We start from the raw sequence: 288,358 nt of genomic DNA on the forward strand, positions 1-288,358 counted from the left end.
TTTTTGTGCTAAGGACACTTTACATTTTTCTAGAAATCTAATTTTGGTTTATGTCTTTTTTATTTATTTTTTTTTTAAGACTGAAGCTGCATTTCTAGAGGTGAGAATCAGTCATTAGAGAAATGAACTAGATCTGGAATCTGGAAATCAGATTTCATCAGATTTTATCATTCAGCTTTGACACCGGAACTTTCCATTTCAGTTTGAGACAAGGAGGGAATGTGACACACTGACACATGGGGGTTTCTCCTGTATTCCTGGATCACTGACACTTGCAGATACCTGGTGATGTCTGTGGAGTATAACCAGTTCAACCATACAGTTCATCTACATTAAGGCCAATGTCACACCAGTTGTGCATGAACACATGATACAGCTTGCTCAGGATTTATGGATATATATTACGGATATATATGGAGGATATATGTTCTCCATACATTTTCAGTTCATGCCTGGCTGGTCCAACTCTTCCAGAAGGTATGAGGCTCACTGCACACACACCAACCACCACCTGTGTACCTAGCCCTGGCTCAGAAAAGTCTCAGCCAGAAATAAGGCAGTCTTTCCTTGAGAATCAGCTGGCATGTATTAAAAAAAAAATAAATTAATGTTGACAATAAAACCAGTTCGTAAACAGTGTAATTTTTCCCGTAAATTACAATGCTGTACATAAAATGATTGTTAGTCTGGCAAGTATTTTCGTAGGGAAAGAAAAGAAAAAAAAGAAATACAATTTCTTAACAAAATGAAGCACATTTAGGACGTGTTCTTGGGGTTAAAGTTTAGCACTATGAGTCATCTTGTTCACAACTGGTAAAGGTAAGGATATTTTTAAGAAGAAATCAGTCATTATTTAATTGATTAATTACTCCATTATAGAACACATGGCCAGTTAAGAAATCATTATACTGTGAACAAAATTTCTGGTTTAATACCATGGATTATTTGGTTAATCAGAAGTTTTGCTGCCGGTAAGATGAAGGTGCGTATTTAAGAGCTGAAAAAATATTGATGCATATCATAAAGAATAGAGCTTAATTGTCCTTTCAAAAGGTGTTGCAAAAAAATTATAAGCATTTTACTTAAAAAATGCAGATGTGGTCACAGTGACAGTGACCACCATTCACCTTCTAAAAGGAAATTTTTTTTTTATTTTTGGGGAGAAGAATGGAGGTGAAAGGAAGAGGGAGAGGGGTATCTAGTGAGAGCTTTTCTGTAAATAAATACTTAACAATGACAACTAGCAGTCCCAAATGCATTCTCTCTCATCAAACTTTGAGTGGTGAAGACACAATTTAGCAACAAGGCAGGCATTTCAAACAGTGTTAACAAATAAAGATTTTTAAAAATCCCTGTTTTCAAGAAAACATAGTAATGCAACATTTGGTGGCTTTTTTTTCCCCCCTTCTTTCTTAATTCCCATAATGCCTGGTACAGAGGAACCACGTGGACTGCTTAAGCATTGTTAGAAATGCTCACTGCTAGTGATTAGGACATGCTACAGTTTTCCAGTTGTGTTCCGTCACAAAAAAGGAAGTACATTTACTTCATACATTTAATTTGCAATCACAGCACATAATAGTTTCTTATCTGGCATCAAGGCCTTTTCTGCTTCTCATGTTGCCCTGCCAATGAGTAGGCTGGGGGTGCAACAAGAAGTGGAGCCCAGCTGACCAAAGGGATATCCCCTACCATATGACACCGTGCTCAGCCATAAAAGCTGGGGAAAGAATGAGGAAGGGGGGACCATGGAGTTATGGCATTTGTCTTCCCAAGTCACTGCTATGTGCGATGGAACACTGCTTTCCTTAAAACGGATAAACATCTACCCGACGATGGAAATTAGTGAATGAATTCCTTGTTTCGCTTTTCTCATGCACACAGATTTTGCTTTACTTATTAAACTGTCTCCAACTCAACCCACGAGTTTTCTCACTTCTACCCTTCCAATTCCTTCCCCTATCCCACTGGGGTGGGTGAGCGAGCGGCTGCGTGGGGCTGAGCTGCCTATTGGGGTTAACATCTAACACCAGAGTTAGTGAAACCATGACAACAGCAGCACTGAATAGGAACAGCACTGTTAATGGTTTAAAAAAAACCCCAACAACACAAAAGTATTTGATTTTTAAGAATATAGTCATGCATTTAAAGCAGAAAAGAAGTAGTATTATACTGCCAAGTTCAAAATTATATAATTGGTATGATTAGATACCCGGGGAATTGTGTTACTAGGGCTGTTGACATGAAATGGTCAGAGTTTATATTTCTGTTTATTTTCTATGACAGAAGCAAGATCTCACATACAGAAACCTTTTCTTTGTATCACCACTATCGTAGGACGGAGAGAGAGAATCAAAACCTAGAGTGCAGAGAAACCTCTGATTATCTTAATGTTTATCTAGAAATGCAAAAACTAAGAGACATGACTCACTCAATTCTAGGAGGAATTGCTTGTCACTGGAAAAGAGTTGAAACTTGCCATAAAAGTTAGTTTATTAGACAAATAACTTCTTGAGACTGAAACTTTCTTATCTACAGGGAAGCTCTTATCTTGTTTTAAGAATATAAAGGGTTTATTGGGCAACGGTATGTAACAGAAGACAGTGCTTAGCAGACTGGCAACCTACCCTGTACTCTTGTAAAGAAAGAGCTTTCTGCACTCAGGGCTTCCTTTGAATTATCAAAGATGTTACTCAATGGACAAATGTGGAGATATTTGTGTTCTGTTGTATCTTGCCCTTAACAACTGTAGCCTGTGCAGACTCTTGTGGAAAGACATTTTAAACAACGTGGAGGTTCAACACATTTTCATCCCAGCAGTTTTATTAAAAGATTTATGGGAGCTTGTCTGCAAGTGGGTATTAGCACACAGCATTCATGGCTGTGATTTACAGCACTTGCTACTTGATACTACTTCCACATGTTGGCACTCATAACAAGTGTTAATTGCTCCCAGGCTTACTTAGCTTTTAGTTTCCCTGCCCTGGGTGTACGAGCCAGCAGGTGAAGGCAGACATCTCTATCTCCAAAACAGAAGTGCAAGGGAATAGAGACGCTCAAGTTGAAAGGCTCATCTCTGGATCATAGAATGGTTCAGGTTGGAAGGGACCTTGAAGATCACCAAGTTCCAATCCCCCATCTACAGGTAGGGACATCTCCCACCAGACCAGGTTGCTCAAAGCCCCATCCAGCCTGGCCTTGAACATCTCCAGGGATGGGGCAGCCACAGCCTCTCTGGATGCAATGGTCTGGTTTGTGGGATTATATATATTTTTTTAATGCTACAGATTAATAAACTACGCTTCATCTAGACATGAGCTAATTTCTTGTGGCCTTAGTACTCTAGGTGTCCATTGCTCAGATGAGTTCTTTAATTCATGTTATGACATCTGTCTGCCTTCAGTATACATTCAGAGTATTCAGTCTAGGAACTAATAATGGTTTAGCAACAGTAACTACAAACTCACAACGTAAACTAGTTGAAATTAACTTCAGATAAATCTTAAAAGCATTGCCATGGTCATATTTGGAGATGTAAACTAAACAGCCCTTTGCCTTTTCTCTTTAGTAGGGGTTGTTTTAGAAAATCAGTAAAGCAGTTGTATGAACAGTAAACCATTAAAAACACTACTTTCTCTACCAATGATCTTTGTAAGAAAGATGAATATTTTTTCTTTTTATCATGACCCAATTACAGTATTTTCCACAGTAAGCATAAAAGAAAGGAGCTATACAAAGACTTACTTAATTACATACAGACTTATAGTTTTTATTAGGCCACAATTACCTCAAAATATAAACTATTATTCCTGTTACGTCTCTAGAAAGGGAAAATTCAATATAGTAATAAAGGCTAGGCAGTAAGAGGACAGCATTAAACGGCTCTAAAGCAAAAGCTGCATCTTTAACATGTCTTTGGAGATAGTTCATGGAAGTGAGGTGTTCTTTTCTTGATTCAGCTGCATTTCACATGTGCCTTTTGGAAGGTGCATTTAAAGAGGTGGGTCCATTGGCTTTAGAGGAGGAAATAAGGCACAAGTGATTCCCATTTTGACTCTTATAACAGGCCAATAATTGAAGCATAACAGTCTGTGTGCTTTGTTTCACTGGCAAAGATGTTATAGAGTCCTGAGTCAGCAGTATCCATGTTAAAGTAGAAATAGGGGTTATACAGCTTTACAGTGAAGGCTTGACAATTCAGAAAAGATCAGATCAATCTTTTCAGGGCCCCAGCACACTCACTGGGAATTGAAGTGATCATTGTGATCGTTCTTGAAGAGCTACAACTCCTTTTGCCACTGGCAAGTACCTTCAAAGATGCTGCTAAGCCAGGAAGGATGGTTTTCTTGCAAAACAGATGTATATTACCTCACAAGGGGCCATACTGTTCCCAGAAATTATGCAGATGTATGCAGAGAGAGAAGGGAATCAACTTTCTCTCTTCATCTAGAGCCTGTGAAGCTTACATAAGGACATTGCAGAATTGCAGCCTTTGGACTTGGTGGAGCACAGGGATTTCTCCCTTGCTACATTTCTAGGAGTTTGAGACTGCCCAAAAAGGGAAGTGGGAGAAGAAGAATGCTTCTTCTAAGCTATCTGTGTCAACTTGAAATATGTATAGGAGAGAACATAGGTGACGCACTTCAGAGATCAATTACCCAAGCAGCATTCAAGTGACTTGGCTTTATGGCTAAATACAATTAAGAAGGTACCTTATATGCAAATTATCAAAACACACTTGATTTACTCATTTGCCCTTGAGGCATTACTGAGAAAAACCCCAAGTTAATAGTAATTACCTCGAGAAACAAACTAAGCAATGTCTCAACTTATTCCCAAGGGCAAATTCCCTGCATCAGTTTCTGAACTGTGAAGCCTTTAAGCTTAGTCATTAACACGCAATTTAGATATTGATTATGAACACTTTAATTCTGGTCATAGAGTTGCTCATAAAAATCTGCCTATGAAGTCCCGCACTTGCTTCTGAAATTGAGATGTTCTGGACCTCCCTATGCAGACATAGGAATAATCTTTTATTTTACTTTTAATTAATTTCTCTAAAAACTGTCTGCTTGTACTTTAAACTCAGACACAACAAAATGAAATGTTTCAAAAGTCATTAAAAGAAACTTAGTTCCTATCCAGACATTATGTAAAATAAAACCCTAATGAGGAACAATAAGGTCTGGCATTCATGTTGTGTTTTGGAGATACTAATGATGCAATTTTTAAAATTTTCTTTTTTCTGTAAAGGACTTGTTCTTAACTAGACTGTTACCAGTTCTGTTCTTCATTCAGGATTACTCTGATGTAGCAATAAATAGCTGCCAAAAAATGTCCTATTGGAATCAATTTTGACTTTTGCTAATTTGTTGCATTCATTCTTTTCTCTGCAAAATATAGTGCATTTGCCCATTCATAGAATTAACTTTCAATCCTTAAGAAAATATGTAAATGAGGTGATGATCATTTTTCATTAATCACAATTGAAATTAATTTTCTTATGGTTGGCAAGCATTACCAGATATTCTTTTCTAGTACTAACTGTACTAGTATTATAGGATAGTAGAAGGAAAGATACCCAGTTAAGGTTTTATAGTCTATTAAAAGAAAGGCTTAGTTAAGAATGTTGATTTTCTTCTGTTTTATGTGGCTAAATCACCCAAGTAATTGGATCAATTCTTATGTTTTAATACACAAATGACAACCAGAGGCAAAAGAACAGCACAGTTTATTTATCTAAGGGAGAAGAATAACTGAAATTAATGTATTGCCTTTGATCCAAAGTTTTGGACAGTTTTGACTGATTGCCATTGATTAGTTTGGCATGCTATTATGTGGTGGGAGAGTACGTAATATAGTGGGTTAGGTGGGAGCCAGGCATTACTGATGCCAGCTCCTCGTGCAGAAGACGTGTGCATTGCAGTGTAGTCACTCAAGATCTGTTAAGTATTCCCGGGCTCTTGATGTTCTGAGTCCTTTGGAAAGGACTCAGCCCTTTACATGCACTAGATTCTTCTGCTGAAAAAAATATTTTGTGCTCTAGCAGGTGGGATCTGCATAAGGAGTAGGAACAATCATACTGCTAGACAACATAACATGTGTGGTGAAAACTCATCTACTGATTATCTGCTTGCTAACTTAAAGATAAAAGTAACTTGCTCTTATCAATACAGAAACAGAACTATATTTTATAGTGCTGCGCTATTGCCATTCAGATTTTTGTCTGCACCACATCAAGACTAACTCAATTTATATACCATTGTTTGAGTTGATTATGTTACATGAATTAAGTAGCTTTGTTTGCCACATCAGATTTCTGATTGTAGAGCTCAACACTCAGAGAAGTAGACACATATTTTTAGCATCTACTAATGAAACTAATTATTAGCATCTACCCTGAAGCACACCAGTGAACGCAAATATCATTTAGCTTTGTAGTTCTGATACTTAATATTCATAGGGGTTTAGGGAAGGTATTTTTTATTTGTGCTTCTGACCAGAAGGGAGCATTAGATCATCTACTCTGATCTTGTGTATGATATCTGCCAATGATATCTGCCATTGAATTTCAGTCAGTTGATGCCAACAGCCTATTTTATAAAAAGACATTTGGTCTTGTACCGAAGATTAACAGTTAGACTCTGTCTCTCTCCCTCAGTTGGAATCAGAGCACAAACAGCCTTCTTTTTAAAAATACATGTCCTCTTTCTACCCTGACTGTGTCTGGTTTCTAGTTATTATGGTTTATTAAAACCTTTCTTTGCTGAGATAGAAAGACATTTAATGCCAGGTATTTGCTCCTCAAGGAAATACTTATGCATTGTGTCAAGTCACCTTTCAATCTTCTTTTTGACATGCTAAACAGATTAAGTTTTTAAGTCTCTTCCTCTAAGGCATTTTCTCAGCACTTGGTGGTTTTTGGTTCTTTTCTCTGCCTCTTCCAATTTGCTAAATGTGAACAGCAGCAGAATATGTAGTAGTCTATCGCTGCAGTCAGCAACATCACTCTGAGAGACTAAGTTCCCACTTCTTTGTTTACAGCCAAGGATCAGATCACACTGAGGTTACTGTGAACTGGTTTTCTCCTGTAAATCCTTTTCAGGATTCCCCTGTCCATGACCAAGGACCGCAATTCTTCTTTATAGATGTATAAAACATTATTTTCTTGAATATCTTCAGCCTGATATGTGCTCTAAGTGATTCAATAAGACTGGTTTTTTTATCATCACCAGAATCCAGGTTTTGACAGCAGCATGTCTAGGGACTTTTTTTTTTCTAGAAATAGAAATAATTTTCTAGTAATAAAAATGTTTAATAGTAGCATTCAGCTGCTCTCCGCAGAGCCCTGCTAGAAGCATCAGGATTTCATGATTCTTTATTAACAAATATTCTGATATGTCAAGTAGCTGTTCTAGATCTACTTTATTGAAGCTACGTAATGTTAATTTGTTAAAAAACATGTTGTTGTATGTAAAAAACCTGTCAAAAGGCCAGGTTTATTAGATTTACAGTTACCTTTATTCACCAAAACTGTAATCTCATCAAAAGCTGGATATAGTCTATGTGGATGTATTATATCCCAAATAATTCAAAAACCCCAAAGATTTTGATGAATTTTGAAACAGCTGTCATTGCCACCTGCCTCAATTTCACTAGGATGTTTACGATTTTATGGTTGTCATCCCAATTTTTTTTCATGTGGAGTTTGGGATGAAAATTGCCTATTTTTTTTACTTTCTTCATACTCTCATCTACAGTTTCTGAGTATAGTAAAAACACACAATGTTGCATTGTGTCTCTTGTATTATGCTGTGTTGCAATATTTAACACAGAGAATTTCAACAGCCAGAAGTAAATAAAAGAAACTTACAAACAAAGCCAATGTGCAAGCGTAGCACGTGTGCACCTGTATCACCACAGTTTTTAGTCAAGCATCTGTTTAAGAAGTAGCTAGACAGATTTAGAAAGTAGCTGACTGTACTTCCATATTTGTTGCATTTTTAATGTTAACTATTCAAATAAAACTATGCCAAGAGAATACTGTGTTTGCAAATTGAAACAAGCACACAAGTAGGGAAGTACCAACAGAAAAACCTTATGCATAACATTGTTTCCAAAAGTCTGCTACATTTAGGGTTAGACTGTGCAGTAAGAAATTGTATAGGAAGTCTGTAGTAAAGCCATCTTGCACCATCAGCATCTCAGTTTGGCCCAAATTCTGCTCAAATATCACATAAGGAATGAAGCAGCAAAATCTGCTGTAAAAATCTGTAAGACTGATGTGGTAGGTTGGTGGAGATAAAGCAGTGGAAATGGTCCCTGCCTAACCTTGCCAAGGAGCAGCACTAGGACCTGAGGTACACCACCACCAGAATGCAGACTCCCCTACAGATGATATACAACACCTATGACACAAAAAATAACTGGAACAACTGAAAAAAGATTATCATAGTTCTGCCATAATGAAAGTCTGTTCAAGCATTTGTAGCCATCACTTTACCCATTATTAGCAACCTAACTGAAGGTCAAGAACGTATTTGCAGGGACCACAAACGTTTGCCATTTTCCTGATCCCTTAAAATTTCCTAAGCCAGCTACGCAGACTTTGCTTTCTGAAACAAGTCATCAACAACTAGAGACCAAATCTAGACACAGCAAACAGGAGTTGAAAAGTGAAAAAAAAGTAAGTGAAGAAAAATGTGAGCATAGTACAAATATCGGGTAGGCAGAAGGATTTTCCAGAACATATTTCTCTTAAGTAACTCTGCTGTTTTTGCCTGATACCATATTCTATGATTGTTGTGTTAGAGGGTTATAACTGTAGCAGTTACAATGCAGTTAAATAGAAACAGGTGATCTCAGTATCGGAGGCTTAACTGCCATCAGCCTGAAATTGTTTTTCCAGACTCCTAGGAGATTGCCAGTAAAGCCTGCAAGATTAAGATTCTTACATCCTACGGAACTGCCATAAGGACAGGACATTTGCTTCTACAGCTTCCACAAGAAGCCCACATAATTTCTTTCAACTTAAAGATTCAATTTTTAAATTTTAAAGGTGCTGCAGTTCAAATTTGCAGATAATATTCTTTGTTTCAGTAATAACAAGCACAGAAATCTGAGCAAAATATGCAGGCACACTTGTCTTAAAGGTTAGTTATCTATAGCAATGGAGGGAAGATAGATTAGCAAACAGTACTGTGTCCTCCTTTACCTGCACCATTCAGGTGTGACACCATCACAACCACACTCTTCAGTTTAATGCCAGCATAATAATGATGGGGTTTAAGAATGAATGGTTTGAGACTGACTGACCCAAAAGTGGAATAATGTGCAATATGCCTGTCACCGATATTATGTCAGCAAAATTAAATTGGAAAACGTAATTAATCTAGCATCCCAACTAAATTTGTGTGGATAATTTCAATTTACACCTGTCCAAAGGCAATGTAACAGCCTACTAAAAAGGGATGGTAAAGGATTTGCCCTTTGCATTGGTTTAAAGGTCTTTGCAAGGCGCTGTCAGTGGAGGATTAGGTACACAGATTTATTTAAGTATCCTCTTGGGATGCTGGTAATTCATCTGTGAAAGGTCTGATTCATCAAAAGATTTGTGAAGAGCAAATGTTTCTGAGTGAGTATAGTCCAGATCATCAGAAATGTGTACCTGAAGTTTAGTGAATATGCTACAGCACGGTAATCAACTTGCATTGTCTGCAATCTAAAGACAAGACTGGGATGAGACCTTGTAATTTAAAAATTTAAAATGTTAAAAAATTTAAGTGACTTTCATTAGGAATAAAATGAGCACTAAGTAAGTATGTCAACTCCTTACACAGTTAAGGACAAAATAGTTGGTTTAGATGGACAGAAATGAATACATATGGTGTTTCACGTGTGTCCACTCTGATAGTGGTAGGCTGCAGTAAATTATTACTTTTGTAATTTTTAAATTATATTTAACCTACACTCCCAGTTCTACCGAGGGAAGGTTTCCTAATTCATCTGGCAGTGTATGGAGGTTATTTCTTCCAATGTTTAACTTTGTAAGGGAGTGCGGTTTTGTTGCCTGTCGGGAAAAGATTTCAAGTTCACTGCAATTAACTTTCAGATCCCTTATGTGTTGTAACTTTTCTATTACATCTGGAACAGAAACCAGTATATAATTATTGACAGATAAAACTTTAAAAATCAAGTCAAACAAATATTTTGAAAGAAAACCAGTGTAGGTAAGAGTATGAGAGGTTGGTATATCTGACAATCACTAGAGCAACCTTTTCCAAGATTTTTATCAGGAAGGTATCTTCTACCAACACTACAGAGAAGAGGTAAAGAAAAGCAAATGTTCCTTCCATTTCAAGCAGAACATGGAGCTGAAATATTCAGCTTACAAGAAAAACCTCACTAATGATTTAGGGGGAGGCCTTCTCTGAACTGAATTCTAAGGCTGACCCATTTTACCTATTTATGCTGGGACTCCATCTAACCCTGGCAGAAGCAGGCTTGAAGTTCAACTGCTGAATAATGTGGTTGAGGCTCTGAAATTAATTTAAAGCCCCTTGCTTTATCGTGGGCTTGCACCTAGTTTGGACGTAAGGCAGGTTTGGTGTGAAGTGTATGTTTAGGCCTGTGCTTAGAAATACAGTGCAATGTGTTCAATGCAGCTATAGTTTGGTACTTTTACCCTGTACCTTCTCCTTCATGGTTATTTTTGTTCTCATCTCCTTTTTTTATGTTATATTTTTTGTTCATAACGATAAACTGGTAAGCTCTTCTGAAAGTTAATCCTTTGTTAGCTTTGTAGCTTCTATGCTAATCTCTTGTTAGCTTTGCTGCTTCTACTCCTGGAGCTGATTTGCATTCCCTAATCCAGAGCTGAATCTCTTTGCTCCGAGTACTTACTTTTGTATGGATATGTATTTTTTAAATAATTAGCTGAAGGATCCTCCCCATAGAATTTAACAAAGATTGAAGACATTTTATATAAACTGATGTTTAAATGGCTTTCAAGGCAAATATGACTTATTTTTTTCCAGTTTATCTTTCCATCTGGAAACAGACAAACCACATGTTTATGATTTTTAAAACTAATGCTCAGCTCTAACTATAGCATAGTATTTTTAAGAATCTTGCTTTAGTGCTTGCGAAAGGATTGCAGCAAAATTATGGGCCATCCTCTATCTGACTTTTGCAACTCTAGACACAAAACTGTAAGGTAAGTAGGGCTGGACTTGTGACAAGCTTCCTTCCCCTGGGATCCTTGGCAGGCAAAGATCTGCTGCCTTCGTTGTATTTTAGCCATTCATACACCCAGAAAAAGGGATGTGACCACTGCAAGTGTCAACTCAGATTATGTGGTTTGCAAACAGGCATTTACAAGTTAAAACAGCTCTGCCTTGTGTGGCTACCAGTCGTGCCCAAAGGTGCCCAGGATTTCCATCTCCTAACTTTCCCTCCCCAGTGACAGTGACAATTGGGTATCTGTTATATTAGGAACATTGCACAGACTATATCAATCTTAAAAGTCACATAAAATCCATTTTTTCTAATGCCTATTTTGTTTCTGAGAATTCTGGCATCATAACTCGCAGTGAGCAGTAGTAGATGACCAGGGGAAGAGTACAAAAGTGGACTACAAATGGTATTTCTGGTTTCTTTGAGATTGATCTACTCTTAATTTCAGTTAAATTTTTTTAACTTTCAGCTGAAACTTTTAAAGCTCCATTCTGTCCTTTTAGAACACCCCTTCAGTATTGTACTTTTCATTTCTAGTTTAGCACAGACTCCACAATGGTCAGAGAGCCCAACTGTTGTAAAACTGTTGTAACCAAATACAAGAAAAGTCCCTTATTCCATAGTTCTAAGATTTACCAGTTTTGAACACAACATTGGGGCTTAGTCACATTTAATTTCTAACAAGAACTATTAAACAGTCACTATTCTCATTTGTAAATTTATGCAATGAATTATTCGAAGCTACGTAATACATCAGATCATTTCAGATATTGTCAGTGATTTCAGGGGAGCTGCCAAGTCACAGAAATTTCGTTCCCTAGGAAGTGGGAGGTCTAAATGGTGAGACTGCTCTATCACCACATGCCCAGTGCAAGGTCAGATATTCCATAACAGCTTCTCAAGGTTTGAAAGTCCAACTGGAAGCCACGATCACAGGGAACTATTTAGGGAAAAATACCTTTCAAGAGAAACTATTAGCTCAAGTCTCCTTGCACTGCAGCAGAACAGTGAGGCTCTTGGTGGAATATTTGGCAGGCTACTTGAAGGAAACAACAACTTAGGTCATGACCTAACATGAAGTTTATTATGTTCAAGTGCTAGGTGGACTACTACACAGAAAAGCTGGCCAGCATTCCCTTTGATGCCCATTACTTAATGAAATAATAACAGTATAGGTAGTGTTGTCAGGTTGCCGTGAGGTTTTTTATTATGTTTCTTTCTTTTGTTTCCCCCAGGATGCTTCAGGTTGCCTGGGTATTTATCTCATTTATATATATTTTTATGGCAAATCATCATTCCTGAAATGTCCATTTTTAGCTGGGGTTGCAAACAGCCATATGGGTTGCCCTGTCAAATATAAACTGGCAGCTGCAATTAGTTAGGCGAGGGCAGTAACAGAGAGGTGGAGGCAGAGGTCATGCCTTATAGCACTCCCAAATTGTGACTCTTCACAAATTACACTGTAAGTGGTACTAGCAGAAACACTGTTGTTCTTTAAGGAATGTAACAGTCTGAACAAAGCCTTCTTCCATTACACTCATCTAGAGAGAAGAAATGCCTCCTTCCATACAACTACAACAAAGACATTCATACAAACATTCAATTTTGCCCTCACTGTCACAAGTCCTGAATATAATTTATCAATTTACTATGTTCATGTTATGGGTTTAGGTTTTTTTTTAAACTTTGTTGTCTTGACTGCAGAGTGGCAGCATAGATATGTTCTTTCCATACAATGCCGACTTGGCTCTCACAAGTGTTTTGTTCAAAGAAAAATGACCAAAAAGGTTAATAAATATTAACACACCTCATGATACTGGAGGTAGTAACTGTATAGTAACACAGAGAGCAGATCAGTTTATTGGATTATCTATAAATTACACTTTTTATATTTCCATGTGTACTAGAAAATATGTTACTGAGGGATAATATAATTTGTAGTGATTAGATTAATTAGACTGCTGGGATTCATTTTTCAAGAGGTTCTATCCTTTTCATGCTTATATAACCCTAAATTGTGACTAAGCCATCATATTAATACAGAGCTGAAGAGCACTCGCATTTCATATTTTTTGAATACCCACTAATTAGGAGAGATGATTCAATCTGAGATTCCCATTAAAGTGCTTAGTAAAGTGTAATTTTTTTTCATTTGCCATGATAATGATAACACATGCATGACATGACAGTTACCTTAAGTTCAGCCAAAAAATGAATAGTTAGTTGTTTGTTTAAAAATGGAGTCTAAGTCCTTGCTTATGTAGCAAAAGATTATTGCAACACTCTTCTGCAGTGCTGTATTTTCGCTGATTAATCTGTTTCACAGTGTATGGTGATACACTCATCTGCTGACATAAGATTCATTGCCCATCTTTTAATTAAATTTTTAAAGAATGATGGAAGACACTCCATCAATGGTTGGGATAATACTGATTATATTTTAATAATTTCAATCCACTTCTAAAACCTTAGATTTTTAAAATCTGAAGTCTACAAACACTTAAAGTATTACATCTTTTTTGGGTTTTAATTCCAACACAGCTTTTGTGCACAGTTAGCATTTTCTTTTTACACTCTGTTTCGATGTTAAATATGCAAATCATAAACAAATTTATATAGAGACAGAAATAAAGAATATAGTTATTTTGGTACTAGGCATATGTTCCCGGGCATAATCGTTTCATTCAAATAATTTTATCTATTGATATCAATTAAACAATCATCATAGTGTCAATGGTAAATCTGGAACACATTGAACACATTACTTTTGTCTGAGCTAATTTTTATCACTAATAGAGATCTCAAGAACTTAAGCATATTGATTCTGTAGGACTGGTGATCACACCCAAAACCCAGCAAGTCTTTCTATTGACCCAGTTTTGGAAAACAAAGGACCAGAAGTTGTTCCTTACTGCAGTTCTCTTTGCTCTAGATCATCTGAATGAAATTTGTTTCATCACGGATTCTGTCCTTCAGATTCCACCTATACCACAATAAATTCCAATTGATTGGCAAGAAACTTTGTTATTGAACAAATATAGCCAAGAAGTTCTGTAGACTGAGGCAATTTTTTAGGAAATTATGACTACATTTTGAGTTAAATAAAATAAGAATGACATCTCTTGCTTAATCAACCATTTTTACATATTTCTGATTACATTTGTATCAAGAATAATTTGTTTTGACACAATATTTCAGATAGTTTATACAAATAAAATAAAGCAAGTAATTTTACTTTCCATAAATGGCCTTGAGCTGAAAGACATCCTTTCAGCTTCTTTACTGTTGACTTTTTCTGAAAAAGCTGCAGATTTTTTCCGTGTTTGAAGGTTAAGAGCTTTGAAAATAAAACTTAAAACATCCATTACTGAAACAAAACAAAACTCAAGGTAACCCATTGTATTAAAACATCACACAGATTATAAATGTAAAGAGTACTCATAAATATGCTTTCAGTTATCTGAAAGAGGCCACTGAATTTCATTTGGTCACTCCTGAAACAAGCTGTATCTTTGGACTATAATATATCCATAAGAGTCTTGATTTCAAGTGATAGAGAACATCTAGAGAAGTCTTTCAAACAGCACACTGCTAATATTGTTGACATTTTGCACCTTACTTTGTCTGAATGAATCTAACTTCAGTTTATAATCACTGATTCTTGTCAATGTCATTTTCATGTATGTTGATGACTTATTGCCAGATGTCTCTGTCTACACATACACCTGTGGACTGTAATCATGTTGTGCTGTACTCTTCTTTGAAATTAAATAGCTTGAACTTCCTCAGTCTTTACCGTAAGATAAGCTAGAGCTCACATTAATCTCATGAATAATTAGCCTTTATATATTATTCTGGTTATAACTGCATTTCATGAAGTGTAGGTACTATATGTAGATATAATGCTCCAATTTCAGTCTCACTAGTTGCTACAGAAGAGCAGTAATGCTCTCCTAATTCAATTTTATACCTATTTGCTTATGCATGGAAGAATTCTGTCAGAGAACCACCACATGGCTACTTCATGGCAACAAGAGGTCTTATTATATAAATTACTAACATAATGCCTAGGTCACATGTAATTGCTGTTTTCTGTCCTGTAACTGTTCTCTAAATTTGTTCTCATGTTTTGGCTTTAATTTACTGTTAATAGAACATGTTAGTCAAGTTTAATAAAGTAATGTAAATGATATTTTTTTAAAAATGCAAGAGGGTGTAGAATGAAGCTTCAAAAGGAGAAGGATTTCCTCCCAGCTTGTGAAGCTGATTCTATTAGTGGCAGCAGCTGTAACGAAGCTCACAAAAGTAACAGCCTATTAAATACCACACCTGGCAGACTGTGCTTAACCATGCAAGCATTAGAACTCTGCTTTGGCGATGGTCTTACCATAATAGAACTAGGTATTGGGTCACCGCACCACAGGTAACAACTGAATCGTTTTGTAGGATGTGTGTGTGATGTTTATAATACGCTGTTCAAAATGGATGGTTGTAAGAAGTCAGAGAGTACAATAAAGCTGGATGGGGAAAAGGTAAGGTGTGAGATTGTCTTTACCAGCTAAGTGTGAGAGAGATGATGTATGACTGGGTGAGGTGAGAGATTGTCTCAGCTAAGTGTGAGAGAGATGATGTATGACTGGCAACAGTGGTTCCTGAAGCTCCCAATTCACACAGTTTATGGATGTATGTTAGTCCTCATGTTAGGGAGGGCAGCACTGATTAATTTTACCAAGTTTACAAGATGCAAGTTGGCAGTTCTTAGGCTTCCTACCAGTTTTACTGTTTAAGATGTCATCCCAACCTAAATTAGGGTAACAAAAGGATGTAGTGAATAAGTTGTCCATTAGTACCATGTCTTCACAGGCTAACAGGGGAAGCAGGCTTCAGATACTGTATATGAAATAGATGTAAATGAAATGTGAAAAATGTATTAATATGTAGGGGAGAAGACTGCCTGGTGATAGTTTGAAAGACTCGTTCAGTGGAGAAAAAGTCTTTTTCTTAGTACGACTATTAAACAGCTTGAAGCCCTCAAAGAATGCTGAAATGATTTCAGAATGATGAAAATAAAGTGCTACTGGGAGAAACACAGAGTGTGTAGACTGAGCTGCCATCCCAACAGCACCATCTAATAGTCTTCCCACTTGGAGAATCTCTCCTAAGGACTTTCAAGAGGGTGACTAAGGCCCGTCTCCAGTGGAATTGATGAGTTTTTTAGGAAGTAAATAGGTAGCAGCAAAAATATCTCCCATAATATTAAATACAAAGTAGAAGACATACCAGTAGTTTGAAGTATGTGACCTTTCAGGAACATTAGTATTAAAAGTAATAATAGCTAGAAGGCTAAGAAATTCTGTGTCATTTTCTATCCACAGTAAGTTAGAATTGCTTTCTGGGAGGAATAAATATCCATAGGGATGCAAACGAAGTCATTAGGAAAATTATAATATTTTACTCTGATTATTATAGGTCATTAAAATGTTTCCATTACCTTCGCTTAATATCAGATGTTTAAAATTATCCTCATATGCTTGATGAATATAATAATTTACATATTTATGTTGTTGCTTACTTTATTAAGTAAAATATTTAAGATAGTTAAACTTACAAAATCCTTTTCCTCTGAAAATGTCATACACAAAAACTTCAATACGCATGTCAATTTTTTTATGGTGGAGGGATGCACCTTACAGTAAGTTACCATGTTTTCTTTTCATCTTGTTAGAACCATTTGATTTTGCTAGATGACAGGGAGAGCTATTGAAAGCCGATACTTACGGTTTTAACTAAACTTACTGCTTTGGTTAAAACAATAAACAGCACAGAGCAGAATCCTACTTCCTCTTTGAAAATTTTTTTTTTCTAAGATCTTAAAGAGGCTTATACATTGCCTATCCATCCATGGTCTATCCATCTCTCAAATCGAGTCTAGGGCCCTTAATCATATTTTCACTCATCGCATACTCTCTAGAGAAAATTTGACCTTTTATGTTCATACAAAAAAGTCTGAAAGTGATGAGGACTAAAAAGGGGCAATTAAAATTTTGTGTGCCCTCAGCCTTCACCTAAGAGTATGCTTAGGTGATTGTACATTAATTCTCCCTTAACATCATTTCTTAAAAGATTATTTACAACTGAAAAGTTGCTATTGCAGTTGACTAACTTTGTAATGGCTTACTTAAAGAGACTAAACACTTATTTTTTAATTTCATCTGATATTCACCTTTACCAATTAAAAATTGTTTTGACTATCCACAACAATGTAAGCAGTATTCAGTGTTCCTTAAATTAAATTCTTTTGACTAATTAAACATTAATTTGTTCTTCCATGAAAAGTACACAATCTGAACTGGTATTTAACAGAAATATTTAGTAGCTTCGAGTAAAACAGCATCTCAATACTCCATTGCAATTATTATTGGAACAGATTAAACCTTATTCTGCGCAATAAAAAGACTCATTATTGATGAGGAAATGATGTACACTTGTCTTAACTTTCCTAGAGAAGAAATAACCAGCATTCTCAAAGGTGTCATTTTTATTTAAACCTTTCCACAGGGAGACATGTTAAAGAGATTGTTACTGAAATAACCACCTGTGCTGCTTGGCTTACGGTTTTTTTCAAACACCTTTCTTTTCGTTTGTTAATGAAATATTCATGCCTAAGACTAGTAAGTATTTTACAAGTCCTTAATTTTAATGATCCTCAAAACGTACTAAAAAATTACCTCTGAGCTTTGTGTGTTGCACCACATCCCTAAAATAGTAGTCACCATGACAGTTATCAAGACAATCATTAAGACTGGGACTACAACTTTTCAATACTATAAATTTTCAGAAGTTTTGTGTGCTTTGTTCCTCCATATGTTCCTGTCTTCCTCATAGGCCCTATATCGACTACAGATTTACTGTTTGTACCTCCAGAAGTCAAAAGCCAGGCTTTGTAGGGCAAAAGAAAGCTCCTGTTGTAGGCAGCCATTAGGAAATGCAAGGTTCAGGGTTCTCTGGGAAGTAGTTGTTGTGACGGTACTTCAAAATGCAGACCATTTTCCATTCTTTCACCCAAAGTATTAAATTTATCAATTATATTTCCATGAATGGTGTTAATTTCTCCCAACTTCTTCCAACCAGAAGTTTAATGTTTACTCCCAAATAAGCTGCCTATACTGTCAATGAAAATAAGTGCTCTAATAGTGATTCACCTGATCCCCCAAAAATTATCTGAAATAGCTGCTATCTTTGATCATTTTAGAAAAATTTAACCCAAACAGAATTAGGTGACATGAATCCACCCTATAGTCCTGGCAGGGTTCACTTTGACATTCATGTCATGCCTACTGGTGTTCAAGAAGCATTTGGACAGTGCTTTTAGATATGTGGTTTAACTTTTAGGCTGCTCTGTGTGGAGTCAGGAGTTGGACTCAGTGATACTCATGGGTCTCTTCCAACTCAGGATATTCTTCGATTCATATCAAACGTGTACTTTGGTATTCATTCTGGAGTGAGCTATTAAAATGCATGAGCAATTTCACATCCTTTTTTATAAAGTGACAAACTTTGAGTTTTCATACAAAACAGCATCACTGTTGAGAGGGGAATGGATTATGGTGACACACTTTTAAGAGCTACAGGTGACCATTGGCATAGTTTTTAAGTTTTATTTTGCTACTATTTGCCAACAATGGAAAATTTAAAAAATCTTTTTAGCCCAGATGTTCATGAGCAAGAACAGGACAGCTGATCCACAAATCAAGTATATAAGCTTCTATATGTATCCTTCTAGCCTATTAAAGCTATTGATTATGCAAACTTCTTAAAGGCAAAATAAAATGGAAATTTTAAGTTAACTGGAAAATTTGCAGTTATTACAGAGTACTTAAAAACTATTCATTATTTGAAAATTATTTTGCTGTTCATTGGGGAACTGAAATATTTTTTATAAATTTTTTTGGTTTTCACTTTCCTAACTCAAGTTTTTCACAATCAAATATTGTGGATGTGTGCCTGTAAGTTTGCTTCAAGGTTAAAAATACTTCTATGATATTATAGATGATACAACACTGCTTATAGATAAAGTAACTTCTAGAGTAAGATTAGCCAAAATCCTGTTAAACAACCAAACCAAGACAAGCTTTGTAAGAAGGCTAAGAAACCAATCTAAATCCAATTCCACTCAAAATACAACTATGAAAACAAAGATCCAATTATACATTTATTCATAATCATAAATTCTTTTCCTAATTTAGTCTTTATGTATACATTTGCACAGAGAGAGGGAAGCACACTTCATTGATACTTTCTTGCCAGACAAAAGCTCTGTTTGCTTACAAATTTTTATTGCATGTACTGACTTACCAGCTCTATGTTTTATTTACCTGCCTGTCGCATTTTTTTCAACCTCTTCAATTCCTTTATAAAATGTTTCTTTTGGAGTCCCAAGAGATACTTTCACAGTGTTTCTTAGTACCTGACAGTTTAAACAAGTCTAAATGTCATCCCTGTTGCTTATACCCTCATCTCCCTATTCTACTGCTGTACTGTAACAGCCTGATGGTTAACAAGGGTCAGGATCCCTAACCATAATTACTTCTGTTTTATCAGTATGGGTGCAAAATTAGACAAATAGCAATCTGAGCTTTGGTCTTGTTCTGAAATATAAGAACCCGTGTTGCTGGTATAGACTTATATGCATCTGTGTACATATTTATATCTTTAAATACAATATGTACTAAGAAAATTCCTGGTTAGGCTTAGATTGCTGTTTTAGTTTTCCTGAATATATGTATTATTCTAATCTGTATGCGAGTCTGTTTATCCAAGATAACATGCAATGCATTCATCATAATAATATGAAATTAATTTATGAGCCAAGCAAAAGGAAAGTTTGTAACCAAGAGAAATTTAAATGTATGGTGTGTTGGCGTCAATGTAAATTATTTTGTTGTTCAATTCCATCTATTAGTTTTTTTGTATATTTCTTGGAATCTTAGTTGAAGTCGGTAAAATAGGACAATGATAGAAAAATTTACATCACTTGAATTGTATACATAAATAAGAGCTTCACTAAAATTAAATGTAATGAAAAATACCAAAGTGAAGACGGTATGAGGTTTTGTAGTCAATCTGGTTTCATAGCGCTTATCTTTTATATAAGGGGTATAAAGCATGCTAATAAAATTTATGTGCAACAGCGAACACAGCAGGCTTTGCTGTAAGTGTTACAGCTGTGTTCCTGAGGAAAGGATCAGTGCCTCGTTCAGGAAGAAAAAATTGTGAAAAAATTGTTAGTGTGGTTTCAATTTAAGAAGGTGTTTTCAGTATTACCAGCCTGACACACTGTTGCCATTCTTTTTTTTTTAGGGGAAAAAGCCCAAACAAACAAGCAAAAAAACCCCCGACAAACAAGCTAAAAAACCTCAACAAACAAACCAAAACTAAACCAAACCAAACAAAACAAGAAAAAAAGAAGGAATGTTATAGTCCACGTCTTAAAGCGGTAAGCTTGGATGGCTGACATGGAGCTAGGTAGTTTTATCTTCTTTTCTCAGAGAAACAAAGTCCAGAAGAGGAATCAGCAACTGCTACACTAGTGCCAGCCATACGGATTTTTTCTAATGGCATACATTAGGACCTGTGCAATGCCAAAACCCAAGAGCCTCACTATGTTGAAAAGCATATCTGTGAGAGGCAACAGTCCTATTAATGACAGCAATTGATTAATGGGAACTTCCCCCCTCGCTGGGAGCCAGCATCTCCTAGCAAATCTTGTTTTGCACTCTTCATCTTTAATAGGAGAAAGAAAGAAATATAACTCGGTACACTACCCTTCAGACCTGACTTGGATGTGATGTGGCTCATTGGTTAGAGAGAGATCAACGGGGCATGAATGAAAAAGAGCTCTCTAAAGGCTGATGGCTGAAAGCCAGAGGAGGAGATACCTTTCCATTTGATTGTAGGAGTAAATCCACCTTTCAACATTAAAGTTTGAAGCTTGTGACCTGTGACTATTAAATGTCCATATAAAAGTAGTAAAAGATTGTCCTTATGAAACGGTATTTGTCCAGAAGTTTGTAACCTTTTCTGTTGGAAGCAGCCCTTGCTACTGCCTTTGACACTTTGTATTATGACTGACACATCACACCCATATCCTAAGGAACAGGATTATACTAACGTGGATCACTTTCCAAGCCTATCACCTCTACAGGTTTCAGATATAGGAATTAGAACAGAACCCCGAATTTCTTGCAAAAAGTTCTGACACGTTACTTCTTTTGATCCAAAATCACAATGAAATTGACCTTTTTTTTCATATCCTTGAAATTTTGATTAAGAAACATCAAAATATTTTAGCATCATTAGTTTTACAGGAGCACTTAAGCATTCCCAGAGCAGAGATGTTTCATCATAGCTTAATGAAATGACCAAAATGCTCCATTTCAGGTCAGTTCAATATTAAATTGTACTTAACAGACACAATTCATATTTCCATGAAGCTGTAGCACATAAGCCTCATGTGATATTTATCCCAGAGAGCCAGGCTGCTGTCATAACTAAACATTCCAGTCATGACCTTGATAAAAACCAACCCCACACTGCTGAATCGGTGTGTAGTTTTATAGGATGCAACGTTGTACTCCTGCAGAAAATGTTGGGGGCTTGTGGAATATTTTTCCCATTAAAAAAAAAAAGTCCAACACAAATATGCTAAACAAAACTAATGGTGACTCAAAGAAGTAGCAGACAATACCTGATAACCAGAGCAGTAACTTCTTTTTTTTGTATGGCTGGATATGGCTGTCTAACTTGTACAAGTCTTCTGTTAGGACTCGGTTTCCTGTAACAAAGGTCAGGTTTAAATTTAAGGGGATTACTTAAAAAGAAAAAAACACTGGCTTGAGTTCCACCTATAAGCTTATGGATAATTATATTAAACGTTCTGGTTCTGTGAGAGCTGATTTTCCTCACTCATGAATACAAATTAAATAGCATGCAATGAATATTCTTATTTCAAGAAAAGAAAAAGGTAACAAAGAAGGTACACAAGATAATAATAACTAATTCTTAAAGTGTTACTAAAATGCTTTTAAACAGTTTGTCTTCTAGGGAACTGTTAGGCTACTGTTTTCCTCTCATGCAATAATCTTGACTTGCTCTTTCAAGTTTTTTAAGTCTGCCTGTACTGCAAGGTCTGATTTGAGCTAATCTGATCTGTTGGCTTGCCATGTTCATGTTAGCTGCTCCTCGTTTTGTTCTCCCCAGCCAAGCTCCACTGGACCTCTTGTCTCCAGAGCTACACACTGGGCAGCTGCTTGCTCCATTACCTCTTTCCATTTGCAACTGTCTCCGTTGCCTGCTCCTGCACTCATCCCATCTCTGCTACCTGAGCCTCATGCCACTTTTTTTTGTTCTGATAACCCACTCCAGACAACTCCCACAGCTCTGCTCACTGTATCCCATCACCTTTCAGGAGGGCTCATGTAATACTGAGAAAGAGCACTCTTCCAGCTCACGGTAGGCTTTTAGACAGTCTTGCAGGGAAGTTTAAATTCACAAGAAAAGCATAGATCACTTTTTTTCTCTCTTAAAACTTAAGAAGTCTTTTACCCAAAATTGTTGTCCCAGGGTCTTGCATTTGCATCCAAGTAGCGAAAAATGTTATCTTCTAAGGTCAGGACACTCATCTCTGGCACATGTACACAGTTATTTGGGCCAGATATGTACATGCTATTACAAATACAAACTCTCTTTATAATTTTATGTCAGAACTAACCCAACAGAGCTAACTCTCAAGAACGTCAACACAACATATGTAAAACAATCAGATTACATGTAATCCTTTCCATTAATCTCCCCTTCTACATCACTGCATTTCTTTTCCAGGTTTACATTCTTTCATCATTCCTTGAGGATGAGGAAAGGATGTTTTACTTTCACTTATACCACCACAAACAACCATCTAAACATTCTGTGCCCTAAATAAAGATGCTTTTGACTATTCTCTCAGTGCCGCAGCCTTCTATTTTATTATGGTGCTTTGACTACAACATTCATAAAATTTTTGAGTGACATAGCAAAATGTCTGAAGAAATGAATAGTTCTGTCTTTGGAGTCATAAGCACAGATGTGTGTAAATAACGTAACATAAGGTGAGTACTTGGAATTTAAGAAATAAAAAAGATTAATAAATTAAGTATATGCTCATTAATTTAACACTACCTAGCCCATGCTCTGCAGTGTGTACTTTTATGGCAAATAGTGATCACTGATTTGAAGACTCTACCATAAACAAGGGTATCAATTTAAAGCTGCATGCCTTATGCTCTGGGAATTAAATTCAAATGAATTGTATTAGTGTATTACATTAATATAATTTTCTGCAAAGAAAGCTTTCTGTGCGATGACTGAAATCTGAAAGGTGTATGCATGCAAACACGTAGAAAAGAAGGGTCTTTGGTGTTCATTTTCTTTTTACACAGTCTTGATCCATGACTGCACCTTGTGCTGCAGGTGCCTGAGGCAGGGAATTGGGAGCAGCAGGTGAAGCTGCTCAGCCCCAGAAATACCAACCACCCCACTGGGGGGCCACCACAGCTTCTGGGGCCGCAGCTGTGGTACCACACACTGCCCCTCTGATACAGCTGACACCAAGTCTCCATTATACATCGCCTGACCATGAGGCTAATCGCGTGGGTACCCACCAGAGGCCCAGCACCAAGGTCACACCTCAACGACGACCCCGTGACGCACCCCTCTCCCGTCTCCGCCTCCAAAATGGCGCCGAAGCCCCTCAGAGAGCGGCAGAAAGAACTACACTTCCCAGCAGCTGCCGCGGCTCCGAGGGGGAGGGAGATGCGATTGGCCAGAGGCTGGGCCCAATCAGCGGGGAGGAGGTGGGCAGCGGTGCCGCAGGTGCTGGCCGGCGGCGGGCGGGGGGGAACATGGCGCTGGGTACGCGGGCACTGCGGCGGCTGCTGCACCTGCCGGCCGGGAGCTGCCTCCTCCTCCTGCTGCTGCTCCTCCTCCTCCTCTGCGGCCAGCTCGGGGGAGGACAGAAAAAGAAGGAGGTAGACACGTTCGCTTCTTTCGCCATCGCGCCCGGCTGGGGGGCTGCCCTGCCGGGCTGCCTTCCCTACCTCTCCTTCCTCAGCGCCCGCGGCGGCCCGCTCCGCCCGGCGCCCGTCGCCCTGCCTCCCCCGCCGGCCTTCTCCCTCCTCGGCCCTGAGGAAGATGCCCGTGGGCTCCATTCGCCCCGCCGAAGATGGCCGGCGGCGTCTCCAGGGCAGCCGGGAGGCAGCGCGGCGGCGGGGTGGCGGTCCCCGGGGCGATGTCCCATCCCGGGCGGGTGCCCTCGGCTGCCGTGGGCCTTGGAACTCCCTGGTTGTGAGGAAATAAGAAGCGAAGGCCGGCGTCCCGCCCTCGACCGGCCGCCGGTGGGGTGCCTCAGCTGCCGGCCGAGGGCGAGGAGGCGTGGGGAGGAGGGAGTCAAACCCCGCGTTTGTGGCGCCGGGTCGGAGCGGTGTCCCCGGGGTCGGTGGGTGTCAGGGAAGCGGTGGCAGCAGGTGCCTGCTGGAGCAGGGGGGTCGGTAGGTGCCTGCTGGAGCAGGGGGGCCGCTTTCTCGTCCTCCCTTGTAAAGAGAGACCCCGAGGAAGGAGCCGGTTTAATGCCGGGTCAGTAGCAGCAGTCTGTCTTCTGCAACTTTTGTATTTTAATACAGAAATGTGCCCAAAGGGGGTTTTATGAGTAGTGTAAGTATTGGCCTGTTTTGGGATTCAGTGCTAGTAAAACTTACTACGCTTTACTCCTCCGAGCTTGCCCTCAATCCCAGGCCAGTCTCTCTCATGCCAACCAGCAGAGCCTCTGTACACCTTCTCTATAACTTCATTTAGGGGAAGGCATAATTCTTTACCAATCTGTGGATTTTTGTTTGGTTGTTTGTTTTTGTTTTGTTTGTTTTTTTGTTTTTTAACTCTGCTTTCTGTTAGTGTTGCCAGAAGAGTTGTGCTCTGTGGTGATGGAGGGGAGGGAGAGAATAATTTTGCTAACAGATCCCCTCTGAACTGTCTACTCAGACAAACAGAAGGATGATTGAATATTTTTTTGTTTGTGTTGATTTTCTTATATATATAAGTTACTAAGGCTTATAGGCCAAAGAAGTAAAATGAGGGGGAGCAGAGAAGGAGGTGCTGATGTCTTCCCTCTGGTGTCCGGTGTCAGGACTCAGGGGAACGGTTTAAAACTGCCTCGGGGAAGTTCAGATTAGGTATTGGGAAAAAGTTCATCACTGAGGGGGTAGTCAAGCACTGGAACAAGCTCCCCAGGGAAGTGGTCATGGCCTCAAGCCTGTCAGTGTTCAAGAAGCATTTGAACAATGCATTTAGGTACATGTTTTAACTTCTAGGTTGCGCTGTGTAGAGTTGGTGATCCTCATGGCTCCCTTCCAACTCAGGATGTTCTATGATCCTAAAAGGCCAAAATTAGTATGTAAAATCCGTATTTAAATCTCAAAATAGTGATCTGTCTTTTTGCTTCTACCAAATTAAATAATAATCTGATCATTGAGATAAATCCCTTGGGTATCAATGTAAAAACTGAACATGTTCCCTCTAGGCATTTTCTTTTCCCCTCTTTCTGGAAAGTGTAGGTGGTACAGTGTTGCTCTTCTGCTGCTATAATTAACTTGTTTTCAAAAGTTCATAGGTTTTTTTTTATTTTAATAAAATGTCTTTAATGTTTGACGCTCTTGATTCTCTCTTGTTGTGATGTGCTGGCCTTACAACTTTTGCTGACACTTTTATGTGACATGCCAGCTGTGCTACCAAGATAGCTGAAATAGTCTTTATTTCTTTTTAAATTGAATCCATTCCTAACATGTAAATAATGGCAAATTAAAATGGACATCTACAATCACGTTCTATAAAGTTTTCCAATCCTGCTGCAGAAGTGGTACATAAAAGGATTGAAATGGGTATTTTTTGCCTATCTGTTTGGTACAGTTCAAACTGGTATTTCTCCTCTGTAAATCTGGTTATGCAATTTTTATCCTTTTTTAACTGATTTAATTGATGAGTTTTCAGTCTTTTCCATCTTTTTACATCCATTTTTCATTCCTCTAATATTTTACTGTTAATGCAATGGGCTAAATACTGCTCATAGAGACAAAACACTGGTTTTATGTAGACACACTGTATCTACAGCTGCATCTTTACAGAAACTGGTGCAACATTGTAAGCGCTTGCTTGAACTTTATATGGGAGCTGAAAGGAAAGTGTAACTAAGTCATTTTCAGGCTTTTATACGTTGTACAGATATTATGAGCATTGCTTTGTATGTGTCTGTGTTGTGTATGTTACCGCTAAGGTCTGGCTCTTTTTCTTGTCCGACTAACCTCATATTGAAAACTGTAGTAGTTTCCCCCATGTATTTGGGGGTGGGGGGAAACATCTGTATGTGAAAGATGAAAATTGAACTTTCTTACAGTAAGCAGTTTGGAAATAACATTTTAAAAGTGGTCTGAGGGAAATCATATGAATGGAAAGAGCACAGGATCTTGTGCTATAGGAGATTCCCATTCACAACGCTGTCCAGAAGCACAGTGGTAAAAGGCAAAGATGATGGAGGTTAAATGTGTAAAGTGAACCTAAGTTTTTTCGATACAAAGGCTGATAAGATTGCCATAGCTTTTGGCAAAATGGTTGAACATACAGTGAATTGTTTCAAAATGAACACTGCAAGAGGGAACTTAATATCGTAGGGTCAAAATGTATATCTCAGGAGATAAAAAGAAGTTACATCTTGGTTTCTTGTTTCCTGCTTGCTTTGTGTGTGTCTTTGTTGGGGTGGTTGTGTGGAAAGAGAGGTCAAGGACTAGAGAAAGAAAATGTCTTTCCAAATCAACTTTTTTGAGAACCTTGAGTACTTGAAAAGTACTTGAAAATGAAATACTTAAAAATGAGAAGAACTTGAGATGTTGGAATTGGATCTTAAACAAGGAAAGTATCTTCAATGAAAACAATGTGGGTTTTTTGTTTATCTGTTTTTCATTTTTGTTTTTTCTTTTTAAGTATTGACTACATAGAAAATTATGTCTAAAGTCTGAATGATTAGAGGTGTCTGGATCATTTATATGAGCCTGGAAGATAGAAATAAAAAATTTGCAGAAAGTAGAGGACTGAGCTAAGGTTTTAGGTGGTTTTGAAGGACTTATTGCTAGCAGAGAAAGATGAGTCGGGAAACTAGCGAACATTGGCGTCACTTTCCATCTAAACTGTGAAATACTGTTTTATAGCTGTATTCAGAGTGGAAAAGATGCTACTTTTTAAATTACTAGAATACATTGACTTACAGTAAAATATTATTAATGATAACTGAAGAAACTTTCTCCTGTGGCAAGTTACTGAAAAGTGCTGAGATCCATCTCAAATTTGTTTAAATTTGTGAAAATTTAAAGAACTACCAGAATGGATTTAAAGTAGTTGATAATTCATCATCTGTTGTCATGAAGCTCTTTCTAGAATGGCAACATGAGTAAGTAAACATACAAACGTTCCTATTGCTTCTCTTTGATCTTGCTGTTCACTTTTCTGTATAATGAACACCCTCAACAGCCTTTGCCACTGAGGAGATCAATAGAAAACATTGGACTGTGTTAAAATGATCACAGATAAAATATAATAAATTGGCAATTAGATCAAGAGCAGCACCATAACTTTCTCCCATGGCTCGCACTCGCTAACTGGATTTGAAAAAAACTGTTTTTATGATTTTAATTCTGGTGCTGAGCAGTACGTTTAGGTAAAGTGAAGTAAAAACAGTTCCTGGTTTTGTAAATAAAAGCAAGTAACTGAAAAAGGGCTGTTCTCTTGGAAACTATATTCAGAATTAGAGAAAATACTAACTGACTGTTTCCACGGCGTCTGAGTTAATATGCTTGTTTGAACATACATGTGTTTTCTGTAAGGCATGTTCCCACTTCTTTTCATGCCTCTAATATATCCTATACAAATTCTTAGTAGCTAGAACTATTAAAAGATTGGAAGAAATCATAAGGAGAATATTGCACTTTAAAATATACCACTTGGCTTTTCATTATAAATTGCTTTGTCTGAGCATTTTATATTAAATTTGTATAGATAAATAAGATTTTGACTAAAACACATAGAAGGACACCGTTGGTTTTGAGGTATTAAATGCAGGGAGGGTAAAGTTTATTTTTAAGCTTTCAGGTAGGTGATTCAGAAGCTTAATTAAGCCACTGCTATGCAATTGGAGTAGCTATTTTTCTGTAGATAAGTTTGTCATTACTGCAGAATCTGATATAGGGACGCTGTCTGTGTAGACAAACGTATCAGTTTTGTTCAAGTGGAACTATCTTGTTGAGCTTAAATCTACTCAAAAAGATGCTCATGACATATAACAACGTGGTAGTAACCTTACTCTTCTGTAATATCTTAGTTTGCCTGAGTGACTTTGAAGTCTTTCAAGACTGATACCCTTATCGCTCTTCTTTACCTTTTCCTCCCCGTGTCTCTCACCCTTTCCCCACTGAGTGTAGAAGTTACTGCATTTGTGAGAAATTGTGGAAGGTAATGTTGGAAGGACAATCTAATTGATCCTTTATCCCAAAGCTCAGCTGGGCTTTTACTTGTCCTGACAAATGTCTTTCTGATGTGCCCTTAGAAGCCTTTAGCGGTGATGACTCTATAACTTCCTCTAGAACAACCTATTACCTTGTCTTATTGTTAAAAGGATATTTTTTTTTTTCCAAATATCTAACCTAGATTTCTGTGTGTGTTCAGTTTCTTAAGCCTGTTATTTCTTGTCCTCATCAAGACTATAAAGAACAGATTATTCTTTGATGCATAGTCGTCACAATTTAGACAGGGACTAAAGGTAGCATTTGACAGATTTTCCAGGGTTGCTGTTATTTTTCTTATAAATACAAGCATTTCTGTTGTTGTTGTTGGTGGTTTTTTTTTTTAAAAAAAAAAGCTTTGAATATTAATTGTGATAATTTTTCTGAGAGAATCTTCAGTCCTGAACATACTTTCGTTGTTGTTGTTTTTTTAAAAAAGGCTTTGAATATTAATTGTGATAATTTTCCTGAGAGAATCTTCAGTCCTGAACATACTTTCCTCTGTTTTATGTGAAAATAACTCGGGTGGATTGACAGGATCCTCCTCTTTCTGCACCATGCATTCTTGTTATCCTTTGGGTTTGCATAATAAGCGGGTCTTGTTTACTCAAGGTTATTGGTGATTATTACCATGTTCTTTTCCTTGCAGCCAGGTTGATACTTTCTGCTTTAAAATTCGTTTCCTAGTCTAATTGGTGGTGATGCTTTATCATAAATGTAGCAATTCTCACCCTTGCAGAACTACAGCCAGCAAAACGTGCAGCAAAATCTTCTGCCCTTGGTCTCTTTTGCTCCAAAATGAAAAGGGCACTACTTAGTTTCTTCCTCTGTCTTCTGATGGTGTTTTTCAGTGATCTGAAGCATTAATAGAATCATAGAATGGTTAGGGTTGGAAGGGACCTTACCAACCCTCTGCCATGGACAGAGACACCTCCCACCAGACCAGGTTGCTCAAAGCCCCATCCAGCCTGGCCTTGAACACCTCCAGTGATGGGGCATCCACAGCTCCTCTGGACAACCTGTTCCAGTGTCTCACCTTCCTCTGTCTTCTGATGGTGTTTTCAATGATCTGAAGCATTAATAGAATCACAGAATGGTTTGGGTTGGTCTTCCTCTGTCTTCTGATGGTGTTTTTCAGTGATCTGAAGCATTAATAGAATCATAGAATGGTTAGGGTTGGAAGGGACCTTACCAACCCTCTGCCATGGACAGAGACACCTCCCACCAGACCAGGTTGCTCAAAGCCCCATCCAGCCTGGCCTTGAACATCTCTAGGGATGGGGCATTCACAGCTCCTCTGGACAGCCTGTTCCAGTGTCTCACCACCCTCACAGGAAAGAATTTCTTCCTAATATCTAATCTAAATCTATCCTCTTTCAGTTTGAAGCCATTACACTTTGTCCTATGGCTCCACTCCCTGATAATGAGTCCCGCTTTGTCCTATAGCTCCACTCCCTGATAATGAGTCCCTTCCCATCTCTCCTGTAGCCCCTTTGGGGACTGGAAGGGGTTATAAGGTTTTCTCCTCCAGGCTGAACAACCCCAACTCTCTCAGCCTGTTTTCATAGGAGAGGTGCTCCAAACTTCTGAGCATCTTCGTGGCCTCCTCTGGACCCGTTCCAACAGGTCCATGTCCTTCCTGTGCTCTTTCCTTCTGATCAGCGTTCTGCCTGCATATTTAATTTAAAGAAAGAAATGATGAAATACATGGTAGAGCAAGTGGAGAAAAAGAAGAATAAAGATGTATCATGGATCAGGAGCATTCAGCATAGATTCAGTGGCACATGTAGTATAAGAGACTGAATATTGATCTCTCGGGATCTCTGATAATATTTCAACAAAATAGTGATAGTTAAAAATTAAGTTTCTTCTTTGTCTCTTGAAATTTTGTTTAACATTAAAGTTGAATATAAAGCCTTTTTGGTCTTTTAATCATTAATAATTTTGGTTTGGTACCCAGTCTGTGGAGCGCTGCATGTTTTGGCTTTTGCAGCAGTGTACAGGGAAATGTTTGGTAGTTACACCAAGTATAGACTCCTCTTTAAAAACTTTATTCAAAATTGAGATGTGGCAAAGGTTGACCTTTTGAAGGGAAACTCAGTCCTGATTATAGATTCAGCTTAAAGCAATTTTAAAAGATCTATTTTTAAGTGGAGGGTTTATATCCATTTGTGTAATTTGCCATTTTTTCTATTATTGCAGTGGAGAGAGAAGAGATTTTTTTCAATCAATGCTTAAAGCTTTAACATAACTGTCCTGAGTTGGAAGTGAAATAACAGCAATAGATCATGGCTGAAAATGTGGAATTCTTTAAATGCAATTCTAAATGTTTTTCTCTACTCTGTCCTAAAAAGAATGGGAAAAAAGTGTTTTCAAGAATTCTTTATTTTCTGCTGATTTTTACAAGCTGCAGACATCTATATCCATTCCTCTTTTATTCCTAATTAACTAAAGTTCTGGAGAAACTTGACAAAATTATCCAGCGTTTCTTATTTTAACAAATCTGTATAGAAAACCTTGATGTCTTCAGTGATTGCGTACAATAAGTGAAATAAAGGATGCTTACAGCAGCCTGATGGCCTTTTGTAATTGGATTACTGAAACTTTGCTGTCCCAGATGTCTCCATTTGGCATCCTTGCTGTCATAAGACAGATCAGTGGCGTAATTGATCTTTCCCCTGTTCTGTTCTATAATCATTTATACAGCACATCCTGTGCAACCACATGGAAAATACAGATTGTATCTGTTTGAGTTCTAAGTGCTCTGGAAAAACCAGTCAGTACAATTAGAGTGGGAAAGAATCGGGGTGGTTTTTTGGTTATTGGTTTGGATCTTCAGATTTATTCTCTTCATCTTTAAAAGTATTTTGTATTGGTTTGGATCTTCAAATTTATTCTCTTCATCTTTAAAAGTATTTTGAAGGTCACATTTTGTTGACTACGCTAACGATCAGAATTAAAAAAGGAACTTTACCTGGTATTTGGTTTTGGCATCTTCCTCTTGCTCTAATAAATCCGATAACAGGCATAATAAAAAAATATTGTTATCTTTTCATGTAATGCAATGAGATATATATAATAATACCTGCTTTAGTGTTTGGTGAGATACAATATATATAATAATACCTGCTTTAGTGTTTGGTGTGTATATTAAATGTAATAGCCATTCTTATTTTTTTGTTAGAACTTTCAATAAGGAGGGATTGCAATGAAATAAATTGAAAGATATTTTGTAGCAATCCTCAAAGCTGAGTTTCAGACAGAAAATCTCATATTTTTATATGCTATTATTACAAGTTCTTCATATTCTAAGGAAGATAAGCAAATTGGAACTTGCATTGAATGGCTTGCTCCTCTTATGACAGTATTAAAAAAAAAAAAAAGAAACAAAACTGGTGATATTTTGGTAACAGAAAATAATCCCAGAAATTTAAGATGGAAAAGATTTGCCCCCTTGCCAATGCAAACTTCTTCGTAACAGCATACCCCTTCATGATTGCTAAAGTGGTGGCAGGACTCTTATGATTTCTCTGAGGAGACTGTTCCCACCTAATAGGATTTACTGTCAGAATTTTATTTTCTTCTGGTGATTGTATCTGATAATACCATTTTGGAATACCCCAAGTCCTTCATCTTCCTCTTAAGCAGTTGCAGTCCTTAGCCTCATTATGCCATTCCGTTACTTTTTCTGGTTCTTTTCTTCAGAATCTAAAACAACTTATTACTGAATTTCAGACTTACTGGTTGTTAAGCTTAGCAGAGTTTGGCTGTGTTGCATAAAAAAAATTGTATATCAAATTTATAACAAGTGTTAATTACAGTTGTGCAGTCCCTTTGTGGAATGACATTTTGAGCTCACAGAGTTGCTCAAGGTTATAGGCTATAGCATCTGCTGCTTGAAGGATAAAAGCTATTTTCTGCTCTGCTTTTAGTTTAACTTTTTAATAATTTCATATCACTATTGCTGTCCACTCTATGATTACGAAATCAGTGTGCTCAGGTACTTGCTTTCAGTTGCCATACATAGGCCAAGTAAGACAGGGTCTAATCCTGAATTTTTCATATTTACACTTCTGTTTAACCTTTCTGTATTTCAATGTGTATGTGTTCATGCCTGAGCCATGTAAATGCCTCTTCAATGGAGATTTTGGAGCTTGCAGAGCAAAAGTGTAGGTAATATAGTAAAAAACCTACTTAAAGTATAAGGTTAATTTCTGGGTTTTATTTTATAACTTATATTAAACATTTTTGTAACCTTGATTATTTTATGAAGTCCTTTGATACTTAGGCTCTTTTTCATGACTCATGAAAGTAATTGACAGTTGTTCAGCTAATTAATTAGCTAATTCTCTTAATACAGGATATTATCAGGTCCTGCTGACTATTCTTTCAGGCCTTTCCATGTATTTTGTTTCTTAGATCTTGTCAGTGGTAGGAGTCTGAGTATAAAGTAAAGCTTTTAAGTGAAAACTGCACTACTCTCCAAGAGTCTGGTTTTTTTTGAACAATAAATTGTTATATCTGTATTGCAGTGTTTTTTCCTTCACTGTGCTGAAGAATATGGTTATTTTAAAAATGAGAGGGTTTTTTTTTTTGGTGGTGCGGCTTAAACTTTTCTCGGCAATTGTAGCTGCTTTGTCTTTGTTTACTTCAGTGGTTTAAATTATTGCTTAAAATATTTTGTTCTTTTCCCTTCTCTTAGTTATCATCAAGTCCTTATGACCCTTCTCAACTTTTAGTAGAAAATTAGAGTGAAATCTAAATTGCATTTAATCCGTAATTACGAAATTCACTGGGGAACTGATATACTAAAAATAAAAAATTTGAAATAATTTTTATTCTTAATCCTATTAAAGCATTTAAATGTGATCTTCAGCTTTCTATAAAAGACGTAACTAGAGACTCAGATCCTGCAAGGGAGATTAATGTGGAGGATGATAAAACTGAGCAGACAAGGTGCTTTGAAATACAACTCCTTTCTCTACTCAGTTTTTTCAAGGTTATCTAACAGTATAAAGAAGGTATTTGAACGCAAGTAGAAAACTGGTTTTGACTGGCAGAGGTAATGTATATTTTTCTAGATACCCTAAAAGTTAGAGGGCTCAGGCTACATACAGTAAAGGAATAAATTAGTTGTACCAGTATGTTTTTAGGTGTTTGTCCGTAGAGAAATTCAAGCTACAATTAGGTGAGGCAATCATAGAGCAACTTAGTAATGGAAGGTGTGGGGCACCTCATCATAGGCTGTGGTAACAGCTCTCTGCATAGTTGGTGATCTTGTTCAGTGACAGGACAAGAGGAAATGGGCACAAACTTGAGTATAAGAAGTTCCACCTAAACGTGAGAAGGAATTTCTTTACTGTGAGAGTGGTAGAGCACTGGAACAAGCTGCCCAGAGAGGTGGTGGAGTCTCCTTCTTTGGAAACATTCAAAACCTGCCTGGACAAGCCTGTGTAACCTGCTATAGGTAGACCCGCTCTGGCAGGGGGTTGGACTAGATGATCTCTAGAGGTCCCTTCCAACCCCATATGATCCTATGATGCTGTATCTTGTATTTTAGCCCATTGTTAGAATCATAGCATCATAAAATCATTTATGTTGGGAAAGACCTTCAAGATCATTGAGTCCAACTGTTAAATTCTAACACTACAAAGTCCACCACTAAATGGTGTCCCTCAACACCATGTCTGCCCATCTTTTCAATACCTCCAGGGATGGTGACTCCACCACTTCTTGGGCAGCCTGTTCCAATGCTTGACAACCCTTTCAGTGAAGGAGTTTTTCCTGATATCCAGTCTAATCCTCCCCTGGCACAACTTGAGGCCATTTCCTCTTATCCCATCGCCTGTTACTTGGGAGAAGAGACCAACCCCCATCTCGCTACACCCTCCTTTCAGGTAGTTGTAGAGGGTGATAAGGTCTCTCCTGCCTGAGTCTCCTTTTCTCTTTTCTTTGTTTCTGTGCACAGAAAGTGGACATTGAGTCATTGTTTGTTATGAACTTGTAACATTCACAGTAGGATTTAATTTGTCAATGAAATGTGGCATCACAACCTTTTATACAGTAGCATTGTTGTTAGAATGTGTCTGGGAAGCTGAAATAGTGGGAGCATTTGATATTAATTTGATTTCTGGGAAATGATATCTTGCTTCGCGTAAAGTACCCTGAAGACTTGGCTGTCTGCTGCTCTGAGTGCTTGAATACTCTTAAGGTGGTCTACTTTATTGTTTAAATTCAAAAAGTAGGCTGCTGCTCTGAAGTGAATCAGTTCTTTTCCCCCTGCAGTGCATTGTTTGCACTCTGGAATGGCCTCTTGAGTGTGTGAACTGGAGTCTACTACTGAAACTAAACTGAAGCATGCACTCCAGAAACACAGGTAATGCACTCTAATTGCTAATCCACATTCAGTCCTTGGAACCAGTTTAAAGTTTAGTTTGAAGCAAAATCCGGCAGGGTTTGGGTATTAAGGTTTCAGCACCAGCTATTTTCTTCTAGAGATGTACTTGTTCTTATTGCACTGCTCGCTGGTATCGATCGCGTCACACTGTCCTCTTGCACAGGCACAGAGCTTCAGAGAAGGTTGTAGGATTCACTGGGCCACAGAGGAGTGACAAGAGGGAAGATAATTTTCTAGCTGAAGGATGATCGTTCGGAAGAGGGAAGTCCCAGGTTCCCACAACTATTTATACATTTAATCCAATAACTGTTTAGTGTAAAACATTGTAATACAATCTGTTCAAGTAGATTTACTTGTCTACCATCTGGACATGAGTGCTGCCTGCCAAACATTTAAGTTGGGGACCACACGGAGGACAGGGAAAGAAATCAAAGTTACTTTTAAGTAGTGAGAGTCAGGATAACCTCCGTACATTCACTTTCTCTATTTAAACTGCTGTCACCTTCTCAGTTTTAACTGTCAGTGGAGGTGGCTGAAGGAAGCAAGTGTAGAGTGCACTGTGCCCAGTGCTCAAAGTGCCAGCCCCTGAATATTTAGAAGTAATGGGGACCTTGCTGGGAACATAAAGATGTTCAAACCAACCTTTTTCTTTTGTTGTTGTAGGCTGTGTGTGTATTACAAGAATATGGAGGAGGGGAAGATTACACAAAATCTGGGTTGTAAGTACTTGGTGGCAGGCAGGAGAAGCCTGTTCAGATCTGGAATTGCTACGTCTGGTCTCAGTTCCTACTTGGTGTAGAACCAAATTCCTCGGTTCACTGCTGCTGTGTGTCTTAATTAAACTAAGTACTGTGTTACCTCTACAGACACCAAGCAAAAGGGAGCATAGCACAAGATTAGAGTGGTGCTTGATTTAGTTTATAGGTGGTCAAATATCACCGTATTCAGCTTGGTTTTGATGGAATGCTAGATGGGGAAGAGGCACTGAAGCTGATAAGTTTATTTTAGTGCAAACTACTTTATACTTTAGAAAACAGATTAGAAAGTGAGCTATACCAGAAAACAATGAGGCCTGAATTCACCCCACTGTAAGCTTTAGTTGAGATATTGTTATTGGAGGCTTAGCAACCTTTAGTACCATCAGCCATGGTATTGATGTAGAGAATTCCACCTATGTAAGAACTGAATGATATTTCCATCCTTAATCCCTTCATAAATTTAGGACAAATATGCTGATGCCTTAGGCATGTTTTTTTTAAAAGAGCCTCAAGTGAGCTATGTTGGTGAGATTGTAAGTTCAGGTATATATTGCATATTCAGGTAACACGTAGTTTCATAGAGGTAGAACTTTCATCTTTAATTGCCTTTTTCTTGTCCCACCATGTTCAAGTGATAAAATGACTGTCATGTTCGTGTATTCATCTATTGGCATGTATCTTAAGTGATTCAAAAATCTAGCTGAAGCTGTTGAGTTATAGCAACATCAGGTTTTTTGAGCAATGAATGCAATGTGCTCTCATGCAGAACTCATGCTTGCTTGGCTGTGAGAGAGAAAATTACAAGTTCATTAGCTGATACAGCAGCTTTGTTTTCCAAAGTAATTTGAAGTCTGTACTTCTCCCAAGAAATGAAAATGGAACTTTTCCTTAATTTAATGAGCTGTTTTGATAGTAACAATGATCTGGAGGAAACACATTTTTACTCAAGTCTTTACAGTGAATCTTGAGTCTACAAAGTGTTAAAAGAATATGCTTTAAAAATTACTTTAGGGAGACACTTCCAGCTGTTTTTTGTCATTTTGTCTCTATTTCTAAGAATGAAACAGACCTTTAGAAATTTGATTTCAGGTTAATTTTGGAAGTTAATTTCAGAAGGACAGAATTTAGACTTCATGATATATCTGTGTTTTTATGAGAAAGCAACATTATTTTGGGAAACACTCACATAGTAATTCCACTTCCAGTTTGCTCAGTGCAAGTTCTCGAGTTATCCATTACAAAGTTCCTGATTTTTTTGATGTTCAACACAGAAACTAGTGCTGAGTATGGGTGTTTAAATGGCTGTTTCTTAACATGTTTAAACCATTGGGTTATGCATTTAAGCCCACTGACCGCTTTTATGGTCTTGATTTAGCATTCAACAATGAACTTCAACTTCAGTCTTACTAATTGCACTTTTTTATTTAGATCAGAAGTATGTGCTGGTATCTACGAATGGACTTCCCTTAACTACTCAGAAATAGATCTGAAACTACAAAGTAATTTATGTTAAAAGGATTAAGGGCTTTATCTATTGCCAGAGATTGCCTGGCTCCTCTTGAACCACAGAATCTATTGGTTAATTTAGCACCATGCAATGTTCTTTGTCTTCTAATTGGATGACTTACCAGGGAAGGTAGTATTTCCATGAAAGGAACTCCTGCTTAAGGAAGTGCATAGTGCTTGTCCCTTAACGTATGGGTCATTGCAAGTAGGCAAGAACTTCATCTAGATGGCTGATGTTAAGGTACTCATTGCAGAGAAGAAGAATGCCAAATTTAATAGTTTTGTTGGTTTTGTCTTTTTTTTTTTTCCTCCTGAGAAATAGAAATTACTAGGAAATTCTGACATAAAGTGACCAATAAAAGGATGGCATAATAGAATAAGACTATGGAGAATAAATGTCAGAGATGGCAAAGAATGTACGAGTAACAATTAGTAATAAAATGCCAGTGAAATAATGTGAGGATTGATGAACTTTTTTCTCACAATGAGATCATTACTCATGATCAAAAGAAGTTTGAAAAAAGTGTTAGGAGGGATACTACTCTGCTGAAACATAAGTTGACACAGGCATAATGGGTACAATAAACAAATTGCCTAATTTTTAGAAGTGGAGCTTACACTTAATTAATTTTGATGCTTTCAAAACTTACTTTATTGCCTAGTATTTATAACTTGGTTTTAATTGCTTGTGTAATCTTTTTACTGAAATGTTTAACTGAAAGAATAAGAAAGAAGAGGATTGCTTTGCATTTGCTGAAAGGAGAGTAGGAAAAATCAACAGTCTGAACTTGCATCCAAACTTTTTTCTGTTAGGTAGTTGTGTTACCTGAACCCTTCTGTATTATAATTTGTCATTTCTAGCTGTATTGGGTTTATGTGGCAAGGTTTTGTTAGTGGAGAGGCTACAAGGATGTCTTCTGAGAGAAGCTGCTAGAAGCTTCTCCTATGTCCAATAGAGCCAATGCCAGCTGGCTCCAACATGGACCTGCTGCTGGGCACAGCAGAGCCCATCAGTGGTGGTAGCATCTCTGGGATATCATAGTTAAGAAGGGGAAGGTTGCTGAGGAATATCAGCAGCGAGAGAGAGGAGTGAGAATACATAAGGGCAACAACTCTGCAGACACCAAGGTCAGTGAGGAGGGGGAGGAGGTGCTGCAGATGCTGAAGCAGAGATTCCCCTGCAGCCTGTGGAGAAGACCATGGTGAGGCATGCTGATCCGCTACAGCCCATGGAGGTCGATGGTGGAGCAGATACCCACCTGCAGCCCATGGATGACTCCACACCAAAGTAGGTGGATGCCCAGAGGAGGCTGTGATCTCATGGAAAGCCTGCACTGGAGCAGGCTCCTGGTAGGACCTGTCACCCCATGGAGAGAGGAGCCCATGCTGGAGCAAGCTTGCTGGCAGGACTTGTGAGCCCACAGGGGTCCCATGCTGGAGCAGTCTGTTCCTGAAGGACTGCATCCCATGGAAGGGGCGCATGCTGGAGCAGTTCGTGAAGAACTGCAGCCCATGGGAAGGACTCACGTTTGAGAAGTTCATGGAGGACTGACTCCTGGGGGAGGGGAACCCCATGCTGGAGCAGTCTGTTCCTGAAGGACTGCATCCCATGGAAGGGGCGCATGCTGGAGCAGTTCGTGAAGAACTGCAGCCCATGGGAAGGACTCACATTTGAGAAGTTTATGGAGGACTGACTCCTGTGGGAGGGGAACCCCATGCTGGAGCAGGGGAAGAGTGTGATGAGAAGTTCATGGAGGACTGACTCCAGTGGGAGGGGAACCCTATGCTGGAGCAGGGGAAGAGTGTGAGCAGTCCACCCCCCCTGAGGAGGAAGCAGCAGCAGAGACAATATGTGATGAACTGACCACAGCCTGCGTTACTCGTTCCCCTGCCCTGTTCAGGAGAAGGAGGAGGAAGCAGCAGCAGAGACTATATGTGATGAACTGACCACAGCCTGCATTACTCGTTCCCCTGCCCTGTTCAGGAGAAGGTAGAGAAAAACAGAAGTGAAGTTGAGCCTGGAGAGAAGGGAGAGGTGGGGGGAAGGTGTTCTGAGATTTGGTTTTTATTTCTCATTATGCTACTCTGATTCGATTGGTAATAAATTTAATTAATTTTCCCCCAGTTGAGTCTGTTAAAAGCCTTCTGTTTAAAAAAAAAAAAAAAGCTATCTGAAAATTCACCTTTCAGCCGGTTTAGCTCTCTAATGTTTATGATTTTGATATTGTAATGTCTTTCTTAGTGGCATGTAATAAGTGTCAAATTTAGTTAATATAATTTTGGGAAAAAAAAGTGCTGTAAATGCTTATGATTAGGTTTGTCAATCTGCAAAAGCACTTTTAAATCTATAATTGAAAGGATTTATGAAGTTTTATTCCATATGTTATGAAATTTCATGAAAGCAGCAGAAATTGAATGTGCAATAAAAGTCCATCAGATATACAGGGCTGCACGTGGTCAAACAAAACCAGCTTCCCCTTATATCTTTTGAATCACTATCTGTGTTGTTTTTTTTTTTTTTTAACAGTAACATATTTGAAAAGCAAAGCCTGAAGGTCTGGGGTTTGGGTTGGTTTTTTTCACCTTAAAATTTTGGACGTTTTTATTAATGACTCTTCTGTTGTGCCATGTTAAAAATTACCTTTTTAGGAATTGTAGGAACAAGAATATATCCGGATGTATTTCTGGTTTATGAGTGAATGTGTAACATTACATACTCTAATAACAGTTGCTTCGAAATACTGAAAATAGCTGTTCAAAGAATAAGTGGTTTTTGTCATTGCTTCTGTATACCACTTGGGTTGTGAAGAAAAGTGTATGTGAACTAATAAAATGAAGGAAAGTCTGAACTTCTCTAAAACCAGTTTCCAAGATGCCGAGGACCTGCTGGTAGTGTAGATTCCTTTAGTATATAACATTCATGAAAAAAGGTAAGAGAGAATAAGAGCTCAGTACAAGGGTTACAGCCCTTTTTGCAAAGGCCTTGTTTTGGTAACAGTTTTTGAAAGCGACTTTCATTTGCCTTTGCTGCTTTTGGTTGGATTTGGAATCACTGTAAGCAAATAATAGAGGATGCATCTGATCCTGAGCTTTTTTTCTCCATCCCACTTCAAGCTCTTTACTGTGTACATTCAGCAAGCCAATGCAATGTTATAATTACATGCTTTTCCCCACCTGCCTTCTGAGATCATCTTGTGTATGGATAAGTTTAATTAAATCAAATAGATTGTCGTATTTTGTTCTTCTTAAGGAGAGAACTACATGAAATAGCAAGGTAAGATGAGTCAAATTTTGAGGTATCTGAAGAGAACTGTACTGTTTAGAAACTTTTCTTTTTTTTTTCCCCTAAAACCTCAGTATCGTCCCCCTGGATTTGTTTAGGGTAGAGGAGAAGGCCACATTTGTAATCATTATGGTATCTGGAGAGAAATGTGGAAAGGAATCAAGGCTTTGAGTTCATTATTTGGTTCTCATCTCCTCTTTTCTCTCACCCTCTGATTTGTATGATCTCTTCTAAAATCAGAGACCGTGTGCACATTAGTGCTGGTATTTATGCAAATATATCCTGTCAGTCAGGACCCAGACAGGCTCAGTTTACAGCATTCAAGAAAGAGCAGATCATGTTATGTCATTCTGTCTCCTGGTTTCCGTCAGCGGATGTCAGCCACTATTTGAGTTCCTCCCCATTGCTGAGTTGGCACTGAATGTTGCATTGGTTCTTCAGTTATTTGTTTCTGCCTCATATCAGCTTTTCTTCAAAGTCTGTACCCCTTTCAAGTGAAGAGAGAAATTTAAGGATTCTTTTTTTTTGGCTTGTTTCTGGGCTTTTAAGGAGTCAACTTTCCCCAAAATCCAAACATCTGTTTGCTTCTGAATTGATCAAATCATTGTCTTGAGAAGCTAGCTTGTGGCTTACCCTGCAGAAAGAAATATTCAGAATTTGCTTTCTAGTTGCTATCTGGTGTGATTCAGGTTTTCTCTATGAAAATTCCTGGTAATACTGGTCTGATTGTTAGTATGTACTTGTGTCATGTGCTCTCCCAGTGTCCCCAGTCACTGCAAAATAAGAACAAAGATAAAATACTTCAAGTATGGCTCTTACTGTTTCCAACTGTAAGATATTAAAGGACTTTTCACTTCACAGATACTTGACATAGATTGTTAATCTGAAAGATAAAATATTTTATTAATTCTGTTGGACCTGACTTTTCTAATCATGACAAAGTGAAGAAGTTCTCAGAGATTCAGCACAATTCTGTTTCTCTGTGACCTCTTCTCTTTGAGACTTATTAGGTTCCTTGGTTTTGGCTTGAAGGTCTTCGTTGTGAGTCACAGGTCCTGAGTTTTTATTTCTTGCCTGAAAATTCGAAATTGGTTGTGTGAATTAGCTCTATAAACTCTTTTTTTCTTTGGTACACTTGGAGAAGAAAAATAACTGGGACAAGATAGTGTGAAATGCTATCAAAACAAACGTGATCACAGTTAGATACTTTTTTCCCCTCTCCAGTCCTCATTGCAATTCCCTGATATGCACAAGACTAGTAATGGATTCTGATCTCATCATGATCACTCTCAGCACTAATCTATAAAAGGGATGATTCTCATTCATTAAGCTCTAATCATTGCCTCTCATGTTATCCATTTATTGACAGGAGCCCTCATGGAAGTGATTTCTGTCCTGTTGCTGTGGTGTGTTGAGTGAAAATGGTTCAGATGATATCTCTTTCCAGAACAGCAAACTGTGCACCATATTGTGATAATGAGAATAAATCTTTTTTCTTTTTTCTTCCTTCCTGAGCAATTGTGAAAAACTATCTTGTGCTTTGAATATTTTATAACATCAGAGCAGCTAGGAACTTGATATAAGATGGGTAAGAATGACTTAACTCATTCAGACTGAGTTCACCTATTTCTAAAATGTATTTATTTTTTCCTTCCTCAAACAGCATCTGCAAAAGGTTTGCCTAGGGAGGGGAAGTCTTACCTCCTCACAAGCCCGTAATCTCCCACCCTTCAGCTGTTTTCAGCTCTGGTTTTCTTGAATCTAATGTTTTCTACTACTGGATCTCTCTCTGAGAAATGCTTGGTCATGATTAATTCAGCAATTCAAGATCTTGCACCTCTCTTTCTACACTTTAGGGAGTGAGGCTGTTAAGGAATCTAGATCTGCTGCAAGCTGAGAGTATTTTACCAGATGTAAATAATTCTGTTTTGTGCCTTCTGTTGCAGGAATGTGCTCTCAATCCCAAGAATGGTAAAACTATGCACAAAATAATTTGTTTAGTTTTTATGTTCATTTGGCATTGGCATAGATTTGGCATAGATTGCCAACACACACACAAAAAGCATTTCAAATCCTACAAGCTTGGCTGAGGAGCTCAGGCAAGTCTTATGGCTCACACCTCATAATTTTACTACTCTTCATCTTTGCCAAGTATTTTGGTGTCAAAGAAAGGGAGTGCTTTTCTTTTCTCCTGCCATCTAGGGTAGGATTGTCTATTAGACACCCCTCTGAATTTACTGCGTACAGTTACTGTTCAAAACACCTAACAGCTGCCTTGCTCCATAGCTCATTTTTCCTTTTACAGGAACCTTTTCTGGCAGGAAGTAGGTTTTTTTTCTTTCTCTCTCTTAGCCTTGAGTACTGAATGAAGTGTAACTGCCAAATCAGTCTAGAGTCAAACTTATGTTTTACCATGCACAAGTTGGATTGCAGTGATGACTTTACCACCTCTGTTGAGAGAGTTTGTTCACATCTTTAGAATACTTGCTTTCACATCATAATCAGTGTTACATGGAAGTATATTCTTCACAGAAAATACATTATTCACAGAGGTTCAGCATTGTTAAGAGTAAGGTTCTCCTTCTTCACTACACACTGCACCACACTGCCTCTACTTAAGATGCAAAAGACCTAATTCTCTTGCTGAAGGGCATATTTCTTTCAGGATAATTTGGTTGATACTTGGACCTTTTATGTTCTTAGACTGTGAACAAAGTCTTTCAGCTTTCTGGGACTGAAAGTAAATAAGTAAGATTGAGTTGTTAGCAAATATGTGATCATTAGAGCTGTTAATTTATTCTTTTTTTGCAACTTTTTCCCATGAAACATGAGGTGTGAGCATGTAATCTGTAATCTAGTAGTTTGCATAGTGAAAGGACAAGCAGTGAGGGCTACAAGATGCAGCAAGAAGGAAATTTCCACTGGATATTGAAGGAACAGACCAATATGCATAATGAAGAGGATTCCCAGAGAGGCTGCAGAATCTCCATCCTTGGAACCTTTCAGAACTCTACTGGACGAGGCCCTCAGCAACCCAATGTAACTCCTGAAGTTGGCTATGACTTAGCCATGATTTGAGAAGGAGGTTGAACAGGATGACCTCTGGAGACCCCTTCATACTACATTTTCAACCATGATTATATAATAAGTAGGATAATCTTGGTTCTTAAGGAAAGATTGAGCTACTTAAACTCATTTTCAATAATGGGTACTTTATGCAAAGAGAGAGATTTTTGTTTTAGAAGTATTAAAGATAAGATAGGTCTTATTTTTCAACATTGCAACTAGATGACAAATTAATTCATCTCACAACTTAAATGAAAGTCATTACTTACTACAAAAAGTTTTAATGAGAATAACTGAATAAAAAATTTATGCTTTTGAAAAGCATGATATATTCAGATATGTTAAATACTGATATATTGACTTTTTTTGAAGAAAGAGTAATGGCCTCCCTGCAGCCTGCTTGCAATGCTGTTCCTACTGCAGGACAGGGCACTGCTTTGCTGCAAGGGCTTGTTGCTAGCTCAGTGTTCAATTTGTTGTTCACCAGGACCCCCAGATCCTTTTCTTTCCAGCTGGTGCTCTCATATGCTGTGCTGGTTGGTGCATGGGATTTTCCTCAGCAGATGTAGAAACATGCATTTCCCGTTGTTGAACTTGAGATTTCAGTCAGCCCATTTCTCCATCCTGTCAATGTTCTTCTGATGGGCAGCACAATCATCTGGTTTATCAGCTGCTCCTCTGAAGTTCACATAAGTTCAAGTTTCTGTACCAAGTATGAGATTTAAAAAGAAATTATTTTGACTACTTAGATAATACAGATTTTTGGACTATGTATAAAAAGTTAACACTTTAAAGACCATAATACCAAACTCACTAAATTTATGTGCTTATTTTTCTTGATTCTAAATTTCCTATGTCTGCTTGCATGGCTCTTAGGCATCTTTTTAAAGACTTTTGTAAGATTGTCCTGGATTACTGTGGCTATGGTGGAAAAATAGTCAGAGATAATAAGAATATAAGGAGATAGGATATAATATTTGGTAATACGTAGTCCTGTGAACTGTGTGTCTAGAACACTGCAGTTTGTATCCATCAGAACATTAGTACTCCAAGAGTTTATTTAAGTCTAATTAGCAGATGTGCTCTAAAGATAAAAATCCTAATGACTTCATTCCCTGAACAGATTAGCTGCAATATACTGCTTAATTTTTACATGGACTTTTCATTTGCTTGTAAACTGAGAAGAGACATTTTCATTTCACATTTTTATAACTCTGTACAGAGTACTTTTTAGATGCAGTGTCACAGTTATTCATTAGAAATTCTGCACTGAACATATACTGCGTTGGATCTGTGTATGTGCAGTGTACATGGGATTCTTGGTAGTAGTACTGAAATGCCCAAAATGCAAATAAATGTGAAAAAAAAACACCCACTTTTGGAGAAATGTCACTGTTTTGTGGGTTTTGTCCGAAAGCTCTTCAGTGTATTACTGCATACTGCAATAGGTTACCATGAATGAACTGTAGCAGAAAGTGCCTGACAGGGGGGATTTAAAAATATAGGGAAAAAAAATTAAGCCTAATATGGCCAATTGGTAAAGAGATGTCACTTGCTCTGAAGCTTTATTTAAATAAAAAAACCAAACCAAACCCAAACCACTTCCTTGAACAAGCAGCAAAATGGTCTTTGTTTTGCCTCTATTGCATGCCAAAATTTCTGGCTTTTAAAGAAGTTATATTTCATTTTAGTGTTTAGGATGGCCTGTGTGAGCACGTGAGATATTACTTTAAATGGTAGTCCTTAAAACATGGACTAAACTTGTGATGGAGATGAACCCAGTATAAAACCTGACTGCTTCTGAAGTACTTTAGCAGTTTTTCTTGAGAAATTGATCGTATACCAGTAGATTATATTAACAACAACAAAATACGGTTCTATGTTTGAAATGGGAGAATCTTGTCTTGGTTACCAAATCATAATTTAACTCTGAACCTGCCTTAGAAACAAAAATAAAGTTCCATTATTTTTAAGAAATAGCTCTCTATATTGTATTTTTATTAAAGATGAAAACTTGCAGTAGAAAAAAAAGCAACATATCTTATACCTTCAGTAGAAAGTTGCAGACTATCTGAGGCATAGAACACAAAGTATCATCCCATGTGTAAGGTCTCCACCATGACAATGGATCAAATGAAACATGAAGAGCAGTGCAAACAAGAAGGTACAACCCAAAGCTCATGGTTCTCGTGGTTAAAATTGTAGAAACCGTAAGTATCAAGAACATACGATTTCTTGAAAAGCATTGTAGTTGAAGTTACATTGCATCTTGATAGAAGGGCTAATGCTGTGGTGAGTGGTAGGCTCCCCAAGACATTAGATCTTGAAGTAGCTAAGAATAAGAACTGCTAATTTCACATGATTGTTTTGAATGAGTCGATTCTAGAAGTCTTTTTTTCAGGATAATATGTTGGTCATCTTCCATCAGTCATTTGGAGAGAGACAAGTAGGTTTATACGTGACATGGGTTATTTCCTGTGATTAAAAACTAATGGGGCACGAGTTCTGTACGTTGAACTCATCCACCAGATTGCTCTGTGTGACTGGGAGATGTGAAGGTCACTTTTGCAACATGTTCCTGGAACACTGTGATCATGGAGCGGGGGGATTTCATGGCAGCCGTAAATACCAATTCTAAGCTGTGGTGGCGAGGGTGAGTGTGGTTTCTGAATAAGCAATGGAGAAAATAATTAGCTCATGATATTATTGCATATACACATAGTACTGGCATGGATGACACACTTCATAGGCTATTATAGCCGGTTCTGATACCAGTGTCGAATAATATGTTTGACAAATAATGAAGTATTTAGGAAAGAATTACAAAAATGTTTGTAATCTCCCCGGAAGGGAAAAGCTTGAATTCAGTCCCTGGCTAAAACCAAACATTAAGGATGTCCTTGACCACAATCTCAAACTGCTTATATGAAGAAAGGTCTGTTAAGAAAGTGGTCTCTCATCTCTCAGAAAATTTTATATTTGGTTTGACAGGTGAAAGCTGAAGCTTTGGCAAAGCAAGATTAAAGATTAGGTGCAATTTTTGTATTGTAAGATACTTCATTAGCTTCTGGTTAATTTACTCGGGGATTTAATTTATTTTGTGGGGTTTGTTGTTTAGATTTAGTGATTGTAATGCTTCTTTTCAGCTTAAGCTATGAAAACTACCTGTAACCAACAGGTTTTGTATGCTGTGTCATCCTTCTGTCTGCCACGTACTTGTATCAACAGAGCATAACTGCATTGTGGTGACAAACTAGATATACTGCTGTACTGTTAATCATTGGGTTTGGGCTATTTGGAAGTTGTTTGAATACAGTTTGTTAGAATATTAGCTGAACGTTTTTATCAGAGTGCTCAGCACTAGAATTAAGTGCTGGCATTCTAAATGCCAATTGTAGATCTCGGTGTCAGACCATATGAATAATGCAAGTCATGCTTTCATAGCTGGTGAATTTTCCACAACCTGAGGAAATCAACTTTGTCTAATCAATCAATTCATTTATAGGGTTTTCATCACAAGCCTCAGAGTTGGAATTAAAATACTATTTTTTTTTAAAGTTAATGTAATTTCTCTGAACTCAGTGCAGTTTTACACTTCTTTAGAACATTTCAGCATTTTTTTTGTCCTCTCTTCTCCTTCCTCCTCCTCTGTCCCCTGGAAGACTTGAATATGCTAGTGTTATGTGAAAGGAATGCTTGCTGTTTGGACTAGATTACTTGCATGTATGCAACCATCAGTATTCATTTCAGTGACCTGTCATATCTCTCTTACCATCTCTGCTTGTCAAAAGAGGTCTATTGTATTACCTGGAATGAATATATTGGGTTAAGTAGTTTTAGAAAGTGTGCTTATACTATCATTATATATGGGATCTCATATCTGTGTGATGGTAGCACCACTTGAATGTCATTGGTAATTTCCTCTATGATCTTAGTCTACTTTATATGCTGGTGTTTGAGCAAGAATATGTAAACAAGGCTGTCCACTTGCTGAGTGTGGGTAGATTTCACGCTTAATTTCACACCATGATTAGAACAGCATTATTTTAATCAATTACCTGAGGAAGTGATCAGCTGTGGTTCAGGCTGTGGGGATGATACCAAGTTCTGGAGACTATATCCAGACAGTATTTAGTGGGAAGGTCCCTGTCATGAGAGCTAACAGATGGAATTATTACAAGAAAGATATTGGCAGGTAAACTGAAATCAGTTGTTTCCATACCATTAATCTGGGGAGAAATGCTTTAGGGTTTGCAGAAATGTAATAAATATGCATAAGGTGATATTTTGTGTTCCACATCCTTTACATTTATACTGGCTTATTAAAGATTTAATTAAGTTTTCTAAAAAGGGAGAGGATGCAGTCTTGCAAAAAAATGTAGATGACAGTGTGGGTTCACAATAATTAGGGCTTCAGGGATAAAATAAAGGGTCTCTACAGTTAATGAATATTAAAGCAATGGCTGCTTTGAAAACTTACAGAAATGACAGCATTTTACTTACCACATCTGTCTTCTTTTTGTATTCTAGCTCTGGTCCTTCAATTTTTGTGACAGATGACTTACCATTTACTTTTGCAAATATGGATAGTAAATAAAAGTTACAGAAGTTATTTTACTTATTTTGTGCATAAGGAAATTATCTTTTTTTTACCAACTTCCTACTCTTCATTATCCACCAGTGTCTGTCTTTGGTGTCCATTCACTTAAATCTTAACAACAAGTATCTCTGGATGAAATTTATTAATATTTTCCTATTGAAACAGCACCTCAAAGCATTGTGAAGACTCCTGTTCTTTTAAATCTCTCTTTAAGTCTGTTTTGCTGTCAAGGTTTCAGAACCTTCACAGTGGTTAGACAATAAATGTGGTGAAGCAACTTTGGACTATGTTAATCCATGGTTGTCATTGGTCTCTTGTATTCTGGGTGCAGACATACCTAAATAAGAAAATGAGATCAGATTTATCTTCCCTGATTTATAGATTCCAAACTCCTGAGAACAAGAACTGTTTCTGTTATGTGCTTCTCCAGTACCTTACACAATCAAATTCTGCCCCTTGGCTAGGACTTCTTAGTGCTCTGATTATATAAATACCAACAATAATAATAATTCCTTGCACAAAATTGAGAGCATAAAGGAAACCAACAATATTATGCTTGTACCCTGGACAACATAATCTGCTGTGTAAATTCATTATCATTTTAATATTGGAGAAGAAGAAATACATTGTTCTGCAGTTTAAAAGGTGTGTGTTCGATGGTGAGTTCAATACAGCTGCCATGGATTCTTTCACAGGCTTTTGTTTAAGGCCTTGAATGTAACTTTTTGCTTCTTTAAGCTTTATAGCACATATTAGAGAATACTATCCAACTGTATGCTGTGGGTATGGTAGAAGCTTGTATCCTTTATGCTTATACCCTCTCAACCATTTTCCAGGTCTTCTTTCCTTCCTCTATTGTTGTTGATCCTGTGTTATTTTTGGAATATCTTCTGGAGATCTTCCAGATCTCCTCTTCCTAGAAGAAGAATTTCCATGGCTTTCTGGATCTTTCTTCTCCATTCTCTGAGCTCCACTTGCAGTTCTGGTGGCCCAATCTATTGGCAGTTAAGGCAGAGGTCCTTTCCTCTCTTTCTTCTCATTCATTTCCATGGGAAAAGAGGGTACTTTCACGTCAATAAGTGGTGGAAGGGTACAAAAGGGGGAAAAGAGAAAAAGGACTGTTAATGGTAGTACAGACTGTGAGGAAAGATCAGCAGGTAATGGAGTTTGCTCTGAGTGGTTTCTGCAGTTGATTCAGGAACTGATTTCTTTCCAGTGCAACTTTCCTTTGAAATCAACAGCCTCAGTGAAAGCACTGGTTTGCCTTTGATACGTAGCTTTTTGCAATGATGTTTTTAAAATATATCCCTTCTTGAAATTTTTTGTGTTCCTTGAAATTTGCAGTTTTAATTGTCTGAATGATGCTTTATTTGCATCTTGTTACTTCTTCCTGCCAGTCTGTTTAAATGCCATTTAGAAGTAGCAGGAGGATAAATTTTCCTCTTGTGTTAACAGTTCTCACTTAAAAAATATACAGTTATGTGCCTCGAACAGAGTGTTTGTTTTTGTATAAATATGAAGTTTTATTTTAATGTTACAGATTCTGGTAACTTATCCTAGAGATAGACCTGTCCATATGCAAAGGCACTTAGTCACGCTACACACTACTGCTCCCCACCCTCTTTTACAAAAAGCTGGTAAAAAGCCATCTGGCCCCCAAGCCCTGCCTGTTCTATTTTGTGGGGTTTAAAATACTTGCATTTTTGTAGTCTTATTTGTCTGTTGAACCATATGTGTGCATAGTTTTTGGCAAAGCTGTATTTTTTCAGAAAAATATTAGGTGTTTCTTCTCACCTCATACTACAAAACATTAAATTATTGGGTATTTGGCCAAGACCAATGAGCCAAACCAACCATGTTGTCAGGCAATCAGATGATTTCAGTCAAGTCAGAATGCTGTTTGGATTGTATGTATAAAGAAGCCCATTTGTATGGTTGATTAATATTCATCCATTTTCAGTCCTGCGTGTGTATATATAGTGCAGAATATTTAACTACATTATTTTTAATTTTTATATTTATTGTGCTCTATATGCATTTCATAATTTTATACATTTATAAATGTTTTCCTTATTAGAATTATATTATTTTGCAGAGTAAATTAAATTCAGCTGAACTACATTCTTGGAGTGGGAGATAAGTACTTATGTACCAGGAAAGTAAATTAGAAAGTAATGCCTCATGTACTTATTTTTAAATGTGATTCAGACCTAAAAGTTTACAGCAAATCATGTGGTGTTCTTGTAAAAGGATAGGTTTCTGTCAAATGGAGATAAAGTGTATTCTCAGTCTTTGTGTCTGTAGGGATTAGGACAGTAATTGCATCTAATTTCTGGTGATGCTTTCTCCTCCCTGTGGTCACTGATGTATTATTTCGCTGAAAATGTGTGGGGAGGAGTTGAAGTGTCTGCAGTGAATTTACTAACTCTGAATGTAATTCCTGTTACATTCCATCTCTAGTCTTTTCAGAATGAGAGTTTCTTCCATAATTGTTTTCTTCTAAATACACAGGGGGAAAAATAAATTGTGTAAATTGAGAATTTTATTTAGAAATGTGCAAATACATAATGCTAATATTGATCTTCCCATACCCCTCCCAAAAAGGGGAAAGGAAATTTTGTCACCATGAATAGTACAGTTCTGTAGAAAAGATTATTTTTTTTAGTGGCCAGTTCACGAAATATGAAACCCTGATTCCCTTGAACAACATGGAGTATTGATTGTGCCAGACTAAAATTGGAATGAGCTTGTAAGCGGTATCTACTTTCTCTCTAGCACCTTTTTAAGACTGTAAGAACTTTCAATGATGAAAATCTCCCTAATTGACTCTATTTGAAGTGGTGCAAGCAATGGGAATGTTCCTGATTGGCATTTTTCCTTGTAATGAGGTGATTTATTGTTTGTGCTTGCATGTTGAATGGATATTCACCAATTCTGTTGCTAAACATATTGATGAGCTTTGCATTTATTTATCAGATCTTATAATTGGTTTTAGGCCTCTGTAATCTTCCCCTCAATAACAATTATTGTTAATCTATCAAAAGGATCACCCTCTTGCTCTCCTCCTGTTCCCTGAAGTAAAGTAGCCTTATCAAAGATTTTTTTTTTCCTCACTTGATCTTTGACTAGTTACTTACCTTGTCTCTCAGGTCCTCTTTGTACTTGAGTTTGTAATGTTCAATTGACAAATGAATAGATCAGAACTGTTCTGTGCTTTTTGATCAGTTGCTGCTTCGATTTCCCTGGATTTTCCTTCCAATTGCAAGGTATGAATCTCCTAGCTTAGAACGTTATGCTATTATAAAAAATAATAATACCAAAGTAGCCTATCTTTAAACAAAAATGATTTGTTTTCACTTTTTGTATGGACCAATTGGGTGGCTAACTTTGCTAGTTCATTATCATGGCAAATGTTGGAGCGTTTGTGGGGAAACTTGGGAAGTAGCTGTCTTAGGGTTGCATGTGATAAAGTGTAGTACTGAGGACCTTCTCACTTATAAAGGCAAATTTTTTGTAGAGAAACTTTCTGCAGAATCCTCAGGCTATAAAATAAGGTTTCTGAGGTGCATTTCTTCCCATCGCACTGATTTTTAAAACCAGGTTGAACGGGACCTGAAATGTGGTGCTGGAAGGTGGCACGGTTAACTGGTGTGCTAATATTGACCTTAAAGAATGCAGATTTAAAATGCAGAATGTTTAAAAGTGAGATAATAAGTTGAATTAGCTGTAGTGTATCTTTTCAGCTAGCTGCTAACCAAGACAAGAAGCTGCATAAATTTTATTCACATACAAATGGATGTGTTCTTTAAAGATAATGCAGCCTTTGACTTCAGTAATTTTTCAGTCTTTATCCTTTGTGGAGTTATTTTAAATAGAAAGATAGTGTTTTCTGCCTCAGGATGTCCCTGAGACACAAATGATGAGGGCTGGGAGAATATATGCTAGGATATATGATATGTTTGCTCAGTTCCCACAATGTTTTGTAGGAGTCCACTATTGGATGTGGAGTAGGCTGACTTTTGGCCTGAGCTGGTACAGCCTCTGTTATGTCCTTACAGTAATGGACTTGGGATCTACAGAGGACTTCAGAATGTATCTTAGTGCATTTAGGTAATCTGGTACAGTGATGTCTCTTTTGCAGCTGAAAAAAAAAAAAAAACAAAAAACCAGGGAAAGTGCTTTGCAGAATTATATTTCTAATTGCTTTGAAAGCAAATCTCTAGGATAGGTTTGTGGAATGTCAACTTTTATGGTCATGCTTATTTTCTCCTTTTATATTTTTCACTATTCTATGTCAACAAACTCCATAAAATCAACCACAAAAAACAAATTGCCAAATATTTTCTTTTTTCCCTTCTCTATCTTTGAACACCCTACACTTCAAAACCACAAGTATTCTTTCTGTTTTGCTTAACTCAAAAGGCAGAATAGTCAGTGATCCGTACCTGGGTATGTTACAGAATTGAAGCTTAATATTTCTTGACTTTTTTAGGTCTTGAAATTGGCATTTTCCTCTTTAGCAAAAGAATAATCTGGTATTTTGTGGTGAAAAACCTGTGGTTATTTTTAACCCTGCTAACTCCAGACTTAGTAGATGTAAGATAGATCTTTTTTTGTGTACTAAGAATAGCAAGGCTATTTTACATAGCGGTTATGTCTTTTCTACCATGTTTGCACATTGGAAGCTTAATCTTAAGAGTACTTGGGTTTATGGGTAAAACATGAAGAATATGTGGAATTTTAAGTAAGAAATGCAACTCATGTCTGTGGCAGGTAGTTAGAAGATGTTTCAGTGTCTTTGGTAATAACAACAACTTTTTTTTCCACTCTAAAGATTGATAACTGCTTTGTCTGCAACTTTTTGATTATAATCTTTGAATGTTTTAATTTGTGATTTGTGCATAGACTAGTTTGTGCATAGTTAGATATTTCAGAAAGTACCTAATTGGCTTTGTTACAAGATAGAAAGTGTTTATTTCTTATCACCGCCATGTCTTTCCTCTGCCATTAGTCTTTTAATTTGCTTTACTGTTCAGTTGCTGTGAAGAGGCAGATGAGAAATTGAATTCTGTTTTTTAGTTTCCCAGCCTGCTAATCAGCAAGGTAACTTTTCTTATTAATAGTAAAGGTGCCAATAAAGAATAGGTCCTTGAGAATCTTCTCAGTAATAGCAAAAAGGACAAATTCAAGACAACTGCCTGTGAGGGGGTTTTGGGTGATTTGTTGTTGTTGTTTGTTTGGGTTTTTTTAAGTTTTGGGAGATGAATTAGCCAGAGCGTGCTCATACCTAGAGTATATTTCAACTAAATGCCTTATATGGCCTCTAGATCAACTTAACTGGTCTTTCTATGCTTGTCTGGAGCAACTTTATTCATGAGAACTCTGCAGATTTGTTGATTTAGTTAAAGGTCACTTAGCTTCCTCTGAAATTCTTCTGTGTTATATGCTCTCATTTTAACTGTCTGTTACGTAATAAAAAAGTAAGGTAAAGTACTCTTATATTCCTTGATGGAACAATTGAAAAAAAAATTCTTTCATTATTCTTAAGGGGATTCTGTCAAAATTATCTCTGTTTGTTTGATTGAAATCTCATTGTTTTCCTGTTCAAGCAGTTATATTTCTGATTACCAAACACTTATGAAGTGTCCTTAAAACAATTTAATTTTTGCCTTTTTATTCCTCTTCATTCCAGTGTGTTTTCACTCATCTATGGAACAAAAGCATCTCTGATTCATACGGTATTTTCTATGCATTTTAAATCTTAAATGGTTGTTGAATTAATTTTTTTAGCATTCTTTCTTTTAACAGGACATGTTCCTGCCCCTTCCGAGTCTTCTTTTAGAATCTACTTCACTGTTAAGTCTTCATGCTCTTTCCATAACTAGCAGTTCATAAACTTCTTTTTAAAATTTGTTTCTGTTGTAGCAGTTTAGTAATTTTTTCCCCTGTACTTCTAGTGATTGAAAACACAGCACCTATATTTTAACCTGGTGTTGGAAATAACTTAGGGAAGTGAAGAGGAAGAATGTTCTTTTTTACCATTACCCATAGTTCAGTTGCCTGGCTTGATTGCTGGGTAATTCTTCACTGGTAGCACAGTACTTCAGGGCTTTGAGGGATTCGTCTCTATGTGGTGATTCCACAATGAAGTGAGCTCAGCTATCAATTGCTTTGTAAAATGTCTCTCTGGAATCCCTGTTTACAGGGAGCAAAAAGATCTGGATGCCATTTCAGTTATTTAAATTTTCACAGAGAAAATCCAGTAATACCTTGAACCTTTGTTGCACCTTTGGCTTTTTGTCCCCTTTCAAACTGTAATTTGTTACCAGCATTCCACCAAAGGCAAAGCAACCTCAGACTTCTGAAGTGGTTTGACTCTGGGTGGGGTTACCATTGTCATTGCTATATCAGCTTTCAGTGTTAAATCTTGTAATTCCACAAATATGCAGAGGAATGTGTAGGCAAGGCAGGAGGAAGAGGAGTGTCAGTACGCTGATTCAGCAGCACTGTCTACATATCACTAGGAAAGTCTTTCCATAAATGTAGATTTCTCAATGAACTTATTCATGAAACAGGGAACAAATAGTCTTAGAATTCACTATGAACAGAAGGACAATTGTGTTGGTTTCTGTGCTTGTTTGCTAGATGCTATTTTCTCTGTAGAGTGGAACTTGCTTTACGCTCATGAAGAACAAAAACATGAAAATGTTTTGAGGAAGGGCTGAGAGAGCTGGTACTGTTTATCCTAGAGAAGAGAAGGCTCAGAAGGGATCTTACCAATGTATATAAATACCTGAAGGGTAAAGTGTAAAGAAGATGGAGCCAGGCTCTTTTCACTGGTGCCAATGGGCACAAACTGAAACACAAGGTTCCATCTGAGCATCAGGAAATACTTTTTTACTGTGAAGATTACTGAGCACTGACAAAGGTTGCCCGAAGAAGTTCTGGAGTCTCCCTCCTTGGAAATACTCAAAAGCTGTCTGGATGTGGTCCTGGGCCAGCTAGAGGAGGTGGTCCTGCTTTAGCAGGGTGGTTGAGCTAGGTGACCTTCAGAGCTCCCTTCCAACCTCAGCCATTCTGTGAAATTGCTGTAGAGTTGTACCCTGCTTTAGCAGGCTGATTGAGCTAGATGACTTTCAGAGCTCCTTCCAACCTCAGCCATTCTGTGAAATTGCTGTAGAGTTGTAAACTGAGCCTCCAACCAGACTAGATAAGAAATGCAGACTGTTTTCTTTATGTTCAGACTTGAAGTCAGTATTCTGATTGCCTGTATTGTATCCCAAAGAATTGGCAAATTCAACTTAACTTTGACTTTTTCCTTTTTTCCCAGTCTTTCTGTTATGGATACAGAAAGTATTACACAACAAATTATTCTGAAGAGGTTTTGGGTTTGTTTGTTCTTTTTTTCTTCTTATGAAGGATCATACTATGTAACTTATTTGCATTTCTCCCTGGGCAGCATCTCCTCATTCTATAAAATGTACATGAGCTACATGCTCAGGTTTGTACAAAACTATTTAGTATATGAGCAACCTGATCCTGGATTACTGGGTTCTTACGGCTCACTCTGTAATGCTATTTTTTTTAATAGATCTCTTATTTTAAAGGGATTCAGATGAACAAATTAATTTGCAGTAAGGTTGACAGGGAACAGTTGGTTAGGTAGCACTGTTTGGAGAAATGTTCAACTTCACAAATAGTCCTTGAGAGCAGTCAGTCAGGAATATAATTAAAGAAAGAGAGACCTCACTTTCATGTTTTCAAAGGCGCTTTGGACTTTAGCCTTAGAAAACAACAGAAAAATGACATTTGAGGGAAAAAAGGATAAATTACTTGTATTTTTCTTAGTATTGAGCCTTTGCTTTTATAGAGAAATGCCATTGCTTCAAATGATCTAGATAGTTTAAATAAGGCTGCCTTCTGATTTCAGCAGACACTAAAGAAATGAAGGGAAAAGAATGGGATCAAAAGTAACTTTATTTTTAAAAATAAGCACAATGTTAATAATGCATTCGAGAAGTCAATATTCTTTGTAGCAAGGCAGAGGTACACAAAGTATATAAAAGTTCTTGAGTGGCTTTCAGTAGTTAATTCATAATTTTCCACTGTAAATTCAGCCTGGCTGCTGAGTGCTATGAGGTGATTATTGCAGCAAGATGAATTTAATAAAAAAAAAATCCTGGGGGATGTGTGGAAGAATTTTAAACTCAGAATGGCAATATAAGTAGCAATTAGTTTAAAAGGCTGTTTTAGCTAAGTATAGTCTTACCTAAAACTGAGAAATATTTGGAAATCACAGGCTGAATGAGTATATTAACATGATAATTTGTAGCTGTGAGGTTTGTTCCTGAATTTAGAGAGCTTATATTTGTGAAATAATAATTGTGCATATAACTAACTTTAAGTATCTGCTTAAAAATCGTAAACTTAGCACTCTAAAAGTCATGGTCGTATCCAGTTCACAGGAATCTGAAGGCTATGAATACTGAAAACATATACAGTCATTTAGAATTAGGAGATTGATCATCTTATTTTTAAATTGAAATATCTGTACGGAATAATATTAGCTTTTAACTTTTTTTGCATCTTTTTAATATTTGGCAAAGGATTTTTCCCATCTTTTAATCAAGAACTTTTGCAATATTTTTGCTAGGTCACCCTGAAGTGTTTTCCACTGAGAATAAATGGAACTTTTTTTGCCTTTCTGTATAACAAGTACTCTTGGAATCATCTTGGTTGTCCTATATTATGCTCTCCCGGGACTAATATCCTTTCAGTTTAAAGGTGACCTAAGCAAAATGTACTTTGAGGTTTAACCGATGCTTTTGTTGTAGTATCTTTTCTCTTTCTCTAATTCATAATTCATCCTTTTGATATTTTTCATTATGTTTTTAATTACTTCCATGCTTGTAAAAAAAAAAAAGGTACAATAAAAGAGTAAGGGAAAAGCCTATAGTTGTATAAGGCATCTTACCTAGACTTATTTCTCTAAACTCTTAAATGATTTAACTTGTGTTTATTTAATCCAGTACAATAAGGTTCTCTTTCTTCAAGTAAACTGTGCTCTTATTGACAGTACTAGAGTTCTACTTTGTTGACTTTACATACTTTATTTGAATTAGGTAAATTTTATGGATACTTACATTCATAAAAAAAAATAATGTGGCAAATTGTGAAAATTATGAAAAGTATTAATTGCAAAAAAGGATAAACTTCTTATACTTCGAAAGACATTTTCAATTTTGGACTATGCTCCATAGAAATTAAGGATATTTTTTAAATCGACTGGACAAAATACATCCATGTAAACCATTATGGAGGCTACTTTCTATCTTGCATTTTCTTTAGTGGAAAAAATACTAATGTTAGTGCTTTCTTGTATAATGATCAGAAAATGACAGCTCTGTGTAATAGGAAATCAACCAGATTTTTCTTAAATTGCTACTAGAGTATCTTATGGGCTAAAATAAAAAAACCTCAGTACTTTTAGTTCTCTGTTCATTTTTCTACTCAGCCATAACGGGACATTTTTAGGCTTAATACGACCAAATGTAGGCTATTTTGCATAAAGATGAAAATCAGTGTCTGATTCCAAGAAGCAAATCTTCAGTCACGGCTAAATGACTTCAAGTCAATGGAGCATATTATCAAGTCAGTCATACTATGCCAGCTTACATGGCTTCTCAGTTACATTCAGGCACTGGCTTTTTGTAAATAAATAAATTATCTGAATGGGAAAAAAGTGTCCTAACAGATTTCTGTATATATTAGTGGTGAGTAATATTTGCATTAACTCATGTTCTTCTCTATCTTTTTTTATTTTATTTTTTTAAATTAAAAAAACAGCCTTTGAAATATCATTGAGAGCTGCAGAGGAGAGGAGTTCAGGAAGGAAACATTTGCAGTACTGATACAGCCATTCTCAGTAGAAGAATTAGTTTATGACCTTATGACTTATATAACAGATTGTACTGTCCTCTTATGTCTCCAGATTTTCATGTAAATGTTGCTAATTTCTGCTGCAGAAATCTATGTTGTTCACTGGAATATCCAGATGCTTAGCCCTGGAGGTCTCCATTGGATCTAGGGTTTCTTGTGTTGCGAATCAAGAAATTACATTTAACAAAGTTTGTAACTTTGACATGGCTGTGGTTTCTACTCCTGATTATAGACAAATTCAAAATAGGGAGTAAATATTTAGGATGAAACTACTGGTGCTGCATGCTTTACTTTGAAGAGGAATAAACTTTGATAAAAGTGAAATATATTTTAATTTTTTGCTAGGTTTCAGAATAACCTAGAAAGTGTTGGAGAGAAGAGTGAAAATCTAAACAAAGCAAAGAAATAACTCTTCTTTAGCACCTTCAAGTCCATGAGCTGTGTGAGGTCTTGTTTAGAAGGCTTGTGCAGGAAAGTAATTATCTATCTCCCTTTTTAGTGTGTAGGGAATCATATAAGTACATATAGTTACCCGAGTATATGCAAATATTGTTTGTCAAAATTTACAAATGATAAAACTATATTTGATGTGTTCCAGGATACTAATGTATTGGTAGTGTGAATTACATTTATATGCAGGCATCAGGTGAACAAAGGACACCAGAAAAAAGAATTTAAATAGGCTGTAACAACACTTCAAATATTAATTCCACTGTCTTTCTGCCCATAATGTAGAGTCAGTAATTGCATATCTGTGGATGTTTATTCGGCACATTTTTAGAGGAGTTAACTATTCTTACAACATACTGCTGAAATGCAATTACTAATACAGTTAGTTTCTCTATACCATTATTCTTGATCTAAGTAAAAAGGACTATTAAAACAAGTTGGAATTTAAACTACATACATCAGATTGAGAGAATTATGAGCTACTTTAATGCCTTATCAGTGCAACCTTATTTTTTTCACAAGTATTGTCCTGAAATAATTACCTACACAGCTAACATTTCTTGTGGTTTTGATGCACCTGAAGGAACAAAGCAGAGTCTTTGTCAAGGGTGGTCATTCAGTCTACGTTAGTTGTTTTTTTGTAAGATATGCTTGAAGGAAATATGGAAGTCAAGCCACCTTATTTTTTTTTTTTTCAACATCATAACTTAAGAAATAGCCAACAAAATCTGTAGTTAATTTATCTCCCATAGCAAATATAGTTTCAAATCATTAATTAGAAATTCCTTGCTATATATCTTTCACTACAGAAACTGAAATTTGAGCTACTGGACTGAATTTGAATTTTTCATCAGGAAAGGGGAATGGCTGAAGGCAAAGTAAATAAAAGGAGGTCTAAAGAAGAAACTTAATTCAGAATGCATTTTCAGTAATGTAAACGCATCAGAAATATGTTTATATGATAGAGACAGTCTGATAAAACCTTTGTGAGAACCAGGGGTAAAACTTTCCTTTGCCAGACTCCAGCTATTTGGCAATGGTGTATGTTTCCCAGATCAACAAATCTGAATCAGCAAGTATTTGAATCTTAACTATTTTTTATTGTTTTAAAATTAAGAGGTTTGTCTTGAAAATGTTAGTGGGATCCATTGAACAGACAGAACAAGCAGTGTTTAGGAAAATCTGGATGGGTTTTTGTTTTGGATTTTTTTTGTTGTTGGTTGGTTGTTCGGTGTTTTTTTTTTTTTCTCCCAGGGAGAGAAGGTTTTATTTGGGCCAAAAGAAATTTAGAAAATCTGGCCAAGGAAGATTAAGAGTCAAGTGAGGCAAAACGTGTGTATACAGGGGGGTTGTTGTTTATGCTTTGTCTTGTAGGCACTGTGTCTTGGGAGAGTGAATAAATAAAGCTGTGTTTTGAGTAGCTAATCTGCTAGTCGCAGAGTACGAAAGGGAAGGCTTGTAGATGCCAAGCTCTATTGGGTTAAGAAGCAGAGAGGAGATACGGGGGATCACTGGGAAGCAATCCCTGCTGGGGAATTGCTTCAGGTGCAGATGCCAGAAGCCAAGCCTGCCAGCATCTTCTCTTTCAGAGCTTGTCATACTTTGCCTACGGTTTTGACAGGTGGCATAGTTGTGTCATCACATTGCTGGAAACGGAGATCTATAATAGATGAACTTTAACTTTATTCTTTTGCTTTGTTCTTGATTAAATGACATGGACAACTGCAAAAGGAAAAATCTTTTGCTAACTGTAGGGACAAAAGCAGAACTATTTAGAATTGCAGTCCCAAGGTGCTTATTTCAGTGGGAACTGCTCATCTGCCTAATGGCATTGAGGCCAAAATACCAATGACTGTGCCCCTACTCCAGCAACAAGAATACTTTTCATGGGTGATCTCTTTATGGAGAAATCCCTGTCCTAAATATAGAACTGCTCTCCTTGTTGCATCAGAAAATTCCTGGATTCTGGATTTTCTCAGTTAAGTTTTTAAGGGTTATTTAGTTTTGAAACAATGCTGTTGTGCCATTATTTTCACTTGTTACAAAACAGTGTAGGAACAACATGTAAATGTTTGGTTTACATTTTAGCATTCATGTTGTTTCCATGCATAGATCATACATGTTCTTTTATTCTGCTTGGGGCATCAGCTAATGAAAATAAGTAAATGATACATGGCTGCTTCTTTGCCCATTTTTATCAGTAGACTGTGATCTCTTTTCCCATTTGTAGTTACTTGCACCAAACTGCAATTTTCTTTGTAAAGGAAGAATTTCCCTTTCCAGATTTATGCTTGTGGGTTGGGCTTCTGGGGTATTTTTTACATTGTTTCAACTAAAACAATCCCCTCCAGTTGCCAGCATAAAGCTAGTAAATGCTTGGAGGAATTCTGTAAATAAATGGGTTTAAACAAATGTAGGGTCCTTACCTGTATAGACTCTGGAAAGGAGCAGAAAAATAGTGGTTTACAGCAAAAAGGAGATCATGTCTCTCATTTTCTGGATATGACTAACAATTTGTCATGTCTCTCAGTCATCACAAGATGTGTTTTGTCTAGTGAGTCTGATTTAGCCAACCTCTCCTATTTCCAGATTTTCTCTGGCAGAAAACTTTCTCCAGGGGGTGGAAAGAGGCGAGTTAATAATTTTTTTTGTAAATGTCCCCTAATGGGGATTCACATTGGTGACAGTTTTATATATGGTTTGCGTAGTTAGATGGTAAATGGTAAAACAAAAATACTGGAGGACATGTTCAGTTTCAGTACCTTAATGGAAAGAATAATTTGGGGTAGATCGTTGTCTTTTGTAACAATGCTTTCCTGGGTATTAATAGATGATTATTTTTATTATTGTTCCATTAAGGTAATAGGGAACATTCTGCCTTTTGTTTCTAAATGTTTTCTGTCAATTTTTCTTCACTTTTCAACACTGTTCTTTTACACAGGAGAAAATTTTTGGCTGGAGACAGAGCTCATACTCACACCTTTATTCAGCAATCTGTTTTTTATACACTTTGATCTTAAAAAAATTTAATTTTCTTATAAAAATATCGAAGTGGCATTCTGAATTATGAAGTCTGTAGGACCAGTCTGCTAGCTTGAACACTTGTTTAAAATATACAATTTTTTCCTCCTTTTAACAAACTGGTCAATTTTTTGAGTGTAGTGTCTGAAGAGTGGGTGCCTTTTTGATCCAAAGCTGAAGTAGACAGTTGAAATGTTGAAATGTGCCATATTTCCTGAACACAGGAAACTCAACTTGAAAGCACAGCTAAAATGGAAACTCGCTTAACACTAGATTTATTTTCTGGATTTCATTAAATGAGATGAGGAAAAGGTTGATAACTTACTGAGCAGCATATATTGTGCAAATGTTTTATATATGAAAAAACAATATCAGACCTTCATCTGTCTGTAAAGTGTTACAAATCAGAAAGCCATAAAATCTAGGAGATTCCACAGACCTCATTGTGAATTCTAGAGCTGTTGGTCCCAACTTCTCTTCTATCAATTACTCTGCAAAAGGAGACTTTCTGGAATAAAGTGGACTAAAAAGTGGCAGGATATTTAAGTGCAGTCAGTTACCCAAGAGAAATCTGCCCTGTAGCAGAATGTTTCATGAGTTACACTATTATCTGCAATCTATTCAGTGATAACTTTGTTTGAAAAAAGTTGATTTCTTCAGAATCCAGTAAAGTGAGTAATGAAATTGTACCTGGTGACTCTACGTTCCTGAAGCATTAGCTCGATTACCTGGTGTAGCAAACATATTAGGTTAGTGTAGTTACTAGCTTTTTATTTGGTGCATTTACAAAAAAGAAAACAGAAGATACACGTGGTTGAGAACATTATGGTGAACTTCACAGTGTTGTGCAAGAGCTGTGTGAAGGTGACATTGTACATGGCTGAATCTGAAGGAATCGAAGCAATTTTGCCTTAATATCCTTAATGATAACTTCATGTATTTCTTTTTCTTTTCTCTGAATAAGGCCTGTTCTGAAAAGTCTTGGTTTTCTGTACCAAGTAGGATATTACACATCCTTCCTGTGTTAATTTAAAAGTTGTGTCTTTTTATTAGCTCTCTTTGGTTTATCGTTTTGCTTCAGTTATTAAAGCTTTTGGAAGTACGAGTGCACATCCTCTTTAGTGCCTTATGTTTAATTGCACGTTGCCAACTGGAGTGCCTCATGCAAAACTAGGGAATCTTTTGAAATGAACAGAAAGATTTAATCCAGGCACTGCTAATCCAAGGAAATCTTACAAATGACTAGGCTTCATTTTTATGTGATCTGCTTTATGATTCTTTTTAAAGAGAAGAGCTTACATAATATCTTTTTGAAGCAAAACTACCAAAACCATAATATGTCTTTTAGCAGGAGAAAAAATTGTAGTATCAATTGATTCATTGGTGTTCTCATGATAGAGTTGTAATCTCTCCTTCACATTTTTGATTACAAATCTCAGCTGAATTCTTAGAATAGGGATGAAAACCTGAAAGATATTTTTTTTTTAAAGGCTTTATAGAGTCAAATAAATGTAGCTATCTCAGAACTGTTCATGATTTACACTGATCAAAGCTTCTTTTCGACCCAAAACTTCCAGTGACCAGCTGTGGCTTATAAGGAACTCCAAGGTGCTAATTTTTAAGATGGAAGATCTGACAGGCAAAATGTAATTTTCTTTTTTCCCTTGCAGCTCACTCCTTCCTTTACAGATCTGTCTTTACTCTTATTTATAGCCTTACTGATTTGTCAGAATGTTACTAGATGAGCTAATTTTTCTATTTCATTCTGTATTTTTAAAAAGTCCTAGAAAAGCCACCTTGTCTCCTTGCTCAGTTGTTCCTGTGCAGTGTTTGAGTTTTATCCTTACCTGTCATCGTGTTCTCTTTTCTCAGAGCGTCCCCATTTCAGTCTGTTTTGTTAAGCTAGTTTATTCTTCCTTTCTACAGCAGACCCTCATGAGTTTGTATACCCTTTCACTACCTCATGCATATTTCATCAGAGGTCTCACACCTTCCAGCTTTCTGAACTTAGTTTCTCTTATTTGGTGAAGAGAAGGCTTCGGGGAGGCCTTATTGCGGCTTTTCAGTACTTAAAGGGGGCCTACAGGAAAAATGGGGACAAACTTTTTAGCAGGGCCTGTTGTGATAGGACAAGGAGTAATGATTTTAAACTAAAAGAGGGAGGATTCAGACTAGATAGAGGGAAGACATTTTTTGCACAGGAACAAGCTGCCCAGAGAGGTGGTAGGTCCCCCATCCCTACAAGCAATCAATGTCAGGTTGGATGTGTCTCTGAGCAACCCAATCTAGTTGCAGAAAGTCCCTGCTCATTGCAGAGAGGTTGGACTAGATGATCTTTAAAGGTCCATTCCACCCCATGCTATTCTATGATTCTGTGATTGGTGCTGATTCCCCTTCTGTCTCTGTTTCTGTCTGTCCCCTTCTCTGTCCTTCCAGCCTTCTGTCAGCACTCAGGTTCTGTGCAAATCGTAATATTCCAGTTTTCTCCACTCTTTTTTTAGCTCTTATTTGATATAGGCAGCTTCCACAGTGTCCTTGAGCAGGGAACAGAAGACTTAAAACAAGATGGATTGTTGCATTGATCCTGAGAAGCTGTAGTTGTAGTAATACACCTAGAGCATGGTCAGTGCAACCTTACTGAAACTGGGTAACTTAGGAGACTAAAATGTCTCTGCTGAGCATGTGTGGCATTAGGCTTACTTGATTAAAAAAAAAATAAATCTAAATAGCTTTTCATAGGAATAGTTAGATGAATATATTTAACTTGAGGGCTGTCTTCTAATAGGTCTTGTAGCCTGCTTTTAAATCATTCACGTGATGGAATGCTTTCATGCAAAAGAAAAGCCACACACAAACAGATTTTCTTTTTCTTATACATTTACAGTTCAACCAAAATATTTTGGGGATCTCAGTCTTGAAAACAACTAAAAAGATTAATCTCATAAGGGAATGTGCCTAGATGGATTTATAGGAAAATACACTCCTGTCTGTAGCAAAATATAAAGCTTATATTAATTTAAATTCAATATGATACATATTCCTAAGGAAATTCTGAATGTAATAACTATTTCACTCTCTTCATAGCTACATTTTTCTTCCATCTTAATATCTGAGTGACTGACAATATCCTGCTGTGATTTTTACTATATATAATAAATAGAACATAATGCTGCATTTTCCAAAGCTTCCAATTTTTAATGAAAGTTAAATGATTGCTGTACTGCTATCTTGTATTTAGACAGCCAGCCATACTCTGGCTTTGCCTTCAGTAGCAACCTGTTTGATTTCATTTTATGAATCCTGTCTTTTTAATACCCCAATGAGTTATTTTTTTAAATACTTTAAATCTACTTGTCTACATAGAAGACTAAATTGTGCTATAAGCTATAGAGAAGTGCCCCCCCAACCTCCTTCTTAAGTCCAGGGGAGCTCTGAGGATGCAAAGGCAGAATATAGGTATGAAATGCTTGAAGTTTAAGCTTAAACATTCCTCATCCTTGTCCTCAATTACAGAATCTCTTGGCTGAGAAGGTGGAACAGCTGATGGAGTGGAGCTCAAGGCGCTCAGTTATCCGTATGAACGGAGACAAATTCCGAAGATTTGTGAAGGCTCCACCTCGTAACTACTCTGTGATAGTGATGTTCACTGCACTCCAGCCTCAGCGGCAGTGCTCTGTTTGCAGGTAATTTATACCTTCGTGATCTTTTTCATCTTCCTTTCCACAGTTTTCAAGTGAACGTTTTAATCAATGTGCAATACACTGAGTAGGATTGGTTTTTGCATGAGATAGATGCTTACTATTTAACAGACTCAGGTGTTTCTTACAGCATCTTTTCAACTGCTTTTTAACTTAAATGTCAAATTCCAGAAATCTTCTTAATTTGGGGTTTTATTAAATTATAGTTGAATAAAATGTACACAATTGTGGAAAACTTTGTCTTTAAGAAATCTGCTTTATTATCACTCGACCATTATCTTTCCAAAGACGTTTTGTGACAGAAATGATTCATTACCATTTAATAATATGACACTTAGCACTGATTTCTTCAGTTAAGGGATGTCCAGTGCTCTGATGCAGATGTGAGTTACCCTGTGATTTCAGAACTTTGGACTGTTCTTACACGCAAGCACCTTATTCCACCAGGAAAATGCCTATGGTGGAATTGTTTGGCACTGACTTTGGGATGTTCTGGTGCCTCCTTTTAGAAGACATATTAAAGTGGCACTAATGTTCTTCTAAGTTCAAGATCTTTCTCTGCAAGTTCCTAGCTCTGTAAGTTAATCCAAAAAATGACTAATGACAGACATGGAAATAGGGCCAAGGGACTGAAAGGTAGTCATGCACTTAATTACCTTATTAAATCAGAAACTGAGCTAATAAAACCTTCTTCAGCCAAAATATACATTAGAAATTATTGTGTTTAGTAATAGATGGGATTATTGTGGTGGAAGTTCTAAACAGTTATTAAATAGGCAGCAAAATACTCTGTAGAACTATGAAATAGGTAAGTTGTATATGAAGAAATATTCTGTTGTTTTATGTAGGTGCACTTTAAACAATATACTAAGTTGGTAAATGTAGCAGCTTGTTAGATTTCTTAGGTATTGGAATGCAGTGTTTACCATATCTGTAGTCATATACAGCTTTGATTAGATTTTCTTCATAATTTTTAGTCTTTGAAGTCATTTGGTCAATTGTGAGGGAGAATATATAAATTGCATTCCCATGAGTTCACCCTCCGCATCCGAACTGTGAAGGTGAAGGAGTAGGTACAGAAGCTTCCCAACATTCTTAAGTCAAAGGAATTTTTTCTTTATAAACTTCCATCACTTGGTTGCTGTTATTTCTTCTTTGTGTTGCCAGAGTTCAACTTCAGGAGATGAAATAAGAGATGAAAGTTGACCATATTGTTTTAAATTATTCCTTATTATCCTTACCCAGTAGATAAATCTACAAGAGATGCACTAAGTTCAGCTTTATAAGGGTGTTTGTCATTATAGTGACCATAGCAAATTCTTTCCCTGTGTTATGTACAGCACTCTCATAGAGCATGTGAAAACAGCGTAAATATTGCTGTTATTAAGAAAGTTAATTTTACTTAGTTTGCATAGTTTACTGTACTGGAAAAGCGCTTGTAAATATCATCCTGTAATATGCCAGGCTAGCCACTTATGTACAGGAGCAACTGAAAATCTTTAAGCAAAAAATGAAGGAAAAAACCCCAACATACTGCTTTCAGTGGGCTTTGTTTAAATAAATGTGAAGCTGTGATCCACTTTTTCACGTGAAATAAAAGGAATTTAATGAGGTTGATCGTACTGCACATAAAACCATTATTGGGAAAATCAACATTTTCAAATCAATGGCTAATTAATGGACAGGAGCACTGAAAGGATATACAGAACTGAAATGCATGCATTACTTTATTGTTAGCTATTCACTAGCCATTTTGCCCAAAGGAAAAATAGATTTTTAACTTAATCTGTAATGTTCTGTGAGGATGCTGTTGTACAAGATTTAACTGTTAGTCATAGAAATATTTTCAGAACAATTTTATACAAAAAAAAAAATCAATATCATATTTCAAATACAAAAAAGCAGTCTTTGACTTTGAATAACTTTGTCACAAGAATTAGTACTTCTTTTCCCCCCCCTGAAAATTGAGCCTTGTTAGTTTATGCACAATGGGATTATAAAAAAAAAAAAAAAAAAACACCGCCAAAATCCAAATAGCAAGACATTGATACTAAATCAACTTAGAAGTACATGGGTAAGCAGTTCAAGGAAAGGATTTGTTTTACAGTCCCTTATCAGTTACATATCTTCCCTCTACATTATCTCTCACCAGACCAGAACAGGTAGTTCCCTAAACTGCTTCTAACAAGGGCAGTTACGAAGTGAACCTACTTACTTTTAGCAAAGTCAGTCAATAATGTATAGCACCTGGCATTCAAGTCAGAATACTTGGTGTGGAAAACATTCTTTTTTGAGCTTGTACTCCCCATTCATACATCTAAAAAAAAAAAAAAAAAAGAAAAAAAGAAAGGATTTTTTTCTTTCCCTTTGGTGGCTAGATTGGACATTTCAGTATTTTATCTATTCTAAATGTTAGATTTATAAAGAACAGGGGTGGAGTATTTTCAAAAGTGGAAAAAAAGGTGTTTGTGTGCTGCTGTTGCATAGAGCTATGTCAAATGCTAAGCACGAAAACCACAACATCGTAAGAATGTTGTGTGAGGCCAGAACAGATCATGTGTGTCCTGTCTTATAAAATGAACTATATTCTTTGGGTATACCTGATTTTGCATGTGGTTATATTTAGAACGTGTGTTGCTGAAGTGAGCTTACAATAAAATCAGCATGACTTTTCTGGCGTTTCTGGTGTTTTGAATGAGTGTGCCACTAAAGATAGAGAGGTACTTTCTTGCATTCAGAAAGTGAGTGTCACTTTTGGCACCCTCCAAAGTGAATGCAAAGTCAATTTGGTGATTCAAGTTCCCTTCTAGTGTCTAGTAAAGACTATTCTGCCTGTCCATTGCTGAAAACTGGCATGGTTTGGACATTGTCTAGAAGGTATGAAGCAAGGAAGTTTGTCATCTTTGAGACAGAGATTGGTTCTGTATGCATTTTAATGAAATACTTTCGCAGATTATGGACTGGGAAATATATTTGTAGATTACCTGAGTCAATCCAGTCCTAACACATGAAGGCTTCTGTAAATCAGTAGCTCTGGGTACGTGTTAGTAATGCCTCTAGTCATGCCTCTGGAGTGTTTTTCAAGGAAATTCTGTCTTTGTCCTAAAGCAGAATTTGGAGAACATTTCCGTCTAGCTTTGTGGACAAGCAAGTTTCAATTTTCTGGTCCAAAAAACTATTGAAAGCCGTCTGATGCCTTCACAACTGTGTAAGTGGTAGCATAAATATCAGTTTTCCTGTTGACACAATTGTTTAAGTTCAATATGACATAGCAGGTATTGGGAGCTGAATTAACCTTAACAGATTAGATATCCTATGTGCTCTCAAATATGAAGTCATTGTTGGGGGTGGGAAGCATTTCTAATGGTGGAAGATGAGAGGTTTTTCCCATACAGATTTGGAAACATGTTTGATTAAACAGATTTGATCTCAGGAAATTAAGCTTAGTTAGTCTTAATTCACTTTACATGTTATTACTATTCTTGATCTATATATATCCTCAACAGCACATTGGAAGCAGATACTGAAGGGCTCTTTGTGCTGTGATGATGAATCAGTTTGGGGTTTTTTTTGGTTTGGATGAACAGTCAGAAATTATCTAACTCTAAACAGTGACTCTTCGGGATATAATATCAGCTTCCTTTGTGCTTAGGTATTCACTCAACTTGATAGTTTCTCTCTGTTACACAGAGAATTACTTATGTATGTAAGAAGGAGAACAAAAGAGCGGTCACTCTGACAACAGCATCTTCACAGAGATGCAGAAACTGTTTCTCAGCCTGTACTTTGTATTGCAATCAGACAAATGGTAACTACCAGCCTGAATTGAATGCATTTTTGGGTGAAAGTTATCTTCCAGCTTCTCTGCCCTTCGTTGTCTTGCCTTTTGCAATCTGTTCCCTCATTTTATTATCACTGCATTTTCCCAAAGGGATCAGCACCATTTTACCAACCAGACTTCAATGACCCCCCTGCTCCACTTGATTGAGTACTAGTGCTTTGATTTTCTGCTGCACGTGGGCTTTTGCTCCAGCCTGCTGAAACCATCACTGGGCTGACTGTTCCTCTGCATCTTTCATTCTTATAATTAATTTGTTCTTTTTTGTTTGCTGCTGTACCATCTAATCACTCCATAAGCAAATTATATGAGGTCTTTTGTTTTACTTTCTAAGCTCTGCTTCTCCATCTCACTGGCAGAAGCGACAATCTCTGCTTTGCATACAGGTGCATATCAGAGATGCCTTGTTTTTTGCCAAACACTTCACATTTTTGTCTGGTTCATTTTTCAAATTCATTGTTTGGATATTTTCATATAGAAAGGGAAATCTGGGTCAGAGAATCACTTGAGTTATTTACCCTACAGCTGAAGCCCATCAACAAAAAGATGCATATTTTGTTTTGTTGGTTTTTTCCTTAGAGTAGTGTTCCTTGAAAAGATTGGAGTAGTGTCAGGAGCTAAAGATAATGAGTTTCAGTGGTTAGGATCTATACCTTGACCTGTATGTACCACTAGTTTATGTGATAATGGTTTAAACATGTAAATCAGACACATACATCTTTGTGAATTTCAAACTACCTGAAACAAATGAATTTTCTCTTGCATACTTCCTGCTGTGCTTGTTTATATCTATGAATTCCCAAATGTTTCTTTTAAAGATGTAATTGAGCCTGTTTGAACCATTGCAAACCAAGATTAAAGCCTAGAATTAGCATCATGAATGATCAGGAGAAAAATGGGGAACTAAAGCAAAGATGACTGTAGTAATCACAGGTGACCACTTACGGAGACAAACTTGTACACTGCATAAACTGAAAAGTTTTGTGTTTCAGTCCTGGATGAAGTAACAAACCTGTTTCCAGGTGAACTGTTTCCTGTTTCTTGGAAAACACAGTTTTGCAAAGACAGTATTTATGAAGAAACAGCTAGAAATGGCTGGTAATGGAGAGGACTTTGTGTATCCGTTAATTTTCTTCACCCCCATGTTGTCTAGACTGTTATATTTTTAAAAACATCAGAAGTTTCACTATATTGAAAGGAGCACTGATTACTCCCATTAGCTGAAGTTGTGTATCTATAAAGAGATATGTGTGTGTAAATATACATACAAAGTATATACATAAAATTTATACATAGGATGTGAGGGAGATGGGTCAATTTTGCAGGTATGGCACATGTTTTCTAAAGACTTCCTTAGTTACATTTGAGTGACAAGGCTGAATTCTGTCAGAATTATTAATGGTATCTATTAGAACAACCTTGTAGCTGCTGCAGAAAGCCTGCTGCAGAATGAGCTCAGTCAACTGCTTGAGCTATTCCTTCTGTATTTCTTACAGGATTATAGAAAAGGTAAGATATAATTCAACATATAGCCTGCACATTTTTAAGTTTTGAGCTTAATGTAGTACATGTTTCATAAAGAGGTCTGAATGTAGCTGCCTTCTGCTGTTGACTCACAATGTGCAGAAGGAAATGACAAAATATGTGAAAGAAGAGATTCCACATAATTTTATTAACATCTACCCTGTCAATGAGACCTCTGAGAGGAGGTTTTTAATCTAGAAAAGAGAGGAATTCTGTTGGTTTCCCTGTTCAAGAAGGTATCTCAGAAAACTGTTTTCAAGTAGCCGATCAAAGAGTAGGTCAACAGCAAAAAGAATTCTGACAGTCAAGGAGGTGTCACCAGAAAGAAGAAACAGGATCCTCTGCCTTTCAGTTCTTTGCTGGTGATCAAGAGCGAGTAGTGAGAAAATCATTGACAGGTCTCTTAACTGTACCGAGAGTGAATTATCTTTTGAACTTTTGTTCAAAGACGGAGCAGGAAATGTGGAAGGAGCTGTTGAAAGTTCTGCAATTACTTTTCCAGTGCACTTCAGGATCCTGATAGAAGTATTGATGAGTCCTGTTTAACAGGGCGGTAATTTTGTACCTGGATCATAAGAGACTCCTTATTCTTCCTATGGTCACAATTTCAGTTTTTATTTTTTTTATTTGTAACTTCTACAAAATATGATTTCATAGCTGTTTTTCATCTGCAGAATATTGGAAAATTCATGCGATGCTGTAAATAGACTAGCATGGATTTTAGTTTGCTTTCTCCTATTATAGATATCTAGATTGCGTCAACAATGTAGTTTTCAACTAGTGTCCATGCTCTTTTCATTTTGTTGTGTGTGGTGAATTTTCTGGGCACATTTGTAGATTCTTCAGTGCTTTTCACCATGGCGTTGTGAGTCAGTCTAAACAAAAATAAAAGCAAATAAGCATTCTGAATGTATTATCTTCTCGATGCTGAGAAGTTCAAGTATGCACTTAGCCCCTTCTTCTCTTCATTTTGGGAAAACCATTCCAAATAAAAACCAGAAGTTTATATTGGAGGTAAATTGCAGCACTGATCACACTTTACTTTAAACAGATGGAAAAGCCAGGTAGGTGACCCGGTAGTGCATTCTTTCCCAATTGTACGTTTGTAAATATTTTGTACGGTCCATAGTATAAAAAAAAAAAAAAAGTTTTAATGCTTTCTTTGGCAAATAATTGCACAGTCTCTTTTATTATTTTCCTAATATTCCATTTGTGTTTTCCTTACTATAATGTTGGACTAATAGAATAAAATTAATCTAATTTAATATAGCTCAAGCTATATAAATCTGATTATCTGCCATAGACACCCACATAATTAATGCTTTTAAATAAAAGTTTTAATATTTAACAAGCACCTCTTGTGTAATGGAAGAAATTTTTGTAGAGCATTTCCTTAGCAGCTTACTTTTCAGTGTATTGAATTTTCTAGGCAAATCTAATAGCAGCATTCCCTTTTGATCTGGACACTGTTTTCTAGTAGCTGTTTAATGTTACTGTTGTTGCTAGTTGCTGTGTTGCTGTTATGATGAAATTCTTAAGAGGTGACTGTAGCAGCAATAATATTTAAATCTTCTCTGTCTATCAAATAATCCTGTCAAACTAACAAGATCAGTGCTAACATGTTATTATTCTGATGACTTCATACCAAGTGTAGTTCTGCCCTATGCCTTTATAGTATTTCATATAATTATTACAGTAATTTCATATAATTAACATTACTTCATAGAAACAAACTGATAGAATTGATATTAATTGATGCTAGAGATGGGTGGATAAGAAGTGACAGAGTTGATGCTGCCTAACTTTAATTTGAGGTTCAATTTTTTTTCAGCCAAGCACTTGTGCTTTTTACTGTTATTGTATCTGAAAAGGAGTAACCAATGCTACAAAAAGTTATCAATGTGATTGCATCAGCATTGTGTCCAGTGGGAATTATATAGTGGACTCTGGGATGTTCTTCAGTTCTCTTTGTAGTAATCCTGTAACTTTGTATTCCTCCCCCTCCTTGTTTTCCTCTCCTTTCCCCAAACCCCGCAAGAGCTGCTGTGAGGATGTATTAGAGAATGCTTTCCTATCTTCAGTGTGAGAATGAAACTGTGCTTTGACTCTCTTATAGAAAATCTAAGAAAACTTTTTGCAAAATGAGACTTTTGACCTATTGTATTAATCCAAAATAGTTCAAAGATGCAAAATGCATGGAGATCATCAGGAACAAGAGTTTTCTTTCAAATAGCGGGGGCATAACTCGAGTAACCGAATTTCCCAGAAATACTGTTTCATCACAAGTGAAAGGTGGACCAAGAAAAATGATGGCATCAAGATGAAGTGATTTTTATCTTGTTCTTATAATAAAAGTGCTCCAGCTTTAATATAGAAGGTTTAACAGATCAGTGCCCTACAGATATTAGTTAAGATTTTGCAGCATCCCTTTGATGTTGTTTGACTGCCCTCTTCAGGAGGACAGTGAATATGTTAGTCTGCTTAATGTTAGTAGCTATTTCTAGAAATAGCCAATCTAATGCCCAACTCACGTTTTTATAATTGTGAACTTTGCCCATTGAATTAGTCTGTTAAATAGCAGATTTTATTCAATTGAGTATTAAGGGAGAAAGTTGAGTTTTTATTGTGCTTCATAAGATATTTTTTGGGGAGAGGGAGGGGTAAGAATTAGTACAATTTCATTTTAACTTCTTTTTTTTTGGGTGTGCATTATATTCCTTGATACAACACAACTCTGCTGGAGTTGCATGTAATATATTTCATGCCTAAGGCAGATCGAGGAAATGGGAAGGGTCTTGTGACATCTGTGGCCCTGTTATCCTTTTCCCCCTCTTCGCTCTCTCAAAACGCGATATGTGTTATGTCTGTTTAGTGCAGAGCTTCTCTTGCAATGAAAAGATTTTTGCATCTCCAGCTTTTTAAGTTTTTGCATCTCCAGCATCATCACACACATGGAACCGTTTTTTTCAAAACACTGTTTTGGGAAAAATTGCAGAATACATTAATTTATACTACTTCTGCATCTACCACTTGCAAAGATAAGTTGCCAAATGGTAGAACCTTGGTTTAGGCTGTAGAGCAGATATGATTAATTGGTAATATGGAAATAATTAGCAAAGGAGCCTGTGTAAAGGCAAAAGGATTGCAAGGATCCTTTCAGGTTTTTTTATCTTTATTTTATTTTATTCTTTTCTGAACTATTCATTGATATGGATTTGTCCTGTGGAAGAACCTGTGGGTTTTATGGTTCTGTGATTGTGTCTTTAGAGAACATCTCTGCTGGTAAGGATCCCAGAATTCTTCTCCTGGAATTCAGTTTTTTCCTTTCCTCTCAGTGCAGACAGGGCAAAGTTGTTTGTTTTCCTGTTAAAATGAATGAATGAACAAACAAAAGCCACCCAACCAAAAAAAACCCATGAGTAAAGCTAGGAGAAGGCTTTCTGACAAATTTCAGTAGTAGCAATATGACTTTCTAGTGGTGATAGAAAAGATTGTTTTCCCCTATACATTGTGCAAAATTATCCTTTATCTATTTTAAAACAAATTTTATAGATATAATCTTGAGTGTATTATGCTGCTAACAGGCCTACTGTTCATTTAGTTAGTATCATTTCCCCAGGGTGTAGCAGTTTCTATGGCTCGTTCCGTGGCTCTGCTCTTTTAAGAAGATTACTACTGTCACATTTCTGTGTTATTTTCCTCCTAGCTTCAGAATTCCTTATGTGCAGCTACTGAATTCCTTATGTGCAGCTGTCTTGAGCAAGTAAATCCTGATACCATATTCCAGGACCATCTAAGCATCTCCTTGCAGGGATCTGTTAGCAGATCTCATGACACTGGCCACTCCTATTTTCTGAGAATTTTAAATATGGAAAACACTACTTTTTGTTAACGTCATTTTAGGACATTTCTGGTATAGTTTGACTTAACACATTTCTAATTTTGTAGAAGGCACGTTCGAAGCAAAGAGTTGCATAACTACCCGAGACTTTTTTTAATTGATACTGTGGATGTTGAGAATCATACTGCAAGTGTAATTCATCTAACCACTGCAACTGGTTATAGAATTTTTTTGCCAGCAAATGCCACATGGATGTATGTTTGTTTCTTTTCCTTACCAGGCAAGCTAACGAAGAATATCAAGTCCTGGCTAATTCCTGGCGCTATTCATCTGCTTTTTCGAACAAACTGTTTTTCACAATAGTGGATTATGATGAAGGGGCAGATGTTTTTCAACAGGTAAATGTTGGATACTGTAATGCACTTTTACTTTTTATAACTAAATCTTGATTTGCAAAATGATATGAGACAAATTATTTTCTGTGTGCAGATATGTACCTCTGTGATTAGTATACAGATTTTTCCTGGTTAAAAACACCAGGCACTGCAGTTTCTATGACATTAGTGAAGACAGATTGTACAAGTAGCAACTTCTAGTATTTTCCAAGTGTAATTTCTAATGTTTTTTTTTATAGATTACATTATATGCACGCAAGTTTTTTTCAACCCATTGTTAATGTCATTTTTTAGAATTAAACCCAAAGCAACTAACATTTGCGTTTAAAGATTTCCTTTATTTTATCTTTAAGGGAACAAAGCTCTTGACTAAAAGAGCCTTTTAATTGCTTTTATGTAATACAGTAGTCTTCAACTACAGTAATATTTGTATTAGTCGGGAAGTTCTTCAAGGAAAAGAGAAGAGACTGGTTTAGATTTTATATATTGGCTATGAAGAGCTAAAAACAATTGGTGGAGAACAGTCAAAAGACCTGTCTTAAATTGAGTATTCAAGGCAAAACACATCCCTTGAAAATGATTACTGAATACTGACATGATTTCTCTAATATTTCTCTGTTGATTGATGCTAAAAATGCAGATTAAGAGCATTGACAAGTTTTTAAGTTCTGTGTTTTTAACCACCTTTTGGTGAAGTGTGATTTAAAATTTTCAGGAGAAAAGTTCAATATTGATTTTTAAAATACTTATAATTTAAGTCACCATCCCTGGAGGTATTTAAGAAAAGTGTAGACATGGTTCTTCAGGGCATGCTCTAGTGCCCAAGATTACTGGTTTGTGGTGGGGTGCTGTGTGGGTGGGTGATGGTTTTTGGTTTGGTGGTTGTTGTTGTGTGTTTAGGTGGTGGGTGGTGGTTTGTGTTTTTTGTGGGGTTTTTTTTGTTTGTTTTTTTGTTTTGGTGTGTTTTTGTTTTGTTTTGTTTTGTTTTTTGTTGGTTGGACTCGATGATCTCTGAGGTCCCTTCCAACCACTACGATTCTGTGATTCTGTGAAGGTTAATTCATGTGTTTAGTAAATATTTTTTGCTTCCAATTGACATCTTAGAATGTATTGTGTAAAGAATAGTTATTAATGGCTTAAGCTTGTGCTTTAAAAATTTTAGTTCAAATAAATTTTTAGTTCAAATAATTCTTATGTTGCCCTACATGGTTATAATAATACAAAATATGTTGTTTGATCTTGCCTTAGGCCAATCAATACCTATTAGAATAGTCCAGTCCAACTTACTCCTTGTGTAAAAGTCTTGTGTCAAAGTTTATTTCAGGTGGTATGCATTTAGTTATATAAAGTTAGACCAAATTAGATTCAAATACGTAAGTTTTTGACTGTCTTTGAGAAACGGTGTTAAGAATAAGTGATACTAATGACTATTTTAAGGTGGATTTGGGGGAAATGTAGTTTTGACCTTATGTTTATGTGGGCAAAACAGTTATGTAATATCGATGCCATACTGCAAAAAAAAAAGTAACCAAAAAAATAATATGACTTTGATTTTTCACCTTATATTCTGTTTATAGAGAAATGACAAAGCAGTTGCAGACCAACCGCCCCCCAAACTCTATACAATGGCAGAAGGTTTCTGTATCTTATAAAAAATTTTATTAAACTATTTCACAACAATTTTCTTTGCTGTTCTCAGAATATTTTTTATTTCCAAATCAGTTCACTCAAGAAGAGAAAATTTTTTATGTAGATGGAAAATATTTTCATCAGTGGTAATTTCTGTTGATGAAGTTATTTCTGTAATAGATTAAATATTATGTTTTGCCTATGTAATAAAGATAATTTTGCAGTTATAAAACAAACAAGTTTACTCCGCATTTGTTATTTAAAGATCTCCATGTTACATAATCTTTAAGTATTTCCCCTGATTTTGTTTATGTTCATTTCCATTTCTTCAAGTGTTTTATTGCACTTTTTCTGATGGACTGAATATGAAGGAATATCACGTAGCAAAATTCTATTCTCCCGTACCACCTTGCAAAGTTGAAGTCAAAATTTAAAGTGGCAAATGTAAATCTGTTTTTTCATCACCTTTGACTTTTTTGATATATCCAGTGGTATCAAAACATGGATTTACAGTCATGTAATTTCCAGGGCAAGTTATGTAGTCTTATTTAGGCCATTCTGGGTTCAAAAAAAGACTGGCCACTAGTGGATCGTCTGTCTTGAAGCCCATGGAAGGCTCAATGAGTAGTGTAGTCAAGTTGACTTTGGACTGGTGAGATCTAGGCAAGCGAAACACTGTCAAGCTATTTGAACACTTTTTTTTCTCCTCTAGTATTATAATTTAATATAGTATAATAGATTGGATGGGTGAGATGGCCTTTGTTTTACTAATTAGAGGAAAGTTCTTAGAGCGTGTGAGAACTTTAAAGCATAAAATACTCTTAGAAAAGCTTGCGAGTGAAATACTCTCAATAATTAAACATCCCAAAGAATCTACAGGAAGGAATATTCTGGGCACTCTTTTTGCAGGACTATACTTGAAGACATATTAAAAAAAGAGGCAGATAGTATTTTTCATGCTAATTAGACTTGTGTTGCCTTACAGATAACAGGTAAATATTTTTGAGGATATAGTTACTAATTTTTTTCATCTCTTTTTCCTGGTTTTATAGCTGAATATGAACTCTGCCCCGACTTTCATGCATTTTCCACCAAAAGGTAAACCCAAGAGAGCTGATACGTTTGATCTGCAGAGAATCGGATTTGCAGCTGAGCAGTTAGCTAAATGGATAGCTGACAGAACAGATGTTCATGTAAGCCTTTCCACAATTTTAAAAGTTGAAGCTAAATGTATCTTTGTAGTCTGAGACAGGCTGATGACAAATTCCAACTTTCCTTTATACTTTGTTTTCCTCATAAGTAGGTTCTAGAACATGTTAAAAAAAAAAAAAAAGAACGAATTATAGTCATGGTATTTGTGGTAACTTCTGCAATTTGCGACATTAAATTTTATGTAGTCTTATTCTGGATGAAAAGAAGAAGTGACACTGTGATAATTAGTTGTTAGTGAGTAAAACACTCTTTGCAAAGCTATATACAGAACAGAGAGATGCAAAGTTGTTGCTCCTAGTTCAGACATCTGTTGAAGAAATAGTATTTTGGAGTTGAATGCTTAAAAATGATGCTTAAACCTTTTTTCATATTATGTGCTTATTAAGTGAAGTACAATTTTTTTTCTTATTTAAGTATACCACTAGAGATTAGTCTTTCTGACTCTGAAACCAGATGTCAGATGCTCCCTGTTTATTTATGTGGAAGGTGATCTGAATGTGTGCATTTATTTGCAATCTGTATTTGCATTTATCTTTTCCAGATTAGAGTGTTCCGGCCTCCAAACTATTCTGGTACAATTGCACTGGCTCTTCTGGTGTCTCTCGTTGGTGGCTTGTTATACCTGCGAAGAAATAACTTGGAGTTCATCTACAACAAAACTGGCTGGGCCATGGCAGCTCTGGTATGCAGATTTTCCTTACTAATATGCTCTTCATTTCTTATCTTAGCATAACACCATTCCTTTTGATCTAGAGAGCCAGGGGCAGAATGTCTTCTTTGTTCCAGGGTGTCATTTGGAATAGCCTGAGCTCTAGCACAGAGTTTTGACAGTTCTCTTCCAAAGTAAATCTGTCGTATTTAGTTCCATGTATTTTTCTGGATTATCAGTATTTTTCCATGATAATACTTTTTAAAGATGCACTACCACCAGAAGGCTCAAATTTGATATGAATCATTCTGGTTTTTTTGAACTCCTAATCGCTGGAGATTATCTGAGTAAAACAGTAAGTAGCACACCAAAATAGATGTTTGTGTCAAAAATCAAAGAAAGATATGTAATCAGATAAAGATAGGTAATAAACCATGCACTATATCTCTCGAGACAGCTATTTTTTTTTCCAATTTCATATCTCAGGGTGTTTCAGATCAGAAGTTTAATGTTTGAATGTTTTGGGCAATTGTATTTTTTGTCTTGCAGAGGTTAAAAATCAGTTCTTCAAATCAAGAATCATTTTATCACAATCTGCATTCTATAAACAGTTGAAGACATAACTAAATTCCTAATTAAATTAAGAAAATTAACACATTTCTTAAAATATTTAATTTTAATTTTCTTAAAATATTGGATGTTCTCCTTAGTAGGAGCTGGATATTTTACATCTGAACATAACTGTAAATTGCAATGCAGAAAACTTATAATCACATTCAACTGAACCCCTGTGGACAGGGTCAGTGTCCAAATGTGATCAAACGTTTAAAGAAAATGTACTGATGCCATTCAGTAATTGTCATCCTGCTGATTGTATTGACAAGGAATTATAGAATTCAAAGGAATTGAAATGGCATTAATGCTGCTTAATGTTGTTGCTAACACTATTTCCTGTAAAACTGTTTACTTTAAAAACGAATAGCACTTAGAGGATGTTTTAGAAAAAGGTCTCATATCTGAAAGTATATAGCAATTAATCATGGTGTTCAGCAGATGCTTCCCTTTTTTTAATCATTACTGTTCTTTTGCCTTCATAATGTTGTCAAAGCCCCATACTGCAAAATGATGTTTTAGCAAAGATCATGCAGTCACAAGTCCTTTTGGTTTTATTCAGACGTCCATGGACATAAAAGTTAATGTTGCAAGGTCTTTTTGGTGGAATCAGTAGGGACTTCAGATTGCAGGCTTTTGCACAGGTGACCTCGGTTCTGTAAAATTACTAGAATGTGTCAAGATCCATAGAAGAAAAGGGACAGTCATTAATATACTCATTCTAAGGTATTGTGTAGTTAGGATTGTACTACATGGTGCTTTTTTCTACCAGTAAAATTTAAAGTTTTTTCTTATAAGCTCATTAAAGGAAAAATTGAGAAGATGGTGGCTAGTTAAAGGGAGCAAGTCATGCCTAATGAAATGATTTTTCTGAAGGATATAACTAACTACTAAATAGTTACTTTTAAAGAATTCTATTCTTCATGAATGTTTTTTCCTTTTTTGAACTTTAAAAAACAAATTGAACAGGGAAAGCCTGGCAAGATTCATAAAATCTGCTGGAAGCCCATGTTTGTGACAGGAGTATTGGCAGTTACTTTGTTCTTTATTGACATTTTTTACAGATGTTGAAGAACTGAGAAAGCACAGGAACTTTTCTCTGAAACCTTTAGGTTTGGGTTTTGATTGATTTTAGGGAGTTGTTGCATGGCTAGATAGCCAGCATTCATTAACCATTTGGAAAATGAAGTTTTTAATTTCAACTGAAACTCTTTCATAGATATCCTGGAATTCAGTAGCTGAAAACTGTATCATTGCAAACAGATAAGTTTCTGGTTTTCTTTTCCTTGTTTTTCAAAGCTTCTTTGTTATGAAGAGCTTTTATCCTCCCAAATGCTGGATAGTTTTGATTTAAAGGAATAATGGACAGTGCCTCTTTGCCTGATTGAATGATCTATTCCTAAACATCAGAAAAAAAATATCTCAGCATGAAGTTCTCTGCTAGTTTTACTAGCAGGAGAACAGAGGATCCCAGAAATATTGACCAAAAATTTTATTTGATACCAGTATCCATTGATACCAGAAAGTTACTTCATAGGTAATATTTCCAGCAATATTTTAGGAGAATATTTAGGAATATGATTTTTAGTGATCCATTTAATGGCTTTGATATATCCAAAGCAAGACTAAAGCTTTTATCTGACACACAGATTCCAATGCCAGTTCACACAGGATTGTTGAATTGGTTTTGTCCTCAACATTAGATGGCACAACTGCTATTAGCAGTTTCATCCCCTCCTTGAAGCGCTGCAGAGATTGGTAGCATCTTGTAGGCCTTAAGTGTTTTTTATTTGCAATGTTACCCAGAAGACTTTTAGAATGGCAAACCAGGGTGACTGAGTCACTCACACTACATGATATCCTGAAAGATGTCTTTTGTGATCACATCCAAAATGTAGGCCCTAGATTATTTTGGACTTTAATTCATATCCTATGGATATTTGTCCCTCCGACATGCTAGCACAAAGATAAGGACAGACTTCAGTCCTTAGATATTTGCAGAGTCCTGTCCTTTTATACTGATAAGAAGCAATACAGATTCTTGTCAAGACTCTTCTTTTCTTAAGCAGAGAGGAAAAAAAGGTCAGATGGTATAAACTGGACAAATTTATAACATTTTAGATAAGGAATTGCTACATTTTAGGCAACAGTACTGGTGCTGAGGGTTTATTTGTTCAGTTGGCTTGAATGTGGGCTACTAGAGAGCTTTTTAAAGCATTTTCTTTCCCAGGCTGCCAGCGTGGGTTTCTGCACAGTTTTTTCAGTTTTATGTGTATGTTTCAGATTTACCTTTATACCTGTGGAATCTGGGAAGGCAAAGTCTGTGCTCAGATTTGAAGGCAGCTGCCTAGGAGTTGACTCTTTTGGGCAAAATACGTCAGGTCCCTTGAATGAGGAGACAAAGCATGTGTTTACTCTTGTTGTAACAGTTAATGGTTAAGAGAAATGTGTTCTGTGCTGATACACTCCACAGTACCTAGACTGTACAGTACATTCATCATCAGTTATTGCTCCAAAGAGCTTGAAGGGTATTGTGGCTACCAGTGGCTTCTTTACCCCCGTCTGGGAATAAGGATAAAAAAGTAATGTGTTTTATTCACTGATACAGCTGGAAAAAGCCATGCTTTTCTATGTGAGTAGGTAGGCATCTCAAAAGAACAGTAATAAATGCAGGTTATTAGTTTTCTTCCCATAGTTAGAGGTTTTAGAGGTGCACCGTACCTTTTAAAGATAGAAAAACCCTTTTCCTTTGCTTCTGTGTTGTACTCCCTGTCCTTGAATTGTATATCTCTTATGGAGATTCTAGGAAGTGATGGATTGTTACTTAAAAATTGAGTACAGATCTTGCAGCTCTGTAGCCTTCATTGAGTACAAAAGCAGAGTTAAACCAGATAGTGTTACATTTCTTTAAAATTATCATTGTGGAAAAAACACAATGCGGAAAAAACTTACATGTACAGAACAGTGTAGAAATTAAGCACAGAACTGCCTACCTGTGTCTCCCCTTTTTTTGAAATTGTGTTTGGATTTAACTATATTCATAAATGAATCTAGAATTTTATTATTTTTTATCCTGCAAAATATTTGCTGTGTTCTGGGGTCTAAACTTACAGAGAGAAATCTAATGACCTGCTTTGTATAGTATTTGCTGGTAGGAAGCTTCACTTCAAAATGCATACCAAATGGCTTTTTAAGTATCTAGTAATTTTAATGAACTGCAAGATACTGTTAAGCAAAACTTATGCCTTTCAGAAAGGAATGCATTAAACCCAAATCATTTGAGAAAGCTTGCAAGAGCAGGAAGAGTGAAGTAATTCTGCCCATGTACCTGTAAAGTTGTGTCTTGTTAGCAATTCAGTGTTCTGGTGGGACTCTTGGGGCTTATTAACCTTGCGTCTGCTCTCAGGAGTCTGGTGGTACCACCCACAAATGTACCACGGGGGAGCTCGAAGCAGTTTCCCTCTTGGCAAAACTGAGGCCAAAGTCATGCACTGTGAAGCCATCAAGAAAGCATCACTTGCAATTTTTTAATAAGGTCCTTGAGCAGACCAGTCTACACATACCATGTACTCACCTAGGACTGCTCCTAGGGGTGAACTTCATTGCCACTGAAGACTTCCTATGGATGTTTGGTCCTGGAACCATGATGTGTTGTAGCAAATAATAGTTCCTTCCCTCCCTGTACCACACCAGCCAATAATTTAGATCTACTCTGTTTGCTTTTAACATTTGAATGCAGAATAAGCTACCAAATCTGGAAGCTCTTAAAATAGCTCTTAAAATAGCTAAGCCTTGAACTCCCCTGGTAATTCAAGTGGCGTGCAGCGCTGTTCTTGGAGTCTGGCAAGGAGAAAGAAGGGAGCAGGTGGATAAAGGGGGTGTCCATGGTACTCTACTCTCTAGAACTGCTAAAGTACAGACTTCACTTCGGATAGGTAGAGTTAAAAATCTTTCTCGGTGCTCAGAGAAAAGTGCCTCAGCTTGAATCTTCTCCTGTTCTCCAGTTTTCATCTTTTGTACTTTGACAAAATCCAAGAAAACTGCAGAAATGGGCCATTTCTCTGCATATGAATTGTTTTGTTGAAATAAATACATTATAAACCTGTAAGATAAATATGCAGTGATTAATCACATGTTACAAGTTGCTCATTGGTAGGTGAAGTTTTATTCTGGGAAACAGCACCACACAGTAATGGTGAGTGAATGAGCTGTTGTAGAAATTTTGGATCCCAAAGAATGGGATCCTATGGGAACTATGGGGTTTGGGATGGTAAGCATTGTGTATTGGTGTGATGTATCATAGATGTGTGCATCTGTTCCACAAATAATAGGGTGCATTTCAAATGCATTTTGCAAACAGTAGAAGTCTGTAGTTTCCAATGTTGTTTTTTCACCTGGATAATCATAATAAGAGAATACAGAACACAGCAAACTGAGCTTGAATGTCAAGTGCTATCTGTAACATATCAAATGCTTACTTAAGGGATGTGATGGAAATGCTTTCTTCTTAGGATATTTAAAATAGATTAAGAATTGAAGAGGACAAGAGAGAAGCTGGAGAAGGTTTTTTTGGCTCCTGAAAAGGTCATTTTGAAATACACAGTGAAGAGGTGCATGTTGGAGGAAATCATGGTAGATCCAGGATGTGGTGTACTAAATTAGTTTTCTTGGTCACTGACAGTCTGAACTGGAAGTATATGAAAGATGCCTTCAGGATAAAGAAACATATTGATAACTCTTTCCTTTTCAATATTATCAATACTTAGAATATATTTCTCCTCACTATTATGTCTCCTAGATATTTTTTGTTAGACATTACCACATTGTGAGACAGTGTATTTGTATTGACAAGCATTAAAGATCTTCAGTAATTCAAGAGGTTTATCCATTATAAAGTGTATGACTGTATATAAACTGAAGTGGGTTATTTTCAATCATTCCATATGGAAGCAGATTTGGCCCTAGAGAATGTAAATTAAATACAGTAATTTAAGGATGAGTAAAATCAATTTTCATAGAAAACTCACTTTGAGAGCCACAGTTTGTGCACTATATGCATCTGTTCCCTTTCAATGTTATAGTTTTCAGCTAACTTTTGACCTTTCAAAACGCCTCTTTCACCTCACTTTTGTTACCTGCATCTTTAGTTTCTACACTTTTGTACATTCATATAAGCTATCTCCTGTCTGATTCATCACCAAAATTGCAGTATAAATTTGTCGGCTGAAGCAATCTGCAAGGGGTAGAAATAACTACCTTTTTCCCTTTTCCAGTAATGGAAGCATATAGTCTCTTCTCTTCTTTGCATATTATTAATTAAAACATAATCCATTTGCTAATAATCACTACCAGTATTCTTTCATTTGCCATATTAATTACTATACTGTTACACTCCATATCGTGTTAAGGGCAAAATGAAATACACCTTATATTTAAAGCCAAGAATCTGTTCTTAGTGTAATTGAAATCTTAACGCTACAGTAAAGAATTATTATTAAACTGGATATGAAAGTGTATTTTTGTCTTTTTTTTTTTCTATTACAAGCACAAAAAGTCTCAACGATACCAACACAATTAAAAGTTTTATGCACACGCTTCCTACTAACTTTCCCCTTCTGTGATGTCATAGTTACTCTCCACCGTTTCTCTCTGGATCTTGAGACCACTCATTGGCTTTGGTTTGGGGTGAGGGGGTTCTATGATGGTGAGTTGTCAGCATTCTAAGTTCTTTGCAATCTTCAGTGGCAGTGCTGCATTGTCTCAACGATACCAACACAATTAAAAGTTTTATGCACACGCTTCCTACTAACTTTCCCCTTCTGTGATGTCATAGTTACTCTCCACCGTTTCTCTCTGGATCTTGAGACCACTCATTGGCTTTGGTTTGGGGTGAGGGGGTTCTATGATGGTGAGTTGTCAGCATTCTAAGTTCTTTGCAATCTTCAGTGGCAGTGCTGCATTTATGGGGATACAGAGATGCACTACCTTACATTTATTTCACAAATGTGTTACTAAACATTCTCTGAAAAAAACTCTTTAAAGGGCTTTAGTAAACCATGGCTTAGTTAACCATTATGGTATGAATTTTTAAATTTGTGATCCATCTGCTTGATTAAATCAAATCATTGATTTAATTGATCATTCTATGATTCTGTGATCGTGATAAAATCATCATAGAATGGTTAGAGTTAGAACCTTAAAGTTCATCTGGTTCCAATCCCCCTGCCCTGGGCAGGGACACCTCCCACCAGCCCAGGTTGCTCAAAGCCCCATCCAGCCTGGCCTTTAACACCTCCAGGGATGGGGCAGCCACAGCTTCTCTGGGCAACCTGGGCCAGTGTCTCACCACCCTCACAGTAAAGAATTTCTTCCTGATGTCTAACCGAAGTCTCCTCTCTTTCAGTTTAAAACCACTACCCCTCATCCTATCATTACTCTCTCTGATCAAGAATCCCTCACCATCTTTCCTGTAGGCCCATCACCATGGCTGTACTGTGCTGGTGGGAATACTGGTGTACAGTAAAAATTAACATGCATGTAAAAACTGTGCTTAAATTATCTTGGAGTTTTTCTAAGGATTATCTATACTGGTAAATCGGAAGATATATTTAGATGATCCAGGTTTCCCATTTCAGTTTGTCTCATTTGGTGATCAAAAGGTACTATATTTTCATCTTTAGGATAGTAATTTTAACTCTTGCTATGAGTATGATGTTTGTCACATAGATTCTGTGGTATGACCTTCTGTAAGAATTCATTTTAACTCTTGCTGTGAGTATGACGTTTGTCACAGATTCTGTGGTATGACCTTCTGTAAGAATTAATGTCCATTTTACAGTTTTCGTACATCCCTAACCTAACTCTGCACTTGAGTCCATAGGGAGTTTCACTTTTCTGCCAACTCAAGGATTGTTATTTGTCACAGCTAAAAAGAATCACAGTCATATAGGACACACAGTGAGAATTTCATAAAATGGGACAGACAGGGTTTTTTTGATAATTGGAAATATTTTCCTTATGGTTCTATATATCATTTCATACATCTGAAAGGAAACAGTTAAGCTAAATATTTATATTAGATTAGAGGCAGAAATAACTTCATGCAAAGTTACATAAATCTCAAAGACTCATTTGCAGAATATTTGCAATGAATGCATTCTAATGCTATCAGTGTTTTTTGCCATATAGAAGTGGAATTCCAAGTGCACATAAAGCCAGGATTATTTCAAGTGAGATTTTGAAAATCTCTGTCTTGAGCTAACTCATTTTCTAACACAAGTCATTAAGAATTTTATGAGAGCAACACATCTGAAAACCCTATCCAAAAAATCAAATAGAGATAGATACTGTATCTGGTTGGGTAAACAAATATGTATCTAAAACAAACATCACCAGCAGAGTGGTTTTCTCTTCAGTTCCTCTGGGTAAATAAATGAGTATATTGTTTTTCTATTTTTTCTAGTGTGTTGTGTTTGCTATGACATCTGGTCAGATGTGGAATCATATCCGTGGACCCCCGTATGCACATAAAAATCCTCAGAATGGGCAAGTGGTGAGTTGATTCTTTTTAATTTTATTTCACGGGGAAATAGATAGATAGTCACTCCAGACATAGTCTACAATAACGAATTATTGCAGTTCCATGGCACTGTATGACAGTGTGCCAGAATCATAAGTCTTTGCAAGCAGAGTCTGTTTTAGTCATTTCAGATGTTTAGAAAGTTCTATCATATTTAATTTGAGGAATGAAACGAGTGGCCACGTCTTTCAAAATTCTCTCCATCAGGCTCCCAGCTGTAGTGAGTGTGTTATAAAAAGTTCCATACCACACGATTTACACTGTCCAAAGATAAATAGATATTGTGTCTTTTTGTAGAAATGTGCTCCCTCAAAAGGTGAAAAGCAAGTTTGGTTTTTTCTTCTTTCCAAGCTCCATTTACACAAACCTTAGAGGTTTGTAACCTCTTATCTTACTTTTTCTTGAGCATTTTATTTCTAAAAGGAGAGGGCAATTATTTGTATTTTTAATGTGCTTTTTTTTTCTATCACAATTGTAGCTGTCCCGCTGAACTTTATGGAATGCTTTTTCCTTTATGTATGTGCTTTTTTTTTTCTATCACACTTGTAGCTGTCCCACTGAACTTTATGGAATGCTTTTTCCTTTATGGAATGTTTTATTTAAATTCTTTATCAGATTTACTAAGTTACCATTAGGTGATTACAGCCAAAATTACTGTTATATCCTGCTCCTATTGTCTTTGAAGGAGTTCTCTTACTTGTTCCTTCCTGCTCGCAGATTAGCAAACATCCATCAGAATTCAAAAGAAGAAACTCTCTTTGCCTATTGAGAAGGTAAAGAGGACCTTGGCTAGTTTCTACTACTCTTTGTTATTTACAAATTTTCAAGCAAGCTGTTGGGATGGAATCTACAAAACTTGCAGTGAACTTAGTGGTCAGGAAACCTTTTCATGAGTAGTGGTCTGTTGAGCAATTTTCGACTTTGGCCATCACTGATTAAAGAAGACTGGCTTATGTCTCAAAGAAAAAAAATAATTCAAAGCTCCCTTTGTGCCATATCTTAATTGGAGTAACAAAAAAATGATGGTTTGAATTTGATTACTGACTTGCTTTTTATCAGGAATGTAGCAGCTTATTGATGTCATAAAATGACATGATTCCATCTGTCAACTTTGTTATGCAGTAGTGGAACTGATAATGTAATAAATAATCTCTGTAAAACATTGTGTTTATAAAAATTTAGAGTTTTTCATTACTGCCTTGCAGCATTAAATTTATGATGCTTTCCTACAGAGTGACAGAAAGAAGAAATACTGCATAGAAAAAACACCATTTGTGACAAATTAGTTTTTACTGTATTCAGTTTTATACACATTGCCCTTCTTAAAGATGTGTTTCTGAAGTATAGGCTCCATTAAATCATTTTCAAATACCCTTTTAATTGTTCCTGAATTTGTGCCATCTTGTCTCAGTTTCCAGAGTGTGAACTCCTCATATCTTATCTGAATGTCTGAAAAGCTGCTAGTTTGGGAGCATTAACATACACAACTAAATAATGAACATAAAGGTAGAGATGATTTTAAGTTCTAGTTACTAAACTACTGTACTAATCAACACACATAGCTTCTTTTCTGGTTTTGCTCCATTATGTGATTTCAGGCAAGTTATTTTGTGCTTTTGATTCACCTGCCTTTCCTTGTTCTTGCATGTCAATACCTTCACCTCCTTGAGCTATGTCTCTGTCAGTAAAGAAACCACTCAGATTCCCCCTATAGATGCAGGATCACCAAGTTCCTGATTTATTTAATTTGACCACTGACCACTATAGTTGTAACATAAAGCTCTGGATTTTACCAGTATTAGAAGCTTAGTAAGGATTTTGTAAACCTTTACCTATTTTACATTGCTTTTTTTTTTTTCCAAGTAACATTATTGATATTTTCCCATTTCATTTTTCTAGCACTTATCTGTGTTCCTGTGAATTTGAAACCATAAAAGTGTTTATCTAACACTTCTGTTAGATTTATTCAACCATGATAATTCACTGTAACACAGTCCTGCATTAAGTTAGCAACTGCTGTCCTTACATCCGGATGAAATTTAACTCATCACTTTCTTTCCAGTGTCTAGGATTTAGTAGCAGTTTCAGATTTCCATGCTAATTTTGCACAAGGATTACTTGCATATAATACTCTGAAAAGTTGTTAACAGTCTTACCGTGTAAAATTCTGCTTTTAAGAGGAGGTGTAGAATAGTTCACTAGACTTAATTGTTGTATTGTTAGCTTCAACTGTACTAATTTTTAATTTTTCTTATTTAATAGGAGTTAGTGGTTTAGTTCTGTACTAGCTGTAGAGCTTGATATACCACCAGACTTTGAAAGCGATAACATTCTGTCTTCATAAACTGTTCCTTGCCTCAGATACCTCCTATTATTTGCTTTGTTCATGTCGTAATTTTAGATGACACTTCATTTCTCTTCCTTAAATTCCTATTTTTTCTGAAGACGAAAAGACATTTATTTGCTTTATTTATTTACTTTATTGGCTTACTTAAACAATACTACTACTAGTGCCAATATCTTGCAAAAGTAACATTACCAGTTATTAAAATCTTTTACGTGTGCACTGTATTTTGGATTATTTGCTTGATTACCTAAATTACTTTAATTCTATGATCATATTCTTTGAGTGAAGCTTTTAAATCATATTTTTGTAACTTTGTGGAGTTGATGTGCTTTCTTTATGAGGTTGTTGCTGTTACTTCCTTTATTCATTGCTGTCAGCTAATTTCAGGTTTTGGGGTCCATGTGAAAGCACTTCAAATTTTTATGTCAGAAGCTGAATCACACAGTACCACTCGATATTCCAGTTCTGGTTTAGGTTGGCAAAACTGGTGCTAGTCTTCTATCTTGACGTGTTCTTTATCTCTCATATTTTTGGACTTCTTTAACTTTTGCCTAATAATTTTGTTAGGATTAGGCCCTTACTGACTGTGCGACACTAAAATCTGTACCTATTTTACCAAGTTTGAAAATGAAAACTAAGCATTCAATTGGTGCCTGTATATAAACAGTCTTGGGAGAGTTCTGATTTTTATTCAGAGCTTGATCTGTGTAGAGCTGCTGGTGAAACAAGTAGCGAGCTGGAGAAAGCAATTACATATTTTTGAGCCTCCTGCAGAGGTAGTTCTGTTGCTGTTTAATTGACTTAATAGCAAAGAATTCTCATTAGATTTTCATCAGCTTTTAATCAAATAGCAGCAATGGCTAAGAAAGCATTTACGTATGTCTATCCAGGGATTAGCAGCCTTTCTTTTTTTATTTGGATACAAATTTTGCTATTTTTATTGTGCAGTGTGCACGAGTGTATCTCTAAAATGGTTGAAGTTTACTGGAAATGAGAACAGGGCAAAGCTTGATCTAAAATACTGAATTCAGATGGTTTTCAGACCTCATCATTTTCTTTCCTTCTCTGAGAGGAAATGATTAGAGGTTGGAAAATTTTTTATGTGTAGAGGGGAATACGATATTTTTATTGTCAGATATTAGATGGTTTTCCTACATAAGCTGATGCTTTGTGAAACAGATAATTGTATTATTTGCCACTATATTAATTGGATTTTTTTTAATGTGTCTTATATTTTAAAAGCGTCTTAAAATTGTTCAAGCATAACACAAATTATGTCCTTAGAAAGCAATTTATATCTCTTTAGCAGATCTTTCAAATAGAACACTTTGCAATATCAGACCAAATATAAATAGTTATTCAATTGCAGGGTTCATTCAGCCTTTTTTCCCTACTTACCTTTCATAGTTTTATAACTACTGATCTTTATTCAGGAGCAGTCTATAACATATTACTTTCCAAATGGTCTAGCTGATACAGTTATGTGATAATCTGTACATTTCTGAAATTAAATGAAAAATATGTTTGCTTTTTTCATTTTTACATTTGTTAATGCAAAATTAACTACTCTGTATGAAAAGTTTCTGGTTAGAATATCGAGAGTCTTAATTCGCTTTAGTCCCCTATTACTAAGCAGGAAAAAATGTCATTTATTAAATTATATTCTTCTGTGTTTTCTGACATGAGTTTTTCATATGAGTCTAATTAAAATAAATGGAACTTTCTTGGAATAGTTTTAAAGAATAACTTTCCCTTTCAAGCTCTGTAAGTCACAGTAAATACATTGTCCTTTTCCCTTCCATCTATCTGGAAGCATGTTTGAAGTCCAGTTTGCCAAGACTGTGTTTGTAATGTCCAGCTTTTCTGAAACTGGCCAGAGTTATTGGTAGCTGCTTCAGTATATAAAAAATTCACTTTGGTATGCGATACATTATTATATATTTGTCTTATTTTTGGATTAGAAAAGTCCATATGCGTTATTATATCAGTGTTTAACATGAGATATCCAGATTAGCATGAGGAGTACCCAGCAGTATTTTGGTGCATCTATTGACAATATTCATAACCATAATGCTATTGAAAATACTTCTTAATATTTCATTGGAATAGCCAATTATTTATGTTAATATGCTTGATAGAAATGAGAAGTAGGTTATTTATTTTATGAGTGTGTTTAATGAAACGACTTTCCTGTGGTCATCAAAGCAGTGAGTCTACTCAGAAGCTGCAACTAGCAAAGGGTTTCTCAAGCCTTTGATTTAAACTTCTATCTTGATTTAGTCAAAAAATTAACAATTGGCAGTGTATGATGTAGAGCTAGTAGAAAACAATTCTGTTAACAAATGAGCACACTAACAAATGGGCAGCATCATATCTAAAGTAGTGTCGGGAAGACTCTTAACCTGCAGAAGACATCTGTTCCTAATTTTTGAGATTGCAAAGGTGATTGTAGTTGGCATTTCAGTAACTTTCTGTATAACACGTGCTCCTATTTGATATTAGAAAGGGGAAACCTTACACAATATTTTGTACCCCTTTTTTTATTATTGGGAGAAAAGGACTTGGGAAAATGGTCATGATAGAATGCTCACATGAGGCATTAGAACCCCTAAATCCTTAAAAAGGTCAATTGTTGAAACCTCCATGCTGTAAAAGTTCAGGTAGTACCATTGTTTTGCAAGTGCTGTAGTGCTGGCTGAGAAAAGCTGGAACATGTTCCCATCAAGTAAAACTGCATTTTAGACAAGTAGTCAGGCAGCAAGTAGTCTGTCATGATAAAATCCAATAAAATGAAAAAAGGGCTAGATTTTAATTGCTGCTTGTAACAACAGAAATCCAATTTTAATTGACTGATACCACTTTCAACAAACAAACAGTTCTCCTCCCCCTCCTGCCTGCCCACCTTTTGCAAAGCGTAGATGGGCTCCTAGAAGCAATTTAACTTCATTTGAAAAAAGAACTGTTTTGTACAGAACAGCTCTTTTTATGTCAGAAGTCAGGGAGACCTCTAATATGTGAAGCTACGAATTATCTGAAGACAAAATCATAATGAAGTGCAGAAAAATATGCTTTTTTTTTTTAAACAGAAAACCAGAATGTACATGTTGTTCTGTTTCTACTAGAATGTGAGCCATTTTCTTAAACCCAGCTTGAGTGCCAGGTAGGAATCTATTTTTTCTGTCTTCTTGGACTTCACTGATTTTGTAGATGTTAAGATAATAAAATAATTTTGATTGAAAGATACCTCTGAAGATTATTTAGTCCAGCTGCTTGCTTCAAGCTGGTCAGGTTGCTCAGGACTTTGAGGAAATTTTGATTGTCTCCGTGATTAGAGATTCTCCAGTCTGTTCCAGTGTTGCACCATCCACACCGTTCTTTTCATTTACTTTTTAATTTATTTTTGTCTTTTTTTAATTATTATTTTTATTTCTCTCAGGAACAGTCAAGGTAAATTTTATCCTTCTCTTCAATAAAAGCTGATTTACCTGAGTTCTTAATTAGAATTTAACATTGAACTTTAGTAAAATTAGACTTAACCCAGCAGTACACTTTTTCAGAGCTCCTGACAGCATACATTGTCCTATTCTTAGGGTTTTTTTCCCCACTGCCCAGCAGCATCCTTACTTAAGAATTCAACAGAGTCTGAACTAGAGTACCTGAGGAACAGTTTTGGATTCAGAAAGTGTGCTTAGATAGGGAAGCCATATCTTTATGCTATGCTAAATTAAAATAGAATAAAATGGTACTTGGGAAGGTTATACGTATGAACAGATGTGAGATTTGATGCTCTGGTAAAGGCAAGACTTGATTATTGGGTTAAACAGCGTTTTTTACTGGTTTGGTTTTTGATGGCTTTTTTTTTTTTCTAAGTCAGTGGTAAAATTACCACTGATTTTTAGAACAGTAGACCTATTCAAAGCACCTTTGAAAATCATATCCAAGGAACATGAATGCATTCATTTTTCTTTCAGCAAAGTAATGCTTCAGTGGCAGAAAAGAAATTTCATCTAGTTTTAGAACAAACAATGATAATCTTGAAATAAGTGAAGGAACTTGTTTCCTTATTTTTTGCATTTCTCAAATTAATTTATACAGTTTATCTAATGATCATTGGTTGGTACTGTACTTCTGTTTATTACAATGTTTGTAATTATAAAAGAATTGGAATGCATGTATATAATTCCATCTTCTCAAATAAAATTCCCATTACAATATAACTTGAAAATTATTTGAAGAATCCATAATGCTTATGTCATCAGAAATGCTGTTCAACATCTGTTATTACTATTAAAGCTTTCTGCTCTTCTGTTAGGTCCAAAGGAAAAATTCAACCTAAACTATTTGGATTCTCTAGAATATAGTCTAACATGTGAACTATAGTCTTATAATTTAGGATCCTGGTGAAAGTTGACTTTATTAATTTTTAAAGGCATCTTGTATCAAGCTAATGTGATGAAAAAAGTGGGGTGAGCAGCAGATCTAATGTACTTCACATTTTCTTAGTATTCAGTACTTACACATTTATTAGAAATAGACTGCAGTTCTTTTGTACATGTTTGTACTGAAAAGAGGAGGCATTTCTCACTGTTCCATTTAAAAGTCTATCATTAATATTTATATGAAAGCTGTTAAAAGCTAGAGAGCTTTAACTTTAGGTTAATAAGAGTTCTTCACTGAAAGTCTTTCAAATATATATTTTGAGCAATAAACAAAACCATGAAATAACCTCTTTCATGTTCACAGGTCTTGGGGTCACTTGGCATAGCAGAATGCTTACATGAAGAGAAAGTAGTGTTACCATTTTAAAGAGGGAAGTTGTCTGCGTTTACCAGCCCTTCACACTTTTAATATAGGTCAATGGAATGAAAGAAAAGTTAGGTCTATGGTATTTTTTTTTTTGTATAATCACTGTTCTAAAAAGAATTCCAAACAAAAATAATGTGCCTTTTGCACATCCACAATTGTGTAGTTTATAGTAATCAAACTGAGTAATCCCCGTCAGGTAAAAGAAGGCATTTATAGAATCATAGAACACCAAGTTGAAAGGGACCTCAAGGATGATCTGTTCCAACCTTTCTTAGCAAAAACATCATCTACACTTTGTCCATCTGAATCTTAAAAGTGTCCAATCCCTTAAAAATACTATATTAAATTCAGGCCTACAAATATTTTGCAAACCTTGAATAAATGGCAAAATAAAAATGGTACACTTATATTTCTTCTTTTTTCTCCTGTTTAATTTCCTGTTCCCTTCACCCTACTAAAATATTGGAAAGCTTAATTTACTGAAGAGCAGACAACTGAAATCCCTCCAAACGAGTCTCTTCAAAGCTGAGGAAAACATTCTAGAAGAAATAGATTAGAGGGACATCCGAACCCCTGTTGCTCAGAGGATTATTTTCTGTATAAATTGAAGAGCATCCCTTCCAAAAAAGATAGCAGATATAGCATGGGGTAGAATGAATCCTGAAAATAGACAGCACAACTGAAACAGTAAACACTCAACAGCAATTTGAAAAAGAAAAGGACAACTGGGGAAAAAAAAACCAAAACCAAACAAACCAACATCAAACAACCAGAAACAACTTCCAGCAGAATCCTGGATTTTACTGGTATAGGTGACCAGTCCGCATGTCTGCAGATGTATTATATGTCTTTAAAATGAGTCTCTTTTCAGTGGAACTTATTCTGCTTGGGATTTTAAGAATGCTGTACGGTTGGGTTACTAACATAAGTATGCTACCAAGTTAACGAGTTCAGTCCAAATACATAATGCTGGTTTGAGGTTTTTTCCTTCTCTTTTGCCTTTTAATTATTTTGGTTTTTTTTTTTTTTCATTTTGCATTTGACCATCATCGCTGTTTTGGATAGCTCTGATCCAGCAAATAACTTTAATGCTTAATTCATGGTGCATGAGTACACAGCAGTAGGAGGGCCCTTGTCCAGTCATGGGCAAGTGCATCTTATCAAAATCTTTGACTTATACATAGGATTTTCTCTCAGACTTGTTTTACAGTGGTCTTGTAGCACCTTTCGTATTCAAATGGAACTTCTTTTAACTGGAGGGTGGATTGCAGATGCAATACTTGGCACCTCGATTTTTACTTAATGTTTTAATAGGCAGATCATATTAATGAATTATATTCAACCTGTACTTCTATAGAAGATACTTTTTTCCTCAGTTCTCTTCAGATGATGAGACCATAATTTGTGGAAATCCTTCTGACTTTTGAAGCACATAACCCTCATTTTCATCCCATGTAATGTAGTGGTGTTTTTTTCCTCGGTTCCTTTCTGGCATCAGCTGAATTCATTAGTACCTATTTTTGTATTCCAAGTCTTCCACTTGAAACTTAATAAATTAGTCCCAAGATCTAGAGTTCCTTTATGTGTTTTTAAACAGCCTATTCTGTCTCCCATTGAGCCAGTTATTCAACCTGCTTATGGTGTTTGTTCCAAACCCATTTTTCTCCAGCTTTACATGTAACAGAATGAATTGCCAAAGTGTAGATAAATAGTAGCGCATTTTCTTTGTCAAGAGGATTAATTACCTTAAAAAAGAGATTGTGCCTGATGAATCTGATATCTATCTCTTTGGAATAAGTGTGTTGTATTTCATCTCATTTTTCATGTTCGTTCATATGTTTAATTGCTCTTTATTTCAAAAGTTATTCAGAAGCATTTCATGTTATTGAAATCTAATTTCTTTCCAGAATGTCTTTTGTTTCTAGGTATGCTGTTCTATAGATTTACATTAACATGCTCAGGCTCAGCTAGAATACATACATAAAAATAATAAAGTTGCTACTAGGCTTTAAGTTTTATGTACTAGTTTTGGAATTCTGTTTTTTGAGTTTTCCTTCAACTTTTTATGTGGAGTAGATGCATTCTGTCAGCTGTGGACCCTTATATCCCTTTTGTTCATCATAGGATTGCTGAAAGGAGAATCCAGAAATTGGGTCATTACCACCCTTAACTGCATATTAACTTCTTTGCTTTTTCTCTGTTTTCATAGTTGAAATATAAATTATCTGTTTTCATTTCATTTGCAGGGCAACCTCAGCTTTCCTCCCAACAACTTTCATTTTATTGCTAAGCTTCTTGACGTTTTAAGAGAGAAATGTATTTGCTAGTCAGTATCTTTCTATTCTTTCTAAACTCTGGTTGTTCATTGTATTCCATTTGGGATTATTAATCAGTTAGGTCTGGAATCCTTTCCTGAAAGGTCACTAATTTATTTATTTATCTATTTTTAAGATGTGTGGGATACAGATTCAAACTAGCTTAAGAATCTGCTCCGACTCATTCAATTCCCCAAATTTTTCTAGTGTAGTTGACTTCTCTCATTAATTTCTCATTTCAGTTGAACTCTTTTGAAATGTAAAAATCTTAAATTGAAAGTTTTAAATGTGTTACTATTTATCTTTCAGTTTAATTTACTGAATCAACTCATGACATTTTATCTGAAATTATTTTCTCCTTCCTGTGTCTTTACAGTGCCCTTTTTTCTAAGAAATATGTGCTTAAAATACTATTGCTTCTTGTTGAACTAGTGGGTAACTGGTGATAGAATCTGCCAAGTGTCACATACCAATCACTGAGGTCTGCTGTTAGTAGTGTCTGTTTCAATTCTATCTAGAAAATTAGTCTCTAGTCTACCATGAGGAGTTCTTTTTCTGAATGCTTTTCAGTTCTTCAACTTTATAATATCCTTTTCGGTAAGTGAACTCCTAGTTATCTCTTGACGTTTATCTCCTCCAAAGCCTGAAATGTTCCTCTGAAGCTCAGCTTATATTTTCATTTCCATTTTTCTTTGGGTTCATTCACACAAGTGCTTAGTTCAGTTAAGGGGTGCTCTTTATCCCCACCTTCTAAACTTTGGTTCACATTACACAGGGCATACAGACTATGCTCTTTTTGCATGAAGTGAGGCCTGAAGGTGGACTTCAGGAGTTCAGTCAGTACACTCCCAACTGCTACTTGTTTGTTCAGTCCATTGCACCAAAGAGGAACTAGCGTGAAGTAAAACCACTTGAGATGTGTATAATGTGGTTATTGGGTTTGGAGAATTAGGATACACTACTCACTAATATCATCATAGCCTTTGAGTCCTCAGCAGCTCAACAGAAACATCTTTGCATAGGTAATGGTGGTACTCTTCCAGGCAAATTTTGAAGTTTGTTCTGATATGAGGGGTGATGTTGAGCAGGAGGCTCTGCTTCCATGAAGACACTTCAATCACAGATTTGTATCTGGTATCCTTGTTCCTAGGAGAAGGTGTGTCTTACATTTTTACCAGATATATCCTGGTAATGGGTTGTCAAATAAATGTCAATCTATTTCCTGCTAATGTATGTATGTAGGAAGGATCGTTAGATAGAGGTTTATGTAATGTCTGCTTTTATCTTAGTGGCTCTGTGCTCATCTTTTCTCTGTTTCGTGAAAAGACCAAACCTCAGTAGGCTCCTCAGAATCTTGACTTAAATGCTTTGTTGTCTGCTTTGCTTTATACTTTTAGAGATTTACTAGACTGTATGTCAGAGGAAAAAATATATTTCCTGAAAAGTCTACTTAAGATCTTTCCTCTTCAACTTTGTAATTTTCTATTGACACTCAAAATGCCTCTTTGAATGAATGTTTAGCAAATATGACTACAAAAGGATAAACTGCTTTTATCATTCTAAATTTGTAAAACAATTTTGGTGTTGAGAAGAAATTTTAAATAATCTGTTGGAGAGAGGTCTGTATGTAATTAGTAGCTAACTCAAATTCACAAAAAATTTAATGAATTCTTCAATTTTGCATCTGGACTTACTTTAGATCTTGTAGAGATAAGGTTGATACATTTTTTATTGAATTTTCAAATCAAGATTTCCTCAACTGAGAAACTATAAAAGTAACTTAATATCGATGCTATTAATGTTTCATAATAGAAATTTTAAAATATATTGTGTCCTTTGTACATAATAAACCTATTAATGTGGATTTTCTATCAAGTATGACAGCAGGTGTATCGCAGCCCCCTTTGTAAAAAAAATTATTTTCAATATGCTGTGAGGATAATTTTCCTGTATTTAACAGGTAATACTGTAGAAACATTTTTATATCCTCTTACTTATAACTTTCAAACACAATATTCAGTCCTTTAATATTATTATAATTCTCTACAAATCTTTTGAAATTTTAGTAAAAATACATTTTCAAGATGATATTTAGTACCTGTTGGCAGGTACATGTAAAAAAGTTCAGTCTTTAGGCAGAATTAACAAATACCTTGGTGTGTATATATATATCCCCTAATTGTAATTCTTCCTCTTTTCGTCTTAAGGGTCAGTTCTATTATTCCTGATGTTTCCATTTTAATTTGGCAAGCTAAAAAAAGGGAATGGAACACTTTCAAACATACAGAAGTTGCATTTTAATATCTAATAGTGTGCTTCTCAACAGAGTGCTTGCCAGAAATTGGTTGCTAGATGGTATTAAAAATACCAGTTTCAAGGGAGACAAAAGAGTAACCTTCAAACTTTTTCTGACTTTGTCTCTTATCAGTCATGCAAGTGTCAGAGTCATAATGTGAATACTCAAGAAGGCTTTGAATTGTCAATAGAGGAAGCTTCCTCTTTGAGGTTATATTCACTGGAACAGAAGAGATAACACTATTATCAGTGTTTTTATAGTGTAGCCAATTTCTCATTGCATGTACTGAAATGCAATTTTTAATACAGTTTAGATATTAGTATAATGATAAATATGTCAGACTTTTAAACTAAATTCTAAATGTTCCTGTCAGTCGTGATACAGTATGAAATTCCACTCCAGTCTCTTTCAGAGATTTTTATGAGCATTTTCTGGAACAAAAGTAATTTTCAAAGACATCTAACCTCCTTTTTAGCAAATTGACATTAAATATGTGTTTCTTTCTGGGATGTGTGTTGAATTGTCAACCAGTTGGAATGTCAAAGTTTAGCACTGGAATGTAATGTACAAATACCATTACAAGCCATTTATGATCACCATAGTATGAATTTTTATGGGATTTTTGATAAGGCATTCAACCCCTGTGTTTTGACTGCTGACTGCGTGGGTTTATTTGAACTGCTGTTCATGGGCTTGTTACTTTTATTTCTTGTATATTGTAATTTTTTTCTGTAGGCTAGCTAATGTGCCAAATCTCAATGCATTCAAAAGTATTGTGCAAACTTTGCATGATATTACAGTTTCACTAAGCTTTTACATGTGACTCACTTAAAATTCGTTAATATTTACAGTGAAATTAATCAAGGGCTTAAGCACTGCTATTGGACTGTAGAGAGTTCAAAGGATTTCTTTTCCTTCGCATTGACTTGTAAGTCATTGTTAGCAATATGTCAATAACTCAGTTATTCAAGATCACTTCTACAAGTATATGTGTTCTCTTCACTACCAGATATAAGTAGTCTTAAGAATCATTACTGCATTTAGATATTCTGAAGTAATATTTGTGTTTTACTTGAGCGAAATTCTCATCCCTGATCTTCTAATGTACAGGTTAGCAAATAAAGATTGACAGGTGTTTACAAGAGACTTAGGGTTTCACCAGCAATCTCAAATATTTCACATGTATCAAAATAGCCTGTGATATCTAATCTGTCATCATGACAATTAAAATGCAGTAATCATCAAATATGCAAAGTGCCTGGAGAATTCTGTGTAGGCAAAATGGTGGCTCTGCTGAAAGCTAGACCTTTTTTTGTTAGTATCACAAAAAACAGTCCCTATTTCGTGATTGTTGGAACTAATTATTAGTGAATATAGGTCCTCATTTGGTGTAAACAGTATCCCATATCCTAAAAAGTCTTAAACAGTATCCCATATCTTAACAGTATCCCTTATCTTAAAAAGTGTTTCACTGTTAGCATCACTCAAGAGACTGATAACAAACACATTGTTTTTGGCAATAAGACTCCAAATGAATTCATACAATTGCCTTTAGATCAACTTTGGATATTGTGCTAAGAATTCTGCCAGTGGAAAAATTCTGTGCCAGATTATTACTGATTTTGGCAAGCTACATAGCTGATAATATACGTTTTATAATACGTGAAAGGTCAGGCTACACTATTCATCATACAGAACGAGGACTAAATTTTGTCTCATTTCCAATTTGTTCTTCTTAGTTGCCTTATCTCTTCTCCTGCCAATCTACCTCTCTTCAGGAAATCAAAAATGGTTGAAGCAGTGGATAAGTGCCTTCTTTCTCAATTTTCCTGTTGCCGATGGAATAATTCATTGAACTATAAAGATAGAAAAGAAGTTAAAATCCAGTACCTGAACCAGTATTATTTTCAAATATATACTTTCATATTTCTCTTCATACCTTAGGAGATAGAATGTTAGCAGTTTTTGTAGTTCTGAAAGGATCCAAAACATAAAAAAGAAGTAAAGAAACAGAAAGAAATTAAAATACAGGACTTATGAAAAATATTTTACTTGAAATCCAATTTTTCTTCCTGTTATTTACCTTGCATAATGATAATGTACCATCTTCTTTGACAAAGTGTCCAAAGACTGTTGTCTACTGGAGAGTAATTCAAATAATAGTTCAGTTTTTTTTTTTTTTAAGGTAGTTTTTTTCCTAAGTGTATACTAAAGACTGTCTTGAAAGTTCCAGATACATAGAGAAGTAAAGGAACTGTATTCAAAATGCTCCAACAAAAGCACAGGTTTACTGGTAATATTACGATATCACAGACTAATTATTTTGTCTTTGATAGCTAAACAATAGGACACTGGCTGGGCCTGACAGAGCATCCTCTCTCTTGGATTGTGGGCTTAGCCTGTAACTAGCCAGTAGACTGATAGTATAGGATGCAATAACAGGAACTCAAACATGGGGTTTGATGTTTTTACTGGTGTGTGCATTAGTGGACTGTGTAGGGAGCTTCATGTGTATATATATCACTGAATTTCACTGAATTTCTAGAGTTGGAAGGGACCATAGAGATCATCTAGTCCAACTCCCCTGCTGAAGTGAGCACACAGCTGGGGAGATGCATGTGAGCAGGTGAAACTGTGCTTCTGGAATCCCTGATTTGGATTAAGCTGTGAACTGAGCAGGTTTTCTTCATTAAGGCTCTTGATATCTTGGGAACTGAAAACTAGTAAGCATGATTTCTGTATTGGCCAAATGAATAGATAAGTGATTAAATGTGACACGTTGGGAAGAGCAGCACGACATGTTACCTCATATATCTACTCAAGTTCCTTGAAGGCTTCAACAGTAATGAGAACTCCTGCTGACAGTCCACTTGAACTGTTGGGAGTTTTATCATCAAATAGGTTTGAAGAAGTTACAGAAAGAAGTCTAGTAAGTTCATGAATGAAGGAAGAGCTAATAGGTGTAAATTATCAGTTTTCAAGGTGAAAGGAAATCAGTGCTGTCTCACAGGGGTTTATGATATGACCTTTGTTATTCATCATTTATCCATTTCCAAGAGCTTGACAATTTGCTGTTGACCTTAAGTTATTTGGAAAGATATAGAGAGGGGCCCAATTATGAAGTGTAGGTGGAGTTCTGTGCAGAACAACTGTGGAAGAATGTTATCTGCCTTTTTATTGCTCTGTTGAAAATAGCTGTAAAGTGATGTGAATGAAAATACAGACCATACTTTTTCCCTAGAAGAGTAAGATGCCTCTAAAAGGATTGGCTTTCAGCAGACTTTCTATGTAGGAGTAAGGTCTTTTGGTTGGAATAGCATAATCAAAACAACCTGTAAATACTCAGTGGACAAAAGAGAAAACAATGTTTAGAATTATTAGGAGAGGAAAACGCTTTTAATGCTATAAATTCTGTTTCATGCACAGCTTGAATACTGTTTAGAAAAACTCAGGAGATGAAACGGGGTGAGCTGAAGTATGGAAGTGCTTCTGTAGAAGGAATGAGCCAATTTGAGTGAGGTGTGTTAAATAATGACTGGTATGGAGAGAAGCATGAAGGGAATAGTTTTCAATTTATTCAAATTAAATTTGAAGATGATATTTTCAAACAAAATATTTTCTACATGTTACATAGCTGTGGAACTCTTTGCTGCAGGTTGTAGCACATAAAAAGTTTACAGTTTTCAAAAAGCTACTGTACCAATTTATAGCTATTAAAACTCCTTCAAGATAGTAGTTTCAAGGTAATTTGCCTAAAAACCAGGAGTATGTCTTGGGAGGCAGTGTCTCAGGGAGATATTTAAAGGGACTATTCTAGATCATAACCTCTACTTAAACATGAAGCTGTCATTAATAGCATCTGTCTTTGACTATGTGAAAACTCTCAAGTGCCAAGTTATTCTTCCTTTGCATGCAGTATTTAATAAAATAATAGAATAAAATTTAACTGCAAATGGTTCATGTGTGTATATTTCAAGAGATGGGAAAATACTGGAAGTATTGTCGCAAGAATAAAGATTTTCAGTAGTTGGTCGTTAAAAAGAAACTAGTGGCTTTTTATTGTTGGATTGCAAGATTGAAGAGTCTTCTGTGTGGTCATTCTAGAGCTGTCTTTGTGTCACACCAGAATACCCTCATCATTCACATGGTGTGTATATTAACTCACATCCTTTGAAATTAGTTAGATTTAAAGAGGAAGGGAAAATGAGATGTGGTCTGGTAGGGAGCAATACATAGTCTTGCTAATACATGCAGTCACAATGCATGCCAGCTGTTCAGATTAGCTTTTGAGAGAATATGGATCACTGGAGACAGATACTTAAAATCTGAAAAGATGTTCACTAGTAGGGGGCTCTTACACTTCTTAGGCAAAAGAGATAAAAATGTATTTCCTAGTGTTGAAAATAACTTATATTTTTGGAGTACTTCATCAAGGCAGATGCTGCATTCCCTATTACTTGAAGGAGTTTTAGGACATGTAAAAGATGCTTAGATTGAATTGGGAGAAACTTAACCTCCTCCTAGCGGAAGCTGAGAGATAGTAGAGGAAGTGCTTAGAGGACTGTGACTGTATGTTCTATTCTTGATGTGTGATCAAATCCTCTTTCCTTCATGATCTTTGAGAAGGATGAGCTTGTACATACATTACATCCAGTAGCTTCTCGCCATCACAATTCTTTATTGAGATAGATGTTGCAGTAAGAGTCAGTACTTCATCTGTTCATTGCCTTTTGGGGTAAGCAAAGAGTAGTTGCCTCATGAGAAAAAAAAAAAATACATTCTGATAAGAGGCAGAGAAAAAAACCTCATCTCAGAGAAACTTCAAACGCTAAATGTGTGATACCAAACTGGATCTGGAGAATTACTGTGAGGATGTCATGAAGTGTCCCCTAAATGTTTTTACTCCTCCAAGTTGTTAGTGTTAGCCATATTTTGGTTCACTAAATAATTCACTCTCCAGGTCAGTTTAGAAGGAACTTGGGAGAGAGGCATTTTTAACCTCCAAAAACTTGTAGATGAGAGTTTTCATGCCAAATCTCTTGCCTGAAGTTATTTGCAGAACCCTTTCTTTTATATTGAAAGTTTGCTTTTTTTTTTTTTCTTGTGACAGCCAGTTTAGTCTTCTGCAGCTAAATGTTATGTAGAAATAAATACATTAGATATGGAATTCTTTAATATAGAGTAAATGGGTTTACTTTATAGTTTGTTCTATGCAATTATGTGGCTTATTGTATACTATATATCTTTCTAAATATTGATGTTCTGAAATTCTATCACCAATAAACCATCAGAATGAAATATTGGCTCTGTTGAAATCAATAGCAAAATGCTTATTGACTTTTGAATCAGCATTTCACCCAAATTGTTTTAGGTACAGAGAAGAAACCTCTGTGCTCTTGTACGAATATCATGGGACTGGAAATCTGCTTAGGTCAAAGTCACCGTGAGGTTTTGTAACTAGGCCTTTGTACCGTGTATATACTAAAGAGATAGGTGTGTGGCAAAAACATTTTTCTTTCCTTTTTTTATTATTTTATAAAAGGTGCTTTGAGAAATTAACCGGTTGTGATGAAAGAGTCTAATAGTCTATAACACCTAATTAGTCTATAACAACTGAAAAAAAATCTTGAAAGTCCAGAGAGGTGAAAGTGGGCAAAATCCATTACTAAGCCAACAACTACTGCTCCAACACTGGGAACAACCTCAGTACTTAAAGTGGTGGGATGAAAGGCCACACTAAAACATGCCTGTGTCAGTCAGCAGTAAATCAGTGAATTAATTAAATTCGGAGAAATACAGCAGGTTGAGTTTGTGTTCTGCCTATCGGACCCTGATTCAGGCTCAACCAGTGAATAGGTTTCACTCCAGCACACATCTAAAATGCCAACTTGGAGCTTTTGCTTAGTGTCAGTGGGCTGCAAGTACTCTGAAAGTATTAAGAAAATACTATATGTGTTGTAAAGGTCTTAAATTTTAATTGGATTTGACGCGCTGTCTTGAAATTCTGTTGTGAGAAAAGTAACAATGAAAAATATTTTTTAAATGGTGTGTATTTGCATACAATGTACAAGTTGCACCAAATACACAGCACCGAAGGAATATCCTGTAATTTGTAAATTCTTTTCACTGACTCCTGATTTTGGGAGGCATGTCAGTTTTCTCCATATATCTAGGCTGCACAGACCAAAAGCATCTTTTCACTTCCAGTCAGCCTGAGGACATCCATAGAAATATTTTTTCAGACCTGGAACTTTTCTGTTTTGGCTGTAATTGGGAGAACAGTTTTGTATGTGCTCTATTTTACATTTAATTTATATTTTGCTGTAATATTCGTTCACCTGCTTAATCATTATAATATAGTGTGATTCTTCTTTGTATAGTTTCTTACAGTTATTTCGATTCTAATCCATGTCTCTCTCTCTTTCCTGCCCTCCACCCCCCAAGTAGCAATTTACAGTTCAACCCATAAGAGCCCTTAAAATCTTAAACATCTCATTGGGTTTACTCACTTTGTGTCCATCTCCCTCACAGTATATCTGCTTTTCAGAAATTCATGCAGGCAGTTTAACTTCTGGATTTTCCTTTTTTTTCCTATTTTTTAAAATTTTGCCTTATTCTGTCTTTTTTGCCTATTCATGGTGCCCCTCACAGACAAGTTGTTGATCTTTCCCTTTTCTTAGTATGTTCTCATCTACCTCTTTCAGGCATCAAAGTGTTTTCATATTGAGCATATGGATGGTATTATATAAAATTTGGTGTTGACATCAGTACTGTGCCTTTTCCTAGATAAATTAACAAACTATTCTAAAAAGTAAACCATCTAAGATTTTGGCTTTTCAGGAACTTCACCCAAATCAATATTATTTACTTGCAAACTGCTCTCATTTCCTCAAAGCCGTAATCTACTAAAGGAAAGTTATTTCTTCTCTGATCCTTACCACCAAAAAAAAAAAGGAAAAACATGTATCATAAGGTATTGTATCTGTTACTTTAGATATCTACTTGGCATTTCAGTCCACTTTGTTAATGAAATTCAATATATGGCCTTTGCCTCTGACTTCAACACTTGTTTGTCCACAGTGGCCTGTTTGGGGTTTTTTTATTATTTATTTATTTCAATACACTAAATGTGTCATGAAAGTGCAACTTTGTTATTTTATTAATTTAGGCACAATAATTGAGCTTTGAAGAACTCTGACTTCTGATATTTGTAGAATTGCTATTGATGTTCGATGCTTGTAGAATATGACTAAGTAAATATGACTATTCTCTCCTTTATGAGCTGAAACATACTGCAATTTCACAATTCAGTACTTGTAATATTCTTTTGACTTCCTTGCCTACTGTAGTACAATGTGAAAGTGTCACATAAACAAGCACTTAATACATCTTAAGAGAATTTTTCATTTGGCCTCAAATAGTTCCCAAATACATGGACATTCAATGTTCTATTGATTTTTGCTCTTCTAATTTTTACAACTTCTTTAGTAAAGCTAACATTTTAAATATTTCTGTATAAGCTTGAATGTAATGATCATTTCTGAATGTCTATAAGAATTGTGCTGTTTTTTCCAGTCTGGAACTTTTCAGTTCTTGGCTGTTTAGGTGGTTTTTTTTTGGAGACAGCTGACGGAAGGGACTTGAAATGCAACTTGTCTTGCTGACAGCAGTATTTGATTTGTATTCATTGCAGGCTGGAATGCTTGCTAAGGACAGCACAGCAGATAGGTCTGAGGTTTTGTGTCATAACATAAAATTTTTAGCTACTGGCTTTTATGGTATATTAAGTCAATGCTTGCCATCCTAAACAGAACTTTATAAAATACATCATCACAAATTTGATAGCTGCTGAAGTACAAGATATTTAATGGCACATCCATTGAAAAAAGTGTTCTGACTCTTATATTCTAATAATTAGGAAGCATCTGCCAGTGTGTTAAACAATGAATTTAAATAAGTGACTCCCATAACAGCCTTCATAAATCATGGATTCAAAGCATTTGTTATTGTGAAATAAATTCCTATTTGTCAAGTTGTGTCTACTTTCAAATTTTATATTCTAAACATGGAGTGATTTCTTCGTTCTTAATTTGTCCTGCTAAAGGCTTCATCTTGCTCGGTTTCTATATCATGTCAGCAGTACTTCTTCCAATGTGCTAACTGGACCTAATATACCATGCAAAAAATTGCTCTGGGCAACACAGAACAATTTTTTTAATAACTCAGCTGTACAATTCTGAAAAATATAAGCTTATTCTAGAATATTGATATGAAGCTTAAAACCAGTAAAGCAAAACTTAGGCTTGTATTGGTTTTTTCTATGCAGTTCAATTTTGAATTTTTTGTTCAGTCATGTTAGGCTTATCCTTTCCCTTAGTCCCCTTCCTCCTTTGTAATCTTAAGTGTTAATTAGCAGAAACAAAGATCAAATGAGAGAGATTGTACTTGGAAAAAAATAACAAGCATAAATCTCTTTTCCACTGAGAAAATTCTGGTGTAGATTTGAGTTTTCTATCATAATGGAAGTTACTAAGTTGGTTTGTAGAGGAATGAGAAGAGATATTAAATTAAAACAAAAAAAGATTTTGGAGAAAGAAGAATTAAAAGAGGAGTGTAAATAAGTTTCCCTCAAATAATGTGTGCCAGCCTGAATTCTATTTCTTAAAAATTTGATGAGATATTCTCTTTATCCCAAGAGTAATGTTAATATATAATGCTGTGGAGCAATAGTATGTAATGAACTTAAAATGTCAGTGCTTAAAACTTTAAATCATTGAAATGATATCTTAATTACAACAACATCAGATTATAAATTACACCTAAATCTGAACAAAATGATAAAATTCTTACTGTAGTAAAAACATACTTCCCCCCTTTTACTGACTTAAATGTTGAACCTTATGTAATTGCATAGTTTGGTACATAAAATTGTTTTTTATAAAGAATATTCATTTTTAAGCTTTTACTCTGGTTCACTGTCACATAATGACAAAATCCCAGAGGTGTTAAAATCCCAGGACACACGTGTGTGTACGTGCCTCTATGTGCTATATGACGTAGTAAAAAATTGGTGCTAAAACTTCAGAATATTTGAAACAGTTACATTTCATAGAATCACAGAATGGTTTTGATTGGAGGGGACCTTAAAGATCATCTTGTTCCACGTCCTTCCCTCCACCCAGCAGGGACACCTCCCACGAGACCAGGTTGCTCAAAGCCCCATCCACCCTGGCCTTGAACACCTCCAGGGATGGGGCAGCCACAGCTTCTCTGGACAACTTGTTCTGGTGTCTCACCACCCTCACAGTAAAGAACTTTTTCCTAATATAAAATACATTTTTCCTAGTTACCTAAATCTACCCTCTTTCAGGTAAAAACCATTACCCCTTGTCTTGTCACTGCACTCTCTTATAAAGGGTCCCTCCCCATCTCTCCTGTAGCCCCTTTTAGGTACTGAAAGGCCTCTTGAGATCTCCCTGGAGCCTTCTCTTCTCCAGGCTGACAACTCTCTCAACCTGTCCTCATAGCAGAGGTGCTCCAGCCCTCTGAGCATCTTCATAGCCTCTTCTGGACTCCAGCAGTTCCATGTCCTTCATATGTTTGGGGCTTCAGAGCTGGATGCAATGCTCCAGGTGGGGTCTCACCAGAGCAGGGTGGAGGGGCAGAATCACCTCATTCTACCTGCTGCTTTTGATGCAGCCAATTTTTTCACAGAAGTATCCTTTTCTTTTTTTTTTTTTTTTACTTAAAACTGTTTTCTGTGGGTAATTTTTTTTATGATTTGAAAGAATGACTACTTCTGAGTAATAAGAATGCTGTATTGCCTGAGATGGAAAGACTCTATTGCTGTGCGTACATCCTGAAATAACTTTTGGTTTTGTATCACTTCATGATTTTTTCCCCCAAAACTGTTTTTTTCATCAGGTAGTTACTCACCTCTTTAGATTTGGGGTTGATTACAAACACTTGCATTACTTCAAAACAGCTTTTAACTTTGTGATCACTTTGGTTCTGCTTTTTCCTAAAGCCCACGGGTTTCCAGCTTTTGAATGCTCCAGCCCAGGTCTTCAGTTGTCCTTTGTTACTGGTGTTACTGTTCATTGTTTATATATCGGTAGCAGTGACTCCGGCAGAGATTGGACCTTCGCTGTGTTAGGAGTGATATAACCAATCAGTAGGGTTTTAAAAATGTATTTATTTATTTATATAGAAGGGAAAATCCTAAATTTAATTTACAAATTATACATTTTGCCTCGCTAAAAACTGTTAGACATCTGCTCGTGCCTTTTATTTGTCTTTGAAAATCACTCTGGAGTAACGTTTGGCCCTTTGGTTGCAGTTTTTTGTTCTATTTGGGTTGGGTTTGGGCCACGTTGATGAGACAGATGTGTCGGACCATTAGCATCGGTGCTGGAAAATACAATTGTATTGTTTCTGGCACCCCAATTGGCTCATTCAGAACAAGTAGGGATCTCTCTGGCTGGTAGTACACTAAGCTGTGTAGGAATAACCTTTATACTGGTATAAAAGGGATTTATTAGCCACAGTTGACAACGAGGAACTGTTGTGATATGCCTGTTCCAGGCACACATGCTTTGGCTTGTTGCCTCCTTGGCGTGGAGAAGCCTCAGCTTCTGCCTTTCTCTATTTAGAAGGTGCACTCGGTTTTCCGAGGTGCTCAGCCCCCTGAGATGTCAGGCTGGTCTCCCCGTGCAGTCCCAGTTTGGCTTTCACAAGGAAGGGCTCCAAGACAGCGACAGATCGTCTCCAGCAGGGCCAGAAGAACCCACAGGCATAGTCCACTGAGGTCTGCGGAGGTCACTCGGGATGGGATCTCTATATAGGAGTGACAGAGCTTTTTATAAACTTCAGAAGAAAGAATGAAGGTTTCCACAAAAGCCCAGAAGCCACTTTCACTGTAAACTAACAAAAAGTATATTATACAGCTGACATTTTAATGGGCTTACTATTTTGGACAGGAGGATGAAAATGATGCAGTTCTTCCATTTTCCCTTTTTTCTAGCCCTGCACTGGTTACAGTGTGGTAACCGGTCGACCAGAGCCTTTTCTGTGTAAAGTGGTGAACATTCAAATACCTACCACATGAAGTCCCAGTCCCACCATCAGGCACGCGGGGAGAGCTTCCCATGTGTCCAGAGACCCGCCAGAGCCAACAGAAACATCAAAGATGACTTTGGAAGGTATAAGTTCAGAAGCTGAGACAGATTTACTTTGGTATTTTCCTTCCCTCAAAACGCAGACATATTTTATATTTCTTTTTTCATTAATCTCTTTAATTGTTAGCATTGTTAATTATCTAAAATGTACAAAGGCTTCTAAAATGTGGCATAAGAGAAGCAATGTAAAAATGTGTTTTAATTCCTAATATAGAGGATTATAATTATGTGATTCTATGATATTTTTTTTTTTCCTTCCCTGATGTTTTCCAGAATGTGCTATAAAAATAAAAACTTACCACTGTCTCCTGGCATGTGGTAACATGGTACTGGCTTGCTTTATTTTTCTTTTCCGGCCAATTCAAAGTCACTATTTTGAAAAAATCAAAGTCTTTTTTTATTTATCTTCCTCTGGATGGCTTTGTCTGGAGTAGGTGTCCAATATCAACAAAGAGGAGAGGTAGTAGCTCGACGTGTCCCTTTGTCCCCCCCCGTGAGGAACGGCCACGCTCTCCCCTCTCTGCTGCTGCAGGAGGCTGGGACACCAGGACACCAGCTTTTTTGGAGGCACTTTCTCAAGCGCGGTTCGTATTTATATGGACTAATTTGTGTGTAACAGAGGACTCTCAGAGGCAAAGCAGCAGAGCTCCTGAATAAACCAGCACCTCCTCTCCTACAGGAAGCTGAAAATAGGAGTTAGTGGAGGCCTTTTTTTTATCAGTGGTAGCTTATGGAAAACAACGTAATACTAAGTCTAACTGCTTTTTATTTTATTTTCATTTTACATTTATTTCTAAATGCTCTTATCTTGTATTTTATCTATCTAACTGTTTTTATTGATATCTGGGAAGGTGTGGAAAACCACATCATTTCAGAACTAGGTCATTTCAGACACTTACAAATGTATATATAACAATAAATAGCTTCACAAAAGGAAGGAAGAATAATGCTATGAGCAGTCAGTGAAAAATGAGGGGGTATGAATGTCACACCTTGAAATATCCATCACAGTAAACTGTCACCTCCTGTGTGACCCCTTTTGAGATGGGACCTTCTTCTTCACCCTGAGTGCCCCAGAGGTTTACTCTCAGGGGCTGTTCCCATCACGGGGATACCCTGAGCGTGGAGGTTGGGGTGGGACAGTCCAGTGCCCTACACGTGCCCGTTCTCAAAAATCGATGCCTGCCCCAAAGAACTTCCAGATTCAAGAGGTCTTAATTTGCTGTCGTGGAGAGGGCTTGAAATTCAAACACTTGATTAAGTCATTAGCAATTATACATTAAGAGGTTTTGTAGTAATCGTAACATACAAATAAGCCTTTAGGCTCTAAGTATATGTTGTTTTTATTATACTGCAGCTAATTTCCCACTATATTTCCTTGTGACAGATTGGTTTCTTCCCTGAGGGACACAGCCATCACTAATATTTCCATTACGCTAATATTCTAAGGGCCAATTATTGATACTGACATCACAGCCTTTTGGAAAAAAAAGGTACCATTCATGAGTCCATGCCATTCATTTTCCTAGAATGAGTTAATTTTTTTTTTTTTTGCCATTAACATGTCAATTACTTGAGTCTCCATTGATTACCCGGTTCCTGTGGATACTGCTGTCTGTCACCACTGCTGAACACTGATTGCTATTCAAGAGCCCGTGTCCTACCATAGGAATATTTTTGTAAAACCAACGGGGTTCACCGCAGACACACAAGACCTAGGAATTCCAACGGCCAACCCCAGTCTCCAAGAGCTAAACAAACCACAGAGCTGAGCTGGGATACGGAAAACCCCGCAAACCCAACTGCCAGCTCGGTACAGACAGCGAGACAAAAAGTCTCCTGGATCTGGAGCCAGGGACTGAGAGCAGCTGAGAGCTGCCACTGCTGAGCAGGAGCCCGGGGGGAGGCAGGAGGTGCTTAAACTAGCAAAAAGTAGGCAAAATTATTTAAAATAAAGCAGGGCTTAGCACAGCAGTGACGTCGTCTGAATGACTTGCTCTGCAAGTTAATGTACTTAACTCGCATAACACCTTGGTTAGCAGGGAAGCACCTTGAAGCCCCTTTCTTGGATGAATAACTGAGGTCCAGAGGTACCACAAGTAATATCAGGTGTGGGAAGATCTGAATATCATAACCTTGTTAATTGAAAGTCACTAATATTATCACTTACGAGGCCAGAATGAGAAGAAAACAGGCACCCAGTTCCTACAGTCAAACCATTGGGCCTTTCATTAGGTATTTATTTTCCATATACTCTGCTAAAGAACATTTGTGTGCTTTGGGATGGGTGTCTTCGTACCTTATGCCACTAAAGCATTTTAAGCAAAAAATAAAAATTCAGGCCCATATGTTCCTTTGGTGGCTCTGAGGTTAAGCTGCCATTGAGCAGGAATTGGCAGGATTGCAGTCTTGGTCACAGGTACTTAAAACCTCCCTAAGTTCCTTTTTAATCACATAAGCCCTTTTCTAGATCTGGGCTTAATGTCCAAATCCCTCTTGGAAATTTTATCCTAAGAGAATGTCCAGAGGTCATGCAGAAAACCTGTGAGAGATGGAACTGAAATTGGGTAATGTCCTCAGATAATGCTTTGCCCCTCTGAATATCCTCCCCAAAACATTGATTTGTGTTGTAATGTGCCAATGGTGATTTTTGTTGCTTTAAAATATACTGGAAAATCATTAAGAAGCTTCCTATTTTCAGAGCAGACGAATGATGACTTTCAAAAAGGCAATATTTACACCCAAAGGCTTTCTTTGTTGGTTGGTTGGTTGATTTTTGTTTGTGGTTTTTTGTTTTTTTTTCTATAGGGAAGGTAGAAAAATGCACAACTCCAGATCATTTAGAGCACATTTGCTTTGCAGGAAAGTCATGGTTAGAAGGTCAGAGGGCATCAAGGAGCAGGGGATTTAGGGTGTCTCCGCATGAGATGTTCACCGTGGCCATCACGGAGCAGGGTGGGAGCTGTGAGGGAGAGGGAAGGAGAGAGGACTATCTGGAGCCAGAGAGCGATATTAAAGAGGATGGTGACTTCCACGGTGCACGTAGCAAAGGGAGTGAAGAGCCACATTGTTCCATCACCCTGAGCAGGAGGCATGGCTGAGCACAGAGAATGAGCAAAGTCACTTGCCGTAATTACAACATATATTGGATGTGGTTTATGTCTCCTTTCAACTAAATTAGTGTGGCATTCTTAATACTCTGTGGTAAGAACACATAAATTATACAGTCATTCGCTGAGGACAATACAGGGATGGCACTGTGTCCTTCTGTGGGTAAGAAAGCTGAGAAGAAAACCCTGGGACGCTGCTGATGTGAATTGTCCTTGCCTTAGCGAGGTCACCAAATGGTGACAACTACAATGCTTGAAAGTTTTCTGTCTCTTTCTAAATCTTCTGGACTCCAGCAGTTCCATGTCCTTCATATGTTTGGGGCTTCAGAGCTGGATGCAATGCTCCAGGTGGGGTCTCACCAGAGCAGGGTGGAGGGGCAGAATCACCTCATTCTACCTGCTGCTTTTGATGCAGCCAATTTTTTCACAGAAGTATCCTTTTCTTTTTTTTTTTTTTTACTGTAAAAAAGCCCATCCTGAAATACAAGTAGCTGAAAGCAAAAGCATTACAACAAATATGACTGTTCCCCTTAATGGCAATTGTAGCTCCATTCCCTTGTGTTCATGTTTTGTCCATTAACTGTCAATCTTCCTTTCAGGAATAATCCAGTGTTTACTGAAAAGTGTCATATGAAAGCGGGTCAAAGACCCATAGTTGTACTCAAGAAATAATTTTTTTAGTTCATGAATTTGTTAATTTATACTGCGTTCACTCAGATACCTCTTTCTAAAGTAAGTGTTAAGTTTTATAAATTGATGTACAGGCTGTGTTTCAGATGGTACTAAAAATTGCTTTGGCAAGAAAGACTAGCATGGTTTTCCTCTCTGGCATGTATCTTACTGTTCAATCATATAGACTCATTTTTCATGCTCAATTTTGCATGTCTGGTCATGCCTGCCTAGTATGTCTCACCTTCCTAGTTAATTAGCATTTAAAAAGCAGGATTCCATCTATACACATATTTCTCTTCTACTCGACAAATTTCTCTGCTGTGGCAAATCCAAAAAATTACTTAACTTGCTATGGAACTTGCAGTCAGTGAAACCTGTAGGTGAAATAACTTCATACATATCTCTGAACTCTGAGTAGCAGGATTAGGGGCAGTATCCAATCTGTTTGGCGTCGGTAACTACATCAAACACAGGTTTATTCTCACATTTCCCTATTGTTGTTAATTGGATTGTGGCTTTGGGGTAAATTGGGATTTACACCTTCCCTTGCTTCTGCTACAAAGTAAACTTTTCTGTTTGTGTTTTTCACAGCTGTTTGAATTCAGCAAAGTCTGTTTTGGAGTTAATTTCATAGTAAAGCCTCTCTTTCTTCACTTCTGCTTCCCTCACTTCAACATTCAGGTCAAACTACCTTTTTTGCCTCACAGCTTGTAAACCAAATGAAGGAATACTTTGAAATTTCCAAAGAGAAAAATTCACATGTCCTGACTAAGAAATTAAAAACATTTTTGAGTTCATAGCTATTACCCAAAGGTATATGTGGTTATGGTGAAGGCTATATCCAAAATGCCTGTAATTTCTTTGTCAAAAAAAAATATTACCATCCAGGCAAAGCAAAACTTAAAGGTATAGCTTTTTTCTGGATATCTAGAATCACATAAAACTTCACTAGTCTTAGGTTTTAAACCATAATTTAAATAACAGAAACAAAATTACCTCAGCTGAGTTGCTATTTCAGCTTTTCTGTCTCCAAAATTTATAAGCAAAACTTATGGGCAACTATAGAGCAGCTTTCTTTCCTGTGTCACACCATGACCTTGTTAGTATAGTGGTGAGTATCCCCGCTTGTCACGCGGGAGACTGGGGTTCGATTCCCTGACAATTAGGTGGCCAAGAAGGCCAACAGCATCCTGGCCTGTATCAAGAACAGTGTGGTGAGTAGAGCCCGAGAGGTGATCGTCCCCCTGTACTTGGCACTGGTGAGGCCCCACCTCGAGTACTGTGTCCAATTTTGGGCCCCCTACCACAAGAGGGACATTGAGGTGCTGGAGCGGGTCCAGAGAAGGGCAACGAAGCTGGTGAGGGGTCTGGAGCACAAGTCTTACGAGGAGAGGCTGAGGGAACTGGGGTTGTTCAGTCTGGGGAAGAGGAGACTGAGGGGCGACCTTATAGCTCTGTACAAGTACCTGAAAGGAGGCTGTAGAGAGACGGGGGTCGGTCTCTTCTCCCAAGTTACAGATGATAGGACAAGGGGTAACGGCTTCAAGTTGCGCCAGGGGAAGTTCAGGTTGGATATTAGGAAACATTTCTTTACTGAAAGGGTTATCCAGCATTGGAATGGGCTGCCCAGGGAGCCCATCCCTGGAGGTGTTTAAGAAAAGTGTAGACATGGTTCTTCAGGGCATGCTCTAGTGCCCAAGATTACTGGTTTGTGGTGGGGTGCTGTGTGGGTGGGTGATGGTTTTTTGGTTTGGAGGTTGTTGTTGTGTGTTTAGGGGGTGGGAGCTGGTGTTGTTGGGTGTTTTTTTGTTGTTTTTTTTTTTTCTTTTTTTTTTGTGGTTGGACTCGATGATCTCTGAGGTCCCTTCCAACCACTACAATTCTGTGATTCTGTGATTCTATGACCAGGCTTTCTCAGCACACCATAAAGTAATGTTATTTAACTAAGGTCTTATCTGATTGTGCTGCCTAATCCCTGTATGGAAAGTAACTAACTGTATGTATACAGCAGCATCTGGGACCATATTCTACCTTTGACTATTTTTGTGGAGGAACAAAACCAAAAAAAGCACTTAAATATGACCAATGAGATACATTCCATATTGTGCTCAGCATCAGAATGAGGGCAAAAAAGTATAGGAATATTTTAGAGTTCAGAAAATAGTTCTTATTAAACATGTGTTTATGTTTTTAGGGGGAATGCTGTTCATGGAAAACATCTAAAAATCCCTTTTCTTCCCTGATTAGAAGTAGTATCATAGTTTGGCTTCCATGTGTTGAGCAAGCCGTCTGTACTCCAAACCGATTATTAACGCACTTTATTTGCAGCTTCTCTTTCATTAGATTCACTGGTTTGGTTGTCCAGTTGTAATGAAATGTGTAGGTACATCAGTTTTTTCAAAGATGTTTTTGCCCTCTTTTGTAAATTGATTAAAAAGTAGTCACATTGTTAAGCAAAGCATCACAGTTTCAAGAATTTCCTATGTAGCTAAGCTAAGCTGTGTCATGTAAACTTCCCCAAAACATCAGAATGTTGTTTCAGAGATCCTGGAAATCTTCCCTTCATTAAGTCTCCCCCGTGGGTAGTGGGTGTCACAGTGCCCACTCAGGGGAAGACATTTGTTGCATGACGATCTGTTTGGTAACTTGGGAATTAAGTGCTGTAAAGGTAGCAGTATTTTATTCCTAATGAGAAGTTAAGTTCTGTTTTTTCTTGTGGCACCCACAAAATAATGATTCATCAAAGGATTTCTGTATCTTCTGTCTTCTTATTTAGTCATTATGTGTGACGAGACCCTCAGAATAAATTCTTATTCAGGTGGTTGTGTCAAAGCCTATGTGTAGCTGAGCAGAGTGTTTGCTATTTCTGGATTTGTGAGATCACAACTAATTCCTAACTAATTCCTTTGATAGCACTTCTAGACACCCTAGATAATGCTGTATATATATAGCTACAGTATATAGTATAGCTATAAAACCTACCTAGGGGCAACCAAAGCAGCGGCATACACTAGGATTTTTTGTGTACTACTTTAAATTATACCAACTACACTTTCCAGCCAGTCTGGAAAAGTAGGCAGCATTTCTCCACTCTTGCTCTAGGGCTGGGAACCCAGACCCTGTTCTGTGCCGGGTGCCAGATGGACTGTGTGGACGGCGGCCAGCGCAGCCTCTGTCAGCCAGCCGGGCCCGTGAAAACTGCCTGCTCTCTCCGGGCTCCCTTTTTGGTTTGGGGCAACAGTGAACACAGCAGTGAGCTCAGGCATGGAAAATGTAACTCGTATTCATTGAATTAATATATGAGTGAATCTAGAAATCTGTATGGAATTGTTGTGTGTATCTGTGTTACCTTTTTTTTAAAATTCAGCATTTAGTAGTTATTAAATAGGATAAAATTTATCCATAGCTATTAAACTCTCCCATCAAAAGTGGCTGATATATTTTATGGTGATGTTTAATAGCTAGGAGTCTGAACACTCGCCCTAACTTACACCAAGGATGCTGATACAGGTGTAAATACATAAGAGTTTTATTTGTGGGGTCCAGTGATTTTCTAGATTATCCTACTGCTTTTTACAGTGAAGCGCTTGAGTCTAAGCTGAACAAAATCACTTAAAGTGCATACTCACTGCCTCTAGTAATTCTGTCTATTCCTCAGCATTTTGTGTGTGCACCTTAGCTGTGTTCTTAGTCCTGGTCTTGTTGGTCTGTACCTGGGATAGATTGGATTTCATGGAGAGACGTTGCTTAGACAGATTGCTTGCTAGGGATATTAAATGAAATTTTCATCAGTGGCATTCTGTTGGCTTATGTTTGAGTTGGAGGTGTTTACAGAGTGAATAACTTTCTAAAAGATAGTATTTATTTCAAGGGGGTTAGTGCTGAAGTAAAATATTCCTGTTTCATTGTTAAATAAAATTAAGATCCCTGAAAAAACAACTGGCTCAAATAGCTGGCTGCACATTTCATACTGTAGCCATAGACAGCCTGCATTTTGCCAGAAACACAAATTCATTAATTAGGGATTTCTGCTAGCAGTAAGTGAGTTTAGATTTATTTTGTGTTTAATAGTACATTAAATTTTGAAGCAGTTAAGCATCATTTGCAGATATGCCCTTTTGTAACTGGGTATCTACAATAAAAGAAATTGCCCTATTAAACACTTGGACATTATCCTAACTGTTGGGTGTTAATATGTGATTAGAATTGTCAGAGGTTTCTGAGCTGTTTAGCAAATGAATTGGAGTCAAGACTTTTTGTATTTCTTTAGCTTTTTGAAATGTTCCTTCATATTTTTATTTACTCAGTTCCAGTGTTGCTTAAGCTCTTTAGAATAAACTCAGATCCACATTACATCCCTCTGTCCAAAAAGAGGTTTAAAATTATTTCGGCAAATCATACCCATGTGCTAACAGATGTTCTAACTTGGTAGCTGTTCTCACACGTGTGAACAGCTTAGGCCCAAAACAGCACTGGTTTTTCAGCATGGTTTTTCACAGCAGCAGTCATGACAAGGGCTTTGGAGGCCTGGCTGCTACAGGGAAAATAGGTCACTGTACATTTACTGTCCCCAGCAGATAACAGTAACTTCTGTGATGGAAAGAAAACAAGGAATTACATTAGGTTTCTATTTTCAGGTTTTCACAGACCTGCCTAGGCTAATAACTTCATGTGAAGTCCCCTATTGGGTTCTTAAGCAAGTTAAAACTCTGATCTTCCTGTATAAACTGAACAGCTACTACGATGTAGTAATAAAAGAAGCATATTTGGAGAGCACGCTTCAAGCGAAGCTATGTAAAACTATGCTGTTTTTAGAAAACATAGTATTTAAACAGGTAGCAGCAATAGAAGAGTCTGAAAGCTAGATTTTTGGAGCTGTATAAGATTTTATTTTTAATCTTCCTGAGCTGGGTACTGCTTTTGAAGTATTACATGATTAACATGGAAGAAAACCTGTCTGGAGAAATATGGTTATGATCATGAAAACAGACAATAAAAAAACCAAATACTTAATTAAATTAATATACTATGATGTTTGGTCTTGAAGTGTTTGCTATACTGAATAAACCATTTGTTCTCCATAACAGGTTTAACCTTTTTTTGCATTCACTCTTGTAGTGATAAGGTATATAAATGATATATATAGAGAGATAATGTCGTAGAACTTTTGCTTTTTTAAAATTTTAAATACTGCAGAAAGCCATGCTACTCCTAAGCATTAATTAGAAAACACATAAAACTCTGATGTGATAAAGACTGTTGTGAGGTTCTTTTTCCCCCCTCTAAATTAAGAGAAAAGAACAAATTCTTATAGCTCATGTCTGTTCTTGGCAAAATTGATGGACTTTAATTGAAAGAGGCCATTCTGTTGGCTTAATCATAATTAAGCAATCCATGCCTTCTGTAATGTTCCTCTTTCTGATGAATTTCACCCTGAATGTTAATGTAGTAAATGAAGACAAATTAATAGCTTTTATCCTAGTGGTGTGGAATTCGTAACTCTCTCTTTGGGGGCAGTTAACTAGTGTGTTGCTTCACCTCTTCCTGCATATATTAGCTTGAATTCAGGCTGTTGTCTCCTCCAGGGGGTTGTCTCCATCCAGAGGTTTCTTCAACAAACAGTCCAAACTGAGCTTATCATTAAGGATACTTATTATCAAAATTGCCTGCTTTTGATTAGTTTCCAATACACTTTATTAGATTTGTGTCATGTCGTGTAAACTCAGGACAAGTTATTTCTTAGTTATCCAAAATGGTAATACTTCATGAAGTAGCTTTGCATGGTAAGTTATTACTAAACCCAACATGTTTAGTGTGCTCCCTCCACCCCAGCATTTGTCATGCCCATACTCATAAAAAAATAAATATAATGGTGTTTATTTTAGGAAAGACTACTGCAGCACCTGAAGTCATGTTTCAGTTTTAGTCTAGGGTACTCCACAAGTTAATTGTATTGCCTTAAGAATTAACATACAACTCACAGAGGCATTATTTCCACTTACTTTGTTATTCCTTTATTTACATTGCATTAACAGAAAGTAAGGGAAGAGCACAGATTATACTTAACTCAAGCATTTTACTGAACCAAGACAACTATCACTTTTGAAGGGAAATCACAAGCATATGCTGTATTTAGGGAAATTAAAAAATATTTTACGTTGTTGTTATCCTTGACTATCCTAGTGAGGGATTATATATATATGTGCCATCTGCAGTTCAATAACACTAAATATTTAATGAGTTTCCGAATAGTAGATAAATATTTAACACAGCTTTGTAGAAATGTGCATGCCTTGAACAATTGTTTGTCACTGCCAAAGAAAATAGCCTGATTTGGGGCCATGGTTATTTCAGTTAGCAATTCAAATTGCTTCTGTGGGATCAGACCTGCGATAAGAGGATGCTGAAGTTGGAAAAGGACCCAGTTCAACATGTCAGTCACTCACGCTTTGCTTCCCCTATTAGTCTACTAGCGCGGCATTTGCTGTTGGATCTGTTGTGAGGCTGTGGTAATTATGTGTCTGCACAGCTCTTCTGCTCAAACCATGGTTGCATCTCTTCTGAAAGACCTTAGCTTTGCATCTTACATGGTCCTCCCTCTTGATGCCTTTAAAATGAAAAAGAAATACTGAGTTTATTCATGAATTTATTTAAAGCATTTGCCTAGAGCGTTTGCAGCCAGATAGACTTCACAGACCTTCCAAATATTAAATGGATTCAGTGTCAAAAAGCAGAAAAGATAGCAAAAACAGAAATCTTTTTTCTTAGTGTCTTAATAGTTTGTAGCTTCAAATAAGATTTTGTGAGAATATGTGCATTGCATGTAGGTCATTCAGCAATCTTATAGAAGGAAAGAAGTATGAAAATGAAGAAACCTCACATATGACTAGATCTTTTCTTTTGGTTGTATGGATATAATTTCCAGAACTTTACCTCATTAAAAGCTGCTATGGAATCACAAAAAAGTATGGAGAAAACTGGTTGCGAACAGTTGAAGTGCTAATTTCTCAAAATTCCTTAAAAAAATATTGTCTTTAAATGTATTCTGGTTTAGGTAAGTATGAGCCACAGATGGCCATGAATTTCAAAAGTTGATGAGTCAATGGCCATTGCAGTGTACAAAACTGGTGTGGGTACATTTGCATAAATACGCATCCATACAAATATAATCTTTGCTTTGAGTGGCCTCACAGTGTTGTCATATGCCTGTAGGGAAAGACACAAGGACAAATGCCACACGGTTCTCGCTATTCTCTCTTCAAGACAAGTTGTTTTCCATCAGTTTTACAACAGTTACTGGTCTTTTGTCTTCTGAAAAATTCAGCTCTGATTTTTGTCTCTTATTTAGAACATAGGTCTGAAAGTTCATTGTAGAAAAACCATACCCTTTAATTGCTTCCTGAAGTGGTTAAGATGGATTCCTCGTTAGAAATGGGGTGAGGTACTGTCATAAATTCAGGTGTTTCATGTTATATTGTCAAATGTAAATTGTATTGGTTATCCTTCGCCACTGGAACAGTCTTTCTTTACTACTTCACCACCATCACTCTGACTGACCCACAGCTATAGTGGAGATACACCATGCTGCTGTTCTGAGCATTTGGTGAACAATGTCTTGGGAAAGCAATTTGAGGAGCCTATTGATCACACACAGTTAGATTTATTACTAGGTACCTTCAAAGAACAGTCTACCTAAGGACATTGGTAATAGAACAAAGTTAACTGTTAAGATGATAATTTTTATTTTAAGGCAATACCAGGCAGTAAACATCTGCCTTATTCAACATTTTAACTAACTGGTTTTCAACTAGCACTCACTCTCTCTAAGTTAACCTGGTATCTCTTGCCCTCTCAAATAAAGATTAAGCTTCTTGGGTTTTGTGTTTGCATTTATCCGTACCTGTCCCCATACCAACCCATTGCAGTAGGTGTTTCCAGAATCCAAAGAGCACCCACTTCCTTGCAAGCAAGGCAATGCCTTTAGCAACTCATGTTTAAAGAAATATATTTACAACATTAATCTCTATGAGACATTTAGCCAGAAATTCATATTCATCAGCCAGTTTTCAAATTACAGTCTCCAATTCAGGTCTTCTAGGCAGGTTTTATTTGTTTTGGATTTCAGTTTGGGTTTAGTTGGTTCAAGTATCTAGTCCATGGTTTTAACTTTATACTGAATATCAAGTTGTAGCTAGGACTCCATCTGTCACCTAATTAACGGTGATAATGAGAATATCTTTGTGTTCATGATTTTGTCATCTTAAGAACTCAATCTTTTGAGCGGCTGGTCTGGTGATGGAGCTCGTACCTTGAAAGCACCTCAAACAGTTCCTGAAAAATCCTTAAGGGAAAAAATCCTGAACCAGATATACATATTTTACAATATGCAACAAAACGAATTACTTTGGGAATTTAACAGGCAGGCAAAAATTGCTGATTGAGAATGTCTTTCCAATAGCCATTTCCTTGTTATATCATTGTGATACCAATGCTGCTAGTAGATTAGATCAAATCACTATAACGCTGCTGTAATATATAAAAACTTGCCTTATCAGATAGACAAAACTGAATATATGAGCATATGATTAAAAGAAAATGGACAATATAATTAGTTTTTGTAGCTTTTAATCTTTTCTTTTTGGTGTTTCAACTTTCCATTTTAAGTAGTCTACATGTTTGAAATTGCAAACTGGGTTTACCTGTGGTGAACTTTATCTTCAGATTGAGGGAGAATTTTTCAGTCGGTTTTTCAAGTATGAATAACTAGTGAAAAATCATGCTTGAAATTTTCAGAGTTGAGAGCATATTTTCTGACACTTTTAAAAACATCCTTAATGTATAGGTTTTAGACCTAGGTAGTTACGAAGCTGACCTGTTTCATTAACAAAATTATTTGTAGTTATTGGATATTCTCAAGTGAAATCAGGAGTTACACCAACTTGAGGGACATTTTTAAACAAATTTGCTATGCTGGGTGATGAAAACTACCACATAAAATGTGATTCCTCCCCAGTGTGGGATAGTTTTATGTCATCAGAGGCAATAGCGTTTGGAATTTTTTTGGAGGTGAGACTCTTCCTCCCCATTGGGATGAAAGCTAAACAATTTAATATCAGTAAACTATTTTGAAGAAAGCAATGATTTTTCTATACTGTCCCTGTGTTTGTGTGTTTATGTACATGCTTTGCATTCTGTTCCATCAATGGTGTTATGGTGAATTAAATTGCTACCATAAAGAGAAAGAGCAAAAGAATGTACTCTAACAAAGTATAAAGCCTATCAATAAAAATTACATCTCTCATCTAAATATTTTACAAGTCCAAAGGCATTAGGCATTTGTAGAATGCAGAGAATTTAGAAATATGATGACCATTTTTATTAATTGGTGATGATAATGTTGTCTTTTCAACATAGAGTTTATTTCTTTAGTTCCCAATGTGCATCTTTATACAATTTAGTATGTGTGTAGAGAAATAGTAGCAATGTTTATGTATAAATGCATATAAGTATTTAATAACCAAATTGTTTTTACTATTACTACTAGACCTTGCTACACTTTTCTGATGAAAGGCATGGTTTTTATTTCAGTTCATACTGTATTAACAAATACAGTATACTGTAAGCTTTAAACTACAACTTGGTGCTGTGATTGTAAGCAAAAGTAGATATTTACTGCTTGTTAGGCACGCTTGAATCCAGATCCTGCAAGTGTATGTGTATGCCTATGTGTATATATACATATATATATTGCTTTACCTGCATGAGAAATAATGACAGAGGGTCACTTTTTGAAGGACCGTGGTCACAACTGAGTCAGAGTACACAATCTATTAAGCATTTGACCTTCATCAGTAAGTTTTGTTAATGTGAAATATTCCTATTGCCTAGTTCCATTGTTTTTTATATGTGTGTGTGTGTATATATATATAGCTGTAGTGAGATTTATAAGGAGCCCTGCAAAAAATCAGTACCAATTGTCTGCTTGTCATATCATGCTGCAATGAGATATTCTTATGAAATCAGTGATTTTTATCTTGTTAAAGAGAAACGATGTCGTCTTTGAGAGATGGAATTTTGAGAGATATTAAGTTCTTTCCTGGATTACCTTTGAATTGGTCATTTGAATGAGCATAATGTAGTTGAATTTTGAAAAGTAGATAACCCTCCACTGAGTGAAAATTTTTGTCATATCTTATGAACTGCATGTTTTTACAGTGCATCAACCAGAATTTAACCAGTGCAGTGAAGGCATTCTTTTGTATGCTGAAGCATCAGAGTATTTCAAATCTGAATTTTCTGAATCTTAATAAGGATAGCACTCAGGCAGAACTATTCAGAGTAAAATGAGTTAAAAATAAACTAACAAAACCCTGAATCCATAAGGAGAGCAAAAAGTTTCTATTTTTTTACCTTAATAGGAATGAGCATTTTCCTTTGTATTTAGTTGGGGTAAAAATTGTATCTATGCCTAAAAAGAACACATATAAATAATACTTTAAGAACATAGATATATTTAGTTTCAAATAGGATAGTATGCTCAATGTTTGTAATTGATGTAGTAGAGGAAGAGAGTGAACCTCTGTGGTTTTATGTGTATTTGCAATCCTTCAATTTTATGCTTCCTTTGTTTTAGCTATCATAGCTGGTTAACCACAAACACTAACTTCTGAGTAATAAGCTATATGTTCTTAATAAGGTACAAAATGAGCACATTAAGAATAATTATTGTGGGTAGGGGGGAAAATGTTAGGTTTGCATTTAGTATTAATATCTGTGATTGCATTTACTACAATTCCATATAAAAAAGACATTTTATGAATTAAGATTTTTTATGGACGCAGTTGTGCCTTCTTGGAGAAAGATGGAATAGACTTTGTATGAAGAAACTTCACTCAATCTGAGTAAAACTAAAGTGGAATGATTTTTTTTTTTTAAAGGCAAGGTTCAGTTTTAACTTTTGTATAAACCGTGCTGCGGCAAGTCCTTGATTTTATCACCTTCCTCCTCAAAGATTGTATCTCCTGAGCAAATAAATGTATGTTCTTTTTTTCCATGCTAGCAAGAGTGTGAAGAAGAGTCCAGCATAACGCACTCGTGTATGAAACATTACATTCACTGTACATATGTGCTTTACCTAAATATACTATTTTTAATCTCCGCTTTACTCAATATACACACATAAACTGTGCTCTTGTAGCTGTTACTGTCTCTATTTTTTCTGCAAAACAGATTTTATTTTGATTCTCACATATCCAGTTGTGCCATTTTCAATGGATTCCTTTATTTTAAAGAGGATTGTTTTTCACTTTTATTTTACAGAGTTACATACATGGAAGCAGTCAGGCTCAGTTTGTTGCAGAATCGCATATTATTCTTCTGCTGAGTATCCTTCAAACTGGTGATGAATAGAAAAAAGGAAGCTGAGACACAGTGTGCTGTTAAATAAAATTGCTCTGACAGTGAATATCATTGAACTTTTGAGCAGGTATTGTATTTTGGCTTACTTATTGTACATTTAGATAAATATTCAATATTGTTGCTATTTACTGCCAAGTAAAGCTGGCATGGCTTTTCACTAATATGTACCTTGTTATCTGTTTTGTTACTTTTATACCTGGTTATTAACCTTAATGGTTTTCCTTTTAGTGTTATCTTTTAAGTAACAGAAACTAGTTTTTATCTCTTTTTCTCTCTTTGTTATAAAAGTTAAAAATTTGATGATAAAAATTATTTTATTTCTTTTAACTGACAAGGAAAGCATACTGAAATTTACTAATCATATATGAAGATGATTTGTATTTGCTTTTGACTTTTTCCCCTAATCTGAACAGTTTACTACCTCTTCTTGAAACAAATGACCTCTCCCATTTGTTGTGACATCATCTCAGCACAAAAAGACTCTGAGACCTACTTGTACTCTTTCAATCTTACTGAGTCAGAGCAAGTTAAGTCAATTTTTTTGTGACCATGTCTTAGTAATCTGCAAGAAAAACTCATATGCTATCATCTGGTTTCTTTCAACAGTGCTTCAAATCAGCTTTGCTTATTAAATGAAAACAGTAGTCACCATTAACCACTATTAAAATATAGTCATTCCATCACAGATACCTTCCTCTAAGGAGAACAAGAGGATGAAACTCACATTTCCTGATTTGAATTAATGGCCAGATCCCAGTCTGATGACCATAGCTACTCCCTTGTTCTCTCCCTGAGATTCTGTTGGTTTACATCCTGCCCTCTCTCTGACTTCCCCATCTACCTTCATCTTTGGCATTTACTATTGAAAAGAAAACACCAGCCTTATATCTTCTTGCTTCATTACATTTGTTTACCTGGCAACAATTTTGCTACCTCTGAAACGTTACTTGCTCCACAGATAGCCATTGCAAATTTAATTTCAAAGTTATGATCATATTTTGCATATTAAATGCTATCTTTACCATTGAACTGGAATACAGTGTCCAGTTCTGGGCCCTTCAGTACAAGAAAAATGCTCACTTTCATGAGCAAGTCCAGCGAAGGGCCACAAAGATGATGAAGGAACTGGAACGTCTGTCATGTGAGGAAAGGCTGAGAGAGCTGGGACTGTTTAACCTGGAGATGAGAAAGCTCAGGGGCATCTTACCAATGTGTGTAGATACCTGATAGGAGGAATTGAAGAAGGAGGAGAGAGACTTTCTTAGTAGTGCCCTCTGACAGGACAAGAGGCAATGGGCTCAAATTAAAAAACAGGAAATTCAGTCTGAAGACAAGAGGATGCTTCTTACTGTGAGGTTGGCTAAACTCTGGAACAGGTTACCCAGAGGGGCTATAGAGTCTCCATCTGTGAAGATATTCAAAACCCAACTGGACACGGTCTGGGCAACCTGCTTTAGCAGCTTGCTTGAGCAAAAGGGTTGGATTAGATGATATCAAGAAGTGTTTTCCAGTCACCACCATTCTGTGATTTTGTCAAGTTTCCAGGTTTTATATCATACCCTAATTAATGTGTCGAAATAATGTTGTATTTGTTAAAGTATTGGAAGCACATTTATTTGTTCATTATTTCTAAATTTGGGCTCCTTTTCACGGGAAGAGGGTATTAAAGATAAGTAGCTTTACCTGAAAACTGCCAAGTCAAAACTCAGAGATTATTGTTTAGTGAAAATTGCTACATTTTTTAAAAAAGTACACGAGGGCAGCTATTATATTTCAGATTACAAGTTTCTTGGATAACAGATAGTATGAATATTATTAGTACCATCTTTATGCTTTCTTTTGTATAGCCACAATTTATTTTTTAATGTTTTTTGCTTTTCCCGAACTGCCACAATTTAAGCAAATCTGTTATTTAGAACAAATTCTCTTGGCTGCTTGAGAATGGGAAAAGTGAACCCCAAACCCAGGTAAGATTAAAAATAAACAAAACTTTTTTTCATGACATATTTTGTTTGTCTGACTCAGACATGAAAGTGATGTCTTTTTGTTGGCAGAGACTGCCTTTAAACTGGGAAGTTGGCTAACTGCATTAAAGCAGCTGGCTGAAAGAATCCTTTCAGTGAGGTTGTTCATTGCCACTTGCAAAAAGAATTCTCTAAGGTTTCATTTCATGGTTCAATACTATTGAGCTGAATTTTTGCTCACACACAAATTTCAAAAGTGACATGAAATCTTGACAGATTTTAAAAGTTATGCATGAAAGAATTAATGTTTCTTTATCCTTTCAATGTTGGTAGTAATTATTAGCTGCTTCTTTTCTTCTTTATTATTTGTTTATTCAGGAAATATGGGAAATGTGGGAACTAGAAAAAAGTATTCCAGATTGGTAAACAGTAGTACATTCACTTTATCCTTAAAGTTTAGAAGATGCATTGTGTTTTAAAACAAGACATTACTATGCTGGTAATGTACATTATTCATTTGGCTGATTCTTTTCCCTTTGTAGTAGTAAGAAAAAGTACAAGCTTGTCACTTCTTGCTAGATGTTGAAATGTAATGCTGTGTTTCTCTATAAAGTGAATTTTTAATAGCTCTGATGAGAAAATGTGAATTGCCATTGCATTTCTATACTTGCTTTTACATAGTGATTCTACCCTGTTTGCTGGATAATTTCCGTATAAAGATACGCTGTTTTTTTCCAGAGCTGTAGGTACATAATCAGGACATTATCACCAGCACTGAATCTAGTCTTTCGTGTCTTTGTCATATGCAAGTTTTTGAAAACTCTGTGGGTGGGGATTCCATAGTCTCTCTGGGCAGTTAGAGAAGTGCAGTTGTTGGTAACATCCAGTCTGAACCTCCCATGACTCCTGCTGTTGTGTATAACAGCCTTGTCTGTCATAAGGTTTTGGTTTCCCTTTGGTTTTTTCACCAGCCTTGTAGAATTAGTGGAGTCTTCAGTGATGTTTTAATTAAAAAATGAACGGAACATTCTGTGGGGTCAAATAATGTTTTAGCTTTTTTGTTGATTAGGAGGAAAACAAAAGGCAAGGCTTGCTTTTATTCATGCTACTTTACAGCTCATGCCATAGACTGGCAGGTACAACTTTTTTTTTTGGTAGGGATGGAATATTTTAATACTTATTTCAGAGAAAAAGTAATACTGAATAATAGGTAGAAATTTAATTTGAGTTTGCATTGAATCATCCATAAAAACACGCTGGTCTTTTAAATATCTGGTTTTAGTTTTCTTTGAAATTTAACAACTTTGATTCCCTTCCCAGGAGCGACAGAACCTTGTTGTCATTTGCAACTGAGAAGGAAGTTTTATGTAATATATAACACTATCTATTCCCACATCAGCCTGATAATCACTGCTTCAAGCAACTGGGTGTAATTTACACACATAATAATTTGGCAGTTATGTGGAATTATATCAATATTGGGACTTTACTGTGAAGTGCAAAGGTTATCAAAAAGTCATCACAGAAATGAATGTTTGTCTGCTGTAGAATAAATGTTGCAGGGTGCACAAACAAAAATCATTTCAAATAAGAGCACGGAAAAATTTTATTTAAACAGAAATCTTTTTTTTGTTAAATGGATATGAAAGCAGTAACTTATGTGGAGCTATCAACATGCTAGACATTGCGCATTGTGCAGCCTGTAATGCCAGGTTTTTGCTTCTGAAGAGTTTGAATATCTCTGAGGACTGTAGGACTGCATAATTTACACAGTCGAATAACTTTGTCCACATGAGGAATCCTGTTAAGACAATCTATTTGGCTAGATATCTAATTATACCACATAAAAAGAGCATATATCTAAACACATGATTTAACAATAAAGTTTAGCATTTTCTCAAGTTATCACCACAGTTTGCATCCATGTGTATAAGTGCAGCAAAGACTGTTAAGAAAATAGAGAAGAATTGTGCAAAACAAAACATCCAACCATAATCAATGATTTAGGGATTTTGGAGCCAGATCTAGCATACAGAATGCTGTATCTCCTATGAATACATTCTTCTCCTCTCTTCTTAATCCTTTTCTGAATTAATTATGGCACGACATTATAAAGCAATGAATTTTCATATTCCTTTATGATGTTTTTTAGCCTATAATTTGTACGCTAAACTGTATTGTGTGACTTTATTGAATAAGTCATGGGGAATAGCAATTTCTCTTTCTTTTCCCCTTCCCTTTTTCCTCCTATTTGGGCCTTTATAGAATTTGCCCTGTAGCTTTCTCTTTCTGTTCTCCTTTCCAAATTGAAAAATTCTACTCTTTCCTCATGCAGAAGATGTTCCAGGCTGCTAGTATCTATTCTTGCAACCCTTGCCTGACAGAAATCGAGTCAGCAGAAATGATCAGGTATTTATAAAAAAAAAGTGCAGGGTAGTTTGACATTTTTGACAAGACAAGGAATAGGAACTAAAGACAAGGATATTGAAGTAATGTTACTAGAGTTAGGGAGGATAGCGTTACTAAGCAGACATAGATGCAGAAGAGATATAACTGAAGAATTAGTAGCTGTCCTTTACTAAGAGGATCAATGTGAAATAAACTGCACAATGAGTATTACTTTTGTAATTAAATATAATTGGCTAGAGTATATTGGCTGTTGTAAACCAAACAGTCATTGCAGTATGTGGTAATGAGCTGTAAATATGGCTTTGGGTGTGAAGATACAACAATAAAGGTAAGGAACAATAAGGTAGGAGAGGCTGTGTTGAATTTGAAAGATTTCTTCAGGTCTTTCGTTTCTCCCTTTTGTAGACACTAACCAATATTTCTAATGAACATCTATTTTCTTCAAGATTTATGTCGTTCCTCTGAGAAATAAAACACATCTGAACGTAATGTGCCGTATTTCTTTTCTTTTGCAGTTGCAGTAAATCCTTATTATACAGAGTAAGATTAAAAGTTACAGAAAATATTTTCATTATCAAAAGAATTTCAGTTGTTAAGCAAATCATTTGTTGTACAGGACATAGATCTTAACCATTATTACAGGAATTAGCAGTTACCGTGAACCTGATAATCTTTCTCATTATTACTATTAAACTTAGTTAACTTTGATGCCGATAAAATTCACACAGCTAAGTAAAAATGGAAATGGCTTTTCATTTTGTTAATATGAATTCCCAAGACAGAGTTTAATGTGACAGCTGTGTAGGTAGATATAAGATGTCGATTGAGAAGAAAAAAGAAATCTGATTGGTTACAAAGAAAAAGACAAAATTTTCTGTAGCATTAAAATGACACCTATTATGAAAGACATTTCCTGTCCTACAGAGTGAATTTAGATGAAGTGTATTAAGTGCCTCTTTGATGTAAGGAAACAACAAAAGGACAAATTTAAATGGGAGATGTCTTTCTGTCTGTCAGTCGGGCTCATGCAAAGTCACTGAGCCTAAGAACCTGAAATTTTGAGGCAAAGTCAGTAGAACGACTCTCATTTAGCTCTCGGTGGTAAGACTCTATCAGCCGTGCAAAATGGAATTAAATTGTGTTCCCCAGAGATTATGTAAAAGGAAGACATGACAGCAACTAAAGCAGTGAGATAAGGTTTTTGTATGGTTGATCTTAAGGATAAAAAAGGGAAGAACACCACAGTGGGAAAAGACCTAAAAGCAGAAAATTATAGCATATTTAAGCATGCTTCTTAATTAAGTACGGAAATTGGTGCCCAAAGCAGCAAAACATACTTCATGTTTTGTGTTCTTTACTTGTGTTACCTACCAGTACTCTCTGTTCGCCTTGTAGGCTCTGCTGGCTCTCCTGGAGGCTGTAGCAAAGCATAAAGTGATGATAGCTAAAAAAAAAATCAAGGATTCCTTCCGTTACCTCATTCTCCTTCTGCTTCACCTTAAAATAATTCATAATATGACCTTTTAAGAAAGATACTAAATTCTCTTAGATGTAAGTGAGATACACAGGGACTTTAAATTTACAGCTGGGCATTTGTCAGTGCAACATCCAACACAATTCTCTTTCATCAGCTGGTTGAATGATACTGGATTTGGTGAGTTACCTTCAAATACGGCATGTGTCCTCCGTATGAAATTACCAGCTCTGTAGTTCAGTGATTTTCAACAATTTTCAATTTCTGGCTCTAAAATTTTCCAGTGGAAGTGTGCGGACCCCTACAAAGCAAATTTAGCTGTCAGCTGCTCAGGCAATGGCTGCATTTTTATTTCTGGGCAAATACCTGATTTGGCAAATCCACAGACCAAGAGGCAGTCACTGACAGCAGGCTGAAGACAACAGCATTTTTAAAGGTTTCTTCAGGCATCAATCAATAATGTTAATGGTTGTTTTAATTGTTAAGAAGCATATTTGTGTGGCTAAAAGATGCAGAAGCTTAATCCAATATTAAACGTTTATCTTTTGGATCCACAGACAGTTTTTACTGAATTGAATAGTCCTCGAGTGCACTCAGCTAAGGATAAATTGTGTTTATTAAAAGTCTGTGCATATTTTTAATAATGAAGGAAAGTATAATGCCAGCCTAGAGTCATATTGATGATGATTTGTGATATAGAAAAAGAATGTGTGATATTGTTAAAAAGATTTATAGGGGCTTAGAGAAAAGGAGAGAGATAGTGCATGTGGATGCTGAAGGATCAAATGCGTGCTAGCTAACAAATGAGACAACATACTAAAACAAGTCTAGTGTTTGAAATAAAGTGTTTGAAAATAAGGTAGATATTTGGAATAATGTGTTATAATAGAGCGAGAAAATGAGGTAGCGTCATAAATACTTATAAGTAGTTCAAATAGAGTTTATTTTAGGCATTGTATCTGTGTTTAGAAGTTAAGAAATGAAGCTATTAAGAAAAATTTGTTCAATCATTGGAGTGATTGAATCAAGGGTTATTAAGCCTTGGAATGGGCTGCCCGGGGAAGTGTTTGAAGGCACCATCCCTGGAAGTATTTAAAAGATGGCTTGGCATAGTGCTTAGTGACATGGTTTAGTGATGTTTTTTTAACCAGAGTTAGGTTGATGGTTGGACTAGATGATCTGAAAGGTCCCTTCCAACCTAGACAATTCTATGATTTTAATGTCTGGGGACATTAAAACTGGGAAATTGAAGTACTGTTATACATTTACCTGTTCTGGAGATGTGTATATTTCTGCAATTTGTATGTCTCTAAGCAATAAAATGTTAGAGACAAATTATAAAATTTTATTTTATAAAGGTTATAAAAAAAATTTATTTGGTAAACTGACAAACCACGCTACAATAATTTGTGAGATGGACAGGACTAACCCTAAAATGCCATCAGATGTAATTTACATAACCAGAAGGTCATAAATAATAAACATAAAAATGATGTCCCAAGAATTAGTTTTAGGTGATCCTAAAAGACTATACCAATATGAATAATTAGGATGTAAATTAGGCTGAAAACCCCTGAATGTTTGATTAGTGATTTAGCACAAACTTAATCAGGTATCTTTATGCTACTTTGATGCTTTTGAATTAAAATAGACTTCAGACTCTTTCTCTTCCCCTGAGGCTTTTGTATGGCCTTTCCATTCTCCAGTGTCTAAGAGCATCATAAAAGGGACAGTTCCATCAGATTATCTCTGGATTTGAAAGACAGTCTCATAAATGGAAGCTGAAGCTAACCAAATGAATAATAAAGAAACTTTTTCACTATGGGAGATTCCATATTAGTATCAAATTGGTTCTTTGCTCTGTTAAAATGATGAGAAAGCATCAAAGAGGAAAGTGGTGTAGTTTGGTTGGCATTTATATGGTTGAAATGCCAGATTTTGTACTCTTGGCAGAAATCCAACAGAATATGAATGAGACCACCAAACATTTTTCACAAACGTAACCAAGTGTTTGCCAACCTATTTTCTCTCCTTCTTTTATTCTCCACTCACTACTAATTAGGACTAAATTTTTAGAGTAAAGATATAAACTGTATATATATATCACATTAATAAACTTATGAACTATCAGGTTTTCTTCCTTTTGGACTTTCTGTCTGGAATTAACAGTTATTAAATTTTCTATTAAAGTATGCTAATAAAAAATATCCAGAATTTACTAGTAAGCATTTTCATTTTGTGAAGTGTCTTTCATTCTGGACTTTACTGATCCAATCTTTTTTGGGTTGGTTTTTATTTTGGGCTTAGCAGTGTGTTTTTTGTTAATACTCCTGATCGGCATCTTGATTTTTGTAGTGTTAAATATTATGCTCTGTTACTGCTGATCGTTTTCTGAATAACCTTACACATTTTGATGATCACTGTCGTTTTCATCCTACTTTAAAACTGTTTTTCTTCATGTATCAAAACATTCAGAACCTTTTCAAAAGCACTAACTAAATAATATATGTTTTCAATTTCTATGAAAAGCATGTACCAGCTGGGAAAAGGAGCAGAAGAAGTTTAATATGTAAAAGTGAAATCATTCCAAATTTGAGAATACATAACTGGATTTACACAGAAAAAAAAAATTGCTATAGAGGGATACATTTATCAGAAAACATGACCATCTGAATTTAAAACATTTGCTAGCCATAGTTTATCTGAGTGCCACATTTCTCTCATCTTTTAAGAATAGTTTCATAATGCATAGTGAGGGAGATAAACAGGAATTAAAAAATTAGTACATCTTCTGATGCCATCTCGTTTTTTGCAGATGGATAATTGTCCAAGTAGCCACTTGCCAAAACTTTACATTCTGCATTGCTAGAGAAATATGGTACTGAAAAATATTATTTTCAGAGCTAGGACTGTTGCTTTCTTTTGTAGAATATCAGACTAATGTAAAGACATAACCTACAATGTTAGAAGAAGAAGCAAAAACTAATAACTTAAGGTATATATTCTGTGGTAAAAAGCTAATGGTTGCCTGGAAATCACAACTCTGTAAGACTGAATTTTTGCTTCAGCATCACAGAGCAGGTGAAATGCTCAGTGTTAGAGTGTGAAGTTATGAAGCTGATGTCATTGAAGCTAAAAGGCAACCAGTGTGGCTGAAAGCTCAACAATGAGGACTAAAGTTAGAAAGCAACGACTGAAGCAAAACCAGTGACAATGTGAGGGAAGCTTTGGGGGTAATGATGTGAGATTGCAAAAGAGAGGGAAAAAAATCAGCACAGTTCAGCTGGTTACAAATCTAAAATTCTCAGTTGTGGAGCAAACAGTTACTTTTGTGAGACTGTTCTTCCCGACGGTAAGAAAAGTGAATTAAACTCATGGTCTGGTAAGATTATAGGAGCTAGGTTACAGAATGGTTGTCTGCCAAATGGCTTTTTAGTGCATGGTTGGTTGGTTTGTTTCTTTCTCAGAAGCAACCAGGTAAGGGGAATAGCAAAGGACCACGTTATGTGCAATATCGTGTGAGATAATCAAGCAAATAAATTCCATTTAGAAAGCAGCCCAAAACCTCTGCAAAAAGCAGCACTGACCTGAGAGGCTCTGGTGAGTTACCCTCGCATCTCAGGGCTGGTTTTTTTTTTTCCCAGTGACTCAGTTAAACTAGTTTAGTAGCACAGGAGGTTTCCAGTCTCTTATGCTCATGAATCTGAATTTTAAGAGGCAAAATTTTTAGAAAGTAATTTTTGCCTTCCCTTCCAATTTACATAGTCTCATGGATTGCAGGGTCAGGTTTTTTCCCCAATATTTTGTGAATTTTTTTTTTTTAACATTTTGTCAAGTCCGGTAATAAGCTACTAGAAAACTTGAATATAACCATTTATTTGTAAGAGTGACCCTATGCATTATTCCTTACACGCATGTGTGAGAAAGCCATTTGGGCTACTAGTGTCTTTTTAATGAGTGTCTAATTTAAGACAGTAGGTAGATGTCTGCATCAAAGAGGTAGTGCTAGAACTTCTATTTCCTTGATGTTGCATATTGGGTGAGATGGGCATCTGCCTCCTTTCACCCTCAGCGTTCCCTTTGTTAATCCTGATCTGTGGTCTTAACACTCTGAGATCCAACAATTTCTGCTCAATATGCTGTCAATTTCAGAGAGTTAAAAGAGGCCTGGCTAAAAGTAATATTACGGCACAAAAAGTTGGTTCTATTTTACCTCAAACCAGGAAATTCTGTTATTCTTCATTTGACTTTTCTCATTCTATGTTTATGAAGTTTAGAAGTCTCAAATGTGAATCAGGCTACTAATCTCTGATGAAGTGTGATGATGCTAGTGTTGACATGTCTAAATCCTTTTGCTCAGGGTCAGCTTAATTGAAAGCGTATAACTGAATTTTCAGATGTCATTGAACATTTTGGTCTAATTTTGGATATTTCTAACAAAAAATGTTAATATGGATATTGATAGGATTAGTACAAGTATAATGTTACAGGATACAGATATTGGTTATGGATGTAGCATGTTTGAAGCATCTCCCGTGCATTATCTTTGTGTGTAAACAGAAACATCAAATTTCTTAAAGTTTGCAGTCTTCCTGTTACCTAGCCCTGGGGTAAGTAATGGTTAAAAATCCAACCTTATTCAAGAATCAGTTAAGTCTGGTGAAGTTTGTATTTCCTGAAATTGTGAGATTTTGCTCCCATGATGCACTCATGCTGCAGTATGGCATTCAGCCTCCTCTTCGGAACAGATGTTATGCACAGTAGTAACCATTCCCTTTTGTTGATACAGTTTCAAATAAACAATTAAGTGAATGGTTTAAGATCTTGCTAAATTAGTTAAAATGTTTTATCATTAGGTACTTGTTCACATTTGTAACAGTTATAATGAGACAATAAATCACTGGAAGTGACTGAGGACTTTGCCTCTGAGATGTTTCTCTGCTAAACTATTAAGCAATATGACACTAAAGAGGGAGCTCATGTCTTATCTAAAAGCAAAGGAAGATAAAGCAGTCCAACTGCTTCAGTTTGCATCGAATACCCAATGAATTGTGTGCAATAACACCACATGATTTCTTGTTCTTATAATTTTCATTTTATAAAATCCTTTACTACCAATACACAGAATATTGTAAAATATTGGGGAATGGCTGTTTCTGTAACTGTACAAAACTTGATGACTTGTCCTATAAAGCTTTTTGAAACTTCTTTCCTTTTTTGTCTAGAATGCACAAAGGAAAATCTTAGTACACATTTTTGCCAGAGGTGAGCGTATAGGTACAGTACAGATTGTGATATGCAATTTTTTATATAAACACTTTCTTTCATTTTATGAATTTGAAAACTTTAGTCTATAGATGTACCTTTGTGGCTTTCTGAGGTATCCACACATCTGCTGTTTTCCTTGACAATGGCGATACAGATGCTGCTATCACCATGGGCATGGTGCTCCTGAATGAAGCTGCTACTTCCAAAGGGGATGTTGGAAAAAGGAGAAGTAAGTTTTTTGGTATAACTAAGAGAATGTTTAGACAATTAGAAGACTTTGAGAAATGACAAATGAATATCTGATTAAGTTTTCAGGTCTCTACCTTAAAAGAATTTTTATATTTTGTGAGGTGGAGGAGAGTATAAAAGTTCTGTTGATAAAACTGCATTCACATGAAGTTCTAACAGTAAAAAAATCTTTTAAGCGTATTCAGCCAAGTATCTCTTCTACATAGTACTGCATAAATGCTTTTTGGCTCTTGAATTATATTGAAAGTAGGCGATGTAAAGAACATAAAGAATTGTTTTCACAATTAATTTAGGCATTTAAGATGATTAAGATGGCAACTTCCAAAGGAGTGTGAAAATTCTCTTACTTGGTACACTTTGCCAATATCACGTCTCCAGAGGAAGGTGAAAGCCAACAGTAGATGTAGTACAGCACATATCCTAATCTGTAACATCTAAAAATTCTTAGCCTGAAGTGCAAGTTTTATGTTTTTCTGAATGTTGTTGTCATTCAGAATATTTGCAGGATTCTTTGGCAATGAGTTGCATAAACACAGCATATGAGAGTACTTTATCCAGATTTAAACTTCCTAACTGTTATGTCGAACAAACTTTTACTGAGTATGACATAGGTTGAAACAAATATGTTCATTTTCCTTTGTACCTTTCATAATGTGTTTTTTCATATCCCTTGCCACTTTTTTTTTTTCTCGTATAAAGTGTTTACCTTTGAAAGATACCAGACTTCCTACGCTGCTTCCCCTTTCTTTCTAGATCAGTTCTTTAGCTTCTTCTATGACATACACATTGTTGCAGATAGGGCTGGCAAACTGATTTCTGTAAAAGCATCCTATAATTCTTCATAATAGCTGGTTGAATGTTTGCTAGAGATCTCTATACTGATTTGAGGGTCTTCTTCGTTGAGCTATAGATGTATAATTTAATTCTGAATATTTTTACAGTATGTAGCTTTAATACTGATATGAAAGAGACAGTGACATGAGTTTAACTGGAATATGATCTTAGGTCATGATTGAGATCTGGGTCCGTGAACATGGACACAGTGAAATGACAGTGGGCTGCAGTACAAATTCAAACTCTCTTCTGCTTGTGGCCAATACGTGAATGCTTTCCATGTACCCGCCTTGCACTTTGCAAGTTATTCATCCATGCTTTGAAATCATATTTGTGCGTGGTGATTTCTTTATAATGAAGTGTGTTTATAAGATTTGTACATCGCTAGTTTTCTTGAAATAACTGCAGAAATTTTATATTTCAATTGACGTATGTCAGTTTCCACATGGGCGGATTTAATGAAAAAATGCGACATTGTCAGTTTGCCTGGCTTCATGGTTGCTCATCCTTTGCTCAAAGCCAGCACACTTTTGAAGCATGAATATTGCAATTAAAAAGCAAAGGTTTGGCTAGAGTGTGAATAGTATAAGAAGAGAAGCTTTTAAAATCAAAGTAGTTCACTAGAACCAAAACATTCTCTAATGTAGATGAGCTGCATCTCAATTATATGCATCAGCTTGTAGTGTGTTACCTTTTATTTTTATTTATTTGCATGCAATTGAGCGAGCTATCATGACCAAAAAGATTTTATGCTATTATTACGCAGCGTGCCAACTGGTGTTCCAAATTTTATTTGTTAATTTAAGCATTTACGTTGCTAATTCATTCTTTGCCTGAAAACGCTCAAAGTGCTTGCATCTGGATGCTATCAGAAGGTTCTGCATCATTGTTATTTATGTTCGAAACCTAATGATTTATATTGCTATCAAGTTCAGGTAAAAAGTAGTTTGGCTACCAGCCTTGGAACTTAAAACAGTGAGATGTTTTAGCCACTAAGAACTAGATAAAGTAGTTACTAAACTGCCTTTGCTGTTAATTCAGCCATTAGATGGTTGGCTAGAGACGTGGTGCTGGGATCATGGGATCAATATCAAGGGATATTTTTCTAAATGTAATTTGTTTTCTAAAAAGAATAAGCAAATACCTTAAATTGCATTGCTCGATATGTATAATTTACAGGGTTATTAAATCCATTATCAGCAGTAAGGTGTTTGCACCCACATACATTTGAGTTGCAAATTGCTGCTCTTTTTTCTTGAAAATACATTCACACTGACAAGTTATTTTTCCTTTATTACCATAAATATTGTTTCCATTTGTGTTTGAAATCCTGACAGAAGATAGTGGGCATCAGTAGTCAAGGCAGTAGCATTTTTGTATTTAACTGTGTCAAAATTCTCCATAAATGATTGACATAAATAATATTCTATGTAGAGATTCCAGTTTTAAATCTTTTATGTGCTAATAAACAAAGTTATTTTCTTTCCAGTAATATGTCTGGTAGGCCTGGGTCTGGTGGTCTTTTTCTTCAGCTTCCTGTTGTCAATATTCCGCTCCAAATACCATGGCTACCCATACAGGTAATCTCTCACTAAGTTCTCATCTTATAGATTTTAATAGATTTCTGAAAGTTAAAGATTGTTTACCTGAAAGCTATTCTTAAATTTTTACCACTGAAGTCTATGGGAGCTGGAAGAAGCAGGAAGAAAGGTGACTAATTCAAGCAAAACAAAAAGAGGTGGAAATCTAACAGGCTAGTTAAATTTCTGCTAGAAATCTAGCAGACTAGTTAAATGGGTGTGAGCACAGACATGTGGCATACACGGTGCCCCTTGAAAAATGCAGAAGAAAATGTGTGCTTGAGTTTATAAACCTTTATTAGATATTTCTTTGTGTATCTTCATAACTAAGATGTACATAAGACAAGGCACAAAACCACCAAACCAGTGTACAGTGCTAAGCTACGATTTATCCCTAAAAGTACCTTCTTCTTTTATCAACCACACCAGAGAGGAAAGAAAGGGTTATACTCTTAATTATATATACAACTGTCAATTAAACAGCAGAAAAATAGTAAAGAAAATACAGTTCTTGTCTTTTGTAGGTAGATGCTTTCAGGTGGGAGGTCACCTACAGAGGTAGTCTAGAATTCTGATTCATGTCATCTTTCTGATCTGTTTTATGTACATTTTTAGTAGCCTGTCAGGAACTGTTGGCCCATAGCATTTTCTTGTGACCCTGGTACCATTTTCAGATATACATGAAGAAGCCGAGCTAGAGGAAAAGGAAAGGTGCAGTTAAGCAAATCTTCAGTACTATAGTAATGATGGACCAGGCTACTGAGGTAAAAGCAATACAGTGACATTTCCCAAGTCATCAAGTTTGTGGAATAAAACAGAGACCTGTTGATTTTTCTCTCCCAAAGCTGTTTTGGAGGAAGGTGAAATATTTTCAATAGGGAAGAGTCCTTTTCCTGTTGTTCTATTCTCAAGGACTAACAATTTTGGTCCATTGACTTTTGATGCTATTTGAAACTGTCCTGTTCTTCCCATTGCTTCAGTCTTTGCTCCTTTTTAACTTTTTTTTTTTTTTTTTCCTGTAGAGATCTATACTTATATGCATCTGTATACAAATACATATGTATACAGTTAACAAAATCTTAACACGCTATGCAAGGCTTTACAATAGCAATAATAAATGAGTGCTGTTTTTCTCCCTCTAGTTGGCCACAGTGCATTTAAAAAGATGAGCTTTTCCTTATTTCCCATGAAATCGATTTCTATAAACTGGAATAATAATCCTTGACAGTCTACATGACTGTTACCCTGTATGAAAGAGTAAGTGGATGACGTGTGTGTCGCAATGTAGATATAGTCACATTTTCTGAAAGATCTGGCATGATGAACTGTCACTAATACATACCTAAGGGAAACATTAGTACAACAGATTCAGAAAGTTACATTTTAAAGTAATTAGGGAATGAAAGAACTGCATCTATTAATATTAACAGTTCTATCATGTTTACAGCCACTGTTCATGAATCACATGAGGCATACTACAGTTTTTCTCAGATACTTAGTGTCGATATCTATGACTAGGTCTTGTGATTAGCACAGCAGCCAGCTTTATATTCTGTATTGTGTTCCACTAGTAAGGATTCAGCCTTGCAAAGTCAACTTAACTCTAACATTTGAGCTAATACAGAAAATTTTTCTATTAGATTTTGCTGCAAGACTTTAGAACTATTTTCTGTTTACTGAGCTTGCTCTCTTTATGCAGATTAATTGACATTTAGTTTAAATCACCTTAGATTAATTTTAGCATTTAATAACATCAAAATCAAGACAAGGAAACTCTTCCCCTTGCGATATGCACAGAAGCTGTGCTCCTGTTTTTTACTCATTTCTGCTAAGGAAAGAGGTCTGTAAAGGGCCCAAGAATATTATATTGCAAGATTTTGACAGTATGGAGTTAGTAGTTTGCCATCTGGGAATGTATGTACACCCTTTCAGCATCCTCTCTGGAGTATACCCACCTTCTAGCTCAACTGACTTGGGGTGAAAGACAGGATCCAGTTTTCCCAAGTGTGAAATATTCTTACTTCTCATTAAGTGCTTAAGTGTTAAACTTAAAAGAAGAAATTATGAGCTTGATCTGTAGCTCATAAACTCACTTGAGAAGCACTGCCAAAGATTGTCAACTCATGAACTGAGCTGACTTGCATTTTCTCATAACAAGTTTACTAAAATGAAAAATACTGTTGCTGTTGTGTTTCTTGCCATACAATCTAACAGCTACTAAAGAAAACCTGACAGTTGTACTAGTTTCATTTTTAGTTCTTTCATCTTAGGAATGTTCTTATCACCTGTTAACAACATGCTTATATGACTGTGCCAATTTCCAGAACTTGCATGGCTTCTGTGGATGTTTGTACTCGGGTTCTTTGACTGTTGGATGATACTTTGGATGTCTGAGGTTAAGCAGTGCCTTGAGAATATGACTGCGCTCTTTGAGTTGACAATGCCTACACATTACCTCTGATGCTATTGCAGACCTAATTGCTCAGGTCTGCTACATATCTGGCTTAATTGTAAGCTTTAAGAATCTTAATTTAAGTAATGCAGGGGGTTTTCCCTCTTTTCTTGCTAATCTGTTTGCTGTAAATTTTGGGTGGGTTGGATTATATTTCTTTCCTCCCCCCGCAATTGAACCTGTATTTAGTGAAATATCAGACATCTTTTCTTTGGAATATCTAGCAGAAGTTGGAGCCCTATCTACTCCTCTGTTAGTACCCATGCTAAGAATAAAGGACATCGAGAACGGAGGGGTGGGGAGGGAAACAGGAAGAGAAATTCTGAATTCTATTAAAAGTTTAAGTTCAAGAAATTTAATTTGATATGCAATGCATGTGGGGAAAAAAGTGCACCTGTTAGTATGCTAAAGCTAGTGAAGAAAGACATAAAAGAAATCCAGGATAGTGCTGAAAAGAATGATTCATCACAATCCTGTTAAAATGAGATAGTGCTGCATCATGTTGTTACTATGGAGGAATTATTAGATCCGTAAACCAAATTCCGTCGTAAGGAGCTAAGTAGATTCAATATTGTAACTTAGTAATCAGTAGTAACCATCAAGAAAATGTAAAAAAGAATGAACCCTGTGGATGCATAAGTACCTGAGAAACATTTAATAGCTGGCTAAGTGGTATGCAGTTTTCTTTGGGTTTTTTGTAATCCTGCTGCTTCTGCAGATTAAGCCAGATTTTACAGGTTTACCTGGACTGTCTTAGATTCTTCGTGTTTTGGGAATAAATTAATCATTCAATCTTAAATCCTCAGTCAATGCAAAATTACTGGAAGCCATCATGAGAACTGATCCTTTTGCTTTGCTATTACCAAATTTCATTTGCTGGTTTCCCAAATGTGTAATTTACTTATATGGTTCTTTCCAGTGTAAAATCTTTCAGATTTCTGTCAGTCCCTTGGGGAGCTGTTGTGTTATTTCTGTTGTGTTATTGTAAATAAACATACTATTCCTTTCCAGTGTAAAATCTTTCAGGTTTCTGTCAGTCCATTGGGGAGCTCTGACCCCATTTCCTGTTGTGTTATTGTAAATAAACATACTATTGATTCTTTGACACTTCAGTGATCTCAACCGTGGCATCTTCATGACAATGCCATAGTGTTTCTTCAGAGAAGCCTTTTTGGTTTATGTGCATATTTCTTAAAAATTTAATTAAGTGGATGTGTGGAACACTAAGGAGGGCCAAGTATATAAACTCTGTTATTTTCTCTTTCTGCCTTTACTTTCATGTCCTGCATTTTAAGTTCAGTCATACATGCCGATATGCATTAATCTTTTTGTCTGAATTCCATGGGATCTTTCAAGGAGTTCTGTGTCTCATCAATGGATCCCAGCGTAGATATATCTTAAGATGTGAAATATGTCTGTCTTTTTACTTTCACTGGTTGTAGATTTCACCTTGAAACTCTCAGTCTTTATGTGATAAATTGTCCTCAGGCTAGGAAAGCTTTCCTTTAACAATACTGACAACAACGCATACTAATAATCTATCAGAAAAAAAGCAAGAATATTTATGTTGGCATGCCTAAAGCAACAGTTAAAGAGAACTGAAATTGTTTTAATGTTATATGCACAATCTCAAGCATCAACTTCACTGTCCTACTTAAACAAAAAAAAGTCAAATATACTAAATTGTTTCTGTTCTCTGGCACTGAACAACCAAATAAGTCCTCTGCGAAACAGTATGCATCGATTAAAAATTGAAACAATAACACAACCTGCTGTTCATCCTCTTTCTTTCCAGTGACCTCCATGTAGCGAAAATAAATCAAAACAGAGGTGAATAAACATAACGCAGGAGTCAAAAACTGCAGAAAGACTGTTATTTCCTTTTCTAGTGTGCATAAATAAAAGCACTGGGAATGCTGTTATTTCTTTGACCCTGGTAATGCCATTGTCATTGTTAATTTCTGTGACAAACAGACAAGTGTCCAGAGGAGTGCTAGATAACAGCACAGGTCTAAAAGTGTGCTCTTTAGAGGGCATGTATGTAGGAAGGGAGAGCAACATTTTGTTTGCATTTTTTTCATCCATTTCAGACATTTTCCTATTAAGTTTTTAGTTCTTCTGTTCACAGAATTTTCTTCTGAAGGCTAGGATTGGGGAAAAAATGGTTTAATTAATAAGCTGGTAAAATAGCCTTATACAGTAAAGTGTTGGAATGGAAGAGGTGATGCAAAATGGAGGTCGTTATGAAGGTTACTTACTGACTGAACACAATTGTGATGGATGAGCCAGCATGTAACAAATCTCTCTGCTAGAGCCATTTTTACCATGGCAGGGCTTTTTTCATGCCTGTACTAATCCACCTTTTTTATGGGAACTCGATGAAATTTTTTTTGCTAAAACTTTCATTTTAATTGCTGTCATTAACTATTGAAAGATAATGCAATAATTTTATTTTACACTGTAGAGCATTTTCATCTTTATAATGCTTTCTGGATAAGACAAAAGTGTTGATATATCCAAGAGAATCTTTTTTGGAAGCCTTCTCACCTCAGTATTTAAAGTGAATAAGTGATATATTAAGCATCAGACAGTCAGTGATTGAGCAATAAAATTTCATTATATCAACAGTCTCAGCTAATACACATGGGAATGACAGAGAGACTATTCTTAACTATAAACCAAAAGCATGAATTCTAAGTTAGCTTTGCTAGTCAGGAAAGAGCTTGGAGGGTTCTCTGGAAACCTCACTTTAGGCAGTTACTGTCCAAAAAGTACACAGAATATTAAAAAGATAGAGGAATGATGGTAAGAACAAAACAGAAGAGATCAGTACACTAGCACAGTAGTGTGTTACTGGGAATGTTAGGAATGTAAATATTTGTCACACTGTTTCAGACAGACAAAAGTCTTATCCACTGTTTTATCTTTTTTTTTAGCTTTGGTTGAAACTTATTAACTGCTCTGTGTTGTCTTTTCTGCTTTGTTTTCTGGATGAAACTTTTAGCACAGTGTCATTGTCTTTGACACTTCCAATTGTCCTTTCAGGTGTACATTTGCTGTTGTTTTAATCTGAATTTAAATGATGTGAACACCTGAAAATTCAGTTTTCATATAAGGTTTCATTAACTAGCTTTCATTAAGTAGCTTTTAAAATAATTTTTTGGTAACTGCAGTTGAGTGTTTCATTTTCAGATTATCCTTTATAGCCATTGTATTTGGGTATTATTGAAAATAGTAATGTGAAGAGTATTTAGTTAAAGCATCAAAAATAATCAGCCTTTAGAGCTATGTATTGGTGGAATGGAAAAATACATATTCTGTATTGATCAGCAGAGAAAATGAACTAAGCTGCAAGAAAGCACGATAAATAAAAGATGCCTTATGTTCATCAAAAAAACATAAATGTTAAGTCAGACGTGAAGTATTCATTCATTGCTTAGAGAAAAAGAGTCAATGCAACAAGAACAGACAAATTGTAAGATGCCCCAGAGCTTGAGAATTCCTTGCATTCACTATATACACCATATAAGAGGTGCCTACCCTCCCTGTCATTAAATTAGTTTCAGTAAAGAAATCCTGTATAATATCGAGCAATTGAAATTACATGCAAGTGAATGAAATGGAATAGTTATTTCTTGGAATTATACCAGTAAAATATTAGTAAGGCGAACAAATAGTATTTGCAAACATATAAAATTAAGTTTATTAATAAACATGAGCACTACTAACAAATGTTCAGCTGCTTCATGTTGACTTCATGCACAATTAAATCGATTCACCTAAAGTTTATGAACTGGTAAATCCACTCCTGGTAAACACCAAGATTCACATCCAGGTCTGTAGTGCTCAGCAAAATAGGTTACTTTCTTCAAAATGGCAGAAATTAGGATTATTTTTAAAGACAGGAAAACAATAATACACAGTTGTCAAAACAAAGCATCTTAAATTTAACATTTTATGTACTACTACTCTTGACGTGGCTGGGCACCGTGTTCTCCAGGAAGCAGCTGCCCGTTGAGATGGAAGGCAGAGCAGCTCAGTCTCTCTGCTCATCCAAGAACATGCTGAATTCATAAATATCCACAGACCTCCACGTTCCTCTCGGTGCAAAATGTCCACATTCAGGGCCAGATTCTAGTTCTTTAAAGAACAGAAGGTCTGAATACCAGGTGTCTGGCCCCGTAGCAGATCTCTTAAGAAGGGTGTGCTTCTTCCTCTGGCAAACAGTGTGCATGCTCTTCTATGGGCAGGACCTGTCTTCTGCGATTGCCACCATTAAGCACGGCTCTTTTTGCTATGGCTTATGGCTTTCCTTTAACTCTTATAATTTACCATTTACTCCTACCTATTCTATCCATTTCCAGTTAGTTACTGTCTGGAAGGGCACAGTTTGCCTGTCCTCTCCTGTTCTGTTTTCTCCTACTTTGCGCAAGGGGACATGGTTTCTTTTGTTTCTTTTTTCTTTTTGCGGATCTACCCCAACAGATGTTGTCCAATTTGTTATTCTAGATTTTTCAGAAGCCCTTTCCCCCCCATCCCCTTCTTTTTGGCTGCTCTCTAGTTTATGATTTTTTTATGGTGTTTTGGCTTTTCGTGGGTTTCTGCCTTAGGCTTTTTTCTTCTTTGTGTATCTAGCTTCTTAAACTTGTTTTACAACTTCCATATAACTTTCAGTGTTTACATTCTATTCTATATCATGTCTCTTAGTGCTAAAGATGCAGTTTGCTTGCAGGCAGAAAGTAAGGAACAATAGATATGATAGTGGCATATTTAACCAAAACACTGCCATATTTCTATTTCCTACTTTTATATCATTCAGCCTTTTACCCTTCCTGGGACTATCAATGCCACCGGCCTGATTATTGTAACCTTCATCCCTTCCCACTCTTTCCCAGACACTTTTTCAGTACCAGTTCTCTCCTTTCTCTTCTCTTCTTTTGGTTTCTTCTTTCCTATACATCACCTTATACAGCTGCCCTAGATCTGGGTTATCTTTTTCAGGCTGATGTGCTCAGCAGTCTCTTCTCCACTCAGCACCCTACAATTCACCTCTTCATGCCGTTGTTCTTGCTTGCTTTTCCCTTTCAACAATCACTTCACCCTCCAGCACCCAGGCAGTAGCCATCTGTTTTGCCTTGGTTTGTATGTCTTGCCTAATGAGCTTGTCAACTTGTTACAGCAGGGAACATCTTTATGCTGGTACAGTCTTTAAGCTTATGGCACTTGTATTTATGTTTTGTAATGATTAATTAATTACACCATCAATGGAAAACTGATGGAACTACTACAACACATGTATGCTAGAGCATGCTGCGTATCTATAAGGAGATGAAAGATCTTTCATGCAAAGCTAAAGGTCGTGAAGAAGCCCTTCCATTCAGTAGTTCATTGGTTTTGGTTTTGTACAGTTAGCTCAGTCTATAGTCATGCACAAGTCTTTCTCTCTGGGTTCCCATTTTCCAGTTCATGAGATACCTCTTCTTTGGTAAAGTACTTAGAAAGCTGTGACACACAATATATATCTACTTTTTTAAAAATACTAAGTTTTGTTCCAGGGGTAACAAAACAGCAATGTCATCTGCAACTTCTTAATTTATTCAAATATTAACAATTTAAGACCTAGCAACCCCACAGAGCCTTGCCAGGTCCTCTGTACCCACCCCAATATAGGGCGAGTTCAGCAGTAAAGGAAGAATGTTTTAAATAAATCTGAAACATCTTCTGGGAGAGGTAGTTCTCACTATAAGTAGTAAGAGCAGATGCAGAACTTGATTAAAAAGAACAGATGTTTGGAGTGCACTTTGCTTTTTAATTTTTTTAAATAGACAAATTGAGTTTCAGTCACTCAAGTTTTATTTGATAACTTTCATGCTTGCTTAGTAATTACTAAATGGGATATAAAAACTTAAGAGATTATTACACAAATGTCAAATGACTTTTCAAATGAATGTTTTGAAGTCCTTGTTTATTCTTTTCAAATAATCGTGATGCTATGTTTTATATGCATTTTTCAGCATTTAATCATGTTTTCTTTCTTTTCAGCTTCTTAATTAAATGAATTCAAGTGGGATTCATTTAGAGCTGCTTACCATGAAGATAAGCTATAACTGATATTATCTGCCCACCAATGTTACATGTATTCAAGAATCTTTTGTTGGTTCATCTGTTTTTGTGATAATTTATATAGTATGCTGCTAGAGAAACGAATGCAGTTTTATGCAATGAATGCGTAATTTATAGAAACATACATTAATCACCTCATTTGGAAGTGCTAAGAACTATGAATATAGTGTGCTCAAGAATTTAAATAAATTTCATTATAATGGACTTCTGTTTAAGGCTTCTTCATTAACTTTAGTACATGAATCCAAAGGATCTTGCCACGACTTTTCACCTGAAGTTTGTTACAAGGTTTAGAGAGGTCTTTGAGAACTGAACAAAATATCATTGGTTCTTTAAGTACTATTAAGACAAATACCATGGTGAAAACTAATGACTACATGGACCTTGCCATCACTTTGCTTTGAAACTGTTTATGTATATGTAGTTTCTGGTCATCTCAGATGTGTTGAGCCAATAATACAAAATTGCATTCTATGTATGTTCATCCTGAGTTTCTTTATGTCCTGGCTCATTAGTATTTAGAGTAAAAGCATTGCCAGTTCCTCTCTCTCATGCCAAAGGAATCAATTCAAAGTGGTTTGTGGAATCATGGAAGAAGGCTTAGATCAGTCAGAACTTAGATCGTTTTAACTGACTCTGGTGGAAAAGTGGGAGGGTGGGGGCAACAATATTTTGTAATCTACAACACCCTTTTTTCTTAAGTAGCAGCAGGAGGAATGTACTATTGCAAATAATATTTATAAAACAATATAGATGAGTCTGCTGGAACAGGAGTTACAGCTGTTGCCAGTTTTCTATGTTCACCCAGCTTTGTGAAAAGCTTATGCAGGAATTCGTAATGCCATTTAAAAATGTTGGTTTTGTAGCTGCTCGCATCTCATATTATATGAATTGCTCATAAACCTTTTCATATGCCTCCATAGTGTATTCTAGTGAGAGATCTAAAGACCACAACCTAATGAGATTAAGTATTTCAGCATGTGATGAGGTAAAGAGTTCCAGTGATGCATGACTTCCTCCTGGAAAAACTAGTAGATCTCAAATAATAAATCAAAAGCAGCAGTTCAGTAGTGCATGGGTACTAGCATAAGAGTTATTCATTGGAGAGCTACTGTCTAACAGTAACCATACTACAGCAAGGTTAATACTGTTCCAAGACAGGACAAAGTGAAATCTGAACTGATGAGTTGGAGCAATGTAGAAATAAAGGCAGTTAATAAACAGGAAAAAAAAAAAAAAAAAAAAAAAAAAAAAAAAAAAAAAAAAAAAAACAAACTTCGAGTTGAACACGTCGCTCATGGTGGTCCACCCCAAGGCTCTAGGGAATCACAGAATCACAAAATCTTAGTGGTTGGAAGGGACCTCCGAGATCATCAAAAAAAAAAAAAAAAAAAACAAAAAAAACAACCAAAAAAAAGAACAGTCCAAATAGCAAGATGCCTACAACCAGCCTGGGGGCCTGCTAAATAGTGTATTAGAAGCCCAAGTAAAAGATGTGGCACAACTCAAAAAGAAGTACACAAATATTTACGTGGCTCAACAGGAAAGTTACTTGGAGGGAGCTCTGTGTTTTGAATGCTGGCAAGGGGAACAGGAAAACTCACAGCACCTCATCGGTCACAGAACCATAGAATGGTTTGGGTTGGAAGGGACCTTAAAGATCATGGAGTCCCAAGCCCTCTGCCATGGGCAGGGACACCTCCCACTAGACCAGGTCAACTGTACACATAACAGGTCTAAAAAAAAATGATCTGAAGATGATGCTTATGGTGGTAGCATAGAATTCTTTAAAGACATCAAAAGCAGGTACCAGGCAGGGAATTAGTGGGAGAGCTGATGACAAAGAAGGGGCACCCACCAACAGAGACTGTGATGGAGAAGCCAAATTCTCTGTAGCAGCTTTAAATAGACAAGGATGGTAAGATCTCAGGCCCAGGTGCCATTTATCAAAGAGCTCTGAAGGAAATCAGATGTGAGGTTGCAGAACTGCTGAGCAAGGTGCCTTAGCTGATCATTACAGATTGCCTCTGTGTCAGAGGACTGACAGATTGCCAGCACACCTCTTCTGTAACAAGGAGAGTCTAGAGGGAAGAATGAGCTACAGACAAATGAACAATTTCCAATCCTGATAGGATGGTCAAGTCTGCAATGAAGAGTAAGTTTCCTGAGAGCGAGGGTAAATGCAGTCAGCTGAGAAAGGTGTAGGACTTGTATAAAGGAGAATTCAAGTTCACAAAGCTTCTAGAGGGCTAAAACAGTGTCAGAAAAGCACTGTTTTAGCAAAAGATAAAAATCCTTTGGCAAGGCTTTATTAAAGAACCTAATCTGGAATTGGGAGAGATGTTCTTTTCATGGCTTGAAAACCTATTAAAAGATACCAAACAAAGGATAGGGCTTAATGGTCATTTCTCATGGCAGAAAAATCAGCAATGGGACCTTGCCGAAAACTGATGAATACATCTTCATCAGCCACCTGTAGAAGGTCATGTGCAGTGCAGCCTGCATTAGAGATAAGCTCATACGGTGCTGTGCTGGTGGGGAGAAAAGTCCACAAAACTTGATGAATGGGTAAAAAGTTGGCAGGTGAGCATCAATGCATCTAGAGAGAAATGAATCATGCCTTCTTCAGCTAAAACTCGGGAAATAAACAGGAGAGTCATAATTTAACAGGTTTAAACAGAATTGTCAGCGTGCACTGGCAGCCAATGAGAAGATGTTTGGTGTCATTGGTAGGGGTATGGGTAACAAGAGAAAGGACAACCCTTTGCAACTACACAAAATGTCTGTGCTCTCCTGTCGAGTGAATGCTGCATGTAGTTCTGATCTACACATCTCAAAGACACAGGGCAGTTCAAGGTACAGAAGGTGGCACTAGGACTTGATCAGGGAGACAGAGTCTCTCCTTATGAAGGGACACCGAGAAGATTGGAACTCCACCTGGGAAATTAAAAACAAAGAAATCTGATTTTGGTTTACAAGTTTATAAACGCATCAGATAAGCTGAATACTAAACATTCACCAAATCCTACAATACTAGAACCAACATGCAGCTTCTTTAAAAGTAAGTATACCCTTAATAGTTTTTCAAATGCTCTGCCACAGGAGGTTGTGCTAATATCAGCAGGTTCAGCATACAGTCAGAAAATTCACAGTCACGGTTCCACAAGAAACTCTAAAGGTGAGGCAAGTATGCTCTGTTTACCATCCTTAGCACAGTAATTCTGGATGCCGGGGAGAGTATGACAGAACTGGACCACACTCTCTCTAAATAGTATCTCCAGTCAGCCAGAACACTGACCTAGATGGGCTTTTGGTCTGACCTCCTAAGGCGTTTTGTGAGCTCGTTAAGAGCTGTGAAGGAGGAAGGAGGTGGCATTAAGAAGACCTGTATGATCTACTGCAACTTTTGTTCTCTTGACAGCACAAACAAGCAGCCCAGAAGGCACCAGCAATCAAGGAGGAAGCAGACACAGGTATTGGCAGTGCTTAGGAGGATAAGAAACATTTCAAAAGACGCCAGTCCAAAGGCACGTGGTCAGGCAAACCCTGTAGGGAAAAAAAAAGATTTCAAAATTGAACATAACAGAGTCATGCATTAAGGCACATATGCTTGCTCCCCACCCCTGGGTTTGTTTTTTTTTTTTTTCTATAGACCTTATCAAGCATTTTCAAAAGCATTATCTCAATTTTCTTCCATCCTCATGTACCAGCAGCTTCTTCCTTCTGTCCTTTTTCTGTATCACAGGCCTCTGTTTTTACACAGATCCAATTAATGTTTGAGGAAACTTTGTTCTACATTTGTTTGGTTGCACTTTGTTAGTTACATTAACTAGGTGTTGCTGTAGTTACAATAACATCCAATAGGACCATTTAGACGAAAACTAAATGTTATATAAACATGAAGGTTGAGATAAGCCAGCAATATCTCTTAAAAGTACCCAGATTATAAATAAGCAGGACTGTGGTACTAAAAAGCTTAATGGCATTTTTCACTAGTTTGTGTTTGCATCAGTGGACACCTACAAACTTGTTAAAAAAAGAAATCTATACTTGAGGATCAAAGCATAAAGATTTATAGCAGCAAAGCCCTGCAACTGAAGTTGCAAAGAAAGTGTAAAAAAAAAAAAATTTAAAAAAAAAAAATCAACATTCTCTTTCCCATCAAATTCAACTCCAGTTACTCTTCAGAACAGTCAAATAAAACTCTCCCCACAGTCATATAAGTGGCATTAACAAGGCTCAGTGTCCTGATAAGGATCAGGAACAGACCTCCAGACGGATGCAGGTGTCTGCTCAGGCAGAGTTATACACAAACTCAGGACCTCATCCTTAAAAACTTTAAGATGTCTTTAAACAAAACTAGAAACTCCAGCAGTTATTCTTCCAATTCTTCATAATGCATGAAAAAATATGATTTTGCTCTTTACGTTTGGTAGTACTGAATAACAATATTCAAGAGAAAAATAGCCTATAGTTTTGGCCTGTGAGGAAAATGTAATATAGATGTATTCTTGCATACTGTAATACAAGTTGAATATTTTATACACTTGTTGAGGCTTTTGGGGTTTTTTTACCCTCCTATATTTTCTGCCCTAGAGGAATCTCACCCACATATCTATCCATCTATCCCAGACACACGCACATATACACAAAAATGTCTTGTTAGGAGTTCTTAAAGATAAAATTTTGGAGCTCTGGCAATTTCTTGTTAGAACCTCTAAAATCCAGTAGTAGAGATGCACCCATGCACAGTCCATACCTGAACAGGAGCACTCTTATGTTCTCCTTGGAAGTATGGGTACACACTACAGTGAGCTACGCAAGTTCAGAGCTCCTTGTCTGCCGTGTAGCAAACCGAGCCTACTATCATCCATAGAGAAAGGTTAGGTCAAACAACTCAAGACTTTTTCTTTCTCTGACATTGTCATATAAACTAGTATTTGCAAGGGAACAAACGACAGAATGGTTTTTAATTTGATGTTACCTATGCGAAAAATTTTAATTCCTTGTCCTCCATTCACCCCAGTTAGCTATATACTATTATGCAAGGTACAGCTAACATGAATAAGCAAACCCAAATTTCTCTGTCTTCACATCATAAAAAGTGTATGGTGCCAAAAAACCCAATCTTTCCATGTTTTCAAGATAAGTTTGTATTGTGTATTAACACAGGTCAGTACATTTTATTTGATATTAGTAACTTCCACAATACTAGGCTGCATGTTGGTCGCTCTAAAACTACTTGAATTGAATAGGGAATATTTCTGTGGTTTGTATTTAGACTTTCTGCCTTGCATTTTAAAAATGCGTCGCAAGTATAAACAGTAATGAAGAAGCCTCAGAAGTTCCCAACTTGGAAAGTTTTGTTTTATCTTCTAATAGTTACATTTTAGCTTTAGGAGTCTTACTCTAGAGAGAAAAAAAAAAAAAGCCTCAAGGTAAGTTATTACTGAGGAGCGCTTCAGGCAAAAACAGTGGAAAATATGAGTTTATCTAGGCTGTAGCGCACACTCTTCCATGACTATTTGTTTCCCCTCCGGTAGCACTTGGTGCAGGAGTTTCACTCTCTGGGTTTAAGGATAAAGAACAGGAAGCTTTACATTATGTTTAAAGAAGAGCTGTTAGAGTGCTATTCAGGTTTAGTTTTGTAATGGTATGCATTTTGACGAGCAATGAAGTAATTTTGCAGAATGAAGTTAAACAGAACTGCTTACTTATCTGAGAATGTTTTCATTGGTCAAGGCCAGTGAAAGTTATTGTTATAGTATCAGAGGAAGCTTGTAGCCAGTTTTTGCCCTTGAGAGGGCTATCTACCACCAGCACATCTGATGGCAAGTAATAAATCACCTCAATACTGAGGTTGGATTTGGCCGTCTGTCTGTGACAACAGAAAGTCCTCCCTAGTCAAGGTGTTTGGAGTTAGGAATGATCGTACCTGGTGCAAAAGAGACTTTAGCCTTTACTTTTCTATAATTACTCACTCTTGTCAGCTGTATTTAATCAATTCTTTCTCTCACCTCCCCCTTGGCTAGGGTCATGGCAGGTTGATGGCCCTACTACTATGACACTTAAAATCCTCATCAGTTAATTGCTGCTCAGATGCCGCGTTTTCTCCAGGCCCTTCTCTTCCCTCTCTGATTTGCCACTTTTAAATCAGAGCCGCAGAGCTTGACTTTGCTTTTTGCCATGTCTTTTCTCAGAGAATTTCATTAGCTCCAAAGGTGTCCAGCCGCAGGCCAAAGCTTCCTCCTCTCACACATAGTATTTCCCGTGGATGCCTGGCCCAAGCGGCCTCTCACCTTTACCAGCTTCCCTGCTGATCTCTTCCTAAGGTGATCCTCTCTCAGAAGAGGGGTTGGCTGGCCTGATGGCCCTGCCTTTTGAAGCAGAATGGTCTTTCCCTTTTCACAGCTTACATATTATAAAACCAGAGGAATATATAAAAGCATATAAAAAAGAGGAAACAAAGCAAAAAATCAGCCTCAGCTCTATGATGTCACATCAGCCCAGAGAAGTCTTCCTGCAGTTAGTGCCCATTTGTTTCTGGAGGACAAGCTGAAGGCACATCAGAACAACAGATACAGCTTTGTAAAAATAGATAGTTTGCAAACAGTATTTTTCATGCAAACACTTCAATTATTTGCACCTAAGAATCTTAGAATCATTTAGGTTGGAAAAGACCTTTAAGAGTCTGGTTAGCTAGAACTGCTGCGTCCACCACCACTAATCCATGTCCCTAAGCTCTATGTCTACATGTCTTTTAAATACCTCCAGGGATGGTGACTCCACCACTTCCCTGGGCAGCCTGCTCCAATGCTTGACAACCCTTCCAGTGAAGAAATTTTTCCTAATATCCAATCTAAACCTCCCCTGGTACAACTTGAAGCCATTTCCTCTTGTCCTATCACCCGTGACTTAGGAGAAGAGACTGACCCCCACCTGGCGACAACCACCTCTCAGGTAATTGTAGAGAGTGATAACGTCTCCCCCTGAACCTTATTTTCTCCAAGCTAAATCTTCAATTAACATATCATGCGACAAATACTTGAACACAGAGAACACATAGAAAGAGCAGAGTAAGCATTTCTCCATGACTTCTTGTTCAGTGAAAGCAGGATACAGTCACGGTTCATTGGCTTTATAATGCTGCTTCTATCCTGAAGCCATTGTAGGCTGATGTCAAACTTACTCTCACAGCTCAGTTATTTAGGAATTTTTATAAGTTCTGAGAATTTTAATGGGCATTTAAAATGCAGCAAGTTAAGAAATTGATGACAGTAACGGTATAACTTCATCCTACATCCCTTCTGGTAATCACATCTGTTAAAAGCCTTAACCCAGCATTGCCCAATTCTCCCATAAGAGCTCTCTCAAGGGAGTTTCCTCAAAAGAAAACAAAATTTCATTCTGGGTGTGCAGATCCTTCCCCAGACCAGTTCCACAAGAAAAGCATCTAAGGCATGGGGACTCACATCACAGCAAATCCTAAGAGTACATTTTAATTCACAAAATAAAAACAGTGAAAGCGTTATGTCCTTGCATCATGGTAGTAAACAAAGTTACCATCATTTAAAAGAGAGACAACACTGAATAATCTAGCCACCACAGCTTCACATATTAATCTGTTGCTAGGTAAGGCAATTCTAAGGAAATTAGTTTTAAGTTTAGTTTTAGTTTTAATACTTACTTAGCCAGATGTCATAACGTCCCACAACCTCTGTCCCCACAGAGACTCCTGCTAGGAGGAATCTGAAATCTCCATGGTTTCTCAGGGATGCTCAAGACATCAGTGTCCTTTGACAGACAAGTCACAGTTACTCACATCCTAGTGTTCTTATCCATGAAAAAAACCACACATGCTACAACTCATGCTCTTCAGGGATATATTAATGATCATCAATAGGCCAACCAGCTGATACAACCCAGGAACTATTGAGATATGAAATTAAATTCAGATTTATTTTTCTTGCAACTCCCTCACCAGAAATTGCTTCTACAAAGCAACCCCAAATAACCTACATCTCTTTCCTATATATTCAGGGATATTTGAATGTCTCTGGGGTCTCTGTTTATTATGAAATTAAGTGGCTGAAAAACTGAAAAAACATTTTGATCACCAAGAGTTCTTCAACAACGGTGCATAACATAAGAAAGGCATGATATATAACCAATCCACAATAAGCCAAGGTGTCCAGAATCCCATATTAAACCTGCCTTCTGCTTAAAACCCTCATTTCATGGTCTTTCTTTCAGCTTCCTTTCTTGTCAAATCTTAGGCATATTTAAAAACCCTCAAAATTTACTGTTCCTTAAAGAGGCTCTCTACTGCTATTAGTGCACAAGTATCACCACTTTTCTTTCTGAAGTGGCTTAGTACTTTCAAGTGTCATTCACACTGAGGGGTACCTGAAGAAGTGCATTAGGAGACTTTGGTTTCAATTGGTCGTGCTTTCTGGGTTACTCTTCCTTCAAACACCTCTTCTGTCTGGTTCATTTCAGGAAAACATTAACATTTAATGTCATTACAGGCTTAAGTAGATATTTATCATCCTTTTGAGGGAGGGAATTTCCTTTTTGCAGGTTGCAATTTTTGTGGTACTAATATAAATCAGCACCGAAGGGTGCTCTAGTGTGGCATGCATTAATAAAGACAAAAAGCTGGGCAAGATAATAGAGATAAATGAAGATGTATAATAGAATGCCTTGATACAGACTAGCTTTCAGCATGATTTGTAGATGGAATAAAGCAAGCAGCAGTACTCCCAGGAGAGTCAGAAGTCTAAAAGCAAGAGTAATGCTCAATATGTAGATTTAGAATATTATTATGTCAGTGGATTTTTAAATAAATTACAGCTAAAAAATATATTTTTGATACATACCAGGCTCTCAGTTATCCCATGCTAGCTGCAGTTTACTAACGAGTATATTCATGCAAGCTTCCCTGGTGTCCACAGTTGTCATACTTCCCAAATTAATGTTTACATTGTGAAGAAATAATGGAATTAGGCCTCCTTCTCCCCATAAACATTATTTGCATTCAGATATGTTATGTGCTGATAATCCTTTATTTAAAATTGTGTGTTAGTTGCAGTCAATAGTATATCATATTCAGGTAAATAACTGAAAAATGTTTTCCCAAATAACATAACTAAAGCAGAAATCCTTGTGTGTCATAAAGGGACTGCTGGCATTCGGTGCCTAGTGCTACAGCCTGCACAAAGAGTCCAACTGCAGTACTTTTAGAAGACAGGACACAAAATAAAGCTTTTGCATAATACCAATTGTAGGGAATAGCTGGGAAGAGCTTGTTCAGCCTATACTCTGTACAGAGAGGAAGCTGCAAGTGATTTGAGCTTAACAAAACAACTATCTTCAGCGTTCTTACCTCCAAGGGAAGGCTTCTCCGTTTCCAGGTAGCCATAAAATAAAGAGCATCTAATGGTCTCTAGTAGAGAAGACAGCCAAGTTTCTAAAACAATTAAGTCAGCTCACCAAAGCAGAAAATTTAGTTGCCTTTCTGAATTGCTACCAATTGTTTGCTATATATGCCATCACCTCTCAGCTGGATTAAATGCAAATATTGCAAATTAGGTATTTTATCACATGGGCTACAACAGCTGATACAGGATGCTGTGTCACAGCTCAGACACAAACTAGCCAAGGTAAATAGATAGTCTTCTGCAATCAACACTGGTTTATTATTAAACATAGAATCAATCTCCAAAACCAAATCAGTTCCATTAAGTAATTTGAGGGGAAGAAGAACCACAACATAAGTTGTTGTTCTCAACAATGAAGTAAATCCTAGAAAACACTCTAGGAACAGCAGTACAAAGTCTTATTTCCAGCTCTGATGGGTATTTAACAGTAACTACATTAAGACGCCAATAATAAACGTGCTTATTCTTTTTACAGAGAGTATTTTTCATCAGGTAATAACTTGTCAGTTGCTGTGGCCTTTCAGTTCAGCACCAAACACCACATCTACTGTAGAGCTAGATGCCAAAAACTATGCAAAAAGATGCAGGTGTACTAAGCAATGATCCTGTAAAGGTGCATATACAGGCACAATTTAAGTGCAACTGTTTTGTGAACTTAAGAGGAGTAGCTGCATACTCAGAGCCATTGAGGAAGGCATTTAAATGTGTGTACATCAGGCACAAATCAGAAAAGTCTAATAGCTTCTCAGTTGCTGAGTAACTTTGGGAACCGGAGAGCAATTTGTTAGCTTCTACATGAGATAATGCCTCTTAAGCACCTTGAAATGAAAGGTAATGTTCACATACACAGCATTACTGTTTTCTGATTAGTTTTATATTTTAAAAAAGCAATAGTAAATCTTTGAGATAAACCTCTTCACCTCATATCCATAATTTGTACATGAGTATAAACCAAGTATTCCCTTGTTAAATCTAATGAAATACAAAGCACTGGAAATTTATTGAGGTTTTATTGTGTTTCTTCAAGTACAGTCCATCATTAAAGAAGAGTAACTCTCTTAGTATTACTAGTATTTTTTTCTTGAATTGCTATACTTTTCTTAGTACACAGACAGCTTTTCTTGATTCCATCCAACATAACAGGATTCAGCAAGAATTATCCAGAAAATATTACTTAGATCCTATAATGTCTCATCCTTTTAGCAGTTCATTCCTCTATGTTATCTAGAACATGTTATATCCTATTTAGCCTCAAGAAAACATTAATTTAAAGGCAAGTCTGATTATTGGTCACAAAAAAAAAGACAATACTACACAATTAGTCACATCCTTGGAGTAAATATTTTAGGCCTAGAGGATATAAGAGTAATTTGGCTTGTGGATCTGACATGTAGCCTTCTATGTAATTAGGATTACAGCTTTATGAGATACATAATAATGAATAATCCTGGCTTATAAAAGCAACAATTACATTTTACATGGATCTTTTCTTATGCAAAGTAGTTGTCTTCCTACTTAGGAATAATTGATTGGTTACCAATTTGCTCAGTTTAGGAAACTGCTGGGCTGAGGAGTTCTTTGCTTGTGCTTCCAGCGGGCACACGTTTGCAGTAATTATCAGTATCATCTTCAAAGTCCTAATCAAAAATGGCATAGCAAGAACAAGAGTGCATGGTATTTCTGATAGAGATTAAATCAAGCTTAGAAGTGTCACACTAAAAAGTAATTTTATATTTACAAGTTTGGGCTCCTATATCTATTATAGGCAGCAGGATGGGGAGGGACTAAGCAGGCAGGGTATCTACAGCATGGGCTTCAGTTCAAGGCACAAACTAAGAAGTAGAAGGGAACAGATCCACACTTAAATCTCAGATACGGTAGAGACCATCCCATCCAAGGAGCACACAAGAGAACACTCTTTTTTGGATCTATGGCAAAAGAAATCACACATTGTACAAGGATATAGTGGGGAAGATAACTCATATTTTGTTTCATGTTACATAGCAGCTCTGCATTCTTATTTGGACTACCTTAATAAAACTCTGCCTTTAAAAAATGAAAGGCCTTTGGCATCCTAACTTCAAGGAGAGGATAGAAACATCTCAATTTCAGCTGTCTCTCATTAGCTCAAAAAAATCAGGAATCTCAGATAGACACACAGCACTTGAAATGGCTTCACGTCACAGCAATTCTCACAGAGGAAACTGGTATGTGAGTTGTGGCGTCATTTTAGAGTAGCTAAATGAAAATTAGCACTGGCTGTTTCAAACTGGTGCATTGGGTTTGTGTAGCAAGTTTTTGGTAGCATGGAGGCTATGGGAGTGGTTCCTGTGAGAAGCTGCTAGGAGCTTTCCCCATGTCTGACAGAGCCAATGCCAGCCAGCTCCAAGACAGACCCACCACTGGCCAAGGCTGAGCCCATCAGCAGTGGTGATAGCACCTCTGGGATAACATAGTTAAGATGGGGAACAACAGCAACCAGAGAAGTGAGAATAAGTGAGAGCAACAACTCTGCAGACACCAAGGTCAGTGAAGAAGTAGAAGGAGGAGCTCCAAGCACCAGAACAGAGATTCTCCTGTAGCCCATGGTGAAGACCATGGTGAGGCAGGCTGTCCCCCTGCAGCCCACGGAGGTTAATGTTGGAGCAGATATCCACCTGCAGCCCATGGAGAACCCCAAGCTGGAGCAGGTGGATGCCCGAAGGAGACTGACCCTGAGGGGGAAGGAGCGACAGAGACAACGTGTGATGAACTGACCACAACCCCCATCGCCCACCCCACTGTGCCACTTGCGGGGAGGAGGCAGAGAAACTGGTAGTGAAGCTGAGCCTGGAAATAAGGGAGGAGTTGGGGGTAAGGTGTTTTTAGATTTCTTTGGGTTTTTTTCTCATTATCCTACTCTCTTATTAATTGTGTGAATAAATTAAATTAATTTCCCTGACTTGAGTCTGTTTTGCCTGTGATGGTAATTGCCCAGTGGTCTCCCTGTCCTTATTTTGACCCACAAGCCTTTTATTATATTTTGTCTCCCCCGTGATAGAGTGGCTTTGGTGGGCACCTGGCATTCAGCCAGGGGCAACCCAGCACAACTGGAAAAAAATTATCTAAAATATGTATATTAATTAATGTAATTTAATTAACATAATTAGGGAAAGAACAGATATATCTTATTGGCTGATTTTTTTTTTTATGATTCTGTTCTGTTCAAAATAGGGAACAGTTCTGGAGTTCCAAACACTTTGAAACTATCATTATGGTTATAACAATGAAAGACATCACTTGCACTTCCTTTTTCTTTTTTTGATTGACATCATTGCACTTACTAATATATCTGAGCTATTGCCAGCCTCCCCTGCAAAGGGTGCATTCATTAAATTTTAAAGCTCGTGTGTGCAGTGAGTGACTGCCTGCAAAATGAAAGCTCTGTTCTAGTGAGATTCAAAGCTGAATACAAGCTCAAAGGAAAATTGCCTCTCGTGTCAAATCCTTCTTAAAACTTTGAGCAGATTTCCGCTTAATCATCTTCAAATTCACTTGCTTCCTAAACCAGACATGTTTATTTGTAGCAAAGGCAAGACTATTTTGTATTTATTAGTGAAGCTGGGCACCACTTCCAGGTTGATTGTCAATAACTGGATACCTTTACCTGAGACAGTCCTGAAAGTGATGTCTGTAACATTTGGGGGAAAAAAAAAAAAGGTAACCTGCAGGACTCTAGCTATAAATAAACAGGAGGCTCCTGTTTTTCAGGCTCTGGCTACCAATGTATAGCCAGAAAAGAGTTTTCGTGAGCTTGTTGGGAAATCATTATGCCAAATACTTTGTCATTAATGTATTGGTTTTTTTTCCTTTGATCTAATTCCCTTTGATCTAACAGCTAGTGTTTAATTAAGACTAATCTTTGCTAATGAAAAGGAAAAGAAAATCACAGAAGAGAAAATTAATGGTCGTACCATCACACACAGGTCACCCTCTGACAAGGTCTGCAGCTTTTTCAATGTGAATCTGTTTGATGGACTTACTGCCTGCCATTATGGCTCCTGTCCAATGTCACAGGGGTACAGTCCATCAAAGTAACTGTTCATGAAGTATGTTGTACTGGTGTTAGCTGCCAGGGTGAGAGATGTAGTTACACTGTTGAACAGCACTGTGGCTGCATCCGTTTCCTTCCTCTCCCTCTACAGTTACAGAGAAAAGGATAAAGAAAAAATACTAACGTTAAGGAATGCTCCTGTCCTCACAACGCCAGATGTTAAGCTCTTGCATCCTTTTCTAATTGTAAAGAAGGTCTGGAAGATTTGTGGGAATAAAAGTAAAAATAAATACAAATAAAAGTAATACAAATTTAGTTGCTGAGCAGACTGAACCAGTAGGTGACACTGGTTTTTTTGCTCTTTGCTGGGCCACTCATGTGGACATCACCTATCTCCTGAAAAAGCCCTGGCTGAGTGTCTGCAGAGATCTAGCAGAAATCTGGATAACCATTCTGTTTGCTACTCACTCCTCTTTCCCATCAATGTTTCCTGTCCTTCCCCAGGTGCAGATACCATTAGAAAGAATAGAATAGAAATAGAATAGAAATATTCAGAAAGAATAGAATAGAATAAGAATAGAACAGAACTAATAATAAAGCAAAATGAAGTAAAATAGAATAAATACTAATAAAAATAAACTGAAAAGCATTAAGCATTCATATTAAATATAACTAACTGTGGAGTCTAATCAATATATATTAAATCTATTGAATTCAGTGGTGCTGTTTCTAAGCTGTGTCTAATAAGCTGTAAAACAGTACTACAACCAATAAACATATTCACCATTTGCAATTACTTTTTTTTTTGGGTGGAAAAAATCACAGTAGCAAAATTTGACTGTAAAATAAAAATATAAACTGTGTAAATATTTCAAAGAAACTATACGTGAATTGTAAACAGATTTTGATTATTGATGTGTTTTTAAATGCTTCCTTAAATGTTTGTTGATAACTTTTTTCAATTAGTTAAGCTATTCATTCATAAAATGCATATTACTGTAGGGAATGATCTTCCTTCTTTCATTCTGTATGTTACTTTTGAACAAAAATGCTGATCAGTTCATAGAGAAAGTTGAATATATTAAAGGTTCATAAAATCTGATTCTAAAAAACCCTGTTAATGCTGATGGTATGTTGAATAGGGTCTGCATCTGTCTTATCAGTATGTTCCTAAAGTAATAACCTTTATAACTGTTTGGTAGAGACTGATGCAGTGGAGATCCATTACCAGGAGTCTTTGATTGCTGATCTTTTTCCCCTCTGACCACTGTTTGTGTGGCAACAACTTCTCTGCTTTGCCCTATAAGTGTTGTTTCCCAGGTAACATAATGAAACATCATTGACCACTAAATTTTGGGGCTTTTTCCCCCCACAACGTGTCCTTCATGTTTTGTTTCACATTTATTTTTAACTGTTTCTATTGTGGTCTCACCCTGTCAGGATTGGTGACGTGCTGTGTATCACTGCACGCAACTTCTGGGGAAGCAGCTGTAATGCTCCTCCCTTCCCCTCAACAGAAATCAGTGCATGAGGTGTGTCAACACATTTTGAAATATCTGAAAATATTTCTGACCAGGTGTTTGCAATAACGTTCCAAGGATCTGGAATTTGCTATCCTGATTGTTCTGAAATAGTACAAATACGATGAGCCTCACTCATGTTCTGCCAAACATCTCACCCTTTCACTTTTCTAGACACTTAAAAATAACAAATTGGTTAGACTACACATCATGTTGTGAGAAGGGGAAGGGAAAGGCAATGAATCATTTTAAACTTCTAAAAGTAAACATCAACTTTGCAGATGTTTATTTTCTAAGCACGTAAATATTCCCACCAATCTAACTGCATCTGCCTTACTTCATCTGCATCCCGTAGCATCGTTATATTGTCTTGTTAAACAACTGCTGCATCCCAAAGGTCTCTGCACTAGTTTGACAGAGTAATGCCTGTATGCATCACTTGTAAGGGGCCCTGGGATCTTCCACACAAGAGAGCACTGAGCTTTATCATAACTGTACTTCCATATTTTTTGGAGGTTTGTCAATCACTGATATTATCAGAATTACTTCTTATGACTACTTGCCTCAAGAGGAGAAATAATTTCTAATATTTTCTCTGATCCATGGAGGAACAGTAAAGCAATGGGGAAAGAGATATGAATGTACTTGAAGAATGAAGATAACTTTCTCTGATGATGATGTAGGGGGATGTTTTCTCATGACTATCTCTGCCTGTTAATTTGCATTCTTTTTATTCTACAAAGAAAAAGAAGCTGTGATTCATAACTACCTTTATTTGTTTCTCATCAAATTCCTTGGGATTTACCCATCACAGGAAAAGTTTTAATTGCATTGTCAGTATTCATTAAACTGCATTTTGACTTGAAATTCATTTTCTGTCATGAATAGAAAACTTAAAAACATTATAGTTCCTTTAGGAAAACTTTCTGAATCCCTTTAACCATGAGAACTGATGTTTTACAGGCTGAAAAGAGGCAACAAATCTGACTTTGTAAACACTTCGCACGAAAATCTATGTAAACGATAATATTAGCAAACATTTTATAGAATCTGAGAGATAAGTAAATGTTGGATAAGTGAGTGAGGAAAAAAGGTCTTGAGAAGAGGAGAACTGACAAAATGAAATAATCTACTGCTGTCAATAGCCTGGCCAGAAAGAAAACTCACTCCCTGGCTCACCCTGTTCTCGTTAGCACAGGCTGAGCATTGCAGCTGGGATGGAACGAGCAAGATGAGAAAACCCAGAAAGAGCCAGAAAATGTCTCCTGACTACATTTTAAATTAGAGAGAGATATATTTATGGATTTTACAGCAGTGAGTACACAGTAAGCATCACCTAAATCAAGCTGTTTTTCAGTTTAATCTCTGTCAACCTGGTTTTCTTACTTCTGGTGCTAGACTGGTGGTAGAAAGGAGGAGATGAATGGCTTTGGGTGGCCTCAGAGAGATTATCCAGTGTGAGAATCCAGCTTATGGGACTGATTGTATCTACATTCAAAAACCCTAGGCAGAGAAATTAATTTATTATATTCTCCATTTAGCCAAATTCCTCAGCACATTATGTTCTCTGAAGCCTAATTAACCACTAGATTACACATATTCTTTTAAGTGTAGACTCATTATAACTTCTCCCTTAGGAATTTAGCATCTTTGGTTGCACACTGTACTTCAATTTCAATTTTAATTTTTTTTTATTATTTAAATTTAATCTAGCGATCAGAGAAACCTGACTGGTTTTAGACACTTTGGCTATAGTTTTTGAACTAAGTCTTTGGCTGTTCTTTCTGCTGATTTACAGCAGCTGACAGATGATTAAAGCTCCATGTGTCCAATCACCAAGAAGTTATTTCCCTTTCTGCATTCTCTGATTGACAGGAAAGGTGAGAAATGAAAGTTCAAACAGACTGTAGCAAATGAGATAATTTTAAATTTACCACTGGGCAGAAAAAGCAGCACTTCACACTACCAAACAGCGAAAAAGTAGTGCCCTAACTGTCAAAATTTTGACACTGTTGGAATCTTTATCCAATTATGGGTTTGATTTTCATTTTGATAGCAGGAACTAAGATGTGATTATGATGTGTCCTGGATTCAACAAAATGTATCGCATGATTTTTTTGGTGTGCCCTTTAGAGATTTATAAGCATTTTAATGCTGTGCAAAATTCAGATGACCAATGGGCAGGAGAGCAAAGGAGAAGGGGAAGGGACAAGGGAAGGGGAACGGAAAGTGGAAAGGAAGAGACTCGAGATACCCTTAAAATTAATTCTAGATGGAAAACATGACTAAAAGATACATGAGGTAACAACACTAGAATATAATCAGAAGTAATTTTGCTTGCTCTTTCAACTTGTTTGAGGGATGCTCAACCAGGAATCCCTCTTTAAATCCAGAGGACCCATTAGACAGGGAGACAGAGAGATTGCTTGCAGAGATGGAGACTGCTATAGCTGAACAGTCTCTCCTCACTGAAGGTATTCAGGAGTTTCACATGCACAGACTTCTCTTCTGTAATCCATAGTGGTGTTCCTGGGTTGAGAAATAACTGTACCAGGATTATGTGAGTCAACTTGTTCCAGTTTGACAACTCATCACACAAGCACTTGCATCATGTATAGATATGGAAAAATATGCACACAACTATGATGCAAATTTAGGTGCCTTTGGAAAGAGTACAGAGAACTTGTATTTCTTTATTATGCTTCTCATGGGACACTAAGTGAACTATATCTCTTCTCTCTTGTTAGGTTGAAATTTTATTTCAGTGTAAACTAAGCTTATTAAGTTTCCTAGGCTTTTTGCTGTTCAACTTAGCCAGCAGATGACAGTTTGAGTCAAATTTGGACTTGCTCTTGTCCAGCAAATACTTAAACTCAATAATTGAACTCATCGTTGCTTAATCAAATACTCCTAGTAATTTAGAGTGAGTCATACTTGGCATTCTCATCTAGATGAACCGGGCAACCAGTATTCTTTAAAGACTTTAAATTTGTTTGGTTTTCCTGAAAGAATGTTTGCTGTATGTTAAAATCATTTATGAGACTTCACTAATTAATATTAGAAGTTCACGCCTTAGCTGTAATGTTGTATGAATCTAATGTCATTGGAATACTAGTTCTCGTGGACATCTGTGTCTGCAGAAATAATTCCTGTTATCGTCACATCTATACACTAGCAATAAAAACCAACAATCAAATCCTGATGAGTGAGATGCAAACACATTTCATTTGTCTCGGTGTCTTTGAGCCTAAACAAGTATGCACAGCATCCACTTTCTTTAGGAGTCTCTTGAGCAGACAATCAGGATTCCATGAGATTACATTTCCTGCTTCAGTGAATATTTGGGAATGTATTGACCCACTTCATCTCATTTGGGATTATTATGAGTCTTGGAAGAATGAGTAAAAGAGAAATGTAGTTACCAGGCTACACCTGAACTACACAGTGTCGTGATTCTCAAGCAGGAAACCAGTGGCAAGTGACTAATAAGCACTGCAGAGAGAGTTATGCTCTTTTATTACACATTCTCTGAAAACACTGGGCCTGCTTCCCGCTGCACTGTGCTCACAGCGCTGCAGAGAAGGAACACAGTGCCTCCTCACTTTCAACAGCTCGTGTCATAGTCTCAGAAATCCATAGGCAGTTTGCCTCAGGAGCTTGGAATGGTTAATGTTGTGTTCCAGGCACGATTTTATTCTATGTTTTTAACCCGGGGAATAATTCTTGTCTATGAATTCCCCCATGATCTTGGGCTCAGCTGAAAATGCTTAAGTATTGAAAAGCTTTTTCTAGCAGAATAAGAACAAAATTTTTATACTTTTATACTCTATGAATTTACACGTTTTTATTTCAGTCCCATTTTTCTTCTATATTGCAAATTGTTCACCTCTTCATCTCTGAGATAAATACAATAGCAATAACCCAAATTTTTATCCAAGCTATTTTCATTTCCATGTGCACTTTATTCAGTGGTAGATTTGGTCATATTCCAGGATCATAACTGCCTTACAGCAGGGGCTGTCTTTGAAAGTGCTGTGGGATCTAACCTTGAAATATTTCTCTAGTAATACAGTAATTTTTTCAAAGATTAGCTACTTGGTCAGGCTTACTCTTTTTTAGATGGCACTTTTACCTCTGCAGAGCCCACGGTACTACTGGGTCCACCTCATTTTCCCCATTGCCCAGTCTGTACAGTGGAATTTTGGAACAGTGCATCCTCCTTCCTATAACAAATTTGGAAATAGTCTTATGTCTCCACATTTAAGAGATTAAGCTTTCCTACTTAAAAAAGTTCAAATTTATGAGGCTACAGGGATTTGTATGAAATTTCCTTTAACATGTCAAAGATTTCTTAGTTCTAGCATTATCCATGAAAGGCAAGAAATGTGAAACATAAGCTCTGTCCTCTGTGGGCAGAATGCCTCTGGCAGCTAAAACTGAAGGAATGGACTTCGTTACCCTACATCTCCAAAACAGCAGTAGTTGCAAAAGTCACAATATTGCCTTAAGGTTATTTCTTATCTTACCAAATGCCTTCAGGGGACAGTCGATCTTTGTTCTTTTTCACACACTGAAATATAGTTCACATTTCATTTAATGAGGGAAGGAGAGGTAAGAATTTTTTTTACATATTTTTACCTCCTCAGAAATATGTTTATATGAACTTTCATATTTGTACAAGAGCATAAACAGAATGTATATACAATAAAAGAGAGAAAGGTTGGTTTAAGAAATGTTATTCAGCATTGCGTATTTTCATACTTACTGACAGCTGACTTGTTTAGGTCACTTAAAAATCTACCTTTCTCACCAGTATAAAGTGCTTTGCAGTGATGACACAGAAGATGGCATTAGAGAAAGCAAAGATTGCTTATTTTTATACTTTTATAAAAGCTGTGGATCTAAAAATAACTGTAATCCAACCATTTAAAATGTGCTCAATACTTTTCCATTTGAAATCGTGTCTAGGAAAAAAATGTTTGCAACAGATCTGATAAAGACTTCAATTTGAATTTCAGCAAACTAGAGTTCTGGTTCTCAATGCCAGAGGTAGCTTCCACTACGTAGAGTAAACGGGAATAGCTGGAGTCTGGGTATAGACAGACACAGATGTCAAATAAAACAGAAATATTTTATGCTTTGCTATAAACTGTGCTGTGCGTGCCATTCCAAAGTTAAACCAAAGATGAAATATAATTTTTTTTATATGAAAAGTAAATGTGCTGGCCTAAGACAGAAGAGAGCCAGGGGATGATGGGCTATCATTTTAACAGCATCTAAGGTATCAAAAGGGCTTGCAATGGAGAGAAAACCAAACCAGTGCCAAAGTCTGGGCAGTTGTATAGTCTAGAGGCCCAAGCTTCCGAACCTCATTTCTTAACATCGTTCCAGCCAAAGACAGCTGTCATAACTAAGTAAGTCATAACTAACATAAGTGTTGGGTTTGTATGGCAAATATAAAAAATACTAATGCTTTGATGATTTTAATTTAGTCATTTTGATTCAATACAGAGGGCAAGGCAGAGGGAGATGGCTGGAGAGAAGTAAACAAGGCGGAGATGTGCAGTAGGAAGGACTTTCCACCTTCAGGGATAGTCAAATCACCAAGCTGATTTGGAAAGCTCAGCTTTCTGTCATAGGAAAAGAAAAGAGAGTGGGAAAGGTGCCTTTAATGTTAATAACATACCAGTTTCTGTATAAAGGTAAAGTGTATTACAAAGAAGCAATGTAGTTGAGAGTTGACAGAAGGTGAGCAGAGACCCTTACACTAATGCCTATGGGCAAGACAGAAATATTCATAAATATTCTCCACGTTAGCTCTGAGAGGAATGAGAAATCAAGCAATAAGCCAGACTGTACAAAAGCAGAGGGTAATTTACTTTCTGAAAAGGGGGAAGAAATGTACAGATAAAGTTATTCTGCTAGAAATTTCATCGCTTCTCAAGATAATGTGCCCTAATTATTGAACCAGCATGTGACCCAAGGAGGGAAAACTGGCTAACTCTTATTTGATTGAGCTAAGCTTCCAATATTGCTATAAAGCTCTACAGTTCATGGCCCATCCTTGTTATTGTATCGTATACGCTGCTTGGGATGTAGCTCTTTCATCTGTTCAGATGTCCAGAAAGATTTCTGCCTAGTGCTTGTTTCCTGCTTCCTTTTGTGATCTACTTCATTCGAGAAATATCAGGTTTTCTGAGATGTATGTCCAGCTCTCAAAGTGTTTAAGTCCAAGGTCAGAAGAACCTGGGCATAAAAAATATTCTTTCATAGCAGTGAGAACCTGCCACCTAGAGAGTCAAGGCATCCTGGTTTCACTGGGCTGGAGGCTTGACAGGAGCCAGGGAGAAACCACCTTTCATCAAGGCTGTATCCTGCCTTTGCAAAAGTCTGTGACTTCCACTCTGTTGTGAAGTTATCATAGGGATTGCTGCCTTCCACAGAAACAATGACCTACATCTAGTCCGAAATAAGTGCTCCTGTCTCCCTGCCTCCTCTGGGTTTGGAGGTCCGTGGGTACAGGGATTCCGGCTTGGGATGAGCCCAGCCTGAGATCCAGGAAGGCTCTGAGATGCTGCAGGTCATCAGGACTTTGCAAGTGGAAGAGGTGCTGCTCTGGAGCTAATTTGCTCCACCTGGAGTCACACCAGGGTGTGATCAGGGTTAGCAGCGCTCCTGCAAGCACAGCAGAAAGAGGCCCTTTCTCCAGGGGCAGGAAAAAGAAGAATGCAGCTTCAGAAATACCATTTCCACTATATAACACCAATCATTCTTGCTTCATTTTCAGGTAAGCCCTGTATTTCTATCCCTTTATTTACATTTCCTTTTGGGGAGCTAATCTTGATCACGAGTACAGCATACAGGCACTAGTGAGAATACCTTTTGTGATAAAATGCAGCCATGTGTAGCACTGTATGATTCATTTTATTTTTATCCAGATCACAGCAGCATTTATAGTGACTGTCAATATGCAATTCCCATTTAAACTAAAAGAGCTGGTATGCTCTGATGTTATTTCATATAATGTCTGACTTCTTATCATGTTATAATGAATGCCATCACTATTTCTGTTGATTCTGTTTCTACCTATAGTTACAGCCTATATGAGTAAATGCAGGTCCTAATCTTAAAAAAAAAAAAAAAAAGAAAAGATCAATACCTGTTTGAAAAGGAACATAATGAAACCGATAAGTGAGCTTCACAGGGGACCACTGTTCCTGCTAATTGGCAGTTATCCTAGAAAAAGACAATATGATAGTACAATGAATTATATAAGCTATACTGTACTGATGGTTCAGGATCTTTATGCTCTTTTTAATCTTCTATTCTACAAATATCTCTTGAACTAAGAAAAAAAAGAATTAGAAAGTTTCCCAAAAGAGAAGAATGTTATTACAAAGAGCACGGCCTTTCTGACAAGTGCCAACTGACAATGCCAATGATTCTCGCTGCATACATAAAATGTAACAATGTCTTACAAAGAATTTGATGTTCAAATTGTGTTATAAATTTTAACCATAGAAAAATATGGTAGGTGACTGTGCAAAATTAGTTATATTTATTTATCTGTACACATCAGCTTTGTGAATTTGGAGAGACAGTGATTGTGTCAATACATGAGCATCAATTCAACCAACCATGAACTTCAGTTAAGTCTGATTCATTTTTGGTGATGAATATTGAAAGTGAGTAATCCAATGCATCATTTGTGACAATACAAACAGGATGATTACATATGTACCTAGCACTGGGGCAGGCAATTCTGCTGTGGATCCAATCTTATTATCAGTTTGGGGAAGAAGTTTGTTGCATACAAACTCTACTGCATATTTAATGACAGAAGGAATCCCCTTGGACCAATTAAATTTTTTGTTTACATTCCCGTTAGGTAAAGTTGTTTCCCAGTTTGGCATTATTTACTGCAGTTATGCAGCTGATGCAGGATTTATTGCTCATATGTTTTTCAGCAATCATAAATCTAACATATTCAGAGAGCTTTTTCTTAGCAATCCAAAATGATACGATCAATTTTTTAAGCTGCTACATATTACTGACTATTAGATCCAAACCCACACTATTTCTGTCACTAGAGTCTATGATGTTTGGCATTTTGAATGGAATATAAATTAAGTTTATTAACTTACTTTGGTTTGTGTAAGTTTAGAAATGGTGTATGGGCTGTGAAAGTATATATTGCTTTTTAATACATCTAGGGATAATGAAGGGGGGAGGGGGGGCAGGTAGAATGCCACAGAAGGACATCTTGCAAAAGAAATTACCTCCAGTGAAGTTACACCAACATCAAAGTTGACTTGCATTTTTCACTCCACTCTGAATCATTTAAAGAAAGGGAAACACTACAAATTTCATTTTCTTACTGTTACAGAAACTTCACAAAATTATAAAACTGTTACCCATTTGGGGGAGTAAATTTAATACACATGGCTCAGCTGACACCGGTTGTGCCTTTGAAGGCAGAAACCACAGGTTTTGTAGCTAATACTGTTAAAACAACACCTGACTTTTCACTCCTGACAAGGATTTTCAGAGTCTTCAGAACAGGGAGTTGCTGAAAGGAAAGGAGGCAGATAACCAACAGGATGGGAAGGACTGAGGTACTTCCACTTACACATCTGAAATTGGAAATAAATGCTGAACTTGAATGAAGTTTACATATAATCATGCACAGGAAAAAAATTAGCATGTTTCAAGTATGGATAAACAGCATCCACTTTATGGACTCTTGTTGTCCACGATAGTCCTTACTTTGAAGAAGGGAAAATGAATGTGAAATGAAATAGTGGTAAGGATTTCATTTGTGTATTTGTTTTCATCTGAATTGTTTCAGGCCAAGTAAGTAAATTAAGCACTGGTGTTAACTATCACTCTTTGGGAGGAGTAGAGTTTATATCCTCCTTTATTGAAATACAGTAGTCAGTAGCTATGTACCAGTCTCATATATTATTGTTTCAAGTTTCATCAGTATTGGAAAGGTTTAGGTCTGCTGGAGGATAAAAAATCATACCCAGCTTCGAGTAGAATAGCCATAATGAAGCATTATCTTGACAAAAAGTCCAAAATCCCTGGACTTGAATCTGGATTTCAGAGAGGCATGAAGACCGCACCAGCCGCTTTCTGTAAATTCCACCCTTCCAGTTTAATTAACTTCCATATTTTATTTGGCTTCAAAGGCATTTAATCAGGTGTGACCTGAATATTGTAGCTAGATCTTCCAAGAGACAGCAGAATATCTAGTTCTGCTTTTATTGTGGTCTCAGGTCTACTTGCCCTTACTCAGGATCATACCCTATATTAGATAATTCCCTGGCAGGCAGTGATGAAGACTAAAATTAAGTTTTAGTCCATAATTCTTTTCCTCGCGGGGGTTGGTCTGGCTGGGATGGAGTTATCTCTTTATAGCAGCATGTACCATGCTGTGGTTTTGATTTGTGACTAAAATGGTGGTGTTAACACAGTGATGTTTTAGCTGTTGCCGAACGGTACTTACACAGTGTCAAGGCTTTCTCAGTTTTTCACTCTACACCCTGCAATGAGTAGGCTGGGGGTGAGCAAGAGGTTGGGAGGGGACACAGCCAAGACAGCCAACCTTAACTGACCAAAGGGACATTTCATACCATGTAACCACATGCTCATAATAAAAACTGGTGGGACAGACTTTCCAAGGTGGCCATTATCTGGAGACCAGCTGGGCATTGGTCTGCTTGTGAGAGGAGTGAGTGATTGCCTTTGCATCACTGTTTTGGGTTGTTTTTCTTTTTTTGATCTTTCCTTCATTTATTAGACCATCTTTATCTCGACCCATGAGTTCTTCTAGCTTTTTCTCTTCCAGTTCTTTCCCCCATCCTGCTGGGGGCAGCAAGTGGGTGGGTGCTTAGTGGCTGGATGGAATCAACCCACAACACTCACTTAGAACCCTATTTTTCATAAACTTCCTGAGTTTGCACTGTACTTAACTTGAAAATATTCTAGTAAAGGTAGGTCAATATGATGAATGTTACCGAAATTCCACACAATTGCCATCTGTTTTATTACTAATATTTATATTTGGCATAATGTCAATGTCGCCCAGGGGCAGAAATAGCAGCGAGACACTCTCCTAAAAGCATTTCTAGCTCCTAAAGATAACCAAATAATCATACATAACACAGCCAGCCACACCTGGGGGCAAACTTGCCGAGTATAAAAGTGATTATTTTTTTTTTTTTCCCAAAACAAATGTCTTGAGTATATTGGAAAAAATAATGAGATGCAGACCACACTTCCAAACATGGACTTTTAATTGCATACTTTTACTTCTTTGTCAATGACTACATCATTGCTTTTCTATGTATGGCACGTTAAGGTGCCACACAATTGCAACTAAAAAGAGACAATTATTACTTATCAGGTGGCTTCTCATATACTATAAACATCAATAACAATGTCTGGACAGAGATTATAAGATTTCATTTTTAGAATCTAATTTTCAAAGTGGTACAAATACCTCACCTAAATTCCTTTTTTTTTTGGCACCTAAACTTTGTCCATGTATAAATGTAGCCACAGTACTCAATTGAGAAATTCCTTTATGAAATTCATTCCATAGTCTGTATTGTAATATTCTTCCTATTTTTTTTTGCTTGTACTCTACATTATTGTGCTTAAAACATGAAGGATATGGTGGAAATATCCCAATGTGTACAGGGCTTAGAACTCAAACAACCTTTATCACTTTATTTTCACATATTTTACTTTGGGATAGTAAATAGCAAATAAAAAAAAGTTACATTAAATAATGTATGCCATATATGTTATATCAGATACACTTACATTTCTGAATTCTTGCAGTATATTTATACACCTACACATCAATTTCAAAATTACTGTTGAAGCAATGCAACATTTTAAAAGATGTTGTGATAAAGAACCATAGCAGCTTAGGGCATTTCTGTCCAAGTTGTTTTCCATTAAAGGTATTGTTTGATATCATTCATCTTCAACATGTTGTGTTTCCTTTGGGCTTCTATTACTATACCTGCTATGTCAGTCCCATTGTAGCAATGACAGTGATTTATCAAACACATTAAATCTGCAGTATCTCTGGCTAGAAAAGCTAGTTTTTCAAATATTAAATCTCAGATGTGTCACATTTAACCTGCCCTGAACTCCTGAAGCAACTCTGTGCTGCTTTTAAAAAAAATCAAATTTTATTTTATTAGCAAACTTTTTACCTCAGTGTAAAATAGAGAGCATTATCAGCTGCTGAAGTAAGAGGTGTCATAGAAGCATAAGAACTACTAATACAAGGAAAGCCAACTCATCCCAAAGAGTCTGTCCCTCTTAAGCTTATCTTACCCCTTACCCACTGATATGTCACTGTCTCCTTCAATTTTCTCTCACCATAAAAATGTCTAGCTGTCTCTTAAGATGATTTCTGCCGTTTGCCTCCCTGGGCACAATGTGCCGGGCTGAGCAGGTTAGCTTGTGTTACTTTGTCAAGACAATTCCTAATTTAGAGCTATCTATTAGATCATCTTGAAGTCTTCCCTTTTTCTGTGATCACTAATGTTGACACATCTAAGAGAGCACAGAGAGGAACATGAAAGACTACAAGAAGATGCTAAAGGAAAGATGAGAAGAGCAGGGTGCATTTAGCTTTGTCAGATATAAATGAATAGATGTAAGATGACAGATGCTCAAAGTACAAGTGTAAGGAGTTAGAAGGATTTTTCAGGTCAGTCAGAAGGAAATAATCAACATTCATGGAATAACTGTATACGATGGATGTTTTTATAATGGTATATACAATGGTGTCAAGTGTTTTCTGAACACACTTGGAAAGAAAAGTTTATCTTCTGGAGAGCTTGAAATCTATGGTTTTCAGAAACATGGGCAAGAATGTCACAAGCACCTAACAGACTTTCTTCTACTATGTGTTGTGGGGAGTATCTGTGCTTCTGGAAGTCTTTTCCCTCTCCTAGCAGGTCTTCCTAAATGCAATAGATTAAGTAAGGGTGATGAAAAGGAACACAATTAAATGGACAGTGACTGAACTAAATATACATACATGTCAGTTGTATATATAAGAGAGCATGTTTAGAAAAATAAATCACATTTTCTTTCATATACTGACAGACAGGTGTAAGAGCTCCTCAGTAGCTTCTTTTTTTAGAGTTGATAAGACCTCTTTTTTTTTTAGGGGGGAGATTCCCTCTTTGAAACAAATACACTAAGGTTATAACAACCTATCTACCTTTTAAAATTATTATAAGATAATATTTTCCAAGGGTGCAATCTCCGAATTATAGACAGTAGTACAAATACTACTTGTGCTGGCTTCATACACATGGACAACTTTCAGCCTCTAATAATATATTTTATCTCTGAAGCTTTAAAACGTACAGTTGCTTTATCCCACTCATAAGTAATCTCACTCGGAGCCAAATCTTCATTTTATATGAGTCTATTGCAAAACTCCCTTTACCTGCAATATAACAATACAGACCCAATGGATATAGCCTTTAGGTAAGTTATCATCCATTCCTGTTAGGCATGGCTATCGCTTTCCATGTAAGATTGTATGCCAGTGGGCTGAACAACCAGCCGAGGAAGATGAATAATGCTCTCACCAGTGCCAGAGTTTCAGTCCCTGGCCTCAGGGCTTTCTGTTATTGATTTATAAAAGAAAATTTTTCAAACAAAAAACCCAAGCCATTTGAAACAGCCAGAAAATTTCCAGCTTCATCTCAACTACTTCTGTCCTTCAGGCAGGGTGACAAGGTGGAAATTCTGGGTGCTGCCACCTTGCCTTAACAATTCCGTGACAAGTTTCATGTTAAACTCTCTACAAGCAGGGGATTGGGAAATTCTTTAATTTCCATGGAATAATTAATAATATTAGTTTCCTATTATCACATATGTTGAGAAATGGAAGATAGAGTCAGGCTTTTTGCAGCTTGCTTTATTTGCTGCTGTATTTATAAACACCGAATTGTTGTTTATAGTTACCTGGGGTAAACAGTGAGAATATTCAGCTACTGGGTTGTTTCACTGCACCAGCTCATGTACCAGCTCAACAGCTTGTGAGCAGCATCTTAGATTTATGTTTTCTTAAACCCATTCCCTACAGTTCTTAGATTATTATTGGAAGGTGATGAAGAAGAACAATATGCTCATTATTAACTCTTTCATGGATAGATTTTCCCTGAACTCTGATGTAAGTAGGACCCAGGTTAGAAATGAAGACGAGAGACTAGGATAGGGAACCCCTGTGTTGGATCTTACAGGCTCAAGTGGAAACACTCAGCATCATGCAACATCCTGGCTTCTCTTGCATTCTCTACTAATCTTCTGCTTCTTACTATTATTTTTAAATTAGCATAACAGCAACACATTTTTAGAGAATGCAGTTTTAGGGGTGTCCTGGAGACCAAGAGGTCTCCACTTTAATCAACCTGCCTGACTTTTGGGAATAATGCCTGGTGTTTCAGGAGAATTAAAGCACATCATAGTTTGTATGAAGGTTTAATTCTATTTTTTTTTTGATTGAATGAGAAAAGCTTGTTTGCTTTGATGAAAGCTGTGCTCACAGGTTTGGGATGTCAGGAACTAAAACCAGAATGGCTCCTCTCTTATCATCTCACTTTCTTGTGCAGTTGGGATAAACTAATTTCTTACTCAGCTTATACCTTATGGCTGTTTTTCCAATTCTTCCCAGTATATTAACCTATTGATGCAGAAAAACTCTATGGATTAATTGATTGTTTTTACATGAAATGCAAAACCAAATATCAAATGTTATGGAGGGAATATTAAACAAGTAAAATCCTGGCTATTACAGTTAATGAATGAAACCTTCCCATGAAGGGTGTCTTCCATGTTTGCAGCTTCCTCCAGAAACTTCATTTTGATTTGGGAAAGGAGCAGATCTGACTGATGGGAGCAGAACTAAGTTTTGCTGAACTTTTCTTCTGATGAATAAACTCCAAGCTATCTGGAGCCCTGGCTTTACACATGATTTGATTAGGTCAGACTGTCCCACTATCTCTTCAAATGCAGCAATCAGACAGTTGCCAGCTCGGAGAGGTTACGTAGCAAAACCAATGTAAATTTCATAGTGCAGAGTAACTGCTAAAACTTTTCTACTTAAGTGGGAGCAGCAGGGGGCTCGGCAGCAAGAATGCAACTGCCACATCCACTTTGTGCTCCCAGCAGAGAAGGTTCCTCGGGGTTACGTGAAGACTGACGTGTAGCTTCAAATATGAATGCATTTCCTTATCTCCTGCATATCAGTGAGAGCAGCTGTCTTTATAACTATGAACATTAATTATTTGTATTTCAAACTTGCTTTATGCGTGGGTTTTAATTCAATGTTGTGCTTCTAGAAAATAACAACAAAGTTTTGAATGCGGTCAAATGCAGATTTTGTGAATGAATCTTCTCCCATATAGTTAGGGCCATTTTCTCAAAGGTGGGTAAGGGGCTGCTCATCTCCAGATGGCAATGCCAAACGCAGAGGTGGACCATCTCCTTCAGACTAAGCAAACAGGGAATTGAAATGCAATGAAGTCAGCAAAAAGCCAGCTAAGTAGCCATTAATAGCATGGAACACACTCAAATGTCTTGCTTGAATTGAGATAGACACAATGATTCGGCCTCAAGACACAATCTGAGAATTTCTATGAATTTTTGGCACACTTTGTAAGACAAGTGCTTACCAGCTAATGCATTTTATGCATTTTACAGAGAATTATGTCTACTTCCAATTTTTGTGCTGAGACTCTAGTTTTCTAGTCTTCTTTTTAGTATGCTTTCTGTTCCCCTAGCAGCCAGTCTTTGCATCTCTGACAGTTTGAACTGGAATTGAGTATAATAGGTGACATGATTTTTTTTCAGGATGTATATACTCACAAAATTTTTCTCTAAGTCTACTGGACATCTCTCTATCAATACAGGCTCTTATTTGTCTTCAGTTGCTTACATAGAGTAAATTCTTATTAAGCTGGGGTATGTTTTGTCTCCAAGTAGAACTTGATTTTTGTAAAGGTGAATATATCCTGCTTCTTTTCTTTAGTTTAACCAAGGGTGGCATTTTTTCCCAAGATTGATCTTTCCTTCTTCATGCTGAGTGCTTTTACTGGTTCTGTAATATCAGTTGATTTTATCCATACCCTGTCACTTCTTCTGCTAAGATCCTTAATGAAAATATTTTAAAATATTGAGTCCCAAATTTATCTCATAGAAACTCCACTAACGATCTTTTAGACTATAAGCTCTTATTGTTGTGTTTAATAGGTTTCGTGAGTTCTTCATCCATCTTCCAGTTTCTTCTTTCTTTTTTCACCATCATCATTTCTTATATGTCAAATGAGTTTACTTATGGAAAAATCAAAGAAAATTACTAAATTAGTGTGGCGTGATCTTTATTTGCTGAAACTATGCTACATTATATTCAGTATTTCATTTGTGTTCAGGTTCCATTTTTATCTTCTTCAAGTCTTTTTAAAAGCCTTTCATAATCCTTGTGAAGGGATGCATGATGGAAAATCCCCAGGACATCTTACCCTCTTTGTTAATATGGGTACTCTCTACCTTTGCTGTTCTCTATGGCTGTGACTAACCTCAAATGAATAACCTAGTCTAATCATGAATCATAAGATAGACTAAAAAAAGAAAAGAAAAGAAAGAAAATATGCTAAGCAACCCCACATATCTTCTACTAACTTTTCTGGGCTAGGATTATCCAGTCTTATCTAGCATGCACTTTGCAGAGATAACCTCCATCTTCAAAGTCATTCATTTTGGTTTTGCTTTCACGGCGAATAACTGAAGTTTGTAATCTGAAAACTGAAGCTAAATAGTAATTCAATTTGGGAATCACGCAGTAGCTCTTCTCTCACATACCATCATTGTTTAGTCACTTCCATCTTCTGCCCACAAGAGCAAGCTTTCTTTAATACTTACTTATACTTCTTGACTTCTAGTTTGACATACTTTTCTTTGCTGATCATGCCTCCTTTTCCCACTCCTTTCAGATACTATATATAGTTTGAATATCTACCTCAAGGTGTTCATGTTGGTAAGTGTAGTCTTTGTTCTCCAAGGATTTCTCTGTCTTTTTCTGAGATGTAGATCCTGCGTATTTATAGTACCTTCAACTGAAATAAATTCTTTGCTTCTGTCACAATTCTGTCCCTCAGCAGTTTGCTTGATCTCCCCCAACTCGTTTCTTTCTTTTTCTTTTTTTTTATCTAAGACTACCATTTCAAAATTAAGTACCTTAGTATTTATATTTATTTACTATTTATTTTTCAATCTTCCAACATTGGTTAGTTTTAACACCAGCTGTAACTTAACTACTTACCAAAACTATGTTTAAAATAACATTTCCTCTTTTGTACTCTAACTTTTTGATGAAGAAATCTCTCAACTACTGTCTCCAGAATTAACTGATGCTATGAATATTTGCTTAATTTATTTGTCAGTCTACCTCCAATAGCTCTGAAGATTATCATAGGTGTATAACTGTTGGTAATATTTTTCTCTCTAGAAACTCTGTTAAGATCTCTATTCTTATCCGTACAATCCCTTATCTATATCTGACCCCAAACCACCCAGTATCCTACCTGTAATTCATCTTTTATCATATTTCCCCACATGATTTTGACTCCAAAAGATTGTGCTTTATGCATCTCATATCTTCTTCTTTCCTGAAGTTTTTCATATCCTCAAGATACAATCCCCTTATGTCTTTATTTCTGTCTGTCCTGAACAATTCATATCTTTTTATACCTTTGTTCCTGCCACAGTTGCCGTTCTAATATGCTTCTGCTACCTGGAGAATATTATTTCTCAGGTCCTGCACCAACAATTCTTATTCCTCGGTTTTGCCACTGAGACTGCTGGCATTAATATATAGCATTTCAATTACTTTATACTGACCAGAAACTAATTTCCTTAGCTGGATTAATCTTTCACTATCAGTTTCAGCTAACTGGCTACAGCTCTCTGCTGTATGGGTATCTTCTGCTTTCTATCCATTCTCCTGACCACTGATAATCTTTTATCCATTGCTGTGCCTTATCTATCTGATTTCCTTCTCCCTGTATATTAAAACTACAAGAAGATGTGTAGCAAGGTTAATAAAATAGAATATTAACCCTTAGAGGGGAAGTAACTGTTCTTCCTTAGTTTAGAAGTCATCACAAAATTGGGCTTTAAGACTATGGACTGGATGACACTAGAAGGAAAGGAGAACATGCTATGTAGCCATAAACTAAATTTCTTTTATTCAAAAACATCTATTAGTGCAAAATTATAAACTTGAGAAGCCACTGAGCAACCTGGTCTAGTGGGAGGTGTCCCTGCTGATAGCAGGGGGATTGGAACTAAATGATCTTTAAGGACCTCCCAACTCTAAAAATTCTATGTGTCTATGATTGTTGACCCTCATCATTTCACTTTATTTTCATTCATCATGAATTGCATCTGAGCATGATGACAACTAAAAGTACTCTGCTCTCTGTCCTTCAAGCACTATGGAGGGAACTCCTTTCTGAAATGAATGCCTACTGGAGATTTGTAGAACATACGAAATCTAGTTAATACTAAGATTCCTAAGAGTGTAATGAGGACATGACTGCAAATGACTGACATACCATCACTTAGTGAAATACCCCTTGTGAGTATTTTATTCGGATTTACTACTGAGATGCAACAGATGCATAGAGTTACTCCACTGCAAATGTAAGATAAAGTGGATTGATTTATATAATCTGAAAACTTTAAAAAAATAATAATTTGAAATTGCATTGAAACTCACTAGCTTCAAGTTTCTGTTTAGGATTATGAGGTCATTATTATTCTAGTTTGCCTAGAATAATAAAACAGTGATGTTGCAGCCAACAGGTTTACAATGCATTGTTGTTTTGATTTTTTAGTCATGTCGTTTAACTCTTAGCTGCTTTGATGTAATATACAGTGGTTTAGTTTTAGTATTTTTAATTGATTTTGAGCTTCATGTGTTCAGTGGTCTCAGAGCTGATGAAACACAAACTGTAGTAAATCTTAAGCTTACCCATGACCTTGGAAAATCTTAAAGATGCTCTTCCTCTGGACAGATGGCTAAAGAAATTTAAGCTGATGAGATAAGACAAATGGCAAGTATCCATATGCACAGAAAATAATTATAGTATTTATTTAACAGACCCTCTCTGGAGTTAGTATTTCGTTGCGACTTTTTTTAAGAAATTGGTGGGTTTGGATTTTGCATGTTTGGTCTGATCTTGATTTGAGAGGAAGGAGAATTTTTTTAAAGTAAAGAAAATTCTGTTCATTCACTTTTAGGTTATGTGTGGATGAAACCAATGTTCTTTTTTCATTACATAGATAACAGACTAAAGGCATCCTGAAAGTAACACAGTGCAGCTTCACAGTGGGGAAATTCGACTGATAAATAGTCAGCAAACTTCAGACAATGAACTTTGCTGATCAAAATTAAAACATATTTTTAAGTATTAAAAATCTACTGGGTTTATTTTTAAAGGTTTTGCCCTGCCTTTTCCCCAATACTGGTTCCTAAATTTTAATATGAGGATTAATAATTAAATAGTCCCTAAGGATAATCCTTTAAATGTTGAGCCATTTCTTGGAATTACCTCAAAGCTCCAGATTTTCTCAATAGTTGCTAATTACTGTTACTCTCCACTAAATGACATAGAACAAAACATGGGCCCAAAACCAGCAATCACTCATCACTGGAAATTTTAAAATAAAGCACTATATTTTTTTTTTTAAATACGAATGAGTTAATTTAGGGAGGTTTTATGACCGTTCTTTTACAGGAGATTATATGTCTTGATCATCCTAGCTTCTTCAGGCTTTCAATCTACTCGTGTCCTTCTTGTGTGAGGACAATGTATTTATGGACCTAGCTATTTGCAGGAATCATGCCCAAAATTTGGACAGAATGAGATAAGTAAAATGCAAAATTTATAAAGGTTTGGGTAGAAGACGATATAGTGATTACTCCTCTTCACGTGACAAAATACAGTATTATCCATCCATTTTCATGTTTAATAAACTTTGAATAAAAAGAGTGCCAGCTGTCTTCATAATATCATTCTGTATTTTTCTATGTTGCCATAGTTTCCTTTTGTCCAGAAAGTAGTATTGCTTAACTTTTTTAACCTACCTAAAAACATAGTTGTTCAACACTTAACTAAGATGATAGAAGTGTCTTTCTTTCCAAAATTAATGCAGTACCTGAACTATTGTCCTACTAATGCAAAAATCAATTTATATTGCCCAGACAATACTTGGTAAAACAGATGCATCAAGTTTACACACAGTGACTGCTGCATTTACGTAGTTACATGAGAGGAAGACTAGATGTGGACTCCTAGAGAAGAAGGTGTGTTCTGAAGATAAAAACTGAGAACTAGGGTCTGGAGCTCCTAAGCAAGGCACACTTTTTTATTCTGCTGCCTGGTTCTATATTTCAAAACGTGTTTTAATTTGTCGTGCTTGTGAATATGAAAAGGAATAAGCAGGATAGCTTGCTCTTCAAAAAACGGTGTTTACTGGCAGCCCTATTGACAAAATATGTTTTTGTCAACACACTCAAGGAATTTGAATGTTACATTTTTATTGTTTATTCTAAAACACAGTACACTAAGCAAAATAATACCCAGTTCTGCATGTTAATAAGTGCTAATTGCTTCCTGAGCAGCAGGTTTTTTGCTGTCTAGAATTAAACTAATTTATAAAGTTATTAAAAAAAATGAAGTAAGGATGAGAAATACTTTGGAAATAAAATAACTTGGGAAATGCCCTTGATAGTTTCTTTCTGTTGTAAAAAGCACGTGTTAAAATCACTGAGCAGCAAATATATCTGAAAACCTGTAGGAAGTAGCTGTGTTTTGCCAGCTCTAAGTGAGTAGGGAGGGGGCAAAAAACTAAGCATCTTTTTATATCTTACAAATGCTCAAGATGCCTAGGGCTCTCTTTGAAAAAGTTAAAATCTCACTCTCCTGTGGGGACGAAGGAGAAGTCAATGCAAAGATACACAACTTGATCCCACTCCAGAACCCACAGCACTTGTAATATGGAGAATCTGATAGGTCCACTATGCTATAGGTGGCATGAAAGGATAGTTTTCAGGACAGGATGTGGCCCAGTGGGATATTACAAGCACTAACACATAAATGTTAAAATAAGAAAAGAGGAAAACAACCACAGAAAAGCACCTCTTATCATTCATGGAAGTACTGGAGGCATGAAAGTAATATAATCAGCTAAATCATAGTGTCAGTGGAGGTTTTAATTAAAAATGACCTGCTTTGCCTTGCCCAAAACAGGAGGGACTCTGTGCCTTTTCAGGATACAATTTATTCTCCAGCATGAAACTTAGGTAAACATCAAAACGAAACAGTTCCCCTGCCTACCAGAGGTAAGGAAATTGAAAAAAACATGTACTCCCCACTGTCTTCTCTTTAATCCCCCTGCTTCAGGCCTGGTGCAGGATCCTATCTTCCCCCCTGCGGCTCTCAGCCAGAATTGAGCCACTTGCTGATTTTTATAATCACCGGTTTCTTTCCCAGTAGGTCTTATAATTGAATGTGTGCAGCTGGCTGCAGGCTAAATGGGCCCTAAATGGCCAGGCTTCCCTGTTAAAGGAACCTGTATCCCTTCAATAGATGAGCCTTGTTGTAATGAGAGAGTCCCCTCCTACAGCGCTCTCATGGACCACCCTACTCCCTTCATAAAATTCCTGCAAATTTCTCTATAATGACCTCCATTGTTTAATTCTGGGCAGCTCAGGCTAATAGGCGCATCTCACATATCTACCTATCAGTTTTAGCATTTGCAACATCAGCAACAAATAGCACTTATTATGTCACAGCTTTTTCTTTGAATACCATGGAAAAGCATGAAAAAAATCAAGAAATAAATACATTAGAAAACAGGTGAGCTGAGAGCTGGTAATAGAAAAGATTGTTACAATAGATAGTTAATTCAGCGAAGATAACAATGCATTATTGTCCCTTGAACAAAACACTTAGCTCATCTTGGCCTCTAACCACATTTACTTCATCATTTGAAGGCAAAGTTTTAATTATTCTGTTGCTTTTTAATCTCTTTTAAAACATAACATTTAATCATATACATTCATGCATCTGAAAAATAAATTTTGTGGCACGGTGTAGTAAACTGCAAAATCTGTAATATCAGTTAGTGTTTTAAACAGTCAGAAGAATAATCTGGTTCAGCACTATAGCCTGCTAAGCTTGCTCCTAATGGATGATATATGCCAAATAGGAAAGGTAATGTTCAAAGAGGGAAAACTATTCAATATTCCGTCTCCCTGTGACATCTGTAGCTGAACTGCTGGTACCAGCTCAGAGAAAACAAATCTTCTACTTTGTCTGGCCAATCATCATAACAGATCACAGGGCTTATTATCTTGGATACAAACTAAAGCACAATGTACAAATGGAAAAACATTTTTTTTTCTGATAGAGCACTAGGAACAGATGATGATTTGTTGCTTTCTAGTCATGTTCCTTTTACGTATCACATTTCGCTGAGTACAAGAAATAAACATATTTATAGATCAGTATGTAGATGAAACTGTAGGTCTCAGTCATGTTTCTGTATTAAACGAAATCAGCTTGCAAATAAGGTAAAGTGAATATTCATTTTAGAGATACAGAAGTTCATGAATTATCCTCCAAATAAATGGTGGAGTACCCCTCATGTTCAGTTACATTTGAAATAATTGAAATTGGCTTAAAATTAATTCTAATGCAAATTAGAAACACTATAAAGCAGCTGAATTTCAGTTTTATTAGACTAAGGAACCATTAGAAATATCATTCAATACAACCATAGCTACATATTTTCTGGACAATGTATTATTCTTTTAGATTATGTTAGGAAAATGACTGTCTGAAATTCATATTGGTTTGCTTACATTCAGCAAGTCCAAGGCTGAAAATAAGCCCGGGCCAGGAAATAAGAGGAATCTGTAAAGCTATCTTGCTGAGATGATAATTGTATTTTGACTATGATTCCTCATTTCTGCAGTACTAACACATAAGAAATTGTATTACATTAAATAATAATTGTTTTTCTAAAGGGATAAAGCTCATTTCATGTTGCAGTACGTTAACTTAATACAGTAGCACACTACTGCATTAATACGTTTAACTCAATTTTATAGAATGCCTTTATTGCAGAGACCTATGAAGCTGCATAGCTTGGTTTTGTTAGGCTTTGTAGGAACCTCTTCATTAGTTTCAATTTACATGGATATATGTCTCTTGAGGTGCACTTTAATTTGTGAATTCAAAGCCTCAAATAGCACCTGTGTTCCCATCAAAACATAAATTACATATACAAAATTAGATCCAAAAAATTGTGTGCAATAACACAGTCAAACTCTCCGATACCAGCCTTTGTTTAACCCTAGAGATGCTTGAAAATTACGGGCACATCAGCTGGCAGGCTAATTTTCCCTAGGTCTTTAAAAGTCCACTTCAGGATAAACCCTAATGCCCTGCCACCCAGATAGCACTGAACAGCTGGACATGTGGCTCACCCCCAAACTCTGCCAGATGCCCTCAGTAAAGGTCTCTCCCTTCCTCACAGGTCAAGCCTTGGTGACCCCACTCTGGTCCACGTTGAGAGAATGCCCTGGCACACAGGTCCATGGCCCAAACCACTGTCAGGGCTGGGGAAGGTGCAGGAAGCCCAAAAGGAGGGCAAAAGTACAGAGGAACAGATTGTCAAAAGGAAGATATAAACACTAAGAGCATGGCCTCAGCTTACCTCTCAGGTCCTCGGTAGCCTCTGTTTACTCCTATTTGCTGATCCACCATCAAAATAATAAAGAAATTTTCTCTAATTAACATGTTTCCAAAAGGTCATCAACTTTTCTGGATTATTGGCTTAGCCCAAAATATGTGTGCCTCTTTTAGAAATATTTGAGCATGTACTTCTGAGGGTTTTGGAGAGGGGAGTAAGAAGAGAGAAAGGATAATGACATATTCTGTCTGTTTCTTTGTCCAGACTGTGAGTCAGAAATATCAGCTGTTACCTTTAGGAAGACATGACGCAATCTTCTGATACCTCGCTGTTGGACCAGTCTGTGTGACAGTCCTCCTTAACAGTTAATCTTGGAAATTAGTGCAGTTTCATTTCTCTGCTGGCTCTATGGGATGAGTTCAGTTATTTGTCTGGAACAGGATTTTTAAAGAACTGCTCTGTTTGGTGGTGTGTGAGAGAGAGGCAGAGAGAGACGCACACGTACTCTTGAGATCTTCAGTGCCTGAGGGCATTTCCCATTTCTTGTAGCAGTGAACTTATCTGTGCTCCTTCAGAGGAGGAAAAAACAAGATGAAATAACTTCTACTATATCACCAGCCTCTGAATGTTTCTGTGCTACCCTTTCCTGTCACCCGGCGAGGGCTGCGTTCTCCTTCCCAGTCCCAGATGATTAAACACTGTGATTTCTCTTAGACTCTGCGAGAGCTGCTTTTAGGTTAGGAGTATTAAAAGCTAATCACAAGGAACAGCCCTACATGAGAAATCTTCAGCTCTTCCTTGTCCTCATTATCAGCGGGATAATCAACTGAATTATAGAATCAGCTTTTTTCCAGACAATAAGCTCTCTGAAGAAAACAAAACAAAGCAAAGGCTGTTCACTTTGTCAGTGCTACCTGTGGCTCACCTGAAACAAAGCATTGATAGTCCTAATTTTCCAAGAAGTCAGCACTCTCTCAAAGTAACATAATTTTGACCTCTCAAGGCCATGATTTCCAGAAGTGATGGGATCTATCACATTCCTGCATTTCCAGCTGTGCAGGGTGAGCTTTCTAACCCTGATCAAGAGAGACCAGGCAGAGTATGTGTCTAGGTCACAGAGAAAACTTGTGCATTTATATCCCTATATCTTTCTAAGCTGTTAACCAATGTAACATTCAAGCTCTTCCTGTACTTCTGTGAAGCAGGTTAGTATCATCCAGCGCTATTCTACAAATAGGTTCTTTAAAAAATTTGCCATCCTAATTCCCTGGTGACTCATTTCCCCAAGCAATTTCAGAGACCGTGTCCCACATCTGCAAGGAACTCAGGTACATTTAGCATACTAATTCTCACTTAAAATGAGTGGGATTTTGGTGTCTGAATTCCTTATGAGCTCCTGCAAAATGTGTCCTAAATAACATGCTTAAGGTCGCAGAGGGATTATTTAGTGAAATTAGGATTTTTGCTTTGATTTTCTGAGGTCTCATCTGGTATTCTTACTGCCTCGCAACCTGTCTCAGCAATTCTAACGTTCCTCAGAAAACTATATTTCTATTAGCAGATTAATACAAAACACAGCAGTTTCCTGACGTCCTTGTCTTTTTAGCACAGACCAAGAACCTGTTTTGCAGAGAATCCACTCTTTAATGAGAGTTTTGTCAACACAGAGAATTTTTTTTTAATGAATGCAATCAAAAATGACTGCAATCACTGTTTGGAACAGTGGAGGGGTGAGCAGCAGAGAGAGATTACTTGGGTTCTTCTGACTTAATTTTAGCAGGTACATAATGGTCTCTGGCTATGGATTTGAAGGCCCTCACACAACTGACCCCTCCCTCCGTGCATTTCAATATATCCTATTTCTTTTATGCTGTGATATGCTGTCTGTTTATGAAATTATTTAGGATATGTAGAGTATGTGATAAACATACGTTTGAAATAATTCCATAATTTTATTTTTCTAAGGCCAAATATGAGCCCAAAGAGCATTAAAAATTTACAATTTTTGGAGAGGTGGAGGAAAGGAGGAGAGTTACATGTATAGCCACCAGCTCCCAGGGAAGCTGGAAAGAAGCTCTTCTGAGCTTTTGACAAGCTGCAATGAACTTAAGAAGAGCCACTCAAAATTCTAGGCAAGCTTTAATACTGATGGGATTGGCTTTTCTGACCTCACAGGTATGAGAAACACAGCTTAGGTAAAACCATCCAGTAGGAAAGATCATTTGGATTATAAATGAGTGTATTAGGGAGCATCCTGGGAGAGGGATGACTTTTAAAAATTGAAAATAGGAAACATTTGCCCTGGAGCTAAATTCTTCATAAAATTTAGTCTGGCTCCTCAGAGAGTCTCCATTTAAGTTTTAGAAGAATGTTTTTCATAAGATTGCATATAATAATAGTTTTTTCACTTGTCAGCTGAGGAATGAAGATTCAAAATATACAAGGAAGGTTCAAAAGATGTAGAGGATTTTTTCAGCTGCGTTGCTTACATGTAGACAATTCATATATGAAATATATGCATATAGCTATATATGCAAATAGCTATATACTACGTAATACTATCTTGTTAAATTGTAAAGCTGACAAATTCAATGTGTTTCTTAAAAAGGATGAGTATTACTCTGCAAGCGAAAAGGATTATAAATCACTATTTCTTCAAAAAACACATTAAATGGAGAGTAAAATATCATATATCACAGTAATGACAAATTATTTCCCCTATAGCTCAGATAATCTAGGTTCTTAGTATCAGCTCTTCTTTTTATTTATGCTGGGAAAGTGTTGGTTTCTACAACCACTGAAGCCAGTTGTAAAAATCCTGCTTATTTCAGTACGAGGAAGATTCAAGTGAGATCATGTTGATTAACCTCCATTGGTTAAACACTGAATTCCATCCATTACCTAAAGATAAATTTGTCAATACCTAATGCATCTACTTGATTGTTAAAAGTGATGTGGTATTGCAAAAATAGCTGTATTTCAAAATGCAGTTTGTCTGTCTGGCCTCCTCTTTAGATTTTGTGAAGAATTTTTCTTGGGATGTTTAACAAATTTACACCTCAAAGGAAATTGTTAGCTAGTGGTTAAAGTTTCAAGCTTAAAAGTAACAAATTTTACACCTCAAAAGAAATTGTTAGCTAGTGGTTAAAGTTTCAAGACAGAAGAAAAATCCCTGTTCCAGTTACTATTCAAGGAACACCTTCAGTTCTTCCCTTAGAATTTTACTTTTGCCTAGTACTGGACATACACACACACATGGGTAAATAGCCTTAGGTTTTCCTTATGTTATTGTTAACTGTGATGAAGACATGTCTACTGTTCTTGCAGAAGTTCCAGACTACATGACTATTGAGTGACCAAGTAAGCAAGCAGGCTGTAGCATCCCCAGGGCCTGAAACTCAATAGAAGTCTGGTGTGCAGCAGTTCTTTTTGTGGGGCTATGCTATGTCTGTGCCACCACAAGGTAACACCAACAGTTGGTCTCTTTGTCCTTCAGAAACCCTTCAAATGTGATAATCTGATATCCGTTTCATTCAGGGGACTACATGTCATCAGTCCTTACAATGTCCTTACAATCCTGTCTGTGCTCTTTAGGTTGCCTGTGCTTGGTGAATCAGGAGAAGCCAAATTGCACTGACAGACAAGAGATCAACCACCACAACTCTTTGAGCAGCAATATTGGCTGGGTCATTGGATGAAAAGGCAGATTCTGAGGGACTGGCTCAGTTACAAAGACATCTTGCTTTTTTAATATGCTTTATTCTCTTTTGCATACAAAATTTCTGTTATATCTCCTAGAAGTTGGTTTTGTTCACAGTGCATTTTAAATAGATGTCTTCTTTCACAGTAAATGATGAAGCCCTCCATTGAGCTGAATGCTAAAATTTAATTTCTGATACCATGTTTGCTGAGTTTCCTAACCAACTATATAATCTGATGAATACTTGTAATGAAAAAGACAGCTTTTTTACAGAATTTGGACAAAACAGAATCCTGCTTTCCCCAACTAGCACACATTTGGTTTGGGATTTTGCACTTTTCACTATAATACCACCACAAATCGTGTCCAAGAAACGAAGAAGATGTAATTCTGGCCAATAATGCTACTCCTTAAAGGTTAAAAAAAAATAATTCTTTGAGGTCTTTCTTGATATCTGAGAAAGAACTATTTATTTTCAGGAGCTGAAAAGAGATCAGAGCTGAAGACAGTCCTGTTTGAGTCAGTACCAGATGCTTCTACCACGTCTGGTTTCCCTGGCATTGGAAACTATTTACTTGTGGACTGATATTTCCTATTTTGCTTTGTTTGTCAGGACTGAGCTTTTTGTGGCACTGGGGTTGATTTTCTCTTGTCTTTTCATTCTTGTGCCATCTGTAGTTTGACTCTTTGTTTGCCCTAGTACTATGTGCATAAAACTCATTTGATGTCCAAGTTCCCCAAGAGCCTGGTATCTTATTGAAATGTGAAGAAAGCAACAAGAAAAAGCTAAAGCTCAGCAAGAAGTTATTACAGAAAGAAAACACTGGTAGGGGCTCAGATATCTTTCAGATGTAAGAGCTCTTTGAAGACTGGGAGGAGAGGTTATTCCTAGCAGGGCAGCCTTAAATTTCTAGATCTCCTGGAGTGCTCTCGGTGTTAGCACTTGTGCACATATACAAGAGGTGTATACTACTCCACACTCAAAGGCATTTAGGTTTCTAAGTCCTGCTGATTGGTAAATGGTAGAATTTCATGGGAGATCAGGTTAGTGATAAACTAGGAAGCTCTCATTTTTCACTGCATAGAAGCCAGGTATCAGTTTTCCTTTGCTGGAAATCAGCCAGCAGTGAAAAATAACTTTTAGAGTTACTTTAAAATAGTACTAGATGATGAGCGCAGGGTGAAAATTATTGTGGAAAAACAGTTCCTTTGACTCAGGGAATATAAATAAGTCTGCTTGACCACCAGTATCTCATCTGATTTATGAGAGCCCAGAAGTCACAACTCCAGAGGGAAGTTAAAATATTTTATGTGACGGATAATGACCACACATTCACCTCCTGAGGTAGAAATGTCTCCTTTGTATTCATTAGATCAGAAGTGACTCTTTCCCAGAACATGGTCCTTTCACCACTGCACTCTTTATATCCTAAGGATAAAAACATTTACTTTTTTTTTAAACAAAAAGTTTTATGTTTAGAAACAAGTTAACCCATACACGGAAGCAACTGAGATCTGACTATATTCAGGGAAAACTGCAATAGTAATGAATTGCAATAACTGTAATGAGTCAGTTATAAAAGCTGTAAGTTCTTTCACAAAGAACAGAACAAGTTGACCTGATCTAGGTACACAGTTCCTGTCTGGCACTTTTTTCTGTAACTTGAAGATAGGAAAGTTGTTCTGAATTGAAGCTGTAAGGAAAGATCAGTGGCTCTAGCTGGATTTCATTCTTCTCATCACTGCTAGATATTATAGTGCTATAAAGTAATATTATAAATTAAATTTTTTTCTGTGCTTTACTAATTTTAAGCTCCGTGGTTTTTGTAGCAAAATACAATAGAAATAATTTTCCTAAATAATTCTGAAGCTTTCAAAAATTGTGCACTATGAAACAGTTAAACCTATAATAGACTGGATCCATATGATGTACAGCACATTCATGCACCAATCCTGAAATGAAAAACTATACATTTTGACACCACTGCAATAGAATCAAAACACTGCACACCAGGAGGAACAGAGGTTATGGAAAACTCCCAGGTATTTGAATTCCATTGCTAACTACTTTGCCTAATTCTGCTGAAGGGTGAAAGAGAAAAGAATTCTTTTATATGTAAGCCATGTGCTTTGAACCAATGAAAAAGAACAAACATACATCCAGAAATTATTATTTCATACCATGTAGGGCAAACATTTAGTAAACAGATGTCACACAGTTTATGGATTACTGGTAAGGTAAACTCAGGTCCTTTTTCATGACAACTACCTTATGAAATAAAACAAAGCCCCAAAACCATCATCTGATGAAAGAAACATATAGTGCTCTGTGTCATCAAATGCATGATCATGACCTTGACTGCTCCAGCTCAGGACATTCTGAAGCCAAAATAAGAAGGATGAGGAATCTGTAAGACTTCAGTGTTAGTTTTCCAATAGGCATAAAAGCTGGTTTTATACACAAATTGTCAGTGTACACTAGCAGTTTATTAAAAAGAAAACAAAAAGTGAAGAAGAAGAAGAAAAAAGACCTAAAAACTTAAACTCTGCTCAAGTGGTTTGAAATTCCCTGAAGTTAACATCTTTTAGGAAACTAGGAATAGTTCTCTATTTGAAAAATGTCATGATATTGCTATATAATAGTATGAGTAGATTTCTATTCTTTCTTTCTTCTCATTTCTTATTCTTATCATTCTTAGTTCACTGACTTGGAGATTGGTAGTTTGCAAACAGCATCTAACCTTTTGAGGTTCGACCTTTCAATCTGTTAAGAGTCATTTTAATTAAAATGGTAATGCTTTCAATTACCAGACTTCATTTTTATTTAAGTTGAACACCATGTACACATTTTAAAGAAACGAACAACTTGTTTGATACTATTTGATTTGTATTGATTTCATCTATGAACTTTAATGAAAAATCTCAAATGAGAATCAGTATATGATACAAAAGCTAAGAATAATCAAAACCAGGTGCAGTTCACGTAAATTTCTCCACTAGGACTGGTTTTATGACTGAAGTCTGTGAGAAGTTTTGTGTAGATAAGGTGGAAGAATAATAAAAGAGAAAACAGTTAGACTTTCCCAACTCTGAAATATCATTTGTTATAAGGTGGAACTTAGAATCCCTTAAAACATTTTAAATCAAATCTTTTCATTGAAAAATACAAATTTATCTTTGTATATGTTGCATTATGTATTAGTATTTGATGACTGGTGGCTGCTGAGCTCAGTTCTGTCAGAACACCATAGAGAACTTGCATTTTCTGCTAACGTAGTTCGGGATTAGTTACAAAAGTAAGAGAAAACTGGTGCTCAAAATCACTGTCTACAGCATTCCTTTGATGTTTCATACTTTTCCGTCAGATGCAGAAGAGCACTGTACACTTAGCTATAGTTATGTCTCAGATAAAAAGATTAAAATCTACAAATAACAAAATGAAAAACCCCAAAGCATTCATTTGCTGACACAGGTGTAGGTTGCTTGGCTTGAGATACACTGATTGGTTTACCTCCCGTTATATAACAACATGTGACTCTCACATGACTCACTCCCAAACAATGTTGTCCTAACATTTTTACTTAAAATCTTACTTTTGGTGAGTAATGCTTCTCACTAAATTTATAGCTACAATGCCTGCTATTGCAATGACAAAAGAACTTTTCTGCAAACCTTTCTCTGAAGCTCCTCAAAATATCCAAATAAACCAGAGCACATTGTATTTCCTTCTGCAGGGTCTCCTTCACCCCTGTTCCTATAGAGCACTATAACATTCCACATTTTTTGTTTTCACCTCCCTACATTTCCTACAACATTCAACCATCCTTGCCTGCACTGCCTTCAGCAGTATTGCCAGACACACGTTGCAAATTGTGGGTTGTTGCCCCTCAAAAAGCACAGTGTTTCCAGATAATACTGCTGGGACTGTGGAATCACTTTTAGTTTCTGAAATTTTATGATGCATTTGAGTCACATTTCCAAGCTCTTACTTACAATTATTACATCTGAAAATTTATCTTCTTGCTGAAGGTTGACTTGAGGTCTCTGTGACTGCAGGGATTACTGCTGTAAGAAAATATTGTGAGTTGGCACCGTTATTTCTGTAACCACAGGTGCCTGCAGTGAGATTGCCAGGTGGAGCTGAAGAACACACATCTGAAAGTGGCCACACCTAAGGTAAGTCCATGCTTCATTTTCTCTTATTCAGCAAAAGGACTGCTGAGATTCATCTTCTTTTAATGTGTGTGTATATAGTATGTATATAGTTTACTGACATAACTGGCCAAAGCTTGCAAAAAAAAGAAAAAAAGCCCTTTTAGAAGAGCAACGTAAACCATTTATAAAATTTGAGGGCAGTTTTTGGCTGAAAAAATTGGTGGGGGATAATGAAAACCTCAAAATGCTTGATTCCACCATTTTCAAATAAAAATGTTTTAAATTCTTCTTTCAAGAGGAATTCCATTGCACAATTTCTTTTGATTTAATTAAAACACAAGGACAGAATAAAGACTGGAAAGTTTTGCTTTTGGTCAAATAATGTATTTTCTCAATCAGAAATTAATGAGGAGGATTTGCAGTGTGCTATTCAATTTAATAATATTTATCAAGGAATTAATTTCAGGTCATCTCAGAAAAAATCTCATCCAACATTTATGTTTATGGAACAGAAATGAAAATCATTTATATGTTCAGCCCCATTTTAGTTCCCAGAACATTGATTTAGACTGCAACTTGAACTGTGGATTTCCTCGATATATATTTAGTTTCATGTCACCTGTCTAACACATTGGATTCTTCTTGTAAACCCCCAGACAGTATTATACAAACAGTTGAGATTTTATCATCATTGTTGAACTTCCATTATATAACAAATAAAAATCAAGTGTTGGGCTAGAAAAGTTATTTCTGAATTTATGTTTCAAAGCAATCCACTATTGTAAATCACCCTAGGCCAACCCAAGCCTCTGCCCACTTTTTGCAAAGACAGTTGGGGTGGCAAATCCTGAGCTGATGGAGGGGTCCATAACCTTTCTTCTCTGGGTAGCCTGGACACATCCTGGATGTGCTCCCATACAAGAATTCCTCCAAAGTCAGTGCATCATTACCAACACAGGCTGTGAAAAGTTGGCAAAATATTAAGAAATAGAATTAGTTAATAGGAAAAGGGAAAAAAAAAAAGGTCATCTGAAAGCTTTGTGCTCATACTATGCAGCCTGACCCCGTCTTTTCTGAACCTATTATGAGCAGAATAGGTCCTTACTGAGACCCAGCTTTCTCTAGTTGTCAGCGTCAGACTGGGTAGCAAAGGTCGTTTTCTAAATTGCGAACTCAGAGATAACAATGCAGTCAGCCAAAAAAGGCAGCTCGTACCTTTCAGCAGTCTGCCTGCAAGAACATTCTTGCTATGGTTTTGCCACAATTCGGTTTACACTAGATAGTCACGTTATTGTTTTCATCTATGAGGTAATTTCACACAGTTCTTTTGTTCAGAAGTTGATTGTATGCTATGATGAGACTAATACAAAATATATATAGGTAATCAATTAAATTGGCTTTGCTGATTTTATTGCCAGAGTTAGTGATAATAAGACTTGGCCTAACCATTTGCATTTATGCTAAGACATATACTCTATTGGAGTGAGGGAAAGTCTCCATAACCAAAACCAGACTTTGAAAGAGCAGTCTCAAGGAAGATCATAGAATAGATGGAATACCACAGAATTTGTATTTTTTTAATAAATACATCTAATATGAATGTAAATAAAAGAAATACCATCATTTACCAGAGCAAGTCTACTTAGAAACAAAATGAAAAGTAAGACCAACCAAGCATACAGTGTGCATTTTTAAAATATACTATTAAAATGCTCCTCCTCCTTCCTTCATAGTCCAAGATTGGTGCTTAAATGACAGCTCAAATAGTAAGTTTTCCTGTAGAATGATGCAGCATGAATTTTTAAAACATGGAAAAGTTATTAGTGAGACAGATGCATCAACAAAATTACCCTGTTTTCATATAACTTCTGTTGAATTCATTCAAAACAGATCAATAAGTGTTTCATTTATTTTTCTAGTATTCCATGTGAGCAGGATTTTGTTAATACATTGTCTTGGTTGGCAAAAATCACATTCAGTAATATTGAATAAATTCATTGATGCACTGCTATTTTCAAAATCATGGAAAAGGTCACACAAGTTTCTATTTGTTTTCTTAATCTCCTGAAAAATTAGATCTATACTGGAAGCAATTAGTTTTCAAACATGAAGTCCTTCTTAAAATTAAATCAAGTTAGGAAAAAATGCCTAGACATTGTTTCCATGTCTGCTAAAAAGATTGATAGTTGCAAGAATATTTTAACCCTTCCAATACCTTCTAATTTTGCTGATCTCTTCCAGAATTTCATTTTATTTATCTGACCTGTAAAAGTGCCGGAACATCAGAAATTAACCTTTGATTAAATGTAATCATAACAGAAATTAGTGCAGCACTTTTGGGGAATAAGGAAGCAAAAGAAGTGCCAAAGAACAACTAACTTTCTCTCTCTTCTCTCTCTTCTCTCTCTTCTCTCTCTTCTCTCTCTTCTCTCTCTTCTCTCTCTTCTCTCTCTTCTCTCTTGTCTTTCTTTCTTTTTAATTTATTGCACTATTTCAAACATCATTGCAAAACAAGGCTGTCAAGGGTGATTTATTGTTCTGTACCATTCCAACTGTAACCATAATAATTAATACGCTCCAAACCCCCCTTGCTTAAACAAGTAAAACAAACAGTAATAGTGATTGATCAGGATTTCTAAAATAAGTGTTAACTACATAAAGAAAAACATCATCTGAGTTTGCTTACATAAAAAAAAGTTATCTGAATCAAATCTTTAATAACACAAGCTGCTTCAAAAAACTTTGGATGTCAGTTACAAGCTATAGGGCTACAGAGTTAGGACTAGATCCCCTCTATTCTAGAACATTCTTATAATAGCCTAATTAGGTTCTAGATATATAAAAACAACCACCTAACTCACTGGTGGGAACAAAGATGGCTATATTAGTGGAATCTGCAGTTTGAGATAGCTCCATTTCCCAGTAATGCAGTACCTGGCATGTGAATTGTCATCAGCACTCAAACATGTCAAGGTGCTTCTACTGACACCTGAATAGCCACATAAGGAACTTCACTCCGTTGCCCAGTCTGGATTTTAAATTTGAAAGGGGAACGTTGAAGCTCATATGTCATGACAGTGTCATAGTTGACTTGCACCATAGAAGTTCTTGGAGTACTACTGTTTTTAAATATTTTTGTGAAATTTAAAGACTTCCAACAGCTTCTGCAGTTCTTCCGTTATTGGTTCTGCATATTATCCTTCTCTGCCGTCTTTGGGGGTTTGGGGTTTTTGTGAGTTTGTTTGTTTTGTTTCGCTTTTTTCCTTTCCTGTGTCTTTGTATTAAGAGAGAGACTGGAGATTATTTCACCAGGCAGACATGCCTGCGTATGAAGGAATGGGAGTTAATGGACATACAATCCTGTGGTGTTTCTTTTGCCTAAGGATTTGAATGGCTAGATTAATATCTTTTTAAAAAACACCAATGTTCACTTAATTTAGAATTTATTTGATTAAGTCATAGACTGCTTCCTTAAGAAAGTAGAGTAGAATTAAAATTGCCATGGAAAGAAGTGCAGTTTTATTTTGATCTACGTTGGTTCAAATGCAAATCCAAGTGAATTCCTGTGGTTTTATTAAAGAGAATATAATCTGTCATTTGTAATGATAGAATGTCTTCCAAGTTACTGTTAAATAGAAGGCCTATAGATGGGTTTCCACTTATTTTTGAGAAAACACTTTGCTGATATATCTTACACTATGGCAATGTTTTAAAACATTAAACTGTTCTGGTTGTGAGGAAAAAAAACCCCACCATGCAGTTTCTGCAAATAACATTAAACTACTGTTATTAAACACAGCTCATTCCTGGCGGATTTTTTTTTTTTTCATAAATACTGGATAAACAGCTTTGTAGAATATTCAGAATAACAATTTCTAAGTATGTGATTTTTTTATATCCTTTATCACACCCAGCAGAGATGAAATTAACTGGGCAAAGCATGTTTATCTGTGGAAGAAATGTTTTAGCAGTGTAATAGTAGGAGTTTAATACTACAGCTATGTTTACTTTTCACTTAACTTGGTCTTTAGTACAAAAATTAGTATAGGTTATTAGCAGTGGTATAGCTTACCCTGAGTTCACATTTTTCTCCAGCACCCTTTTGCATATGAGTTCTTATCCAGGCGATTCATACTTTGTACTGTATGTCCTTACAGAACATATTTCCAGAGCCTGGTGGCTGGCTGAGAGTGGGTATCTGAACTTCTAGTTGGATGTTGCATATCAGAGTGTGATGACTTTTGTATTAATTTTTATATTAATTCTTAAAACTTTTTGCCTAAATTATTACTACAGAAGACATAAAGTTGGGATGATGTGGAATCTGTCTGTGAATGCCATCAATATGTCTTTAAAAGTATCAATAGACGGTCACCATTCCTTCCAGCAAAAGCACCTTGAGAGGTTGGGACAGCTGAAGGATGCTATGCCAAACTGCCTTCCTCAAGTTCCTTTGTAAAATATTTGGCTTGCGTTCAAATTTTAGAGCACGAAGAGAAATTATCTAATATTCTTTAAAAAAAACCCATATTGTGACATTTTAAACTGGGGAAGAAGAGCTAGCTTTGAGGGTAGGACAGCAAGATGGGAGAGTTCAATTTTAAAGAAAGTAATAAATATCCACGGGAGTATGTTGAAGAGACCAGAAGATCTGTAATGCTAGGTACTAGTCACACCAAGGAAGGCTTACAGTTTGAAACTAAGCAAGATGGTGAATGCAAAGCTTGTGAATTTTCCATTCGACTTCTTATCTGTAATTACAATCCAGAGGTAAATTCTCCCTACAGAGGCAGTGGTGACACAAGGCAATGGTGCAAATAGATATTCCTGCTTCAAAGACAACCTTCCTTCTCCCAAACTCCCCTATATCTATCTTATAACATATGAAGCAGGACTGAGATTTTACCATTTTCATATTTTAAGATGTAAAAATTATAGTACTACAAATTGAAAATTCCATTCATTCTATATGGAAGTTAATGTTATCAGAAAGAATAATATACTCTATTAAATTATTTTAAAAGTGTGAAAGCTGTCACTGAACATATACTAGCATATCTGAACATTATCCAATTGTCTAGTACCTACACTGTTAGTTACCAGCCTCTAATGCAATGTCTTTCCCTTTGCTGCCCAAACAATCCATTGATTTATCCGGTCAGCCATAATTTCCACATCAATTCTTCCAGAAGATATAACTATATACTTAGTGCTTACCTGCTGTAAAGGAAATAATTCCCCCCAAATGACTAGCTGTATCAGTATCATTATTTCTGATGTTTATTATTACAGTACGTTTCTAGTGTTTAAGAAAAACTTGGCAGGAGAAGAGATTTTCAAATTATAGAATGAGGCACACATGATAAACTTAGCATAATAATTTATAAAGCTACATTGCCCAAATATTGAAATGCTTATTTGACAACAGCTAAACTAGACTAACACAGTATGTCAGAAGTTACAAGTTTTCAAAAAAGATGACTCTCAGATTGAGGACCACTGAAAGATTCTCACATGAGTTTCCAGTTATATGACATTGAAATTTTAGTTTGACACAGCAAACAGTAAAAAACATGACTATTTAGAATACCATTCTCCATAACTTCTCTACTGTACTATTACAAAAAGAAACCAAACTAAAAATCCCCATACATTTAAAACACCTAGGTGGTAGTGTGTGTTGAATGCACAGCACTAACAAATGCATTAAACATATTACTTCCTTTAAAGACACTTCTTTGAAACTGGTTCATGTAGTCATCAGTAGGAATCCAAAAACATTACCCTATATTAGTGTTCAGATGGCTTATCCACACTGGGCAAATATTTTAAAGTTGTCCACAGTCGGCCATGTTTTTAAACCTTTCCTTGTACAATCTGATAAGCAGAAATGAGCTGTCCTTTTAAGAACTAATTTCTAGCAAATTCAAAAGTTACTGTAAAAAATATTACCTCCAGCATGCCTATTTTTGTTCCTTGATGAACTATGGATAATTTTCTTAATTCAAGCTGAAAGGAAATGAGAAGGTGAAAGGAAAGGAAATAAAATGAGAAAAGGAGTCAATGAAATTCTGAAAAGTTTGGTTTAGGAACATGATTTTAAAGACATAAGATCCTCTGGAGTGATATTTCAGATGGTGGAGATAGATCATTCATGACAGATCTGGAGCAGGTGTGTTACTGCAGTAGGCATACTATCTCTCATAATTGTTAGAAAGTCATCCTGCTGCCTGGCTTAATGAATAGAAATATACTCTAAATACTGAACTGAAAGGTTGAAAACTAGACTCGAGCTTCCTTGCACTCCTGAATACAGAAGGCATTCCCCAGGCTCAGTACAGCCCCAGAGCTGTGATACTGAGTTAAAATAGGAAATTTAGAGTTCCAGGTTCTGCACTGCACCAAATTATTTACCGATACTAAATGCCTTCATATGTGTGAATGTTCAGGCTGAGACCTTGGGCAAAGCATAAACTGCCAGGAATCAATCAGACCAAATTAACTAAAGCTCCTGAAAATGTGTCCATTATTTTTTCTTGATGTGATTAAAATTTGGTCTGTGTTGGAAAAGAAAAATTGAACCCTGACATAATTAGCAAAGCAGAGGAAGTAGTAAAACTGATACAACCAAAGTAAGGGTTAGAGAGTGTCTGCATTTACCAGTAGAGGTTGTTGGCCATACTTAGAATTCACTAGATCTACCTAGTTATGTTTTAGGAAAGCTTTCTAATAAACAAAGAAATTAATGGAGACAACAAAAAAGAATTTTAAAACAGTATATATTAATGTCAAGAGAACTAATCTATGGGGGTTTTTACACTATAATTTAATACGGATGGGAATACAGTATAAGCAACTCAGTGAATCATATACTTCAGAAGAAAAAGCCATCACAAACACAACTGCTTATGATGTCTCAGAAGGTGATTCTCTGAGATTCAGAGTTTTCTCAGCTCATACTATAGGAACAGTCCCTGTAGTTAGCAGCAGCCTTGACGATGCAAGCAAAACAGCTATGGTAGTGGGAATGGATGCTTGAAAGAAGGAATCCTTTTAAAACTTTCCTACATATGCAGTCAGTAAGCAGTCTGACCCTAACTGCGTTTTGAAAGGATTCCCATTTATCACGGGAAAGAGATAGCTCAAAATCCTTGACAAAGGAGAAAAATTAAGCACATCTAACAGAAAAAATAAAACTGAAGATCAAGCTCTTTATCAAATCCTGTGTTGGGAAAGGAAAAATTAGCTTTGATTCAGTTCTGCAGCTATAAATTTAGAAAGTGATCAGCTTCTTTATAACAGCTCAATCATAATTAAAATTGCCACTAGGACAAAATGAATGCACATGCAGCTAGAAGAACAAATAAGCTTCATTTGACATGACTCTTACAGTGATATTGAAAAATACCTGCCCTCTTCTATTAATGTCCTCTACTCTTAGTCTAGAAATCCCATTCCAGTTCTTTGGGGGGAAAAAGAAGAGAAGACGTAAGTAGACCTGCATATGTGCAAAAAGCCAGAGATGATCATCTAATTCTACACCTAATTTCAGGATCCCTTTGATCATGATTTCAAGAGACAAGGTATTCTAATGTAACAGAGCAATGGACTCTGTGCAATGCACTTGAGGAGCAGAGGAAGTGAATATTTAAACAGTTTACATATATTACGTATATATACAAATGTGGGACACAGCCTATCTATAAAAGACTAAAACGAAACAATATTTTCCTGTTCTGTACATTATGCTATTTGTAGTGAGATCTACTCTGTTTTGGTGCACAGACAGATATCCTTCTCCATGCTAGTAAGATGAGAATCAGCTTATGTAATCAAAATTTCACACGATATAAAGTTGAAAAGGAATCAGAAATGGAAAATTTGTGTCTTTAAGGCACTAGCTTATTTTTTGTGCTACCTCTTCCAACACTTGGTTTTAGCTTTCCATCCCTTTCTTCTAATCCAACAGATCTGGTCATCTCAAATTGGACATTTCAGAGCTATTGCTGATAGTATTTTAGACTGTTAGACTGTCTTACTTTAGTCCACTGTGCAACCACTAGTTGTGTCAGAGGTGATGTGCTCTCACTTTTATGGGATTTCTACAATGTATTTCGTATTCGTCATTTTATTTCTTCCTACCCCATTTTAGAATTCTGCAGAGGTCCTTCCATACGAGCATCCACCAAGCACTTATCAGTTCGCTACTCTCTTTGATAGTTATAGGCTCGAAACCTATGCTGGCCAGTGACAAATCTTTCAGGAATTTTGTGAATGTTACACACATTAGAAACACTCATGGTCTCTGAGCTCTGCCACCATCCCTTGCTAAAACTGTTAATAATAGGTGGGACATGACTTCCAAGAATGAATAGGAGTGGGTTCTTTCATGTGGCTTAGCTGGTTATAGTAAATCCAGTGGTGGCGGGCATGGGGAATATATGTTTTATATGAAAGTATCCATGCTTTTATTAATCAGAAAAAAAGCCAATAATGAGAAAAAAAATAAAATTAATTACCCTTCTTAGAGCAGTTTCCTTTTCAAATAGAAACCCTGTTTCATTGCCAAAAGCTGTACTTAGGTTTTACTTAAAGAAAGGTGATAGAAACACAGCTGCAGCATTATTGTTAAAAAGTCAGCTCTCCACCTAACTGATACAGAAGCAGATGAAAAACTTCACTCTGTGCAGAAGCTTGTTATTTGTTTTTTTTTTTATTTTGGTGTGCATCAGCATTACTATTCAACTTTATCATAAAGCACTCAATTCTTTCAATACTAAGATTCATTCCTATGTCAGCTGCTGTGGAAATGTCTCCATTCAAAATAACTTTGAGTATGGCCAGCAAGCTGCTAGAAAGCTGAAATGTTTGTATTTATTAATGGATTGATGCATACTTTTTGAGGCATAAATGCAGTCCACCTTCATCCTTTATCTGTTGTCCTAATCAATAATTTTTCTTCTGGGACTAATTTTATGAGACTAAAAGAAACTCTTCCATAGAATTTTATTGGTATGAAGAAGATATATAGCTTACTTCATTCAGGGTGAAAGTGAGATATAGTGGCCTAAAGTAAGGGCAGGTCTACAGTATGGCTCCAGAAAAGTAGCTCTGAGCACGGCTCATGCTCTTGGGCTCGGTCAGAACTCTAAAAAGTTCTTCTCTCTCAATAAAGCAGTTCTGTGTCTTCATTAAAACAAAACTGTTTTATGTACTGGCCAGACGGTCTTTTAGCTCAGAAGTCTGAAGAACAGCCATGAGGAGCTGAGTCAACCTTATCATAGACATTGAGAGATTTTGCCTCTCTGTGCTTGCCTCCTCCTGCTTGTTAGCTAGGCAAGGTCTGGTTACACGTGCTCTCTGAAGGTGAAATCAACTGTCATCTAAAGGAGTGCTGAGCAGCTGGCTTTCAAACATCACCTTTTCCATGTCTTCAAATGCTGCCATTTCAGAAAGATGTTAAGAGAAACAGGTGGGGTTTATTTTGTTTAAAATAAGTCAGCAGCATGCTAATTGGTATGCTGGAATGAGAATCCCTGCCTAGTGCAATGTAACGGATGCCGGAAACAGAGAGATGCTGATACTGGTGGGGCTGCTGGTTAAGCAAGGGTGACTTCATTAAAAGGATATGCCTTAATGGCACTGCCAGAGCTGTTTGAAAGTGAGAGCAAGCTTTTCTTTTTCCTGGAAAATGATACCTCCTTGAAGCCATACTAGCATCAGTATGGTTTCAGTGTCTGTCCCTCTACTTCCTAAGGCAGAAAGGCTCAGCTTCTGCAGAGTTTAAGCTCCATAACACACCTTATCACATAACGTATTTTATCAGCTGAAATATCTTATTGAATGTGACTCAGCTGGTGATATGAGGCAGTGGATGTTACTGAAACTTTATTACCTGGTGGTATTTAAAACTAAATTAGTCCAATAGATAAAAGCTTATTGCACATGATGGAATGGAGTAATATCTCGTATCCTAGCTGTGTGCTCTTCTAAAGCCACTGTAAATATTGGAACAGACTTAGTCTGAATTCGAAAATATTAAAGAAATTGCATGGAAAAAAATGCTTTTTTCATAATGGCTTTGAATAAATTATGCAAATAAGAAAAAAGAGATTTCATTCCTCTCGGTTTCTGGATCAGAAATCTGAAGAAGTCTATGACTTATAGCTGGCAGGTTTGGTTGGGTTTTTTTTTTTTTTTAAATCAAAATTGAGCCTGCGTATAACAGAATGATCTGTATGCAGAGTATGCAGTTAACCACTGCTATTCACCACCAATAACACAGATGGGTCTGCCGATTTAAGTTGTGAAACATATGGCTTTAGTAAGGAAGAAATGACAGCTGAGCTATGTATCTTTGACAGAGTAACTCTAGAAAAAAAATAAAAAGTTAGTTGCTTTGAAAATCGCCTTGCTTTCTTCAAAGCCCACACTCTTCACTTCACCCTCTGTCATCTTAATATCCATGAGTTCTGTTTCATGTAAGAAGTTTTTCATGTCTTTGTACCTTTCAAAATTATATGAGATACATGGCCAGGAGCAACTGCCAGGATTAGCATTACTGAGCACAGAACATGCTATTTCTTTCAAGTCAGAGAAACCAATTGCTTTTATTACATTAAAAACTGACCATGGATTATATCTCTTCTTCCATTGCATTTAGCCTTTCTTTTAAAACTATTAGTAGTGTATAATTTCATTAAGGTCCAACTTGTCTCCATAAGAAAAAGATTTCAACTGCTTCTGATTTTAAAAATTCAGAAAAGGCCTAGCTATGACTAATTATATTTAGTTTCACCAGTTGCTGAAGCTATAGTTCTGTGGAAATGTTTCTGACACCTAAACGTAGAACTTTTAGAATTCTTAGTTAGTTTTGATAGTCTTCTCAGCCACATAACTCTAACTTTATTCTTTTTGTGCAGTAAAGAGATCAGAAATTTTATACAGATTATTTTCATTTAAGTTAATTGATACAGAACAGATACTGTAGGTTTTCCTGTTTCCACAGACTGGCATATGTTCTGCTACAATGCTACACTCAGTTAGGTAGTCATGGTTCACTACGTTGTTTATACAATAGTAGCAATTAAGGTTCCAAACTGTAAAAATAGGAAAGCACTGTGTTATTGGATATCGGTTATGTATGAGGCTTTAAAACTGAATGATGATTCTGGAACATGAGAACACTAAGACATCATTTGTAGCAGAATGTGCTCTAATAGGAGAAAATGTATAAGGACTTTTGGGAAAGTTGAGCAGCTAAAATAACAAACATCTGGTTCTGGTTTTGCCCCCTTTTTTTTTTGTTGTACAAGTTCTTTGTACAAATCCTGCATTTCTAGCATGTAAGAGATAAAAAGGTCTCATTGCGCCAAGCAAATATTACAAGAACTCAGTTGAATTAATTTTACCTAATCCAGTACATCTATGGATTTCAAATACAGCTATAATCTAGATGTCTATGACTAAATATAGTAGCTATTAAAAATATTAGATCCTGCTTACAAATGAAGGACGAATAGCATTTTATGATTTTGGATAGGATATATACGTGTATTTTAGCAACCTTTTTTAAAGAAGAGACATTTATTTTTAAGGTCCACAAAAAGCTTGTACTCAAGCCATAGAAGTTTGAGTCTCAGCCAGCTGTTAATTTGATGGAACTATTCTTCTAGAAAGTCATTATAGTTTTGCCTTGGCCTCCCTAGATAAAGGGTTGCTTATAGTATTCACAGTGAATTATGGGGAGTCTCAGAGGTATTTCAGCTCTAAATAAAGTCTTTCAAGACAAGGAAGACAGAAAGGCACTTGGTAAAACTTCTGTGTCTAGTTCAGAAGGGTGAAAACTGTTGTCTGGTTTGGTAGTAAAATCTGGACAAGAACCTAGACTGAAAGTGCAAAATTTCTTAAAGTCTTTCCTACTAGAAGCAGGGGTTTTGGTTTATCTCAAAGATAAGGCAATGTGACACCAGTATGACAGCTGTGTGAGTGTGTTAAGGCTGACACGGAGGAAAAGCTGTGGTCTGTTTTGATGATCTTTTTTTCCCTTAATTCCAGTTTCTTGTTCATGAAGGAATTAACAATTTTTAAATTCCCAAGAGCTTCTATTTGAATGTTGAACCAATGAGCAGCATTGAAAAACATATCTCTTTTGAGGAGGAATATTTTCATAGGTCACTGATGGTATCACCTACCACCATAATGGCTGCACTAATAAAGCTATACCTCAATGAAATAAAATTGCCACACTTAGATTTTCAATATTCTTGTAAAGAAATGTTGTGGTATATCACAGTAACAACTCATGTCCAGTGTTGGCCACTGTAATGAAATTCTAATATCAGAGGATCTAAAGTTAGGAAGGAGGGAACATATTACACAAGAAATGTGCTATATGTTGGCTTTTCTGCAGTTGTGATTTTCATATAACACTGTTGCCATATAATTGGCATTGGCATAGATAAAAAGTATTATGTCTTTAGTATAGAAATTTAAGACATTATCTGTCATTCATATAAATAATCAATTTTTGGAGAAAATAGATTCTATGCTTCATACACAGTATCATAGTTGTCATTGTTACACTGAAAAAATGCATAAGATGAAATGAAATGCAATGATGTGCCCAGAACATTTTTCTCTGAAGAAATAGTTCATTGCAGCATTTTTAGTCTTAACTGCTTGCCATTCACTGAGGTCTCTACCTACAGAATGCTATTGTTTTTTAGATGCTACAACATATTCGATGTAGATTTTTGAGGAAAGTTAAACTCAAAATAACAGAAGTATACTTATTTCAGAAACTAATGGAATTTACTGTCCATTTCCAGAGCTTTAAAAGCAAACCTAAGTTTGATACATAAGTTAAGTGTTTTTGCTTAGTACTTGTCAGAAGAACAATGCTACTCAGTATAGCAAAAAATATTGTATGCTAAGGAGAAACAATTTTGACAAGGACATATTACCTTATAAATATGTATACATAGTTGTTTGCATGTACATTAAACACTTTTTTCACTTAGCAGTACCACATAATTTTAAAAATATATTATAAATTCTTGTGACTGAACAAACATTTTAACATGACTAATAAAACCAAAGAGTCATGACTAGAGAACTAACAGCACTAAAACTTATAAAATCATAGAAACACAAAAAACAGTAACAGTTAAACAGAATATTGAGATGACAATAGACAAGCCATATGATATTTAGTACATGCAATTCAATACAAACTAAAAGAAAAGAGTGCAACTTATCTTAACAATAAAGAGAAAGAATCAAAAAGTTGGAAATTTGATTCTTTGGCAGAAAAGAAACATTCTTCATATGCTGGTCATTGCATGGGGTCCAATCTGCATCATGTAAAACCAGATCCGAATCACAGCTCCAGAGAGAATAGTCAAAACTAGGTAGAGAGTTAGAGCGGTACCTGATAAAAGCAAAGCTGAAGGAAGACTTTTTGGACTCTGGCACATACCACACTCTTTTCTTTATGCCTTGTCCAGCTTTTTCTGTATTTCTTTCTCTCCCCTTTGCTACGGACATGCAATTTCTCATCCAGGATCACAGCAGCTGATAGGAGTTAGTCTTATATGCTGCTTCTTCCTATCCCTCTCCCATAGACTTGCTATATCTTTGTTTCAAGATTTCGCATGGAATGGTGGGTATCATTCAAGAATATTTAAGAATCTCTCACAAGATTCACAACATTTAAGGCCACTGTAATCTCTAGAAAACAGTTTACACTGTGGAAATCAGTCATGAAAGCTCTAATTAATTCTTAGCCTTAAACCTTCCAAGGTCTTCTGAAACTTACCCTTCCCCACAATCTATAACAGATAGATAGCCATTCTCAATGTGTAGTTAATACTGCAGATGTGGCTGTCTCTATAAACACTCTTTGCAAGATATGTCTTTTAGCAGCTTTTATTTGACAGTCGGTAAAAGTGAATGTTCCACAAAGGACAAATAATCAGGTTGTACAGACCATCTAATAGAGTTAATGCCAGAAGGAAAAAACCATAATGTAACACTTCAGCACAAAACTCTAGACTCTTGAGAGCTTGATTATATGTTTAGTGACACTACAAAAATGCCTTTATTCATTATCGTAATGTTCCTGAACACGTGTCATTTGAGACCTACAATAAGTATTTCATGTATTTGTGAAAATTGAGCCATAAATCTGAGGAAACAGCTGCCATTAAAACCAAGATGGCTGTATTATAAGCCACCAAGACTTAAAAGGATTACATTTAGAAGGTTAAATTCAATGTCATTCTCTTTTCAGTCATGAATCGTAAAATCCATTCTGTTGGCTAGAAACCAGAAGCAATTCAAAGCTAGAATGAAATATGTGTTAAAGGGGGAGGGGGGGAAGATGACAATTAATTTTGGATACAAGAATGTAATTTCTGATTGCAGCAGTAAAGGTCCATGAAAGCTGTCCTTGGCTATTAAATAAAGGCAACAGTTGTGCATTGTTATCGCAGTGCCACTTTATTTCTGAGATATCAGCTATTCCAAAAATTACAGTGCTCTGCTAACTGTCAGAGGCTGTGAATGTAAGGATCAGCTTGAATATTTCTGAAATCTGCTCTATGGTTTGTGAATTTTTTTGATGGGGGTCGCAGGGAGTCAATATTGAGACATATTTGGTTCTGGGTTGAGTATCTTTTAATAGGGAAGCCTAAAATAGCATGGCTTGATTTAGTCAAGCAAATGCAGGTTGTGGAGGATAACTGTCTCTAAATAAATCAAAGAGAAAATAATGGGGAGGGGGGATCCTCAAGCTAAAGGACAAGTGTTGACCCAAGAAGTGGGTATAAAGTGGTTCTGAACACATTTATATTATAAATTGGAAAATTCCTACTCAGAGTAACAGGAGCATAACCTAATTGCTTTTAAAATGGGTCACTTCATGAAGGAGTAATATGGGAACAGCAAGGGGGCTATTCTGAATGCCCAGCAGGTTGTTTGAATGATTTCCATGCCTTCACCCTCAGACCTGTTTTTCTACATTTCTACTGATCTCAGTAGCTTTTGCATTACGTCCATTTCATAAGGATTTTAAAAAAAGTAAATTGTAAGTGTAGAGCGATCTTGTCTCAACTGTTCCTAAAAGATATAACATATAACTTATGCTTAAAATTTAAGCAGTTATCTAAGCACATTGCTAAGATGGAACTGTGTTTAATCAATCATAATTACCTTCTTGGGACAAAATAAATTGCTCCTGTGAAAAAAGTCCTCAGTTTATCCAACCATTATCTACACTGCTATTTCTGTCCCACAGTAAAATAATCACTGCTTCATGATCTATTCTCTGCTGCTCTACTGAATGCCTACCATTTGCTGTAATGACAAGTATACTGATGATTTTTGAAGAAAACAGAAAGCATACAGAGACTTGTCTGCTCACAACTACTTACATATTCATACAGTTTAATGTGAGCTGCTACAAGACAGAAACCTTAAGAATCCCGAAAGCAGGGAGCAGAATCCAGGAGTCTCCGATTTCAGCAGAGTGCTCTCATCCTCACCATTTCAAGCCATAGAAGTAGAGAAGTCAGGAATCTGATTTAGTTGTATGTGGTTCGCATAAGTAAGGAAGTGATATATGCTTGGGATATTATATTCAGGCAGAGGGACTGGAGCAGAGCAGAAAGTACTGATATATTAAATAGTTACATTTCTATTAGATTGTAAATGGCATTGGTTGTTTCCCAAATACAATTTTGGAAAAGTCTTATATCACATTTTCTTTTGTTTCAGTCACTAGGGCATTAAAAAATGACTGTATGTAAGCCCAGGAAGCAATGATTTTATGACCAGACTAGCATACATTAAAAATGCTGATATATTCAATATTACCTCAGGTTGCAGTGTCAATGGAATATAGATTTATTCCATGAAAAAAAATATATTTTCAGACAAGGTTGCTTATATATCTAGCAATCTTGTAAATTAGTCTAATGCTCATGAAAAACACCAAGCTAGAAGAGAGGATGGCTGGAGACATTTTTTAATGCATGCACATCAGCGCAGCTTCCTACAGACTGGCCTACCAACGTAGGTCACTTGTGGCTGAGTAGCTTGACTAGCACCAGAGAGGAACAGCAGGCAATGTCCTGTCTGGACATCACAGCTGGCTGTGATTCTACCCTGAGCCCCAGTTCTTCAGCAAAGCACAGATAAAAGCTCATTTGCCTTCCAGGTCTTTTCAGAAAGTACTGTTCAGACTATAAGTTAAATCTGCTGTGTTTAAAATAAGAACTTAAAGGTTTTACGCACCTTTATCTCACTGAACTCTGACTCTGTTCCTTCCCTGAAGTGACAGATCCAACATTTAACTTCAGTAGTAAATATTTAAATACAATTCCCATAAGCTTCATAGTGTCTTAGGCATGACAAAAATCTCACTTCTAACTATTTCCATAAACCCATAAAACACACCATCATAAATCACATATGAGATTGACAAAGCTTTCTCTAGCAGATAATGGCCAAATTTTTTATGCATGTAGTCTGGAGTAACAGTGGTATAAGATCTCTTTAACACTCTCTTGTTGGTGGCTCTTTTATATTAGTATTAATTTATTTCTGTGGTTGGGTGTGATGTCAAGGGCTGATTAAGCCTTTATACAATCTGATTTTCGTGTTGTCCATGCACTTCCTCAGTTTTATAAACCCCTTCAGGCTCTCAAATGTTGAGTTTTGACTAAGATCCATGTCTTTAAAAAGATAGAAGAAGGGACGCAGTCAAAAGAGACTGTAAGTGTCAGGACAGATGGTTCACACCGAGAATGCAAAAATTCTGTTCATTTTGGTCTTGCCCTTTCTTTCACCTTTTTATCCCATTAAATGCTAAATCATTAGCAGTGGAGGTAAGGAATAAAGTTAAAAGAAAAAAAAACAAAACAACAGGACAAAAGATGGCCAGCATTACAACAGGCAAACAGCTGCTGTGCTGGTACCACTTACAACATGTTCATATATACTGCTTGCTTTCTACAGGAAGAAGATATTAACATTAAAGATTATTTTTTAGATCATTATTAAAAAAAAAAAAAAAAGAAAAACAGAGTAAGCTTTTTCTAGCCTTTCCAGGAATAGATACAACAGAAAACCAGTAACCTAAGCTACAGGGTTTACTTTTGTGAGCATTACATTCTTCAGCTAAAATAAATCAATGCATTAAAACAGTCTCCTTTTTAAAAAGAAGACTCTAGTAGGCCAGTGGTAAGGTTGGCAGTAGTAAGGCTAAAAACCAAACAAGCAAACAAAAAAGTTAACACATTTGTCTTTGCTTAAACATTTATATTAACTAAGCTTAAATGTCTATTTCAAATATAATGTGCTTGTTCTTTTTTCATTTATTGTGCTGGTAAAATGAGTGCAGACTATTAGATCAAATTATTCTTAAAGTTCTGTTTTAATGGTACCTTGGTATAATAGTAATGAAAAAGTCTCAGAAGCACAATTACTATATTGCAGCATAGGAAGAAAACTATTTTTTAACAGTTGATGCAGAGAAGTACTATAGCTTGTTATAACTGTTTTTCTGAAAGCAGACATTTTGCTTTTATTTTAAAAATAAAAATTTTTGTGTAGTAATGTTTTAGTAAAGATGAAAAAATCAAATATGAAAAAACCACTCATAAGAAGCAGCTAATACTCTGTGGAGGAGCAAGTTGGAGAGTTGCCAGTGTTGTGATCATATGAATATTCAACAGAAAACTTAAATTCAGAACTTCCACAATGATGAGGTACTTTTAAAGCCTGAGAGTTCAATTACAGGGGTTTTTTACTTTTATTTACTATAATTACTTGACCATACTTTATATTTGGGATGTATATGTAATGTTAAAATCGATGGGTGAATCAGAGACGTTTTAAGACTGAGACAGAATTCTTCATATGTTTTACAAATACCTTTAAGAACTTTAATAGAAAGAGCTAGCAGTGGTAATAAATCATGGTTTAATCTGCTTACTTTTTGGTTTCCATGAGAAGCAATGATAAATAATAAGTATTAATTATTATTATTATGTGTTTCTAGCTTCTAACTATCAAGTGTTATTGATTTCAAGAGAGTGACATCTCACAGTTAGTTTTCATTGTACACATCTGGAAAAGCAGCATTTGAGTTTGCTGGAAAAAAGGTCTAAAAATATCCCCCTGTACAGAGCTAAAGTGACACCTTATTTTCTAGTCAGGCCTTGAGGTGAATAACTTTCATCATGTACCAGTGAAAAACCAGAAACTGTTCCATGTTCTGGGAAGTGCTGCTAACAGCAGCTTTCTTACTGGAAATTCATTCTTGCATCTATTTTATGATGAATTGTACGTATGAAATATATTAGCCTAATAATGTGAAACCTGGCAAATGTTCATTTCTAGAATTTCTATTCAGGCTGATGAATGTTAACTTGCCTTTATACCAGACATCTGCATCACGGACTAATTTAAATCAGCACCAAAATTGTCTTTGTACGTCACTCTCCCACCTCCTGCTTTCTGTAAGGAAATGGGCACATCTGGCTTCTTTTTCCATTGTTTCTGCAAAGTATGTAAACTGTTCAGTTCTCACATTTCTTGTTCCACACTTGACATCGTTTCGTGTTTTAAACTCAGTGAATACTTGAGCAAGTCATCTGTGTGCCTTGTAAATTCAAGACCTTACATGTTAAACTCATTGTTCTATTGAAGTTAGATAGCAACTGAATTAATTAACTCATCAACTATTAAAACACTTATGTCTGGAATGTTTGTTTCATGACCCAGTTATTTCATTTTAGTGTAACATGCAGTTTTAATGCAAGGAATGAGTATAGTCTAGATAAGAGATGAGATGTGGGATGGTGCTGGATGCTAAAGCATGGCCTTAAGGTTGGTTGACATCACTTTGGAAAGGCCATGCGGTCCAGTGAGGAAGAGAGGAGGTACAAGTTCTTACCCTGTAACCACTTCTGAGACTAATTTCTGCCATTACAACATCATAGGAACAAGGATGGAAGAGGCTGTAATGAGGTGTGTGTCAGTCTCTTCTCCCAAGTAACAAGCGATAAGACAAAAGAAAATGGCCTCAAGTTGCACCAGGGGAGGTTTAGATTGGATAGTAGGAAAAAATTCTTCACAGAAAGGGTTATCAAACATTGGAACAGGTTGTCCTGGGAAGTGGTGGAATCACCATCCCTGGAGGTATTCAAAAGACATGTAGACATAGTGCTGAGGGGCATGGTTTAATGGCGGTTTTGGCAGTGTGAGGTTGGTGGTTGGACTCAATAATCTTAAAGGTCCCTTCCAACCCAGATGATTCTATGATCCTATATGTAGTGTCCTCCTGACAGTTACATCGTGTGATAAACAGCAATACAGAATTACAGTAGTTGAATCTGCTAAATGAGGTGAAGAGAGAAGCCAAAAGTAAACTTGCAGAAGGCTATATGAAAAAGCAAAACCCCCAAACAAGCACCTGCGCTGGGCGCAGCTGCCTGAGCAGCCGGGCAGCAGCACATCTCATCAGCCAAGCAAGAGAAGCAGATGCTGTCCCCTCACTCCTAGACTTCTGATCTTCCATCTATCCCATGAATTCAGCTATAGCCCTATGTCCTTGAAAAAGCAAATATTGCCCTTTTGCTAGAAATAAAAAGAATAGTTCTGATAAATTCTTAAACTGAAGTAGTAGTCTTCAGCTGTACACTGTCATATAATTTGTACTGCACTACTGATTACAGTCATAATGATAAAAAGTGGAATGCTGGCCTATTTAGGCCACTTTCTTAATTAAGAAGTTGACCGTTGAGAACTTACTTTTAATTAAGCACACTGAATACCACATTAACCTCATTATATGCTGCTGTAAAGTGCAAACGAGTATCCTGAAGGTGGGATTCACCTGCTCGGACTTCACTATTCTTAAGCAAAGTACCCTCACCACTGGTGAGGATGCTATATCTCATATTTGCTGCTAATTCAATCTTAGTTATGCATAAATACATGTTCAATTTTCTAACAAAACTCTAATGAAGAAATTACTTTGAGACTTCTTTCAGCTCCTGCTTGGAAACTCTTGTATTTCATATCATTAATGAATTACATACTTAATATTATTATTACATTTCTTGAAAAATCAGAGTTTCTGGTTCATGAATCACATCATTATTATTTTATTAGGATTGTATTTTTATATCATACACTGTAGTTCTGAATTATAGATGGACTTTGTTTTCACTCTGTTGCCTACCGGGAGGAATGCACTGCAGTTTTTTTCCCATTGTCACAGCTGCAAACCCTTAGAGTAGTATGTGGAAGAGTTTACTCTCCCCATGACAAAAAAAAAAAAAAAAAGGGGGTAATGTGGGGAAAAGCCTCAAATATTTCCTGAAAAAAAGATGTGTGGAAAAGCCTCAAATATTTCCTGAAAAAAAGTAGTTTGATTCCATATTTATGTGTAGAAGCTCACAGAATATAGACTGGCACACTGCCATTTAATTTCATAGAACTATGGAAAGCTAAATGTATTTAATCCTGCTGAGATTCCAGGCCTTTGTGCTTCCTGCAACAAATCAAAATTATTAAAAACTAGCTGCACTCAAAGTTTCCATATCTGGCAAGTGGTTTAATATACTCTAAACCAGAAGGAAACACAGGTAAGAGATTTAAAGTTATTAAAACATGATCAGTGGAGACTGATAGAAGCAACATCATAAGATAGGGTGACTAATGTTGAAATTTAGAGGGAACAATCAGATAAAAAAAATCTGCTTCAGAGCACCATAATGGATAAGGTAACAGGACATATCTTTTATCTGAAAAATTATTACAAAACTTGTAGGAAACTTTAGACCAACAAAGATAGTGATATGACTGATGGCAAGTAACATCACAGTGTTTTCAGAATTACCATCTCATCTGAGAATATAAAAAGCATATGATGCAAAATGTTACCTGTTGGAAGAACTGTAAAACCATATGCACTTACATAGCTCATATCATTGTAGAATTTTTACCTTTTTGCCTAAATTCAAGTTACTGTTTTTTTTTTTTCCAGTTTCATTAATATATTTTAATTTTAGTGAGGAAAATTTTATTGGGGAAATACACATTAACCTGGAAATAGTAGAAAAAGATACTATTAGTTGTCTAGCAAAGTGACTTTACTTTTTTTGTCATTGTTGTAACCTGTTTGCCATCTGCATTATTTCATATGCAGCCAAGGTTCTCCTTGGGACTAGTAATATTTCTCTTGGGCTGAGCAGTTGACAGAGATTTGAGGAGGTAACTCTGGGCCTTAACACCATATCATCTATTTCAGACAGACTTTTCAAAGGATGTCTTCTATAGTTTTTATTTTTCATGACCGGAGAAACAACAAAACCAAAGCTACACAGAGTAGTGATTCTGTTGAATATTTTTTGGACTGCACACTGAATGAGGTGGGCTTTTTCAGCAGGCACCCGTGTCTAGTCATGCATCCCTCCCTACCAATGGGCACTCATTCTTTCCTGCCCTGTACCTTGTTCAGTCTCAGAAGAGTGAAAAGCGCATGAAATACCTCATATATTAGAAAGACATTTCATATCTACCTTGTATATATTTTGTGCTCATTAAAAAAATACTAGGCAACATGCAAGGTAAGACAGGATCAGACCTCTGATGTTTGACATAATAGAAGTGATTCTTGTCCTTGATTACTTATGATTTTTTTCTTCATCTGTTTTGCCCAGTCAATTTTTCCTGTACAGGAGCTAGCTTTGCCAACTCACTGCACTTTAAATAGTTTGAAAAAAAATTGTCCATAAAAAGTCTTACTTTGATTTTCCTTTATTTCCTTTTTTTACCCTATTATAGCTTTTCTGGAAGTTTCAATTTTTTCCTATACTGTTTCTTTTTTGAAAGTCAGAAGGTTTATATTTTCTAGCCACTGACAACTAAATGAATATTTTTTTTGTTAGAATATTGTCACAAATTAACTGTCTTGTTCTGACCCCTCAATTGCAATATAGGCAAACTATAAATTTAACCATTCTGTAAATTCTATACTGCTTCTTAGCATTGCCTTATCAGGCAATATGCCCTTCTGCTCTGACTTCATTTTCACACTTCATTCCAAATCCTTTTGATAACTCCTAGGGCAAACATACAGGCCAGGCAGGAAAGAAGAAGATTAACCCTTCAGTCCCAAAGGTAAAGAGACTGTGTGTGGATTAGCAGAGAAAATGTTAGTAGGGAAGGAGACAGAGGACACCACCATTTGAGTAAAGGAGATGAAGTAAGCACTCAAGACAAACATTGTATAAACACTATACATTTACTGCTGGCTTGGTAGTGGAACATATACATTCTTTTGCATAACTGTCTGTAATTTTCATCAAGAATCTGTATGCCTACAAATTGCTTAATGGCTCAGGAGTATTGCCAGTAAAAGAAATACAGAAGAACCTAGCATCTAGTATGGCTTATCTGGAGGACAGAAGAAATGAGAGGGAAGTTTCTCGGCTTTATAATCTGACTTAACTACAGGAATTGGCAGGAAAATTAAATCATCTGAGAAGATCACTCTGCATGGACTACATTTAGCAGCTTCAATTTCTCTGTGTGGATAAGTCCTCAGGATGGGCATTTAGACCTTGAAAGACTTCCTATACCTGTCCAGGTCTGTCTCCTTGGGCATCCAAGGCCTCTTCATCTTGGGCCTCTCCAGAGGCAGTTTATCGTGAAGGATAAATTAAGAAGCAGAGAGGGTTTTGACTTTTGGCCAATCTCTTAATCAATGACACATGTCCCTTGCAGGAAAGGTTGGATGCCACACATGAACTTAAATGTTAATTCCAAAACACACGAGGTTACTGCATATGATGGCTCCAACAGAACAATTTTTGGAATGTTAATTCCAAAACACACGAGGCATATGATGGCTCCAACAGAACAATTTTTGCTTATTGGATTAGGGGATAAAAATTATTTTAGCAGCAGTATTCATCTATGGGCTAATTTACACTGAGAAAACACCCTGCAAAGTACCAGCAAAAACAGTGGTCACCTGGATGGTGACTGACAAGCTTTCAAGATGCTAAAATGTGGGTGGAATTTGAAAACTGGCACTGGAATAGTCAAAAGCATAGTTACAACTAGTTAAGTTTGGACTAAATCAACCATCCTCTTAAATATACAAGCAAATAGTGGCAACTCAAGGAATGTGCATCATCTAAGGGCAGAGGAAAATGATCTCATACAAGTAGTTCATAATATTTCCCCTTTTTCATTTTCATTTTTCATTTCAGAGACTTGAAGCCCTCAAAATCCCAAAGTTTCTGCAGCTGCTTCTGCTACCTGAAGCATGTTTTCCTCTACAGCGTAGTGGAATTGGACTCCTCACAGTGAGTCTCCCCATTATAATTCTGGTTTGAGAGCAGAGGTGAGCCCAATTCACCTTCTTTCACAGTGGGACAGTAATGAGCTATTCTAGCTATTCTATTATCTGGATTTTTCAGCCTACCCCCCTCTGGTTTTATACATTCAAAAATAATAAAAAGCTTCTATAATAATCTAATTTAACTTTTTGGACACCACAGACAATAGGCTTCCATAGACAGTCTCTTTTAATTTTGAGCTACATAGGTTTTTTCCCATATATAAAATGCTTCATTTAGCTATACTAAAGCACATATTGTTTGCTTATTCCATGACCTGTCATACCCATTTTTTATCATTTTCTCAATCTTTATGTCATCTGCCAACTTTGTCAGTACTGATTTTATGGTTTTTTCCATTACTTAAAATGCTAAACTGAATGAGACCAAGAATCAATCTTAGTGAGACTCAACTGGAATCGACCCCCTCGGTGACAATTGCCATTATGTTTTGACTGCTGATTAGTCAGCTTCAATCTAGTCAATGCATGTCATGTTAACTTTGTATCATTCTACTTTCTTAATCAAAATGTTGTGCAGAAACAAGGCAAATGCCTTACTGATAATTACTTTTTATCAATTGGTTTATAATCTTATGGGGAGGAGAAAGGAATATCAAATTAGTCTGACAGTATATATTTTACAAAAAATCCATTTCATTATCATTAACTACATTACCTGCCTCTAATTTTCTATTAGTAAAGCACCATATCAGCTCTTCTATCACTTGCCCAAGATCGACACCCAGGCTGTACAGCTTATAATTGCATTGGCCAGTCTGTTTACCTTTTCAGATATTGAAACAACATTAGCTTTAATCATTTTTTGAGCAAATAATTTAAAAGAAATTTTTGATATTTTTTTTACCTGATTTATAGTTCTGTAGTATCAGTGGAAACTGTCACTTAGCACTATTCCTTCCTCTGCAACTAAGATCTATTTACAGGGACATCTTGACAGAAGACAAAAATATTTTTATTGAATAACAGATTACTGTATTTTGCTTAAAGATTAAAGACTATTCATATCCCATGTTCATTCAAAATAGTTTATATGGATTAAGAGAAGTCTTACCAAGCTTTATTATAATTAAATTAATAAAACAACAAAAAGAAACCAAGACAATATTTTGCAGGGGGCTCTAGCCCCTTAGAAAAGACGGACATTAGAAATACACTTATATCTAAGGGAAGACAGCAACAATTTGGAATAACACATCAAATTTTCCTGCTTTTGCTTTAGTATGACATGGAGTATTTTCCTCCTTTCAACTATAATGTGGGGAAAGAACAGACAGAGCTACTCAACTGAAGATTTTCCTCTAGTATACTCTGCTCCTATAATGTCTTTTCTCCCAGTTGGCCCCAGGTGATCCTATTTTCTGGCTAGGTTGTAAAACTGTTAAGGCTCAAACCATTAATCGTTGTTTGATTATGATCATGAAGAAGTATCCACTAGATAGTTGCAACTGTTACATGAATAAGCTCAAACATCGACTAGATATTTGCAGCCATTATGTGAGCAAGTTCAGTACTTATTACTACTGTAGCTATTTATCGTTGTCTCATAGGTCTTTTTCAAGTCTTCTTTTATTAAAAAACAGAAAGAATTTATGCTCCATGTGGTAGGCCATGAGCAAGTACACAGTAAGTGGTGTGCCTTCATTCAAGAGGTCACAGTTTAATATGCACATGCTTTTTGCATCTCATAAAAAGATGGAAACCCAATGTAGTTAACATTATCAGTTATAAAACTTTTTATCCTCACTAACTTTTATTTACATGCACTTCAATCCACAGATGAAAACAGTCTTTGTTGTAAGCTGGTGAAAAATAAGTTCAGGAAGCTATAATCTCCCTGGTTTCATTATAGTGACTCTAAGCTGTTTTTTAAATTGTAGTGCAGGGAAACATTTCATACAGTAGAGACAGTCAGCCACTCTTATAAAACACTGCTGGTTACCAGTTTAAGGAATGTCACATTTTTTTACAGATTTCACAGTGAAATTTAAAGTAAGGTTTTCAGAAGATAGTAATACCATTAAGCATTCAGTCTTGTGCCTAGTGATTTTTTTTTTAAATCTATCCATAAAGATTACTGATTTCCAGTGCCTCGACTCCATTTGCCACTGTGTGTTCCCAAATAGACACAAAATGTGTGCATTTTTAAATTCCATGGAATTAAAAAAATATACATTCAGCTCCTAATATATGACACATTTTTAAAATGTATCTTAAGAAAACTCTCTAAAAAGTGCGGAGAGAGTTGATACAGTAGCATGTAAAAAATTTTAATGGTTCAAATTTTTGCAGAAAGGATAATTACTCCATACCTTTTAGGCTCCTATTCATTAGATTTCAAAATAACTGGTTTAGTAACTAAAAAAGCTCTCCTATAAAACACAGAGAATTTGATAACACAATCACAAGTGAAATACAATATATTTTTATTCTTTTACTATTTCTTTCTATAGTAAACAATAGAATAAACTAAAGAAAACAAAAGGCAAGTAATGCTTTTATATTCATATCTTCTGTGTCAACTTTTTCAAAGGAAATTCCAACGTACATAGTTTAGATATTCCTATTCAATATTTGAAGTAAGAACAGAAGTAAACTCCAAAGGAAGAGAAAAGAAATTGAAATCAAACTATATTTCTCACAAAATACTTTTTATCTTGTATATATAATCTGTGAATTAACTAATTCAGGCTTACTTCTTAATATATTCCTTTAATGCATTTACTCTTGGCTCTTTCTGTCCAAATTTGTTTAAAAACTACAGGTCAGACCTGTTCTCAGAAGGTCACTCTGTGTCTAATCTAGGCCCAGACTCAACCCTTGAGTTGCTTGACTTGAACAGTTTTACATCTGAAATAAGTCTAAGCAATCAAGCCCTTTGAGAGTCCACTGGGACTGGACTGAAGTCCAGTCTATAAAATAGTTCTGGGAATGAAAGGAGAGGCCATGCTGAGAAAAAAGATACAGATAGCTTTTCCCTGAAAAATTCATCTTAGATTTTGGTAAGTGCTTCTTCCTATGCCATACAATATTTGGCTGTATAGTCTATTCAGAGTCCTCACTGAAGCTTGGGGTGCAATGCCACAAATGAACATGTCTGATTTCACTTCTCCAAGCTTTGATTCAGCAAAATCCCTAAAATGTATTTGTCTTTGATTATACACTTTATACAAACTATGTGTTCAAGGGTGGAAATGACATAAATTAATTTTAAGCATTCAAAAATTATGTACTGTCTAAACCACACTTCTAGGCTGTCTTTATAGTAGTTCGGCTATAATATGCCTCCACAGACTGATTAATTCCCTCCAAAGATGGACCCTAATACAGGTGGTGTTAATTGTCCTCCAGAGAAGCTTACTTTCTCATTTAATTATTGAGGGAACCTAGACAACAAGCTAGGGCAAGGCAATTAAAACGCCTTTCAAGAAGAAAGTATGCCCAAGTGTCTTCAATGGGATTTAAACAATAATTCTAGCCTGCTCTCCTTAACATTAATGGCAACATTTCTACAGGTTTACGCAGAAAATGAGGCAGGTTAATCATAAGTTTCTGACTCAGGAGTATTGCTGGTTTTAACACAAATTAATTTTGTTTAACCAGTTTTGGTATAATATCAGTACAACGTTCCAACCCAAAGTATCTAAAGTAAATTTTTTTCTGTACTCTCTTGTTCCTGAGACTGAAATCAGTATTTTTTTTCAAGGACCATGAAGTATTCTGAGCTCATGACAGCTAATTTCATTTTTAGTTTTTACCATTTGTTTTATTGGACATCTTGTCCTGACAGCACTTGCGTTTTCTTTTAATTTCCAGTGACACTACCAACACAAAACAACAATCTTTCCAACTGATTTTATATATTCCTTTTTTTTTTTTTTTGCCCATTATGCCTCCACTGGGCCTCTTCTGCACAATTTTTCTTTACAGAAATGCCACTATTACCTCTCCAATTTGTTCCAAGCTATCAACACAGACGTTTGTTACTGGGTATATAATTTTATGCTTGAGGCTCCACCTATCAAAAATTGCTGCATCAACATCTTGTCCTCTGATCATAACATAATTATCACTTTCGGAGATAATGAACCTCATCAAGGTCTTCTCTTCTCATTTTCATTTATGAACAAGTTTGGCTACTGCCAGGAGTTAATGAAACTAAAAAGAGAAAGAGAGGAGGCAACACTGTCAGACTGATACAACATTGCTGAGAGAGTGTCAGGCTTGCTCTTTAAAAGATCACTGATACAAGTTGCCTGCCAAATATTCAGCTGAACCTTGAATGGGACCAGGTGTCCTGATTTAAGATTAACAGAATTTTATGGGATATTTAAAAACATGTTAGATTTTCTAATTAATGACTAAAAGGTTTTCTGATTTCAGAAAAAAAATCAGTTTGACTATGCATTGCAAAATGCAACGATTTTCCAGTAAAATGTATATTTTCAAATATTCCATGACAGCAAACATAATCATTGCTACAACTAACAAAATCTAGCAATTCGTACATTTCAATATTCTCTTTTCGAAAATATTCTCTTTTTGTTGGAGAGAAAGATAAAGAAACATTGTAGTGAATTACAGCAAGAATTTATTTGAAATCCATCATCAGCTTATACAATAGTCCAGGTGGATCTTTATTAATTACAACTTTTCTCCTAAAATCCAAACCAATAATATTTTCTTTAATGTAAATAAGAATAGCTTCATTCCTCAGTGGTTTATATTAATATTAATACTCTTTCCATACATAATAAAAAAAGACGAATATATGATTTGATACTCTAATATCTGTAATTGATAATACATGTCTTTCCATGCATGTCACAATGGTTATTTAAACTCTATAGTAATAAATTACCTTCCCATGTCTGGACTTCAGATGAAAGTATATGTTTATTTACTGTATTTTAAACCATATGTACGTTGCCACTTTTATAAAAGGACTTTTAAATACGATGGTTAGCTTTTGTAGAGCTGCTACTTAGTAGTATTCTCTCCGCTAGTGAATGTGAAGAATTAGACTTCTTCATGTTATTTTGATCTTAGGAATTAGCTTTTTTACAGTCGAAACAGACCAATACGTATTCGTTCTACTACGTCATGTGCTTCTGTGGTAAGAGACACAGACATTTCCAGAAAACAATGACCTTTCTGATGTTGTGGTTCCTGTTATTTAATGGATCAATTCTAGAACCAAGACCTTAGTGGACTACTTAAAATTAATAGGGAGACTGACAAAAACCAACAGTGAGAATTTGGTACTTAGGCTACTTAATAGACCAGGCACCCAAATTCTTTTCAGAATCCAACCTGATATTCTTATCTTGTTATTATCGTTAAATTATCTTAGTCAAAAAAAATGTGATTCGCAACAAGCTCATTTTTATAAGCTTCTCTGGCCTGGGACCTTTTTCATGCAACTGTAATTCTGACATGTGGTAAGACTACTTTAAAATTTATATTCCTTATATCCAGGCTATAATATAAAATGTAGCAGAAAGCAGTATCAAAGAAAACCAAAAACCCAAAGGAACAATAAGCACTCAAGGAAAAGGCAAAACCACAGAAATATAAAAAGAAGACTCATGTTTATTTAATGAGTGCTCCTGATGGGGAAGGGAGCCAAAATAACCACTGACATTTGTGTGATTTTGACTTTTTAATTGCTTATTTGTTCCTTTGGGAAGCTTGCTCAGGCACCCGTTAGATTTTTGCTAGCTAAATAAAGTGGTTGTTCATGTACTTCAGATTGCATTTGTAACTACCTTCATTTCTTATTCGTTTTCGAATTCACTTTGAGCTGCATTCTGATTTGAGCTATAATGCAATGTTGCAAAAACCTAAAGGACTGCACAGAAACATAGAAGCAAACTAAATGCCATACTGAATTATCTCAGTGGTCATTTTAGACAGTAATTTATGTTTATAAATAGCAGGACCAAGGAGCTTGAGGGACTGAGTTAAACAATCTGCAGTTGGCATATGTACGGTATAACCTGCCCCCTTACACAGGTCACCTGCTGCTTTCTAATTTTTTGAGACTGATTTAAGCATAAAAGCCATAAAAGTCAGAATTTAACTTTTGAAGTTTTATTTGTCATTAATTTGGAGGGCTCTGACATGACCAACATATAAATACTCAATTCCTCTTTGAATCTCACTAAATTTAACCTAAAAAGGTTCTTGAAAGCAGAAGTGTCATAGTTTAACTACATTTTATATTAAAAAGTACAGATAGTCTTACAGGTTTCCACCTTTGAACTAAATTGAATATTCTTGTGACATGAGACAAGGGGATAAGTATGTTGACTCCACCTTGTCTGTCATTGATGATATGGTAGATTTTCCTCACGTTCTCTCTTATTCACCTCTTTTCTAACCTTTTCAGCCTCCTTTCATATGGTATTTTTCCCTATAGAATCAGTATTTTCACTCTTATTGAACTGCTTTGATTTTGAAGCATCTTTTTAAAAGGAAAGTAACCAAAAGCCTAGATAAGACAGTAATATTGACTTGTATGGTGTTTCTGATTTGACGCTCCAACTCTGTTGTCTATGACTGGCATTTTTGAGAAGATTTGCATTTTCTTTCTCATACACTCTGTCTTGCTTTTGGTAATACCACATTTCATCTGCTTATCAAGTGGCTCACTGTCCTGACTGGTTAGAGCTCGCCACAGCTCCTTCTGCTCCTGATTAGTCTAAATAATATTGTATGACTTGCAGATTTATTGTCTCATTGCATACTTGCTTTCCAGGGACAGTTCTTGTATGAAACACAACTATCAATAATTTCTTACAATGAAAGTTTCCTTCTTTTTTGTGCTCTAAGCAGATTTTTATCCATAACAGTGTTGGCCTTTCCATTCATGTTTCTTAGTTTCTCATAGTCCTGATTGGAGTCTTGTCAAGTGAAATGTCTTTGACAAGACTGTGAAAGGATGTCGCTAACCTGGTACATTCAAAGAATTCTAAAAGATCCAACCATGTTTGCTTTTTATTTTTTTTATTTTTTTTTTTAGCTTGGTTTTCTCAGAAAATGAACATCCTCAGCCTTGTTTGGTACAAATGAGTTAATGTAAAGGTTTGTGTGACTATGGAACTGTTAATACTTCCTAATAGCTTTTGAACCCAAAGGTAAATTGCCAATTAATCTGATGAGCTTCAGAAATCTCAAATTACTACAGATTTCATAAATGTAAGAAACCAAGCAGAGACTAGAAGCAGGAGATAATGCAGTGTGATGAATTCAACCCTTATTATACGTCAGAGAAACCACACAGGGGAGATCTGTTGTCCTGACTGCTTATGCCTTATTGGATATTTGAAAACCTACCCCTTAGTGAAAACATCACTCCTGTGTGGATTCTTTAATGTCTGGTAGAGCACAGACTTCAGCTGGTGTAATCAGCTAAGATGAAAAATCATACGTTCAGGGAAAAAAAAATCTGGAAATCAGGCTTGATAGGCCCTGGTGATCCTAAGGATGTATCTTATCCGATCACGTCCAGCTATCAAGTATATGTCTTCCAGGCTTTGCTCACTATTTCTTTTCCAATGTTTGTTTGTTTTCACAATAATATCCGAGTCAATATTCAGATATTTTACTTCTACCATTAGCTATACTAAATTTTTTTTTAATGTGGCACTCCACAGATTTGTAAAATGTGCCACTTTGGTTAGTAGTAATTTGTCCCTGGATTATTACTACTTAGAATCTATTTTATTCTCAAAGTATTTTTTCTCTAATTTATATATTTCCTTAGCTCTGAGTAATTTTGATAGGAGATGTGAAATGGAGGGCAGAGGACAGAAAATAATTGACTGCAGTGAATTACAGCAGAATAATTAGAAAAGGTTCCAAAAACTGGGATGATATAGTAACTATTTCCTTTTTAACAGCCTTCGTTAAGCCTGTGACTATTTTTTTTCACAAATGAAACAGATGTTCTTCCTTTCTAGCATGTAACCACCAGTTAAAGTTTACAACAGCTTTCAGGAAAGGAATAGTGGATTTCAAGATGTTGTTTATATTTTTATCCAGCCTTAGCAATTTCCCGAGTATATTTTACTTACATTACAAAAGTTCATTTAAGCATCACAAGCAGTTCTGAATTTTTTCCTATGGTTTTACTGAGTTTTGACTTCTGATTCTGAATTGAATACAGTGAATACATGTGGTACAAGTCTTGTGTTCATAAAAGCTTAAAACTGAGGCAATCTCAATAAAGAATATAAGAGAAACTGGATGTTTTCATAGAGAAGTGTTCAGCTAAGCAGCAAGTGAAGGAAGCTCTATTTCTTATTCCTGACTGGTGCTGAGGAGCCTTGTACAGCCTCTGAGGAACTGAGGGGGAGGCACAGTTTGAGTGGAAAGCATTTCCACCTGCAAGGGAGAGAAAACATCTTGAGAAGATCTTGAGAACTGAAGGAAGTAAGATAGAAATTCAGGATGCAACTGACTCCTTGGTGCTAGTGCCAGTTATGTGAAAGAAACTCTCCAATAAATAAGAGATGAAGGCACAGTGAATTGTACAAGAATCTCCAGCATGAGGGTTAGAGAGGATCTGGTTAAAGCAAACTCTCCAAATAAGGAATAAATTCTGATCTAAACAACTTAAAAACCACTTTTTCTGAAGTCAGAAAGGAAGATGGAGTTTGTGCTGAGGGCTGAGAAAAGCTAGTGGAATTAGAATCAAAATCTGGAGATTCAAACAGCTCCCTTTTACTAGTCATGAATTAGACAATTGGAGAAACAGTGAGTGTGAAAGAGGAGATGCCTTGGAGGCTTAGTGCATAGCTACCCATCGGGCACCCATATACTGGGCTTTTGTAGCAGCAAACATAGTATGCCAGAGATATGTGAACTTCTAAATGTTGAATTATGATCTAACTGAAATCCTGTTAATTAACCAACAATATTTTGGTGGTTGAGTTTTTTTTATATGCTACAGTCTAACACTTGGATTCCGCAGTTGTGTAATATTAATGCAGAATATATTAGAAATGAAGCTAGAATACTGTTATCAGGGTTTGTTTTTTTTTTTTTTTCCCTTAAGGTGTGATTGTGTCATGTCTTATAGCTTGCTAAGTTAGAAGCAAAGAGCAGACAACACAATTATGTTTTTTACTGCTTTTAGCTGATTAACAGTGTTGTACAATGCAACCTGAAGTGTTCTGAGCTGGTCACTTTTATTCACAAGCAGAAGACTATCATCAGAATATGACTATTATCATCAGAAGACTAAGTTTGGGCATAATGTAACCGCTACCAAGAGCATAAAGAATTAAGCAGCTATTGATACTGGTTTCCATAGAGCTTTATTAATTTACTTTGGGGTTTTTTAATAGTTTGGCAAACATCATCTGGTATTGGATATAATAGCATTAATAGATATTTTCTTGAAAAGTATGGCACACAGGATGTTCTAACTTGACATAACATATAAATTACATTAGTGGAAAGAGTCATATTGGACAGGTGAGGGTTACAACCATTTCCCTCATTAAACACTAACAAGCTGGTTTTCATAGCTTTTCTGATTTCATTATGTTACCTACATTTTTCTTTGCTCATTAACTATAATCCTAATAATCACATATCTGCTCATAGCAGCTTGTCTTTCTTAATTTACCTATCACTGCTCTACACTTTCCCCTGCTATCCGCAGCTTTCCTGAGTTTGTCAAACTTGTCAGCCCAATGTAGAGCAAAGAATTAGTAGTGAAGAGAGAAAGAAGTAGTGTTCCAGAGAGAAAACTAAACAATATTTAGCTAGCAGCAATGACTTCTGAATTTAGATAGGTAAATTTAGGATTCTGCATATTTCCAGTATTGCTCAAAAATTCTGGCTGAAGAATTGTGCATGAAATGGACAACGAAAAGGAGTTAGGCTAGGCACGAAGATTAATGAGACCAAAGTATTTGAAAAGTTCAAAGGAAAACATATGGCAACTGTACTAAATAAAGAATGAGGGAATTAATGCAAGAGATGAGGAGTGATTAAAGTTTCTTCAAACAAAATTTGAAAGAATTGAAGTGCAAAGGGGTGTCATCACCCTAACAGTGCGGTTACTGACCCTATTTGCCTGTTCAAATGTTTGCTTTCTAAATATAACTGCACCTAATAAATCATAATTAGAGTCATGACAAGAAGCTAAAAATAAAAATTTGAAAAATTTCACACAATCAACTAGTCAGTGAACCTCTCAAAGTCAAATGGCAGATAAATGGATAAGTAACTGGAAGAACATGAAAACTTAGAGGTATACTACAGGGAGGAGAAAAACACTAGAGAAACATTGATCTTAATAGCAAGCAGCAGATATTTTACCTTTGACAAAGAAGCAAGTGGTAGGCTGCAGGTGATCAACAGCCATAGCCAAAACAGTAACAAACTGAAAAGCTTTAAAATGTTAAGTGGTAGGGTACAACAGAGCGCTGTTTTGAGAGAATAAAGCCACATAATCTGTACTGCAAATAAAGAGGCTCGTTGTCATGGTGCCTTTTGATTGCTGGAATAGATACAGGTTCCAGATTTCCATGGCAGTATATGAAATCCAGCCGGTAGATGATAGTCCTCAGAGGAGCAGGTAAGAGTGAAATCAGCTTTCCTTGAGACTGTTGAAATCTCTTAGACCTTTTAAATGTTGAAGAGAAACGTGAAAAATAGAGAAGTATTACTAAAGATTATACATCATATGTGCCATGGTGTGCAGAAGAGAGGGCTTGGGATTGTTTGTGATAGTGAAGGATTAGAGAGACTTTGAAATAGATGACCTCCAAACTAGAAAAGACTAAATACTCGTATGTAGTTGTGAAGTCCATTAAACAGACGTCAAATATACTTTTAGCTAGTTAGGAGGTGGGGGGAAGGGGAGAACTTCTTAATTAATGCATGTGCTACAATGTTCAAATGCATGAGGGTGAGCTGATGTGAAATATAAGTAGTAAGACTTAGTATATTAGTACATTTGCATAAATGGAAGAAAAAATAGATATAAAATGTCAGAGTTCGTTCCCAAGTGATTCTAGTAGAATTCTTAAAACCTGCTCTTGCACAAAGTAAAAGGCTTAGCAGACTTTCAGGATGATAAAGTATGATGCCTACAGTATTATGGCATTTACTTGCCCTATTATTTGTGATAATTTATGGCATTATCACATTTCTTTTTGATTAGATGGGAATACAATGCTTAGTATCCTGTAAATAAGAGCGCAAAACATTAAAAAAAAAATATTTTGGCTGGGGGACTTATGTAATCTCACCATGGTGGGAGAAGAATTGAAGTAAGTATTTCCAAGGCCATCCTATAATGTAATCTAAATCATAGACTGATAGACTCATAGAATAGTTCGGGTTGGAAGGGACTTTTAAAGGCCACCTGGTCCATCCCCCTGAAATAAGCAGGGACATCCTCAACTAGATCAGGTTGCTCAGAGCCTCATCCAACCTGACCTTGAATGTTCCCAGGGATGGGGCATCTACCACCTCTCTGGGCAACCTGTTCCAGTGTCTCACCACCCTCATCATAAAAAATGTCTTCCTTCTATCTAGTCAGATTGCAGAGGAGCTCCTCCTTCTCGCTGTCAGAAACACTGCACAAAATGTCTTTGAAAATGCAGAAGTCCTTTATCTATTACTGTAATGACTAACTACAGCACTCAACAGCAAAGTTATGAATTCTCCTTCAAAACCGATGATCTCTCATTCCATTTTCTAGTTCCTTTTATCATGGCCTACATTTTTTTTTGTGAGTATCTTCTCTTTGATTTCTTTGTTCGCACCTTATACGTTATGTTTCTTGCTCAGGATGAATCTGGGAAGCAAGAAGGCTTCAGTTTGTCTTGTCTTGGTTGCTGAATGGTTTTTCAAAAGCAGCTTTCTAGAAGAATGGGATCCTTTGTGGGAGCAGGTGGAAATAATCAGGGGGGTAATGTTTCAGAGTGCAAGTTGAGGTAGGCAGAGGCACTTCTGCAGAACATCATGGCTTGAGAGACTGCTGAGCAGAGACTAAACCCAAAATTCTCCCTCCAGGGTGACAGAGAGACTGTGAAGGGTTAGTTTGTTACAGCCCAAAAAGGCAGTTAAGGTAACTAGATGAAAACAACCCTAAATGACAGGTTGTGCTCCTCCTCTGGACACGGCTAGCAAAGGGAGCAAGATTTGCTTCAAGTCCCCTCCATTTCCATATTCACATTCTATTTTTTCTCTCTTTTTTTATAAAAAGTTTCTCTTTCCATTTTAATTTCTAATAGAAATGGGTCTGTAAAAAAAGCTGTTTGGTCTTGTTGGAAAGCTCACATAAAAGAAAAGACTGGCTGCCTTAAAGCTCTGGCTGGTTTGGGGTGTTGTGGGAGTATCTACCTCAGTGGTTATTCACTTGCTAGTTAACATTAAAAAGAGAAGTTATCATTCTTCATTAAATACGTTCATGTGTTAAACTTCTTATCTCTGTATCTCACTTTGAACTGTATTACTCACTTGGAGCAGAACCATCCTGGGAGGATGCCAGATAAAGTTTCCAAGATGTCAATAGCTGGAGGCACTATACCCATATAATGCAAGAGCGTTCTCTAGCTCCGTTTTCCCTGACATATCCCTTAGATGCAATTATTCGATTGGATGCCTCCATTTGTGCAAAGGGAGAGAGTTAGTTGTGAGCCAGCCAAATTCTAGCACATACAAAGCTAAACTCCTTTCTGGAGAAGTTGCAGTGCTGTCAATGTGTGCATGGTTCCCTCTTTTTCCGCACAGGTATTGCAGACTCCACAGGATGGAAGTCAGACGATGTGTAACAAAAGAGCAAAGAGCTCACTCCAAAGCTTGCTTGAGAGGATTGGGGACAGTGCTCTCCCACGAATACCCTCCATAAAAGGGGTACTGACATTTGATCCTTTCCCATACCACCCTTGCAGAAAGCAATAGACTTCGTTAGACTCAGTCATTTGCTGAGACGAGCATTGCAAGTGCTGCTGTCTTGTCTGCCACGCTCCTCCCTCCCTCCCTGTGACTGACGAGGCAGAAAACAGTGTGTATTTGGAATGTAGTTTAGGATTAAAGTGACCTAATATTGTCCCGAAATTCAACTAGATATAATTTAATTTTCTATGTTGCAGAGTCTGAATAATCTTTTTTTTTAATTAAATGTATCTTGGATTTAGTTTCATGCTCTTTGCACAAATATGTCCAGTATATCTTGTGCTATAGTTAGTATACATGGACAAGTACTACTTTTCATTTACACTTTATAGTAAATTTTGGCAACAAGTAAACAATGCAATGAATCAAATTAATGGGGAGGAAATGTTTATTGTTTAATATTCTTTCTGTAGAAGTTTTTGCTCCATAAGGCTGCTGTATTTAATAGCTGATTTAATTAATACAGTATTTTTCACTGGCTAACTGCCATTTGCTGGTACTGGATATACATACCACAGCTGTAACTGTAAACAGTTTAAGTTTAATTTGCAAAAAGGTATCAGTTGTGTCTATTAAGTAGTCTGAGAGTTACGACCAACAAATTATCCATGCTAATTCAACAATAAAAAAAAATAAATATGAAAATAATACAAAACTGACAACAACAACAGCAAAGTTAAAAAATATTTGAGGAGTGTCGGTATTTTTCACTACCTACCACGTACATTTTTCAGCCAAAAGGGACTTACAGACAGTTAATCATGTAAGGATTAACTATTTTAATAACTAAGTTTCGCAGAATTATGTGTACCTTAGTTTAAAAAAAAACAACAAACCAACAACAAAACTTAGTTTTCTGATCAATATATTCTTGGTGTTTTTTTTCATTAAACATTCGAGTTCCTCAATATGAATGCTTCTTTAATCTGCTTGAGTTGAAACGCCAGCATTTTCCTTAGTATGGCTTGAAAATGTGAAGGTGAGAATATTAAACTATCCCCATGGGGATTAAATGCATTCAAGTAATTTGAAAATTTTTGTCTAGGTATTTAGAAGTTTGGGACAGTCTCTCTGTGAAGCAGAAAAGCTGGGATGCCTGCTGTAGCCTGACGAGGTGTTTGATGAAGCACAAAGGCAGAGTAAGTCCCAGATGGAGTATTAGTGCCTTATATATGCAAAAATTTAAAGTTTTAGTGCACCCTCTCCATCTGTTACATCTCTAACTCATATGCTGCAGTCAGCAGCCACATCCTCTGACCAGACGAAATAAAATATATTGTCAAAAAGTTCATTGACAAAAGTTTTACAGCAAGAAAGCACTAGATTTGCTTGACTGCAAGTTTCCATTTCCAACCATGCAAATGATAAGCAAATGATAATTTTTCCTTAATTAAGAACTTTGAAGCCTTATTTGCTGTACTTACCGTATTCACAGGCCTACAGTTTGTGAGTGTGGTCACAGCTACAACATCTTATCCTCACCTGCTCTGTGCAAACCCTTTTTCCTTTTTATCCCTCTTCCTGGAAAACAAAAAAGGGCAAGTAGATTGGAGCTGGTTGCAATTTTCTCCCAGAGCAAATATATACTACATTATGTGGTGACTTTATTCCTTTGCAGAGAGTTCATTAAGGAGAAATAGGAAACTCTCCACTAAGTGAAGAGTGTCAGTGAGTCAAGCATACGGATTTCAAAGTCCGGAAGAACATCCAACCTCTATATAGTCAATGTAGCAGTGCCCTCCAAAACTGAAAAATAATTCTCAATCCACTGTGTCCTAAAATATATTACAGCCAGGAAAGTGGAATGCATATCCATGCATGGAAGTCTGAAATATCATCAAGTTAATCTACCTGCCCTGCCAAACTTGGGCTATTTCTTTTAGAAAAGTCATCTAGAAGTGATAAGCTTCATCTGCCCCCTCTCATTTTAAAGGGATTGAAATGAAAAAAACTAACTGTGAAAATGCACTATGTTCAAGGATAATGGGTGAATGGATTCTACTTTGTTATCATGGCAAGTACTGTGGTCGGCAATTGCACTTCTATCAATACAACTGGAGCAATAAGTACTTGTTTTGGGGTATCCTCTCTGCTTCAGAACTGCAAGAGCTTTTCTTATCATAGTGTACAACAGTGCAGATTCAAAAAGCATGAATAACTTCAGCTAAACATCATAGAGGGACAGACCTGAGGGGCTCGAGGGGCAATCTGATTATATGCTCGGATCACTTCCCATAGGTCATTATATTTCACCCTGTTGCCCCTGAAGTGAGTTCAGTAACTTGCATTTCAGCTAAAGCGTATCTTCCAGAGTAGAATCCAATTTTTATCTGAAAAGATGGAAAATTTAATAATTCCCTTCAAAAAAAAAAAAAAAAAAAAGAACGAGAACTTGGTAGATGAATTGTAACAATTTGAAGTTTCTCAATCAGTAATGTATTACTAGCCAACAGTGGGTCAGTGACCTGTATGAAATACAGTAATGACCTCAAGACACATCACAAAATCTATCTTAACTACAACTAATTGGCATCCCTGTTGGCACTTTCAGACGAAATTACAGGAACTGAATGAGCAGTGAAAATGAGCTACTCTCTCATTCCTACAAGGGAGTCTTTTAGCTTAAAGTTGAAGGTGTTTTGGAAGACGCGTGTAAAACTGTGCAGTGCTGGTGGCTCTGCAGTATCTCTTCTCTTGGGAAATACAGAACTTCTGTTTCCAAAATCTTTAGTGAAACAATTCTGTGAGTTTCCCCATTATTTCTATTAATAAATGGGAAAAATCTGGAAAGCATGGAACAAAAAAATCCTTTACATGAACATATAGGCAGAATTTTGTTGTACCTCCATGGCTGGACATTAGAAATGGTAGCATAGTTTTTTCTTTTATATCTTCACTTAGATACAGTGTATTTAAAACAAGTTCTTCACCTACTATTCTCAATGCTTTAGGGAATGCTAAACAGGCATGCCAGTCTTTTTACTGATTGTTGTCAACTCCACTTAGTACTTTGTTATATTAGTATACATTAATTTGTGATTTTATTATTGCTGCAGGGCATATACACATCATTATGTTTCAGGGCAGTGGCTCATCATTACGGTGATTATTCAAGAACGATGTGTTGATGGCTTTAATGGGCCAATAATCCAGTAATGAAGGCTCTGTAATGGAATTCAGTGCAGTTGTGAAATTATTCAGTACTCCATAGTGATATGATTTGCAGAGCTGTAAAGCTGTGCAAGTAGAATAATCTGTTAATACATCTTTTTGCAGCTTTTCAGGGTTGTTATCTATGTGTTGTTTAGGAATGCTGGCGCTTTCACACATGCAAGATTTCCTTGAGGTATTGTGGCCTTTTTTGATAATAGGGAATTTTTTGTATTATTTCACTAGTTGCCTGCAACCAGATTCTTAGAATACTTCATTCTTTTAGATAATAGTCATGAAACTTGAAAAATGATAGGAAGAAAATATGACTTTCTGTAATGAAAATAATTTATTCTACTTTAGAAAAGATCGTATGAAATGGGCATTCATTGTATCTTTATCAAAGTGAGAACAAATATAATGGAAGGATAAAAAAAATAATATGCCTTTATTACTTTCAGTGTTTGGTAAATGCTAAGACATCATGTGAGTATGAAGCATATTACAGCAAGTTATTACAGTCATATTTTCCTCATTTGTATCTGAAAAATATTTCACAGGAAAAAATGTCACTGTATAAGATTACATATATGAATATATAAGTACATATGTGTACATATACGTAACTTACAAGCATGTACATATTTTTGGTATTACTCTCTGATGATATAAAGCCATAAAATTTAATTTCTCTGGTAAATTGTAATGTGATTTTCTGTGAGTCATGAAAGTAAGCTCTTTTCTCTGCATCACACTTTCAGAAAAAAAAAAACAGTACAGTAGGAAATAGTATTGTCATTTGCTACCGTGTGCTCCTGAGAATCTTCCAAGGTAGGGGCAAAGAAGTTTCTAGAATGGATGATCCTAGAATCACAGAATCATAGAACAGTTAGAGTTGGTAGGACCTTAAAGATCATCTAGTTGCAAACCCCCTGCCATGGGGTTGACATGACACCTCCCACTAGACCAAGTTGCTCAAAGCCCCATCCAGCCTGGCCTTGAACATCTCCAGGAATGCGATATCCACAACTTCCCTGTGCAACCTGTTCCAGTGTCTCAACACCCTCACAGTCAAGAATTCTTCCTAATATCTAGTCTAAATCTACCCTCTTTCAGTTTAAAACCATTATCCCTCATCCTTTCACTATACTCCCTGATAAATAGTCCCTCCTCATCTCTCCTGCAGGCCCTTTAGGGACTGGAAGGGGCAATAAGGTCTCCCCGGAGCCTTCTCTATTCCAGGCTCAACAACCCCAACTCTCTCAGCCTGTCTTCTTAGCAGAGATGCTCCAACCCTCTGATCATCTTTGTGGCCCTCTTCTGGATTTGCTCCATCAGGTCTATGCCTTCTTATGTTGGGGGCCCCAGAGCTGGATGCAGTATACCAGGCTGGTCTCCCCAGAGCAGAACAGAAGGGCAGTCACCTCCCTGGACCTTCTGGCCACGCTTCTTTTGTTGCAGCCCAGGATTTTGTTGGCTTTCTGGGCTGCAAGTACACATTGCCAGAACATGATGAGCTTCTCATCATCAAAAACCCTCAGTCCTCCTCAGGGCCGCTCTCAATCCATTCTCTGCTCAGCCTGTTTTTGTTCTTGCAATTGCCTCCATCCTGCACTTGACTTGGTAGAGCTTCATGAGGTTGGCAGGGGCCCAACTCTCAAGCCTGTCTGGGTCCCTCTGAATGGCATTCTTTCTTAGGACCTTAAAGATCATCTAGTTGCAAACCCCCTGCCATGGGGTTGACATGACACCTCCCACTAGACCAAGTTGCTCAAAGCCCCATCCAGCCTGGCCTTGAACATCTCCAGGAATGCGATATCCACAACTTCCCTGTGCAACCTGTTCCAGTGTCTCAACACCCTCACAGTCAAGAATTCTTCCTAATATCTAGTCTAAATCTACCCTCTTTCAGTTTAAAACCATTATCCCTCATCCTTTCACTATACTCCCTGATAAATAGTCCCTCCTCATCTCTCCTGCAGGCCCTTTAGGGACTGGAAGGGGCAATAAGGTCTCCCCGGAGCCTTCTCTATTCCAGGCTCAACAACCCCAACTCTCTCAGCCTGTCTTCTTAGCAGAGATGCTCCAACCCTCTGATCATCTTTGTGGCCCTCTTCTGGATTTGCTCCATCAGGTCTATGCCTTCTTATGTTGGGGGCCCCAGAGCTGGATGCAGTATACCAGGCTGGTCTCCCCAGAGCAGAACAGAAGGGCAGTCACCTCCCTGGACCTTCTGGCCACGCTTCTTTTGTTGCAGCCCAGGATTTTGTTGGCTTTCTGGGCTGCAAGTACACATTGCCAGAACATGATGAGCTTCTCATCATCAAAAACCCTCAGTCCTCCTCAGGGCCGCTCTCAATCCATTCTCTGCTCAGCCTGTTTTTGTTCTTGCAATTGCCTCCATCCTGCACTTGACTTGGTAGAGCTTCATGAGGTTGGCAGGGGCCCAACTCTCAAGCCTGTCTGGGTCCCTCTGAATGGCATTCTTTCCCTTCAGCATGTCGACTGCCACTCATCACTGGTCACCACTTGCACATCGAACCGTTGACTGCAACTCTGAGTGCAACCATCCAGCCAATTCCTTATCCACCAAGTGGTCCATCCATCAAATCCATGTCTCTTCAATTTAGAGACAAGGATGTCGTGTGGAACAGTGTCAAATGCTTTACCTTCTGGCCACGCTTCTTTTGTTGCAGCCCAGGATTTTGTTGGCTTTCTGGGCTGCAAGTACACATTGCCAGAACATGATGAGCTTCTCATCATCAAAAACCCTCAGTCCTCCTCAGGGCCGCTCTCAATCCATTCTCTGCTCAGCCTGTTTTTGTTCTTGCAATTGCCTCCATCCTGCACTTGACTTGGTAGAGCTTCATGAGGTTGGCAGGGGCCCAACTCTCAAGCCTGTCTGGGTCCCTCTGAATGGCATTCTTTCCCTTCAGCATGTCGACTGCCACTCATCACTGGTCACCACTTGCACATCGAACCGTTGACTGCAACTCTGAGTGCAACCATCCAGCCAATTCCTTATCCACCAAGTGGTCCATCCATCAAATCCATGTCTCTTCAATTTAGAGACAAGGATGTCGTGTGGAACAGTGTCAAATGCTTCGCACAAAACCAGGTAGGTTTTTGATTTATGATTTTTGTTAAGAAATCATTGGCATCTCAAACATGAAACACAATAAAGTAAATCTACTTGACACCACAAAGTCTAATAAAAATGCAACTATTTTAGAGATATTCTGTGGTGCTACACAAGAATGTATGTTGCAGAAATAGAAGCTAACAGCTTGGACTAGTTAAGTATGTACAAAATGTTTTTCCAATGAACTGTCTAAAGAATTGCTGCTGACAAAGAAATGGAAAGACAGTTATCACAATGTCTTTACTGGTTTTACACACAGGTCTCATTACTTTTTTTACACTCAGCTGCACAAGATTGTAAGAAATCACAGGTTGATCTCACTGTGTAATATTTCTCATATTCATGTCCCTTCTCTGACTTAGAAAATATTGTCTTGATGCTCACCTTGATCTGTGAGTATAAATACAAACAAATACTTTCTTTTGAAAATAACATGGTCTAGATGTAGTGTATGTAAGTTGTTATAGCTAATGAGGCCTCTTTGTTTAAGTTAGTATACAACAACAATACACAGTTTCTTTACTCTCTGGCAATGCTATGCAGGTTTTTTGCTATAACTTTGAGAAAACTTGAGACAATCTAGTCCCCAAATATGAGATTTAACTTTTTTTAAGATTTGTTCACTGTTTTATAACTTTCTTTGTTCAGCAAACAGATTTACTCTTATTGTTTAGAGGCTATGATTTTGATGCATCATCTGTAATCAGATTTAACTAAGAATTTAGGTGCTGTTTTTAAATCATATATGATTCAGGTTTTGCTGCCTTTAGTGGGTACTAAATTTCAAAACCTTGATTTAGCATTCTGGAAAGTTGAGATAAAACATGAATACAAGGTGACAACAAGTGATGGTCATGATATTATCTTAGTGCAGTAAATTAAAGACATTGCAGAATCAATCTGATAACACAGGAAACAATTTCAGATTACAAACTACTGGCTTGGCAGTACCGGAAAAACTTTATGTGAGGTGATCTAAAGGAACAGTACAAAATAATCACAGAATTATTAGTTTGAATAAAAGCTACAAGTTTGCTTTGGTGTTATGACCCTTTTTCAGTGCTAAGGTAGTGCAACAAAATAATTTAAGATTTGACGATCCCAAATATACTAGGACACCAGTCTGAAGTTATTTGGTGATTTCATGGCTACCTCTTAATAGTTTTTTCTTCATATGCTCCAAAGCGAAAATTACATCAACGCAGTAAAACTTGTCTCATTAAATCTCAAATCAGCAATGTTGGAGCTCACCTTGTTTTAAGGTGATAAACTGAGAAGAAAAGTATTTAAAAATGACATAGGTAATGTAAATTGTGACAACCTGCTAATGGAAAAAGATGGTATAGATTAAATTTTTTTTGTGCCAGGTTGATTACATGCTGTATTTGGAAAGTATATAAAGTTTTTTTGGTTTTGGACTTTTTTACTACTGCTGTTACTTCCTAGACCACAGTACCTGCTACGCAATGTGCAAATCATACCAAACTGAATACTGACTACAAATGATTACAAGGCTGGAGGAAGCACATCTGCAAAGTTTTGCGTCTTTTTTCAGGCAGAACTGAGATAGGATTGAGAAAGAGAAAAGCTGTACACCAAGGTCGCGTAATACTATTTACTTCATGGAGGTAGATGACTATAACAAGAGACTGAAATAAGTCATTCAAGTAGACTGGCTGAAGATATGATCAGGTCACTATTATAAACATTTAGAATGAATAATATAAAATTTGTACTCACCTAGAAAAAGGACACTGATTGTGTGGTACACTGTGAGTATATTAGACAGCATTCAAAGTGTTCCAGCAAATGGACCATACAGGACAGAGAAAGACAGCAAATGTATTCCTGTGTGAATGAACACTGTCTGTCTAAGAGGAAGAGTTCTCAGGTCTCTAGAAAGATGGGTTTTCTTATTGTTTTTTCTTCATGTGCATCAACTGTAAATGTCTTGAGGCAGAGCTACATCTCTCGCTCCCACGCAGTCATTTTTGTACAAGGCAAACTTGGCCAAACTGATTGTTCAAATTCTAGGTGAAGACACATGTCCTGAAATTAATTCAAAAGACAATCAGCCTAAGATGTTTAGGAAGCTCTGTGGTTGGTGGGATGTAGGGAATCTTCAGGATCCACCTTTAGATATAACCATGGAACTTTGATTAAACAAGATTTGAACTCCAAATACTACTATATTCTGAATTATCTTGTATGGCACTACTGATTTTAAAAGGGTTATCGGTAAAAGAAGTTTCTTTACTTCTTTTTTCTCGCTATTTTTAGTGAACTTGTGGTTGATGTGCTTTTATTGATTAAAAACTGAATAAAATAAACAGTGTTTACAAGAAACAGTGAGCAATCAATGGGCAGAAGACAAGCTTTCACTGAATAAACATACGTTTCTATAGTAAAAGGCGAGAAAAAAAGAAGACTGAGTTACTATTTGTTTAATCTATAATTCCTTTTGATGAAGTATTGTACCAGAATACTCTGACGATCTCTTGGAACCTGTAAGGAAATTCTCTAGATAGATGATTGAAAGAGATCAATCACTAATCTCTGTTGTTCAGTTTGTCAGAACAGAAAAAAATCCTCAAAATGTTTAATATGTAGCATTCATCTGACACTGAAAGAAAATAAATAGATGTTTGTACTTTGTGTTTACAGGATCACTTTCTGTACATCTGTGTGAATATTTTTAAATTCAATTTAAGTTTTTATTTTTGTCAGTTTATCTTCTGCATGTTAATAAACTTACAGAAAGGTGATACAGAATGGATACTGGACTAGGAATGAGAACAATAATTTTTTTGGTCTTCAAGTGCTGGTCCACATGCACACAGAATTTACAGACTGAGTCAAAAGTACTAAAACCTAAAATGTCTGTCAGTAAATACCCATGTCAGCTGACATGACATCCATATTTAATAAAGGTACTTCTGAAATCAGGTCCAAATAGTCTACCAGTAGGCTTACATGTCCCCAGGTTTTTTGCAGGAACAAAATTGTGGCTTGAGTAGCCTGAGAAACAGCCCAGCCAATAGCACTGGTGAAGAGTTGCAGCCATTGTCTACAACAAACCCCCAACCTCCTGGAGTTGTTATTAGATGTTAATATCAACGTCCTGCACCTGTCATTCCATTGTCAATCCATATCAGGTGCTGAGTTAATTTTTTTTTCTCACCTCACCATCAGGATTTAATTTTATGGCAAGATTGCAAGCCCTTTGCAGACCTCAGCTGCATATGCAACATTTTTTTCTGCAGTATCCCTCGTTGTCCAGTACTTCAGCCATTGCATTAAGATCTTCAGCAGCATGATTCGTATTATTCCTGGATTTGGTGGTCCAAAAGGCTCTCCGTTCTGACAGATGGTGTATTTTCTCCTATTCTTCACCTCCACAGAAAGAGTAACCATGGTTCCGGGTGGCAGGTAAGCTTCTTTTTCATAGCTTTGTCAGATCCTTCCTAAGAGACATAGCAAAACATCGGCTCTTTGGGCATTGGAGAAAAACAGGCCTGCTGAAAACACTTCTTAATGTATTCTCCAAAACAATGGAAAAGCCCCTTGATTAAAACGGGTAGAAAATACTTTCAACCTTGAAATAATCATAAATGGTTCTGGTGTGTGACTTGGTCCGGCTCTGAGTTGTGCAAAAGCCTCAGAGAGCATGCCATAAGCACTAGGAGAGCATAGTACAGGGAAAGGACAGTCTCATTCAGATGCAGCTCACGCTGGGTCGTGTAGGAATGCATCAGAGCCTTTATGACTTCCTGGGGTAGTAAATTTTCATCTTGCTGACAACAGGAGTAATTGCTGTGTGCAGAATAAAATCACCTGTTTAAAAGTTTAAGTCCTATTTTTACAAAAATTTTTCAAATTAACATGTTACTATGCAGGACAGAGAAGTAACATAATTTCCTAGGTACTAAAAGTTGTATATTACACATTATCCTTTGTATTGATTGCTGATGGTTTAAAGCTCTTTTGGCATTTTGGAGGTGTTTACATTGACATTTCTGCAAAGGGGTTCAGAGTTCTCTTGTTAAAAGATGTTATACTAGCTCGTCACTTCAGTAAAAGGTACACAAATGAAAGGAATGCCTTCATTAATAAACAAAGTCTCTATAGATATCAGACTAAGGTTATCTTGTCACAACTGCCTCTGCTTGTGCTAAAACTGTTGTTGAAAAATAATATCAAACACAAATCTAGTGAGAAAAAGATTAAAAGGTAAGAAAATGTTAATATACTCTAGATGGTGTTAAGCAAAAAAAAAAAATTATAAATACACATATATGCAGGGCTATGTTCTGTAAGCAGTGGCTCAAGTAGAGCTGACAAAGGTCTTTTTTCTCTTTTAGAGCCACTGAAAATTGTGAATACTTGCTCAACTGTTGTTTTTTCATATCAGAGTTTAAATCAAAGCCTCTGTATCGACTCAAATTTTCCTTGAATTTTATAATCCACTTCAAGTCTTGATTTTTAAAACTCTGCTTTCTATGGCCAATAAAAGAATCATCACTTGTGGTAGGTCTTACAACACTTATTGTTAATTAACGTGCTACTCAACATCTCCAATGTCCTCATAAGCACATTAAAAAAAAAGTCTAACAGCTTAAATCCTATGTCAGAAATTCATAACTCATAAAAATCTATCGAGTTAGGTAGATTCCTTTTATTAGTAAGAAAGAAGTATTCTTGATATTTGCATAAGGAATATAATAGTTTCCCATGAAGAAGAATCCATCGCATCCATCTCAAAGACATTAAGTAAGAATATCAGTAGAATTATTAATATCTCTCAAATTCTAAAAATACTAACGATGCGATGCTGTTCCTTTTTCACACAGAATATCAAATACTCGCAGTGACCTATTTCAAATCTGTGTCACAAAATCACTTGAAATTCAAATTTTTTGGTCTTGAAGTAGAGTTGAGTATGTTGGAATTTAAACATTATATTGCCCTCCCACTTAATTTCACAAAAAGTTACAGCTCTCAAATAGTCTGGGGAACTTTTTTTTCAATAGATCATGTGTCTTTTTAGAAGAAGCCAACTGAAAATAATGGTACTTCTTTATTTATGTAGAAAATTTGCCAAATTATTTGGAGTTATAAACCAATATAAGTGTATGCTTTTGAAATCTCAAAGCTCAGAAATGTTTCATCTGATTTATTTCTCTCTTGCATATGTGCTCTTTCCTTCTTTCCCATTTCCCACTTTTCAGATAGGCTTATTCCTTTCCCACTCTCCACGTGATATTTCCTACTTTGAAAGAAACAGAACTGTGGTCAGTTCTTTCACATATTGACAGGGTTTATACTTCTGGTTTTAGCAGTGCCTTCAGCATCCTCTGGCCTGATAAAAATCTATTGTACCACAGGCTGAGGCAGGCACGCGGCTCAGTCTCTTTCTCAGTGTTCCTTCCACAACTGAGCAGCCTTTTTCTGTCTACTGCTGCTTGAAATTGGTTAAGTAGCCCTTTCTGCCAGCAATAAATCTATAAGACTTGTAAAAGAAAAAAAATCAAGCACAGTACCTATTTAAATGTTGTAAATGTTTCCGTTTTTTTCTGATAAAATTGTGTGATTGTGATGAGACTGTTTTTAGATTTCTTGTGTCTAGTTATGAACATGCAGCAAACTATAGCAATCTGATCCTCCTTTTCTGCATTATTCACATTTTTGTTTCTACACAGACGAGGGTACATATCTCATGAAACACAGACAATTTTCACAAACGCCTCCCTTTCCGTGTATGGGTGTACACACATTACAATTTGTAACTTGTAAAATAACATCACATGAGTATTTCAAGCAGTTACAAATAATAGAGTCATTTCATTGAGTCAAAATACAACCTTAATTACTTGTGTGAGACAAACAGTAGAACAATTACCTTTTTTTTTTTTTTTTTTTTTTTTGTTCAATATATTTTCTTAACATCTCTGGTCAGTTTTTTGTTTAAATGAAAATAAACGCTTTCATGTGTTCAGGACCAGGTAAGGTTTAGTGTTACGTATAGCAGAAAGTAGACTTTTATGCAGGGGTTTTTTTTTTTTTTTTTTTTTTTTTTTTTTTCTCTCCACTGTGGAAGCATTCTTTGTACCTCTGAGTAATTGGTAAAGCTGGGTGATAGAGTCAAAACTGAGTTTTTCTTCGACTTTTCCTTTGGCTTCCTTTCTGACATTAGACAAATAAATTAGCTGTTTCTAGCAAAAAGATGTTGCAAAATACCCTTTTCAGATGAAATATTGTGTTTAATCTGAGATTAGGAGTAGGAACACAGAACTCTTGAAATATGAAAAATGCTCTTAACAGATATTATTATTATCACAACCTTAAAGAAAAGAATTTTTAAAATATGTTTTTTCAGCCTGCAGTACTCATAGTAAATAGTTTTTTATTATTTTTTTAATCTACACGTTTCATTTATACTTTCACTGTTAATTTTGTTCCAAACCAAATTTATTTAGTTGCTTAAGACACAGGTGTTTTTAAGACACTGAAGAAAAAAAATAGCCTAAACCTGAAGTTTGGAAATGGAGAATTATTTTGTTTACATTGTGTTGCATTTCTGAACTAGGTGGTCATCACCTGGAGATCCTGTAGGCACAGGGTCTTCTGGTTTATTAAATATTAAACAGAACCACAAGTTAAAGGGCTTTTGCCAGGTGCTGACGAGGGCAATAAGAAATCCTCTAGTGACACACATAATGTTTACAGCACTTAAACCGCGTCCTTTCATCTCCCCCAGCTTCTCCTGTAAAGGAAAATTTGGTCTGTCCACTTGGATCAAAGAGTTTTATCTTCTATGAAATGAAGGAAAGTTTCTTAAAAGTGAAATCCCATTTGAAATACAAAGGTTACCTCCAGACAGGATGGACAAGTATTTTTATGTCCACCATGTCCAGCTGTATTACCAGGAAAATGAGAAGAGGGAGCAAGAAGGAAAAGCCAGTTGCACAGCTGGGGATAGCCCAGTGCACAGCAGCTCTCACCCCACTACAGGCAGGGATGTGGCTCTGAACGTATTCAGACCAAGAACTACCATGAAGTGTTGTAACCACTTGCTATAGAGCTAACACATGAATAATATTTTTAAATGCACAGATATGCAAAAATATGGAAAAATATGTGCACTTTGTGTGCAACATGCAGAGTATCTTTGGAATCATGCTGATGCAAACACTTATTTGAGTAGACATTTGGCAGCCTATTTGTTAAGGTTAATTCACTTATTCACATCTTTGTGTTTGTTTCTGAAAAACTAAAAGTTTTTTCCAAGATTCAACCAAGCTCATCTTACATTAATAAAAAGATTTATACTGAATTTGGTGCCCTTTGGTTTAAGTCATTGGTAAAGACATTTGTTTCACTGTTGGATAAATTATTGGCAAACTCTCCTCAAGAGCAGCTCAGAAGAATTCAGATTGTTTGCTGATCTATGATCATTTTTATTATAAAGTGAAAATGTTATGCTTAGGTTATGCCTATGTTTTTTTACTCCTTCTACGAAACACAAAACTCAGAACTGTTGTTTCCATAAAGGCTGAACTCAGCAATATGTTCTTCAATAATTGCTGAGAAGCCTTGACGCTGCTTTATTCAAGTCAGATGAATTTTCCAGAAACAGACTCACTGAAAGTCTTAGTTGCAGCAGATATAAGGAGATAGAAAAAGCAGATAGTGTGTATTGGTTTGGTTTTTTTTTTCCTTTGGTGGCTTGACTTACTCAAGAAAGAAAAAGGTTATGTGTATTATATAAGCAATATGTGTTTACTATCTCAGAAAAATCACATGTAGCTGGAAAAACTCAAGGAACTGTGATCTTCCGTTCCTGCTGTTGCTGATAACATCAGTTATTATTTTGTCTTGTCCTCTCCTCCATGTCTCTGTCAGAAAGATTGCCATAAGATATCTGGAAAGGGCACACATGAAACATATGACATGATTCATTTCTTCAAAGGTCAAAATGAGATAGAGCTTTGTCTGACCCTACAAGAACAAGTCACCCACCATAATTGCAGCTTTTGCTACTGAGAAAACCAGACAGCCAACAGACGCTGAAAGAGAAAGCAGAAACCTGTGTCACCCATTCAATGTGATGGTGTAAGGACAAAGACCAAAGCTGAGGGGGAAAGTTAACATATATTTCTATGAGGCTACTGCACAACCCTGGGAGCAGATGCAAGGGAAATCAGGTTTGTCTGCTTTCCCAGAGCAGCTGCATACAGCAGCTGTGTTAAGCAGCAAAGTCATCCTTCCTCACATAAATTCCCTCAGAGACTGTGAAGCTCAAAGCAAGTTGTACGTTTCCCACTGTCACATTTATGGTTAGATGACTGTGTACAGATTCTCACTCCTTTGTAATTCCACCTTTGTAGTTCAACCTTTTCCCACTTCTATTCCTCTCTGCTTCATTGTTTCTGGACTGTCTGGAAAGGTATTCCTCCAGTGTTTAGCTCCTGATCAGTACATACAGATCTCTAGGAAAATGTCTCCATGGGCTGAGAGCATTTTTCATTGCCTTTTTCCTCTTCCCTATTAGCAGTCAGGATGAACAGTTTCTTCTTCAGGGCAGCAAGCTCCATCACTACCCAATTCTTCTCTTCAAACTAAGGTAAAATGGAGAAAAGAAAACGGCTCAGCAAGCAAAAACTAAACCTATATTGGCTGGCCCATCATTAGGACTCTAGTTTACATTTGGCCTAATTTCTTCTCTCTCAGGTGAGGCAGCATGATGATGTACACAGCATGACGTATTTAGCCTCAGGCTAAGCATTAGGCCATTCTTCATTTTGTGAGCATTCAACTTCACTTGCACAGACTCCCGTGTTCAATGGGATGGGGCATTTGGCAGGCAGGTGAAGTAATCAGCTTACCTTCTGTCACAAGGGTATTCCTGGGAGTTAGAGCAAATAGGTATTGCTATCAGCAGCTTAACATTACTCCTGCTATACAGTTTACGACTTCCCTCGCTTACCTAAAACGTTCTCACGCTTAAATATGTCCATATTTAGCTGTATCCTTTTAACTAAAAAGATCATTGCAATTTTTATGCCCTGGTTAGATATACTGTATACGATGTAAAGATACCATTTGAAGTTATATTTCTCACTTGAATGATATGAATGTTCTTCCCCGCCTTATAAATGTCTTGATGTGTTTCTTCATTTGAAAACAGCTGCAGTGGTTTTGAAAACTATTGTCCTTTACTAGTCTTTCCAGCCAGGAGGAGTGACATTGTCAGCCTTTTATGCCGCATGAAAGCTTTTAACTTGCAAACACAGCCTTCCTCACTCACATACTATCTGATTTATGTACTCTGAAAAAAAAAAAAAGAAGAATAAACGGCAGCAACATTTGCTTTTTAATGACATACAGAAAAAAATACTTCAAAGTCAGCCATGCATGAAGGAAACGTACAGGAAAGGACCTTAAATACAAGCTGCTGACAGATCATGAACCAAACTGCCTTTTATGTATCTTGAAGAGAAAACTTTGTAATCATCTATGCCATCAGTAGTGACAGCATATTCACTGAAATCATTATACCAAAGTGTTGTAAGGCTTGGGATTATCTGAAAGAGTAGAGAATGTTCATTTATTCATGAAGTAAAACTGAAAGGCTTCTGTGTAGTTTTGGGCCTCCCTTTAATTAGAATATCAGGGAAGTTAGGCATTAGTTAAACTTTGCCTGAATAGTAAGTTAATTATTTAAAAGAACAGAAGAAAGCAGAATATTTCCCTAGGAAGAACAAATAGGTTAATTTCAGGTATTTATTCTTAAAAGGTTGTCAAGAATCATTGTGTTACACTTAAATGCAGCGGGAAGACATTTGTTAAGCAGATAAAACATAAAGAATGTTGGATTCACTATAACAGTGAGAATAGGCAAAGAAATGACAACTCAAATTTAATTTTTTTCTAAAGCCCAGTAGATAAGTATTCCTAATCTCCACCAGAGGTAAAACAGGAACAGGCAGCAAAAGACTTGACAGTATGTGTGTCTTCCACAGACCCAGCTTAGAGGGACCATCATCTAGAACTGAGATTAATAGTTTCTTAACATCCATTCAGTCTTTGATTCAGAACTAGTTAAAGAAAAAAATAATCCTGCCAGATGTCCTGCAGACATCATTGTTGATCAAAGGTAGTTTTCACTCTATCTAAAGCAGCATTAAAAAAAACAACCTTAATTTTTCCTTTCTGGTGAGGGATTTGTGTCACCACAAAAATGGTTGCGCAGATTTTGCCAATGTAGAGGCTGCCTGTCATTGTTAGTAAATTTTATTTGTATCTTTGTGTTTTCATCAACGGCTAATTCATAAAACACTGGAGGATGGTGTAGTTTAACATTCTTTATGAATAATTTTATTATATTTTATTCAAAATATATTTTTTTCTAAAGCTAACAACCTTAATTTTTCCTTTCCGGTGAGGGATTTGTGTGTCACCACAAAAATGGTTGCGCAGATTTTGCCAATGTAGAGGCTGCCTGTCATTGTTAGTAAATTTTATTTGTATCTTTGTGTTTTCATCAACGGCTAATTCATAAAACACTGGAGGATGGTGTAGTTTAACATTCTTCATGAATAATTTTATTATATTTTATTCAAAATATATTTTTTTCTAAAGCTGAAGATATTTAAAGACTCAAAGGTTGATATATAATTGCATATGCACCACCCTATTTTCCAGTTGGTAGCTGCATATTTTTGTGCTATAACCCCAGAAAAAATATGTATTTCTGAGGTTTATCACAATTGTCACAGAGTAGATGCTCAGAGTACATTAGAGTTTTTCTGAAATACCTCTATTTGTAACAAAAAAGAGGAAATTTTGAAAATCAACAGCAGTATCCAAAATATCTCTACTTGCACTTAGACTTGTGATAATATCCAAGCAAGTTTGCATTCTGTCAGACTTTATTAGAAAATTTCACACTCTAGAGAGCATTATCACATGCTGTCTCAACAACAAAGGTGAGCAATGTGTACATTTAACTGAAACTTCCTTACAGCAATTTCTATTACCTTCAGAGAGAAAATATTGGCTTATCAAATATAATGCATGTTAGAAGAGAGATAAAAGGAATAGAGTGCACCTATCAAATTAATTTAAAGGAAAAAAAACTTTATGCTAAATCTTTTTCATAAGACAACTTTAAATTTTATAAAAATATTTGCAATCTTTGACAGATTCTAGAATCCCACATCCCAATATATCTTGTGACCATGACACGCAAATTGTTGGCAATTACCAACCAAACCAGAGCTGAACTGAGGCTTTAGTATTCCTTAATTTGTTGTCTTCCCTCCATCTCTTAAAGCAAAAAAAAGCAACACTGTTGGGATAACTTCACCTAACAAAAATCTTACATAGGAAAAGCAACTGTGGCCTTCATAGAGCAGTTCTGACTGCTCAAAGTTCCTCAAATATCTTGAAGTAATTCTATAATATTTTGATGTTAGCATTAATGGCAACACTAATAATATTGAAGATTTGTCATTCAGAGAGCTTTAGAATAACATGAGCATTTGTGAACAATGCTGAGTATAGTCAAATTGAATTAAAGTAAAAAAAAACAACACTGTTGGGATAACTTTACCTAACAAAAATCTGTTACATAGGAAAAGCAACTGTGGCCTTCATAGAGCAGTTCTGACTGCTCAAAGTTCCTCAAATATCTTGAAGTAATTCTATAATATTTTGATGTTAGCATTAATGGCAACACTAATAATATTGAAGATTTGTCATTCAGAGAGCTTTACTGTAGCATTAATGGCAACACTAATCAATATTGAAGATTTGTCATTCAGAGAGCTTTAGAATAACATGAGCATTTGTGAACAATGCTGAGTATAGTCAAATTGACAAATACAATTCTTGTAAAACATTAGCTTTCGAGGAATTTCTGAGGGAAAAAATTAGGTCTATGTTAACACAGTCAAAACTGATTTTGACAATCTAACAGGTGTTTTGATGTAAAGCCCAAACTTGTTCCTACTGAAAACAACTGAAGCAATTATGATTATATACATTGCTCTATCCTTAGAGGTCCAAAGCATGTTTAGGACCTTGATCTCCCATTTGCTTCATAAAACTTACCATTTTATGATTTAGGTTATGTTTTTCTAAATCATAGTCTCTAAGTGTTTGGAGATGATGGTCATTGTAAGATGAATTCCAAGGTTAGCTTTGAAACTGAAAAAAAGCCTTTGCTGACAAACTTTAAAGTGGTAGAAGATATAAAAGATAGATACAAGAGAAGTGGAAGGGATGGCTGAAAAATTACAATATAGGGCCAGCACATGGTTTCTCAACAGAGGCATCTTTTCTCTAATGACACTCAATAATGGTTGTAAACCATTCCCATAGGGAATAATATTCTCCCTGGTATTTCCACCTCTCTTCTCATGCCCACTATAGAAACTTCCTGTTCCAGAGGTTACGTCTAAGACTTTTGAGTTTATAGTTGCTGAAAGATCTATTTTTCTCTAATTTAACAAATCTATTTCTGAACTTGTTTGTAGGGTTTTTTTTAGAAATTCCTCTGACAATCAGATTCCCAGTTTGTTTATTGTCTAGGAAGGTACTTCCTTTTGTTTATTTTCAGCCTACTGCTCATTATTTCATTTGAAGCCCATTGTGCTATTAGAAAAGTAAAATCATTCCCTAGTCATCTTTGTCACATCTTTTAGGAAGCAGAGATTACTTTTCAATTGATTACCTCTTTCCTGAATGAGATATTACTTAAAATATTCTTGAATCAAAGCTATTTAAGTTATACATTTAAGTTATTAAGCTATATAAGTCATATATAAGTTACCCATGTCTTTCTAGCCATCCTTTCCTGAACTTATTTCAGCTTTATCATATTCTTTTGAGGTAGAATGATGAGAATTTCATTATTGTGTAACTTGGATCAGTTAAGCATTTTGTATTTGACTTAGAATTATTCTTTTAAGCCAATGAAAAACCCATTATATATCCATAAGTAAAAATTTGTAAAATACATGTTTGCTATTTTAAGTATAAACACAACAACAGATAAATTCAAAAATAAATTCAAGATGCATCTTAGTCTTCAGTATTGTCAGCGTGGTCCTCTCTATATTCATGCAACTATATGAATTAGTCCACCATTGCAAGTTAGAAGTCACATTATCTTTCTATAATGCTTGATACATGTAGGCAAAAGGATTTCAATAATTCTTTCATTTCAGGAAAAAAATTCTTTAACATTTTAGTAACCATGGGATATGACATACTTTTCTTAGTCCTTTGAAGTGCACAATTGCCTTCTAAATGAAGGAGTCACACATTTGAATCTGCACTTTAGTGTACAGTCTGTGGATGTAACAACACATTTTCCTCACTTCTTGGGGCGATGTGATCCCTGGGGTGGTCAGAAGTGAACTTTCAAGAAGAAGTGTTACCAGTGAGATTTTACAGGGAAAGCCATTTAGGCCAAAAAGAGATGTCAAAGAGAAAGAGATTAAAAAATATAGAGTAAAAATGTATTTGTCAGCTTTGGTTTATCTATGTATTTCGGTTATAAAGTCTTCTATGGAATGAGATGTCATTACTAAGTTGTGTATTGCTCCAACATAGCCATCCATTACAGTAAAGCCAAAATAGCACATTCCATTAATCACAGATACAAGGTTAAATAAAGATGTAAGCATATTGGGAAAGCAAGGCTTCAAGTGTAGATCACCTTGATATATTAAGCAAATGTCTTTGAAGGGGTTAGAGGCCTGAGAGAATAATAGTAGTAAAATTAAGCAGAGCTGTATTACCCATGCTTAAGTCAGTAATACTCATTTATATTGCTGTAAAGAAATTGATTATTTGAGTTGTCTGCCATAGAGTAAGCAACATATGGTACATAACATTTGAAATCAGAGGGAATTTACTAAAAAAAAAATGAGGACTTCAAAATGACTCAATCCATTTGGTTTGATAAATATCCCTTTCAAATCTATTTTTTTTTCCTTACACGTTACTAAGCTGTTCCTTCTACGTTAGAGAGATGAATGCACACAAAACCCCTGGTCAATTCATTCTTATGTCAGTGGTCATTCCAGCACTCTGTGCTTCAATAAATAAAGGACCCCAATATGAGCCAGGATAACTCAGTTGGATATTACAGTATGGATGGTTGCCTTCTATATATTAAGACAGGTTGTTGGAACAATTGCCATTCCCATTTTGCTCCATTCTGGTTTTTTCCATCTTTTTCTCGCTTCTCCATTTATCGGTTCTGTTTCTTTCTTTTGTACTGTTCTTTGTCCCATTTTACACCCTCCTGTTCCGCACCCCATTTCCATTTTCTCTGCAGCTTTGTTCAAAAAGTATCATTGCTTGCAGCAACTATGGATGTTTATGGTGCTCTGCAAGTGTAAAATATACCAGATAAATAACAGTCCCTGTCAAAACCAGCCTGCAGTCTAAAGAATCAGAAATATAGTCACTGATGCTTAACTACATTTCTTGCTTGCATGCCAGGCTTGAACTGGTGGCTAGATTTGGACACAGGACAAAATTTCTTCTTAATAATACCAAGTACTCCTGCATGGGGCTAGTTCACCTCCTGGTTCAATTTTGACAATTTATCATGAAATTACTTTTTTGCATAGGTATCTGCCGTTACTCCTTGAGATAATTTCAGTGACAAACATCCTACCCAAGTGTCCTAACAAGCTAACTTGCTTTGAATCATCCTAGTATTTTAATTTGAGTCAAAAGAACTTCTGAAATACTTTTTTCTTCACACTATTTACAGGAGTTCTAAAGTGTAACAAGAATAGTGTTTCCAGGAATAAAATGTTTGTTTCTGATAATATATATTACAAATATTGCAGCCCTCTAACTTTACAATGGTTGTTTCATAAGTGTTCAGTATAGACAGGTAGGAGATCACTGTGGACATGATATTTATTTTGAGAAGTGGAAAACACTTAAGTAATTTCTGTCTATTTTAAAGGATTTTATTCTACATGTTTTCTGATGAGGCTACAGAAGAACACCAGTGTTTCAGTATTTATAGATTATCTGAGGATATCTTACAGAAAGATAACACACTTTTTTTCTTTAAATGTTTCTGGCTTGCCCAATTGTATAGTTATTCCTCCTAACCCAAATTGTTAATAGTGATATGCAACTAAGCTATATAGTGGTATGGGATGGTGTAGCACAGTATAAAAGGGGTAAGTGGGACAACTTTTTTTACAGCAAAGGCAACTGAATTTAACTTTTCAAACTACACATGCCTAGAATTGCACATTCAGTTTCTTCTGTGCTACATAAAAACTGCATATTCATTGGATTTAGGGGATTAACTGTTTCACAATTTACATGCATATTTACTATCTACCTAAAGAATTAGAAATTTCATTTTTTTTAAATCTTGGCCTGAAGTTGTATATTCAATATTTTGACTGTACCCAATGCCCGCAGACTGGATAAGGTGATGCTTTCATTCTCCGTTTCAATCTGCCCAGACTCTTATCTCTCATATAGAGCTGGGGAAACAGCCTAAAGTAAAAGGATTGTTTAGCTGTTTGATTCTAATCTGCTATAATTGAAAATCAAACTTCAATAGGCATATTGAAAGACTTCTCACAATTTTTAGAATACCATAAAAATATTCCATTCCTTCATTAATTTGGAAATATTCAGTGGGAATTTTAATTGCTATGAATTTATTTTAAATAAAGAACTAAGTAAATAATTTTGCAAAAATTGGAGATGTGAAAGGCCTTCTTGCAAAAGAAAACATGGAAAATATTTTTAGAATAAGAGTATCAGAGAATTAACTCCATCTAAGAATGGCAATACTCTGATGTCTAATTCCGTCTTTGCCTCAGGAAGGGAATTATCTATTGTTTTCTTAAGTGTAAAATCTAGTAGCAGTTTGATTAGACTATATATTTAATATGTTGCAATTGACAGGGTTATTTGACTTAGAAAAAATATGGCTGGGAAATTTAAGATTACAAATGTGCAAGAACTCCTGTGCATTTTTCTTTTCCTTTAAATAGTCATCAACCAGCAGGACTCATTTTCTATAACAGTGTGTTGTTATTTGTTATGATGGAAAATAATTTGCTAGGAAAATAGCTCATATATCTGTCATAAACCCTTAATCAAAGGTACGAGAAGATTTTTGACACTTCAATTTCAATGGCAGTTTGTGCATAACTCTCACCAAAAAAAAAAGCATAAAATTGTGAAAAACCTGCCAAAAATGTACAGGAAAAACTTCGAGGTTTCTTACATATTTCTTCTTCTTATGGTTTTATTATTTCTGACAGAAAGCCATATTTGACTTTTCAGTAATATTTACTTTGTTGCATTAAACACTGAAAGATGGGCTTCCTGATCTGCTAAGCTGATATTGGTGAAGAAAGTAATGTTGGCTGGGCTTATATATTTTCTTCAGTCTATATGAACATATAAGGGACTGGTATTGATAGTCTTCTCACATTTTACCTTTACTTGACTTGCACTAAAACTAAGGCTCTACTCTCCATACAAAATTGAATTAAATTGCATCCCTATAAATCCACATTCCAAAATTATATTGGTGTTGTATCATTCCTTAAATATTCTGAATGTTGTAGGAATCTATAAAAAAGTCTTATCCTGAACTTTAACTTTTTTAATACCTAACAAAAGAGTAATGAAACACAGGAAGTACCAGTAGTAAATCTTCTGCAAGTAGGTAATTTGAGTGAAGCAAGTGGAGCAATATCTTTTTATTAGATGTAACCTGGCTTAAATAATGTTATTAGTGTTAAATAAGTTCAGCAGTATAATAAGGTGATCTGACAGTTCTCAGTAAAAGGCTTTTTCCCAGTTACATTAAATTACTTAGCTATAACTTCATCATGAAGTATTTTGTGGAATAATTCAACCAAAATAGATCAGTCGTTTCCAATAAGAGACTAATGGAAAACTAGAATATTAAAAAAGAAATTGACATGTTCTAGTATCCTTCCACTATGGAACAAGGGAAATTCATTAACTTTCTGATGTTTTGTTTGTCAGAGTTATGAAAATCTTAAAATAATGCACATACATTGATCAAGTTCCAAGTTTGAGATAAATTTCACTATGTGTATGGGCAGCAACAACTTAGAAATTAGCATTTTTCAGACTTACTTTTCTCTATCTGTTGGCAAAAGTGAACATGAGTTGTCTCATAGCTGTCTCACTTTGCATCTACAGGTACAGACTGAAAGTACCTTCAACTTGAGGGTCTGTGCATGTATGTTTAGTATAAGATAAAGCTTGCTTATCTATTCAAAGATACTTTTCTTCCAGCCACAAAACTTTATCTCCAAATCAGATTTCTTCCTGCCTTCTCATTAGAAGCCTACATGTGAAAGAAGATCCTATGCATTTAGGCTGCCTCCTCTCCCTTCCTTCCTGTCTCACTGTTGTCTTAGGCAGTAAACTTGAAGAACATGTGTTGATGCAAAGATTCACACTGAGGGTCTCTGACAAGGAATGGAACTGATTCCTTCTCAAGGGTTTTCTTTGGAAACTTTTTCAGCTCCTGCACAGAAAACATAGGTCTCTGGGAAGGCAGAGGAGAAAACTCACGCTATTTAAGTGTTTCTTCCCTACAGTATTATTCATCAGTCAGTTCTGATTCTCTCTTAAAGTTTATAGTAGCCAGATGGTATCACAGAGTGCTAAGTGTCTGGATTTTATTTGACTTATGAAATGGCTCGAAACTCACTTCCTGAGTTCTGGTGTTTTTAAAGGAGATAAAACATTCTCTTATGACTAGGTATGGCTTGAAGTGAACAGTTCAGGTCTACATTTTAAAAATTTTGTGTATGACTGAGACACAGAGAAAATTTAACCTGCTGGATACTTAGCCAGTATTGATTACAGAATTGTAGCAGCTGGAAGGGACCTTGGGAGATCATCTAATCTGGTTGCACTGGTTGTGAGCCCTACCACCAAGCAGAAGAATAAGCAGTATAATCCTGGGCACAGATATATAAATCTGCAGAAAAAAAAGTTCTATTACTTTTGCTCTATGTGATTTTATAGATCTTGGCACAATGGATCCAGATGCTATAGAACAGCACAAACGATAACAGAAATTGTTATCATCATCATCATCCAGATTACCCCTGCTGAAAATTTTCCCTGTACAATTGACTACGGACTAAAACTTAGAGTCTGTTTTGTTAAGGTGCTTACATTTCCACAGATAGTAACTGTTTTAGGATTTCAAAAACACTAAGTCTCCTAATTTCCATGGAATTTTTGCTTTTAATTATCTGGTCCCCAATCCAAGAAAAAAAAGGGGGATTTTTTTTCTTTCATGCAATCACCTATATTTAGTTGTGAAAGGGAGTGTGAGATTACTTCACCTACTAGAGACAAAAGCCAAGGCAGAGGCATGGAACTCCCTTTACTGACAGCCTGGGCTTCTTTCTGATATTACAGTATATACAAAGTTTATCGAACGGGCTCACTCATCAGCAGGAAAACACTTCTTGCTGAGAGAACAGCTCAGAAAGATCAGTTCTGTCCATCCCATTCCACTTTCCCACTGAGTCTGTCCCAACTGGAGTTATCTCAAAGCTCATTGCCAAACTGCAAGGATGTTCTTGAAAATATTTCACATTTAACCCAAAGAGTTCCCTTTTCATCCATTATCCTGGATGAAGTTTTCAGCTAGCTGTGGATGATGAAAGCCATGCTAGATTCAAAGGAATGCTTTTCTTAAATTGTTATCTTGAATCTATTCTACTATTGGAATTCTACTAATCTGGAATTGCTAAGAATGGTGGATAAAATTGGTATACAGGCTCACAGGAATCAGATGAATTTTTAAAGATATATCCATTAACATATTCTGACATTTCTGTTTCCCAGAGGTTTTCATAACAGTTTTCAGATCACTTGAATTATTTTCCTTTGTCAACATGAAGTGCTCTTTCAGTAAAAAAAATAATACAGGCACATCTATACAATCAATTTGCTCCTTAAGTTTATTTCATGCACAAAATTCAAAGTCATTAAAGGTCAGATTCTAGTTTTCAGCCTGAAACAAATTTGGGCAGAGTATTATATGTAGTGGCACTAGCCTTGGTGATACATCAAATTTGGAAAGTGAATAAATAATCTTAAAAAGATTGTGAAGGAAAAAAAAGTAGAGACTTATAAGAGCTTTTATAAGAAGAGTTAAATTGAATTCAGCTTGCCTATATAACTGAGAAAGTGATGTGTTATTGTTCATTTTCATCTCTATGCCTTGTAGGAAACTGTCATGTTTGTGTTATGTGCAAATCTTCAAGCTGTGTTTATTGCCTATTCACCAATACTGTCTGAGCAGAACTAGTATTTTCAATTACCACAGACACAGAATCAAACTTTTCAAGAGAAGAAAAGTTATGAAACAGTTTTTCAATGTGATGTGCTGTCCAAAAGAAAAGTGACAAAGACAATACTTTGCATCTTAAAAACATATTGTCATGAAATATTTTGACCAGGCACGTGAAGAGTTACTGGCCTGCTTTCTGCCTATATTCTCCAAAGGTTCACTGTTACTGGTATTTTAGGGCTAATTTACTATATCCCCATTGTAATGGACAAGACGGTAAATGGGAGTCCATAGTGGATCTGGTACTGGGGTTTATCTAAGAGCTGACAAGATTAGCACTTTTAACCAACTTGATTACCTGATACAGTCACTCTCTCTGCCCCTCTCTAAAGTTGGATCAGTCCATGCTCTGCAGCTGCTCCCAGTTACCCACACTCCCTTTTGAGATCTTTCCCCCAACCTTGCTTTCCAAGGCTTCTTCTTTTGGGGAACTCCTCTTATGGTGCCCGTTTCTCTTTCCAGAAGAAAAAGTCCCCAGTTTTCCCATTCTAAGCAACCCATATGAGAAGCACAAGGTATAATTAGGCTCCTTACTGCTTCTGTCTCATGACTCTGTATGAATTGGAGGAAATGGGATGTAGCACTTCTGTTTAGCCCAGGCACTCTCAAAATTTACAACCAGCCCTTACCAGTTGCATCTAGCAAGAGACGGGCTTCAGATTGGGAGTTCAAAAGCTCAATTTTGGACATTCACATACACCCAATTCTCTACTGCCTGTTAGCATTCACAGCTTAAACTATATTTTCACCAAGAACACCCATTTATATACAGTCTGATATTTTCTGAAATAAGATTGTCTAACTGTAAAGTCATTCTATATTACTGTAGAAAAGGAGGGAAATGCCCTCTGCACAGTTTAGGATGTCTTCCAACCTTCCTTAAGGACTCTGCTAGCATTTTCATATATGCTATCATCATGGTAAGTGCAGTTTGAGGTACATTTTTGAAGGTGTTTTAAATCAGATTTTGATTTCTACTTGAACTTGAATATATTGATAAAAAAAGTAGAAGGCAGGATAGATAGAAGCTGTGAGAAAGAATAAATTCATTGATTCAGACCACACGATTTGTAACTGGGTAGAGTTTCTTAAATCTTCACATTACACACAGTATAAAAGTGTATTTCAGAATTTTCCTGCACATGTACGTATGTTCATAAAAACCAGGTTTGCTAGACTCTCTGGTAATTAACATGTTATGATTTGACTTCCATATAAATGGCTAGCTCTTTCCCAAAATGACTGCTTTCTGTGTAAAAGTCTTACTCTGTGGTTTTCCTTTTTTTGGTTTTTTTTTTCTTATTTATTGGTCTAGCCAATCCCTAGTACTGAATTTTACTTCCTGCCAGGTAACAAAAACTAAAAATATCTCTGTGGTGTTCTCACAAATCCTCCTATTTTGCTTCATGCTTCTCCCATTCTTATCAAGCTTTTTAATCTCTTAATATCCTGCTTGCTCCTCAGCCCTTCTAATACACCTTTTTTAGCATTTACTTTCATCCACCTTATACCTTGTCACATCCTCTCAGCTAAGCCACACTTTTCTCATTCCTGAAGCCTTTTTCATGACATGTGTGCCTGGTCTCACCTCTCTCCATCCTTCGTTTCTTTTTGGTACCACCACTACCTTTTATTATTGTTGTCCGTTGCTGTTATTAAAGGAATTCACATTTGAGAACTGCTTGTAATGACATAAACCAACATCAGCATTTTTTATTTGGCTGATGAGTTAGTATCATCATTGTCTTTTCTGCCAGGGTGAGGACTTCTTTACCAACTTTGCATCTCAAGAGGGAAAAAGGAATAACCCACCAAGCAACCGCAGAAGGGCAAATTTTCTTTGCTCTTTTGGTAATAATGAGGATTGTGAGGACAAGTAAAGACTCTGAGTTTGACGTAGTACTTCCCAACAGTGTCAAAATATCTCCATTATCAAATTTGGATAATCCAAGACACCCAGCTACCCACAAGTGTCTATAGAATACAGAAGAATTGTTTATTATAATCTGACTCAGACTCTTATCAGCCTCACCAATATTGTCATTTCTACACTGAAAAACAAAGCAAGCATATCTATTTGTTTCTTTTTCTATTAAAAAATATCAGTATTTTGAAAAAAAGAAGGAAAAGGATAATGGAGAGTTCAACATAAGGACAATGATGCAGTGTGGTATTTCAGGACTGGGGGTTAACTACCACCAACAGGGTCAAGACTGCCTCCAGCAGGTGTGACTCACAGTGACATTCCCTCAGGAGCTATACATGCCCTGCCAGTTGATTTTGGCAGTTCATTCCTCTGGGGTTTTCAGATGATGGGAAGAGTGTGTAAATTCCTATTGAGTGGGTTAACAGTGTAAACCTGTCTCCCATTCTCCCATGTTAGAAAATGAAGCTATCTCCTAAAACATGGCTGCAAGGTAGCCTTTAGTTTCTTCACTTCATTCTTATTTCAGCCGGGTCTGAATTTTGCTTGGGCAGCTGTTTTGGGTGTGGATATATATTCATTTTCTGAAGGAGGTTGGTCTCATTTCTTTAAACTATTAGTCTGAATAATACCCACCAGTAGTTATGTGTTGGCCTTTGCTATTAGATCGTGTACTAATGGTGAATTTCTGGAGTCTCAAAATTAAATGGGAATAAGAAATTTATCTGATTAAATTAAAACAGCTTGAATAAAGAATGTTATTTAAGCAAAAGACAGCAGAGATCTTCTTTGGTGAGGAAAAGAAGCATTTCTGAAAAGGTTTGGTTAACTGATGTCACAAGGTTATTAATAGATGATTAGTAAATGTGTTTAGGACAGTTTTATACTAACATAGCATAGAAAAAAGATTTAAAAGAATGCACAGTAGGATGAACCTTAATATTCCACTTAGCTTCATTGCTGAATGCGTAAGGAAACAAGACAGATGAAAGGTTCATGAAAGGATTTTTTTTCTCATCAAAATGCAACACTTTTTTGTCATTTTCACCTCTGTTTGTTATGTTTCATGTTCACAGAGAGAAAACGAAAAGCCAAGAGGTTACACTTAGTATTGCAGTCATATTTAATTGCCTTTTAAGACCTCTAGAATGCCCTTACCAGTTATCCTACTCCTTCAAATTTGCCTCATCATAATTTTTTTGCTACTTCACAGCACAAATTTCATTTCTGCCTCTCTGGCATTTCCTCCCTTCACAGGCTTTTGCATTATTGCTCTCTTCTTTGTTGACCCCCCCATGCCTGAAACTCATGGCACTTTATAGGTTCAGTCACTGCAGGGCTACATCAGGTCCATGCAGACCTGTGTACCAACTATCTCTTTTATATTTTTTAGTTTATCAATCTCCCTCAAAGCACTCCTTACACTATCCTCCCCCTCTCCCCTTCCCCCCGCCACTTCAAAGCCTTTCAAATTTAACCTCAGTAAAGACTCCGAAATTTCCTCAACACCCTGGGTACGTGCTGTCTGTCAGTTTTTAATGTGCCTGAGCTGTTTTGCTTGTGTCTGACCTACATTGCAGGGTCCTTAGGGTAAGCTCGGTGTCCTCTTACTTGTTTGTACAATGCTAAGAACACATTCACTACTCAGTCAATAACACAGTACATAATAAAATGCCATCTATTTTATCATCACAGCTCTAAGCTTGAACTTTGGGGGAGGGGAGGATGTAAAAAGACAATTTGCTGTTTGGGAAATTGCTGAATTTACAGCCTGAGGGTGGAAGAAACTCTTATACCACCTTCCTTCTGGCTTCTGAATTACAATCTACTCACTAAACATGCATACACCCAGACTAATCCAGCACCATTTAATCTGCTGGTAGAATCATTACAGTCATGTAATTCTCCTTAATTCTTCCTCTTTAATTTTCCAATATTTCTTGATCTTTACTTTTTTTCTTTTTTTTCTGCTTAATCTTAGTATCAACCTGTACATGAAGATCTGCATCCTTGTTGTGATCTCTTTGGCACTCCAGTCCAGTTTTCAACTAAGTTTCAAAATCCAAAGTACAGTTGGATGTACCACTATGGGATACGTACCAGTAACGGGAGGGCAATTTTTGCATGAATTTTTTGTGTTTAAAAAAGATAACCTAAAAAGAAATTGAATGTTTAGAATTTCTTATTTGAAACAGCTAGGATTACACAATGACACAATACCATGCATAGTAACAATTTCTTTCTTTAAAGAAATTATAAATTGCACAAAATTTTAATACGGTTTATTAAACTTTGTAAATGCATGTCCTGCCCTCTGGAACCAAATTGAGCTGACAGTTCCAAAATCTAAACATCTGCATGTATGTCCCTTGACCAGAGACTATTTTTATACTTAGAAAGCTTTCTTTAGTTTAACCTGATGCAGAAACAATGTCCTGCTTTTGTTATTGTTGCCTAGCCATTCTGCAGGAATTACTAATAATACCATGTACCAATTAATTAATTGTGAATTAATGTGCACCTGCCTTGTCCTAAAGATGCACTATGTGACCACCAGATTCTGCATCTTATCTCAGACTGTTACAGACTATTTCAGTTATTGGAGTCACTGCCCCGCTGCCCCATTATGAAAAAATTCTGCTCTTCCATCATGAGGAGACTGTTCTCCTGAATGGAAATTTCTGGAATTTGGAGATGTTAAAAAGGAAAATAATAATAATAAAAATAATATAAAAATAATAAATTGTTACTGGACTGGAAAACCTGAATAGTGACACCATTCCTTTTGTTGTTGGCAAACAGATGAGGTGGATGCAAGGTAACAGTTTGAAACTTAAAGAATAGGGAAACTAAGTCAGATTTTGCAGCTTCTCTTCTTTATACTGCTAACGAGACTTACCGTATGACACTGCGAGAGGCACTTAGCTTCTCCATTTCCAAATCTGCAAATTAGATTAGTGTTTGCCTACTTCATTCATTTCTCAGATGGCAAAGTCAATGATGCATATGAACTGTTTAGCAATTTTTAGAGGAAAAGCTTCTTACACAAGCGTATAGTATAATCTGATACAGATCCATAGACTTGCAGATAATCTTTGTCAGAGATTTGATTTTGCTAGTTAATTTGATTACAGTAATTTGTACAAAATACCAAGACGTGCTTCATTTTTTATGAATTTCTGTCTTCAGTGGATGAAGTTTGGGTGTTCATTCATGTATCAGTAACTCTGATGGTAGTGCAATATAAGATTTTGTTTGTTCCTCGTGGATGTTAGTCAACTTTGTTCCTACCTTTAAATCTTTTCTCAGATGCTAAGGTTAAGAAATAACTCTATTTCTGCCCTCGGTGTGCCCCATGGAAATATTTCTTGCTCCATCCTCTCGTACAACCCAGAACTAGTAAAAAGTTTTTCATAAGAAACCTAGAGGCTATACATTTTTAATGTCCTGTTGACAGCTAGCTCATTCCCTTTGTTGTGACAAGCTTTCCGATTCAAAGCCCTTCACACGGGTAGCAGAGGCAGGCACATAACCCTCAGTTCAGAAAAAAACAATAATGAAACTTGTGATTCAGAGGAAACAAAGAGATGAGGTAGGGTTATTTCTGCTCCTCTACATACATAATTTTGAGGTCTGATTAGATTCAGAAATGTTATTAATGATCAGATAACAACACAATCTTCCTTTTTCGTTGCCACCTTTCTAGGTGCCTTTTTGAATGCTGACCAATATTTTTTTCCTGAAGATACTGTTATTCCACTTCATTCTGTTTAAGTTTCCTCTTCAATTCCACTTGCAAGTAGGAGATTAGGAAAGATAATAAGAAGTGCTTTTCACATTTGTAAAGCAGTACCAATGCTTGGAAATTTTGACTTTCTATTGCCTTGTAATGAGGCTTGCTTGATCTTGGAATTATATCTCTTATGGTATGATGTGACCTCAGATTAGGGTTTAATTGCAAGGTATGCATTTGCTATTCATTAAAGCTAGGCTGAATATTTCCAAAAAATGAGGAATATTGAAGACCTATTTTCAAGTCTCTAACCCCTTTGATTGCTTTCTGTATACAAAAATGACAAAATAGATAGATATTTCCATATATTTCCTCGAAGCCCAAGAAAGTCTTCCTGAAGACCATTTATCTGTATCATGAAGATAGCTAATTAACCCCATTTGAAAGAGTTATTATTTTACTAGGCAACATTGTACTCTATTCACCCTTTTTATCATCTATTAAGGAGAAGTGCTGTCAGCACGGTTCATCTCATACCCATTCTATTCATAAGTGATAGAAGCTTGAACTCTGTAAATCAGTTCAGCTCATAAAAATGAGAGGCTGATAATAGGCAGGCATACAGCAAACATCACTGCATAAGCTTTTTGTCATAGCCCTTGTTGTCAAAGTTGTTCAGTGAAACATATTCATCGCAACTCAGTACAGCTGCTTTATTTAAGCCCAAATACACGCAGCCTTTCAGCTTCTGAAGTTCAGTCACAGGATTGTGTTTTTTCCCTTTTTCTATATATTCTCTGTCAGTACAACATCACTAACATCAGAGAACTCATGGATTTTTGTAGAGTACATTAGTTAAAAAAGAGCAAATCTTTTTAACTGCTTCCTCTGCACAGTTCCCAATGCCTGGCTTCAAGTGACATGGTATCTAAAAAGTTTTGATAACTATGCTAGTTAAGTTATATTGTGGATACTATTGTACATCTTCATTTTATGCCAGCTTGGCTGGCAAAAACATCTCACTCTCTGTACTTACTCTGGTTTTCTTTTGTTGTGTTCAAGATATGGAGAACTATCAAGGTAGTCTATATTTTAATAGAGTAGGTCAGTGTTTGTGTATGCCTTATGTTTTTTGGAAGGCTTTGTCTAAAGATTCCATATGTCGTTTTGAGCTTGAACATCAAAATCTGTGCTAGCTGTGCCTTTGCCTTACCAGCTGGTGCCAAGCAGAGTGAGACATCATAGTCTAATACGCTGTTGGTATGGTTTAAGGACCACAAGCCCACCTCATGTCTTAACCAACTGTGACATGTATATATTGCCACTTACCAACCATAGGCACCCTTGATGTGTAGAGAGGTTCTGGAGGATCTTACATCCTCATTTCAAGTAGGGACCTCGAGCTGGAGTCCTGGTAGGTGGCTTCAGCCTTGGTTCCCCCAGGAGAGACATCACTTCAATGTCACCTGTGATGTGCTCAAGTGAATATTGCACAATAGTCACAATATTGCACACATAAGTGCAAGGACTGCAACTAGAAGAACCCCTCTAGCACCCTAAATAGCTAATGTAAATGTACTCATTCTGCATCTAGGCTACTAACCTCCAGTGTGATAAAGGTATTTAAAAATATAAGAAAAAAACCTCCTAGAACATTGTCTTTTTTCAGGACAGCAAACCCTCCAGAATGCTGCCAGACATCATAAATATGTCCAGCTCTTCACATGGATCAAAACTATTCCAGAGGAAATTTACTGTTTCTAGACAATATCATTTCATTGTCTATATGAAAGTTCAATCACCAATAAAAGTGATCGATTGACCAATCCAGCACTAAACCAATCTGAATATTGATAAGTTTTTCCAACACTAAGTGAGCACTAATTGTCCTATATACCATAAGATGTACTAAGCATTCACTGACCTTATTACAAATTATTTCCACTGTTCCAATGTAAGAAGCAACACCACTTTGCCTTCCTGTTTCCTTCCTTCTAACTAAATCTGGAATCTTTTATGTATTGCCTCCCTTTGGGACGAGGTGGACTACAGACAGATTTAAATCATGTCTCAGTGTTAAAGAAAAAGCTATTTATTCTCCATATGAAATTCCTTTTCCTTTTCCACTGTTCCCTTTCCACTGGGAGACTCCTCATACCATATTAAAATTGAAATAAAAAGCAAAAATTTAGGGGTTGCTTGCCTCTTACTTTTTGTTGTGTCATACAACATTCTGTTAAATCTGAGAAAAAAAAAAGAAAAAAAATTAGCTTTAATCATACTGACAGTCAACAACTACATTTTCTAATGCTTTAATCTCTACTGCTTCATTCCTTCATTAGTGTAGCATTAGGGCACATTACCTGTACTGTTATAGTGACATAATTCTACAGATTCATGTCATGTTATAGGAGAATGGAAAAGATCTCAGTAAAAACTTTCACAACGTTTCCAAAAGGAGGAGGTTGTTGAATAGTTTGTCATATTACAAGTTAAAAATCTGTACATGTACAACAAACCAGAGATCAAGGCAGGCACTATAATTAGACTTTTTGAAACTTTCTAATTTCAAGTTCTAGGGAAGTGACAAAAGTCAAACATTAAACTCCAGCATATTAATTAGCCCATTTTCCCCCCCAAAAATTCTGAAAGACAGTCACCCAATTACCATATTTTAAGGTAATAATAAAAAAGTTAATACAGACTTGTAAACACTGTTGTTATTTGCATTTTTCATTACGAATTTCATTCTGCAAATTAAATGATATATTTATACATTAGTATACCGCATTTGAATTAATCATATTGATTTGTTTGTTTATTAATATTTTGTTACTTAAATATATAAATAAATCAAGGGGAAATAAACATATCTGGTTATTTAATCAGATTCAGTACTGAACTTCCAGAAAATTCTATAGGAAGTTTGGACTTACATCAACCGTATAATGAGCGGCAAAAAAAGTGAGGTTAAGAAGATTATTACTTCTTAATTTATTACATTTGATTTGTGTGTCTGTATAAATCTGAAGGTTTAAAACAAAATAAGACTTTTTTTTTTTTTCCAGATCTAAATGGCTTTAACTAATAGAAGGGCCCCTTCTCTATGATCTTGTTTTTAGTGGCAAGGCAAGGAGAACTTAAAGAAAAATGTTTCTTGCTAAAAAGAAAACCAACCTGATTTTTACCAGTGACGAGTCCCATTTGATACATGGTACATTGCTCTTGCATGCTGGGAGAAAAAACAAGCCAATAAGTTATCTAGATTTAAAAACCATTGGAAAATAAGTTATTTCTTCTTTATGCAATAACCCATTGTTCAGTATACACATCTACAGTAGGAGTAATTTGCTTCAGAAGATGTGAATGCATATTTTTCACTTCCTCAAACATGAGATTTCTTTCAACTTCCCTCCCTCTCCCCTCTTTTTCTATCCCATTGACATCATTGTTCTATTTTATGAAAAACATTTACATGGTTATTAGAATAGAAAAGTAGTTTCTTTGTCCTACTGGATCAAGTGTTCATCTGGAAGATTAAACACATGGATTACCACCTGCCACTCAAGACTCAGAAAATCTTGGTGGTTGAAGTACTGTCTAGGTGATTGGAAGGCTTCTGTTTTTATGGACCCACTGTCTGGGAAGGAAAATAAATGTGTTTCTCTGCTGAGCAACTTAACCAAGGTATGGGATAAAAGGCGAGTGTCTTTCTCCTGCTGAATTTAAGATTTCCCATCTTGACCTAAGTCAGAAAGGCGGATAATTTCACCAGTACTGTTTTCTATCAAAAATCTAACATTAAACATTTTAAAATGTTTTTGAATGTTTATGTAGACTCTGCTGCTGATCTATGTCATGTGACCACTGAAAGATGATCTGTAGCATGAATATGTTAATTTAATTTACAACTAGTCACCAAGAAAGAAATGAGCAGCATGGCTAAGGAAATTCCGCCTTTTCCCAGACATTCAAGAGTTGTAAAAAAACTATGTCAGCTCAGAGAAAAAGTACCAAACTGTAAGAATTTACTCATTATGTTATGCTTTTCGTTACTGATTTTCCTTGATTCACCAAAAACTGTTGCATAAAGCTGTGTTTGGCCATGCTGGGTAAGGGTGAGTGATATACAAGATACAGTAGCCCAAGGCCTGACTGTTGGTGTATTTACTGCAACATTTTGCAGCATGACAGACAAAGCTGAACTAACTGTGATTTAGTAAGCTCAGAGTAACCACAACCGCAAAACTGGGTGATATGACTTAAGCATATGTTATAAAAGCTTGCCAGAGACACTGGGTGTCAGTACGGGCCAAACACATGGGCCAATGCTGTCTGCACTAGTGAGGGGGAAACAAGCACAAATACATTTACTGGAGTGAGAAATTTCACCATGAAACATGAAACACAACAGGCTTAATATCTGCAAGTTGGGATAAGGGGAATGAGAGATGATCTCAGAAAATAGAAAAGAAGGTGGAACTAGGCCATAACCATAGTATATTGCAGCAGAAATAGGTTTCTATCCATGGTGGGTGTGATTACAGTAGAACTGATATAGACGCCTCTAAAAACATCTGTCATGGATCCTACCAAAACAGCAGTATTTGAGAGAAGACAATATGGAAAGAAAATTGTGCTGAACTCTGGTTGTCTCTGACTGCCACCGCATTTCATCATATTTTCCAGGCAGCTGTGAGAGAAGGTATCTTTGATATGGTTCTGATTTATGCCAGTGGACAAAAAAGCTGCCTACAGATGCATGAGCAGAGGAATGCAGAATTACCTTTTTCCAGCCCTGGCCCTGCCAACCATACAGCAGGACTGGCCAGATACATGGCCAAGAGTTCTGTGCAGACGGTCCTCTGCCATGCGGCCTAAAAAAAGGAAAGAAAACACAGCTAGTAAATCTGCACCAAGGAAATATTGACCCTTGAAACCAAGAGAAATTTCTTTAGGAGACAGTGGGTTAAAAGTTCCTGTATACAGCAGAAAGAAATTACCTCCGTACAGCTATCAGTTTTCAGGGGCTAGTTGCAGAGCTTTATTCTTAGTCTTAGGTATTAGGCATTTTCTTTCCAAAGGTATCACCTGGATAGACACAACAATGCCTGAAAGTGTCTTCTGCTTGAGAGGCAATTCTTTTAGAAATAGGTATATGGAAGGATGACACAGGCATCTCATACCTTCATAAGCCTATATTTTCTGCTAACACTATTTTGAGACCGCAGATACTAAACGTATTCTGGCTCTTGACTTCCAGAATAGGAGACAAATATCAGTATTTGAACATAAAGCATCTCCAAACAAATTCAATTCTATTCGAGTAATTTTTCTTCAGAATTTTTAAACTATTAATATCACATCAGTAAATACAACTAAGTTTCACAAATTACTAATAACATGAAGGGGCAGAACAGCATTAAGTTAAATGGTGTTTAATGACAAATCTATTATTATTCTAGGACTTATCTCACCAATTGTTATTAATATTTCACCAACTCTATTAGAAATTAAAGAACAGAAAAGGGATTAGAGCTCCTGTCCAAAATAAAGTTAAGCTGATTTAAAAAATCTGTCAGAAAACAAAAAATAAGAAAACCCAGTATTAATTCCCACAGAAAAACTGCCAGGGGCATATTTCAAATTCTCAAACACAGGTGGAAAATACACTGCATGTTTTCAGTTTTGATAATATGAAAATCCCACCAAAATAGATTGATTATTTCAATATGAAACAATATCTTCAGGCTTCCTTCTTATCTACTCTTCTGCAGCAGCCACCACAGCATTCAATGAGAAGAGAAACACTGTGATTTCCTTTTTCTAACTTCATCAATTTTAATGTTTTCTCTTATTATTATGTCTATTAGACCTTTCTGTCAATGCTCAAAGTTGGCTTTGACGCTCTTGTTCACAAAGCCCTGAGTGAAAGCATTATGCTGTTAAAAATCTTTTCGATCTCCTGCCATCGTCTTTAACACGGAGCTTCAGTATTCCAAGGAGATGCCCTGTTAGACAACTATATCTCTAATACCATATCACACTTTGTTATAGTCCTTGACATTTTTTGCTCCAGAGAAGTTGCAGATTGGATTCATGGAGTCACTGAAAGTGAAGTCTGGAAGGTGTTGCCAATGGTTATGGAAGAAGAACCACATATATTGTCCATCTTAATCCAGGAGCAGTTTTTTACCCAAGAACCTCTTCCAAGCTAAAATGCAAGTAACAGTCAGGAAAAAAGCACATCTGAAATTTAAATATTATCGCTATTGTTACCTGCAAACTGCTGTTAGACTATGATGGTCTTCCTTCAATTTTATCTCTAAGAAAATGGATCAGTTGTGAGCACTGAGAAGACAACAAAATAGTATAAATCACAGTACTTAGCTGCAGAAGAATGCCAGTAGCATCAAGGAGGAAAGGTAACTTGTGTCTGTTCCCTAAAACTTTTACTGTAGGAATGATATTTAGGAGGCTTTATTCTGTGAAACGTGTTTCTGCATCACAGATTGTTAGGGAGACCCATTGTGATAATGTGGCTTTTGAGCATCATAGTTTATCTCCCTCTGAGTGCTTGCAGCTGAAGGCAGTCTATGCAACCCAGGAATTCAAGGGATGTGATATCCCAGGCTGCATGGGTTCAGTGGTTGTCACCTACTCACTGCTAGAAAATACTCCAAGAACCCAGTCAGGCATAAGCCAAGGACATCATGCAACAAATACGGTGTCAAATGCACTTCCTTACACTTCTCAGCATTTCCTGTTGCTTACCAGCAAATACTCCTGATAAATATGATTACACAACTTTCTTTCATCCGCTGCAGCTAGACTGTGCAGTAGCAAAACAAGCTGTTGATACAGAACTAGAAGTTGTCTTGGATTATCCTAGTTTCCTATATGTCTAGTTTCCCATATAACTGATTTTCTTGAGTCACAAACAAACAAACCATTTCCATTATATTCACTGTGTTAGGTAACGCGGCACCTTTTGGTGAATATTGGAGCTAAAAGTGCATTCAGATAGTTCTGTGGCAAAAAATCCCTCTCTAATGTCAATAATGTGTAGTGACATATACATATTATATATATACATATTTCTCCTGGAACTCCAGTAAAAATGGCTGGGAATCTAGAACTTTTGGTGTGTGTCATAATAACATTATTTATTCTTTTGCCTTATTTTGATGCTAACTGATTGTCTTCTCCGTTGATTCAACCCTGGGGTACATCTATGAAGATGCGTTATCAATGTTGTTCATAGGAAGCAGAGTGTCTTCTAGCAATGGTACACGATATTCAAACAATTAGCACTTAGGGACATGGTTTAGTGGTGGACTTGGCAGTGTTAGGTTTACAGCTGGATTCGATGACTTTAAAGTTTTTTTCCAATCTAAATGATTATATAAGTCCATGATTCCATGAATTATGGTTATCTGTAAATTGATTAAACGAAGAGGACAACTACAAAAGTAAAAAAAAAAAACCAAGATCTGATTCTCTGTCCTTGTCTGTTCTTTTTTTCTCCCTCTTCCTTATCACTTTCTTTCTAACTTTCCTTGTCTTTTCCCTATTTTTCTTTGATGTCCTTTTCTTTCACCTTGCAGTTTTTCATGTCTTAGATGAAGTGATTTCTTTGCTGGGTAATAGAAGTGGTACGTCTTTTGTCAGAATCATTATATATAATTAATATAATTAAACGTAGTGACATGTCATATATATTGTTGAACTAAATAACAATTAATAGCTGGAGGACAGCTTTGAAAACCATCTTATATGCAAAGTTTCTAGGATTATTTCTTTTAAGGGATTTTCATCACCCATCAGTTACTTTTAGTGCAAGGTTATAGAGTTAATGGTACAATTAAGTCATTTGAAGCCATGGAGTAGAATGTGAAATGTCTCTCAAATTTTATTACAGAGAACATATATAACAGGCTGAATTGGCAGTCCTGCTGAATATACTTTGTTCTTTCATTCAACATTAGTAGCAAAAATATCTCTCCGCTTTCTTCATCCCGTGTATGAACCTTTGCCCCAAAATGACTTGCAGTTTCTTTTTAAAGCGTGGCTTCTCAGTTCTTTGAAAACCCATCTTTTTGAAAGTTCATTTCATTCGTGCAGACATGAATGAAAATTGAGTATTTTATAATTTTGCTTTTTAGCAGACACTGAGCTCCAATAAGTAGACATCCTCAGCAACAGTGAAGAACAGGAAATTATTGTGCTATGGCATGGATTTCTTGGTACTCTAAGTTGCCTGTATTGCACTGTAATATAATGCTATTGTACAGAGTCCCTTAACCCTGCCTTCCCACACTATGTGTCTGACTGTGGTGTTATAGTCTACACTCAAAAACATCATGAAGAGCCAAAAGTTAACTTAAATATGGGATACATACACTTTATATCTAAAAGTTGATCAAAGAAAAGGAGTTAAAAGCCACCAAATTGCAGATCAAGAGAACATTGGCAATAGAGGAAACAAGACCAACACAGGCTATTTTCACTTAGAAGACTGATAGGCAATGCCAAATGTAGAAAGAGGAGGAAGTAAGACTTCAAGACTCTAGGGAAAACACCTGAAGAATTGGTAGGAACAATGCCAAAACATTGTGAATCAGCTGTCACAACGACCCTTTACAAAGAGATGAAATGTAAAGAAAATAAGAAGCAGTACTCCTACAGAGGATAGAATATGGATGCTAGAAATTTCCCATCTCTGTTGCTATGGAATAAAAAGTTCTGTTTGTATCATTTTATAATTAGCTAATGCAAGGGAAAACATTTCCCTTTCTCAGCAACACAGTTGTATAAATTTTGGGAGTGGTAGAGGTGAGCTTCTCAAGTTATTATTCAGGATTGACTTTATCAGGGAATTCTCTCAGACTGTTAACAGCTTGCCCTTCCTTAGAAATAGGAAGGACAAGTACCTTGGTTGAGCATTTCTGTGTTTCCTTTAATTGCTTGCTGTGGGCATTATTTCTTGAACTTCCTTTAATATCTGTTGGCTGGGATTTCAAGGAGAACAATGATGTCCAGCACACCCTTAAGGCATAAATGAAACCTATTATAACCAAAGAAATGGGTCACGGTAAGTTTCTTCAATATGAGCCAAATTCCCCGCTGGTGTAAATGGGCATCTGTCCCATTCGCAGGTTGGATTAAAGGACCTTTACGGAAGAGAATCTTTAGGTTTCATAGTTCTGTACTCCATGAAAAATATTGTTGACTCACAGAAAAAAAAATACCTCTTCTTCAATTTAAAATGTGTCTAGTTACATTTGCAACTTGATTTCATAGCTTTAGGTGTAAGCTGAATGAGCAAATTGCTGTGTCCGGCTTAAACAATAATGTCTACATACATCTACATTTTAGGGAACTAATTAACATTGCTGAACAAAAGTAGGTCTATTGGCACATCAGGGATCTAAACCGTCAGACAGAGATTTTGTGCATCAGTCTGAAGAGCTGAGCTGCTGAACTTGCACTGGAGTTATAGTTTAGCTGATTAAATACTGATTTGGCTCTAGGCTCTGACTCCAAACAAAACAGTGGCAAGCCAATTTCCTGCCTGCTCTACAGCACCATAGCTCCATTAAAATCAATACATAAAGTTAATACACTTTAACTGAATACTGACCTAGGCCAACATTTTTATAAGAACTCATTTGAGTGAAGGAAATCCTAATTAATTATACACGGATATGAGCTGTTTTTACACTGTTAATGAATGCAACCCTGATTCCATTTCATATTTCAAAATATATTACCTCTTTCTCTTATTTAGAGGAGTCTGTTGTTCACAAACAGCTGATACAACTTCTTTTTACCATTAGGGGGTTATCCATTAACACCTATGGAAAGCTAAACAGTGGGCTAAATGCAAGTATAAATCTTTGCAGTAGTGGAGTTTTCACACTGTATGTCATGCAATATATTTAGAATCACAGATTGCCCTTGATCTGCGGGCAGTTTCCCATCAACTTCCCTGGGAGCCTCACATGTAAATCAGTTGATCTCTGCTACTACTACCACAATCATTTAACAGTATAACATGGCTGTGCAAAACAGTAATTTGAGTTCCCAAGCTTTGAGTTAAGATATCACGAAAATTTAGTCATGATTTTTTCAAAAATACAAATAATTTCTTAATTTCAGCTGTACCCATTCCTCCTGAAACACAGAGCAAAATACACAGGAGCATGCATTGAATTAAAACAGATGTATTCCAATACGCTAAACTGCAAGAGAAAGAGAAATAAACACTAATGAAATCTCTGTCTGAAATTCATTTCTCAGATCTGTAAGATTCATATACATACAAAATATTTGATGTAAAGTATTGGGGAATTTTTTGTTTGGGGAATTTTTGAATGCAATGCAGTGCTGGATACAGCCTGGAAACCACAAGTCAATACACAGCGGACTAGTTGTATAATTTATTATAAAACAGCTGGGCAGAGTGTTCTGAAAAGGATCTAGATCGAATGCTGATACCAAAGTAAATCAATTTTTATACAGCAGAGTTTTTACTTCATCAAGGAAATTTTGCCTGGCCTTGCAAAAAATTCTACAGTTGACTTGAGCAACTAATAAAAACACTCCGTCACCTGCACAATTCATTATCTGACAAAAACTTACCTCTGGGTCCTTGAACTCTGGTTATCTGTTGGTCTCCTTCCACACATTTATCTCTTCTCTCTCCACTAAGAGGACAGGACCTTAGGACAATTCAGCAACAGGCCCTGCATATATTTTAAAAGAAAGACATGACGATATTTTTATTTACACAATTAAAGTATAAGATTATTTTCTTTTTTCATTTGCATTGTTCAGAAGAGGTTAATCTTTCAAGTTGATAACTAAACTTTCAGCACAGAGAGAGATGCAATTACACAGAAGTGATAGAAAACAAAATCTAGTTTTGTTTGGAAATCTTAATCAAAAGCAGAGGACTTAATTTCCAAACCTCACTGACTATCCTAAATCTACATCAGAGTTTTGTTTTGATGGAATGAAGAAGAAACAAACTTATGGTGAGTGGTTATGAAATTGCAGCAATACTGTGTGGAAGAGAGTGAGGAACAGCACTGTCATAAAACAATGCTCAAAGCAAAACCTTTAGAATGCATCCTGCATAGAAAAATGCCTAAGGAGTTCAGCACAGAGTACCATAAACAGAAAAGGAATTCTATTTAAATAAATATATGCATTTCTTTCCAGAAATATAAAGTGCACAGATGTAAAATAGTAAGTGACAAAGCAATGCTATACTATCTTTTTCTAGAATAAATTAAAAAAAAAAAAAGCAGTGCCTACATTTATTAGAAAATATCTACTGCCTTTCTTCAGGAGTTTATAGTCTTGTTCTCTGAAGTCTTATTCAGTTGTTACACCAGACTTGCAGAGTTCCAGGGCTACCATACACCAAGGTTTCCACACACTTCAGCTTTTTTCCTGGCAAAAAGAAAGAGTACACATTTATCTGGGCATTCAGAACAGGTTATTGGCATCTTTAAATCCTAAAGAAATGGACACAAGGTTTGTACAATAGAGCTGACATGTCCTGGCTATGTCAGGTTGTCTTGGTATATACTGTCAGATACACACTTATATATTCTTTTCTTAGAATCTTTTGTTAAATATGACATCTGAGCCAAACTCACACTACAGTAACATTTCCATTTTAATTCTTTATTTTTTCAATAATTTATTTATGAGTGAGAACGTAGGACAGACAAGAAAGAGGAAACAAGGCCAACTGCTGAATTTCTCAGATGCAAGAATCATTGGGAATATAGAGGAAGAGTTTATTCAGCAAAATGATCACGGTTTAACTGTCATTCCAAAATGTTGGTGCAATAGTATGTAAGACTGAAAAGTAAACCTCCTTTAAGGACAGACAGGAGAAAGAAGAAGAAAAATTAAAAATAAAAAAAAAAAAAAGAAAAAAATATTTCACTTCCGTATCAAGGATTAAAAAAAAATGAGCTGAAATTAAGAGGGAATTGGACCCAAGTCTTAAAATATTTGGGTCATAATGAAAAGGAAGTAGAAAAGCTACACTAGTGGTAACCTAAAACAAAGAAACTAGAAGAATTTTCATGAAGAACTGACATATTGCTCATGACTCAATAGGATATTTTAACTATTTCAATATCTCAAACACAGCAGATGCAAATCAAAGACTAAATATAGCTTAGTTCCAGATAAAGTTTCTGGAAGAGTTTGGTGACAGAGTTCTGAAACAGAAGGTAGGGACAGTAGTTACAGAGAAGGTTCTACTTTTTCACTACATCTGATATCTAAAAAGTGAGGTTTACACCCTAAGTATGAGTTAGCATCCAAAGATGGATTGCAAATTCTGTAAAGGTGACCATGAAGTGATAGAGCTCATGATTCTTAGGAAAAAAGGGAAGGTAAATAGGAAAATAGAAACCTAAAGCTTAAAGATGACAGATCAAAATGAACTCAAAAATTGTGTAAACTTTGTGGGAAGCATGGGAAGAATAATTCAGAAGGGGCTACTCTCTATGAAATTATGCTAAAACCATAAATAAAAATTGCCCCAAAGAAGAGGAAGGATAAGCATAGTAAGAAATAAATTGTGAACTCTTCATTGACCTCGTACACAAGAAAGAAGCACATCACAAATTAAAACAAATTGTTATCATTCAAACAGGTATAATAGCATAAAAACATGCAAATGTGCAAAAGGTCAAGTCAGAAAGGTAAAGGAAAAAATGCCATTAAGCAAGCTGAAAGTTAGCAGAACACATGAATGACAACTCAGAAGCACTTTCTAAATACATAGAACAAAAAAATATAAATGTTATCATATTTAAAAGGGGAAAGTTATTAAGAAATAAGGCTCAGAAAGCTGAAATGTATTTTGGTTTTTGGCATTAGTTTTCACTAAGAAGACATTTATTAACAAGTGGCTAACACAACAAAATAATAAAGTAGTATCATAGGTTGTAGGAAAAACATTTTAAGAATCTGGGAGACAATAAGGATATAAGATTAAGCCAACATGGATACATCAGGAACAGATCATGTCAAATCAGCCTAATTACCTCCTGTATCACAGTGAGCAGGCAGTGGTAATCAAAATGTTTCTGAAATATTAAAAAAAAAAAAATTAACAGAAATAAAAAAAATTATTAAGACCACGTGCAATGAATACTCTCAGAAGCTTAATTGCAGAAATCTAGGCTGAAGGACAACTAGTTGGGCATTAGCTCCTAAAAAGAAGTTCTAGGTCTATTGAATGTGTTAACAATTTCAAGAAATATCAACATCATCCTGGGAGGATAGCCCAAAGGATATGTGAAATAATCCCTGTCTGTTCAGACCTGGAAATGTCTTGACTGTAGCATTCTGCCAAGTTTTCAGCTGTCACATAAGAAAAAAATATGAATCTCTTCAGTGAAGTTCAGAACTGAGCACAGGAGTAATCAGACACCATAACTCAAAAAAGAACTCAACTGGATAAAGCCTGTCCAGCATTGAGAGGAAAAGTAGAACAATCAGTGGTCCCAAAGCACGTAGCAGAAATCAAAGAGAAAATGAAATAGTATTTTCTCCTTTCCAAGGTACAAAAAGAAGCATAACGCAGCAAGATAAAGGTTAGATTTCAGGGCAGACTGCATAAAGAAAGCAAAGGACAGCAATGCATAGAATAAATTGTCTGGAACTCTTCATCTTTTCAGGTTTCCAATAGGCCAAATGAATATCTGCCAGAAAGAAAATAAGTACACCTTGAGCAGTGGACTAACAGTCCCCTTCCGTTCCATTTTCCTTTCGTTTTGTTTAACTGAATCTCATCCTCGGCCTCCTACACCTTATCAGGTAATGAAACTATTTTAAAAATACCTGAGGTGCAGAGTACATCTGTTGACAGAGCACATCACTCTCCTGTTGAGCAGGAACACTGCTCAACAACTCGTTTGTTCGTGTTTGCAAAAATTAGAATAAGAATTTGGATTTCATTCTACTAAAATGTAAAAACTACCTATTTTCAGTATTTATTAGGAACAGAACCAAATAGCTGAAAAACATTCACCTTTTCTTCTTGAAGTCTAGTTTTCTTCTAGTTCAAGCTGTTTGTCTTTTCCAGGTTTCCATATTTCCTACATTGCCTAACACCAGTAGCAACTACTCGAACAGTGAGAGTAACAGATGTCTACAGTTGAACTTGTGTTTAGAATTTCTTTTCAATATAGATACAACACTATATAACTTCTAATTTTTCAACTTTAACACACTGAGAAACATAGAAACTTATGAGGATAGAATGGAAAATCATGTAATCAGTTTTATACTTTTACTCCTGGTTTTAGAATGATAAGGATACATTTCTGCTGACACCACCAGAAATCTGTGATTGGAAATGACACTGGAAATCATGAATGACCAGAATCATCACCTGTTCCCAAAGTGAAGTTTGGCTTCCTAGATACCCAAGCCTTCAGTGAAATTGTATTGAAATCAACAGTTATTCCTTCCTAAAACTGAACTAACACTGTAGAGTCAGAATGATTCACAAAAAAGGGATTTACTACTAAACAGCAATGCATGAAAAAGCTTTAGTATTAGCAATTCTGAAGATTCAATATTCCCCAGCCAGGGTTGTGTAGGATAAGACAATCATATCTGCATGATATATTATTGCAGCATTAAGTAGATGTGAAGCATCCATCACTGACCATTGCTAGAACAGGATATGGAAATCACTGGACCATTATTCTCTTCTGGAAAAACATTTCTTACGTGCTCAAGCTCTTGAGCACCTGACCTTCAGCAAACACATGCATACCTAACAATAAACTCATGGGTAAATGTTTGCAGAAGTGGCACAAAAAGAACCTCTCAGTTTTGGTGACAAATTTCCTCTCTTTACTAACATAAACTTGTTTATAAATGTAAGAAACCGAAGCTTCAGTACAGGTTGATATTATAAAGCCTGTTGTCCCTAGGACTTTAAAATCATTTTTGCTTATTTACATAAACAAAAAGAAGTGAAAGCTGTGTTGCTGTAACGTGTTGTAGCACATTGCAGGATAATGTGTTATTGTGCTATTCTACAAAGTGATCTCAGGCTCTTAATATGAAATTACTAGTGATATTATTGAAAAGATTAATTTCTCATTCTAATTCCAGCTCTAGATTCATTTGATATTCTTCTGTGGTCACAACAGCTTCTGAAACTATTGTTGTAGAAACAATAAATGCAGGTATAAACTGCATTTACAGAAAGAGAAGCTGTTCCTCTGGGCTTTTAGAAGTTACTTCGGAAGTCAAGACCAGTTTTGCTTCTTTTGCCATTAATGAATCTTAGCAACTACTTAAATCTTGTGGTGAAGTAAATGCAATTTCCTGCCTTGCTGTTTCACATTCTCTCTTGTACATATAGCATTCCTGTCTTCTGAAGCAGAACAAAGGATAGTTAGACAACACCACATTGAGAAACTTGGTTTCGCTTCCCATCTTTCATTTCCCCAATATAGATTGCTGAAATTGCAGCTAAAAATCAGTATTAGAAAGCTTTTGTTCAGTTTTCATATTTAGAGTTTAGAAATGTTCTGAAATTATTAAACAAATTAAGTTTCCATGTGCTCTCTGATTATTTTTCTAAGGTCTTTTCCCACAGGAATTGAAGATGAAAGTAATAGATGAGGTACTTTTCAAACTGAATTCCACTCTCAAGAAATTTTTCCAATGAATAAGTTCCAAATGAAAATACAGTGTTACTGTTAAATCCTTGGCTGTAGCTGACATATATGCTTCTAAAGAAATGAAATCAACAGAACAAGTATCAAGACCTTATAATTTAGTTATAGAATTTTTCCTCCAGTTCCATTGCATTGTTTCTTACTACAGGTTATCAGTCATCTGTTTACTAGTCAGACACAAGTAAAACAAAAATAAAATAAAGTAAGTCTTCAAATTAGAAGAATCACAATGCTAGCTATATGAAGGTGTTTTTCTTTTCTGCATATTTCTCTTTTCTTACCCTCATTTTTTCCCATTACTGATCCTAAATATTTTCAAATTTGATTCATGTATTTCCACATGGGAAGGCATTTGGGCTTGTATAGAGCCTCATTAAAGTCAATAGATGTCCCTGGGCATACTAGATTCTGTCTAGATCAAACTCTTTTTTGGATTAGTTTCTTAGAGCAATTACCAGTTTTTTCAACTTCATATGCCTAAAGCAAGTCATTTATATAAAAGTGGCACAATTTCCAGAAGGACTGACAACCAAACATACCCAAGGAAGCTGATGTGAACAGCAAACGATTTTGAAAATGTGGGCATTTTGTATCTGCACGATCACCAGTGAAAACAAAATTGGAGTACTCTATCTCCTTCTGATGTCTGCGCTTTAGAGGGGAGATTTGCGGACTGAAGAGAGAACAAAGAGCAACCCCAAATCTTAATTGAGGTATAAATGCAAGGAGAAGAGAGTAATTAAAGAGGCAAGTCCATTTACTTTATCAAAAGAGAAGCCCAAGACATTATTTGATTAAAGTTTTGGAATACCTCCAAGAAAATACAATAACAACATTTTTTAATAGTAGAAAAATAGTCCTTTAATAGAAAAAAAGGGCTTTAAAAGTCTGGACACTAAATCCATGCAAATTAATATTAAAAATAAAAGTACACAAATATCATTAAGAGAGTGTTTAGTAAGTCAACCCTCAAAATAAATTACTGAGGTAAAGAACAGTTCTCCATTTCCTTACAATTTTATTTCAAGACTGCCTGCCCTTCTTTAAAATATATTTTAGCCAAACAGAAATGTGGCAGTTTAACACAAGTGTAATTAGAAGAAACTCTGTGGCATATGGTTCTGTCACCAGATCAGATGGACATTTCTACCTTTTAGAGTGTATAAATCCATGAAAAGTTCTCAGTGGAAAATCACAGGTGTTATAACCCCACATTTGAAAATTTGCTCTTTAGGTAAAATAATGACGGAGAAGATATAAATCTAGTAAATATTTCAGAAGAAAGAAGTGGAATAACATTTGGGATACTAAAAAATAACTAAATTTTAGTCATAATTGAAGTATAGAGTATGTGTCTATGTACCTAAATAGAGCTCTTTTTGTTAATGACTTCTTTTTTCATTTGAAATGTATTTTGAAGGAAAAAAAATCATAATGAAATTTTGGTACACAAACTGAATGCCCTAAAAGGTTTTGGGGTGACAACAATGGAGAGCAAGTTTGGCATTTATTCCTCCTTTGCATGTGTAGTCACATTAAAGCTCTCTATAAATCAGCTGGCCTCAGGGCTACTCGGGAGGGACCACCCCCATCAATGAAAGCCTGCTTCAGTGTAGGAGGCAAGGTCTGTGGAGAGAGGTAATACTTTTATTAGACCAGCTTAGGCTTGGAGTGAATTCAGTCTTCCATAGAGACTGCCAACAAGGGGGTCCATTAATGCCTGTTGTGATGATGTTTTCTGTGGAGTGGACGACCAACAGACCACTACTGTGCATCTCTGAGGTCTCCTTCCTCTCCTGCCCTCCATTTCCCAAGGGTAAACTTTAGGGTGATTAAATTAATGGTCGTGCAGCTTAAGTGCCTTCTGTGATGCACAATGGGGCAAGGTTAAATCCCTGTGGACTGCAGGCAATCAAATTCCCAAAATAATTCTCAGAACAGAAACTGCCAGATTTTCAGCTTCTATTTGTTTAGAACCTATACAGCAGTTTCAGGATTTAATTGTAAATGCAGGTATCCTGACAGATGTTTATTATTCAAGCCCGGAAGACGTAGTGGCTTCTGTATTGCTAGTGAAACGGGTGCTAATATGAGCAGGAAGAAAAACAGACATTTTTAGAAGTTTGTCAGAGTTAATAGTCAGCTATTACAGTTCATATGAAATGAAATGTTTTCTGATCAATCAATGTTGACATTATAAGTAGCTTGTTTGCTCTTATTTGCTACTGCATGGAGTATTTTCGTGTGCTTCTTTTGAAAGCTTTCACTTTATTGAAGGCAGTATTTTGATTTCATAAGCACTACAGAAATGAGAAAGTCCTAATTCTCAGGGGCTTATTGACATTATTCTGTCTAAGGGTGGAAAAGCAGCTTAGCCAAACTTTTTCTGGTGTAGGTTCACTTACACCAAGAGCTAGTCCTACCTGATGAATGGACACAGCATGTGTGAACTAGGAAACAATATCTTAGCTGGGAAAAAAAAAGAAAATAAAAGGCTATTCCACCATCTTAGGTGGCACAGGCTCTGTTCCCTTGTTACTCTGCTCCTTGGCAGCACTGAGAAAGAAACTTTCCTGTAAGTCCATAAATGGAAAGAAATTATTTTGCCAGCTTGTTCAGAGCTTTCTCCCAGATTTATTGTACTGTACTATCTTTACTGTGCATTCACAAACTGTGAGAGAAGAAGGGCCAATGACTTTCCTGCTGTTCAGCAGAACAAGTTGTTTCTTGTGCTTTTGCTCATGCTCTTCGGAAATATTATCTCCAGATATGGGCACTGACAGCCCATATGACAGCCATGGGCAGACAGCAGGCAAAGCCTCATCTGCTCCATTTCACCAAAGCTATGGAACGTCAAGGTGGCAATTGTTGCTCAAAGGAGGTATGAAATACATGGGACAATCGCTTGGTGGTTCTGCTGACTTAAGAGAAAACACTTTAGAGCATCCAAGGATTATAATTTTCTTTCAGAAGTTTACAGAGACATAGCTACCCTTTCCCATGTTTATCCTTGGCAAAAGAAAGGATATGAATTCATCTCTCTTAGCTTCCTCCATGGATTTCTAATCCTCTTCATTCATTCCCCTTCACCCCAGAGAAGTTGAAAGAGGCTCATGACTTTTCTTGAATTCTTAACTGACTGCATTACTGAGAAACCTGCAGCCCAAAGGGATGGTGAATAAATGGGTTGGAATGAATGAGATACTTTTTCCAGAGTATCTTCTTTTGGGAGAAGAAGATGGACCAGAGAGAAAAAGAAGGAAATATTTCATAAAATTAAGTGCAGGATAGGCAGAAGTTTACCAGAGTGAAGTATGCTTTATTAAGCATAAAATTGCACCATTGCTATTAGACCTGTTTCAGAAATGTGGAGCTAAATATTTTCCACTGTGAGGGAGACTGGTGGTGTGATATTAATCATCATTTTTCACAAAAATAGTTTACTCTGGGGATCATATTCCAAAAAGAATAGTGAGATAATATATTTTCCTAGAGGCCAGGATATTTTCTAACCCACTGATGCTGCTTTAGTACATTCAGGAATTCCCACCGGTTTTTTGTCATGGCTTCACTGCTCCCATGGGACACACTCTCTGACAAGTTGGCCCCCTCCGTGTAAAAGTCATCCCTCTAAATGATGCCTTCACACTTCTCTGAATTCTCTCTCCAGAAGGAGGAAAATAAAACTCACCTTTGCTGTTGGCCCAGGTCACATGACATTAGGAGAAGAAACACCAATACAGAACGCAATTTAGAATTTTGGTTTTTTCCAGACACTTCCGTTCTTCTTAAAGACCTACAAAGAAATAAAGTTAGTCATGATCATAAAAAAAGTTCAATGTTTTAAAAAAACAGGCATCAGACAGCAGGCTTTTTTCTATAGCAAAGTAAGTCTGAATGCTTCTTTGAACTCAAAATTTAATTAAAATCTACACTATGATATTTTATTTTTTAATTGCTTAAGATTAAAGAACATGCCCAGTATCAACGTCACAGAAGTCAACAAAAGTCTTTTTTCTTTCCTTACATCCCACACACCCACAGTTTTAGATATTGACACTTGTCAAAGCTCTGTTTAAACCAGACAGTGAGTTTCACCGGAAAACAGAAAAATTCCATTCTGGTGAGGAATTAACTTTCTCCTTTGGGAAAAAATGGGCTCAGGAGAACCAAAATAACAAACAAACTAATTCTACAGCAGAAGACGGGGGAAATTACTTAGGACAGGCCAGTCAAGAATAAAATACTCTGTGTGTCACCAAGCTTGAAAATACTGCAGGTACCCACAGTAACATGGGCCAGATTTGAAAAGAGCACTTTTTCAAAGGGATAAAACCAGAATCCTGCACCAATTCGGAAGTTAATAAGGAGATCATCAGGGCAATTTCTTAATTAGGTGGTCCTGGTCCAGAGAATTGGGAATATATTATTCCCCTGAGGATTCAAGATAAAGAAATTATTATAAAAATCACACAAAAATTCAGAGATACTATAATAGTCCCAAGAAACTTTACTGTAAAACCACATTCACAAATAAGTCAGGTAAAATAATTGCCTCCATCAATTCCTTATTTATAAGCTGCATTTGGTAAAAAAAGGCTTTTTAATAGATATCGGACATAAAGCAGCATGATTATTTATAATCTTAGAAGCACTATATTTTCAGTTAACAACCAGAACAAAAAAATTAACAGTTAACATTTGTCTTGTTTTTCAGTTAAGTTCTATATACATATAAATGCACCCGTACAGCTAAAAGTCTTTTTAGAAGTATTAGTAATTTAAAAAAAAAAAAAAAAAAGTCACAATTTTAAGACCAATCAGTTCTTCTTTGGAAATTTAATTAATATTAACCACGAGTATTTTACCAACTAAAATGAGCTACTTCTACAGATGCCAGATTCTGGATAGTTTGACCGTGAAAAATGGCTTTAAAAAGTACCAAAATGAACAGCCAAAAACAGTCTACTACAAAACAGATTTGCATTTTTTCTAGTATTTCTCAGAGGCAAGTAGCATTAAAAGTAATTCCCAGAACTTGCTGGTGGTACAGTCCCACTGGCCCTTTGGTCTGGCAGAAGGGCTACTGGGAAAGGACCTATCAAAACTTTTCCACGGGCCAGCATGACTCCTGCAAGCCTTCCAGCTGGATTAACGACCTTGGTCAGAGTGTGCCAGGGGCTGAGGTCAGCTCTGTGCTCACAGGCATCACTGCCCAGCCAAAAGAGACAGATGGTCATGCGGGGTCAGGTAGGGCAGATGAATTTCACTGTCAATGACAAACACTGTCAACGCAAAATAAGAAATACATCTTTTCTAAAGGAGAAAGTGATTCTGGAAAAAGTCAGTCATCTTCTCCTGAAAATTGCTGCACAGTATTTTTCAGGCTCCTGGTTTTACTCTTCAGTTTTGTGAAATTAGCAAAATATTACTCTATTTACTGGAAATAAATTGCATGGTGGAAGCAATGCTTTCCCAGGCAGGGCAAGAAACTTGACAGAGTCAGAATGTTTATCCAGAAATTGCATGTTAAAGCTCTTCCTTAAAATTTGCTATCTTCTGAATTCCCAAACATACAAGAAAGAACATGTGCCTTAAGTTTTTTAATCTCAACATCTTAATAATCATAGAATCATAGAATTGCCCAGGCCGGAAGGGACCTCCAAGGGTCATCTAGTCCGACCTCCCCGCAGTCAGCAGGGACACCCCCAACTAGACCAGGTTGCCCAGGGCCTCGTCGAGCCTCTCCTTGAATATCTCCAGGGATGGGGCCTCAACCACCTCCCTGGGCAACCTGTTCCAGTGCTCCACTACCCTCACAGTAAAGAACCCCCTTCTAATCTCCAATCTAAATCTGTTCCCCTCCAGCTTGAAGCCATTGCCCCTCGTCCTGTCACTACAGGCCTTTCTAAACAGGTTCTCCCCAGCCTTCCTGTAGGCTCCCTTCAGGTACTGGAAGGCTGCTATTAGGTCTCCCCGGAGCCTCCTCTTCTCCAGGCTGAACAACCCCAGCTCCTTCAGCCTGTCCTTGTAACAGAGGTGCTCCATCCCCCTGATCATCCTTGTGGCCCTCCTCTGGACCCTCTCCATCAGGTCTATATCCTTCTTATATTGAGGGCTCCAGACCTGCACACAATACTCCAGGTGAGGTCTCACCAGAGCAGAGTAAAGTGGCAGAATCACCTCTCTGGACCTGCTGGCAACGCTTCTTTTGATGCAGCCCAGGATGCGATTGGCCTTCTGGGCTGCAGCTGCACACTGCCTCTAATGTAATCTAAGATAAATTAATGATGAAGAGCCAGAGAGGCTTATCTCTCTTAGTCTGTAGTGTCAGAGAGAGAAGCCCCCTCACACTGGCAGAAAGGCAACACAGAAAAAAGCACACAGAGAACAATAGCCGTCCTGTAGCTGATATACCTAAACCTGTTATGTCAAAGTCCCTAAAACATATTAAATTAGCTATATGTTCAGATAGCAAATGCCTCATACTTTCTAGGTGGCCTAAAAACTCACTAGGTATCTTTGGAGTATACCAAATTACTAAGATTTTCAAACTCCTGCGTAACAATTTGTAATATTCAGAGTATTCATCTCTACAGAACTACAATAATCTCCCAGAGACTGTCTTCCTGTAACATTAGAGAGAGAGATATTAACTACCTGTTCCTTCTCCTCTTTCCTCTAGTAAAAACAATTTTTTCAGCCATAAGCAAGCCTTCCCCAACACTCTTATAAACACAGGTGTGTTTTTTCCTTTCACACATAAACAAGAAAATAAAAAAAATCATTACATTATTATAGTTTTTTCTCCTGCTCGCCCGGAGAATTTTGACTAAGTCTTAGTTAGTTATTGAGAGTTATTGAGAGCTCAGCATCTATGATATCAGCTTAGACAGAGAATTGCAGAAAAGATGCTTGCTTTCTCTGTTAAGACAGAACCTGCATTTCTTGCTGTTCATTTTTTCAATAAGACACACTTCACAGAGCAGTTCCTTCCTGCCATAAAGTCCCTTCTCTCTTAAGGAGACACCTTGATTATTCTTTAACTTCTGAATCATTTTCATTTTTGCAAATGCTTTTTTAACGACAAACCATTAAAGAGTAGATGAATGCTATCACCCTTGTTTTACAAATAGAAAACTGTTGCACCAAAAAAATTGCATAGCTAATCAAAGGTCTTGCACCACAGCCAAGAACACCAATGTCCATTGCCAGGGCACTGTTTGAACACCTCTCCTTCACCCCACTGCCTCTGTTTCAAGAGCAACTTAAGTCAGAGATTGTATTAAATATTTCGATAAAGGCAAAATACTCCATTTCCTCTAAAATACGAAGTGTAGATAAAAAGAGGAAGGGGGTTTATCAAACATCCTGTAACTCCTGTTCCATGTAGCCCGGAATCCAGACTGCAGTCAATGGCCAAGGCTCCCCTTCTCTGCCTCCCACCCCAGGCTCCCAACACACTCCCTGCCTGTACATGATGAGAGCAAGCATATCAGAAATTTCAACAACATACATCTCACATTATGAATTTGAAAGTGATTCCGTATCAGCATTATCTCTTACATAGGCTTACTACCCTTTAATAGCAACCTTTTATGAGAAAAGTTGTGCATCATACAATTTAAAAGAAATGTTTAATAATTTAAAATGTTTCCTTTTAAAAATAGAGAAAAAAAATTAAGCTATTTAATAGAAGTTCAATATTTGAACAGTCTTTGGTCATTTTTATTTTTACTTTATTTATACCAGATGGACTCTAATCACAGTCTAGAGAGGATGTGATAGATCCTGGCATTTGGTATTTAATACAAATTGAATGTGTTCCTTCCAGAGGAACTACTTCCATCTAAATAATATGCTACATTATGTCAATGCACAAATGATAAACCATATAGTAATCTTAAAATACAGTGACACATGAGTTTACTTTCTTAGATCCTGCAGTAATTCAATTGCATTTAATTATTCCATTTCAAAATTTAACCCTCAAATCCTAATTAAATAGTACAACCAGTTACAAAATAGATCAAATATGAAAGGTTTCAATTGAGATTATTCTCACCTCCACTGCGACAACTGGCTTAGCAGGGAATTTCTGATTACAGGTAAAGCATTTCAGGGACTGCTGAATGTGCCTAATCTGTTTGTAAAAAAACCCACAACAAAACAAGCTCCCTCCCAGCAGAGCTGAAACATATAAAAAATTGCATCCACTTATGAGTAGAAATTCAATAGAAAAGGAAATTTCACTGAGTACAAATTAACAGTATTAAAAAACCCCTCAAAAATATTGCAAAAAATAAACTTTAGCTTGTTGGGAATAAACAGATCTTTTTGAAAGACCTATAGTCTCCTTTGAGGAAAATATTCACTGACAGCTGACTTCAGTGTCAAATGTCAGTTGGAGTATTACAGATTCATAGGTTAACAGGCAATTCTTATGTTAGTCAGCAGGAGAGGCTTGCACCAACAGAATTTCTCTCTTTTCTTCATATTTTGTGAGAGTGGGGTAAGAGAAGAAAATTACTAACGGCATTTACAAAGCAACAAAAAAAAAAATAGAAGAACTGAAAGGTTTGGTGAGTGTTGCAAGCTTAAGGTTTTACTGAAATACTCTTTAATCATTTCCACCTTGAATATTGGACAGTTTTTATTTTCTTGCAGTTTGTTGTTCTTTCAGCGAAAAAAGCTGTAAGAAGTTTCTCTAGAAGATTTGCTGGCCGGACCTAACTGTAAAAGCCTGAGCTATTTGTTAAGAGCACTATTTGGACAGAACTAAGGAGAAGGGGAAGAAGACCATGGTGAGTGAGATATCACTCTCTGCCAGTGCTTAAAAATTGGGCCTTGCCACTCTCTTGCCTGCTTCCTGGGGGTGGGAGCCCCAGACCAGCCCCCTGATTCTTTACAGAAGAAATGCCTGGCAATCTACCCAGAGTGCCACAATCTATTCTTTGTGAAATACGGCCTCAAGTACAAAGTAACACATTCTGTTCAGAGTGAATATGCTTTCACATAACTAATGGAGACTTGCAAGATTTATTAGAAGGCAGAAAACTGTTCCTTTCTGTGCTGATCTCACTGGATATTAAACTTTCTGTGAGTCCTATATCATGTATAATGTTTTTCTATTAGCTAAAGCAGCAGGTTGGATGAACAGAGATGGAGAGAAAGGTAGGAGAGAATTTTGAAATAATGGGAATTTTTTTTTTATGCTAATTTGATACGAACTAACAAATTAATTGTATTAAAAATTCAGTAACATATTTGGTGTTCAATTAGTGTTGCATCATCAGGATTAGGAGAAATGGGTTTCAGTGGGTTTTGTATCTGGTCCACGTTTAGAAATGCTGTATTTTAGAAGGAAAAGAGACTACACCAGATAAGAGACATGAAGCCAATTTTCACTGCATTCCCTCAGTGTAAATCCAGACTAACTCATGAAAGATTTACAGTGGTAGGCTGGTGAGCAACATTTGATCCACAAATTAGAAGATATAAACCTGAGATGAAGAAAGGAGGAAGGAGAGATACAGAGCTAGAGTGTGTCCTAAAGGGCAAAAATTAGTATTTCAGATAAAAGTAAAACTATCAACATTCAATGAAAAATAAATGTTAAGTATCTATAAATAGAAGAAGTAAAACACACAGTAAAATTTTATAAATTTTCCGAACAGAGAATTTTTCTAAAGGGCTAAGAGAAACAAAAAGGAAGAGCATAAAAATCAATAATTTAGGAGCAACACTGAAAAAGATAAGTCTCTATGTTACTTTATACTTCTTTATATTGTGAATCTTTCTTGGTATCTTCTTCATTTGTACTGGCACACCACATTTTTGCTTTTTTTACCTAGGGGTAAATAACATTATAAGTGATAACTGATTAATTATGTTGACTGTACAGGAATTCTATGGTTATATTACAACAGGAAGTGTTCAATAGCACATTTGAGTCGTACAGGTGAAAAATACCTCTACTTATTTCCTAGCAAGAAATACGGAGGCAGGATGCTGAGTAGCCCAAAACATAAATTATGGTATAAACAGAAAGTTCTCTTTTGCACTTTCTAAAGCACTATACTGTTTTGCCTCTGGCTATCACTCTAAATAAATTATAGTCACCTATATTGCTCTTCCAAAAAAAATGGCCACAGATTGTCTATACTGTATTAGCAAATGTGACAAGCCTTTTAAGTAGAGAAGAGAAGCAGACAGTTACAGAAAAATATCTACTCTGCCCTTTGAACTAGAGACATTTGCTTGGTAAGGGATATCTCCATCTCATATCATAGTTTCTTGACAGTTCAATATTCAGTTATCGTCTTCAGATTTAGGAAATATTTAGCATTATTGGAAACTCTTGTTGACCTTCCCTTATGAAAGAAGAAATGGTCACTTTCACTATAAAATGCTGATAAGCATTTTATATGTAACATTGTATGTATGTAACATTGTAATATGTAACATTTAATGTAACAATGTTATTGTTACATTTTTAAAAAGTACATGGAAAGGCAAAAAGTTCCTAGGGGCACTGCCGTTAAAGCTGACTTACATTTGTTCATTGAATCTTTTGATTTTCCTACCCAACTTTACACAGATGTTGTCTTGACTATATACTTAGTTTCTAAAGGCTTGGTACTCCTAGAAAAATTAGGACAGTGAGGATCCGGTCTGTAACTCAGCTTCTGACAATACAGATATGAGTTATAATTTTAAAAAAAACAGTATCTTGCATTGATTATGTCAGCGGTGCTGCTTTTAGTTATAAAGAGATTTCTGTAAATAAATATGCAAAAGATAGAAATATTCAAATAAATTCTTTGCCTGCTTTCAAGTAGCCTGGAAAAATAACCTTTTCTATTACAACAGAATTATGATATAAAATCATTGGTCCAGAATCTAAAAAAATAGTGTGCTAAATGAAAATCGTTTGGTTTCTGTTAAGGTCATGGTAGAATTATTCATCTAAACAGAAGTAACAAAAAAGGAAATCTTAACATCTCAGTGACTGTGGATTTCATGTTCATTTTCTATGCATGGCACCATATTTGTTATCTATGAATATTTAGATCCAAAATGTGTCACCATCAGATGTTTTGACAAGATGTTTTGACATCTGGACATGTTTTGAGACATGGCTTTGGCTTCTCCTGCCAGCCGCATATCCTGGGGCACAGGAAGACAAACTGACACAAGACTCCCGTAGTCTTTGGGAAAATAGCAAATGATTTTGCAACAAAATGAAGAATTGTATGGACTGTTTCTTTTCCTACGTAGGTTTTCTGTCGCTGACAGTCACTGATACCCACTCTGGTTGAGGCTAGGACTTTGGATATTCAAAAATAACGACGGTCTAGATTCTCTCTGTGCTTATACCACCTTTCTAAGTATGGACTCCCTTTTTGAACTGTCCTGGCTATATAAACACATAAATCTCCCTATTTATGCTACTAGGTATTATATAATGCTTAACCAAGTTAAGATATGAATTTTTCACTGAGAATATCACTGGCAGCCATAAACATTAAAAAATTAAAGGGCTCTAATCTCATGAAATAGTTTGCAAAATGTCCAGAAGTTTTCTTCTTTCTATACTTTACTGTGGCCATAAAAGTTTGTTTTCTCAAGATTTTGCTCCTAACTTGAAGAACTCAATCTTTCTGGGAGGGTGTCAGCGGGGAAGAAAAAAAACGAATAAAGTGAGGTGCACAGCTCAGCCATCTGATTTTAAAAGCTAGCTCTCAAAGCAAAGCATAAAATATCACTGTTAAAAATCACACAGATTGATATAATAGACTTCCTTTGCAACAACTATTCTTCCCACTTCTTAAATTAATTCACTTTTATGTCTTAAATCAAACTGTAAACTTCT

At 36.4% G+C, this 288,358-nt stretch overlaps 1 protein-coding gene across 1 annotated transcript; it reads left to right on the plus strand.

Moving 5' to 3' along the window:
• Window positions 1-24,148: 24,148 nt before the first annotated feature.
• TUSC3 (tumor suppressor candidate 3) lies at window positions 24,149-147,563 on the plus strand. Its single transcript, XM_014945492.1, has 10 exons — window positions 24,149-24,299; window positions 65,402-65,571; window positions 75,070-75,187; window positions 77,866-78,006; window positions 78,567-78,707; window positions 86,749-86,838; window positions 124,908-124,971; window positions 136,276-136,350; window positions 138,694-138,784; window positions 147,279-147,563. Exons 1-10 carry the CDS (start codon window positions 24,174-24,176, stop codon window positions 147,292-147,294), a joined length of 1,032 nt encoding a protein of 343 aa, XP_014800978.1. The 5' UTR covers window positions 24,149-24,173; the 3' UTR covers window positions 147,295-147,563.
• The last annotated feature ends 140,795 nt before the right edge of the window (window positions 147,564-288,358 follow it).

The sequence above is a fragment of the Calidris pugnax genome, unplaced genomic scaffold (genome assembly GCF_001431845.1).
Source record: "Calidris pugnax isolate Ruff unplaced genomic scaffold, ASM143184v1 scaffold58, whole genome shotgun sequence".
NCBI classification, from domain to species: Eukaryota; Metazoa; Chordata; class Aves; order Charadriiformes; family Scolopacidae; genus Calidris; species Calidris pugnax.

Coding starts and splice junctions, on each gene's coding strand:
- TUSC3 (XM_014945492.1), top strand. CDS start 24,174: ATGGCGCTGGGTACGCGGGCACTGCGGCGGCTGCTGCACCTGCCGGCC. Junction 75,188..77,865: donor GGGCAGATGTTTTTCAACAG/GTAAATGTTGGA, acceptor CTGGTTTTATAG/CTGAATATGAACTCTGCCCC. Junction 78,007..78,566: donor CTGACAGAACAGATGTTCAT/GTAAGCCTTTCC, acceptor TATCTTTTCCAG/ATTAGAGTGTTCCGGCCTCC.